The sequence below is a fragment of the Pan troglodytes genome, chromosome 3 (assembly GCF_028858775.2).
Source record: "Pan troglodytes isolate AG18354 chromosome 3, NHGRI_mPanTro3-v2.0_pri, whole genome shotgun sequence".
Taxonomy (NCBI): Eukaryota; Metazoa; Chordata; class Mammalia; order Primates; family Hominidae; genus Pan; species Pan troglodytes.
In genome coordinates, this window is record NC_072401.2 from 130,843,711 (window position 1) to 131,132,068 (window position 288,358).

General features: G+C 35.8%; 3 long non-coding RNA genes and 1 pseudogene across 4 annotated transcripts; 3 read left to right on the forward strand and 1 right to left on the reverse strand.

Annotated features, from left to right (window-relative positions):
• Positions 1–24,689: 24,689 nt before the first annotated feature.
• LOC129143768 (uncharacterized) lies at positions 24,690–80,906 on the forward strand. The gene is made up of 7 exons (XR_008547611.2): positions 24,690–24,851; positions 36,687–36,721; positions 74,986–75,177; positions 75,666–75,751; positions 77,607–77,692; positions 79,676–79,764; positions 80,765–80,906. It is a non-coding gene; the product is annotated as an uncharacterized LOC129143768 (long non-coding RNA).
• LOC107974404 (uncharacterized) lies at positions 51,980–98,367 on the reverse strand. The gene is made up of 4 exons (XR_001717144.3): positions 98,243–98,367; positions 76,466–76,558; positions 53,724–53,835; positions 51,980–52,589 (listed from the first exon to the last, which is right to left on the reverse strand). It is a non-coding gene; the product is annotated as an uncharacterized LOC107974404 (long non-coding RNA).
• Positions 98,368–98,431: 64 nt separating this feature from the next.
• On the forward strand, positions 98,432–138,721 carry LOC107974406 (uncharacterized). 2 transcript variants are annotated; one of them, XR_001717146.3, is made up of 4 exons: positions 98,432–98,516; positions 106,785–106,874; positions 133,637–133,781; positions 138,640–138,721. It is a non-coding gene; the product is annotated as an uncharacterized LOC107974406 (long non-coding RNA). The 2 variants fall into 2 exon arrangements; XR_008547612.2 differs by lacking the exons at positions 133,637–133,781; positions 138,640–138,721 and adding an exon at positions 129,631–131,777.
• Positions 138,722–226,335: 87,614 nt separating this feature from the next.
• On the forward strand, positions 226,336–230,737 carry LOC100613203 (elongation factor 1-gamma-like; annotated as a pseudogene).
• The last annotated feature ends 57,621 nt before the right edge of the window (positions 230,738–288,358 follow it).

Here is a 288,358-nt window from a genome sequence, read left to right on the forward strand (position 1 = left end):
GATCACCCTCAATATCTAAGCAAATTCCTCATCTTGCGCAATTCCCCAGGTAATATCTCATCACCCTGACCTGCCTTCAGCAAGAATCCTATTAGGTTAACTTAGCAAGAATCACCTTACCCTCTTAGGAATTTTCTGTCTACTGACCTCCCCACCCCTACCCCCACCACCCTTGTCCTTGGTTATAAATCACAATTTTTCTTTATTATATTCAGAATTGAGCCCAGTCTTTCTCCTTTAAGGCAAAACTCCGTTGTAGTAGTCCCTATACTTATTGTGATAGACTTGAATAGAGTCAACCTTTCCATTTTTGCAATTGTCGTAATATTTTTTTCTTTAACAGCTACAAATAAAATAAAAATGTTTTTGGCTTTTCATTTTATTTTATGCATCTTATAGTGGAAAGCCCAGTCAGGAGCTCTTGATGCCCAGCTGGGAAATGACTGGGTTATCCCATTATATCAGGCTCACCCTCAATGTGGGGTCCAGGGTTGGTTTTACTCCTTTACTCCTTAATACTCTCCCTTAAGATAAAACTTTTAGATCATGAAAATATATTATTTAGCCATATGGTCTTTCTTTGTTTTTTGCTATTAGAGGTGATAAGATATTGTGGGAAAAACAGTAGACTTAGATTTAAATCTTAGTCTTTTCTTCAAATCAAATAAATTTTTCATAATCGCTCCTAGGTTCTACTATTATCAACTTTCTTTTGAAATCATTATTGCTACCTAGTCCATGCTTTCTGGTAGTACTTATAGATTGACATCTTATAAAGAAAATTAGGCTCTTCTGCTGTTTTAAAATGAGTCCACATTTCACCAGGGCAGTTTTGGAAAGTATCAGTTTTATTTTGTGCTGAATATATCCTACCAAGGCTAATTACTTCCCACATCAGTTTTTCTTATGGTATTGTTTGGCTGTGTCTTCACCTGAATCTCAACTTGAATTGTATCTCCCAGAATTCCCACGTGTTGTGGGAGGGACCTAAGGAGAGGTAATTGAATCATGGGGGCTGGTCTTTATTGTGCTATTCTTGTGACAGTGAATAAGTCACAGGAGATCTGATGGGTTTATCAGGGGTTTCTGCTTTTGCTGCTTCCTAATTTTCTCTTGCTGCCACCATGTAAAAAGTGTCTTTTGCCTCCCACCATGATTCTGAGGCCTCTCCAGCCATGTAGATCTGTAAATCCAATTAAACCTCTTTTTCTTCCCAGTGTTGGGTATGTCTTTATCAGCAGCATGAAAACGGACTAATATAGTAAATTGGTATCGTAGAGTGGGGCATTGCTGAAAAGATACCCAAAAATGTGGAAGCAACTTTGGAACTGGGTAACAGGCAGAGATTGGAAGAGTTTGAAGGGCTCAGAAGAAGACAGGAAAATGTGGGAAAGTTTGGAACTTCCTAGAAAGTTGTTGAATGGCTTTGCCCAAAATGCTGATAGCAATAAGGATAGTAAAATCCAGGCTGAGGTGGTCTCAGATGGAGATGAGGAATTTGTTGGGAACTGGAGCAAAGGCGACTCTTGTTATGTTTTAGCAAAGAGACTGGCAGCATTTTGCTCCTGCCCTAGAGATTTGTGGAGCTTTAAACTTGAGAGAAATGATTTAAGGTATCCAGCAGAAGAAATTTCTAAGCAGCAAAGCATTCAAAAGGTGACTTGGATGCTGTTAAAAGCATTCCATTTTAAAAGGGAAACAGAGCATAAAAGTTCAAAAATTTTCTACTGATGATGCAGTAGAAAAGAAAAACCCATTTTCTGAGAAGAAATTCAAGCCAGCTGCAGAAATATGCGTAAGTAGCAAGAAGCCTAAGTTAATCCCCAAGACCATGGGGAAAATATCTCTAGGGCATGTCAGATACTTTCACAGCAGCCTCTCCCATCACAGGCCTGGAGGCCCAGGAGGAAAAAGTGGTTTTTGTGGGCCAGGCCCAGTGTCCCCGTGCTGTGTGCAGCCTAGGAACTTGTCTCTGTGTCCCAGCTGCTGCAGCCGTGGCTGAAAGGGGCCAACATACAGCTTGGGCTGTGTCTTCAGAGGATGGAAGCCACAAGCCTTGTCAGCTTTCATGTGGTATTGAGCCTACGGGTGCACAGAAGACAAGAATCGACGTTTGGGAATCGCCACCTAGATTTCAGAAGATGTATGGAAACACCTGGATGCCCAAGCAAAAGTTTGCTGCAGGAGCATGAAGAACTTCTGCTAGGGCAGTGTGGAAGGGAAATGTGGGGTCAGAGCCCCGACACAGAGTCCCTATTGGGACACTGTCTAGTGAAGCTATGAGAAGAGGGCCACCATCCTCCAGACCTCAGAATGGTAGATCCACTGGCATTTTGCACCATGCGCCTGGAAAAGCCACACACACTCAATGCCAGCCCATGAAAGCAGCCACGAGGGAGCCTGTACCCTGCAAAGCTACAGGGGTGGAGCTGCCCAAGACCATGGGAACCCACATTTTGCATCAGCATGACCTGGGTGTGAGACCTGGAGTCAAAGGAGATCATTTCAGACCTTTAAAATTTGAGTGCCCCGCTGGATTTTGGACTTGCATGGGCCCTGTAACCCCTTTGTTTTGGCCAATATCTCCCATTTGGAACAGCTGTATTTACATTGGATCTAGGAATTGTATCCCCATTGGATCTAGGAAGTAACTAGCTTGCTTTTGATTTTACGGGCTCATAGGTGGAAGGGATATGCCTTGTCTCAGATGAGGTTTTGGACTGTGGACTTTTGGGTTAACGCTGAAATGATTAAGACTTTGGGGGACTGTTGGGAAGGCATGATTGGTTTTGAAATGTGAGGACATGAGGGGCCAGGGTTGGAATGATATGGTTTGGCTGTGTCCTCATCCAAATCTCAACTTGAATTGTATCTCCCAGAATTCCCACATGTTGTGGGAGGGACCCAGGGGGAGGTAACTGAATCATGGGGGCTGGTATTTCCTATGCTATTCTCGTGATAGTAAGTCTCATGAGATCTGATGGGTTTATCAAGGGGTTCCGCTATTGCTTCTTCCTCATTTTCTCTTGCCGCCACCATGTAAAAAGTGCCTTTCACCTCCCACCGCAATTCTGAGGCCTCCCCAGCCATGTGAAACTGTAAATCCAATGAAACCTCTTTTTCTTTCCAGTGTCGGGTATGTCTTTATTAGCAGGGTATGTCTTTATTTAATTAGTCAGGTATGCCTTTATTACCATTTTATTAGAAAATGGACTAATATATCTTATTTATATGTCAGTTGTTGAGACTCATTTTTCTCTCTATAGCACATTATACTAGGTAATGATTCAAATAATTTGTTTTATTTTGTGTTGGAAAGGAGAGGTCAATAATATTTATTGTAGATTGACTAAATTAGGTTCATGTAGAATTATTAAAAAAAAGTGACCAAATTGTGAGAAATTTATCTCACATAATCCAGGTCATTCTATCTTTCATGTTGCTGATCCAATTCTTCCACATATTTTTGGTCACTGTGTGAATTAATAGTTAAAATTGTGCATTATTTTCTCTCTGTTAGACCTTGTACTGTCTTTATACATTATCTCATTGAACGCTTAGAATAGCCCTATAAAAATTTTCCCTTTGTAGCTAATAAACTGAGACAGAATTAAGCTTCCTGTCCAATGTCACAGATTGGTAGGTTGTGGACTCAGGCTTGGAACTGAGGCAGTGTGACACACTGGCCCTCTCACTCTTCCTTATGCTGCCACATCAGCAGAAGAAAAGGCTATGTTCAAATGGTATAATTAAATAAGTGTGTTTCTGTTACATTATATAAATATTCACACACATAATCATATGTTTCAATGTATATATAAAACAAAATGCTAACATATTATTTAAAACACCATTAAAAATGTTGTTTTATGGGCTTTTTTCTCTATGCAGAAGTACTTCTAAACATACTTTCTACATTAGGCTCAATGGTCGTCTCTAAAATGACATAATAAAGGTGCTATAGAATATCATAGCATAAATAAATACAATTTATTTAGCTATTCTCTACATTTGAACATTTATGTTGCTTTTAATTTTTGACGTCATAGAGATAAATTCATGTTGATGCATAATAATTATTTCTTATGGATTTATTTGTAATAGAGAATTTGGGGACCAAGGATTTTGAGCATAGTCTCTGAAAAGTCTCTTGAGTGAAGAAATCACTCTATGGAGGGCACTGTATAAGTCATGTTCTTGTACAATTCCCTTCTCTTAAATACAGTTTAAACTTATGACTTGTTCTAGTCAATAAAATAGGGCAAAGGTGATAGGTAATCACTCTCTTAATTAGGTTTCATTAAATGGCAAAGATGATGTTTTGTTTTTTCCTGGTGTAATTTACGTCCCAAATTAGTTGGTTTTGAGTTAATCAAAAGAAAGATTCTGCTGGGTGGGTCTGAATTAATCCAGTGAAAACTCTTAAATGAGCCCATAAGGCTCATAGTGGCTCTGTTTTCCTGATGAAATGCAAACCGATGACACATTTAAATTATCTTTTTTAAATATTGAGACTCAAAGAAGTTGATTGAGTTGCCCAAAGTCTTGCCAACTTTTAAGTGGCAGAACTGAGATTTAACCTAGGATGATCTGAGTACAAAGCAGAGATTCTGAATTCAAATGGTCTCAGAGGACAGGCAGATAAGGTAAGGGAATGAAACAAACTTGCAGTAAGAAACGTTTCTCAGAATCAATTGAGTCTTCAAGTACATAGCTGTATAAAACATGTACTAAGTTGCATCAAGAGTGAGCCAAGGATTTAAATGATCAATCTAAAACACTTGCCCTTGCATTCAGTCTTTCCTCAATTAAAAATAGGTAAACATAAGTTACATTTGGACAATGAAAAAGACCCTGAAAACCGTTTTTGCGCTAAAGAGGACTACTTAAAATTTAAAGCCAAACCTCTGTCCTTTATTGATTAACCATTCCAGTATGTAGAGATCTGAACATATATTTTGCTCTAGATGATTGTTAGTTACTATGTAGGAATTCTGGTCTAATGTGGTCTGATTTTCTGATATTTCTATAGATGCTACCAGATTGAATGTTAAGTAAAACTTTCCAAATTAATTTTTTTTATTAAAGTAAAAAAAAGGTAGGGATAAGAGAACTTTCACAGTACTTTAGGTTATTTATGAGAGGGAAAGTGCTACTTTGTAATGTTCCTATTACCCTTAACACTGTTATACATTTTTTAGTATTGGCTTGTAGCTAAGCATTTTTAAGTCTGGTGAAATATGGTAACTTTGCATATTAACTGGACTTATAAATATTTTTGGAGAAAATGTTCTTATATATGAAAGCTGAAAGATATAACCTTGTTGAAAAACCCATTCGTATTGTGATTTTCTAGGTGTGAATTAGGTAACTTACATGACGAGAAATGAAACAATGGAACAAAAGTTCTCCGTGCTACCCTATTCCATTATCTACTGTCATTATCATTCTAATGTGTATTATAATAGTTTATTCTTGATGTTAGTCCCATGTGTGCATTATTCATGGATTCATTAAAGTATCTTTATTTTTCTTACAATCACATACTAAAAGTATATAGTACTTAATTAGTATCATAATTTCAACTCAAATAATTATCAATGCGTCATGAAAATCTGTAAGTTGGAGCTAGCTTCAATAAGATAATTAACATCTGCTAAAGCTGCAAACATCACTAAAGTTATAAATATATTTTAAAAGTTTGATTGAGATAAGTGCTTGTTTTAGGAATACCTTTCATAAAATGTTTACTTTAAAAGTAATATAATTAAAAAAACTAAAAGCAGTTCATTGATGTTTATCATCAGTTTCTTTTTATATTTACTCTATAAAAGTTAAAAATCTCTCCTTTTCTATATTTTGAGAATGGTTAATATGAAGCCTATGACATAGTTAGCATTATAATTGTCAATATCCCTTAAGAGGTATTTGAGCCAAATAGATATAGTTGGAAGTGGTTTGTAAATAATTATCAGAGCACATAGTATTTTGTTTCCTGCATATCATTCACATCATGTATTTCAAAAGACTGTAAAACCAAAATGCAGTATTGTTTGATTTTGAGGTTAGTTTTTTCCATTTTATTTTGAATATTATAAGGATAAGAATGACAATTCCAAGCTCTGACACGTAAAGAGCTTGGGAATTGTCATTTCTCTCCTTATAATATCAGCATAATTAGAAAAACCTGAAAACTTGAAAATCAATAGCTTTTCCTGGACCCATGGGACAACTGAAATTTTAGGGAAAATCCACCTCAAAATCTACAGAGAGAGGCAAATGCAGACAGTTCCAGAGTTCCTGCTGACTTGGAACAACCACTGAAAGTCTTTTTTAGTAAATATAATCGATCCGCTAAAAGAGTAGGTAAAATAGAAGCATAAAATGCATGATTAAAACTAGAAAAGGCAGGAAAAGAAGCCTCTGGCAATGACTAGACAAGTACTATGGTTTACATGAAAAGAAATATATCAATAACCACTTTAAGTGTGATTGGTAAATATGCCAATTAAAAGACAGAGATTGTCAGAGTAGATTAAAAAAATAAAACCTGACTATATGTTGTCTGTAAGAAACCCACATTAAACGTGAAGACTCTGATCAGTTACAGGTTAAGGGATGATGCCTTACATGCCAACAGCAGTAAAAACAAAGCTGGGGTAACCATATTAGTTTCAGACAAAGCAGACCTCAGAACAGTAAAAATTATCAAAGATAAAGAGGGGCATTTCGTAATGATAAAGAAATAAATTCTCCAGGAAGACAGAACAATCTTAAACATTGATTCACCTACCAGTAAAACATCAAACTATGTGAGGCAACAACTCTTAGAACTGAAAGGAGAAATAGACAAATCCATTCCCGTAGTTAAAAACTCCAATGCCTCTTGTCAGTAAGTGGTAAGTCAAACAGGCAGAAAAACATTAAGAATACAGTTGACCTGAACAACAAACATTATCAACAAACTTGCCATACAATTATGTCAATTTTTATTTTTTATTTTATTTTATTTATTTTTTTGAGATGGGGTCTCGCACTGCTGCCCAGTTGGAATGCAATGGCGCGATCTTGGCTCACTACAACCACCGCCTCCTGGGTTCAAGTGATTCTCCTGCCTCAGCCTCCTGAGTAGCTGGGATTACAGGCACCCGCCACCACTCCTGGCTAATTGTTTGCATTTTTAGTAGAGAAAAGGTTTCACTATGTTGGCCAGGCTTGTCTCAAACTCCTGACCTCTTGATCCGAATTATGTCAATGTTTTATATAATATGCCATACAACAAGAATACAATACACATTCTTTTCAAGCTCATCATATTATGGAATATTCACCAGGATATAGACCACATTCTGGACCATAAAGCATAACTTCACACATTTTAAATAATAAAAATCATCCAAAGTATGTTCTCAGACCACAATGGAATTAAACTGGAAATCAAAAAGAGAAAGACAGCACACCTAGCATACAGAATTTGGTTTCTAATACAAAACACATAATACATATGACAACAAGACTCCTTTGAGAAATAGCTGACTCTAAGACTGAGAAAGAGATATCTGAGATAAGCTGGGAGCATGTTGCAGTAACAGAAAGGAAGGAAGTGCTAAAACAACAACTCGATAATGAGGGTGTGTCAAAAGAACACAGGGACACACTGAAAGAGCAACCAATGGCCAAAGCTGGAACAATCTGATCAATCAAATAAACAAAAATAGTATTGGATTATAACCCAAAGTGTAAAATATATATATCCATTTGTCTATGGTGACATAAATAAGTGATTGTAAACGTAACATAAATTAACAGGAGAGAATAGACAAATCCTCCATACAAATAATTCCAAATCATTTATATTGATACTTCACCTTAAGTATAACTGGTAGTTTCATTGTCCTAGATGCAGAATTGCACTTAATCTCTTAGATTTTAGTACATATTTCACTTTCCTACTTTACTTGCAATCTTTCAGTCTGAAGCCTGTTTAGATCCAGAATGTAAGTCTCTTTTTTTCAGCAGCTGACAGGCAGGGTAGCTGCCTAACAAAATAGGCTGGGAGTGAGAATTTGGTGGTCTAACTGCTCTTCATACAGACTTCGAAAAAAACGAAAAAGAAAATCTGCTTCTTTTCAGGTTCCAACATGAATGCTTGAATGCTGCCTTGGGTTCATTAGGCCTCCAATCCTGAGTTTCTAGAGTTCTGTGGTGACATATAGGCTTTCTTCTATTTATACCTTTCCTCCGACACTTTAGGTATGATTTTTCTTCTTTTTAGTAGTATTTCCTTCGGTTTTTTATCTTCAGATACTGTGATTCAGGGTTAAGATATTTTCTGTTTTTGCCAAAGGGGGAGGTTCTCTTTCTGTGTTTTGTTCCTCTTGTTCTCTTAGAAGTAATTTCTGAGAGAAGAGTACGATATATCTTCATCATCTTGAAACTGGAAGTCCACAGTTGGCTTCTTAAGGGTCATTGTTATGTGATGACAAATCTCATTTGAAAATGCTATAAAAACAGGCTCACTAGACTTATAACATTCTACTATACCATTCATCAATAATGAAAATAGCCTTTTGAGCAAAAGTGTGCATTTTATGACATTTTCAAAACATTTACATATCCTGAAGGGAAATACAAAATATTTTACAACTCTCAAGCTGTGCTGACTAGAGGTCACCACCATGTTACGTTTTATCCTCCTAAGTGTCCATGTAGAGCTTAGTTCTCCTCTAAAATTAATAAATCTCCATATAAGTAAAAGGAAAATATAGACCTAGAGTTGGTGATAATATAAAAAATTTAAAGATAAGTCAACAGTTGATCAAAATTTACCCCAGTATGTGAAGGAGAATGAATCAAAGAAATATTCATCCAAAGGCTACAGAATCTATGCTTTCTTATTTAATTTGAAACAATCAATTTAATCAGACAAATGATATTCAAATACACCGGAATAAGTTGAGACATTAACATTAATAACTTTCATGTAATGTTATTACATGTCAGTTGTAATTCGTATGAAAATAAAGATTCCTTCCTTCTTTCCTTTCTTCCCTCTCTCTTTCCTATCTATATTCATTCATCATATATTTATTGCCTACTATTTGCGTGGCACTTTTCTATTGCTGGGAATCCTGAAGGGAAGAAAAAAGATGGAAATATTTTCCTTCATAGTGCCTACATCAAAGTGGAGAATAATAATTGGTAACCCTTCCATAGTATTTACCTATGTAAACTTACTGTTTTCTTTTTAAATGAATATTTAAAAGCTTGTAAGGAACAACAACAACAACAACAAAACCCATATAAAAATGGGCAAAGGATATGATCAGACAGTTCTCAAAAGAAGACATACAAGTGGCCATACAAACATGAAAAAATGCTTAGCATTATTAATCATCAGAAAAGTACAAATCAAAACCACAATAGGACACAATCTCACACCAGTCAGAATGGTTATGATTAAAAAGTCAAAGAACAACAGATGCTCGTGAGGCTGTGGAGAAAAGAAAACACTTATACACTGGTAGGAATGTAAATTAATCCAGCCACTGTGGAAAGCAGTTTGGAGATTTCTCAAAGAACTTAAAACAGAGTGCCATTTGACCCAGCAGTCCCAATTACTGGGGATATACCCAGAAGTAAACAAATTATTCTATCAAAAAGACACATGTACTTTTATGTTTATCAGTGTGTTATTCACAATAGCAAAGACATGGAATCAACCCAAGTGCCCATCAATGGTAGAATAAAGAAGTTGTGGTACATATTCACCATAGAATACTATGCAGCCATAAAAAAAGAACAAAATCTGGTTCTTTGCAGCAACATGGATGCATCTGGAGGCCATTTTCCTAAGTGAATTAATGCAAAAGCAGAAAACCATATGTCACACGTTCTCACTTATAAGTGGGAGCTAAACCTCTCAAAAAAATGGAACAATAAGTGCCATAAGTCAATTTAAAATGTGCCCTTTCTTAAAAAACAAAACCAAACAAAAACAGATTACCCTAAGTTTCCAGAAACAGGCCTCTTACCTGGGGTAAGGCACTTCAATATGCTATCTAGTAAATTTTCTCTTTTACTAAATAAGCCTAAACTCTTTGCCCTGCCTTTGTGTCTAGAAGAGAAGGAAAGAAAAGAAAAACGATGAACCCTCTAATAGCTTGTACTTCCACCTGCTGTGTTTTCCCAGGAACTGTGATGGATGGCCCTTTGGGAGGAACTCTTTGTACAGGGACAAGAGTCCTGCCTTCCCCTGTTAAACTATCAAAACCTGTTCACCTTTTGTGTCCATACTTTCTGGCTGCTGCTCAATTTTCAAGATATAGCCACCATAGGACCCTGTCATCTCCCATCCCTTCCAACATGCGGTCATCTGTCCAGAGTTATATCAGCCTTGCCTACTCTTTCCTGGCCTTTCACCTACTACTCGTCAAGTTTCCCAGATGCTTCTCCTGAAATTCAGGGCAAAGCAGTAAACAATGCCAATCTTTTCTTAAACAGTTGTGTATCTTTCACAAACACTTAAGAAACAAACAACTTCATTCTTCTTTTAGATATTTCATTGTTGGGCTGGACGTGGTGGCTCACAGCTGTAATCCTAGCACTTTGGGAGGCTCAGATAGGAGGCTCACTTGAGGCCAGGAGTCAAAACAAGCCCAGGCAACATAGTGAGACTCTGTCTCTACAAAAACTAAAAACAAAATTAGCTGGGTGTGGTGGCAAGCACCTGTAGTTTCAGCTACTAGGAAGGCTAAGGTGGGAGGATCACTTGAGCCTGGGAGGTCAAGGCTGCCGTGAGCTATTATTGTGCCACTGCACTACTTCAGCCTGCGTGATAGAACGAGACCCTGTCTCAAAAAAAAAAAAAAATTATTTGTCCTAAAGTGAGTAACATTTTTGATGGGGAAGAGAATTAGTGGTACCTGGAGAAGTCTGTTGATGACAATTATAAACAGAATCACAGAAGATGTATAAAATCTTTATACCTCGTTGAGGGTTATTTTGTTTCTTTGTGTTTTGACACAGGTCCATAATTAGGCTATAACTCGTCAGCCTAAATTTCAATGTGACCTTTATTTTTTAGCAACTGCATCTTACTGTACACCAAAAGACTAGTTTCTATTTCTGGAAAAATGAAAACTAAAGAGAGGCAGAGTGATCTTAAAGTTAATTTGGTTACTGAAGATTATTATTTTTTAATACACAAAGAAGAATGCTTTAATCTAGGAACAAAATAATATCATTAATGGAATAGCTGAATATTTCAATGATATTTCTAATTTTATTATGGCTTCTTGGTAGATAATCCCTGCCCTGCTGCATTCAATTGGGCAGAATTATTGTGTCTCATAAGGCTGTCAAGTTAATCTGAATCATCGATGTTTGACAGGCAAATACAAATGAAAATTATTGTTCCCAAAATTGGGGATTATAGATCTCCTACGGAAACATACATGTGCAATTTAATAGTGATAATCCTTCAATTTAGATGAGCAGCGTTATCTGCCTTGATCATTTTTAATATCAAGGTCAGGATTTTATCTTCCAGATCAAAAATACTTTAAAAAATTATTACTTGGGCGACCATATACACACCGTAAAAATAAAAGTAATCATCTACAGGTCTGTTTTTTCCCTTAGAGATATGAAAGTAGAATTATAAACTATGCATTTGTAGGTTAAAAATAATCTCTTGAAGCTTATTTTCAATCAAATTTTCTAACAAATTCAAACCACTCTGTCTCTCTTAAGGGAATTCATCACTATGGTTATTTCTCCACTCAACCTGTCCTTTTAGATCTCTAAAAAATGGAAGAACAATTTACAACTTTAAGAATGTTTACTGAAGCTGTTTCAGGAAGCCTTGACCTTTAGCTGCAGTTCTCATATGCAGGCCTTGTGACTATTTCATTTTATAACACAACATGAAAAATATAAAGAAAAGTAATGAGCAAATATAATCAAGTATGCTACACCATTATTTTAATCAGATGCTGCTAATGGCTTTCATTTTTGTACTTTGATGATCAAATTAAATAGCTTTAAACAAAGTGTAATTTGAATGATCTTGTACAGGTTCTTATTTCAGTGGGGACTGAAATTCCTGAGCATCTTTTTATTGAACATTTAAAATAATCTCTTTTTAGATGCCAAACTCTGAAATTAAAGGATAAAAAAGACCAGGTTCTTAAAGCATTGCTTTAATTAATATTTTTATGATTTGAAAGTATAAATATCAGTGGCAATGAATTGCTTTTCATGTCAGTCCAGCTCAGGATAACGTTTATATTTTGTAGAAATATGTAAATAGTAGAGGGTTCAGTGATAAAATATTCACTATAGACAATAGAACAGAGAATAAAGGACATTCAGATATTGCTTTCTGTTTTTCCTATGTTTTAATCATAAAATATATACTAAAATGCAAAATTGTGTGTATATATTACATATTGTTACAAAATATAAAATGATTGTCATATATAATTTTCAAAACCATGTTTCCAAATAATAGATAACTTTCATACCTATATCCTTTTATCGTTTTGAAGACTGCTTTTAAGGATTTTGTCTCATCTGAATCATACATCCATGTTTTCTGAAATAAGCAGGTATAGTACACCTATTTTGTACATGAGAAATCTGACTCAGAAAGTTTTATATATATATATATATATATAATATCACCTAACTAGTGAATGATGGAGCCAGGACTTGAAATAGGTTTCCTGACTCTTAGAAAAATCATAAAAATATTAATTAAAGCAATGCTTTAAGAACCTGGTCTTATTTATCCTTTAATTTCAGAGTTTGCTATCTAAAAAGAGATTATTTTAAATGTTCAGTAAAAAGATGCTCAGGAATTTCAGTCCCCACTGAAAAAAGAACCTATACAAGATCATTCAACATCCTTTAATATTTCCACAGAAACCTCAAACTGGTAAACTTGGTTATATAAGGGTAACATTTGCAGTGGTATAGATCTTGATCTAAATAAACTATCTTAAGAAATTCAATTCAATTTTATTGACAAATTGCCTGCTCTGTACCTGGAAGTTTGCTGTTCCTGGATAAAACATCTGCACATGAAACCTTAACTCTGATCTCAAGAAGCATACAATTGGCAAGATAGGTAAATGCATGATGCAGTATGATGTAGTGAAACAGCTGACAATTAAGGAATATACAGGAAACTCAGGGGAGAGAAAAGCATTTGCCTCTTGTTGAATTGAGTAGGAAAAATGTGGTCCCTCAAATTTCAATTCAGACATTATGTACTAAGAGGAGACAGGACATTGTCAGCTTTGTTCAGCCCTCCATCTTTATCACCTGCATAGTGCAAGGAACTCAGTATTATTCATTGGCTATGTTAATGTACTTGCACAAATATTGTAATTAATATACTATTATTTATCAGTAGTATATAGTACAAACTTATGTTTATTGAGTGCAAGTCAACATGCTAGTTGCTTCATATTATTATCTTTAAATATTACATTATCTTTATTCCATATATTTACATTATCCTTAATTGCCAGAATGTTGCCAAAGGATTACTATGATCTTTATTTTATGGGTGCAATTATCGAGACTTAGAGAGGTTGAAAGACTTGCCTAATTTCACATAGCTAATCAGCGAAAGAACTGAGAATCAAAACCAGATTTACTTGGCTCTAAAATCTGTGCTCTTCTCTTGACTACAATCTACCTCCTATTTCAGATCTCTTGAAGGTCCCATCTGACTCTGCTTATTTATTAAAGCACCAAAAAGGTCTTACTTATAAAATCTATTACCTTTATGTCAGAGGAATCCTCCTGTGTATATATTATGTGTCCTCCCCGCCTTCCTATCCTAAATATTTTGGGACTATTTTAAATGACTGAAAGGCCTCAGGCTTTTTTGGGGGGATGGAGAGTGGATTTAGAGACGGCTGCTCTGCTTATTCATCATGATTTTAGCTCTGGATTTTCTAATAGAAATAATGATGCAAGTGTTGCCAGAATTTGTGCACTTGAAGAATTTACTAGTTTTCACAGTAATTGTATTTTCATAATGTTTTAACAGATTAGGAAATTATCTCCATTGGGCCTGGTGAATTACCCTTACTAGCTTGTGGCTTCTCATTGGCTCATATTAGAAATGTGCTTATGCTTATAATGAATCTTACCAGGACTAGATTAAATTTTAATAATTTCTCCAGGGATGAGTTAGAGTGGGAACTGGCTACCCGTCTTAGACAACTGAGGAATGAGATCTTAATAACTGTGGTTTGGTCATTATGATTTTTATTTTCTATCATATTACTTATTGTTTTGCCTTTTGTTTTTTACTTTATTACTTTGGGGCTTTATCTTGTAAAAAACTGTCTTTCTTTTTTCTTTTTTTTTTTTTGAGACGGAGTTTTGCTCTTGTTGCCCAGGCTGGAGTGCAATGGCGCGATCTCGGCTCACTGCAACCTCTGCCTCCCAGGTTCAAGCGATTCTCCTGCCTTAGCTTCCTGAGTAGCTGGGATTACAGGCACCCGCCACCAGGCCTGGCTAATTTTTGTATTTTTAGTAGAGACAGGGTTTCACCACGTTGCCCAGGCTGGTCTCGAACTCCTGACCTCATGATCCACCTGCCTCGGCCTCCCAAAGTGCTGGAATTACAGGCGTGAGCTACCGCGCCCGGCCATAAAAACTGCCTTTCTACTGTCTTTGAAATTTTTATTTGAAATTTTCTCTAACTTAATTTGAATGTTTGTACATTTATTTTAAATATTTTGTTTTTGTAGATGAATTTATTAACTATAAATACATTTTTCCAAGTACTGTGTTTATTGGATCACATAGGTATTAATATGTGGTTCTGGTCATAATTTGGTTCTAAGAAGTTTAATTCAAAATTTCAGTTTATTTTTAACTCAGTAATTATTTTGAAGCATATTTTGTTATTTTATAATTATATTTCATTATGGAGAAATAATGTGTGGATAGCGTCTACATTTTGGAAACCACAAATATTTTTTCTTCTGAGCTAAAACATCCTTGCTTTACAAATATTTATGGAGAACTTGAAAAATCATAACATTCTTTTCTGTATCTTCAGTTGTCTATATTATTCTATTAAATGAAGCCGTTTATTTTGTGTATTTTCTTGTATGAATTTTTAGTTGCTAAGAAAGGCTTGCCAATTGTCCTACTATGACAGTGTTTTTCAAATACATCATTTACATTGCACATATAATGCTACAGTGTGTGTTAAAGTTCATTGTAGTATAATTGTCCTGAAGATTTATAATTTTTAACAATGTAAAATATTTATCTTTATTAAATTTGACCTTTAATTCTATTTTATATTGCATAACATTGCCAATTTTATTTTTTGTCATTGCCTACCATATTTTGCATATTCTTTATTTTCAAAATTTGTGTTGTTTTTTGATACATAGCATATAATTGGATTTTGGTAATGAAATATTTGTCATTTAATAGGGTATCTATACTTCTTAAAATTTTGAACATCGCATTCATTTCTGTTATTTTATCTTAATTTGCCATTCACTCATACAGACTCTTTTAGAACTTGTGTTAAATTGATCTACTCAAGCTCTTGTCTGTTTAAATCTGCTTGGAATGTTCTGTTTTCTTAGCTTCTCTCATAGAACATGTATATAGTATTTCTCTACCTTTTTCCTCACTCTCTTCTAGTTGTCTTTAAGAGTTCTTTCCCCTTATCTCTCAAATACTGAAACACCTTAGCATTTTGTCCTATGTCCATATCTTCTTATTCTGTAATCTAACACTAGACATTTTCATCTAGCTCTTGGTTTCAAGATCTGTGTATATTCTAGCATTACATTCTGGGACTGTATATTCAAATTATCATTAAATATGACAGTTGAATACCCCATAAATACCTCAAATTTGATATATCAAAAAGATGGGCTATTTACATTTGCCTTCCTCAACCCCAATGTTTTTCTCCATTGCTCTTCATCTAGAGCATGATCACGTTCAATTGCCCAAGCCAGAAAATTCAGTGCTATTCTTGATTTCTCACCTTGGTTCATGTTAATTGTACTGCTTACATACGTCCTGAATTCATCTGCTTATTTACATTCTTACCTCTACTATCTTAGTTCAAATAATCTTAAATTCCAGCTCATCTTAAATTCCAGCCTCAATCACTAAAATATATTCAAATGCATCTCTTCCCTTATTCTCTGTTGGTTCATCTTCTGTGTTATATCTGCAATCACCTTTCTAAAATATATAAATGTCACATATGTTTTAATAAGTAATATTATATATATATATGTGGTTGTATTTGTCCATTTTCACACTGCTAGAAAGATACTACTCAAGACTCAAGACTGGGTAATTTATAAAGCAAAGGGGTTTAATTGGCTCACAGTTCCACGTGGCTGGGGAGACCTCAGTAAACTTACAATCATGGCGGAAGGTGAAGGGGAAGCAAGGCATGCCTTACGTGGTGGCAGGTGAAAGAGAGTGAGGAAAAAAGTGTTACACTTTTAAACCATCAGATCTTGTGAGAACTCACTATCATGAGAACACCATGTGGGAAACTGCCTCCATGATTCAATCACCTCCCACCAGGTTCCTCCCTTGACATGTGGGGATGAAAATTCAGATGAGATTTGGGTGGGGACACAGTGCCAAATCATATCAATGGTCGTATCATTCCTTAGCTTAAAATCATTTGATGGTTCCCCATTACCTGCAAGATAAGAGCCAAACTTTTAGAACACAGCTTAAATATCCCTTCCTCTCTTGGACCATGCCTACCTCTCTAATTTCATCTTCTACCCCTTCCCTTCCCAACTGTATGCTTCAGTAATCCTTTTACTTTTATTTAAAAGGATCACTTCAGTTAGGATATTGCTGTCCCTACTCAGCCTCTCCTGACCAGACAAGTCTGGGTTAGGTTTTAGGTTCCTCTATAGAACACTGGTTATGTGTCCTTCTTCGTGGCACTTGTCACATTAAGTTGTAATTAACTAATCACTTGAATGAATCCCCACCTGACTATATGCCTTTTATGAAGACCTGCCCGTTGTCTGCCATGCTTTCCCTTGTATTCCTAGCACCTTGCATTGTGAGGGCACAACACACAACATGGTGAATGAATGAATTCATTTATTTCTACATATTTCTATAAAGACACAAGAGGAGGTGAGAACTTAATGGAAAGATAAATAGCATTTATTTAACACACACCAGTGTGCTAAATGTTTTAAAATGCATTACTTTTCCAATCTTTGAAAATTCAAAACAAATAGATCAAACTAGTGTTAAGAAAGGTTAAGCAAACTTACTTAAGATAGCATAGATAGCAACTAACAGAGCTAAGATACAAACTCTAAGTTATTCTTTCTTCTGCTCTACAATATTTATTCATTCATGCCAAAAGCTTAGAAAATAATTAAAGGGAAGAAATAGGAGGCATCATTAATTTCCTTGGCAGAAATCCATTTAAGAGTCTTGGAACATCTTATAATAGTGAGTCTGTGATGGTTGTTTTGGTATCTCGACAGTACTAAAAGCTCCCCTATTTCTATTATTCCAGATCCCATGTCAACAACATAAGATTTGTTTTTTTATTCTATCAGCTATAGTCTTATCATTCAGTATGCTCAACTCAGTTTAGAGATATTTATGAATTTATCACTGAAGGCCATCTGTCCTAGGGGTATGTGAACAAACACAATGACACCTAGAGAGAATAAGAGAAAATGATTGAAAGTATTGATCATCATTCTGATAAAATTTCTCAGAATTCTGTGGTACCAAGAAGGAGAGGGGCCCAGCTATCCACTGCTAGTTGCAAATATTCTTTGACTAAAGTAAGAGTTTGTTTTCGTGACATATTTACTATATCAGGCACGGTTCTGTGTGCTTTACACCTATTAACTCAATTTTACTGACTAGCTAGAAATAATTTATTGCCATTCTTTAGTTTTATTTAGGAATTCGAGACATAGAAAGGTTAAATAAATTACCTATGCTCACATAAATTTTAACGGATTTGAAAACAAGCAGTGTAACTCCAACGTCTGTGATTATAACCATTATGCAGGGCTTTGGAGAAGTGTTTAAAAGTATCTTTTTCTATGCTACTTTGAATATAAATTTTATTTGTTAGTTCATGTTCTTATTGTTTGTAGTTAAACTCCTTGTTCTCACCTCTGCTAGGGATCGTTTTATTTACTTGCTTATCACTAGAAAAGTGATATATTGTATCCTGTATTTCAGTTCTATTGGATAATAGCAAGAGCAAATTTGTTTATAGGTAAAGAAAGTTGAATTTCTAAGTCTTTCTGCTTTATTTTGTGACTTACATGTTTTTATGTTTATATTTCCATAACCAAGATGGCCTTAATGATCCTCTCAGTTTGACTAAACTTTACAAAAGCTTTTTCCTGTGTCTGGTACCCTGACCTACCTTTTCCTAGAGCATTTATTTTAGAAACCTTGTCATTGTAAATGCCTTTTCTGCTCATTTGAGATGTGTATTTTTTAAAAAGTCGTTTGCTAGTTCCACATCCCAGAAATGTATCAAGCATCTAGGAAACATAACTGCAATGTCATCTAAGATAACACCCTTATCACCCAGTCTCTGTGGGAGGGAAGGAGACCAAGCGGTAGTCTTCTTGCTCCAAATTGTAAAACCTACCTCCTGTCATAAATTTTAAGATTTATTTTTTCTCTAAAGCCAATTAGCAAGCAAACACAGGCAGCCTGTGAGCTCCCTCTCAGCCCAGCCTTTAAAAATCCTCCTGCCCTTTGTTGCAATCGAATTGAGTTCAAACTTAGTTCTGGCCTCTCTGACCTATTGCAGTAGCCTCAAAAATGTTCTTCCTTGCCTGTTTAATTTTCTCAAGTGCAATTTTGCTTTGACACCTTGTCTGTAGAAAACACATATTAATATCATGGTGAATATGTTGACAACATAGATTGGTCTTTTCCAGGTCTTAATTCTTTACAAATGTTCAAAATTTTAAGACTTTGGTGAAGAGGATCTAGGTTGTAATGTTGACATTTTTTGAAAGAAGAAATTGAATCTCAAAACACTCTGGTGAGCTCTTGTTTAAGATCAAATGAGAAAGCATGTTCTGGAGAAGAAAGTACATTTCCTCCATTTTGAGTTGTGAGTTCAAGGCATTACATCTTTTTAAGAAAATTAAAAAGGCAAAGATTGGAAAATATACATATATGTAAGCACATTATTGAGAGGTGGGGGCTGGGTAAATTTTAACTATAAGGAGAGTATAAACCAACAGACGTTAAGAAATAAACATTCAAAAGGGAAAACCTAGATTCAAAAGATAAAAAGCACTTATTTAGTCATATACTTCCTTAGGCAATAACATGATCTACTCACTAGTTTAGTAGGAAGAATCACTGTGAAGATGAGACAGACTATCTGGGGAAATTACAGTTGCTTATAATTGTTTACAGTTATTTAAACATTTTTAATGTAACCAAAAGAGGGAGTGGTATGCTATTCTGACTACTACTTTTGTTTTATTGAAAAATTCTCCAGTGGTTCCCATTGAAGATTGACTGAAAATAAATTTCCCCTTCCTTTGGAAGTTTTTAATTATACTCAGTTATTTATCTGTCTTTTTCTTAGGGATCTGTACATTTTTTTTCAAAAACAAAAAGAGCAGTACATACAAGTAGGACACATTTAATTTTTTCTGTTAAAAAACCCACAATATTTGCATATTTTTCAAATTGCTTTGTGTGCTTTCCAAAGCAGTGTTAAGCAAATCAGCACATTTATCTAAGGAGAAAATGATATCCTAAAATACTTTGAGAAACCTAACTTGTGAAATAGCTTCTAGCGTTCATGTGTTTCTACATGAAAACAAAACAAAACAAAACAAAAATACACAGAACATAAAGAGACTATCAATTAACTAATCAAGTTAATGACTTCTTTTAGGACACTTGAGCGGATTTCAAATGTGCATTTAAGTATTAAAATTAAACATTGAATATTCTGTGAAGAAAACTTCTATCATTTGAACAGAATGTGAGCTGAATTTGGGAGAAAAAATAACAGGGAATTCAGCCCACCAGATTTGATAAAATAATTTTCGTGCATCTGATCTCTGGGGACAAATATTAAACTTTGGTTGTTTTCCCATAAGTCTCATCAACCCCAAACATAGAAAGTGTTTGGCTTAAGGAAAAAAAAAAAAACCCAAAACAGGAATGTTCTTTTTCAACTTATATTTGTTAAAACTATGTGAAATCTATGTTACAGTGCAGTATAAATACTGTAAGGTGGCTACTTTTAATCAATCATTTTGGTTTCTGTTTCTGGAATTGCTAACTCTGAATAGAGAACATAATAAGTGTGAGTTATCTCTTCTATTAGTTTTGGTACCGTATCATGCAATTTTAAAGCATTCATTCAAAGTAGGCATTTTATATGAAAAAAATAAACTTTATTTTTGAGATAAGTTCTTTCAATCCTCCAGGCATTTTGGATGTGGATACTTACTAGAGCTTCCACCAGAAAGTTGTACTCAGGAGTGATTCTCTGCCAGAGCCATCCCCTGCCTGGAAGGTTAGATCAAAAGCATCAACATCAACAGCTTTCTCTTCATGCTCACTCTGTCTGACAGTTTAGATTAGAAATATCTGCCAGCTGTTCCTTTTCCTACCTTTCTTAGTTTTGGTAAGGTGACAAATATAACAGACTTATTAACATTTTTTCTATAGCTTAAATGTCAGAGTCAGCTTTCCAAATATGAAAAAAAATCCTAGAATTTAAAAAGTATCCGGAATTTCAGCACATTACACTTAATTTTTTAAATTATGGGATCTCCCACAAAATTAAACAGAATTATAAACCACTTATTTTTTGGAGGAGTAGAGAAGAGATAAAACACATTACTGTGTTTCTTACTAAAATGCAGAAGAATATAAATATCTCCAGGAAATGAAAATAAACTAAAAGAAAAACACAACTTATGACTAGTTCGTAGATAAAATATAACTTGACAGAGGAGGAGGCTGAGAGGAAATAGGAAGAAACCCCATTTATTGACTGCTTTGATTTTTGTTCTGTGTAACCTTTGTCATTTCCCTTAATTTCTATGGTCTTTTTTCCCCTTAATTTCTGTGGTCTTTTATTTTTAAAATAAAAATAATACTTGCCTTTTTCATCTGAAACAATTCAAAGTTAGAATGAAAAACTGTTTATACTATAAAGCATTATGTAATGTAAAAGATTACTACTTTTTGAACCCACTGATTCTGTAATTTCTATAATAATTATTAAGATATTCAAAATATTTTCACTTTTTCACATATTCAGTATGGATTTTGGAGCTTAGTTGGCTTCAATAAGATCTTGATGAGGGGCCAGGAGTGGTGGCTTACGCCTGTAATCCCAGCATTTTAAGAGGCCGAGGCGGGCGGATCACTTGTGGTCAGGAGCTCAAGACCAGCTTGGCCAACATGGCAAAAACCCATCTCTACTAAAAATACAAGAAAAAAAAATAGCCAGGCATGGTGGTGTGTGTCTGTAGTTCCAGCTACTCAGGAGGCTGAGGCACGAGAATCACTTGAACATGGGAGGCGGAGGTTGCAGTGAGCCAGGATCAGGCCACTGCACTCCAGCCTAGGCGTCAGAGGGAGACTCTGTGAAAATAATAATAATAATAGTAATGATAATAACAATCTTGGTTGGGAACTATTGGAAGTTCTAGGTGGCTCTTGCTCATTATAATAGGTCTCTGGTTACACTCACCGCTTAACTCACCACCCTTCCTGAATCTTTTTCTTCCTAGTGAAGTTCACTGTAAGCAGTGGCAATATGCCAGACATTAAGGAACATTCTGTGTTTCCAAGCAAATATGTAGTGGAGAGATCTGAATTAGGGTCCAGTTAGGCATCAGTAGCAAGGGATGGAGAACGGGGTGGGAGAGGTAGGGAAGGAGACAGTGAAATCTTTATGCTGACCTTACAATGAGTTTTGCGTTTTCTCCACAGTGGAAAGCTGACCTTTGCAATTGACTCTAGCATAGATGCTGCATTTGAGAAAAACTGTGTGTTTGGATAACTGCATGTGCTTTCTAGCTGTTAACTATTCTAGAATGTTCCTGAATGAAATCTGGAAGATTGTGATTAAGTTTTCATTCAGAAGGTATGCCCAGGCTGAATCCCTCATTTCTCTAAACCTTAAGTTGGAAGGTCTCTTTGTGGGAGTGCTCTTTTGGTTGTGGGTATGAATGGTAGCTTGAAGTCTCTCTGGCAGGTTGAAACAAACATTAAATACAATCAGGAAAATACAAGGAGGTCTAGGCACTGTGTCAGGAATGTAGGCAAGTCTAAGGAGTCAGGCAAGTTGCTAATTTGCCACCAATAACCATTACTGCCTGGGGAGTTCTGCCCCTTTACCTCTGTCCCCATCTCAACTAGACAGTACATATCTTAAAAATAGAAAGGCAAAGCCACTAGGTGCTTAGAAGAGGGCAGTGAGGCACGGGGAAGTTCTATAAGAGGAGTGGTTGAATCCTTCAGCTGTTGGATCATTCCATCTCCCACTCTGTTATTTCTAGCCTGAATCACATAGACATGGTGTGTTGCGGTTAGAGCGGCCAGGTGGAGATGGCCCCATTTCCTCTAAGGGGACTTGATTATTCACTTTCCAGAAGCACAACAGCAACTCTTTTCTCAGGAAGGGAAGCCATTGCAAATCTGAAGAACAATACTGCCTTAGTCTTCAGGGAACTTCTCTATAGAAGGCCCCTCATTTAGATGATATTCTAAAGGCCTGGGACAATAATCCGGAAAGACAATTTCAATCATCTTAATGATCCCTAAATTATTTCAATTACCTAACCAACCCTTCAAATAAGACAGTGCTTCAAGAAGGCACAGTCACATTAATCAGACATCCTAGAATGACAGCACTAGAAGAGACTTTAGTCAAAATTGATCTAAAGCAAATAATTCCTTAAAATAGCAGTGTTGGTAAAACATTATCTATGCTTAAACCCTACACCAGCAGGCGGTGCACATACTCACAGGCATTTTGATGTAGGAGAAAGCACTTGGCTTTGGAGGCAAAAGAGACTTTGGGTCCCGGCTCTGTGCTTTACTATGTGAATGTAGGCTATTTTATCTTTAACTTCCTGATATATTTACAGTGGAAGAGAAAATGGTATCTTTTTCATTTTCCTCATCTGAGCATGAGGTGAGACAATATGAATAAAGCATCAAAGAACATGCTTAACAATTGGTATTTTTCTTCCCAGCCTTTTCATGGTTACAATATGCCTTCTGCCTGTAAGTACTGCCACAAACCATGTGACCTCAAGAAAAGTACTTAACCTCTCTGGGCCTCAACTTCTTCGAATGTAAAATGAAATCCTCAGACTGATTGATTCGAAGGTCCCTCCAAGGACATTTTTTTACTAAAATATGAAACATCATGGTGGATTTCTGAAGGCATTACCTTCACTTTCATTCCCTTATAGCCAGCTGTTATCATAGGCTTGGCTGGGCTAGACATAATTACTTTTTCCCTATGGAGTCAAGAAACAAACTAAATGGCAGTGTCCTTGAATAATTTATTTGACTCCTAGAATTAGTACATTATCATTGTTGCTATGGAAGAAGTAATTTACATTTTGAAAGGGTATTTTACTTCTTTTATCTCTGAATGTATTTTAATCCTTTTACTACTTGGAAGACGTGACTCCATTATTTAATGTCAATACTCCGCATATCCCATTATTTGGGTGGGGTCAGTTATCATCTGCAATGTCTGATGAGGTTAATGCACTGGGACTCTGAGCGCCTACATTCAGTTAATGAATTTGAAGCAGAGTCTCCGGAGTGTGCACACTATGAGTACCTTATCAGTCCCTAAGTTTTTGTTTGCTTTTTGGTAGTGTGATCTGTAGAATAATAGTTTATGTATATACAATGTTTAATCCTGAAAACTAGGTGTTGGATTTGGGAATGTGTAGTTCTGTGGAAGGAATATATATCCTGTGATCAGACATAGATTCAAATCTAGACTTCATCATTTATTTGCACATGACCCTGGCTAGGCACTTTATGAATCTGAATTTCATTTTTTTGAAGTGAAATTCAAAATAAAGACACCTATAAAATACAGACACTATTGACCTTCAAGATGATTGTGATATTACATGAGAAATTATTTGTCAAAATACCTTTTAAATACATCTCTATACCAGTGCAATGCCTTATTTTGATCAGTGAGATTACTATCTATCAATTCCAGGAGACATTAGCTTGGAGAGAATTATAGGCAAGAGAAGGTGAATAAGATTTGTATCTTATAGGAGAACTGCTGAAGAAGAACAGCAGTAATTGAAAGTCTGTTAGAATAAGTGCCCTGGAGTTCGTGTTGTCATCACACTAAAAAAAGGCACAATACAGGATGAAAGGCAGTGAAAGCCCTGGAAGCAGCCATGAGAGATTCCTTTTCAGTCTTCTGACAACCTGACGATAGTAAATATTGGCAGTCAGTGCAGTTGTTTTGGTTCTTCTCACCCCAGAAACATAGTAGGATTGTACGTCTCTGCTCCTTTGAAATTAGATGAGGTCTTGTGACTTGCTTTAGCCAATGAGGTGTGCACAATTATGACATGCATTCATGACCAGATGGCAGCCACTCCCTTGACCAAACGCTCACCACCCATGAGGACAATATAGATCAGAAGCCACAGCCGACCAGTGAAAGCCATGAAAAATAAGCACGGTGTAAATGTGTGTTGCCTTAAAACATTTTATGTTTTTTTGTTTTGTTTTGTTAGTTCAACGTAAATTAGACTCTCCTGATAGAATAAGTTAAGGTAAGTAACTCATTCAGAGGTTTATGAGAATCTCTGCTTTTTCAATGGAGAAGCCAGAAGCAAGAATTGGAGTGGATCTTCATATGGGGGAGTTTCTGGGGAGTGTGAGTGTGAGAGAGAATCATGCTCTTCAGAGAAAGGGCTAGTCAAAGGACCTGTGCTGTGCTGTTCAAGCAGTTAGAAATCAGAGACCCAGATTCTGCCCAGTGCCTGCTCCTATTTTTATTATCCTATTTCTATCTCATTACAATTTATACAGGGCGGGCCATTATGTATGTTAATACGCTTAAGAAGAACTTTGTAATTCTCTTAAGACCTAATTTGCTATACAGCTACGATTATATTAAGAAAGACAGCAGCCATCATTAGGTGTTTTCACATTGGTTAGACAAAGAAGACCATAGTAGCAAAGTAGCAATGGATGCAAGGGGAAAAGTGGTAGCTTTCATTGATGATCTTACGCATACACCTCAAAACTTTTCTAGTCTATGTAATCTTAGTCTCACTGCCTCTGCAATCTCATCCCATGCTTTCTCCTGTTTTCATTTTATTTCTCTCAGTGAACTCCAGCTTCTTCTTCTAATATCAGCTCAATTGCCACTTTTCAGATGCCTTCCTTGGCCCTTCTGAGTATATGAAATAATCTTGTTACTTACTCTCATAATTTTATGCACCCTTAGTTTGCAGCACTTACCATGATTGTTATTTCTACATTTAGTTTTGTAATTTTCTGATTAGAGACTATCTCCCTCATTAAGTCTATAAACTACATGAGGGAAGGGGGGTTTAATCTGTATTCAATCACCTTTGTATATTCAGACACCAGCACAGTGCCTAACACGTGGTAGCACTCAACAGGTATTGGTTAAGTGAATAATCAATTAAAGTCACTATCACTATGGTGGTCATCTAACATACTCACCTCTTTGACCACTCAAAACCGTGTGACATAGGTAGCTGTCTTCATTTTCAAAATGAGGATTGGTTAACATAGTTGCTCCAAGTCATACTTAAAGATGGTGAAGCCAGATTTTGAATCATGTTTATCTGACTTCAAAGGCTGTGATCTTTCCATTACATGCCTCTGCCTCACCAGAGACTAAAGAAATGCTTTAATTTCGAGGGAGTTAATAATGCATGGGACCTGAACTGAATATAATTTTATGCTGTTCTGCACTAGAAGAATTTTTTATTATCCAGCTGTAGCTTTGTGCCTTCATCTCTTATCGAGAAGAGGTAATTATCTTCATTAAAAGGCAACCCCTTTTCTCCCATATAACTTTGATGCAGTGGGTAAAACACTATTTTCTTTACTCCTTGCTCCCTATAAAGTACTATCTTCAAAAGCTGTCAAAGTTTGCAAGCAGATGGCCAACTATTATTCACTCCTTAAGTTCCTCTGCAGCAATGTATCATCAGGTCCATCAGCAAATAGTAACATATGAAAACATATTGTCTCATCTTTAGTATCTCCAAATGTCGCTTTAACATTTGTTATTCCACTCTGGTTCCTAATTAAAGAAAGCTCATTTCCAATTCCCCTGACTGATATCTACCATTTCAACAATGCCCTTTATGTTTGTCCTAGAATATTCATCATTGTCTTATTAACACAGTTGTCTTCAAATAAAATGGTAACTAACAAAGCCCTTTCCTGACTTTTTAAAAGTCTTTGATTATTTATTTCTATTTGACATCCTCTTCTGTCTTAGGTTATGATTCCACCCTGGACTCATACACAGTGACATCTGCCACCTGAAACTTGATGGGCATTTTTACCTTTTTAAGCTCTTTATCACACTTATCCCTCTCCTGCTGCTGCTAGCCTGACTGGTATCTTTTCTGCAGCTCCCACTCACTGTCCCCTTTTCCATCTTTCTTCTCCGGGCTGTTTATCTCACACCCTCAGCCTGCCCCACTCTTTGCTCACGTTCGCCGAGGTCTAATACCTCTCATGTCATTCATTCCCCTCTCATATTCATTGAGCTTCTTAAGAAGATCAGTTCGTCTGTGTGATTTAATATCTAGTTCTTAATTTTATACCTAAAAGATAATACTCAAAGAAAATCATTCTTACCAACTCTGCTCTGTGTTTGAAAGGCATTTGATCCTATCACAGTGACATTGATTTGCATTTTGAATTTGTTGCCATTTAAAATAAATTAAAATTTTGTCTTAGCTTATAATCAGATTACAGTAGCAGCACGAATCCACCTGACTTTAAAAATCTGGAGAGAGCCATTTGCTTGTATAATAGGTCAACTCAAATATCACTTTGAATATATATTGTAAGGCTGGTACTAGGATTTCTGTGATAATAACTCTGCTTCTAAAAATTAAAGGATTTGAGCATGAGTAAAGACTCTTTTATAGGCACATTAAATGATGGGAGTATGTAGCTTTTAAAAAACAGGCTTAATGGCAAGAAGTAGAATGTATTTGCTTTGAGTGAGCTGCTCAGAAAACAGGATGGATGGTGGAGTGACTCTAATGAAGGTGAACCCCTAGCACCAGGGGGCCCCTATTCTTGCTCCCACAGCCTTCGGTTGTTTATAACTGATGAGGTCACAATATGGGACATTCAAACATCTGATAATATCCTTTTAAAATGACAGAAATAAACCTAATTGAATTGCCATATAAAAGTTAAGTTTCTTAACTAGGCATGAAGCCCTGACGAATAATGGATTCAAATTAGGGCTAGTGAGAATAAGGAAATGAACCTAAATACATTTTGCCTATCATTTCAATGCAAACTTTTATTTGCAATTGTATTTTAAGGGAAAATAAGTATGTTTGCTAAGGACATTTGTAAAATAGAAATAGAAGGCACAAATCAAATCGAATCTAGTTAAATATCACTCTGGTTAATGCATATTTAGCTGAATAATATTTTTGAAAATTTTAAGTTTAAAGTAATAATATATTTAATTATACTCTAGACTATATTAACAAAAGCACATTATCCTAGTTTTTTCTGTACTGGTTAACACAAGGTAAAATTCCATCAGAAATACACATCAAATGTAAGCTTGACATTACAAAATTGGACAGTGATGAAATAGAGAACACAAAGAAAAATGACCGAGATGGTATTGCATTTGGAATGGATGTTCTGACTATTTATTCATTCATGCAGATACATTCAATGGGCTCCCTGGAAGATACTAGTGATGCAATAATAAATATGACAAACATGTCCCCAGCTTTACAGAAGAAATGAAAAGACTGTTGAAAATCATAATGAGGTGATTAATGTTACAGGAAAAGCAGAAAAAATAGGAGAACATATAGGAAGGTGCCTATTCAAGTTTAGGAATCAGAGAAGAGTGTGTGGAAGAAACACAGAATGAAAAAAGAGGCATAATTTATTCTCTTCAGAAGGCTTAGTGAATCAGAGAAAGTATAGTGTCTTGAGAAATTGATAGCAAATCAGGAAGTTTGGTGAGTAATTTCAAGGGAGAAGAGTAGGAAAGGCAAAACAGAAACAGTAGTGGAACCAGATACTGAGAGTTCTATTAGCCAGGCATTGCAGTTTGCATTTAATCCTAGGAACAAATGGGACAGCATCTTGGTATTACACAGCTCTAGCAGGTGATGGCCATTGTGGTCTCTCTATTGTTAGTAACAGCCTACAAAGTCGTGTAGCGCATAACCTGTGCAACTGTCTACATTGATCCCAAATGGGAAGTCCTTTCATATCTGCAAACAGAAGAGTGATATAATTTTGGGGGATTATAACTATATAAGAACACTCTAGCTGCTATGCAAAACACAGATCGTTTGTCATATATATGTATATATACACACATTCATTTATTCACTCATAAGCAAATCTTTATTATATACATGTATTATGAGTCAGGAACTCCCCTACTTATTGTAAGATTCAGCAGTTAGTAAGATAGTCAAGGTCTCCATAAGTATGGAGCTTGTATTCTGGTATGGGGGAAATAGAAAAAAATAATTTATCACTAAGTAAACAAAATAGTTTCAAATGCTAGGTGTTATGTAGAAAAGGAGGTAACACATATGTAGATTTGAAAGATTCAAAGGCGTTAACCATGTGAAGATCTGGAGGTACAGGACATTAGGAACAGTAAGCATGAAAACCTAGGCAAGAATATTCTAGATCAAGGAACAAAAAGATGAGAGTGTCTGGAGCATAGTAGGTCAAGGAAAGTGGAGCAAAAGGAATTCAAAGAGGCAGTCTGAGGTCTAATCAAATAAGTCTCTGTAGGGGTGGTTGAAAGAATCAGATGTGTGGATATATACAAGAGAAAACAAATTGAAAACAGAATAAATATGGTCAAATACATGGTGGTAATTCCATTTAAAGGGGACTTAAAACTAATTCTATATTGCTGCTGTCAAACAAATTAGGTGAAACGGGTGGTTGTTAAAGAAAGGAAGATTTTATTTTCACAAACCGTCCATGAACAGAGCTGCTGTCACTTGAGATATTTATGCAGAGTCAGTGCAAGGAAATTCTGCTCTGTGGGAAAGGTCCGCTGTGCAAAAAGTAGACAATTTGCTTCTAACGTCACTTCCCACTATAAATATTCTTAGTTCATTTGGGGAAAATAAGGTGCATAAAGATTTCCTAAATTCAATATCAGAATCTTTTTGGACCATGGTCATTGACATTTGTAGTTTCAGTGTACACAGGAAAAGATGAGGAGGCCCACTCTCTGTTGTTCTGAATCCCTACTGAATTTCCACTTTTTTTTTTAACATGTGGGTTTCAGGCTCTACTTTATGATTGCTTTCATGTGACATAAACCTATCTTGCTATTAGTCACAGGCAGAAAAATGTAGCATTTTCCTACAAAAAATACTAGTTTAAAATAAATAGGATAATCAGGCTTTAGAAAGGAAAATCAAAATGTCCATATTATTAAACAAAAGTATTGAGACATTTTTTTCCTTTTCTATTTTTTTAAGCTCATATATTTTTTTGATCTGCTTTTTCAGATTATATGTGTGGTCTTCACATCTATGTACATGTTCAAGAGTGAACATCTTAATCTTTCTAAGATTACATTTATTATACAGCTAGTAGTACATTGTTTAGTCAAAGAGTTGGAAAGAAGTTATGCTTGGGTGTCATATGTTTGGTTATGTTAAGCAATGGGTACAAAGGAAAGAGGATGAGCTCACTGAGCATCTCCTTATGGACATACTTCAGCACCTTCCATCCATCTTTAGAATAAAGACATTAGTTTTTCTCTTGGCTTGCATAATCCCACCTGTTCTTGATCCCATGGCCTCTCTAGCATCTTCTCACAAAAAGCATGCAAGCATCAATTCTAAATTAGTTGTACTTCTTCTTTTCTTAAAGCCTTTGTACTAAAATATTTAAGGGTTTTTTTGGTATGGGGTTTCTGAAATATAAAGATTGAAACATTTAAATATCTTAATCTAACTTTCTGTCTCAGTACAGCAGATAATGAAACTAAACATAGGTAGGTTCCCTTTGAAGATTTTAAAAGGGTCATGTGTCAATGCTTTAATATGGTGCTGTGAAAACTTACAGGTTTTACACTTAAAAATATTATAGAGAAAACACTGCATTTTGATGTGATGCAAAAATAATTCCTTTAGAAGGAGTGGATGCCTTAAACATTTTGTGGACAGCAGAATTTTTTTTTAGGACTGATGAGTTGCTTTTGATCATCTTAGTTTTCTGCATTTGTGACTCCTGCTGCTCCATTTTTCAGAATTCATTTAGTTTTACATTAGCCTGTGTTCATTTAGTACAAGATAAGGATAACATTCTTTTGCCAGATCATCAACTTTTAAAGGATTCATCTTCACTAATAAAGTAGAAGATTGTGTCAATTAGTCAAATAATTGGAGCAAAACCTGAACGGTTCTCTGCATTTTTCCTTCAGCTTTTTAAAGGTATAATTGACAAATAAAAATTATATGTATTTAAAGTGTACAACTTGATGGTTTGCTATATGTATGCATTGTTGAAATGATCACCACAATCAAGCTAATTAACATCCATGTATTTAGTTGCACTGCAGTATCACATTACAAATGTAAACAATTGGCTGCTCTGCCTATGGGCTAACCTGCTCTGTCTATGGAACAGCCAATTTCCAATACTCTGTTCCTCTAATAAACTGACTTTGCTTTCACTTAAGAAAAAAAAAAAAAGAAAAAGAAATGTAAATGAAGTGTAAATGTAGCTTTGTTAAAGTACATTTTGCATTGCCTTTTACTGGCTGACAGTGGTCAGGAGAACTTCTTTATACCTCAGTCCAATATTGCTATAAAGCTTACAAAGTTAATCTTGTGCATTTAACTATCCTAAGGGACCTCTCTGGTTTAAAAAATTAAAATAAAAACAAAAAACAAAATCTGAAACACTAAAGTAAAAAAAAAAATTGAACCTAATCCTTTTATAGGTATAATCAATGACTAATTTGTACAATTTAAAAATTTACTTTGATATATCTCTACCTTGACATTTCGATTTTAATTTTTTATGCTTTCTTAAAGTAGCACAGATTCCATTGCTGTTTTAGCTCTATGTACTGTCATCTATACATTTTATTTCCTCTTTTGGTTGTTTTGAATTTCTTTGACTGTAGAATAAAAGAGGGCAGGGTCAAAACCTTTTGTATAATACGCAGCATGATGATATGAATCAATTATGGATAACAGCTATAAATATTTTTTCATTTCCTTGAACAGTTGGGGCTTGGATATAATCTTCACTGTCCTTGAAAAAGAGTTTTCAAATGGATTTTCTTCCCTGTAAAGTGAATATGAGTCTGTATTTGCCCATAAAACTCTTTGTGCAAAATTTCGGCTTTAAAAAATTAAATCTGAAAGTTGCATAGATTCATGCTCCCTGTGCTAAAATTATGTTAGAAATGAAAAGTGCCTGAAAACAGAGATAATACAATGCAAATTGGTCTTTGCATGTCATTAACCTGACATCGATGATGTGCCTTGCTCAATTTCAGTATTTAATAAGTGTCCAATTTTTAATAAGTATGAATTTTAATAAGTATTTTATTTATGAATTTAATATTTATTTATGAATTTATTTATGAATTTAATAAGTATTTTATAATTTTAATCAGTATTTTAATAAGTATGAATAAATAAAAATTAGAAACAATAACAAGTAAGTTACTTTCCAATAAATAGACATGTCCTCACTGATTTAAGAATAGTAATTGGGTGTAGCACATTAACTAAGTGGCCTAGAGCAATTTTGTAATAATCTTCTAAGAGCTTAGGGGAAAAAAATCAACATTTTATTACTCTTAACACACTGCAGTTACTGCTTCTCTTAATTCATTTTAGTGAGCTGTCAATAAATTTCACTCCATTAGATGCTGAATTTAATTAGCTCCAGGGTCACATTTTATGTGATTTCTAAATTGTGTGCTATTTACAATGTCTAGTAAATGTTACCTGTGGCAACATAAATATATTTAATCTATAGCCAGTAGTAGACATTTATTTTTCATTCCCTGGATATTACACATTCAAAACTGCTGTTTCTGATTACTTTCTGAGCTCTTCAGCTATGTTGTATGGGAACAGGACCAGCTACATAATTTGTGGTTCCTAATGCTAAATGAAAACACGAGTCCCCTGTTAAAAAGTTACTAAGAATTTTTAAGATGGGAACAGTAGAATTGGAGCAGGGACCTTTTAAAGAGAGATACCCTATGTGACTGCACAGGTCACACACACCCATGAACTCAGCCTGGTGTATGAGTATAGCGTATTTTGAACAAAAATGATATCTAATGTGTATAAATTGTATTATTGGTAAATATCATGCTTGGGTAAATATGGATAACCAGAGATTAGTCTACTATGTATAAAGACAGAAACTGTGATCTCCTTGACTTTCAGCAAAAATGACTTAGGTTTATCATGTAAACAGAATGTTCTTAGAAAAAGATACATTATCCTTTGATCAAGTGTTTGATCTAAAAATCTATATCCCATATAAGTAGATGCCAACACCAGGCATTGTTTTTAAATTTGAACATCTTATTCTAAATCAACATCCTATTTAACTCAGTTTTTCTTTGAAGCTGTCATGTGGTATAAAATGCTGGTATTCGACTTCCTCTCTATTCTTCTGTTCTTTTTTGGTAACAGAATACTGGCAGGGTGCTATGCGCAAAAGCTACATTTACACTCTCTACATTTACTTCAAGAGACCTGTGACCAACACACTTTAAGTAAAACTCTTTTATTACTCCTTTTCTTCCTGTCTGTCACAACTGTGAAGGCTGAAGCTTCAGCAGTTATCTTTGAACCATGGGGCAACCTTGAGGATGATAGAGGTATACAACTTACGGTGCAACAGATAGACAAAAGAAGCCTACTTCGTTGATGACTTTGAAAACATTTTAAACCAGCCCTGAATTGCCTATATAAATGAACAACCGCTTACTTTATTTCAATCTCTGAAATCCCGTTTATTAGTTGAAGCACAACTTTGACTGATACCGGAGATAACGTTCCCTTTTTTTTTAAAATTGTGTTTTACTGGATCCTGCTATTGTTGTGGTAATAACAGATAGATATAAAGCATCTCTATATGATAACATAAGTAGAGAAAAGTTCTTTAAAATAAAATAAACGTAACTCCACTTCATTTTGTTATAAGAGCTTTCAAAATCTGGCCAATTGTTTGCTTTGCTTGTTCTATAAAAGTAATTAGAGTTTTCATTTTGTTTTGTATTTGTTTTTTATTTTTGTGCCTGTTTGTCTTATTTTCTTGGTTTCTTTTAACCTGTTACAAATTACCTTAGGGTTTATTCATTCATTTAAGCAGCGACCCAAACTGATGACACAAAAACAAATAACATATGCCATCATCCCTTAAATGACTCAGAGCTTAATGAGAGATTAAATTTGTAAAATATAACTTGAAATACAACTTAGTAAGACTTACAATAGAAGGAAAAAATAATACAGGTTTCCAGTTCCACTAAAACAAATGGCTGCCTTCCTTCCTAGGAAACTTAGAAGCGCTAGTAAACATCCAACCTTGATGATCCAACCTAGAATCTGATGATGCCTCTTAGACCCATTGCTAAATAAATAAAACTTTGTTCTTTGACTTTTTCCAACTTTGTGAATAAGAAATGTTAGATTGACTTTATAAATTATTCTCTCCACCCATGTAGAATCTAAGGATGTGATTTAGATTTTAAAAATTAAGCTTTATATTTAAAAAAAAAAGTATTGATTTATTTCAAGAAATAGAGCAGGGTTCATGACTTTCCTTTAGGTAACATGTATTTCCTTCTGTTAAATCTATATATTATGCCTGACAGAGGTGGCATTAACTTTTAAGTCACTATTACTTAGGTACTATTTGGTTACACTCTAAATTTTCTTCTCAGTGTTTCTGCCATTCATTCATTTTCAATATTTTAGTGGAGTTTTGTCCAGCTGAGATAATATATTTCTTTCTCAACAGGATTCTGTAGTAGACTGCTGAAAAGTATAATTTCACATATGTATGATAAAAAAAAAAAAGGAAAGCGAAGCTGCACTTGATAAGAGACCAGACTACTGAAGGCTTCAAAATAGATAGAGGATATAGTCTTTATCAGTAGATAAAACTTCAACAACTACTACCTTTTTAGTTTAAAAAAAGAAGAAATTCACAATTTTAAAACACTTCTAGATACATGAAATATCTAAAAGCAAGTCAAATAATGTGACCTACTCAGACTTCAAACTCAAAAACATAGTAGACAAACTAAAATAATAAATACATTTTAAATGACACTTTGAACACCTAAGGTGTTAGAAAAACATTTTTTGATTATATAATCACTATATATATATATGTATATATATACACACACACACACATACACACACACACACACAAAAACATATATGCACACACGGTAGAAAACTTGGAGAACCCAATAAAACACAAGAAAGACAATTAAAAACAAAAATCACTTATCTTTCCATGATCTAGAAATAAAATTTCATGAGTAATCTGTCATTTTTAATGAATCAATGTCAATAAGTCTTTATAAATACACACAAACATGCACACACAACACTGTGGTCTAATTCCACATAGCTTAACACTAACAAAAATTGTGTAAGTTAGTTTTTTATAACCCTGTGGGAGGGTTCTGGGAACAAATAGGAAACATGCAATATGAACATGTATTCTTCCCCCTCCACCTCTAATCCCAGCCTCAATCAACCTACATCCCCTGAGCCTTATGGTAGTTTGTGCCTTTTGTCAATGAGTATAGGCAAGTGAAACCTAGATTTTATTGGAGTTACATAAAGAGGGCTAGCAATTGAAAGCCTTAAGGCAGATATGGGAGATGGAGTATCCTGGGAAGTTATAGGTTCTCAGAGAATTGTAGAAACTGTAGTGACATGAACTTGTCTTAAGATATCTGGTTTCTTTGAGCACAAAGTCAATGAACAGTTGGGCCAAGCCTCACCAGACCCAAGGCAGGTATAATTTAGGGAAATGAGAGAGACTTTGGGAGTTTCAGCAAAGCCTGGCAACCTGTCTTTTTACTTGTCCTTGGTCCATAAGGGATGAGATTGCTTTGTCTCCAGCCCCTGTAAGACTACGATGCTTTGGAAAAACAACTAGACCTGAGCCCCATGAGCTCAGTTGGATGAGTTACATCCCATCTAAATCAGCCAGTTCTCCAAGAGAGTAATCAATCTGAACAGGATGATATGTATTCAGTAGAACATGGCTGTTGCATGAGATAGCCACTTGAATAAAATGTAATGACAGAAGCACACAAGAAAAATAAATTCTCTTACCAAAAACAAAATAAAATGAAAAAATGGATTTGCTAGCTAAATAATTTATTAAGTGATTTAAAGATAAGATGTTCACCTAAGATCTGAATTAATGGTCTATAAATTTAAGTGCAAGAAGTGGCTCAAAGAGCAAGGCAAATTATATAGAGGTATAAATTATGAGAAAAAGGAAAAAATGCATAGAAGATATATCCTGGTGAACTAACAGGTGATTAACATAGTTCCAGAAAAAAATTAATATGTGTTAGAAGTGATAAGTAAAGAAATTATAGAAGAAAGAATTATAGAAGTGATAAGTAAGAAGTGATAAGTGATAAGTGAATTAGAAGTGATAAGTAAAGAAATTATAGAAGAAATTTCCTGTGATAGAGATCTGAGACTCATTGATTAAGTATCTTTGTCAACTTTCAGACTCGACAAGAGAAACAGAATATACTTGGATATAACCTACTAAATTTCTTGTATACTCATGAAAAAAATTTTGAGCTTCTAGTCAAATAGGAAAAATAACTTAGATTGGTACCAGACTTTTAATTTGCAACTGTGGGCAGCAGAATACTAAGAGCACTTATGAACTGATGAACAGAAAGTTCTACAATCCAAAAATCCTGATATGCTAACTTTCCAGGGGAAGAAAAAAGATATTAAGAATCAAAAAAACACATCATTTATGTAACTCCTATGAGGAAAACATTCAAGGAAGAGGCTTTGTGCCAACTAACAATATGTGAACTAGAACAAAAGCCTTAAAATGGAAGAAGAGAGAAAACGGGGTAATTAACGTTTCTGTCTCCTGCCTTCTGTAATAATTGATACTAAATAAATGGGATACACTTAGAATATGCAATATCCATCTCAATATCTGTTACAAGAACTCTTGTAGCAAAAGGGATCTACAGTAGGAGAACTTCCAATAATAACACTTACCTAACAGTAGTAAAGAATTTCACCAAATCTCTGCATTGGAGATATGTTGAGGAGGAGGGTAATAATACTCTACCCCATATTTTTATTATTTTTCAGGGGTGAGACCAAGAAAAAGGCAGAAGAGAGATGAGGTAAAGTCGTCTAAAATTTTGTCTTAATGCGGTTAGAAGGAAAAAAAAAGCTTGATGAGAAAAACAATCTATGTTGTTGGGAGAAATTATGGGTATTTTTAATTCAATGAATTATAAAATTATTTTAATTTGTCTTTTATTTGTTATATATTTTTTCTGTTTAATTATTTGGCCAGGAAGAAATAACTTTAAAAATTAGGGTAGAATTTCATACTTAGGGAAAAATGGAAAGAATAGTAGTAACGTAAAAGAAAACACAATAATGTAAAAGAAAACACAAAATGATGACGCAAAGAAAAGAAAACACAAAATGATGCAAAGAAATATTCAAGTAGATATAAATATGCTTCAATATATGAAACAATTTTATTATACTTTAAAGATTTCAAATTTCTGAAATACTTTATCAAGTTTTCCTACAATCTGAAAGCTAATAACAGCATTTTTGAAATTATTACAAAATCATAAAATAATGTACCTTAATGGACATTATAAAATATTTTAATGGTTTACCATTAAATATATTTCTGTGTACATAAATATTAATGATTCTATTACAGAATTTTGGCTTCTGGACTGCAGTTATCTAAGATGATTGGTTTCTTAGCACTAAAAAGATATAAATGCCTTGATCCTGGACCACAGAGAAAATTCCCTATTAATTAAACATGCTGTTTAATTAAAAAGTCAACAGCTGTTTAATCTTACGAAGACATATGATAAAAACAAAAGAAATCTTCATTTAAGTTACTTTACCGAAGGTATATTTGTTTGCAAAGATAAAAGCACAATAGAAAATTATTCTTTATAATAAATAAAAATAAATAATTTTACTTTTTTCTCTTTTAAAAAAAGTTATCTTAAAGTTCAGGAGTAGGAGCCAGGTGCAGTGGCTCACGCCTGTAATCCCAGCACTTTGGGAGGCCGAAGCAGGTGGATCACGAGGTCAGGAGATTGAGACCATCCTGGACAACATGGTGAAACCCCGTCTCTACTAAAAATGCAAAAATTAGCAGGGCGTGGTGGCTTGCGCTTGTAGTCCCAGCTACTCGGGAGGTTGAGGCAGGAGAATCGCTTGAACCCAGGAGACGGAGGTTGAAGTGAGCCAAGATTGCTCCACTACACTCCAGCCTGGAGACATAGAGAGACTCTGTCTCGAAACAAAACAAAACAAAGGAACACACAAACAAAAAAACAAAGTTCAGGAGTAGGTTAAATTTGCACCTATTTATAACTTCAAAATCGATTTCTATAAACTTATAGATACTTGAATATAAAAATAGGACACAGTATGAATTGTTCTTGTACACAGAGCTCAAGCGGTAAAACTTTGAAAATCTGTTGGAAAATATTTCCTTTGATACTAATTTTAACCTGTATTCTAAAAAGGTTTAATGGAATAAATTTAAAAAAAAACAAAATGTGTTATGAAAGGCATAGAAACTACAAAAGCAACATTCTGAATTCAGTCATAATATTTTAATACCTAAAGTTCTATTCTGAGTTAAGAGCTCTAGATTCTAGAGATATCTAAAGGATCTTCATAGGATCATATTATTTGGGATTTGTTTTCTTTAAATTTGACAAAAAGCATGATTGAAAAGCTTGTTAATTATAACAATGTCATCTTATATTGGTGTATACCTTTGTTATTTATAGAACATTTTTACATATAAACTTCCCTTTCATAGTAACCTTATCAAATAAGGTTAAAAATTAGCAACTCCATATTACAAGGAGAAAAGCTGAAGAGTGGAGGCTTATCATCTGCCACCATTATACATCCAGTGACAGAATCAGGACCCAGAACCAAGTGTTAGAAATTTCTGTTGAGTTTGTAATACACATCACTGTGACTTTATCTTGAATAGGAAAGAGAAGATCAAATTTTTTCTATCTGCACACATTAATATACTTTTTATTCAGATTGTATGCAATCTGAATAAAACAGATTTAAAATATATCTTTTTAAATATTTTTATCTCTTTTAAACTTAAAATATTTTAAAATATTTAAAATAATTTATCTCTCATTTTAAAAATTGCTTATTTATTAAAATCTTTCTGCATATTATTTTGTTATTTCAACACAGGCTTTATAGAGTTCAAGACTAATAAGATATTTACAAGATGATAAGAACACTTTATTGGTCACATGAAGTTTTTAAAGTGAAGTAACAGCTTATAAATCACAAATTTATCAGAAAACAGAGATAAGTTGTAAGTACAAACAATTTAGCATGATAAACAAATAGAAGAAAAGTGAAAACACTCTAGGAAGCATACACAATATCATGTCTTTCTTGAAATATTCATGATATTTTCCTGTATTTCAATTCATGAAGGAGAATTACTCATGTCATTATTTTATAACTAAAAATTACATGCCAAAATTACCAACGTATCAAGTATTTTGCCCAAATTCGGCGCATAAAAATATTGGTTTCTGGGCTGGGTGTGGTGGCTCATGCCTGTAATCCCAGCACATTGGGAGGCTGCGGCAGGCAGATCACGAGGTCAGGAGATTGAGACCATCCTGGCTAACGTGTTGAAACCCCATCTCTACTAAAAATACAAAAATTAGCTGGGCATGGTGGTGCACACCTCTAATCCCAACTACTCAGGAGGCTGAGGCAGGAGAACCACCTGAACTTGGGAGGTGGAGGTTGCAGTGAGCCAAGAGCACACCACTGCACTCCAGCCTGGCCACAGAGCGAGACTCCGTCTCAAACAAACAAACACAAAATAATTGGCTTCCTTAAAGTAGGCTTTCTTATTATGAAACTATCATTGCAAAATCAGGGACTATATTCAAAGTATACTTGTCCAATCAGTACTATTTATCACCTTTGAAAGAAATTCTTTTTTTTTTTATTATAAGTTCTACGGTACATGTGCACAACGTGCAGGTTTGTTACATATGTATACATGCGCCATATTGGTGTGCTGCATCCATTAACCCGTCATTTACATTAGGTATATCTCCTAATGCTATCCCTCCTCCTCCCCCACCCCATGATGGGCCTCGGTGTGTGATGTTCCCCTTCCTGTGTCCATGTGTTGTCATTGTTCAATTCCCACCTACGAGTAAGAACATGCGGTGTTTGGATTTTTGTCCTTGCAATAGTTTGCTGAGAATGATGGTTTCCAGCTTCATCCATGTCCCTACAAAGGACATGAACTCATCCTTTTTTATGGCTGCATAGCATTCCGTGGTGTATATGTGCCACATTTTCTTAATCCAGTCTATCATTGGTAGACATTTGGGTTGGTTCCAAATCTTTGCTATTGTGAACAGTGCCACAATAAACATACATGTGCATGTGTCTTTATAGCAGCATGATTTATAATCCTTTGGGTATATACCCAGTAATGGGATGGCTGGGTCAAATGGTACTTCTAGTTCTAGATCCTTGAGGAATCGCCACACTGTCTTCCACAATGGTTGAACTAGTTTACAGTCCCACCAACAGTGTCAAAGTGTTCCTATTTCTCCACATCCTCTCCAGCACCTGTTGTTTCCTGACTTTTTAATGATCGCCATTCTAACTGGTGTGAGATGGTATCTCATTGTGGTTTTGATTTGCATTTCTCTGATGGCCAGTGATGATGAGCATTTTTTCATGTGTCTGTTGGCTGCATAAATGTCTTCTTTTGAGAAGTGTCTGTCCATATCCTTCGCCCACTTGTTGAAGGGTTTTTTCTTTTTCTTGTAAACTTGTTTGAGTTCTTTGTAGATTCTGGATATTAGCCTTTTATCAGGTGAGTAGATTGCAAAAATTTTCTCCCATTCTGTAGGTTGCCTGTTCACTCTGATGGTAGTTTCTTTTGCTCTGCAGAAGCTCTTTAGTTTAATTAGATCCCATTTGTCAATTTTGGCTTTTGTTGCCATTGCTTTTGGTGTTTTAGACAAGAAGTCCTTGCCCATGCCTATGTCCTGAATGGTATTGCCTAGGCTTTCTTGTAGGATTTTTATGGTTTTAGGTCTAACATTTAAGTCTTTAATCCATCTTGAATTAATTTTTGTATAAGGTGTAAGGAAGGGATCCAGTTTCAGCTTTCTACATACGGCTAGCCATTTTTCCCAGCACCATTTATTAAATAGGGAATCCTTTCCCCATTTCTTGTTTTTGTCAGGTTTTTCAAAGATCAGATGGTTGTAAATGTGTGGTATTATTTCCAAGGGCTCTGCTCTTTTCCATTGGTCTATATCTCTGCTTTCGTACCAGTACCATGCTGTTTTCGTTACTATAGCCTTGTAGTATAGTTTGAAGTCAGGTAGCATGACTTTGTTCTTTTGCCTTAGGATTGTCTTGGCAATGCGGGCCCTTTTTTGGTTCCATATGAACTTTAAAGTAGTTTTTTCCAATTCTGTGAAGAAAGTCGTTGGTAGCTTGATGGGGATGGCATTGAATTTATAAATTACCTTGGGCAGTATGGCCATTTTCACGATATTGATTCTTCCTATCCATAAGCATGGAATGTTTTTCCATTTGTGTGTGACCTCTTTAATTTCATTGAGCAGTGGTTTGTAGTTCTCCTTGAAGAGGTCCTTCATATCCCTTGTAAGTTGGATTCCTAGGTATTTTATTCTCTTTGAAGCAATTGTGAATGGGAGTTCACTCATGATTTGGCTCTCTTATGTTTGTTATTGGTGTATAAGAATGCTTGTGCTTTTTGCACATTGATTTTGTATCCTGAGACTTTGCTGAAGTTGCTTATCAGCTTAAGGAGATTTGGGGCTGAGATGATGGGGTTTTTCTAGATATACAATCATGTCATCTGCAAACAGGGACAATTTGACTTCCTCTTTTCCTGATTGAATACACTTTATTTCCTTCTCCTGCCTGATTGCCCTGGCCAGAACTTCCAACAGTATGTTGAATAGGAGTGGTGAGAGAGGACATTCCTGTCTTGTGCCAGTTTTCAAAGGGAATGCTTCCAGTTTTTGCCCATTCAGTATGATAGTGGCTGTGGGTTTGTCATAAAAAGCTCTTATTATTTTGAGATACGTCCCATCAATACCTAATTTATTGAGAGTTTTTAGCATGAAGGGCTGTTGAATTTTGTCAAAGGCCTTTTCTGCATCTATTGAGATAATCATGTGGTTTTTGTCTTTGGTTCTGTTTATATGCTGGATTACATTTATTGATTTATGTATGTCGAACCAGCCTTGCATCCCGGGGATGAAGCCCACTCGATCATGGTCGATAAGCTTTTTGATGATGTGTGCTAGATTTGGTTTGCCAGTATTTTATTGAGGATTTCTGCATCAATGTTCATCAGGGGTATTGGTCTAAAATTCTCTTTTTTTGTAGTGTCTCTGCCAGGCTTTGGTATCAGGATGATGCTGGGCTCATAAAATGAGTTAGGGAGGATTCCTTCATTTTCTATTGATTGGAATAGTTTCAGAAGGAATGGGACCAGCTCCTCCTTGTACATCTGGTAGAATTTGGCTGTGAATCCATCTGGTCCTGGACTTTTTTTGGTTGGTAGGCTATTAATTATTCCCTCAATTTTAGAGCTGTTATTGGTCTATTCAGGGATTCAACTTCTTCCTAGTTTAGTCTTGGGAGGGTGTATGTGTCCAGGAATTTATCCATTTCTTCTAGATTTTCTAGTTTATTTGCATAGAGGTGTTTACAGTATTCTCTGATGGTAATTTGTATTTCTGTGAGATTGGTGGTGATATCCCCTTTATCATTTTGTATTGCATCTATTTGATTCTTCTCTCTTTTCTTCTTTATTAGTCTTCCTAGTGGTCTATCAATTTTGTTGATCTTTCCAAAAAACCAGTTCCTGGATTCATTGATTTTTTGAAGGGTTTTTATGTCTCTGTCTCCTTCAGGTCTGCTCTGATCTTAGTTATTTCTTGCCCTCTGCTAGCTTTTGAATGTGTTTGCTCTAGCTTCTCTAGTTCTTTTAATTGTGATGTTAGGGTGTCACTTTTGGATCTTTCCTGCTTTCTCTTGTGGGCATTTAGTGCTATAAATTTCCCTCTACACACTGCTTTAAATGTGTCCCAGAGATTCTGGTATGTTGCGTCTTTGTTCTCATTGGTTTCAAAGAACATCTTTATTTCTGCCTTCATTTTGTTATGTACCCAGTAGTCATTCAGGAGCAGGTTGTTCAGTTTCCATGTAGTTGAGTGGTTTTGAGTGAGTTTCTTAATCCTGAGTTCTAGTTTGATTGCACTGTGGTCTGAGAGACAGTTTGTTATAATTTCTGTTCTTTTACCTTTGCTGAGGAGTGCTTTACTTCCAACTGTGTGGTCAGTTTTAGAAGAAGTACAATGTGGTGCTGAGAAGAATGTACATTCTGTTGATTTGGGGTGGAGAGTTCTGTAGATGTCTATTAGGTCCACTTGGTACAGAGCTGAGTTCAATTCCTGGATATCCTTGTTAACTTTCTGTCTCATTGATCTGTCTAATGTTGACAGTGGGGTATTAAAGTCTCCCATTATTATTGTGTGGGAGTCTAAGTCTCTTTGTAGGTCTCTAAGGACTTGCTTTATGAATCTGAGTGCTCCTGTATTGGGTGCCTGTATGTTTAGGATAGTTAGCTCTTCTTGTTGAATTGATCCCTTTACCATTATGTAATGGCCTTCTTTGTCTCTTGTAATCTTTGTTGGTTTAAAGTCTGTTTTATCAGAGACTAGGATTGCAACCCCTGCCTTTTCTTGTTTTCCATTTGCTTGGTAGATCTTCCTCCATCCCTTTATTTTGAGCCTATGTGTGTCTCTGCATGTGAGATGGGTCTCCTGAATACAGCACACTGATAGGTCTTGACTGTTTATCCAATTTACCAGTCTGTGTCTTTTAATTGTAGCATTTAGCCCATTTACATTTAAGGTTAATATTTGTATGTGTGAATTTGATCCTGTCATTAGGATGTTAGCTGGTTGTTTTGCTTGTTAGTTGATGCAGTTTCTTCCTAGCATTGATAGTCTTTACAATTTGTCATGTTGTTGCTGTGGCTGGTACTGGTTGTTCCTTTCCATGTTTAGTGCTTCCTTAAAGAGCTCTTTTAGGGCAGGCCTGATGGTGACAAAATCTGTCAGCATTTGCTTGTCTGTAAAGGATTTTATTTCTCCTTCACTTATGAAGCTTAGTTTGGCTGGATATGAAATTCTCGGTTGAAAATTATTTTCTTTAAAAATGTTGAATATTGACCCCCATTCTCTTCTTGCTTGTAGAGTTTCTGCTGAGAGATCCGCTGTTAGTTTGATGGGTTTCCCTTTGTGGGTAACCCAACCTTTCTCTCTGGCTGCCCTTAACATTTTTTCCTCCATTTCAACTTTGGTGAATCCGACAATTATGTGTCTTGGCGTTGCTCTTCTCAAGGCGTATCTTTGTGGCATTCTCTGTATTTCCTGAATTTGAATGTTGGCCTGCCTTGCTAGGTTGGGGAAGTTCTCCTGGATAATATCCTGCAGAGTGTTTTCCAACTTGGTTCCATTCTGCCCGTCACTTTCAGGTACACCAATCAGATGTATATTTGGTCTTTTCACATAGTCCCATATTTCTTGGAGGCTTTGTTCCTTTCTTTTTACTCTTTTTTCTCTAAACTTCTCTTCTCACTTCATTTCATTCATTTGATCTTCCATCACTGATACCCTTTCTTCCAGTTGATCGAATTGGCTACTGAAGCTTGTGCATTCATCACGTAGTTCTCGTGCTATGGTTTTCAGCTGCATCATGTCCTTTAAAGACTTCTCTGCATTGGTTATTCTAGTTAGCCATTTGTCTAATCTTTTTTCAAGGTTTTTAACTTCTTTGTGATGGGTTCGAACTTCCTCCTTTAGCTCGGAGAAGTTTGATTGTCTGAAGCCTTCTTCTCTCAACTCATCAAAGTCATTCTCTGTCCAGCTTTGTTCTGTTGCTGGCGAGGAGCTGTCTTCCTTTGGAGGGGGAGAGGTGCTCTGATTTGTAGAATTTTCAGTTTTTCTGCTCTGTTTTTTCCCCATCTTTGTCTACCTTTGGTCTTTGATGATGGTGATGTACAGATGGGGTTTTGGTGTGGATGTCTTTCTGTTTGTTAGTTTTCCTTCTAACAGTCAGGACCCTCAGCTGCAGATCTGTTGGAGTTTGCGGGAGGTCCACTCCAGACCCTGTTTGCCTGGGTATCAGCAGCAGAAGCTGCAGAACAGCGAATATTGGTGAACCGCAAATGTTGCTACCTGATCGTTCCTCTGGAAGCTTCATCTCAAAGGGGTACCCAGCTGTGTGAGGTTTCAGTCTGCCCCTACTGGAGGGTGCCTCCCAGTTAGGCTACTCGGGTGTCAGGGACCCACTTGAGGGGGCAGTCTGTCCATTCTCAGATCTCAAACTCTGTGCTGGGAGAACCACTACTCACTTCAAAGCTGTCAGACAGGGACGACATTTAAGTCTGCAGAGGTTTCTGCTGCCTTTTGTTCAGCTATGCCCTGCCCCCGGAGGTGGAGTCTACAGAGACAGGCAGGCCTCCTTGAGCTGTGGTGGGCTCCACCCAGTTCGAACTTCTGGCCACTTTGTTTACCTACTCAAGCCTTAGCAATGGCTGGCGTCCCTCCCCTAGCCTCGCTGCCACCTTGCAGATCAATCTCAGATTGCCGTGCTAGCAATGAGCGAGGCTCCATTGGTGTGGGACCCTCCAAGCCAGGTGTGGGATATAATCTCCTGGTATGCTGTTTGCTAAGACCATTGGAAAAGCGCAGTATTAAGGGGGAGTGACCCAATTTTCCAGGTGCCGTCCGTCACTGCTTCCCTTGTCTAGGAAAGGGAATTCCCTGACCCCTTGCACTTCCCGGGTGAGGTGATGCCTCACCCTGCTTTGGGTCATGCTCAGTGGGCTGCACCCAGTGTCCTGCCCCCACTGTCTGACAAGCCCCAGTGAGATGAGCCCAGTACCTCAGTTGGAAATGTAGAAATCACCTGTCTTCTGCGTCGCTCACGCTGGGAGCTGTAGACTGGAGCTGTTCTTATTCAGCCATCTTGGAACTGCTGCAGGAATTCTTAAAAATTATTTATGATTTCAAATCCTAGATTTGTATTTTACCACCCAAATATCACCTGTAGAAATGCAAATTGATTAACAGTGTTTAACCAACATAATATGTTTACTAAAAGCAGTGGAATATAAGGGCATCCAAATAGGAAGAGAGAATGTCAAACTATCTCTGTTTCCAGATGACATGACTTCATATCCAGAAAACCCAGAACACCCCATAGTCTTGGCCCCAATTGTCTTCCAGCTGATAAACAACTTCAGCAAAGTTTGCAGGATACAAAATCAATGTATAAAAATCACTAGCATTTCTATATACCAACAACAGCCAGACCAAGAGCCAAATCAGAAAAGGCAATCCCATTCCCAATTGCCAGAAAAAGAATAAAATGCCTAGGAATACAGCTAGACAAGGAGGTGAAAGATCTTTACAATGAGAATAGCATAACACTGCTCAAAGACATCAAAGACACAAACAAAAGGAAGAAGATCCCATGCTCCTGGATAGGAAGAATTAATATCATTGAAATGGGCTATATTGCCCAAAGCAATTAACAGATTCAATGCTATTCTGATGACACTCCTCATGGAACTAAAAACTATTTTAAAATTCATATGGAACCAAAAAAGAGCCTGAATAGCCAAAGCAATTCTAAACAAAAAGAACAAAGCTGGAGGCATCACATTAACTGACTTCAAACCATACTACAAGACTACTGTAACCAAGCAGCATGGTACTGGTAGAAAAACAGGCACATAGACCAATGGAACAGAGTAGAGAGTCCAGAAATAAGGCCACACATCTATGGCCATCTGATCTTCAACAAAACTGACAAAAACAAGCAATGGGGAAAAGACTTCCTATTCAATAAATGGTGCTGGGATAAGCGGCTAGCCACATGCAAAAGACTGAAGCTGGACCCCTTCCTTACACCATACACAAAAATCAACTCAAGATGGATTAAATACCTAAGTGTAAAACCTGAAACTATAAAAACCCTGGAAGACAACCTAGGCAATACTGTCCTGGACATAGGAACAGGCAAATATTTCATGACAAAGACACCAAAAGCAATCGGAACAAAAGCCAAAATTGACAAGTGGGATCAACTTAAGAGCTTCTGTGCAGCAAAAGAAAACTATCAACAAAGTAAATAGACAGTCTACAGAATGGGAGAAAATATTTACAAACTATGCATCTGACAAAGGTCTAATATCCACCATCTATAAAGAACTTAAACATATTTACAAGACAAAAACATCCTCATTAAAAAGTGAGCAAAGAACATGAACAGACACTTCTCAAAAGTAGACATACATGCGGCCAACAGGCATATGAAAAAAAGCTCAATATCACCGATCATTAGAGAAATGCAGATAAAAACCACAATGAGATACCATTTCACACTAGTCAGAATGGCTATTATTACAAAGTCAAAAAATAACAGAGTCTGTCAAGGTTGCGGAGAAAAGGGAACACTTATATACTGTTGGTGGGACTGTAAATTAGTTCAACCGTTGTGGAAAATAGTATGGAGATTCTTCAAAGAACTAAAAGCAGAATTATCATTCAACCCAACAATCCCATTACTGGTTACATACCCAGAGGAATATAAATCATTTTACCATAAAGACACATGCACACAAATGTTCATTGCAGTACTATTCACTATAGCAAAGACATGGAATCAACCCAAATGCCCATCAATGACAGACTGGATAAAGAAAATGTGTTCATATACACCATGGAATATTATGCAGGCATCAAAAATAACAAAATCATGTCTTTTACAGAAACGTGGAGGGAGTTAGAGGCCATTATCCTTAGCAAACTAATGCAGGAACAGAAAACCTCATATCACATGTTCTCATTTATCAGTGGGAGCTAAATGATGAGAACTTATGAACACAAAGAAGGAAACAACACACACTGAGGTCTACTTGAGGGGGAAGGGTGAGAGGAGAGAGAGGAGCAGAAAAAATAACTATTGGGTACTGGGCTTAATACTTGGGTGATGAAATAATATGTACAACAAACCCCTATGACATGTGTTAACTTACGTAAACAAACCTTCACTTGTACCCGCAAGCCTATAGTAAAAGTTGAAAAAAAAGTGGGACATAAGCAACTTATTTCGGAAAACAACCACTTCTCTATTTTCAACAAATAAGGCACATTTTCTACAGGTTCATCCTGTCTAAACAACATAAGTAGGAACTGACCAAAATATTTCCTCTCGTGATCTTTTTCCTGATCTTAGTTGCAAAAAGATCTTATAGATTTTCAACTGTCAATCTCCAAAAAAGACAGGAAAAGTGTTAGATGATGATGTGGTTACAAATTATACTTCCCTGAGAAACTATAAAGTTCTCAAGAATTAAAAGAAAAAAAGCAATCCAGCTCTGTCCTCAATGGCATTGTATTTTTATAGCCAATTCCTGCCCAATATTAGATTAAAAACTGGAATTCAGAGTGTGCCAGAGACACAAAGGATGTATAAATACCTAGAGCTTCTATGAAACAGACACGAACAGTGGCATTTTAAAGTCAAACTTTATGTATGTGGGTTAGAAATGAAAGAATGTAAATATCCTGTGTTCTAATTTGCATCCATTTGGAAATCAGAAATGGAACCTCATAAATTTCATATTAAATGATACATAAATATCATAGGTTAGAGGACACATTTTCAATGCAATGTTATGCTACAGAAGTAAAATTCACTACTCCCTCTCCCTCTCACTCTCCCTCTCCCCTCTTTCCACGGTCTCCCTCTGATGCCGAGCCGAAGCTGGACGGTACTGCTGCCATCTCAGCTCACTGCAACCTCCCTGCCTGATTCTCCTGCCTCAGCCTGCCGAGTGCCTGCGATTGCAGGCGCGCGCCGCCACGCCTGACTGGTTTTCGTATTTTTTTGGTGGAGACGGGGTTTTGATGTGTCGGCCGGGCTGGTCTCCAGCTCCTAACCGCGAGTGATCTGCCAGCCTCGGCCTCCCGAGGTGCCGGGATTGCAGACGGAGTCTCGTTAACTCAGTGCTCAATGGCGCCCAGGCTGGAATGTAGTGGCGTGAACTCGGCTCGCTACAACCACCTCCCAGCCGCCTGCCTTGGCCTCCCTAAGTGCCGAGATTGCAGCCTCTGCCTGGCAGCCACCCCGTCTGGGAAGTGAGGAGCGTCTCCGCCTGACCGCCTATCATCTGGGATGTGAGGAGCCCCTCTGCCTGGCTGCCCAGTCTGGAAAGTGAGGAGCGTCTCTGCCCGGCCGCCATCCCATCTAGGAAGTGAGGAGCGCCTCTTCCCGGCCGCCATCACATCTGGGAAGTGAGGAGCGTCTCTGCCCGGCCGCCTATCGTCTGAGATGTGGGGAGCACCTCTGCCCTGCCGCCCCGTCCGGGATGTGAGGAGCGTCTCTGCCCGGCCACCCTGTCTGAGAAGTGAGGAGACCCTCTGCCTGGCAACCGTCCCGTCTGAGAAGTGAGGAGCCCCTCCGCCCGGCAGCCACCCCGTCTGAGAAGTGAGGAGCGTCCTCCCTCCTCGTCCGGGAGGGAGGTGGGGGGGTCAGCCCCCCGCCCGGCCAGCCGCCCTGTCCGGGAGGTGAGGGGCGCCTCTGCCCGGCCGCCCCTACTGGGAAGTGAGGAGCCCCTCTGCCCGGCCAGCCGCTCCGTCCGGGAGGGAGGTGGGGGGTTCAGCCCCCCGCCCGGCCAGCCGCCCTGTCCGGGAGGTGAGGGGTGCCTCTGCCCGGCCGCCCCTACCGGGAAGTGAGGAGCCCCTCTGCCCGGCCAGCCGCCCCATCCGTGAGGGAGGTGGGGGGGGTCAGCCCCCCGCCTGGCCAGCTGCCCCGTCCGGGAGGTGAGGGGTGCCTCTGCCTGGCCGCCCCTACTGGGAAGTGAGGAGCCCCTTTGCCCGGCCAGGCGCCCCATCCGGGAGGGAGGTGGGGGGGTCAGCCCCCCGCCCGGCCAGCCGCCCCATCCGGGAGGGAGGTGGGGGGGTCAGCCCCCCACCCGGCCAGCCGCCCCGTCCGGGAGGGAGGTGGGGGGATCAGCCCCCCACCTGGCCAGCCACCCCGTCGGGGAGGGAGGTGGGGGGATCAGCCCCCTGCCCGGCCAGCCGCCCTGTCCGGGAGGTGGGGGGCGCCTCTGCCCAGCCGCCCCTACTGGGAAGTGAGGAGCCCCTCTGCCCGGCCAGCCGCTCTGTCTGGGAGGGAGGTGGGGGGGTCAGCCCCCCACCCGGCCAGCCGCCCCGTCCGGGAGGGAGGTGGGGGGGTTAGCCCCCCGCCCGGCCAGCCGCCCCGTCTGGGAGGTGAGGGGCACCTCTGCCTGGCCGCCCCTACTGGGAAGTGAGGAGCCCCTCTGCCCGGCCAGCCGCCCCATCCGGGAGGGAGGTGGGGGGGTCAGCCCCCCGCCCGGCCAGCCGCCCCATCCGGGAGGGAGGTGGGGGGGTCAGCCCCCCGCCCGGCCAGCCGCCCCGTCCGGGAGGGAGGTGGGGGGGTCAGCCCCCCACCCGGCCAGCCGCCCCGTCCGGGAGGGAGGTGGGGGGGTCAGCCCCCCGCCCGGCCAGCCGCCCTGTCCGGGAGGTGAGGGGCGCCTCTGCCTGGCCGCCCCTACCGGGAAGTGAGGAGCCCCTCTGCCCAGCCAGCCGCCCCGTCCGGGAGGGAGGTGGGGGGGTCAGCCCCCCGCCGGGCCAGCCGCCCCGTCGGGGAAGTGAGGGGCGCCTCTGCCCGGCCGCCCCTACTGGGAAGTGAGGAGCCCCTCTGCCCGGCCAGCCGCCCTGTCCGGGAGGGAGGTGGGGGGTCAGCCCCCCGCCCGGCCAGCCGCCCCATCCGGGAGGTGAGGGGCGCTTCTGCCCGGCCGCCCCTACTGGGAAGTGAGGAGCTCCTCTGCCCGGCCACCACCCCATCTGGGAGGTGTACTCAACAGCTCATTGAGAACGGGCCATGAAGACAATGGCGGTTTTGTGGAATAGAAAGGGGGGAAAGGTGGGGAAAAGATTGAGAAATCGGATGGTTGCCGTGTCTGTGTAGAAAGAGGTAGACATGGGAGACTTTTCATTTTGTTCTGTACTAAGAAAAATTCTTCTGCCTTGGGATCCTGTTGATCTGTGACCTTACCCCCAACCCTGTGCTCTCTGAAACATGTGCTGTATCCTCTCAGGGTTGAATGGATTAAGGGCGGTGCAAGATGTGCTTTGTTAAACAGATGCTTGAAGGCAGCATGTTCGTTAAGAGTCATCACCACTCCCTAATCTCAAGTACCCAGGGACACAAACACTGCGGAAGGCCGCAGGGTCCTCTGCCTAGGAAAACCAGAGAACTTTGTTCACTTGTTTATCTGCTGACCTTCCCTCCACTATTGTCCTGTGACCCTGCCAAATCCCCCTCTGCGAGAAACACCCAAGAATGATCAATAAAAAAAAAAAAAAAGAAAAAAGAAAAAAAAAAAAAGTAAAATTCACTAAAGCTAGTAAAATGAATAGAGTTAATGCCCCAGGTATTAAACTGGAAATATAATCTGTAGATATTTAACTGGACTCTGAAAAGCCCATGATATTTTCTGCAGGATATTTAACCAAGTTTCTAAGTTTGGCAGCAGTTTTGTATTCACCTAATTTTCTTCTTATGAGTTTCAAACAGACTTTCAGAGTTAAAAAAGCCAAGCATTTTCCTGAAGTTCAAGATGCCAATCATCTTCTGAAGTCACTGCTTCTTGGAGAATGTCAGCCATATCCTCGCTTCCTCTCACTTCAGCCACTGGAATTATGCCAAAGCAGCTTTGGTTAATAACCAGATAAGGTGTCACTGGATAATACTGGTACAGCAGGGAATGGTGTTGCATATGCCTCTTGCACTTCTGGTCTACTATTTCTCCACCTATGATGCCTGATAAAACCACTTCACAGTTGTACACTGTTAAAGGAAAAACTTCAGCCGTATTACATTTAAGAATTTAATTGAGCAAAGAACAATTCGCCTATCGGGCCGCATCCGGAGCCAGAGTAGGCTCAGAGACTGCAGCGCAGCTGCATGGTGGAAGAGGATTTATGGACAGAAAAAATAAAGTGACATACACAAAACATAAGTGAGGTACAGAAACAGCCAGATTGGTAACAGCTCGGCATTTGTCTTATTCAAACATGATTTGAACTGTTGACTGCGATCGATTGGCCAAAACTCAGTGATTGGCACAAGAGTAGATTGTAGCCTGTTTATACTTCCATTTAGGCTATAGTTCATGATGTACAGATAAATCTTTGGCTGAACTTAAAATAAGTAAGGAGTCAGCTTTAGGCTAAACTTTATTTGACAATGTTGTCCTCCTGGGGCACAAAAGGAAGGCCACCTGAGACATGGAAGGAGTAAGATCCAGCCCAGATCACCTTGAGTCTGCTCTTGGAGAGTTCTCATTTCCAAAATTTATTTACACAGCCTGGATTTCTTAAACATTAAATATTAGATCAGCTTGTGGATTGCAAATTGCCGTGTTCGACATAAAATTGTATTATCACCTTCATGTGATCTTATTTTTCTTCTCTTTGTCCCTCTCTTTTCTTTCATTCTATGTTTCTTCTCGTGTGCTCTTTTTTGCCTATTGTCTCTGCTTTTTTTTTGTACCACAGGTCAGAAAAGAAGGCCTCTGCCATCTTGGTGGATAAGTGGTGCTTTCTCCTGTAAGGCACCCTTCCATATCCTTTCTCATACCTGTATTCTTGGCTGTATTAGCACCATTTTGGAGAGCACCTCTGGGATTCACTATCATGCTGTCTTCAGGGTCCTTATCCTTTGTCTTAAGATGATGCTAGTTCATAAAGAAATCCTTTCAATTCTTCAGTTACAAAACCATCTTTTAAATGAGGTTCAGACCTTTTTTGATTTGAATTCAATTCAGTTCTGTAATAAAGAAATTTACTTTCATTTTTTAAAAGTGTGGAGAGTAAGTCCCACCGGAAAAAAAAAAAAAAACTCTCATTTGGTTTAAGACAGATGAATAATAAAGAGAGAAAAAGATAACTAGATTGTTAAAATTTGACTGCAAGGAGAAGAAAATTTCAACTGGAGAGCTGTCAGCACAGAACAGATGAGGGATGATAAAATAGGGATCAGAGATACTCCAGGCAAGTGAGAGTTTGAATGAACATCTAATAATACTGAACAACTTTTGGACATTTTGAAAAAGTTAAGAACTTGGTATCTAAAAGCATCTTTCTCTATACTATGTGTTCTATGCAATATGAGTATGTTAGTAATTCACAGTAATTTATATAAATGTTCAAATATTATTCATCTATCACTAAAGATTACAAAAATTGAAAGGCACGAAAATGACATGAAAGAGACTCATGTGCAAATAATTGTTTTTGTTACATTAACATTTATATATAATCATATACAATTGTACATATATATGATATTATATCATACGTACTCTTTAGATGTCTTTTTTTTTTGTCAGTTGGCTTCCTCCTCTGTTTGCCTTTCACCTATATTGTCTCTCCCCACAACCGTGTCAATGCCCTACTATGAATTTGTAATATATGATACACCTGTCATCTCCTAGTTCTTAAGATTTTACTCACTTTTTCCACAAAAGCTAAAATCCATGAGGAGTTATTCCTTATTCATTGTCCAAGATAAGGATTCTGTTTTATTTTCTTCCAGATAGAACTTGTATCACCTCAATTAATAACCTATTTCCCATTTCCCCTTCTGCATTGAATAGAATGGCCACCTTGACAAACACTCAATGTTTATATAAATGGGGATCTATTTCTAAATTATCTTATGTTTCACTGACCTGCTTTCTATTTCTTCTCCAATAACACATCTAGTTTATTGTAATGGTTTGTTAGTGTTTTATTGTTGCTGTAACAATTTACCACAAACTTGGCAATTAAACAGCACAAATGTATTATTTCACAGTTTTATAGCACAAAAGTCTGACATGGGTCTCACTGGGGTAAAATCAAGGTCTTGGCAAAGTTGTCTCCATTTCTGGAGGTTCTAGGGGAAAATCAGTTTACTCACCTTTTCCGCCTTTTAGAAGCTGCCCACCTTCCTTGGCTCATGACCCAATTCCTCTGTCTTCCAAGTCAGCAACAGAAAGTCGTCATTCACACACTGATGTCTCTTTTATTTTCTGCAGCAGGAAAGAATGCTTTTAAGAACTTGAATAATTAGATTGGATGTACCTGGGTAATCCAGACTAATTTCTCCATCTAGAGGTCCTTAACATTAATCACACCTCCAAAGCCCCTTTAGCCATGTAGTGCAACATATTCACAGGCTCTATGGATTAGTGTGTAGATAATCTTTGGAGGCCATTATTCTGCTCATCACCAATGGCTTTGGGTTATGTTCTGATATCTGGTCCCATCACTATTCTTTTCCATGCTTTTATCCAGAAGTTATTTTTTCATTTATGCTTTAAGAATATTTTATACAAATCTATAAATAATTATAGTATGTTACATTAAATTTGTATTTAATATACATATTTTAGAGAGACGTATACCTTCTGACATCAGGTTTTTGTATTTCTTTTTTCAGATAGATTTCATATTTAATTTCTTTTAATAATATTTCATAGCTTTCTTTTTACTGGTTCTCTCTGCCTTCTTCCTTACCTTATTCCTAGGTATTTTCTAGTTTTTCTTCCTATTACGGTGATTGAAATTGTGCTGCTATCATGAATAAGATATCTTCTCTCATTTTTATATGTAGGTGCTTTTTGCAAGAATAAGCGAAAGCTGCTGAATACACATGCATACACACATACACACACATACATATATGTGTATATATGAATACATACATATTCATATATGTTATTAAAAATTAGAGCTTCTGAGCTAAACAAGACATATAATTATTTCATTAGCAAAATGTGATAGCTTTATATATTCTTTTTGAGACAACACCAAATAATTGCAGGAACAAGCACCCCATGTTGTTTTGGATTTTAATTGAAATTATCTAAGTGTTTTAACATTTAGCACATTTGCTATTTGCTATTATGTTTCATAGATAGATAATTGTATTAGTACAGGTATCTAAGTGTTTTAACATTGAGCATTTTTGCTGTTATATTTGATAAATAGGTAATTGTATTAAGTTTTTTATTCCTATTGTACATGGAATTTTAATTAGATATACCTGCTAAAATGTATCAAATGAATATTCAGTGTCAATTGATTTGTAATAAGGATTTTCTCCTTTAATGTGTTGATACAATGGAGTATGTTGATAGATTTTTTTTTCTAACATTAAAACACCTTTACATTCCTGTAGTAAACCCTAATTGTCATAATATATAATTCTTTCCATGCATTATTAGAGTCTATTTTCTAATAGATAATTTAAAAATTTTCATCAATAGTCAATGACGAAATAAGTCTCGTAGATTTCTTTTGTAACTATCTAACATATTTTGGAATTATTGTTATGCTGGCCTTATAAAAATCTGTGAACATTTCTATCTTTTTACATGGTCTGAAATAGTTTGAGTAAGTTTGGAAGTATCTGCTCTTTAGAAATTAGATTAAACTCATCTATGAGTCCACTGGGCTCCCTTACTTATTCTAATAGCGTATGTTTAATTGCTTTTGAAAAGTCATGGTTTTCACTTTGTGAAGTGTCAATTTTGTCAATTTAGATCTTGCCAGACAATTTTTCTGTCTTTTAGATTTCAGATTTGTTGCCACAGAATTGTTAGCAGAAATTCCATACAATTTAATCCATCTTTCACTTATTTGTGTTTAGGATATTTTCCCCAATTCTTTAAAACATCTCCCTAAAGCAGCTTTTGTCTGCTCATGCCAAAAAAAAATTCTGCTAATTCAGATTTTAAACTCGTGATCAAATGTCTATTTAGAAAAAGTTGACGAAGATTTGCATCACATTTACTTATAAACATATATGCATATTTCCCAAGCTTTTCAGAGAACACAAAATACCATGCATATGCATATTTGGCTTTGATAACAATAATCAGAGGAGCATCTTGGTACTTGTGGGAACAATGAAAAACAGGGAAAACAACATGTATATGTAATTGTAATGCTATGGTCTGAACGTTTGTGCCCCACCCCCCAGTTCGTATGTTGAAATCTAATCACAAATGTGCTAGTATTAGGAGGTAGGGCCTTTTAAAGGTGATTAGATCATGAGTGCACAGCCTTCATTAATGGGATTGGTGCCCTTATGAAAGAGGCCCCAGAGAGCTGCCTTGCCTCTTCCTCCATGTGAGTGCACATTGAGCAGTTGCCATCTACAAACCAGAAAGCAGACCGTTATCATGCACAGAACCTGCTAGTGCCTTGATATTGGACTTCTCATTCTCCAAATTTGTGAGAAATAAATTTTTGTTCTTTATAAACTACCCACTTTATGGTATTTTGTTACAGCAGCTCCATTGGTCTAAGACATGTAATCTTAAGTTTCCATTAAAATGTAGAGTAATTTTTTATTGTTACTGTAAATCCTCAAGGTCCTTATTGTTTTTAGATTGAAAGTGTGGAAGAATGAGACTATGCAAATAAAACACTCTATAGCAATACATATTCATTTCAGAATGAAATCCATAATGTTTGATTTCAACTGACAGCTCTCTTGTGTGTATATGTATGTATGCGTGTGTGGTAGGGGAGGGTTGAATTGGATGGCATTTGGCTGTCATTGAAATTGTGTCCACCTGTGAGAAGTACTCTTATTTCTTGATTGAAAAAGTTGACTAGCATAATGTTCTTACCAAAGTTACAAGAAAAAGCAATGTTTTTAATAGTGTAGCATCATTAGTGCATACAGACACACACATGTGTATATAAATACATATATAGAGGGAAATCTTTTCATAATCCAAGCTGATAAAATCCATAGTTTGCTTGGGACGTGTATTGGTTACCGTTTTTTTTTTACTGCTGCAGATCCTCTTGGCCTCATCTATCTCTTATATGGATAGATGACGATACATAAGACACCATTGCAGTGACCAGTTCTGTGTGGGCTCCAACAGGTTCATGCAGGTTTGACCTAGTCTTAGATTTGTGCCTCTCAGTCTCTGCACTTGTGAAACTTGCAACTTCAGAGGCATTAACACTTTTGGGGATGAATAACTGACCAATGAGGAAAAGAGACTGATGAATCAATGTTCCCCTTTTTCCCCTTAGATGGATGATACATTCATCTGAGGGCTGTAGTCCTCCTTTATAGGACTTTTCCAGGCTATTTCATGATGGCTTTTAGTACTCTGATCTGCCTTTTGCACCTGACAAACCATTCTGGATAAAAGTTTCTGATTTTATTAGGGCATTGTTGCCTAAGTATGATTGGGTATGCGTTTCTCAGCCTGTTTTAATAAAAATTACTTTGAGAGATGTCTTCTATTCAAATATCATGGGACTTCAACTCTCAAGGAGCATTCTTCCATTAATACCTCAGGGAATAGTCTCCCAATGTCTACCTCTTGAAAATTCACCAAAATGTCACTTAAGACAAAATGTACAGAATACTAACTTAAAGGTTTAATGTAAACTTTTATATAACTTTATAAAAGTTATATGAGAAAGGGGTTTGACATTTCTGAATCTTTCTAAATCAAAGTCCAAAGAGTGTATTGATTCTAAATTAAGCTTCCAAGATATTTACTCTAACAAAGATATGTAAAACATTACCCAGTACCTGCTCTTAAGTGTTAGGTTTCTCTTTTTTCCTCATTTAAAACTCCTCATATCATATGAAAGATGCCCAGAGTCTCTCGTTATATTTGCCTCTTTGTAGGCAATTTCCTCAGGTTTCCTGAATCATTTCTAACCATTAAGTGAAATCTATAGGTGAGTCTTCCCTTAAGACATAATCAGGCCATTTAATGCATTACACATTGCTGCTTTAAGATGTTTCCTCTGAGCCAACAGCATGACTATGCCTTGTGGAGCACGTACGTGACAGTGCCTCAGCACTTAATATTCCTGAAATGCTGAGCAAATGTGTGTTTAATATGGATTTCATTTTTTTGAGTCTGAAAAATTAAAAATCCCCAATTATTTTGTAAATTCTAACATTTGTAAATAGTTTAGACCACAAAGTGAATTTGTAAAACTATTTATCATCACCATTTGTAAACTGTTGCTGCGAATTCACAAGGGAACATTTTATAGGCATTAATAGTGTTTCAGAGATTTGGTTAGACATGCCCTCAAGGAGCTCATAGTCTCATGAAGGAGTTTACAGTCTATAAAACTGCCTGATTCAATTGCCTGGAAATACAAGGTACTTTGATTTCTAATCCCTCCATTTAATCTAGGCCTAAAAGAAACATTGAAAAGAAGAAGTGCAATATTTTGGAATATTTGGAAATTTAGAAATTTTAGCCTATAAAACATAAGCCATTTAAAGTTGTCAATTGGATGAAATATCTACTAATTCCAAGCATATTTTGAAAAATTTTTACTTCTTCAAGAATTCTATATTACTTATTTTGGGGGAATGAGATTTAACATACATCAGCTTGCAAATAGAAGTGAATTCTTTGCATTGACATGGTTTATACACATGCATCTGTTTGTCCATTTATTTAGGGAACATTTAATAAGTTTCTGCTGTAGACCAGATGTTATGCCAAATGCCAATAATACAGTAGTGAAAAAAGCAATGGTAGTCTCTACTTTCAGGCAGCTTACATTCCATTCTATGACAGTAAATAAGCAAACAAATATGCAAAGCAATTATAAATTAGGCAAGGCAAATACAAGGGTGATGTGCTAGGCAATACATGTGGTTGTCTTTTAGATAGGGTGGTCAAGAAAAGTTCTCTAGGGAGGTGATATTTAAGCTGAAAGGGATAAGTACATCAGAAAGAGATGAGCAAACATCTGAGGAAAACACCCTAGGGGAGGCAGAGCGACACTAAATGACTTATAAGACCTCTCCAGGCTGCATTACAGGGGGAAGGATCAGTGTTAAGAAATAAAGGAGACGGAAAATAGAGGCCAAGTATCACAGGGCCTGTAGGCCATGATGAAGTTTCCATTTCATTCTAAATTCAATGGAAAATCAATGAAGAATTTCAAACAGAATTTAGGTTAATATTAAAATATGACCACTTACATTGTTTTCTAAACAGACATTAAAATACACAGAGTTTCAGCTCATTGTAGATATATATATATATATATATATATATATATATTTTGAAACTATGTGTGGAGCAAATATGGATAGTGATAAGGTTGATGTGATTAATACTGGACCAACAGCAGAAAAATCAATGGGCAATGAAACCAGTTGGAATTATGTGACTCTAGGTCTGAGGAAATGAACCCAGTCTGAAGGAAAGGAAAGTCTCAAAGAAGTCTGAAGAGAGTGCTGTGTTACTAAAATCATCACTGAAGAAAGGAGTAACAAATCAAATTGAATTTAGTTTGGAAGAGATAAGTATTATATATTCTTTGTTTGAGATGAAGAAAATTAATTCTTGGGGGAAAAATCAATTCTTGGGAAAACAGGTAGAACCAATGAGAAGGATTCTGTTTTTTAAAGAATAGTTACAGAAAGAATGAACTTGAAGTAGGGTGACTCTAAGAAAAGAAGCCCAGTGCACATTCAAGGGAGACTGATGACTATGTGGCACCAATCCCCATATAATGTGCAGTCAGAGAATCCTTACATTGCATTGTAATAGCTCTTTCAGTGAAATTGTGTATAATAATTGAAAATATAATGTAGAGCCGTGATCCCCAATGGCTCCAGCGACCGGTTTTGTGGAAGACGATTTTTCAAGGGACGAGGCTGGGGCCGTGGTGGGGAATAGTTTTGGGATGATTCAAGCACATTACATTTATTGTGCACTTTATTTCTGTTATTATTACATTGTAATATATAATGAAATAATTATACAACTTGCCATAATGTAGAATCAGTGGGAGCACTGAGCTTGTTTTTCTGCAACTAGACGGTCCCATCTGGGAGTGATGGGAGACAGTAACAGTTTATCAGGCATTAGATTCTCATAAGGAGCAACCACCTAGATCCCTTGCATACACATTCACAAAAGGGTTCCCTCTTCTATGAGAATCTCATGCCTCATGTGATCTGACAAAAGGCAGAGCTCAGGCAATAATGCCAGTGATGGGCAGCAGCTGTAAACACAGAAGAAGCTTTGCTTGCTCACCCACCACTCCCCGCCTGCTGTAAGGCCCAGGTCCGTTGGGGACCCCTAATATACAGAATGTGTACAGTAAAAGAAAGGGTTCATACTCCTTTCCCAGTTGTATTTTAGTGCCATGGTTATACCAAATCATGAATACAATGGTGTAAAAAAAAAAAAAAGAATAGAATAGTCGTTTGCTCATGCACATCAGGAAGTCCATCAAAATCATTAAGTGTCTCTTCTAAGTAGGGACCAAACAAGCGCAGGCAAGAAGGCCAGTCACTGGGAGCCGGGCGCGGTGGCTCACGCTTGTAATCCCAGCACTTTGGGGAGGCCGAGGCGGGCGGATCACAAGAAGATCGACACCATCCTGGCTCACACGGTGAAACCCCGTCTCTACTAAAAAATACAAAAAATTAGCCGGGCGTGGTGGCAGGCCCCTGTAGTCCCAGCTACTTGGGAGGCTGAGGCAGGAGAATGGTGTGAACCCGGGAGGAGGAGCTTGCAGTGAGCCGTGGTAGCGCCACTGCACTCCAGCCTGGGCGACAGAGCGAGACTCTGTCTAAATAAAAAAAAAAAGAAGGCCAATCACTGGGAAAAAACCTCAAGGGCAGCAGGCATAGGAATGGAGACACAAAACAAAATGTTGAGCAAAAGAAAATCAAGAAGGAATTAGTTTCAATATAATAAAATTGAAATTCAATGCAAACGCGCACACACACACACACACAAATCCCAAATGTAGGAAGATCTATGCAAGTGATTATGCAAAGGAAACGAAAGGGGTTAAGGGTTGAGGTTTCTTACAAGTAAAATTGCCCAAAGGCATTATCTCATGTCAGGCTGGGGCTCATTACTAGAAAATGATTAGAATCAATGCTACAAAGTCAAGAGGTACCCAAATGAAGAATTTGGCTTATGAAAAACAATAACAGAATTAATGAACGGGCTTTAACCTTTCAGTTCAATACGTATTTAATCTGTTTGTCTGGGCAAAACTTAAATATAAGGAAAGAATTTATTGTTAAAGCCATGTAAAGTGCAATGATTATTATGCTAATAAGACTAGATAAGTAAAATCTCTTGCTTTGTAAATGTCATAGATTAAAAATGGGTTGTGCTAATAATTAGAGCAATGATGATTTTACGATTTTAACACAGATCATTTTACTCCAGCTTTAATTGTCTTTTTTAAATTTAACTATTTTATTTTAATTATGGGGAGTCATATATAATTATTTTGAACTTTACAAAATTATTCACATGCACAACAGTTTAAAGCCTTATGCTAGATATTTAAATGACATGAATCTTTTTCCAGTGCCAGTTGAAGATTTTTTTCTAAAGGAATAGATAACTTAAAATTATATAAGGGGTCTTTTGTAAGAGGACAATTTGCTTTAATAGTTGCTGCTTTTGGTTTTCTATCTTGAAATGAAGGCTGTTCATGCTTAAGTGACTCTCATATTTTGAATCAATTATCTCTGGTATTTGCAATTAGTGTACTGGTCACTTTTTAGTTGCTCTCAAGTCTGAAATATTCAGATCAGTTAGAAGAAATTAACTCATTTGTGACCTTTAACATGAATAATGTGTATTTCTGAGATTTCACAGATTATCTTTGGAAGTAATTAAATTTTGTAAGTGAACCGGTTGCAGAAAGTTGGTTTGTGCAGTGTTTGGGGGAGTTGAATATTTTATAATAGCTTTTTCAAACTTCCTAATTTTACCACCAAAATACTTTACAAATCATTTCCCTTTCCTCATACTCCCTTTATCCAAACTCAGTTATCCTAATTTGGGCCTGATAATCTTTCATGCACCTAACTTTACTTTCAGTTTCTCCTGCCAATTTTTGCCAGACTGTTGCTTACTTGACCTTTAATATCCACACAGGTATAACTTCTTCAAGTATCTCTCCCTAAGCTACTTTCTTATTTCTATGTTCCCACTGATGAAATTCTATTTTGATCACATTATCTAATCTTCAGGGAAGGCAACCCTATTGCTGGGTAAGGATTTGGTTAAGCCTTGTCAATGATCATTTTAAGAGAGAGATGTGACCAATACTTAATTCTGGCCAATGAGATATGAATAAGTCTGCTGGGGGCTTTCTGAGGAAGTTATTTTTTGGAGAGATAGAAAGGAGAAAGAATGAAAAGAACAATGCCTCTTTGAATGCCAAACATGTCGTGTCTAGATGTGGTTCCTGAATCTGCTGTAGGATAAAACCAACTGATAAAAGAAATTGTTATAAGAATTACAGAGAAGCTGAGCTGGAGTTTTAGTTTTCAGGGCCTAGAGGCTTTTCTACTGATAAGCTTACTGTCATTTGACATAATCAATCTCCTTCTTATTTAAAATATTTTGAGTTATTTAAATTACTCCCCAACTGCTATATGTAAAATTTAGTACAGCTCAGTGAGATGGGCAAAATGATTGGTAGCAGAAAATTGGGACATAGAATAATACATTGTTTTCTTTTTAAAAAGTCACTGGGCACACTCTTACCAAAGGATATCTGGAGATAAAGAAAGGAGATTATAAACTACCAGATTTGATAGAAATCTAGCCAGACTTGAGAGGAAAGCAACTATGGATGTTTGGGGCAATTGTAAAAATGATGACTCCCTCTTGTTATTTCCTGATTTTTTAAACTGTGAGTTAGAACAATGAATTTATTAATTTTCTGTTGCTGTTAATGAATTACCACAAAATTAGTGGCTTAAAACAATATACACTTATTCACAAAGTTTCTGTAGTACACAATTCTGGGCATGGCTTACCTGAGTTCTATATTCAGGCTCTCACAAAGCTATGAAAAGTTGTTGGTCAGGGCTGTGTGCTCATCTGAAGTCTTGACTGGGAAAAATCTATTTCCAAGCTCATTTCTGTTGTTGGCAGAATTCAGTTCCTTGTAGTTATGTGACTGAGAGCCCTGGTTTCTTTCTGGCTTTTGCTGAAGGCTGTTCTCAGGCCTGCACTCTCTTGCCACTTGGCCCTCTCCATGGGCAGTTCATATAGCAGTTTACCTCTTCAAGGCTAGCAGGAGGGTCACTCTTGTGTGCTAGCAAGGTAGAGTCTTATAAACATATCATAACCTAATCATCGGGCCTATTTCATATGCTATTAGTTAGAAGCAAGTAACAGGTCCTACATATATTCATGAAGAGATAATTATTCAGGGTGTAACAATAGGTCATCTTAGAATTCTGCCTACTATAATGAAGTAAATCAATATATTTAGTGAACACAACTTGTACTATTGGTTGGGAGCAACTGGATGTCATTCTATAGCATTCAGAACTAGGTAGGAGTAATGGGAAGAAAACTGTGTGTGCCTTCATTCTTTATGTACATTGTACTAGTATATTGATAAGAATATATAATAAAAAGTGTGCTTTCAAGCAAATGTTGGATATAAAATTGTTGGATATTTTCAGTGATGTGTACATTTTATAAACATGCATTTATATCTATCAAAATAGTATAAAACAACCTCAACTCTATCTCTAAAACTGATAAAAGGTTAACATTGCTGTTGTGTTGACCTGATTCTGTCTCATTTAACCTCCCCTACTGAAATAATTATTTTTTACAACTTGATATTGAATGAGGAAGCTTCTTAAATTGAGATTCTGATTTCATAGCATACAGAATGGTTGAAATTGTTAATATTTGAAGTGGTTGAGATTAATAAGCTAAAATACAAAAGTAACTCTGTGGACCTATTGTTGTGGGCTGAATGTTTGTGCTCCCCCCATTTGTAAGCTGAAACCCTATCCCTCAATATGATGGTATTTAGGGGTGGGGCCTTTGGAAGGTAGTTAGGATTAGATGAGATTAAGTCATGAGAGCTGAACCCTTATTAATGAAATTAGTGCCTTTATGAAAGTACATAGATAATTTGTGTCTCTCTGGTTTCTGCCATGTGAATATACAATGAGGAGTTGTCTGTGTATGAACCAGGAAGTGGCCCTAACCAGACACTGAATCTACCCATACTTTGATTTTAGACTTCTCAGCTTCCAGTACTCTGAGGATTAAATATTTGTTGCTTAAGCCACCAGCCAATGGTATTTTGTTATAGCAACCCAAACGGTGTATACGTCACTTATCAAGACGTTGTCTATATAACATTCAAGGAATGGATTTGTACTGAGGTTTTAAATGACAGAGAGAATGTACAGAAACAGTTTATACTTCTACTTTCTACTAAACAGATTTTCTAATGTTGAGCCCATTTTAATTAACAAAGCTTATTATCAAACTATTGTGGATCTCTCATTTAAAGAGAATTAGAGTGAACTCAGATATGGAGCCACTTTTGAATACAACCTGTTCTCAAGTGTGAACCAGGTTTGAATATCTTTGTATTTACACACAACCAGATAAGATTTATTAAGCCTGAGCTCTGATTTTGTGTTGGAAATTCTGGTTCCTAATAAGAAAAATGTGTACATTATCTCCTTTAATCCTCAAACTAACCTGACAGGGTATGTTCTATTACTATCTCCAATAAATGAAGATATAGAAAAGAATAGAGGTTATATAACCTACCCAAGGACACATAGATATTGATTGTCAGATTCTAGACTCACCTGGGCAACCTGGGCCTAAAGTTTATATGCTGAACTACTGTAATATTGTGCTTTCAAAGAACAGAGATAATCTTACCCTGGACTGGTTATAGTCACTAAGAAAGGCACAATTTAATACAACTATGAAAGCATCTGTTCATGTAGGTGGTAGATAAAACTCTTTAATACACTGGAATATTTGATGTATGGATAATTAAGAATGTATTTATAACCTTAAAATATTTCAACACTCTCAGAAAAATAGGAGTTTTTCAGACTGATTCTATATTAATGCATGCATTGGGATACTTAAGCTTATGCTAGTGGAAAGAGATATAAATGCAAGCAGAATGAAGAATAATGAAAATGATATTTATTGTTAAAGGGACTGATTTAGTCTATATTTTGAAGGTTTCCCATTGGAGTTAGAATTGGACTTGGACATTGACTGGTGCTATGGAAAGATACTTTGAAATGAATAAAATAGAAGATTCTGCAAATTATGTTTTTGCTGTGTTTTTAAATGTACTCGTAAAATTAATCACTTAAAGATTAAGAAGTCTTAAGATTTCCAGAAATAAATATTTTCAAAACTAAAGGTGGATAGAAAAACCCTCTAATGAAAGTGTTTGCTATGGTTTAAAGAAAACATTCTTTTGAGTGTGTTTTTCACTTTTCATTGGATTGCCTTGTCATAATGTAGACACAGTTTAAAAGTGAAAATGAAAATGCATTTAGTGACCTCTGAAGGATGCTGGGAAAATGCACTACCATTTTGTAAATAGCTTTCAATATGAAATGTGATAGGTATTTTGGAATTTTCCAAAAAGCAATCTTGAAACTTCAAGTGAGGTTAAAAAAAATGTCTATAGTATTTCAGGGTGTCCCCCAAACTATAGGAAACTGACAGTTTCTAGACAGTTTTGCTGTCTAGAACCAAAAAAAAAAAAAAAAAAGGCAATGCAAATAAGGAAATTTTTCCACTAGTTGAAGTAGAGACACTTAAGGACAGAAGGGTTAGGAATGCATAAGGTTATTCAATGACATTTACTGAATCTTAACACTAAACTTTCAGAATTTTCTGTTTATTTTCAGATTCTTCTTAACCAACTTTAGTTTTTAATCAATAAATCTAAATTGTAAAAGTTAAGTTCTTTGATTTCTGAAACACAACTAAATAGCCTTTAAAATTTTAAATGCAAAAGGAATTAATTTTGATAGGCTAAACAGTGCAAGTCAGTTTAGCCTATTGTACTAAAGTTTAGTATATTCTACTAAAAATTGATCCAAATTGATGAATCTAATGGGAAGAGCTGGAAAAATGAGTTCATATTCAATGAAATTTATTCCTCAACAGCCCTTTACTATTAACAAATAATGGTGTTGCTTGTTTGTTTTTGAGGGGGGTGAAATGAACATTGATAAATTTACTTTTCTAAACTGTCTAAGTACCACAAGTGCTGCTTCTTCATGAGGCTGCTGTATAATGGTGGCAGGAGTTTATCACTATTTCAACTTATGCATAAGTATAATCTTTCCTGTTTTAATATGAGAAAAAGAAAGTCTTTTAAGGACAAGCTCAGTAATTTTTCCTTTGGTGTTAAAAATGTAGCAATTATTGGAACAAACAAAGGGATGAACAATATCAGTTGATTAAATGAGTTTCCTTTTTAAGTTATGAAATCTGTTTCTATCAAGGGACATCTGAAAGAAATAAACAGTTTTTGAATAAAAGCAAAGCAAATTCTCTCTCCTTACATAATTAGGTCAGTGGCGACTGACTCTTTTATTTGAGAGATCATATAGATTTTATACACCAGAGTACATTGACCATTATGGGAAATTAGTTTTGAACTAATGGAAATGTTAATCTATTTTTGTATTGATAAGTTCAAACTATATTCAAAACATTCTAATTGGTAATTAGACAAAGTTATTCTTAGCATATTAATATTTATGTAGTATCATCAAGAAAAGATGCATTTGCTAAACATCCAATTTTACATTTCTAAATTTTTCTCTTTAATACCTGTTGTTAGATTCAAAAAATTTTAATATGACTAAGTGCCTATATGTGTGTGCACATGTATGTGTGTGTTTAAAAAGAAATATGGAAATAAAGCTTTGCCTAAAGTTTGTTTCATAAAAGCATCATTTCTTCTTTTCTACTTCTCTCTCTGATATGTTAATACTTCTGTGTTATTTCTAGGAATCAATATTTTCCAGATTAACTTCCTGGTTTATAATTTCTTGACTTCATTAATTTCCAAAACTTTCCTCTGCTTTACCAATGTGGTCCAGGCACTCATAAGCTTGGTTATTCCTGAGGTCTGTCAAAATTTAATGTGGTTTTATGGACATGGCCTCAAAATTTCAAATCCCTTTCTTTGACCACAGCCTTTTAACTGCCTGCTCAGTTAGCCTCTTATTTCTATTGAACGTATGTTTTGCCCTATGTTCAACTCTTGTCTTTTTTTGATTATCCTAATACAGAGTCTCCCACTGGCTTCATTTAGCTCCTAAACTACATCCCAATCATTTTACTTCTGCACTCACCAATACCTTAAAATTCCACTAATTGTCTTCTTTTGGTTATAAGGTCCATCGTTTGCTATTACCTTAGTCAAGTTAGTTAATTTCCCAGTGTTGCTTGGTGGGAATTATAAAAGACCTCTCTTTTAGGCTTAGCGTGAAGAGTAAATGAAACCACACACATTAACAGTGTAGAACAGTCCCTGGCACATTCTGCTCACTACATGTGGATATTATTTTATCCATGACAACCTGACAAGTCACAAACTTGGATAAATTCTGTTACTCATTTTGTTTTTGGTTGTGAATCACTAAGTATTGTTGAAATGTGATCTTGTATTTTAGCTATACCATAAGTTCTTGTTAAAATATTACATATTATAATATTATTTTTTTAGGATACTATAAATCATAATATTTGTCATCTAAAACTGGAGTACATTTAAGGCGAAAAAGAGGTGCAATTGATATTTACACTGGGTCTGTCTTGGGCATGCTGTCATCATATTATTATTTAAGTAAAACTAGGTTAAAAATGTGCTCTAAAATATTTTCTTATGTAACTATTTGTTAGCCATACTTTTTCCTTTTGAATTAAAGAGGATGTGGGAAATAAGGCTGTTTAGGATGGGTGAGCAAGTATTTGCAGCAGAACTCAAAAGAGAGTTCACAATGATTATGTAAGTAGTGAAACTGTCAAGGACAATTTGTTAGTGATAACACTTATGCTGTCCTGCTGAAAGTTCTTATTTAACATGATCTTCATAGAGCTTCAGTCCATGAGACATGTTATTTATCTACCCACATTACCTCCATGATGTTTAGGTGATAAATGCCATTACTGGTTTCAGAGTGTGGCTTCACTCACTCCCCAGTCACGATACCGACACTCATTTTGCCTGCCCTCTCGGTTACATCTTAACATCCCTCTGACTTTCATCTTTAATCCTCCCACTTCTAAGACCATTTTTTCTTGACTCGTTTGTTTCTTTTATCTTAAAAAGATATTCAAATTGGCATTCCATAGTTTTCCTACCATCTAGTGCCATACTTTGGAAGAGTAGTTCACTGTCTTTAGTACTTCATCATCTTGCTCTCACTCCCCATATTTACAAACTGACTTCGGATATCACTATATTAGTCTAGTTCAAATTCCTCAGTTCCATCCTACTCAGCATTTACTGAACACTTTTCATGGTTGGCAATGTTGATTATTTGCTGCCTGTGTAAGAGTCTCCTCACCTCATCCATGGCTTACGTGAATTTGAATCTGCTTTTCTACACTTAGGTTTCTCTCCTTTTTTTCTGATTGTTTATGTTTTTCATTCATTGATATTCAGAGCTTGTCATCCTCTTCCATATGGTTTATTTTAGTGAATGCAACTACTTCAGTTATAACTATTATCTGCATTCAAATGAATCCAGTGCTGTGTATCTTGTCCCAGTCTCTCCACTGAGCTTCAAACTACTGAAAACCACTATGTGGATATCCTGGTACCTGCTGTTTGGCCCATTCAAGATGTCTCTTCTAAACTCCATCCTCTATCTGGGTTTTGTATTCACATTAATGACATCAGTATTTACTTAGTCATTTAGACTCTCAGCTTCAGTCATTGTTAATTCTTTGTTACTCCTTATATTTCATATTGTTTTGATTACCAAATTATCCATTTGTTAACTTACTATCTATGCCACAAATATTTAAATGTTTTCTTTTTGATGGGTGCTCTTCTGGGTTCTGGCAGTGTAATAACACATAACAAAAAGTTCCTAGACTCATGCAGCATTCATTCTAGCAGGAAAAAGACAGACAATGAACTAATAAATTTTATTTATATATATATATATATATATATGAAGCTAATTTTGGATAATTAAAGTTACTGTGAAGAAATTAAGATGGGTAAATATATTTGAGAGTTACTGCCATGATAATTTTGTTAATCAGAAAACATTTCATTAAGTAGATGACTTCATAGCGAAGATCCAAAGGGTTCCAAAAAGGCAGGCATATGAAGATCAGAGGCAAGAGTATTCTAGGGAGAGAATACAAAGTGAAAAGCCCCTCAGGTGGAACCAGATTTATTGTCTTGTTGGGGCAAAAGGAGAGTAAGTATGACAAAAGCCTAGCAAGCTGGGGGTATGTTAGTAAAAGAAGTTGAGTTGTAGACTTGGCTGAATTCATGTAAAATCTTTTATTCCTTGTTTAGAAGAGTTCTAGGTAAAGAGGTAGCATGATCTCCTTTATGTTTCTAAAAGATAACTCTGGCTTCTGATGTAAAGAATGTACTACAAGCTAACAAAGAAGCTAAGAGGCTTTTGAAGCAGTCTAGTTGATAGTTGATGGTGGCTAGGCTTAGAGTGGTCACAGTGGAGATGAATTTTGGATATGTTTTGGAGCTGGAGTTGACATGCTTTAATGATAGGCAGGTGATGAAGAATGACTTGTGTCATGGGGTCAGCATTGGTGAGTTTTACTGAAATGAGGAAAACTAGGAAGGCAAAGGATATGGGTATTAATTAAGAGTTCACTTGACAGATAGTTATTAGAAATAAAAATGGTAATGCTAAGTAAGTAGTTGACTCTTTGAATCAGGGGGCTCAGCTGAATGTTCTAGGCATAGGGAAGAGGGAAGTGTCATATCATGAAAACCAAGAGGATAGTGTTTCATGTGAGTCCAATGCTGTTAATAAATCTAGTGAAGTGGATTGGAGCAGACCTCTGATCATTGTATTGGGGTGCATAGACATGATGTACTTTCCTGTTTTGGAAGGCTAATAGCCATAGATGCTTAATTAGAATGGGTAAAGAAAAGCTATAGGTGTAAAATGGAGACTGAAAATTTTTATACCAAAAAAATGGCTCTGCATTAAATTTCTGCTTATCGTTTCCTGTTTCCTTTGCATTACCTCTTTCTGCATAACCATTTCCTCTGCCCTAATTCGTGCCCTATTATTTATCATCTGAGCCTTTTAAATAAGCTGTGGACTACTTTTTGCTTATGAAAATTATGTCTCTCCTCTGCAGAATGGCTCTCCATTGTCTGGAATCATTTTCTTAAAAGTGTAGTTTCTGGCAGACTATCAATTATCCAACAGGGATTTGACTATTTTCTATGAATATGAAAAGATGAAACCTTTGGTTCACATATATTTCATACATTTAAAATTTGAGATTAACTATTTTCACAGAAATTCTATTACATCCATAATTATTATTAAGTTTTTAATAATGGACTACAAGTACTGTGTGGGACAGTTGGTCTAGGCTAGCATTCATTTAACAGGGACTAATTTGTCTTGACTAAGATATTTTCATATAAATTGAATTTTATTAATTAAATTTTCTAAATTTGCATTTTTATTGTAACTGGGATATTGCTTTATTGTATCCCCAATTCACAGAAAAGGATCAATAGCTTAAAAGTCACTCACTGAAGCATGAAGATAGTGATAAAATATGATCGTAACTACTATAAAACATAAAGCAATAAATATAAGCAGTGATTAGGTCTGTGGTAGAATGTAGAATGTGAATTTGTTTGTTCTTAGAACAAAATCTCTAAGCATGTAATGATTTCATAAAGGCAGCAGCAAAAGAAAATTGCAAATGGAAATTTCGAAGAAGGGTGTTTTAGATTTATTAAACTGGTAATCATTTATGCTGAGTTGCAACGCCTAAACTGTTATGAACATTTGGCAAATAGTTACAAGGAGGCTTCACAGTTTATGTGCCAATTTAAAACAAAGTGTAATGACCTCTGTGGTAATTGAGTTTTACCTGAACATGATAAAAATTATCATTTTCTGTATGAAATTAGTTAATTTTGTTCAAATAGGTGAGAAGAAAGCAAAACTTGGCCGTCAAAGTTATACCATTTCAAATTTTCATTTTATAATAAAAAAGTCATACTTTTTTTTTTTTGAGACAGAGTCTCGCTCTGCTGCCCAGGTTGGAGTGCAGTGGCATGACCTCGGCTTACTGTAGCCTCCACCTCCTAGGTTCAAGCGATTCTCCTGCCTCAGCCTCCTGAGTAGCTGGGTCTACAGGTGCGCACCACCACGCCCAGCTAATTTTTGTATTTTTAGTAGAGATGGGTTTTATCATGTTGGCCACAATGATCTCGATCTCTTGACCTCGTTATCCACCTACCTCGGCCTCCCAAAGTGCTGGGATTACAGATGTGAGCCACTGCTGCTGGTCAGTCACACAATTTTTTAAAAGCTTCACAGCCAGTGAATCATCATAAGGGAAAACAGAACAAAATACAATACAGTTGTAAACTGACATGGTATGTCTTTGCATATCAGAAGTACACACTCTAGAGGCGCTGTCACCATCCAATATGCCGTCATTTATGTAGCTTATCTGTGGAGGAAACACTGATGTGTAAAGTGTAAGCCAACTTGCCTTATGTATGGTATGTGTACAAGAGAGAAATTCTTATCATATTTTTTTAATTACTGAAACACCATGATATATGTGAAGAGTTTTCTATTTAATTAAGGGCTATTTTATGAACTGAATGGAGGTGGCTATAATGCAATGCCAGTATGTGCACTTTTTAATTCTCCACATATTTATGACTCAAAAATATGCTGGCTGATTTTAATTCACTGTTGAATGAAACAGAGAAAATTGTAAAGAAGACCAAATTATGGTCATGTTTTCTGCATTCTTTCAGTGTGCTCTCAAAAAATGCATATTGAGTCATGAATTTGCTTTTCTATCCTGCAGTACTGAGAACGTAAAAGGTGTAATGATTTTGAAATGCAATTAGGAAACAAACAAAAATCACTTATTCATGACAATGAAAATGCTTATAAAGACCATTTTTGAAATTTCATATATCTTACAAATTTATCTCAATGATAAATTTAGTAAATTTGCTCTTTCTGGGGTAGCCAGAATCTATCACTTGATGGACCAACATATGTCAAATTTAAACATTCAGGATAAATATAAAGGTTTCTTAAAGTATGATGCAAATGGTTAGCTTACTCAGAGTTTAGTTCCCTCACAACATGTATTTTCTTCACTTGTTGATGAAAGAAACCAGCATGTTTTAAAATGTATGTTAAATTACATATACCTAACTAAATGCAACTTAAGAATTATTTGGGGGTTTATTTGCCACTCTCAAAATTAAATCATTCAACCCTGAAGATTTGATTGTGATATTTTTCAACTGAGAATCTGATGTAACATGAAAATAGTCCTTGTTCAGAAATAGTCCATAAATTCTATCCAAATATCAGGTAACTGCTTGACAAAACCACCAAAAACTAGCTGCTATTTCCAGTAAATGCCATTTATTTAACAGAATGAAAGACTATGGAGATATTCATTTTCAGAAATTTAGATAATTATGCGGGGTGCAGTGGCTGATGCCTGTAATCCCAGCATTGTGGGAGGCCGAGGCGGGCGGATCACGAGGTCAGGAGATCGAGACCATCCTGGCTAACACAGTGAAACCCCGTCTCTACTAAAAATACAAAAAATAAAAATAAAAAATTAGTTGGGCGTGGTGGCGGGGGCCTGTAGTCCCAGCTACTCGGGAGGCTGAGACAGGAGAATGGTGTGAACCTGGGAGGTGGAGCTTGCAGTGAGCGCAGATCGCGCCAAGGTCACGCCACTGCACTCCAGCCTGGGCGACAAAGCAAGACTCTGCCTCAAAAAAAAAAAAAAAAAAAAAAAAAACAAACCATAATTATTAGGTTGAACTATATGAGGTCAATGATGTTGAACTGTTTTGGACTGTTAAAGAAAATAGAAATTTCCTATGGTTCCACTTCATAGAAGATACAAAATCCTTTCCACTTGAAAACATCTAGAAACACTGGCTAACATACAATAAATACTTTTAAATATATATTTTAATTAATAAGAGTAAGGAAAATGCCAAGAAGCCACAAAGAGAAAGCTGTGATATGCATGAAAAGTGGGCACTAAAGCCTGGGGGTGTTTTTGTTGATGTAGGTCAACAAGATGCTTGGTTTTCCACATTCCCACAAAGACAGAGCATTAGGGTTTGTCTAGCTAGAGAGTTAGGTGACACTGCATAAAGCTAGAATGCTTGAACATCCTTACCTATTCCTTGGCTCTCAGGAAAATAACAAAAACTTGTATGTGTCTGTAACCAAATTCTGGCCTTCATAAAATGTTGAGGTTTTAATTTATACTGCCAGACAGGTCAAGAACATATAAGGCCAAAAAATTAATTATCTGTTATTATTAGTGCCCTATCACTGAAAGAAGCAAATGCAAATGCTTTCTAAAAACAAAGCACTCACAATCCAGGCTGCATGGGGTTCTTACAGGAAAACGCTCCTGTAGATTAATTCACAACTGCAAATGCAATATTATATGCATATATTAAATGCAAATTATAATAAATAATCAGCAGAGACAACAAACAGCACAATTAAACACAGAATTATCAGATAATGAAATTATAAAATAAATGTATAAATGTCTTAAAAATAAGAGACTGAAAACACAACTAAGAAACAAGATGCTGTGAAAAATCAGAACAAAAAAATAAACTAACAAGAAGTTATAGCAGTGAAAAATGTAAGAATGGAAACATTAATAGAATGGTTAAATAGAAAATTGAATATATCTATTGAAAGGAGCAAACTGGAAACAGGAGCTGAACAAATTATTCAGAATGAAGCACAGAGAATTAAAGTGTAAAATATAATGAAAGCAGTCTTAGGAGAAATGGAAGAATGGATGAGATAGACCAGTGTTTTTCTAATTGAAAATAAAGAGTGAATACAGAGAGTAGGAAAGATACAACATGGAAAACATAATTCCTGCAAATTTTCTGGAGTGAAGAAATTCTTGATTTCTTATGTTCATGAATCATGGCACATCCTAAACAGAATGAATAAAAAGAACTCTGCATCTAGACACACTTTAATCAAATACAGAACATTCAAGCAAAAGTATGTTTAAAAGCAATCACATAAAATATTACTTACAAAAAATGAAACTTAGCACATTTGCTAACACCAACAATAGAAACAGATGACAGTGAAGAAGAATTAAAACACTGAGAAAATATAACTAGCAACTTAAAATTTTATATCTAGTCATTTAGCCAAATTTTATATCCAGATAAACATTTATTAAGGAAATGGTAGTGAAATAAAGTATATTCTAGAAAAACAAACAGCATGAGTTGTGAGTGCAAACAAATCCTTAACAAAATATATACTAAATGTTATTATGCTACAGGAAGAATGAAATTGAGTGTCCAGAAAGCAGGGTTAAGATATAAATAGAAGTAGTGAAAAAAGAAACAAGAAATAATAGTGCCTTATGTAAACAAATATTGTTTGGATAGAATAATAATTATGAATTATTTGGCCCAGGCTCAGAAGAGCCTTAGATCCCACCTGTCCATGGCAGGAGTGTCAAAGATTTTGTGGCCATCTTTAATTGGCCATGAATGAGATGGGGACTAGGATAACAATTAACATTAGTAAGTGCCCTGCTTTAGGATCCCAAAGAAGCAGGCCCTGGGACAAGGATTTGGAATTGGCTTGGAGTTAATTGAAGGGAGCAACAGTACAGAAGTAGCAAATTTAGATAGGAAAGTGAGAGGGACAATAAAGGGTGCATTGACAGTTAAGGTACCACTGTGAGCAATTGGAAGTCAATCCTTCTGAGGAGCTATGAGAAACAGTACATAGAATATGCAGCTCAGATTGTTTCCACCTTAGATGTAAGGAAGCTAAGAAATTTACATACCAACCTCTGTCAGTCAGTGCTTGTGAGTGCTGAGGTTCGAAACATTAATTCCCCAGAACTTCTGGCTGCCTGCCCTGAACACAGGCAGAACAGGCTCCACCGGCCAGAGAAAGCCCTCAGCAAAGAATTACAGGTGCTGGAAGTTGGAAGTGTTTTAAATAGGCACCAAAATGGTAAGGGTTGGTAGTTATGACTTAAGTCCTGAAAAGACTTACACTAAAAAGTACTCTTTTGGGTTTTATGTTTTAATCAGAGTCCTCTCCTTTTTTTTAGCTTCTGGCCTATACCTAATGGATTGTGCCTTGTCCTTAGAATCCGAGCTCTTTGATCCCCTCTGCTAAGTGAGGATTCAGTTTTGGTTTTTTTTTTGATTTCCTGAAACAAAAGTGATCAAACCATCTTTTACTTAAAGAAGAGAAGGCATACATTTTCCCAAAGGATATTTTACCATGTATTTACCTAAAGGTAAGGCTGAGAAGAAGCCCCTCTCCTTCCTGCCGTTTTTTACAGTCAGCTTGTAACTGACACCCAGCTTCCAGCATGTGGTCAAAAAAGGCAACTTAGAGGTAGGGGTTCTAAGGGTAAGGTGGCATGCAAAGGTATCACTCACAGCTCTGGGAATTCCAAACAACTAATTTTAAGGAGTAGTATTATGTCAATTTACAAATTGGTAGAAAGCTATATATAATGATTCTTTACCATTCACTTACTGGTTAGGCTGAGCATGTGATAAAAAGAAAGGAAGTGTGGTTAAGTCAACTATAGAGTGGACTTGAGTCAACGAGGAAAACTTGGGGTTGGAATCTGGTTTGAAACCTTGTTTAGCATGGCAATCAAGGCTTGAGATAGAACAGAAAAGTGGCAATGTATGGTTCTTCCAAAAAAACACTGTTTTAGGTTAATAGTGCATCTTGTTACTCACCTTCCCCTAAATTACCCCTTCATTGTTTCAGGCTACGATTCAACAAAATTTACTTCATTTTAAAAGTTCACTTCAACACTGTCCAGATAAGATGTGCCATCCTGTATGTCCAATACGGCAAGTGTTAAATGTGTGTGTGTGTGTGTGTGTGTGTGCACGTGTGCAGGTATGTTGGTCACAAATTTGCAAGTTGCAAGTGACAGAAATGTACTCAAGCTACAGGACCAAAGGGGCATTTATCCTCATATAACTGGTTGGAGAAGGAGGGTTGTCCAAGGAGTAAACCTCACTTAGGCTGGGTTTAGGGATTCAAATAGTGTCATGAGGATATTCCTCTCACTTTCTTTGGTTATTTCTTATGCTTTCCACAGAGTTGGCTTCATTCCCAGGCAATCTCTTCCCATGTTGTGGAAAAGACATCAGGCCAGTAGCAGACAGTGCTAGGTTCTGGCTTCCAATATTCTTACACCACTTTCCCAGTGAAAAGAAAAAAAAGAAGCCACTTTTTCAACCACTCAAATGAAATTCCAGGGAGGATTCTGTTGCCTTGGTATCCCTACACCTCTTATACCAACAGGGCCAGAGAAATGGGGTTCTCTGATAGCTAGAGACTGGCTCATCTAACTACCCTGAGTTGAATTTCTCACAAGGCAGAACTGTTCAGTTAGCAGAAGGAAAGTGAAAGAAAGTGTAATGGGAAGCCAGAAATTTTATCTTGCTTAGAAGTTAAAGAGTATGCACATGAAGGTAAATATTTGAAATAGGAATTTTGGGCTAATATGGAAGGACGTGTCTTCATTAGAGTCTAATATGAGCAAACAAATAACATACCCAATTGTTTCAGCAGAAAATCACTCTGTACACTGAGTTTGGAGGTCCTCATTCTTGCAGGTTTTGCATATAATCACACTCTGTTTATTTCCCCTGAAGTTAATTGAAACAGAAATGTACATCATCATTATGACACCTGCAGGTAGTTTCTATAATACACATTATTGATGAAATTTTCTAAAGCTGCTTTTATATCTTAAAGCTGCATACAAAGATGACTCTGACAACAATGGAAATAAAAATCGCTTTAAAGCAATCTCATGTGGTCACATCTATTGTTTTGCTATAATGGGATTCTGTTAATATCAATATATTTCTGAAAATCTTCTCAGTTCCCATGATCAAAAGAAAATAGAAGAGAACTATAGTCCCCTAGTAGCTAATTAGCACATAAAAAATTGTATTTGAGAACAGAAGGAGAGAAAGGGATGTGCTATTTTCTTACCATTTCAGTTCCTTTGAGTTCTGCAAACTTGGGTATTAGACACATAACTAGATTAACATCAATTTGCACCACTCTGATTTTTAATGTTTCTGCAAAATTTATTAATAAAAATATTATTTTACATATACATATTCTTAATATGGTACATTGTTTATATATGTGTATACACACACGTGCATGTGTGCACACACACATATGTTTGTGATGCACATGTTGAATGCTATCACACATTCTCAGCCCAGGAGAGCTAGTGCAGCAGGCCAACTGCATCCTTTAGGCCAGTGAGCATTTGTATACTGTGCTGCAAATGTTCTCAGCCAAATAGTACTGTCTGGACACCAAGCAGAGAGAATTCTCTGATGCATTATTTTTTCACTGCCACTCTCTGTCACTAATTTTGTTCTTTGAAAAATGTCCCTGACCTCAATTGCCAATACATAAGTAAATAAAATAAAATGTAAAATTGATAGTGCAGTTCTGTCCAAAGATGCAAAAGAAAGGTTTGACTGAGGCTTAAGGTAACTTGAAAGAGATAATTTAGTCTACTCAGGATAAAAGGTAGTGATCAATTAGTGATTGATGGAAGTCATTTGGCATTATTAAGGAAATCATAAGCATCATTATAAATTGGTGAATAGAATAACAATTATTTGCAAGGTATAAGAAAGAAATGACAGAGGTATGTTGTGATTTCAGAGTATTTGGAGAGCATAAAAATGATATTCCTAAAACCTAGAAGATACCACCATGAGAAAACGAGTGATGCTGTAGCATTGAATCAGGTACTGCCGAGAAATTATCCTCCTTATCAGCCCCAAACAGTTTGTTCCTATTTAATTAGATGAAATTGCTCTTCAGAGTTTCGAGAATGAAAGAATATGGGAAATCAAGGAATGATTATTTCTATATGCCAGAATATAAAACTACAATTTGAAATATATTTTCTTGCTATAGCATAACATATTTAATGCTTTATATAATTACTAAGTGTGTAAATAATTTTTGTGAACCACTTGATCTTTTCAAAACATTAAAGCAGAATTTCTTTTACAAAGATGCTGTTTGTAATGCATTGTTAAAAATGAGAATTTGCCTCATTTTTCTTTTTCTTTTTAAAGTAGATTTGCCTAATTATTCTTTTCTTTTTAAGGTAGACCCGTTAGAGAAGCTCTGCTGAAAGCAAAGTAAACCTATACATGACCTTTTTAATAATAGTATTAATTATAATCACACTCTGTCTTGATTTAATGCAGTGCCAGAAATTCTTTCCAGTGGCAGCAAAAGAGAAAACAAAACCAGAAACTCTTAGTTGGAGGAAACTCTTAGTTTCCTTTTCCTACTTCCAATTTGTATGAAAAGGAAGTATCACTGTATTATAATTTTATTATTTATACTTAATCAAACACAACTGAAAGTTCTAATTATTATTTATCTTAATGATTCATGAAATTATATTGGAAGAGTTCCTGTAATATGTACAGAATATTCCCAAGCTGTGCAAAATAATTACCGTTGATGAAAGAGCCACAGTGAAACAGTATTTCACAAGTGTTTGGAGTTATTCTCACCAGGGGCAGGCTGTGGATCATTGGCATTAACTAATGATGACCTGAGATCAAAGACAGAACCCTATGGAACTCCAGCTTTCAAGGTAGCATAATAAGTCTGAAATGTCGAATGAAATCTTCTACAAATGAAATTTGAAGTACAATAATGGCCCAACAAAACTGTCAAGCTAGCTCTCCAACTGATAGACACACACAAACACACACACACACACACACACTCACACCCCACATGATTGATGATTTAAAAGCTCTAGGCTAGGAAAGTGAAATAGTTGCAGACAAATGACCAAAAGCAAATTTTTAAGTCCAGTTACAAAAAAGCAAATGTAACCAAGTCTATCATGCACTGCAGCATACCTCGTGCCATGCCAAGAATACACAAAATGACCTTTCCAGAAAAGAAAACAAAATATAAGACAAAAGCAAGATTGATGAACAAAATCCTGCACTACCTCTAAACAGCAGTGTTAATCAAGCAACTATAATTGTCCTGTTAACTTATATCAGCTTGCTTTTAAAGCTCTAAATTCTTAGTCTTTAGAGTAGACCATGCTACTACTGAATGTGTAAAAGCACAAAGGTACAAATTTGGCATCCAGCAGAAAACAACAAGTTGTAAGAGCATACAAAGCTTCTGTGATGGCAAATCACTGATTATGTAAAATTAATTAGTATAATTCTGATCAGAACAATTATTTCTCTGTAACAGTTCGTTGGAATTAATAATAATAGGACAAAAAATTCTTAACGCGTGTCTTCAACTGTTACTGCAAGCATTAAAAATAGAGCTGTGAAATCTTCGTGAAGCCTGTGAGTTGAGCATACACTGCTTTACTTCTGAGAGAGAGAGAAGGCAAAAAGACAAGCTTATAGAAGATATTTAATTAAAGTCAGAAAGAACATTAAAATAGAAAAATTAGCTCAGTGAAAAGTATCTTTTCATTTCCACTAAATCAGAAACAATTTAAAGACTGCAATGGAAACTGGAAGTAAAAGAAAAAAAAAGCCCTCTTTAATTGGTTTGGAATTTTCTATTGTACTTCTGGAGTTCTGACTGGGTACACTATTGAACCTACTTGTTTTAATTATTCATTTATTTGTTCTTTTATTCATGTAGTCATTCACTTATTGATTGACATATTCTCTTATCCATTCATTCATCTATTCATTTATGTAACATTCTCTGCTATTCGTTAGGTACCGCGCTATACGTTGAACATGCAAAATGTATATGGCATGATATCTGCTCTTGAAGTACTTAAAGTGACAGACAAGCATGTAAATCAGTATGTATAGTAAAATATGGTGCCATTTAATATGCTAAAGTGGGGTACAGAAGTATTTAAATCTACCTGTGCTAGTGGGGTAGATATGCTCAAGGAAGCTTTTAGGAAGAGATGTTATTTGAGCTATTCTTTATGATGGCTTAAAATTTACCAGGAATCTACAACATCTATACTTAAACAGGAAGAATATTTCAAGAAACATTGACATTTGCAGATAATTAGAAATGACAAATTTGAGGCTTATTTTCTATTATGTTTCACATAATTACATATTTCAAGTAATAGGTAGTCAGCTTTATATGTAATGAACAAGTGGAACAGCAAATGGAATAATAATTCTTAGGGAAACAGTTATTATATTTAAAATTATGTCAGTCTTGACCACAAGGCCAAAATTATGAATGAGGTAGGTTACTAAAAGGGCACTAAGCTTCCCTTCATAGTTATTTAATAATTACTAAGAAGAATGTGTTAAATGAGAGGGTCACAGTCTCTGGCTTATTAATACAACCATGATAGGTTTATTTCTTGTAAGTATGCTCAGCACACTCAACTGGGGCCATAACTTTGACTGGAAGTCCTGAGAAGAGGGCTTTCTGCCAGAGGAAATTTTGGAAGTTAACAGTGACCTATCAGATGTCACTATGTGGTAATAATGGGGATAGAATGAAATTGAATACATAGGAGAAATGTTTCTGTTAAAGACAGAAAAATTACACAAAATTCAGAGGCACTGGGAAAATGTTAAATTAGATACTTGACCATTACTCTTCAGACTTAATATAGAGAAGGATCTTAAGGGCTTAAAATATTTTATTTTTCTGGTTCATTGATTACTTTTACTTATTATTGTCATTATTATTATTATTATTATTATTATTATTATTATTGGAGTGGCAGTAATAGTAGTAGTACCCAGTAGAGGCTTAACCAATAGATACATTTTATTGCTGAACTACATTATTGTTAATATATTATTTGGTTTACATTGTTATTTAAGGGCATTTTGCAAATGTCATCTCAAGAAAAAGAAGTGAAGGATAGACTGGAGGTAAAACCGGAAAGGATGAAAAACCAAACAAGGCTGGGTTATTAAATTGTTTACTCTAATAAACAATATTGCTTGTTCCTTTGGCACCTTGTGAGAAGCCTTAGGAAATGTGCCTCAGAACTTTTGACTCAGGGAGAGAAAAGGTGGAAATGTTTATTTATTGGTCCTTATTGTTCGTTGCTCAATAATGGCATTGTACATTTTTGGGTGGGGTACATGTGTGGGCACAGAGTGGGTTCCCATGGGCATCTCATACTATAATCCATAGGATCCCAGGAGCAAAGAGTAACACAGGTGGTGCAGGCCTGAGTCAAGGCTGAGGGCACCTGGGCAGAATGGTTGAAGCCTATGCAGGTCTGATGATGACAATAATAGCTGGAGCGGCCAACAAACATCTGAAAAAATACTCATCATCCCTAGTCATCAGAGAAATGCAAATCAAAACCACAATAAAATCTCATCTCACACCAGTCGGAATGGCTATTATTAAAACGTCAAAAAATAACAGATGTTGGTGAGGTTGCAGAGAAAAGAGAACACTTATACACTGTTGGTGGGAATGTAAATTAGTTCATCCTCTGTGAAAAGCAGTTTGAAAATTTCTCAAAGAACTAAAAATAGAACTATCATTTGACCAAGCAATCCCATTACTGGGTATACATCCGAAGGAATATAAACCATTCTATCAAAAAGACACATGCACTTGTATGTTCATTGCAGCACTATTTCACAATAGCAAAGACAGGATCACCCTGGGGGCCCATCAACAGTGGATTGGATAAAGAAAGTGTGGTACATATACACCATGGAATACTGTATCACCATAAAAAGGAACAAAATCAGGTCGCTTACAACAACATGGATGAAGCTGGATGCCATTATCCTAAGGGAATTAATGCAGAAACAGAAAATCAAATATCACATGTTGTCACTTATAAGTAGGAACTAAAACTTGGGTACACATGGATGTGAAGATAGGAACAACAGACACTAGGGGCTCTGAAAGCAGGGAGAGAAGGAGGGGGACAAGGGCTGCAAGACTTCCTGTTGTTACTATGTTCACTGTCTCAGTGATGGGATCAATAAACAGTCAAACCTCAGCATTGCAGTATACCCGTGTAACAAACCTGCACATGTATCCCCTGAATCTAAAATAAAAAATAAAATTTACAAAAGTGGGGCACAAGAGGCGCCTAACATAAATGCTGTGTGCTCTTTAACATAGAAGGAGACTTGTTTAGAAAAGCGAAAGGGGCAATTTTATAAATGCTGCAAAACATTGTTTTCAGTGAAATCTGAAATAGCAGATAAATATGGTGAAGCTCTAAACTTTGACTATGTCCCATCATATTCAATAAATTCCAATCACCACTTCTGCCTCCTTCAAATCCTTCCTAATGGAGAAAGCCCAAATTATTTAATGTATACCAGCATTTCTCAAACATTTGGTCTCAGGACTCCTTTATACACTTTAAAATCATTGAAGATACCAAAGTGCTCCCCCACCATAAATGTAACTTAAATATATTCATATTTATCATATTAAGAATTAGTGTAAATTTTAAATAGTCTTAATAAATTTAAAATAAAAGCATATTGCATGTTAACAACAGCAATATTTTTATGAAAAATAACTATATTTCCCAAAACAAAAAAGTAGTGAAAACTCACATTGTTCTACTTTTTTTTTTTTACAAATCTCTTTAATGTCTGGCTTTATAGAAGACTTGTTTTCTCATATCTGCCCCACAGGCATTCAATCTGCTGAGATATCACGTGCCACATATCCTCTAGAAAACTCCACTCTACCCTCATGATAGAATGAAAGTGAAAGGGAAAAATGAAATCTTAATATTATTAAAATCGTTTTGTCCTTGCAGACCTCCTGGAATGGTCTCAGGAGCTCCCAGAGGTTTCTGGATGACACTCTGAGAACGGCTGGTTTGTTCGTTTGTTTGTTTATATTATAATTTTTAGAGACAGGTTCTTGCTCTGTTGCCCAGGCTGGAGTGCAGTGGTGCAATCATAGCTCACTGCAGCCTTGAACTCCTGGGCTTAAGTCATCCTCCCAACTCAGCCTCCTGAGCAGCTGTGACTACAGGTGTGTTCCACCATGCCCGGCTAATTTTTAAAATTCTTTTTGTAAAGACAGAGTCTCACTATGTTGCCCAGGTAGGTCTTGAACTCTGGTCTCAAGGGATCCTCCCACCTCAGCCTCCCAAAGTGCTGGGATTACAGACATGAGCCATTGCACCCGTCAGAGAACTGCTGGTTTCTATATGTTCATGCAGCCCAATCTACCTCTGTAATTTGATTCCCTGATATTTCATAAGTAAGTCTTATGCCCCATGCCATAGTGAGCATCACCATTGCTCCAAATACAGCCTCTAGACTCCCTGCATGCAAGCTTTCCACCCACCTTTCCCTCCTCCTTCCCCTGCCACTATCTTCCCTTATGCTATTGATGTTTGTCCAAATCCTTTCAATCACCCTTAGGAAACCTTCCCAAATTCACTTATTTCTACTTCTATTGAGTGAGTATCATTTTTTTCCTTGCATAATAGGTATTTATTTGTGTTTTGCCTCCTTGGCAACTTTCCTCTAAAGCCTCCATATCCTGTAGCTTATGCTTGTGTGTAGTAGGTTGGTAAAAAAAAATAGCTATTGAAAATATGTTATTACTTTTTACTCTGCTATATGCTTGTTTTACAGTTTATTGTATATGAACCAATACACCTTATCATTTCCTCATCTATGCATTTCAATACTAATTAATTTTTATTGGGGAGTGATACTTCAGAAACCTGTAAGAAAAGACTCAAATATATGGGTCCATCAGTCCTGACAAGTGTGTAGCGGATTACACATCTTGTTTGCTTTTAGCTCATCATTATTGTTTTATGCAACTTAGACTAGACTTTTTGTTTTTGACAGGAAGTAAGTTAGAACTAGGAAAGTTAACCTAATGGATGCAAAGACAATAATTGTAGTCTGCAATTAGTGACTAAATATCATTCACTGATTGTCACATAAGATTGATCTTGGGTTTTTGCAGGAGACTGATATTGTTGAACTTGTGAATGAAATATTCATTGTTCTCCCGTTCATGAACAATATGGCCAAAACTCTAATAAACTTTTTCAGATAATTACTACTTAGCACAGACCAGGGGCTATCTGGCAACATAGATTTTCAAGCTTTCCTTATTTGTTTTTGAATAACTGAAGAAAAATAGCTAAATTTAAAGGGAATACCACTTCATTGTCTCATAATTCAGAGGTTGCCAAATCATGACCATTGAAGTGCTTATATCTATATAATTTATTATTTTCTTCTTTCTTATGCATAAGTCCTGCAACCTTAGATATAGTCATAATAATATAGATAGACAAGTGTACTTGCTTATTTTGTTCCTGTCTGGCCAAGTTAGTTCACCATTAAAATTGAAATGCCCGTTGATCAAGAACTAGCCAAACTAAAACACTTGGCGTACTTAAATGCAATGAGCTTGGAAGTGCTCGTATTTTCCACAAGTGATTTTCACTGCCTGTACACAAATCCTCTTTGCACTCAATTTACAGAGAATGTACACTTCAGGGAATCTGTATACTAATTAATTTCAAAGCCTAATGCACGGCTAAGGAATATATCTTTAAAATATCTAGATTAGCTAGATTAAATGACAATTCAATAGCAAAGGAACTTCTAAATTCCATTTAAATGTCAGATTAACAAGATGTAAATTCATCTGTAGAGAAAAGCCTTTACTTACTTCAGCTACACAAATAGTGACAGCTAAGAAAAGATACCTCAGTGTTTTGGTCAATATGCTAGTTTATATAGTTGCAAACATACGATGCTATAGCTTAGATAGTTGAATCTCGTCACATCATTTTATGAAACCTCCTCTCTCAAAATACTCATAGATTCCCAAATGGGATTATTTACTAATTTAAAAATGCCTCAAATTTCCAATGCACGTGTTATGAAAAGCAGGGCTTTTTTTTGTGGCTAGGACCATCAGCTGAGAGAAATATAAGCACTACTCCATTGCTTCTGATCTTCAATAAACTAACACCTATTTTTGTCTCACTCTGTGACTACAACTTTTTGCTTTTTTTGTTTACTCTCTCTATTAAGCCATCTCCTATAATTCCTATAATCCGAGGAGCTTAATACAACCTTTGATCCATTTATCCAATGCCTTTCACTGTTCCTTACCCTTGTATCCCTTCCTCCTCACCTAGATTTAGTACCGTGGTCAGTCATTATTATTTCCTTGCATATACCATCAACTCCTTTGTCCCTCTCTTACTTGGTTTTGCTCTCTTGGCTAAATTGCTGCCTGGTTAGATCCAACTCTTTGCTTTCTTTCTGCTTGCCCTTGCACAACTGACATACACATATGTCTCAATTTAAATTCATAATAATTTATCTTTAAGAGGCCCTTAAAGCTTTGCAGTAATCATACTGTATTGCCAAGTCATTTTCCATTCCTACTCTCTTGAATAACTATTTCTTATCTTCTTTCACTTCAGTTTTTCTAATACTTTCTCCATCCCCCATACTCTCAGATCTTACCTTGGAATTCACTGGGAACATAAAAACTGTCAGAAAAGAACTTCCATCAAGCTAGCTACGCATCTATCATATCTATGCCCATATTTTCTACCTTTCTTTCCCCTGAGCGTTATTGAGATATAATTGACAAACACAGGTTGTACATATTTAAGGTGTAGAATGTGATAATTTGATATATGCATACATTGTGAAATGATCACCACAAGCAAACTAATTAGTTCATTCATCTCTTTTGCTCCTACAGATGAGATGCTTGTGCTCTTGCTAAGACCACGTACTCTTGTGCACTAGATACTGGTCTCTTGTCTACTCAAGTACAATTCTTTCCTCTCCTACCTTATCCTCAGATTTTCCTCTCTGTTGTATCCTTCCTATTAGCATACAAACATATGGTACTTTTCCCATTTGAAAAGAACCTGTGCTTGATTGCAGTTTTATCTCCAGCAAATGCACTCTTTTACTCCCACAATTAACTGCAAAGCTCTTCAAAAGAATTTTCTAATCTTGCTTCTTCCTTTATCTCTCTTGAACCTCCGATCTGCATTTTTTCCCACATAACTCTACTGAAAGTACTTAATCAAGGTTACTAGTGTCTGTGTTGCTAAATCTAATGACCAATTCTCACTTTTTGTTTTATTTTATCCATCAATAGCAATTGACTTAGTAAATGACTCTGTCCTTGAAATGCTTAACCTTTCTTTCTCTTAGTTCTCTCATCTTACTAGCTGTTCATTCTCAGTCTTCTTTGCTGGGTTTCCAGAGCTTTGTCCCTGGACTTTTCTCCCCTATCTATACTTGTTTTATTATTATTATTATTTCATTCAGTCTCACTGTTTTAAATCGTATCTGTACCCACTATTCCAAAATGGGTATCTCCATTATTATACTACTGCTTTTGAAATGTAACTGCTCAGTATTGCTTGCTGATGAGTTACCAGTATTTAAACATAAGGTGATTACTTTTTACTCTCTCCCTTCTACATATGATTACATAGCTCAGAGTCACTACTGTTAATGCATTGTTTCTTCCACATCTAAATTCTAAGACACTGATGATTCCTTTTTATCTTTCCCTGGAAATCTCACTCAGAAGAGAAAGAGATCATGGTGGGAAAGAACAGAAAGAGCAAAGAGAAAGACATGAAAGGAACCTCTTGGTTAAGCTTAGAAACTGGATAATTGCACTGGTAGAAGAGAAGAGATGTTTAATGTTTTATTTTTAACCAATTTTAAATATTTACAATAACTAGGGAGGACAGAAAATCCACAGAAGATTCTAAGAAGATATAAAGTATTACAAAGTCATGACATTTCATCATCACTAAACATATTCTTGAAGATAGGTTTGCCAAATACAAATGGAGTAGAGATTACTTGATTATGATAAAATGCTCATAGCTGTAATTCATTTATATATTTAAAAACTAATAAAAATCTATATTTTCTATTCTTATGAGAAATATATATTACTTCACTTTTCCATATACTGCATAGCTACTGTCAGGGTCTTTGGAGAGTTTTATGACAGTTCGATGGCTTTAACTCCTTTTTGAGGTGAGGGGATTTACTTTGAGATTTAGTCAGTGAATAGACCCATCTTGTAGGCTGCATCCCTCTCCCATTTTGCTCTGCTTGTAATGACAAGTTGAATGGCTCTTGCCTCCTGTTATAGGCAACCATTCATGCAACCTCTGAGCCTGTCTGGGGCTTTCCCTGCTATCTTCACTAGTCTAAACACCTCATCAGTACTGTTGATCCAGCACCAGTGCTAATTCTACTTCTGTAGCCTTAGTCAACTCTACTGCTACTTTTGTCAAGGTGCCATTCATGCTGTCATCAGATTCTTCCAGGTGTATATCAAATTCCTGTAAGCCATGACACAGGGGTCCCACCAAACCTTTTCTATTCTCTTCACTATTGCCCTTCTGTAAGAAAAGGCTGAAACTGGTAAATAATTGATTTGCCAAAAACAAGCCCTTGATACCATTCTCAAAATTTTCAGCCTGAGACAAATGGTGACCCTAAAAGAAGCAAAAATTATTATTTGGTAACTTTTTAAATACTGGACATTTTGGACAAATGTGGTGGCTTATGCCTTTAATTCCAGCACTTTGGGAGGCTAAGGGAGGAGGAACACTTGAGCCCAGGAGTTCAAGACCAGCCTGGGCAACATAGCGAGACCCTTTTTCTAAAAAAAAGAAAAAAAATTAAAAAATTAACCAAGAGTGATGGCACCTGCCTGTAGTCCCAGCTACACAAGAGGCTGAGGCAGGAGGATTGCCTGAGCCCAGGAAGTGGAGCCTATAGTGCTCTCTGCTCATGCCACTCCACTCCAGCCTGGGCAACCGAGTGAGACCCTGTCTCAATGAAAAATAAAAAAAACTAGAAGTTTTGTGTCAACTCCTCTTACTACTGAAGTAAATTCTTTCCTGTAATTCTGCTTTCTTCTATGATTGTATTGGCTCATAACCAACTTTCCTTTGACAAATAGACATTATCTGATTTCATTCCTTCAAGTGTCCCACTGTCTGGAGAGTTTCTGGACATCAGATTTGTTGAACATAAACAGAAAAATATTTTGGCAGGCTGGGAAGATAATAGAAAGTATTGAGTTTAGGTTCAAGGAAATCTAATTATATTCTAGCTGTATTGTTTACTAGTTGCAAATATTTGAGCAAACTTTTAAGCTTCTTTGACATTTTAATTTAGTAGCCACAAATCCCCCAAAAAGTGGGTATTAAGTCTAATTATGTAGACTTATCTTGTAAGAATCACATAAAAATCATATAGTGGATATTGGCAAATGGTAATCTTCATGATTACTTTTATTTTGAAACAAAGTGAGGTGATATAACGATAATAAAAGTAGAATTAATTATTTTATTCTAAATTATTGTTGTGCCTTTAGAAAATAGGTATGTGCCTTCATTAAGGCTTGGCTCTTGAGTGTTTCCCAGTGATCCTGATTTTATCTAACTTTATCACATCAAGTGTTTGATCAGGTTTATTCTTTCTCCTTTCAGGACTGCAAATCACTCTTTTGGTGTAAGTAATAAATATCTGAGACAAGGGCATCACAATTTCTAAACTTCACACTTATTATTTTCTTATGCAGGAAAAATTCTCATGCTTGTAAATATAATGCTAATTGCTTTTTATAATATGTTTTCTGTCTCTAAAAGTAATTCAAGTTATTATAAAAATTTTGAAAGTACATGAATATACAAAGAACAGAAAAACCATCCAGAAACCAACTAAACAATCAATTAAGACTTTGACATAGACATCTTGAGAATATGCATATATGATATATGCTGTTTTGTAACTCTCTCCTTCCTCTTTTAAAAGTTGTTAATAAAAGATGATACAGCATTTAGGATAAAACTTTCACAGCATCATTTTAATGAGTACATAGCATTCATAAAATAGATGCATTGTAATTTATTTAACCACATTCTCATATTGCAGGATGGGCTATTTTCCATTTTTGTTGTAATAAACAATGCTGCAATGAACATTACATACATAAATCTTTATGCACATCCTTAATCATTTCTTCAGGATAAATTACTAGATACAAAATTGCTGTGTCAAAGCTTATGCATATATTATTTATTTACTGTAACCTAGTTTTTAATCATAAAGTGACAAATGCACTTTGAAAACAATTAATACCTAAATGTTAAAAAAAGAAAAGTAAAAATGTGCTTTTACTTGGCATCATAAATTAGAGATAAACACTATTACATTCTTAAAATTTTTTCTGACAATTCTTTAGTGATAGTCAAGCATATTTAAATAAACACATTTATTCTTATTATATACAAGGGCTCATAATACATATTCTTTATTGTATTCTTAATTTTTCACTTAATGTACTTCAGAACTATTTACTCATAATTTTGTGTCTCTCTTTTTACCTGTTGCATAGTAATTCATAGTATAAGTGTATATTTTATTTAACTAGTCCTTTCTTGATAAACATTTAGGTTATTCTTTTTGCCATTCTAATTCATTTTGTGTTGGACATCCATGTACAACTGTCTTTGCAAACTTTTTAAAGCATATAGATAGAATGGAATTCTAAAAGTGGAATTGATTTGTCAAAGAGTATGTATATAGTTTAAAATTTGGTATGTAGATGAGTATTTTGTGGAGTTTAATATATGTTAGTGTTACTATGTTCTTGGAATGTTATTTCTCATATCTATAATGTAAATGAAACAATGCATTTTGAAGTAAAAAATTATCTCTTCAAAATCATGGATAGCTTTAGTGTTTATTTTCTTGTGATACACACCTATTTTCTGGCTGCACAGAAATAATACTACAATTTAATGATAAAGAGATATTTCTATTTTCAATTAAAATGCTGAAAAATAACAATCTTTTTCAGGGGACTATTGGATTTGCAAACTAAGCTGTGTTATTTAATGACTTAATATAGAGCTTCATGCTATTTTACCCACGGCCACCTTCTATTTACATTTATGTAACATAAATAATTGTGGAAATTAGGCTGGATAATTTTGTTTATCCATTAAACAAATATTTAATGAGTGTCTACTGTATGCCAACCTCCATTCTAGGTATCAAGAATGTAAAAAAGGGCTGTACAAAAACAACTACCCTCATGGTGCCTATATTTTAGTGATGGAAACAAAAACAAATTAAGCAAGTAAAATATTGCTTAAATTGTGAGACAGCAATTCATGCAAAGAAAAAATAACAAGAAAGGAGAATAAGGAGTTTTGAGTGGGAGGTAATGCAATTCTAATTAAAGTGTTGGAGAAAGCCTCATAGAATGGAGACATCTTTGAGGAGACATCTGAAGGTGAGACAGTTTGATCAATGAAAGTAGGTGTGATGGTCAGTTCAACATGTCAACTAGGCTAGGCTACCACCCCCAGTTATACAATCACACACTAATCTAGGTGTTACTGTGATGGTGTTTTATAGATGGATTAAAGTCCATAATTAGTTAACTCTAAGGGTGGTGATGCTAGATAATGTAGGTTAACCTGATCCAACCAGTTGAAAAGCTTTAAGAGTAGAGATGAGATTTCCCTAAAGATTAAGACATTCTACCTGTGGATAGCAGCTTCACCTGGTGCTGAGAGATTCAGTGTTCCCTTCCTGATGGCATGCCCTGAGTATTTGAACTTGCCTAACTAGGTCTCACAATAATCCAATAGCTTATAATAAATCTCTTCATACATATCTCCTGCTGGTTCTATTTCTGTGGGTAAAGCCTGACAAGATACATTAAGCTTACCAGATAATTCAGTATATCTTTAATTTTATGCTATGGAATATATGAATGGTCAAAATATATATGACACTTAGAATGGTTCTGTCTAACATCAAAATGACCTTTGAATGAGTTCTAACTCTGGACAGTTTCTATTTCCTCCTGATATCTTTCTGGGCACTGTCAACAACTAACAGAACAACTAAACAGAAAATCAGCATGTATGTTAAAAAAACTAAACAACATCATTGTATTAGTCTGTTCTCACTTGCTACAAAGAAATATATGAGACTGAGTAATTTATAAAGAAAAGAGGTTTAATTATCTCAGGGTTCTGCAGACTGTATAGGAAGCATGGTGTCATCAGCTTCTGGGGAGGCCTCAGGGAACATACAATCATGGAGGAAGGCAAAGAGGTGTTTACATGGCCAGAGCAGGAGGAAGAGCAAGAGAGGAGAGGTGCTACACACTTTTAAACAACTAGACCTCTCCATAACTCACTCACTCACTATCACACAAACAGCACAGAGGGGATGGTGCTAAACCATTCACAAGAAACCACTCACATGATTCAATCACCTCCCACCAGGCCCCACCTCCAACATTGGGGATTACAATTGAACATGAGATTTGGGTGGGGACACAAATCCAAACCATTGCAATCATCCACCAACAAGGTCTGAATAACATTTATAAAACACCAGACAACCGCAGAATACACATTCTTTTTTAAGTTTCAATGAACATATTCCAAAATAGACTTCTCTGGGAGCCATAAAACAAACTTCAACAAATTTAATATCATTGAAATCATGCAGAGGGTCCTTTCTGACCACAATTAAATCAAATTAGAAATCTAACAGGTAGGCCAGGCACGGTGGCTCAAACCTGTAATCCCAGCACTTTGAGAGGCCAAGGCGGGCGGATCACAAAGTCAAGAGATCGAGACCATCCTGGCCAACATAGTGAAACCCTGTCTCTACTAAAAATACAAAAATTAGCTGGGTATGGTGGCACGCGCCTGTAGTCCCAGCTACTCAGGAGACTGAGGCAGGAGAATCACTTGAACCTGGGAGACGGAGGTTGCAGTAAGCCAAGATCATGTCACTGCACTCCAGCCTGGTGACAGAGCGAGACTCTGTATTTAAAAAAAAAAAAAAATCTAACAGGTAGATAATAGGAAAATCTCCATACACTTGGAAACTAAACAACACATTTCTAAATAGTCTGTAGTTCAAAGATGACATCTCAAGGAAAATTCAAAAACACATTAAACTGAATGAAAATCCAACTGCTATGGTCTGAATGTTTGGCTCACCCCAAAATTTATATGTTTAAATCATCCCCCACCACTCAAGTTTATGGTATTTGGAGGTGGAACCTTTGGGAGATGATTAGATCATGAAGGCAGAGTCCTTGTAGATGGAGTTACTGTCCTTATAGAAGACACCACACTGTGTCCTCACATGAAACTCTTTTAACATGTGAGGACATCGTGAGGAGGCAACATCTATGAACCAGGCAAAGGGGCCCTTACCAGACACTGAATCTGCTGGCACCTTGGTCTTTGACCTCCTAGCCCCAAGAACTGTGAGAAATAAATTTCTGTTGTTTATAAGCTACTCAGCTTATGGTATTTTATTACAGGAGCCTGAATGAATTAAGACAGACTAGTATCTAGAATATATAAGGAACTCTCAAACTCAACAGTTAAAAATTAAACAATCCAATTAGAAAATTGGCAGAGCCATAAACATTTCAGCAAAGAAGACATGCAGATGGCAAGCTAATACGATAGAAGATCTTCAACATCCTTAGCCATTAGGGATGCAATTTAAAGCTACAACGAGATACCACTGCACACCTATCTGAATGGCTGAAAGAAAAAATAATGACAACACCAAATACTGATGAGGACGTGGAGAAACGGAATCATTCAACATTGCTGGTGGGAATATAAAAATTGAGCAGCTACTCTGGAAAATGGCTAGGTAGTTTCCTTAAAAATGAATCGTGCAACTTCCATATAACTCAGCAATTGCACTTCTGGACATTTATCTCAGATAAATAAAAACTTACTGTCTCACACACACACAAAAAAACCCTGAACAAACATTTATACTAGCTTTACTCATAGTAGCCAACGGCTGGAAACAACCTGGATGTCCTCTAATGAGTGAATAATCAGACCACAATACACCCATACCTGGAATATTCCTCAGCAAGAAACAGGAACAAACTATTGATGTATACTACAGCTTCAGTAAATCTTCAGATAATTTTGATGAAAGAAAAAAAACCAATCTCAAAACGTTATGTACAGAGTAACTACGTCTTACAATGTCAAATTAGAGAAACGAAGAATAGATCAGTGTCTGTCAAGAGTTAAGGAGGTGGGGTGAGGTGGGGCTGGTGCCTGGTGAGAGAGAAATGTGTGTGGCTATAAAAGGGCAACATGAGAGATCTTTGTGTAATGGAAATGTTCTGTATTTTGACTGTTTCAATGTCGATATCTTGGTTATAATATTATACTACAATCTCACAAGATGTTGCCATTTAGTACAAATGGATAAATGGTAAATGGGATCTCTGTATTATTTCTTACAACTGCATGGGATTTATAATTTTCGCAAAATTTAAAAGTTTGATTAAAAAACAAAATTTATAAGATTAATATGCTGTATAATGTTACTTCTTTAGAAGTACTCCATTTCATGAGTGCTAAAATGCTAGTTTTAAAAAATAATTTGTGTAATGTTGTGTTTATTTCAGCATGTATTTTACTAATGAACATTGTTTAATTTGGCACCACTATTTTCTGCCCATTTGAACCCACTCATTTATGTATTAAATATTGTTTCACTTTTCCAATTCCTCCCAACAATATAAATTAATTTTATGCAGAATTTTATTTCTCAACATTACTTTTCAAAGCCAGAATGTTGTTAAGTGTATGCTTCTCTAGAAAAAATTTTATGAAATTTCTGAATTCCAATATAAACTACAAACTAATAAAAGCAGGAACAATCTGAGTCATTACAAATTATTTTGTCCATGAATAGTAGGATAAGGAAAATATAATGTATTATTATGTTTACATTAAATATATACATAAATTAAAATATAATGTATAATTATATAAATGCCTAAAGCATTTTTCAATATGAAAACAAAATTAAAATACTTTGAACAAATGACCTTTTTGAATGTTTAATGGATAATCCATGAACACTTGCAGTGACTTTTGATAGTTTGTCAAACAATTTTAATTAAAGTAATTTCCTTATGAGGCAATCACATTGCTCATAAAAATCTGAAATATGTATTGAAGACATCCTAGGGATATACTAATTCAAGTCTATTAGGTAAGAATGACAAAAATAATAGTTACACCAGCATCTGTTCTAGTATCTTTGTTAAGGGTACACATAACTTTTTGTAAAAGGAAGTTTTTCTATGGTTTTCACAAAAATAGTCACATGAACTTTGGCAAATATTATTTTGCAAATGCCACTCTTAAGAGAAGTACGGCTAGCAGTAACCTGACATTTCTAACTATTCTAAATAATGCAACAAAAGCATTTTCAAGGTTCATGTGCATCTTTTCATATGCAGACTTTGCAGTTCTCTTTAATAATTTAGCTTGTTTGGACACATCTTACTGAATCATATTTTTTGAGTTGAAAAATATATTACCTTGTGAGTCAGTCAAGCATTTGCAAAAAGTCATAATCTTGGTTCCCTGCTTTACCTGACCCTGTTTTGGTTTTGCTTGGCTTCTACTATTCTTGATCAGATGTTTGCTAGATCTTTGGCAGGTAATCATATTTGTGGACCACACTCATCTATTAGATATCTGTTCAATTAACCAAAGTAATCATGTAGAATTTATATAGTTAATTGGCTGAGAATCTGACTTCCTAAAAATTTGACTACTAATATTTCAGATGCTTTTTCTAGATAACCTAGACTCATTCTCGGAAGCTTGAGTCTGACTTTTGCATTCCGGATTCACTTGACTGTGAATCACATAATTTCTTACTCTTTTTCTAGCTTGATAATCTCTGCTTATCAATTTCCATTCTAAGAATGTATTAATTTCTACAGTGACCTGATTCATGCTGACAATACTGAAAACTAGAATTATTATTATTATTATTATTATTATTATTATTATTATTTTTCTGAGATGGAATCTTGCTCTGTCACCCAGGCTGGAGTGCAATGGCGCAATCTCGGCTCACTGCAACCTCCGCCTCCCAGGTTCAAGCGATTCTCCTGCCTCAGCCTCCTGAGTAGCTGGGATTACAGGCATGCACCATCAGGCCCGGCTAATTTTTGTATTTTTTTTTAGTAGAGACAGGATTTCACCATGTTGGTCAGGCTGGTCTCGAACTCCTGACCTCATGATCTGCCTGCCTCAGCCTCCCAAAGTGCTGGGATTACAGGTGTGAGCCACCGCACCTGGCCTGAAGAGTAGAAATTTAAAATAATGAGTAAAAAGTGGAGACTACTTCATTTGCATCTCTAGATCACTATTAAGTTATTGACAAAATGAATACTCATATCATACAATTTATTGTTCTATGTAAATAATAATATCCTATTACATTTTAATAAAACTCATGTTTGCTTTGGTGACACTTTTTAAAACAAAGGTTATAGACAAAATCATGATACTTACAAAAATGTTGGTAAAGGCTCACAGTGTGGCACAGGACATACTGGGAGTTCATATCCCCACTGTCTCACTTAATAGCTGCAGAATCTTAAGTAATTTTCTTAATCTCTTAGATGGGCTAATGCATTTACACCAGTGCTAGGAATATAGTAAATGCTCAGCAAATGAAAGTTCTTCCTATGATTATTCTTATAACTAGTACAATGAGTACAATTAGGATAACTAGTACAACCACTACTCTTTTAAGTACCAGTACTCCGCTACTACTTAGACTAGAAGAGAGAAAAGTAATACTACAGAATGCAAAATAAATAAATAAATAAATAACTGATGAACATCAATAGCTTTATGATAGAAGGCATTATTTAGTGTTCCTTATATTACACTGATATAATTAAAAAGATTGAGATGTTCTTTTATTAGACATTGCTAATCATAAATCCCACTTTGGAAACATTTTCATTTCCCTAGCTCAGTATTCCCAGTGGATACTTTTTTGATTATGATAGTTCAAGTGGTATTTAATGTTGGTTATTATCAAAATGAATTCTTTTGATTTGGAATGGCATTAGTTTAATGGCTACTATATTTCTTGTAATGTAAAATAATGTAGAAAAAGTTTATTTTGCCCAAATACAGTTGAATGGGAAAATTTCAACTCTAATACACTGCTTAAATACAAACACTTTTGGAAGGAACACTATTATTCAAATTCACAATCAGAAAAAGACATATTTAGGATAAATATTATGTTAATTCTTATTTAAAAAATCACAAACATTCCATGTATATTTGAGTGTGTAATCCCAGATGAACTTTAATCCCTGGATATATCTAATGTGAACTTACCCCCTTTGTTTCTTATTGAAATTGGTTCTAATTAAAAATAAATTACATATTTTTCAACTTTCAAAATATTATTGCCACAAGTTAATTCTCTCTACTATAGAGAGAACCATACCTACATAGGATTTCCATAGCCACATGGAATTTGATTCTATTGCAGAATTCATTCTATAAACATTTGTTGCATAACTTTAAAATCTGAATTGCTATACAAAACGCAGTTCTGTGTATAGTGCCTCAAGGTAAAGATGATTGTTACACAATCTGCCCTTCTTTTCTGCCACCAGAAGAAGCAGAATTCACTCTCTACAATTTTATTAACGTGTTTTTTTGTCCCTATTTTCTCAAAGTTAGAATTTAAACAAAAGTTTCCAAAAATAAAATCATGGAAAAAAGATTTTTCATGAGATGGATGGAGATGACTGCAATACTATAAAGCTATTGCAATAGCTTTAATTATTCATCAAATGGAAAGTTTCACCACCAAGGCTGCCAAAGACTACAGCATCTTCATAGTGTATTTGCCTCCAAGCTGTACTTCAGTGCACAGAAAGAAGCCACAAATAAATAGCAACATGACTAAAGGGTGTTAAATGTCAAATTTAATTCACTCAACAATTTCTGAATTTCTAGAAAAAGAGTTTAAGAGCTAAGCAATAGGCACTTTTTGTAAGTCTGAAGGTAATCTGTTTCATGTTTGCAAAATAAGTACACTTCCCCATGCAATTCAAACACTGAAAGAAAAATTTAAATATTTAGAAAGCATGTTCTGTACAGATTTAAACCAGCTTTTAGAGTACTGTACATCTCAATTTGAAAATTATTTTTATGTTTTATCCAGGGATATATAATTAACAGATGCCATTCTTCATTATAATATCTAAATATTTTTAAATTGTTGGCAATGTTGGGATTTAATGTAACATACATATGTGAGATGACTTAGAATAGATGAAATATAGGCGATTAAATCACTGAAGTAACAATAACAGATCAAAAGATATGTAACAAGGAAGAGATTCATGTAATCTTTAAAATGAGTTTTCCACTGACAATATAATAGAGATTGCAATTTATGGAGTTTTAAAGTAAGAGTATTTTTAAATCTCTTTACTGAATTACTCAATGCAAGTCTTTACAAATGCAAAAGCATAATGCCAATTACAACTTAATGTACATATATCAATGAAGAGTTAAAGTAGTATAGGCCTGGTCACCTAATTTTTTAACTTAGTACAGAGATTTAGCTACCTGAGTCAATGTTTCTCGGACATCATTAAACATAAGTATTACCCGGAAATTTGTCTAGCTCCAAATACACTATATTTTGATACTATATTTTGGTACTATATTTTGATTTAGTGAGGACCAGGAAGCTATTTAAACTAATTCTCCAGGAAATTCTGAGGAAGTTGGCCAAAGGAGGAGTCTTCTAGACTATCCATCTAATAAATATGTTATATTTCATGATCTAAGATGCCACCAATTATAATATGGATCCTTAAATATTTCTAAGAAAGAAAACTAAATAGTGTCAATTATACAGTCTAAGTATAGGATGAATTTTAATTTTAGGGAAATTAAAATATGTTCATCTTGAGATTGTTGAAATACCATATTACTTCTCTCTACTAAGTTTGTTTTGACATCAGTTGAATAGCAGATTAAACATTAAAGTCTCTAATAAATGTCTGAATCAATCAAATTTATTTTATTTACATCCTATACTCTGTGCCAAGAGTTTTGATAGGCATCTGTTCTTACTATCTTTTGCTGAATTAAAAGCAACAACAACAACAACAAAACCCCAAAACACTACCCCAAAACAGGATCTTTAAGCAGTAATTTATTATTATTTTACTTTGTTCTGTGAATTGATTGGGCTTAGCTGGGCAATTCTCACTTGAGATGTCTCACACAGTTACAGTCAAATGCTGGCTGGAGCTACACACCATCAAATTAAGGCTCATATAAGGCTGGACTTCCAAGGTTGCTCATTTACAGTGCTGGTGGTTGACACTGGCTATTGGCTTAAAAGTCAGCTGAGGATTTTAATTGGAGTACCTACCTTGGCCTCTCTTTGTGGCTTGGGCTTCATAGCAGGCTGTTAGTTTCCTGAGAGGGAGAATTCCAAGAGCAAATGTTTCAAGAGGCTCAATCTGAAGTTCTTCTGACCCAGCCCCTGGTCATTATGACCATAGTATCACCTCCACTGCATTCTGTGGGTCAAGTGAGTCACAATTAGTTTACAGTCAAGGAGAGGAGACTGCATAGGGTGTGACTATCAGGAACCATGGCTCACTGGAGCACCATCTTTGGAGTCCAGCTAACACAGCATCTTGGTATGTAATCTAATTTAATTTTAATTAAAACTTCTAGAAGATATTGTGTTAGCCAAATGGAGCTGGTTCTTTTGATAACTCTCAGAAAATGACCCATTTCAAGAATAGTGAGCTCTTTACATAATGAGTTAGCTTAATCCCTGATAATTTTTTTTTAAAGGTTGCCCTTTATTCTTTCTTTCTTTTCCTTCTTGTTGCCCAGGCTGGAGTGCAATGGCATGATCTTGGCTCACTGCAACCTCTGCCTCCTGGATTCTCCTTGTCTACCATGACCAAACTTCAGGCTTCATTCATTCTCCTGCCTCAGCCTCCCAAGTAGCTGGGATTACAGGCACCCGCCACCACGCCCGGCTAATTTTTTGTATTTTTAGTACAGATGGAGTTTCACCATGTTGGCCAGGCTGGTCTCGAACTCCTGACCTCAGGTGATCTGCCTGCCTCGGAAGGTTGCCCTTTCTATTGTCACCTGCTTAAAGGCAAGCTTTTGCGTTTTCAGCCTGATTGATCAGTGAAACATCTTGAATGTAAAAAAGTCATTTTGAGCTCCCCATAATTCCTCCACCTTCACGCCACATACTCCTTTTTTTTTATTGGTCTCTCCCCCTCCTCCCTTCCCAGACAGCTAGAACCAAGCAGGGAAAAATCAAGGGTCATTTTAAAATTAAATTATCATGCTTCATTTGGAAACCACAAAAAGCACCTACATGGCATATAAATCAACTTTTGATGAGCTACTGTGTACCAATAATGTGAAAAGTACTTTATGTGTCCTGTCTAATCAGTGAAGCAGATACTATCATCCTCATTTTTATGAAGAAACTAAGGCAAAGAAAGAGAAGCAAGGGATTTTTCAAAAACCTAAAAAAATTGTTAGAGAATTATTATTATTATTATTATTATTATTATTTGGAGACAGAGTCCCACTGTCTTGCCCAGGCTGAAGTGCAATGGCATTATCTCGGCTCACTGCAACCTCCATCTCCTGGGTTCAAGCAATTCTCCTGCCTCCCAAGTAGCTGGGATTACAGGCACACACTACCACACCTAATTTTGGAATTTTTAATAGAGATGGGGTTTCACCATCTTGGCCAGGCTGGTCTCGAACTCCTGACCTCAGGTGATCTGCTCACCTCAGCCTCCCAAAGTTCTGGGATTACAGGCATGAGCCATCACATTGGGCTTATCATAGAGAATTATATCCAGTGGTGTCTACATGAATACATATGTGCATCTATCTCACAGTGTATGTTTGGGCTTTGACTCAGTTGATGCTGAACTGTTCTTTCTCCTAGCAATTGATCAATATTTCCAGTTACTTTCTAAGGCAGTTCTTGATTTATGATAACGTAATTTAAAGCTGTTATTTGTCGCCTCAATGACTCCCTTCATGCTGGCACCTGCCCTGCTTATTTTTAAACTTTTACCTAGTTTTTGCCTGTATTTGGGTACCCGTCCCCAACTTGTATATTCAAGCCCTAAGCCTAATGACTTCCCCATTCTAGCTCTTCCTCCTTTCCATGTTGACTCAATTACATTGAAATTACCCAGTGAGGATCCTTCCTGCCTGCCACAAGTTGCCCGACCCATGACACTCCATAAAGGCATTGGCTCATGGGTCCTTGCTCTGATTTCTCCTTGTCTACCATGACCAAACTTCAGGCTTTTGGGTGACTGGTGTGGATTGCAGGCCATGCAGTGCCTCCCTGTCTGGGACCTTTAACCTCATACGTTTCATCCTTTAATCTCATATGCCTCTCCAAGGGTAATTTTCCCAGCTTTGTTGGAGTGATCCTTGCAGACTCCACGACAGGGACCTACTTCCTCATTTACAATGAAGTTTGTAAGCTGTTTGTTATATTAGAAGAAGCAACTTGTCTTCCTGTTGCTGCTGTGGCAGAGAAAATATATGCAGCTCCTCTCAATGAAGTATTAGATTGTCCAAATAATCTTAAAAGAGGAGGTAGAATTTAGCCTTGTCTTTTGCTGCTTAAGAACAGATTTTGCTATGCTAAGATTCCAGTCTTACCTATTCTACACATGTAGCAATATAATGTTACAATCTCAGAGACAATATCATATGTCAATGTAATGGGACTTATGGTGAAATCTAAGAGCTTATCCCAAAGGTAGTACTGTCTAGAAAATCAAAGACTAATCAATAAATTAATGTCACACAGCATTATGCTATATTTTCCAGAATATTTCCTACATTTGCTTGCTTTTCATGGCAGTTTTTTTGCAGCTTTTGCAGATTTACGAAAAGTTATATAGAGCTTAGATGAATTTACTGCAGCGAGTCGGGTGTGAAATTTTGGGATAAAAAAAGAGTTGGTCTTTCTGAGCAATTTGCTGGAGATGAGTACAGTTCCTCTCTGGACAGTGTCAGTTTGTCTTTCAACTGAGCTGAACTCCTTTAAGCATGTTATATCCACATCAGACAATCAACCATCATGCTTTCTCTCTTTGCGGTAACCTGTAAGACTTTATCATACCCCCAGTATGATTTAGGTCCCAGCAGAAAAATACCTAGTCTAATCTAAAAAGTAACTGCCTGAGATTTGCAGCTGACTTAGAATTCTGAGCTATTTTCCTCATTTTCAGATTCAACAAATGCTATTTTTATGCACAGCTACTGTGTGTAAACAATGATCACCTTTGCCATCAAAGGTCTTACCATCTGGGGGAAATACATAGAAATAAGCAATGAAAATTATGGGAGGTCAAGTACTGTATGATAGTACAAAGTACCGGGGGAACACAAAATACTCCCCCAGTATTTGCATTCTGAAGACACCTTCCCAGCAGAAACTACTTCTAAAGCACAAACCTGCAGAAAAATTAAGAGTGAAAGGAATTTGTGGGAAGAGTGTCCCAGACAGGGGAACCAGTTTATGCAAAGACTTACCCATGAATGAGGAAGAACACGGTGAACATGTAGAACTGAGAAATGATTAGCGTGACTATAACACAGAAAGCAGGGGGTGAAGGTGAGAGTTAGTGCTGGCGATATTAGCAAGGGCCATGTCATGTATCTATGCTAAGTATTTTGAACTTATGCTGAAGGCAAGGGGTGCCAATGAAACTCTTTAAGTGAGGGAAGAAAAACTGGGCTTCATAATGAATAAATGAGTTCCTCAAATGGTAACTTGGGGAGTAGAATTGTAGGTGGGGAAGAGGATAATGACTTAAGACAAAGCAGCCTCTGAAAATGCTTTCAGGTCAATTAACTGATGAGCCAAGTGCATGCTTTAGGAGCAGAGTGTTCATTCATTCATTCATTCATTCAACAGAAATGTATTGTTTACCTACTCTATATCAAAGACTACTCAAGTCATTAGCAGATATAGCAGTGAACAAACCAGACCATATATTTGCCATCATAGAGTTTATTTATATAAATGAATATATGCCAAGTATTTGTCCTCTAAGAAAAATAAAACACTATTAGAAAATGGAGACTGCAGGGAGGAAGGTGTGATTTTATAACTGGTGGTCAGGGAAATGTTCACACCCCATCTATTACTTTTCTCTGGATGCTTCTTGTCTGAGAAAAAAAGTTACAATGTTTGTTTACCTATTCATTCAATATTCCTTTAATGCCTCTGTGTACTAGGGACTCTGTAAGGCCTTGTGGCAGTGCCATGGCAGGTAGAGAGGCAGGAAAGATCAATCAAGCAGTACTTTGTAAGCCATGTTAAAGGTTAAAAGTTTGGATGTTTTTCCTAGGAACAATGAAAGTCATTGTGATGTTTTAATTAAGAATTCCATGTGATCATGTTTGTATTTTTAAAAGATCATTCTGACTATAGTTAGATGAATGAATTGATTAACAGGGCTTAAATAGGTTCTCTTCAACTGAAGGGAAAAGAATAGATTTTCCTTGCTTAGCTACTAGTAGTGATGGCTAAATTTCCTTTCTTTCAAGGAAAAGTAATACTTTTTGTTTTACTATGATAAAAGGTCTTTATTCATTTTCAGAGTCATAAACAAATTTCCTATGAATACACTTTTTCCTCTTGAGTGCAGAATTTTTTTGTGAAGGCTAAGACGTGAATGTATTAACTGAGTGAATTTATCAAAGAAATTCTAACTGTCATTTGCTAATTGAGGGACTTTTGCATCTAACAAAGAGTAATATCTTTATACAAGACATTTGATTGGCAGCAGAAACACACATTTTATTATTTAAAATGCACCAGACACACTTTTATTTCATGGCTAAACACCTTTCTTATTCACGTTTTATGTAAGTGGAATTTCAAAATATTTGTTTATATAGCATTCTGCAAAGAAATATCCTAATACAGATTTGGCCATATTAAAAATGCCTTATGTGCCATATTGCTCAGAAGGCATGTTTATGAATAAGTTTTCAAAGCTCCATATGCACAAATATGAAATACAAAGTCTTCCTCCAAATAGTAAGAATATAGCCCATTCTACATTTGCTGGTTTATACTGCTAACATTTATCTGCATCTCCATATCCCAAGATTTGCAAATGAGATAATTCTGTTGCATTATGCCGCCAAATATAAACAGCTGGCTCTCTTTGGTGAGCAGAATATCATCTGAACATTTAATGCAGCCCTTCCTCTAGGATACCTTTCATCATCAGAATTTAGGGAAGCACAGTTGCTTGGCATGTTTCAAATGTACTATTCTCTAGAGTTTTACAGCTCATGGATTCTCTTGATAACTATAATAACAAGAGACATGACAAGGACAAGATATTAATATTAAGCATTGTGAATGAAATCTTATGAACCTGTGAGTGGGACATTTCAGGGAAGCCCTCTGAAATTTTAAATAGGCAGTTTAATATCGTGATACCATCTTAAATTATTTTCAAGTGGAATAAAATTCAGTCATTGGAGTTTTGAGGAGCCACAGTGTATACAAATACATAGTAGGGAGAGTTTCTCCATCAATCCATATATGGAACACATTTATTTTATTTTTCCAGAATTAGAAAAAATATTTACTGGCTTACGTTCATAAAGTTACAGGTGAAAACACAAAAATAAGAAATCAGGACTAATTTGGAAAAGAAATTATATGAATGAATATAAGAACAAGAGATATCAATGTTTACCACCTTGTAACCTGGCCATGTGACACTTGGCTTCAGGCTTTGCTTGTCTTTTTGTTCACCCATGGTCTAGGCCAGTGCTGTCCAGTAGAACTTTCTACAGTGAGAGAAATCTTTCATATCTTTGTTGTTCAAAATGATGCCTGCTAGCCACTTGTGGCTATTGAACATATAAAATGTGGTAAGAGCAACCAAAGAAATGCATGTTACATTTTATTTAATTTAAATTAATGGAAACTTTAAATCGTGCACCCAGATAGTGGCTATCACACTGAACATGTGTGTCTAGGCCATGAGAAGGGTCTTTCTGCAACTGGAACATAATGCAGAACTCGGTCTATAGCCACTCTGGCCCATCTCCACAGGAAGGCGCAGAGGCTGAGACCTACACAAAGTGGTAGTTCTAGACTCCTTTGTCAGTTATCTTAGGATGGGTGACAGCCAGTCAGGCTGGGGAAGACTCCTGAGAACCGTTACTCATTCTAATGACTACTTGGAAGTGGTGATAGCCTAGATGAAGAGAATATTTTAGCTACCCAAAAGAGCAATAATCATTATCTTGACTGAAAATCAAATGTTTCACAGGGAAAATATGATTAGAAGAAAGAAATTTACTGTTGATGTTATAAATATAATTTTATGATGTTTCAAAATGTTTGTTTTTATACTGACAATTATGAATTATTTATATTACTGCAAAGACACTAACAGCTTTGAGCTTTCCTCATTTATTTTAATCCTAAAGGGTAAACCTATATGTCAAAGTAACTTTTATCAATTATTTTAACAATTCTTTTGTTCGCCAAAGCAACTTACATGGAAATTACCTACTTGAAATATGAGTGACCCTGCCCTGTCTCCAAAAAGAAAAAAACAAGCAGATAAAAATCAATAAACAGCAAGAGTAAAAATAAAAATTGTTTAGGGGAAACAAGATTCTCTTACAAATCATAATTGCTAAAATGTACTTGAGATATTTATCAATAATAAAACTAAATTACCATAAAAGCTAACATGTACTGAGTATATTCTATATGCCTGACACTAAAAGGGTTGATGTGGATTACATCCTTTAATAAATCTACAAAATGGGTGTTATCATTACTTCCATTTTGCAGAGCAAGATGCTGAGACTTAGAAACAGGAAGTAATGCTTCCAAATTCACATAGCAAGTCAATGGAGTGGCCAGAATCTGCATCTAGGTTTGCACAAATCTATTTTTAGCCAATTACATGGAAAATTCAGAAAATCTAAATTGATTTCATTTGATGTCATAGATAGAATGAAAAGTTTCCATAGACTGTGACTTTTCCCAAAGAAACCAAATTGACAACAGAAAATACATATAAGTTTATACATATTATGAAGCAACTTACTGTTAAGTTATAAGTGATACTTTTTTTGCATATAATTTGAGTTTAATAGACCGAATTTGTGCCGACGAAATCTATTTATTACTGCAATTGTGATATAGTGCTAGAAAATCTGTAGAGTCCAAGGGAGCGTTTTGGCTGCCATTGTCATTTAAGCCTCTGATTTGCTTTGGAGAGCTGGAGGGCACTGTGTGTCCCCTTGCCAACTTGGCCAGGTGCATGAGTACATCTCTAAAATAAATGTAGAACTACTTTCACAGGAATTGAAAAAATGTTTCCTAGATTTCTTTTGACAAGAAGTCATTATCAGTAGCTTTGGGGAAGAGTTGCAGAAGCTTCATGAAAAGTATCAGGCCGTTATTTACTTTTCATACTGCAAGCCTAGGTCTGAAAGGGCAGACAGATAATAATACCTTTTGCTCATGAAGAGCAAGTCTCACTGTGACCCTCAGCCACTTTGAAAAACACAGAACTGAGCTCAGAACATGGATTTTATTGTAGATGTTGTTCTCATTTATTACCTGTTTGAGGTTTTGATTCTGCTGGCAACATTGGCCTTATAATACTATATATGTATGGTATTATACCATAATACCATATACCATATACCAATACCAATACCACATACCATACCAATACCAATACCATAGGTTGTGTGCATGTAGTCCCAGCTACTTAGGGGGCTGAGGTGGGAGGACTGCTTGACCCAGGAAATTGAGGCTGCAATGAGCCATGTGATACCACTGCACTCCAGCCTGAGTGACAGAGTGAGACCTTGTCTCTAAAACACAAAAATTGTTTGTAGAAATGGGGGTCTTGCTATGTTGCCCAGCCTGGTCTCAAACTCCTGGCCTTAGTGATCCTCCTGACTTGGACTCCCAAAGCAATAGGATTACAGGTGTGAGCCACCACATCTGGCCAGAAGATACTTTAGTGGAACCAATCTGGGCTGGTAACAAACCACTTACATTGTGTGTGTGTGTGTGTGTGTGTGTGTGTGTGTGCGCCTTGCAATCATTACCAAAAATTTCTTTTCTTTTTACAACAACTTCTTGTCCAACAGACCTTTCAATCATTTTTAAATGTACAATTTAGTGACATTAAATAAGTACATTCATAATTTTGTACAACCAGTACCACTCTCCACTTCCAGAATTTTTCATGATTTCAAACAGAAACTCTGTACCCATTAAACAACAACTTCCCATTTCTCCTGCCCCTCATAATCATATTTTAAAAATATAGAAAACTAATCAGATCAATGTCATATATAAGGATGTTCAGACTATCTTTGGCAATAGGAGTAGAAACGTAGAGGTTCCCAAAACGCTGTAGAGAAGACTGCAAAATTTCCCTCTGTTTCTGTATACCAACACCAATCATGAATCTGAAAGTGGCCTGACTTAAGAGTAAGGAACATTATGAAACATAGGTGGAACATGTGTAATGGTAAGTTCCACCTGTTCTCTTTTCTCCAAAAACTTGGAAGAGGAAAACTCAGGTTGAATAAGAGCAGAGGCAGAATGGTTCTCATGCTAGAGATAAGTCTTAATCAAAGAGGGAAAAGGGCAAAAATAAGTTCTCCAGTAGAGAGAGAAAAAACGCCTAGTTAATTAATGAGGTCTTGTGTCCACTTGCATATCCTTGTAGTGGAGTCAGATGTACCAACTCACAGCTCACGTGGTAGTCATTGTGAGAAGGATAAGCACATCACATATCACATATCCTCACATATCATAGAAGATAATGTAACAGAACATCTGAATTATATAACTAACTTTATTTTGATTCCTTTATTTTCAGGATGCACTCCTAAGAGAAGACTACCTGAAAGGCGTGTACACTGGTCTAGCAGTTGAGGTCAGCTAGTGTTCCATCTATCTTCTGTCATGTGTGAGTATAATTTTCAAGAGTTAAACTCAGCTTTAGGGACACTGGAGCTCTAGTTTCAGCAAAATTCACAATCAACCTCTGGACATGGTAAAATTACCAAGTTAATGTCACTCTGTGAAGTCTCTCAGTGGGTAGGCATCTGGCTTTTCTTTGACTACATTAACTTGTTCATATGCTTTTGAAAAATATCTGTATAACTCATAAATACACAAATCCAGTGGTGTGTGTGTATGTGACAAGTGATGCTGCAAATTGTGGCAAGGTTTCCTCTCACCTTTGTGCCACATTTCTTAAGGGTAAATTTCAATATTGATTTCGACCTCTTCTCAATTACCTAATTTTGGCTCTCTTCCTTGCCATGATATGGGCATGTCATTATTATTCTTTCAATGCCCTCTACTGGACCAGAAATTTTGTACTGGGTGAACATTACTTCAATGCTCTCCTATCAATTATGTTCAAGGACTTCGGTATTGATGATATGATTTAACCTCAATATGTATTAATTACAGCACAGGCTTGGGATGGGGAAGAGAAGATCATTGCTAAAATATTCAAAACTTTTGTACATTTTTTATAGGTATACAGAGCATACATTGTAAACCATTAGTTGAGGTTTTGGGTTGATAAATTTCTTTTCTACCACTTTTGATCATTTCTTAAGTCATACAACTTTCAATTATTCACAATTTGATGAGTTAATTACTATTATTTGTTAATGTTACCTGTATGACAGAATCTAAGGGAAGAATGCATTCTTGAAATTCAAATTGAAACCTTAAGATTACTTTGGGATATGTCTGGTATACATGTTTTTAATGTAACCTGATTCTATGTCAAAAATTTAGTCATTAATTTTATATTTATATAACTTAAATCAAGATATTTTATTCTATATAACTTGGATAAAATTGTGTATTATGGCTGTAACTCTGTTGGAACTTTAGTTTTCAGAGATAGCATTCTTATAGATTTTGCACTTCCCTTTTCATTCTCAAAATCAACCTGATTAATCTAAATCCATCTCTCATTTAAAAATTAACATTCTCTCCAAAATCCCCCTATTTCAATGTAAAAGAGTCATCTTTGCTATCAAGAGATTCCCACTTAACTGGTCAAGACAGAAAGGTAAACAAATTCAGGATGGGGCAGTGGTGAAAACACTATGACAGAGTTTGAACAGAGTACAGAGGACCAACAGAGGACGAGCTGCATAGCTCTCTTGTGGGGACAGCAGCAATACATAAAAATACCTTCAAATAGGAGGTGATGCTGAAGCTCAATTTTAAAGGTTACCATGTTTGCCTGTTGGGCAGCGTGGTAGTCATTGTGAGAAGGGTAAGTACATTAGAACATAGATAGCCAATAACTGTGTAGAAAAAAATAATTGCTGTTATCTTCTATGTTCTTACAGTATTCAATACTTCCAGAACACTTTACTTCTGATGCCAGATGTGGCAGGGTGGGGGCGAGCAGGGAGGTGGTGAGTAGTAGTTCCATACCAACCAATTCTCCAAAACCAGCTGGAGGCCCTGTAACTCAATTTCCTTCTGACACTATCTACCTGGACTTTGTACAGACCCCACAGGTTAAGGGCTCAGTTCCTCAAAGCTGCACCCTACTTCAGACACAAGTCACAAGTCCACATTGTCACCAGTTTATCTGACCATCTGACTATGAATCAGACATTCTCACAACCCACTCCTCAGGTTGATCATTTGCTAGAATGGCTCACAGAACTCAGGGAAACACTTACCTACATTTACCAGTTTATTATAAAGGATATTACAAAGGATCCAGAAGAATAGCCAGATGAGGAGCCACACAGGGCAGAGTTTGGAAGGGTCCTACATGCAGGAACCCCTCTCCCAATGGGGTTGTGGTGCACCACCCTCTCAGCACATGGATGTGTTCACAAGCCTGGAAGTTTCCCAAACCATCTTTTAGTGGTTTTTATCATCATATAGACATCATTGATTATCAACTCAATCTCCAGCTCCTCTTCCCTTCCTGGAAGATGGGGGTGGGGTTAAAAGTTCTAAACTTCTAATCATGGCTTGGTCTTACTGGTGACAAATCTCCATCCTGAAACTATCCAGTAGGCCGTCAAGAGTTACTTCATTTAAAAAAAGATGCTCCCATCACCCATAAGATTTTGTAGCTCTGCATCAGGACCTGGGGCCATTGTATTGTGCAATACGGAAGGCAGATTAAATTATTTGAGGCATCTCTAGGAGTAAAATGTTTTTAAAATATGCATTGTAATAAAACTTTGTTCATTATTAGTATAATTAAATAAAGCTTTATAAAACATCTTAGCCCTTAAATTAAATCATCAAAGCCCTTAAAGATAAATCATCAAAATTAAAACATCAAAGCCCTTAAAGATAAATCTGTTATCTTTTTCACTATTCATTGATTAATTCAATAAAAGGCATAATATTTCACTCATGCATTGTTTCTCCACTTTAAAATATAGTCTTATTTGTATAAATAGAGCCATATTTTTTGATTGACAGTTGTAAATATTTTTAAAATTCATTTTTGAGAATGGCATTTGTCGTGGTTAGGACTACTTGCTTGTCAAGATTCAGCAACTCATCTTGCAAATGATACAGTATTTTTGAAGAGCTTTATCTCATCAAATGTTGTTAAAATGTAAATAAAATAAATAAAATAAAATTTGGATCCATGGGTTGCCTCTAATAGCTTTTCCTCCTTGACAAGGAGCTAATATGAACTTCAACTAACCAGCTGATTTTTATAAGGTTGCAGAAACTGACAGTTATTTTTCCAGTGATGCTTGCCACTGTTCTATCTCACTTTAATTCCAGAGTCAGTGGGCAATACCCATATCTATGAATTACATGTTAAAAAGGGATTTATGAATTATGGATGAACTGGGACAGTTATTGGTATTTAAAGGCATCCTACTTCATGTTGAATATTAATAGAAATGAAAGACTGGAGAAATATAGTTACCAAAAGCATTAATATTTCAAAACAGGGTAGCTTCTTGAAGCCATGGGATATTAGAATAAAAGTTAAAAGAAATTATAGTTAATTCATTTAGTGATATTTTCTATAACAATAAAGAATAAAGATGAGAATTCACCATCAAAGGCTTTTTATTATTATTCAATTAGGAAAAGTCTAATCTGGACATTAAATAAAAAGATAGTTAAGTAAAAATTGTGACAGTGCCTATTGTCTCATGGTTTGTTTTTTTTTATGGTAGCTAAAAGGAAGACTATGTGACAATATGCAATGTAATCAGAATGTAATTTAATATTTTAATTCTAAGGGGCCAAGTCACTCATAAGAAAATAGAAAAAATTATCACACAATACTTGTATGATGACACCATAATTATTTCTTTTCTTATTTACACTAGTTAAGTTGATGCAGAGTGAAGGCAACTAGCCCTCTGCCTCTTAAGGATTAAGCTCTTACTTTCTAAATTGGCATAATCACAAAAAGCAAATTAGTCCTTTTAAAAGGCTATAAGGAATTGGATCTTGCTCACCAACTCACAAGAAACTAATAAACCTGAGTATGAATATACAGTCATGGATTACTGTGTAATGAGAAATAGAAAAGAAATACCAAGAAGACTAGATATCTGTGCTGACTGAAAAGCACGTTGTATTCCCAGTAGGAATGTCATTTATTATTTATTCATCAAATGTGTATGACGTCTGATTTATACCATTGTGCCAGACACTGAGATGAAAAATCAAACAGGGAATAGTCTCCACCGTCAAAGAGCTTATTGACTAGTTAGAAAGACAGCCAAATAAAAATAACAATTATAGCGGTGTGAAGAGAAGACAATTCCAAATCTGAATAGGGATCTGGAAAAGCTTCCCTGAGGGGGTGAAACAAAGTGGGATCAAAAGTAAGTAGAATTAGCTAGTTGAAGAAAAGAATTAGGCTATCCTGTACTCTCTGGTTTCTGTACCTGTGCAATGGCATGGCACTCATTCAAGGCAAGAGATCCCTGCATGATGGGTATGGCTGTGGAGAGCTGTTGCTCAGCTCTCTGGCTATAAATTTCTCTCTGCTCTGGATTCCATCCATCATTATGCAACTGTGTGTGCCACACACTGTACTAGGCACTGGGTATTAAGTAGTGAACAAAACAAAAATCCATAGAGCTTAGAATTGATTTCAAAATACCCTCCGTTGACCCATGTACTTCTTCAGTTACTCTCCCATTTCTTTTATTTTTCTTTCTTTTTCTTTCAGAGTCTCCCTTTGTCTCCCAGGCTGGAGTGCAATGGTGCCATCTTGGCTAACTGCAATCTCTGCCTCCTGGGTTCAAGCAATTCTCCTGCCTCAGCCTCCCTACTAGCTGGGATTACAGGTGCCCCCCACCATGCCCAGCTAATTTTTGTGTTTTTAGTAGAGACTGGGTTTGACCATGTTGGCCAAGCTGGTCTCGAACTCCTGACCTTAGATGATCCACCCGCCTCGGCCTCCCAAAGTGCTAGGATTACAGGCGTGAGCCACAGCGCCCAGCCTACTCTTCCATCTCTCCACTAAACTTGTTCATATTTCTACAACCATTTCTACTGTTTCTTCTGTCATTCTTTTCTTATCTACTCAAATCCCTTCACCCTACTCTTGATGTCGTAACAATCTCCGTGTGTCAAAACCAGTGGCCATGTCACTATTCTTATCCCATTCAAACTCTCAGCAGAAGGAGGCATATTTACCTACCCCTCCTCTTTAATACTCTTTCTTATTTTGGCTTCAAGGACAGAACATTCTTTTTCTTTTTCCTCCCTGGTTTCTCCTTCTTCATCTACCCTGCTGGTCTTACTTTGTCCTGTCTTCTAATGTAGTGCTGTTGGTCAATCCTGATTCTCACCCTCTTTTTTCCCTACTTATCCCACTTTTCTTTCTTAGTTCTTCTCTTTTCTGTCCCTGAGGAATGTGTGATCCTCATTTTTGAAACCATCAACTTGGGGACATAGGAAACAATTTAAGAGGAACAATGTCAGGATTAAATTGACATTTCGAAAAGATTATTTCACAATCTCCTAGATGGATTTCTTGGTGTATATGCATGATTAGACAGAGTAAAGATAGTGAAATAATCTTAATCATAAAAAATGGAGATGTAATGGCTAAGTGCTTGGGAATATTCCTACTTGCTGCTCAGGGAACCCTTCTCACTGGAACAAGTGCAAAGTAAACTGAAAAATTATTTTGCTTAGTCTCCTTTCTTCTATATTTTGTATGTTATAGAAACTTTCTGTTTTAAGGAGATTATAACTAATAACTTCATAGCTCACCTTGGTGCACCTATATTCTATACATCATGACTATCTCCTTGAAGCATCTTAGTCATCCTGGGGTAGGCATAGATATATCATCATCCTATTATAATATTACAAGGCTTTTTTATTGAGTGATGATTTCTAAGAATGTTAAACTGATTTTAAAGTGTTATTTTCTAATTTATTTAATAGGTCCTAAGAATATTTTGGAACTTCTCATCACCCTATGTCTGATTATCTAAACTCAATGTACTTGTAACCTAATATTTATTTTGAATCCACCACATCAATGTCAGGGCATCAGTCCTGGGATGTGGTAGCTTCTGGGTTTTTTTAGACAGAAGTGTCCTATAAATAGTGCCATCTTTAGTACAAGATAGTATAAAAAGAATAGCAATTTTCTGAACATAGATGACACTGTTCTAAGTGTTCCACTGTATTAATCCACTTAAACTCCATACAAATTTCTGAGAGAAGTTAGTTTCATTATGTCACAGAGCTAGAAAGGCCCACGGTCGATCTCCAGAGCCTGCAGTCTTAATCACCAAACTACACTACAATGGTAGATTTATGGTATGAGAACAGCTCCAAACTTATGCCATTAGAATTGAACACATTGTGGTGGCCTTCTTTTATTATTATTATCACTGATGAGGCTAAATATGTGTTTCAGGCAGCTAGACCTAAGTGACAGAGAAAAAACTGAATAGGGATTTACCCCTTATTTTCCCACCTATCTGAAATTCTGCATAGCTCATAGCATTTTGTCATTCCCTGCACTGGACCATACCCACCTGTTACAATTTAGACACTGAAGAAGGATAAGCAGTCTTGTATTTAGCTATGAAATTACACAAGGTAAAATATTACCAGCTTGGGATGGACCTTACCAATACGTATAGCTAAAATTGGATCATTCAGCTCCTCCTAATTTAGTGTGCACCAATGAAGGATTTTTATCAATGAATTATTTGCATAATTATTTTATTTTTACTATTTAATATGACTTTATGTAAAGACACATAAAAAGGAGGCACTGAAAGTAGAAACTATTAACTTGAGTCAATTACTTGGCTATCTCCAATGAGAGAAATATATTTTAGAATAATAAATTAGTTAATTATGGCTTCATCCATATGACCTTCCAACATCTACCATTTTGGAGACGACTGATTTTCTCATCTTTGCAGATAACAAAACGTTTTCCTGGATAAGACTCAAAAGGTGTCCATTTCTTGGATCTCCATCCTCTCAGGTTTTATTTGCAGCATGTCTTGGTTTATTTCCCCTTTCTTGTATTCTTCATTTTGGTTTTCTATTATAATTTGATAAAGTACATGTTAGAATCTCATTGATTATGCTTTCTTACTTGTTATATGTCTTGCTGTAGGGCTCACGTGTTTGTTTTTCAAGCAATAATAATGAGATGATAACTCAGCAGCATGAAGGAAAGAAAATAGTTTTATGTTGCTGCTCATATTTAAATCTTTGGGGCATAGTTTAAAACTGAGCCTTCATGTTTGTTATTGCTACTAGTTTGTGTGTGTTAGCAAGGGGTTGTTTGGATGGGAAGATTAAAGGAAGGATCCAAATCCTGGGGATAAATAAAATGAAATAAGTGGAAAGCAAAATCCCATGTTAAAAGAGGGTTTTTGTTTGATTTTTTTAATATAAAAAGGTAACGTTTTCAAGGTAAGATTTGAGGTGAAGTGATTGAGAAAAAAATTCTGCCCCAGTGAGAGAGATGTTTGGGGCTTAAGCCAATATGAACCCTCTCACAAGGTGAGAAGTGGAGCAAGGCAGGAGTTTCCCACCAGAAAGAGGGCAAAACTGAGAAATGATGAGGAATGAGGTCTAGTATTGTACCCTTCTTTCCAGGTGGAGTGGAACTCGTCTATTAGGTGGAAAGCGGAATGTGGCTGAGTGGAAACAAGAGAGAGTTAAGAAAGAAATGATGGTCAAGAGAAAAATAATACCATTTTTCTACTTCATCCAACATTAGTTGCCTTAAAATATTAAAAGTTTTTCTTGGCATAATCTATTTCTGTTTAAATAAAGGTTAAATTACATATAAAACAACTAACAAAATAAACCTACAGGATATCTCTATTTAGTAGTGAGAGAGATTAAGGTTCCACTGTGTGGAGCCTTATAACATAGAATATAGCCATGAATACAAAATGATACACAAAGGCCAAAGGAAGCTAGGAGAGGGAAGAGGTAGAGCAGAACTAACATTTATAGAGCACTTGTGTATATTAATCATTGTACTAATTAATACCATTTGTTTGGTTTTATTTTATCCTGACAACATCTCTTTGAGGTTTATTACTATCTTGATTTTTAGATATATTACAACTGGTTTAAGATCATATTTTCTTTAAAAAGATGTAAATGGAATTCTTATTCTAGACTGGCTAATTTTCAAAGATTACATTCTTACTATTCTACTACTCCTTATGGTATTCTTGCTAATATCAAAAAACCATGAATACCCTGTGAATAATTTCACTATTAGAGACTAGTGTTCACAAAACATTTTATATCATGTACCACATGGGTTAAAAATATTTTGAGCATGCTCTTCCATCATATATATACTTAAAATCTACTTTATAAAATATGTATGTGTACAATTCTATAAAAATAAAAAAATACTATGTATATTATGAAATATACATAAAACTTTAAAAGTATGAATTAAAAATAATTGTAATTAGAAGTGCTAATGTTTCCTGCTTGTATCTCAAATGGTTGTCTAGTTCAGCCCACAGGACAAATAGACCCTACCATAGAGAGCACTGTTCTATGTTACCAACACCATCTCCTATAGGGCATGCATATTGGTTACGCAAATATGACAAAAATCTCAGTGTTGATTTTAGCCTCTTCAGCAGGTCATAAAAACCGTGAATCTGTTATGACGATCAGCATTTCTTCTAGTGTGAAATAATTCACAGTTCACTTAGGAACAAGGTTTATTTTTTCTAATGCATTATTGAGAGGAGATTCCCTCTGTAGTATGTTATTTTCTAAGAAATCACAGCAGAGTTGTACACACTACTAAAGTGGAATTTAGCAAAAGATACGATGCACAGGGTATCTATCATTTCTGATTCTTTGATAAACCTTAACTTCCACATCTCAGAAAGAATATTTGTTTTGGGTAATTTGTTATTAGCTATAGTACTTAGGTCATTTTCCTCCCTCTGTCATTTTTGGATGGTTGTTCATTATTAGAAGGGGGTGAGAGGTGAAATCAAGTCCACCAGTTCAGTGGACCAGAGATGTGATATGCAGAGACTGAAGCTGTAATTACAGAGTCACTGTGTGGAGCCTTATGAGAGAATGTCCTCACTGTGAAGCCTTCTGTTTTGTCAATACACTTACATCAATACTTGGCAGTCAGTTCTGCTGCTTTAGGGCTTCAGCATACGAAACAGACAAAGTCACTAATATCAAATTTGAGCTACTTTGCATTTGCCGTTGACAAATCTTATTTCAGAAATATGCATGAGCATGAGGATCAGATCAAGCTTTTAACATTTACATTTTTTTTTTCTAGCAGGGAAGACTCTGATCCTCTCATAATTTACCTATTGTTGATTTCCTGAATCTTTTTAAATCCTTTGCAACTGAAGATGGTCTCTCCATCAGAGAAGCAATTAACCAAATGCCTGACTACAGCGTATACAGCATCTGTTATAAAAGCATAAAAGGTTAACTTAAATCCTGGCACACAAACGAGATGTCAGACCAGAACAAATCAGCATGGAAATACCTGGAGGAGATACAAGGTTAAGGTGGAGCATATGTACAGTTAAGAGGATGTTCATGACTAGTGGAATGTGTTTTTCAGATTGCAATGACTGGAAGGTTAGAAATGACATGTCTATTATGAATCAACATAATTCATATTCTGCAGCTTTTACCTGACAAAAGAAAAGGTGCCTTATTCTTCCCTATGCAACTCAAAATCCAAACAAAGAACTATAGACGTGTCAACTTTCATCTCATAGAAATGCTTAGGTATTTTTTAAAGAAAAAGAGAACACTTTTTAAAAGATTATGCATTGCCTGAGTTAAGAGAGTTAAGAAGATAAATAAGAATAGATTTGTTTTACCTTATAGATGAACCTCTTTCAATCAGTTATTATAGGATGGAATAATAAAACATTAAAATACTATACATATAAAACTAACCATTACAAATTAAATGGACTGCACTATTACAATTTTAGATTGAATTATGCAGTAGATTAATAATGATCACAAAGGTTTAATATTCATTCAATTGAGAGAAGAGTTCAAGTTCCTCTTCACTTGAATCTTGGTGAGCTCTGTGAGTGCCTTACGAATATAGCTGCAATAATTCCATGCCAGTTTCTGGGCCACAGCCTTAAGAGGCTAATAGCATCCATTTTTTGTCTGTTATGACCCTTGCTCTTAAGGCCCTAAGCTGTAGTATGAGTCCAACTATCCTCCTGAATAAACTACGTGGTGGAGAGGCCCTGAGATTACAAAATAAAATAGTGAGCCCAGTAGAATCCAGCTCTGCCAAGATCCCAAACATGGGAATAAAGCTGTCTTGGATCCAGCAGACCACCTCAGCTATCTATGGCTACTACCAAGTACTCATGTCATGTAATGTGGAGCTAATAATTGTCCAGAATGAGCCTGTATTATTTGCTATTTCACAAAATTATAAAATATATTAGAAGGTAGTTATTCCAAACCACTAAATTTTGGGATATTTTCTTAAAGTAGTAGATAGGTAGGCTACTAAATATGACTAATTTCATTACTTTTAGAATTAATTTTAAGAATTAGGATATGTTCAATTTAGGATTAGTAAAGTAAAAAAGCAAATATGATACCTGAAGAAATAGAATCTATAAAATTGTATGTCACAGTAACACATTCTTCTGAAGAAGTTCTTAACTTTATGTAATTATATAGATAAATCTATCATAATATTTGTGTTTTTTCACCATCCTGATGGGCGAATCAGGTGTGTCTTTTTAAAGGTACAGGTTCTAAACCATTGTCTCAAACTTTTGTATTTAGAAAACATGCAATGTGACATTACACGTGAATTGCCTGTTACAACTGTCATAGGTATCAGCTGAAATTTTCTATCCTTGTAAATTGAAAGCCCATCACACAGACTGTTAAACCCCTGAATTTCTGCAGTCTTTGTGAAGTTTCTGTGGAAGAATAATGGTGACTTTTCCTTCTCCATTCTTTTCTTTACATCTTCGTTTATAAACTCCTAATTCCAACCAGTTAGTTCATGTTGGATCATCTTACCATTCTTCTGGGGACCATTTCAGACAGATATAAAGTATAGCTTTTTTACTATTATCACTATTTCCCATTGAAATTGTCTACAGAAAGCATTTTATGTGTTTCAGACTCTAATGAAGGTTTGGTGAGGTAAATATATTATGCCAACTATGCTGCACTCCCAATTTATTTCTCTCCTTCTCCAGGCACCTCCATTCCAGCAAACTCAATTTATTACTTTGTTTTTTAAGAAAGTTCTTCTTTCTACCATTTACTTTTTGTCAGTTGACTTTTTAATATCTAAATATGTATTCATACATATTAATGGACTTTGTTAATCCTAAGACAGTATTGCAAAATTCACCCCCAGTAGGCACAGAGGAACTGACAGAGCTTAGTTTCCATTTTAACCATTTTCCTATCCCATGTGTTTCTGTGAGCGTAGGGAAAATGGGGGAAAGGGCACTTTTGATATACCATTGGTTCTAGAATTGGATTAATAAATCCTGCTCAAGCAAATCCAATATTATATCCTGTATTGAACATTACTAAGGATTTCAAGGATACAGACAATAAGGAGGTTCAGATGAAGAAAAGAGGGCTATGGGACAGGAAGAGCCTTTCCTCTGTTCTTTCCTTCTCACACCAGACACACATCTTTGCCCAGAATAATAGAGGAGATACATAAGTGAGGTTTTTTAGAGTTATTATGTCGCATTGCAGAAAGAGCATTTAAATTATGTATTATAAGCATGAGGAATATTATTTCCATTCTGTACACCAGGGAGTTGTATAGCTTGCATGACATTCACTAGGAAGCCAAGCCTCCAATCTGTAGATCTTGATTTTATTTACTAAAAATAACCCTCAATCAGAAATATTTTGCTAATGGCATTCTATATAAAAGGACTATTTCTTCTAGAAAATATTTTTGTCTTTACCTACAGGTGCAGGTGACAAGGAGATTAAACAAGGTCACTTGTTTTCTTTCCTTCTCTGAAATAAAGAAGGTCAGTCTGGTAATGTGTGTGACTTGATTACAGGCTGGATGCTTTAGTTCCTCTCTCTCTCTCTCTCTCTCTCTCTCTCTCTCTCTCCAAGTGTACATGTATACCTTACTTTATTTTCTGTGGTCCTCTTTAGACTTCATTCACTCCATTTTTACTCACAATAACTCTATTAAGCCTATAAGGCAGGTATAATTGTTTCAACTTTAAAAATAAAAAGTTATTTGTGGTTTGAGGGATTTCATTGCACTCTTCCAAACTGACACAATTTAACATGCAGTCACAGCATACGTTCAATGCACCAGGCATTACTCCAGATACTGGGGATTTAAACAGGGCTGAGACACCACTGGTATGTTCCTGTGACCCTGTATCGTTCATTTAAATATTGAAATGTTTCCTTTTAGGCCCTATTTTGGATCCACCTTTAGGGTGGTCAAGCCACTGAAGTTTTACATCTGGCTCAGGTGGCTCACATGATTCTACTGCAACTCTGAAAATAGATTCTGTCCATGCAGTTAAGTAATCGCTTTCATAAATCTTGCCTCCCTGCCACCTTTAATAGGGAATAGCCAATTTCCAAGGCTAAGTGGTGCCCTGCCTGAAACTCTCATTCTGGATGTCACTGGGCCACCCCTGCAGCTTCCCTTTGAGCATGCCACAGCTCTACACACGAGCCCCTGGCCAGAGCCAGCCACACGACAACCCTATTACCCGTGCTGGCATATAAGGAGACCACTGTCTCTTGACTATCCGGCTCCATATATCCAGACAGCCTTCCACTGGCTCAGGGTTTTTCGTTTCCCCTCCTCCATCTTTCAGTTGCTCTTATGTGGTCACTCGTGGAAACTGTAGTTGTTGCAGCTCTTCGTCTCTGAGTTCCAGAGAAAATCCCAGAAGGCAGGGAGGTTTTTTTCCTACTCATAGCCTCAGTCTGAATGGAAACATCTCAGGATCTGATATGATGTTCTCAGCTGCACAAGCATTTCTGAAACTTGTGTTACACAATTTGGGGAGAATGGTGAGATCTCGATGCATGATTAAGGACATGTCATTCCTAAGATTTGCATTCCACTTTCTGCCAACTGGTTGAAATTTCCCTTTATTTAGTAGTAAATGATCATTAAAATGAACCTAAGGTCTGCTGGATATTTCATTAGCAATATTCATCTTCGTGACTGATTAAAAAGAGAGTTGATGCATATTATAAAGCACTTAATCTGAGGTCTGTTTATAACTTTTTTATTATAACTGTTTATAACTATTTATAATCTGTGGTCTGTTTATAACTATTTTATTAGATATATTTTTAACTAATTTCAGCAATAGATTAACTATAATCATCCCTATTTTACAAATGAGGAAACTGAGGCACTGAGATAGCATCTAAAGCTTACATGGGGGAGTGAGGATTTGATTCCAGGAAGTTAGGCAACGGGATCTGCACTCCTGACATTAATAATATGATACCGCTCCACAAAATACCTCCTCTCATCTGGCCTAACAAAATTGGTTTGCCTTAAAAATTTTTGAAGTTTGGTTGATGATGTATACCACATTATTTCAAAGTCTTTATTCCTCCTTACTTTTTGATATGTGAGTTTCAGTAGTGTCTAGTAGGAGTGGAATATATTTCTCAGCCCTTTTAAAGTTAGACTTAGCAGTGTGACTTGCTTTGGTCAATGAAATGTAGGTGGAGGTGGCAGTGTTATGTTTCCAATAGAGGCCTTTCAGGCATTGCCATTTGCTGCTTTCTTGTGCTGCTTTGTCATTGCAATGAAAATATTTCCTGGGTAACTACTGGTTCCGGAGTAATGTTTGACACGTGTAGCAGATCTAAACCTAACCTTTAGCTTGAAGCCAAGCCCAGATAATATGCAGCTTAAAACCAAGGTGCCCAGATGAATTGACTTAGATCAGCCACAGTCATAATGGGACTGCAGAACCAGAAGCAAAAGAGTAAAATGCTTATTTTCGTACAACATTGAGTTTTGGGGTCCTTGGTTTGTAACATTATTGCAGTAAAACATGACAAATATCTTCAATAAAAGATATATTGAATATAATAAAATAGCAGATATTACTATAAGTATAAAATTCTTTATATAATTGCAATTTTTCCACAAAAAACAAATGAAGCTTTGGAGCTATGAATAATATTACTGATATTAAGAGAAATGGAAACTACAAATAACTTAATATCTATCAAATTTGTGAAGAAGTTTTAGAAATTTTTATATTTTTTCTAATGTCAAATCATAACTATGACAGCCATTTCAAACAAATCTGATACCAACAATTTCTTAAAATCAAAGTGTTTTGAAAATAATTAGAATGTAATAAAAAATTAGTACTATAACTCATATCACTTTGACAGTATTTGGTAATATAGTTTAATTTTATTTAGAAAATGAAAGAGAACACAGTTTTAAAGCTTTTGACTTATATGTATTGTTGACCCTTGAAGAACACTGGTTGGAACTATGTGAGTCACTTATAATTGGAATTTCTTCCTCTTCTGCCACCTCTGAGACAGCAAGACCAACCCCTCCTCTTTCTCATCCTTCTCAGCTTACTCAATGTGAAGATGATGAGGATGAAAACCCTTATAATGATCCACTTCCACTAATCATATTTACTATTCTATTAATGAATGGTAAATATATTTTTCTCTTGATTTTCTTAATAACATTTTCTTTCCTTTAGCTAACTTTATTGTAAAAAATACAGTATACCTATAACATATAAAATATGAGTTAATCCAGTGTTAAAGTTATCAGTAAGGCTTCCAGTCAACAGTAGGCTATTGATAGCTAAGTTAAGTTTTGAGGAAGGCAAAAGTTATCTGCTGATTTCTGACTACATGAGATCTTGGCATCCTAACCACGTGTTGTTCAAGGGTCAACTCTAGCTTTATATTACCGTACCAAGTTTTAAATTCTGGATATTGCCCTTAAATAAAAAGAAAAATGGCAAATGGCCTTTCCTTGCGGGATTTCACCAGATTATTACGAAAAGTAGGTATTTAAGAATAAAGTTAAGGGACAAATGAAAATAATACCAAAGACATTGTATGGAATTAACTCATAAAACATTCCCAGGTTATAAACTAAATTTTCTTATCCTACAATCTGTCTTATCTCAAAAATTTTATGCTACTGAGGCTAGTACGCCATTTTTGTATAAGGTGAAATTTATGAATGAATTACTTACATTTTTTTTGTCTTGTTTTGTTCCCATTATCATGTTTTCCTATCTGATTGGTGAGACTGAATGGAATTGTTTTTTGGAGTTTGAAGATTATAAAATTTGGAGATTCTCATTAAGGAAAAAAACATAAATTAATGTAAAATTAGTTTTGAAAGTGAATATTTTAAAAAAGAAAAGTTATAACAAATTAGGCTTAGAGTTTCTGATCCCTTAGGCAATCTATCATGAATGCTTAAATAGAAGAGCTTGCCAATTGTACCCTGCACAGCGCAGGGTGCAATTTATATTTATTTTCAAATAAATATATTTGAAAATAGCCACAAAACGTTCCCTATCTCAGGTGCTATGCAAGGTGGGAAAGGGAGGACTAGCTTCATAGTACATTTATCACTATTTATTGGTGACATTTTTCTTAATCTCCACTTAATTTCTGTACTCTCTCTTTTTAAAAAATTTTCACAATTTGTTTTTTACTTGTCTTATATTCATTATGCAACTTTCTAATAAGTTTATTAAATGCACTAAGTATAATAATCAATGCTATATTCAAAGGTACATCTGACATACCTCCTGCCCTCAAGAAATTTATAGCCTAAGAGAAACTTCCTTGGAAGTTAACAATTATAAAATAATGGAAGTAGTACTGTAGTTGACATTTTCTGTAAATATTAGAACTAGAAAACAAAGAAAAGAGTAGAAAATTATGCCTAAGATTAAAGCAGAGACTTTGTGGAGGTGAAAAAGCTTGGGTTGAATTGTGAAAGATGAGAAAGTTGTCACTAAGAAGAAAAGAGTAGGAAGGGCATTTTTAAGTGGAGCCACAGCCCAGGAGTAAAGGTGTGATCAAAAGCACAGAAGCTCAACAGTTTTGGACACTGATTAAAAGGAATCATTAGCTAGCATGACTGGAATGAAGTATATTAAAAGGGTCATGGATCTCATGATAGAAAAATTTGATGCCAGTCTAGGAGCCTAAACCTACTGCATAGGAACTATGAATGCAGTCTATTGCAGAAGGAGGCCAGATATGGCTCTATTTCAGAAAGACAATTCTGGCAGTGATGTGCAGAGAAAATCTGTGAGATGAGATTTGAAAGAGATGAAGTGGAAAGACCGATTAGGAGACTGTTTTGATCCCAGCCAGTTTTCACAGTGCTGCTTGACTTATGAAAATGGAACCTTTAAAGTAAAGAGAGTCAGTTTTCTAGGAGATAGAGTTCTTTGAAAGTAATATCAAATGGTTTTTAAAACTATTCATTGATTCTAAATGAAACAAAATCACCTTTATTTTATCTTTTGATTAATGTTCAAAAGTGATAGAAAACTACTAATAAGCAAAACCTAAGTATGAAAAAGTTATTCATTCTAATGCTTTTTTTCTGAAAAAAAAGATTTTTATTTAGAAACTGATCGCACTCAATATTCATAAGGCTTAAATGATTGAGAAAACATGGCCAGATTGAAAGACTAGATTGTCTTCCAGTTGTTCAATGTACCCTGGGTTGATTTTTATCCTTCCCACCAAGTAACCAAGTAGATGAAAAGGATGAAATGTCAAGAGGAGAGAGGAGGATGGGGGAAGTATAGGGGTGAAGAATTATAGGTGGATGGAAGCTCAATAGAAACATCTAAGACAAGAGCATGGGAGTGGTTCAATATCTTGAATAAAAGGGATAATAGATTGTTGGGGAGGGATATGAAACATCAAAAGAGCAGAGGAATATTATAGTGGAATAATGCTGAAAAAGGCAAAAAGCTACATCATTTAAAAAGTGGGAGAAAAATCAATAGCCTTTTTATGTTGAATGACTGAAATATATGACTGGAAAGATCAGGTTGCACATGATTTCTATTGACATACTTTTTAAACATATATTCAATATAAATTTATTATCTTTTAGTCCTTTTAAATGATATCAATCTACCCAGGGAAACAATTGCTTGAAGTAATGAGCTGTGCTGAGAGTTATTGGACCAACGTCTGATTAATCAAAACAATGTCCCATTCCCAACCTCTTTGATTTCTGGTTTATCACAAATCACATCTCGAAACATTTGCCTCAATAGTATATACTGGCTCTGTATAACTCACTCTGTTATGAGTGATATGCACTCTGCACATATATGAGGATATGCACTGTGATAAATTTTGTGCATGTCCTCTTACTTGACCTTAGAAAAGCTTATAGCATTTAATCTTTAGCCTCACCTACATTCTGTTCTACTGGGCTAACTAGATAGGCCTCCCTTTCAGGCAAGGTTAGCAAATATAATTCATAAATAGAGGGGAGCTTATTATAGTGGGTAAAAAGGTAAGAGAAAGACATAAAAATTTTCAGGAAGAAAGAACCAGAAAGACAGAAATTTTCAGGAAGAAAGAACAAGCAAGATAGTCCTTGCACACAAAATAACTTGCGCTCGAGTGAAAGATATGCATAACTAACACTAGACAGTGCAAACATGGCCAAAAGCCTGGGGGGAAATGAGTGTTTGCTGAACTGTGATCTAGAATGTTGATTTTTTGGTAAAAGGGGCTGCTTTTATGTCTCAGAGGCAGAGGACACCTTTTCTCAAGCTTGGAAACAAAAAAGAGAATTGGGTGGGGAGGGTGACATTTAAGTGTCATTCCAGCAGTGTAGTGTGTTGTAAGTGGAATATAATCTTCAGTATAAAGGAAGAGGTGAGCTTGGTGTTCATTTTCTCTCATACAGCAAGATATTAGAGTGTGTTGTGGTGTCACGGGACAGCAGGGGTTTTCATTGATTTCAAGTTCTTCATCTTATACTGTGACTTTAGGCAAACTGTTCTGAGTCTCTGATTTTTTTCGTCTAAGAAAATAAATATTTAATAATTAGTAGAATAAAATGTGATGAGATAATGTATGCTAGCATGTGGGAAGGATGCATAAATTAAAAAGTAGGCCTTATCTTTCCATAAAAATAATATGTTTACAAATATATGTTGTATTCATTCTTTATACAAAGATAAAATTTTATCAAAATTATAAGTCAAAATTAAGAGAAACAGATTATATTATATATCCTTTAGGCCATTGTAGGCTCATATTATGCCTAATATGATTCCATTTAAGCATGGACATGATGCTAATTTGTATGGCAGACTGTATGGGGTTCAAGGTAGTGAAACTTTATTTAAAATGCCATGTGTATTATGTTAAATATTTTATCCTACTCCACTTCAACTAAGGCCATTGATACTTATTATGCATTTTTGTGTGACATTTTGGAGGTCATATTTCTTGAAGTTTTCTTTAAGGCAAGACTTAATGTTTATCCTTGGTAGTCAATACCTAATATTTATCCTTGTCTTTTGCACAGAAGTGGCCATATCACACAATTTTGACCCATGGGATATAAATGGAAGTAGACTGTGATTTTTCCCAGTCATTGCTTTCTGTTAATGAGATCTGTTTTATTTCTCTTTTCTTTTTTCGTCCTACTAAAAATGCATGTGATTGTCATAGCTGAAACAGCCTTGTTACTTCGAAGAGAAAACTAGCAAACATAGTAGCTAGGCCATGTGATACTGCTGAACTAGTGTCCGTACCACCTGCTCAGGACCTCTTGCAATGGGAGATGAAATTTGTTTAACTACTGTGATCAGCTCTTTGCTTATTGGAAGAAAAGGCATTCCTAAGTGACACAGAACTAAACTTAGTGTTCTAAGTATTTTGGCAGATCTTGTGTTACTGTTCATTCTGAATCCTGATACATCATATTCACTTAGAAAGACAAATATTGGGTTTCTTTTTTTGATAGCCTAATCCATTTCTGATTGCCCAATTCATTTTCTTTTCTTGGTCTATCTGACCATTTGAATATGAACAGTGTCCTGATAAATGCTGAGACTGTATACAAAAGTTCTCTTTCTCACTGTCTTCCTCTCACCGTTACTCTTCATTGCTCTGTAAGATACATGAACCAAAATCAATGTTAAGTTATTTTGAGATAGACTTTCCCCAAATTCTATCTCATCTTCACTGAAAGATCCTTCTATAAATATAGCCAAGTTATACTTTTCTTCAAAAAACCTGATACTTCACAGTAGCAAAAGACTGAGATATTTTAATGTTAGAGAAAGATTGGAAGTCTGTATTATATGGTATCCTGAAAGCAACAGATTTCAAAATATGTACCCTGTTGAACTGAGGATATAGAGCAGAGAGAATACTGAGAACCTTGCTCTTTCAGGTTTAGAAGTTTCAGTATTCATTATGCTTTTCCTAAAAAGTTAGTTAAATTTTATGCTTATTTTATGCAGATACTTAGATCATGACATAGGCCTGTGTTGTCTACTTTTCGTAGCATTCATTAAAATCCCAGAGGAAAGGGACAAATTTATGCTGAAGGTGAAGAGAATTGAGCTTTATGTCTGAAAGAAGAAAATGAACAAATTATAACTTTGTTAAATGCTAAGAGAGACACAATTTTATGCCTCAAGAGTTAATGCGATCAGGGTCTGTGTTGGGAGTGTTAGCAGGAGATATGATTTAACATAGCATTATCTCCCTTAATGTGAGCCCACCTGCAAGCATTCCTGTTAAGCTGTCCCTGGCTGAAGAAGACTTCTCTCATTGTGAAGACTGAATTGATACAAAGCAAGGCGCAAGGAGAAGATAATCATTCCCTTCTCATTCAGAGCTAGTAGAGTCCACTTCAGTACAGAGGCCATTAAAATGATAGCAGAGGTAAAGAAGTACAATGCCAAGAGCCAGATACCCCTAGATTCAACGAGACTCTAGGCAATATATCTGGCTGTGGAAATGAGGTAAAGAAAATATACTGAGAGCTAAACAGGGTATTTTAGAAGAGTTTCTGCTGAAGATATAGCCTAGTTGAAAATTTCTATGACTGTTAAATCCTAAAGCAATACCCAGACTACAAAATTTATACCACAGGAGGAGAGTTGACAAAACTGAACATTTCCCAAAGAGATAAACTCCTATATTGCCAATTACAGGTCTTACTACAGAGGACAATGAACAAGGGAGATCCTACTGCAGGGCTGGATCTGAGGTCAGCAATTTGGCTGCCTAAAGAATCCCACCTCTGCCAAGGTATCATGGCCCAACAAGGTGTAGATGTACTAGGCAAATGGCTACTGTGCTGTTGCCCATATCCCATTTTTCAAATGAAAGCTTTTATAATGTTTATTCGAATTGCCCCACTGTTACATATTATATAGGGTTGAGGTAATTTGTATTTCATCCACAGGATGCTGGGCCATGAATAGGAATTCTGTGATTCAAGGATATTATAACTTTTCAAGTTGACATTTGACCATGAAAACAACACGCAATTGTGCTTAAGCAGGCAAGAATCTTCAAGATCTTCTTTTGTAAAATGATCTTCTTTTTTCATGATGGCGAAAACCAGTCAACCAAGAGACAAAACAAAATATATAAAACTCAGAGAAATTTTATTGAAAGTGAGGAATTTTCTGAGCATTGGAATATTTAAATAAAGAACATACATATGAACGACAGCTGGGGTTAGTTATATAAAGGCTGTAAAACCTAGATAGAATGAAAACGATAACATAAAACTAAAATGGCAATGAGGATAGAAGAAATCTGTGGAAATCTTAGAAGAATTTCCTCATCCTTTAAAGTGGATCATTAAAGACAGTTATTATGTACATAGTATATCCAATGCCTTCATATTTTATTTCATTATATTTCCACTTTATTGAGGTATAACTTACAAATAAAAATTATATATATTTAAGGTGTACAACATGATGATTTATATGTGTACACATTGTGAAATGATTACCACAGTCAAATTAATTATCACATCCATTACCTCACACAGTTACCATTTGTGTATATGTGGTGTGGACACTTAAGAACTACTCTCTTAAGAAATTTCAAGTAAATAATATAATACTAACTACAGTCACCATGCTGTACATTAGATTCTCAGAGCTTATTCATTTTATAACTGAAAGTTTATCTTGATATTTTAAATAATCTTTCCTTGTAACATTTCAAGAACAGTGCAATATCAAATATCTATGTTAAAGAAACATTAACTTTGTATTCTTACATCCTCATGATATAAATATGCTTAGACATTTGTATGATTTATTACATATTAGGACATAATATGAAATTGAGACTTAACCCTGGGAAAGATATAACCACTGGATGATTTGAAGTAGGAAGCAATTATTCTGGCAGTGGTGGTTGTGGTGGGTGGATTGTAGTATGATCAAAAATAAATTAGAAAGTTAAGCTTGGTAATAATTAAGGAAATATTAGATGTGAGGGTGGTGAGATTTAGGATATACATTGAAGAAAGAGCCCATAGCTGTCAAGTATGAAGGAAAGAGAACTAGGACTAGCTCCTTATTTTTTTTTTTCTGAAGAATTGTGTGCCTCTTACTGAGATATTAGCATTGAATGCTGATATTTATGAAGCACTTAATACAAATATATACAGACTCATTTGAATTTCAAATGACTCAAATTAACACTATTGAATAGTATTGTTATTATTCCCATTTTCCAGATAGAAAACTGAAGAATAGATAAGTTAATAACTATCCAGTATATCATGTAACCAGTAGTAAGTAGCACAGCCAGGAATTGAACATTTGTAATTTCTTAACAATCATGCTTTTAAATAGAATTGTATAAATGGAGAAGACTATGGAAATAAAAGTTCAAGTATTATGGTAATGCTTATATGTCTATTGAACATGCAAAGGGCAAGAACTTCAATCTTCTAATATGATCAGGAGACGGTCATAAAAATTAATTAGAAAATATTTATATATTAAAATTTGATATAGGCTGCTTATAGCAGAATGGACTTATGTGTAACTTATTTGGCCTCCTTTTGTTTACCATTTAGCCCCTTGTTAGTGTCTCCAATAGATCAAATCATGCAATGAAAGTATATATTTTTTAATCCAAGTGAAGAAACTGAATAAACAGTGCATTATCTCAGGCCATATCACTCTCAAGGAAACGGGAGATTCTTGTGTGTTTTGGACCTTTTGTCATAATTTGGTTATGTCAATAATTACAATTCATATGTTTATATAGTATTTTACTTTGCTTTACTAAGCACATTCTTATACTTTATATCAGTTTGATTTTAAGTCTCACATTAACTTTACGATGAATATAGTACAGACATTATTATTCTGCCTTCAGAAGTGAATCTACTTGTCCTCAAATAGGTTAAGTGACTTGTTCAATATCAACCTGAAAATCAGTGGCAGAAATGGGATTGTAACTAGAGTTTCTTTAGTTCATACTGTCGTTCATTCCAAGGACTTTAGATATAACATTAGAATTGAGAGTTCTGTCTGAATCTAATATGTCCATGTGGCAGCAGTATGATTACATGTAATTTAAATGTGCTATGGAGTATTTTAATATAAAATTCTATGTGGTTTAAGGGCATACTTGATTATACTGATTGAGTTTTTGGTTGGTTTTGCATGTATGTGAAGACAGGATTGTTCAAACTTGATCCTCAAACAACATCCTATCACCCCCACAGGATTCTGAGTGAAAAGAAATGATTAAGTATGCAGAGCCTAGGTTTGATCCCACACCCTATGAATCTCCTAGCCTTGGAGTGGCCTGGACTGTGGGCAAACATTCAACTTATTTTAGCCTGCTTTAAACTTAAGCCAGTGGTTCTCACAATTTCTTTCCAGTAATGCAACACATTTGTACTCGTGCCATTTCCATGACCATATTCAGATTTTAAAGTTCACTCATTGTGGTTGAGGATTTTATTTTTTTAAATTTTACTGATACATAATAGTTGTACAGATTTATAGACTACCTGTGATATTTTGACATATGGATACAATATGTAATTATCAAATCAGGGTAATTGGAATATCCACCACCTCAAACATTCATCATTTATTCATTTCTTTCTGTTAATAATATTTTTTTTCTCTCTCTCTCTTTATTTTTTGTAGGGAGGAGTTCTTGCTCTGTCACCTAGTCTGGAATGCAAGGGCACAATCATAGCTCTCTGCAGCCTCATACTCCTGGACTCAAATGATCCTCCTGCCTCACCCTCCTGAGTAGTTGGGACTACAGGCATGTGCCACCATGCCTGGCTAATTTATTTTTATTTATTTTTATTTTTTTAGAGATGAGGTTTTTTATATTGCCCAGGCTGGTCTCAAACTGGCCTCAAGCTATCCTACTGCCTCAGCCTCCCGAGTAGGTGGGAATATTCTAAACATTTTCTTCCAGCTATTTTGAAATATACAATAAATTATTGTTATTAATAGTTGCCCTACCATGCTAGCAAACACTAGAACTTATTTCCTTTATCTAACTGTATTTTTGTGCCCATTAACCAACCTGTCTTCATCCCCTAATACTCTGTACTCTTCCCAGACTCTGTTGCTCTAATTCTTAAGCCTGTTTCCTCTTTTGATAAACCTAAACGCTCAAGGCTTTCTTAAAGACAGGACTTTTCTCCCTCTGATCCTGGAAATTATGAAAAGAGCTGTCACTAAACCTCCCACTGGAAATCATTGACCCATGCTACATGCAGACCTCCTTTGCATCTGGGCTCACAACATATTCCTATTTCTTACATCTTAACATGGCAATGGTGAGAAGAGGCAAGGAATAAAAACCTAAAGGAGAAAAGAGACAAGCGAAATAATAGATTTTCTCCAAAACTTACCAAAGAGATGACTAAACCCATTGATTTCACCTGTAAGCAACCCCAAGATAATGATCTCTTCCAAGCTGCAGACAGCTTTTTTCTCCTTGCACACCGATTTCAGGGTCCTTGCACACTGATTTCAGGGAATTTGTAATTCAAAAGAGAATTAAACACTTTTGAAGCAGGATACCAAAATAAAAAATGTAAAGAGAAAGCAGGCTACATGGAGGAAAGCACATTTAATGCTGATAATTAGCATCTAAAAACTGGATACCTTAGTTCCTTGACATCAAGTTTTCTGCTTGACCCAAATGATAACTTGTTCTCCTAGGGGTTGAAGTAGATTAGAGCAAGAAAGTTGTAAAATTAACAGTGGTAAAAACAGAGACATTGCAAACAATGTTCTCTTTGCTTTTTAATGAAAACATTCTAAGCATTTAAATGGTTAAAAAAATGCTAGTTATAAGCATGTCTTCCTTTATAGCTTATGTCTTTCCTTGGGGCATATTCTGTTCATTTTGCTTACTTGTTCTCTGGTCTGCAGTTTTATACAACAATTCACCACAGAGATCCCTGGGTTAAGTAGTGAGGGAAATCATTCTAGCTTAAGCATGTTAAGTTTGGATGAAGGCACAGAACTCTAGAAGAAATTGAAACTTACAATTGTGCTTAATTGGCTTTAACCCTTCAACATATTGTGTAGAAGTACATTGGGTAATAACATATACTGTTTCACTGTGCATACGTTAAAATGTAAAATCCTTTAAATGCAAACAGCACTTGTCACTCCATCAACTATTCAAATTGTCAGAGATGTATCAACCAACCCTAGCTACCCTCTGCAGGCGATCTGGAGCCAGCCTGCTGTTTAATAACCAGCATTTAACAAGAATAACATGTAGATGTGGTGTGTGGTTTAAAACATTGTGTTAAGCATCATTAAAACTCAGTCTCCTAAGAGCCTTATTAAGAGTCCTTTCCTCACCATAATAAAACATTTCTCTGTGACTGTTTCGATCTAGTTGCTAACAATACAAACAAAATGCCTCTTAATTTAGCATCCCACTAGAGGGCCATTGTGATTGTAGAACTGTAAAGGCAGGGAGAAAAAAAAACCTAAACCACCCTTCCCAAGTCCCACCTAAAATCAGTGAAACGGAAGCACTGGGAGCCGTTGATTTTAGGATTTATTTTTACAGTTTTTTCCCCTTTCCTTTCACTCGGTGTGTGGTTATTATTTGGGGCTGTGTCTTCGTTCAGTACTATTATGGAAGTTTGCCGATGACTTAGAAATGGGCCCTGCCTCACGGAGTCAGCAATACCAGTTGTTGGATGGGCTGGTGCTGTTCCCAAGACAATGCGTACATGAAACTTCTATAAAAATTCATGTGATCTTGATGCTAACATTTATTTGAAAAGAAAATGAAATTTGCTTACCCTACAATTAGCCTGAAGTTCTCTCATCCTGTTATTACACAAGAAAATACATGCATAATTGTGTCAATTAATAGAGATAGTAATTCAAATCTTCTGTGACAGAAACACAGAACAATCCAATTCTGTTTCAGATCTTCCTCCTTTGAAAATGTGTATGCCAGTTTTCTCGGCACAACTATCCTCACTGCTTTATAGACAGTTACAGAGTTAACAAAATCGACAAACCACAAAAATATTTTGATAGAGGATGCTAACAAATTAGATTTAGGGGAATCTCATTCTAATATTTCAATCTATTGAATAGTTCTGCTAAGCCTGCAATATGTAAAGTGAGTCAAGTGAAAATATTTTAAGTGACCAGTTGATTGAACTTGACCTTTGCTTTCTTTTGAAATGGACCACCAAGAAAGAAGAAAGTATTTTATCTCATTTTTAGTTAATCTTGCCTATGAGATTGCGACAATATGTCATGCATGCATCTATTTTCATTCATGCTGTTTTTATACAAATGCTGAAAGGAGGAAGTATTTGTATTCCAGATTGTCAAAACTCCCCTAAATATGGAATAACTCTCAAAGGTTTGTTAAATTCATAGTATTTGCCACTAAAATATATTGAGGTTCAGGAATATAGTGTTTGATGTTCCACAAAACATATGAAATCACACTTTTTAGTTAATGGAATATGATTTGCCTTTAGATTAAATTTGAATGGTTGAAAATATTTGGTATTCCTCACAAACATCAAAGTTGTCTCTTGTTAAAATAGGCACTTGATTTTATGCTGTTTTAGTAATATGAGCTATAAATATTATTCTTAATATGAGTTGGTAGGCTGTATAAACTAATGAGATCATTCTTGTAAATTTTCTCTAGAAACATTTGGATTGAACCATATCAAATTTCCATTTTGTAGTTCAAAAATGGTCAACAATCAGCAATTTCATATGATTCAACTGTCTCTCCTTGAGATTAAAGCGGATTTCAAATTCACTTTAATAATGGTTTCTCTCGACACAAGGACCATGGTTCAAACAGCCTTTCCTCATGAAAGGATGACTAACACATGTATATTTCTGTAACACATTCTTCCTTAAAAATCAGAGAAGACCCACAAAACCTTTGTTAGTGAACTAAGCATTTCTTCAAACAAGTTCTATTTGAAAGTGCATGTTGATGGTGAAGGACAAACGCAATTGAAGATTGAATTACTTACCTGTAAAGGTGACATCTCAAAATAGTGCCTAATGTTTATTAGGGGAGACTGATGTATTTTTTCTCTCTATCTTATCTCTCAATAGGTAAGACTGTGAAGGTACTACCTTTTCACCACATTAAAATTCACTCTGGGCCCAGTAAAATCTGCCAGTTGATTCCCAAGAGGCCCTCTGGGGACAGAGCCATTAGTGAAATGCACAATGTAATTAGACTGTAGACTGTGAAATTTATTCACAGTTGTATGATATGAGATTTTTACCTGCACTCAACTGTGGTTTTTCTTTTGAAATCCCTCCATATCATGTTTTTCTGCAGCATTTTTCTTCCATGCCTCTTCTCAAGGCATGTGTTTCAGCAATTTAGAGAAGTTACACAATATTCTATTTCAATAGAAAGTATGTCATCTAAAGTTAGCCCATAATAAAGGTCTTATGGAATTCACAGATTTAATATAAATGAGGTCATTATGTTTTAACTCTTATAAATAAAATTTCACATAGGGTTTATGATAATTTTCCAGAAATGGAGAATCTCACAAAATAACTTGCTGTGTTCCAATGTATTGATGTGCAATAAAACAAATTAAATGCTAAATGTGAATTTCCATTCATTTAAAACCGATTTTTTTTTAATGCTTCCTCTCAGGCTATACTGGTTATTGTGGATCCAAAAATCCTGGGATACAGACTTTGCCCTCGAATTAATTACTGCATAGTGGGTGGCCTGAAAAGCAAACATAAGCACTAAATATGGAAAAATGCAAAAGGCAATGGGACCGTAAAAGGAACAGGTTTGTTTACCGAGAAAATTCTTTTTACTTGTTGAGACTTGAATACTAGGAAAATATCTTCCAGGCAAAAGAGACCAAATAAATAACAAACCCACAATTACCTTGAAGAAACTTGGAATGTTTGAGTACTACAGTTCAGATTGTTGAAGAATTAAGTGCCACAGAGGGAAGAATTGAGGGTAAAGAGCTGGCTGAGTAGTGAGGTCTAGATCTTATAGGGCAGCGCATGCCATGAAAATAAATACAAATTTCACTCTTCATAGAAGTGCAAGGCAATTCAAGAATTTTGATCAGTTGAGGAATATAGTACATTTAATTGTGAGTTTGATTTCTCTGATGGCAGTGTGGATAAATAACTTGAACAGGGGTGAGACTGAGGGGTGAGGTGTGACTCCAATAGCCCAGTAAAGAGATGATAAATGTCGAAACCAGTGCACCTGAAGTCTGATGGAAGCAGAAGCATGGATAGGAGAGAGATTTAGAAAATGGAGTTGACTGGACTTAACTGATTGAATATGAAATGCTGGGTAAAAAGAAAAAAGGATTTAGGATGATGTCTGGTAAGACCCTCACATTTCTTTCAATTCTCAACTATATGCTGGGGGCCATCTAATTATTTCTTCAGCCCATTCCTCTAAATTTGCCATTTTCATTTCTAATATCTACTTCAGCACATTGTGCCTCATGGTTCTCTTGCTGCCAGAGGTGCTCCCCTTTGGATAAACCTTACACATGCCATCATCATTTGCCTTAGCTCCAGCTATAAACCTGTTTTTCAGGCTTAAATATCATTCTTCTTTATTTCCCATATCCAATAACTATGTAGCTCTATACATTTTTCTTAAAAATATTTCTCAAATCTCTCTACTACTTTTTATTCCCACTCCCAAAAATTCTTGTGAAATATCATTTTAACTAATCTCCCAGTCTTGCCTTCCTTCTCTCCTGCTCTCCAATTCACACTTCACAGTGAAACTAAAAAATGTTTCAATACTTAACTAGACACACCTGAAATCGTTAATCATGGTTTTTAAACTTTGATCTCTTCCACCTTCTCAAACCAAATCTCACACCAGTGACTCTGCCCTCCATACAAGTAATTTCTTTAATTTGGGTGTACTGGTCTCTCTTCTTGCTTCAGCAACTTCACCATGTGCTTTTCTCACTTTCCGAAATGCTCTTTCTCTTCTCCCACCTCTTAACACAAATAACTGTAATGTTTGTGAAGCCAGCTTAGGTATCACTTCCTTAGGGAAGTGTTTGTGATCACTCCAGACTACAGTAATACCCTAGTCATAAGTTTACATCATGCTTTAAATCATTTTGTTGTATCACTGAACAAATACTCTTAACAGGGAATAATGTGAGACTATAAAGTTGGAGTGTTATGATTCTGCAATGGGATGGTCGTAGGTGAAAGGAAAAAGTTGAATGGAGGGAAAGGTAATTAGAATTTAAGAGGTCCAGGATCTGTGAGGTTGGTTTGTTACATGTGTCAAATACAAGGAAATTAAAGAACTGCAAGATAATAGCAAGCCCTGAAGGGGTGACCAATAGGGTAAACTAGGTACAAAACTCTGTAATGAATGTGTAGGAATTCAATGGAGAGGAACATTAGTCTAATTATGAGGACATTAAAGAAGAAATTTTTTTAATGTGTTGTCCTTGGCTGCTTAATTTTTTTATTTCAATAGGTTTTTGGGGAACAGGTGGTGTTTGGTTACATGAATAAATTCTTTATTGGTGATTTCTGAGATTTTGGTGCACCCATCACCCAAGCAGTGTACACTGTACCCAATGTGTAGTCTTTTACCCTCTCCACCCCCTACCTTTCCCTGAGTCCCCAAAGTCCAATGTATCATTCTTATGCCTTTGTGCCCTCCTAGCCTAGATCTCACATATGAGTGAGAACACACAGTGTTTGGTTTTCCATTCTTGAGTTACTTCACTTAGAATAATAGTCTCCAGTTTCTTCCATTTGTAGCAAATGCCATTATTTCATTCCTTTTTATGGCTGAGTAGTATTCCATTATATATATATATATATATATATATATACACACATACCACATTTTCTTTATTCACTTGTTAATTGATGGACATTTGGACTGGTTCCGTATTTTTGTGTGCAGGTATCTTTTTCATATAATGATCTCTTTTCCTCTGGGTAGATACCCAGTAATGGGATTGCTGGATCCAATGATAGATCTACTTTTAGTTCTTTAAGGAATCTCCACACTGTTTCCAAAGTGGTTGTTTACATTCCCACCAACAGTGTAAATTGTTCCCTTTTCACTGCATCCATGCCAACATCTGTTATTTTTTGATTTTTTGATTATGTCCATTCTTGGAGGAGTAAGGTGTTATCACATTGTGGTTTTGATTTGCATTAGAAGGAATGAATTTTGAAGAAGTGTGTGATGCAATGAGCTAGAAACAGCAATAAACTGCCACTAGGAAGAAGATATGGTATTGACTTCTGAATACAGAAAGAGAGTTCAAAGTAAGATGGAGAAATAAACCAAGGAGCTAGATGTATGGACAAAGGCTGAAATGAAAGTAATATAGAAGAAAGATATTAAGAGAGAGTTATACCTGGTGAATGGCAATAGATGACAGGAGAACAAAGGGAATTTCTCAATTCAAAGTTTCTGAATAGAATTTAGTTTAAAATTACTCTGATAAAAGCATTGACACAACCTTCCATGTAGGTGGATACGTAGCAATTATCACCTGCTGATGAATCTCAATTGCATTAAAAGGATGAAAGTTAAGTAGGTCTCTATGTCTAAAAAGTAGGAAGTGAGGATACTGTGATGCTTATGATCAGTTAGAGGAGAAGTCCACAAACCATAGACTGTGAGCCAAATCTTGCCCTATGGCTGTTTTTGTGAGAACCATGAATTAAGAATAGTTTTATATTTTTATATGGTTGAAAAAGTATCAAAAGAAGAATACTTATTTATATTCACTGTTTTGACAATAGCCATGCACTGACTGTTCTAAACTTTTGCATTTGTTAACTCACTTAAGCCTTACCATGAACCTGTGAAGTAGATACTATCAGTAATTTTTAGATGAAAAAACTGAGACTTCTATATAGGTTAAGTAAGTAGTCAAAGATTACAAGTCAGTCAGCTGGAACTGAAACCCAAGGAGGGTTCCACAGAAGCTATGGTTTTAACTTGCTTTCTTATGTGAAAGAAAGATTGTGATGGCAATCTATTAAGTTTGAACAAGAGAGAAGCAGGAAACATATTCTGATATAATTCAGAATGAAGAGCACTTGCTTTATCGAAGCAAGGAGAGACTTTGTAGAATGAGACCATGATTCTACCATGATGATAGGGAATTAACTTTAAATCCTAATTAATCAAAAATGTTATCTTCCCCCCAAAAGAATTCTATTATAATTAGTAGGTGTGTATTACAGAAATTATACTCAATATTATTATTATATTTTGAATTTTTTCAATTAAAATTTTGTGGATATCTGTTTTTATTTTTTTGTTATGTAAGTAACTAGAGTTTTCTGAATTTTGTCTCTTGACCTGCAAAGTCTAAAATCTAACATAGTTAGTAACTAGCCCTTTATAGAAAAAGTTTAATTACTCCTGTGGTATGGTTTTGCTGTGTCCCCACCCAAATCTCATTTTGAATTCCTATGTGTTGTGGGAGGGACCCAATGGGAGGTAATTGAATCGTGGGGGCAGGTCTTTCCTGTTCTGTTTTTGTGATACTGAACAAGTCTCAGAAGATCTGATGGTCTTATAAGAGGCAGTTTCCCTACACAAATTCTTTCTCTTTGCCTGTCACCATCCACGTAAGATGTGATCTGCACCTCCTTGCTTCCCACCATAATTGTGAGGCCTCCCCAGCCATGTGGAACTGTAAGTCCATTAAACCTCTTTGTTTTGTAAATTGCCCAGTCTCTGGTACATCTTTATTGGCAGCATGAAAATGGACTAATACACTCTGGCTTAGGGTAATAACCTGCAAGTTACTCATTCCAATTGAAAAATGAGATAAGCATGAATTATATAAAGTCATGTCTACCATTAATATTTGATAAGACCATTAAGCATTTTTGCATCATATCATGCTTAGATTTCTCTTACCAAAGTCTTTGATCCATTTTTCAATCACTTCCATTTTCTTACTAACTAAAGAAACCAAACTAGAATGTCTCTCAGTGCAGGGAGTTTGCTTTCTCCATAGGGGATATGGCCATTGGGAAGTACATCTGTTCTTGCTGTTTGAGGTTTCTTTGTTAGCTTATTCCTCCCCCACAACCAGTATCAATTGTCCCCTGTGCATATACTCACTTCATTTCTGCCAAATTTTGCCAGATGTTAGTTGTGTTACTGAGACAAGAAGATGGCCAATATCCAAAGTCCCAGATCAGGTATCTCCTGCCAATGCTCACCTTAATTTCTAGGGGATACAGGTATACAGAAAATCCCTCTATATAGCAACTCACAGTGACAATTTCAGTGTCAAGCCAGTTTTATCCTAGTATGCTGTTATATTTGCATATAATAAAGGTGCCTAGCATAATATCTTTGCTGTCTCCAAAACCAGGATTATAATATTTAAGTCTTTTTAGTTTATTTTCCAATTTTTTTCACATCTATGCATCTAAGTGAAAATAAATGTGATGGGATTGATGTAAATAGCAAATGCCATTACATCTAGACCATGAATTTCTAATTTAAAAAGTCAGAATGCCAAGAAGAGAAAGTTGTGTAGATCCCATTGTTTTGAGAAGACTAGTAAAGGACACAGCCAGACAGAGATGAGCTTTCAGGGGGAAGCCAGGAGAATAAATTTGCTTTAATTGCTCCCCTTTCTTCCCCAGATCTCTTCTAAGATGTCTTGATCGACTGACCCCAAAGCCAGAGGGTACCAGGTCAAAAAGCAAGGTACTAAGGGGGTTGGGGGTAAATTTGGAATACCTGATAGAAGACATCTCTTATTACTTCCCTTTCAAAATTCAGTCAATGAAAACTCACCCATGTTTATGTGCCTGTTATTGCACTAAAACTGGATATACTACAGTAAATGAAGCTGACTCATAGTCTAGTCCATGGGTCACCTGGTGGGCAGTGTAGCATTATAAAATGAAAAAGTGAAATCAATAAGTGCTAGTACTAGAGGGCAAGAACATATGCAGAATAAATAAACAGAAATCACAAATGAAGTATTATTCTCTTTTGTTTGTATTTTCACAACAGATGGTTGAATGAAAAACTCCAATAACCACAGAAGACTGATTTAATAATGGAATACTATCAGTAAAGCTCATATAGAATATGTAATTAGATTTCATCCTTGATTATATGTGCAAATACCTCCTAAGAAAATAACCGTTTAATAGCTTAATTTTGGTTTAGAAGCCATTTCCAGACTTTGAATCTAATGTTCTAAATGGTTTCTAAATTTTTGTGTAGTATGATATTCTATGAAAACAATATGCATTATTAAGTTAAAACATTATTTCTTACATTATTTCTAAGAAAACAAACAATACTGACATTAGAGAGAAGAAAAGTTTCTATAGAAAACCTATTACACTGTGGTATAAATCAAGATAAACCTGCAGACATCTATTTTAGGTATGTATTAAAGTTAATGTAATAAGACTGGCACCCCAAATGCTACAATTAAAAGTTTTATATCAATGACAATGCTATTGCTACTAATAACAATCTATAAAAATATAAAGACCCCGCTTAAAGTAGATTCTGAATTCTTATGAGAAAAGTTTTAAGTTGAAAATCTCTTCAGTGTGCATTTGTCTCAAAGATGATTCTGGAGGCAAGAAACCACTAATTAATATAATAGTCATTTATCTTATTGTTTTAAGCACCTTATCATGCCCCTCAGATTATATAGCCTCTTTGTAATGAGATTAAAAGAGAGACTTGTACAGCTTGTGTTCAACTAAAATTTTCTAATACATTTTTTCTGTTAACTTATTTGAAGCTAAATCTTTCTCTTAAATGTAATTTTAAAAAACTCTCAAGTTTAGCCATGTTACATTGATTTGTTTTTGTTTTGCTTTGTTTTGAGTCATTTATTCTAATTTATTATATTTTTTATTCACATTAATTCTACCATCTGGTATATTAACTATTCTTTTTCTTTGTGAATGGATCATAATGTTGATGAAACAAAGTGAATACAGAATCTTGTGGTATTTAAGTAGAGACATTTCTTTCAGCTGACAGTGATTAATTAATCAAGATCCGTTTTGTGTTTATCTAACTGCACAGATTTGGAAACTTCATTAAAAAAATTATGTCCAATGCATATCCTTAAATATTTCTAAGCCCTGGCTATGTGAAAGAGACTGGGCCAGGTGATAGAAATACCAAATGAAAACCCTTGTTCTCTACCCACAAAATCTCAAAATCTAGCTGAAAAAACTGTCACATTTACAACTGACTTAGTCTGTTTAGTATTGCTATAAAGGAATGCCTGAGGCTGGGTAATTTATATTTAAAAAAAGGTTTACTTGGTTTGCAGTTTGGAAGTCTGGAAAAGTTCAAGACTGGCCATCTGCAGCTGGTGAAAGCCTCAGGCTGCTTCCCCTCATGATGGAAGGTGAAGGGGAGCTGGTGTGTGCAGAGATTACATGGTGAGAGAGTAAATAGAAGAGAGAGGATAGAGATGCCAGACTCTTTTTAACAACCACTTCTCAAGGGAACTAATCACAATCCCCCAACCCCAGGGAGGGAATTAATCCATTTATGAGGAATCTGTCCCCAAAATCAAAACGCTTCCCATTAGGCCTCACTTCCAACATTGGGGATCAAATTTCAAGCCACATATTTAAGAAAGGTAATTATAGAATCAGTTAGAAAAGGGGAATGTATGGGCCAGGCGCGGTGGCTCATGCTTGTAATTGGAGCAATTTGGGAGGCCGAGGTGGGCGGATCACTTGATGCCAGGAGTTCGAGACCAGCCTGGCCAACACGGTGAAACCCCATCTCTACTAAAAATACAAAAATTAGCTGGGTGGCAGGCACCTGTAATCCCAGCTACTCGGGAGGCTGAGGCAGGAGAATCACTTGAACCTTGGAGTCAGAGATTGCAGTGAGCCGAGGTAGTGTCACTGCACTCCAACCTGGGTAACAGAGTGAGATCCTATCGAAAGAAAGAAGGAAGGAAGGAAGGAAGGAGGGAAAGAAGGAAGGAAGGAAGGAAAGAAGGAAGGAAGGAAGAAAAGAAAGAGAGGGAAGGAGGGAGGGAGGGAGGGGAAAATTGAAGGAAACTGGAAAAATTGAGTTTTTGACTTCTGTATTGAGGTGCTGAGGATCTGAACTAGGACAAGTTTTTACTCACCCTAATCAGTTCCACCTCCACACCCATGACTCCACTTAGTAACTGAGTCACATGAACTCCTCAAAAACATTCTATTTATCTCTTATCTCAGGGAATCCCTTCCAATTGCTACCCACTAAAGCCACTTGCTCTGTGCTATTTTTGCAGACTGCCACTTTTGATGCCATGCTTATTCATGGCAACTGGCACTGTTTCTTGGTATTGTAGACTTTATTCCCCTAAAACACAAATTTGATTTCCTAAAGCCATAGCTCATTCTTTCCCACATTTGTACCAGTTTTATAGCCTGTGAATCCCAATGTGAGTCTGAGCACAGAACCCTGGATTTGGCCAGGACACTTGAAATGGAGTGGAAGAGATGTTTCAACAAGAAAATTGATCCTTTCCCTCAAAGGTCTCATTAAGTGTCAGAGTAGATTTTGAAGTATCTCTCTTTGCCCCACCTCTTGTAAGTTTCAAAGTCCTATGGGTTTACTTCTACCACACACATTTAAGGCTCTAGAACAATTTACCATAATACCAGGGCTTAATTAGACATTGTGTGGCCCTAGGCTATGCCTACTTTAAATATCTCCAGTCAATTTTCCATGAAATGTTTCTTTGTGGCAAGTTTGCAATCTCTCTCTAATGAGAATATTTATAATGTATTAACTCTTTTACCTGTACACATTCATACATGTGACACCAGGTCTGCAAACATATTTATTGTGAATAAAAGCCCCATCCTGGCTAGCAGCCACCACAGAGAGAACACAACAAATGAATTCATTTTGATATTTTAAATCATATGCATTATTATAAATTATTTGTTTAACACCTTCTGCCTTAACAAGGGGTGTTAGCATATGGAAGCATCTGTTGAGCCTGCCTCCTGATGTGAAATGCAAGATTTCTGAAATTTTAACATGTGCACAGATATATGAAGACACATTCAATGTCTATAATCAGCATAGCTCCTCAGTTAATGAAATGATTTTGTGGATACAGTATGAAAAGATTTACAATTCATGATGAGATAAACCATTGTTCTCTGTATATTTGTAAGTATTGTCTTTAGCTCCAGTTTATGACAACCAATTATCCTGGTCACCACAACAATGGAATTTGTTAGATAGTTAGATTAACTATCTAAAGTCAGCATTAATTTGAGAAAGCTTTATGAAAGAAGTGACTTTGTAAAACCGGGTAAGAAAATCCCGTGGAGAAATAGAAGAGCAGCTCTCTACACATGAGTTGAGATTCAAAATTTGATTTATTTGGCTCAGGATTTGTGATGCCCCATCTATGGTACTTGTAGGAGAAAAAAAATCACAATATAGAAAATATGTAAGTACAAGGTTATACTTGAGGGATATTAGGATGAAATTAAGTTACTATTTATGATTAGGAATTTCAGTTTAGTTTGAAAGATAAGTTAGAGTCAGTGTAGAAGCCAAAATGAATAAATTGGTTGCAACATGTAAATCAGTGGGAGAAGTTGACTATAGTCCAATAGCTCCAGCTACAGTTCAATCACAGAGTGTTTACAAGTGAAATGAGATCTATTATTGCAGGAGTAAAAAATAAATGCCTAGACACAAAAAAAATCTGAAGAAGAAAATAAATGAGTCATTATTTTAACCTTTTGAAACTGAGTACTTTAACATCATTAATAATGGAACAATTTTAGAGAAGCAAAGAGGTCTTGCAACTGAAAGTGGGGAAATAATCAACATGCAAAAATATTAGATTTCAGATATTGATGTGCCAGGAGAAATACTTATAAAGTAGCAAAAAATAAAAGTTAAGTCTTCACCAGTAGAAATATTCAAAAAGTTTGGATATTATTGCCTGACCAGCAAATGGACCAGATACTGCAAATTGAGAATTCTCCTGTGTGCCTTTTCCAGTTTTATTGTTAAAATTGGCTCTTTTCAAGAGATTCTGGTGTGAGTGTGTGAGCGAGTGTGTGTCTATGTGCACACGTGCATGCACACATATGCCATTCCTGCCTTCTTACCACTCTGTCTATTTTGTGATGCTGAGCATCAGCATTGAAAATCAGGCAACAGAAGGTTGAGTGCTAAATGAAAAGTGTAAAAATAGAAGTAGCAGACTCAATGATGTGGTGAGATCTATAAGACTACAGGATTAAGGGAAGAGAGCAACTGCTCTTTTCCAGCATTTGCTTAAAAAAATGTAATGGAGTAAGGCATAAACATTTCCCATATAATGAAGATAAAAAATAGCAATCAATCATTGAATATTGTTAAGCTCCAGTAACAACCCCACGTTCACCTGCCCAAACTCAAAAGTCATTGGAGGATAAGGAAAATGAAGCTTTAAGGAGAAGTGGGCTCAGACTCTGTGGGTGGGAACATGGTCATCCGATAATCATAAAACAGTCTTGAGGAGCAAGTAGAAGCAGACAAGGGTAAATGAGTAAAAGACTTAAAGGTCTCAGAGGGTTATAAAAATACACGTCTGAATGTCTGTAGGTGAGAATATTATTTGAAAGAAATGCCAGTTCTTGCTACTCAGGTTTTAGCATAAATTCAATTTACTTTATGTGTCACCACTAAAGGAACAAATGAGAGGAAGCAGCCTTTAGGAGAGGGATAAAGAGAAGCTCAATACCTGACAATCTTGAAACTCCATAGTTTGTAAAAGTATATTGTAAATTCAGACGAGCCATTGTAACCCTAATTAGAAAAGAATAGAAACCTTAACTATAGAGAAAGGAGTCCTGCCCCTTTACCGAAAGCCTCAAATAAGAGCTAATTATCCAAGTAATTATTTTTCTTGAATTTTGTACTGTTTTCTTTCTTCTAATTCCATATCAAACAAAGTAATTTGTAACAATTGAGAAAATTCATTTTAGTCTGTTTTCTTCTGGACAGTTTTTGATAATTATTCCTTCTTTATTGAGCTCTCTGTTGTCTTATTCTAAGCCTACCTTTGGCTTCTTATTTGATTTTTTAAAAACACTGATTTTCTTCCTTTAACACTGATTTTTATTTTCACGTTTTTATTTGATGAGTAATAATCCTGTGAAATAATTTCCAAAGTGAACACTGGGCATTCCCTGGGTGACTCAACCTCCAAATGGCTACTGGGAACTGGAGGACCTTTTCTGTATCTACCCACCCATTACTTTCCAGGCTTAGGCCCTTTCCCTTCTAGGAAACTCTCCAAGATCACTTGTGGGGTCCCACTTCAAACCTCAGCTCCTCCTTAACTCCTCTGCCCTTCTCTTATTTTTAGAGGATCCTTCCCCTCTTTTCTGGTTTCCTTCAGAGGCACCCTCACATTCATTTCTTCTCAAATGCAACTGTCCTCTAGTTTTTTTGTGATAGTCTTGAAGGCTCATATAACCCAGATCTGAATCATTAGTAATTGAAAATGACTTTGCCTTTCTTTGAGACTTTAAAGTTTAACTTCAGGGAGAGAGGAAAAGCATTCTCAATTCATTCTTGTATGATAAATGAAAGAAAGAAAATAAAACAGCAGCTTTTAATGTTAAAACAATACAAACATTTAAATCCTGCCACACATTCAATAATAAAAAGTATTGAGTTATTAATTTATGTGGATGAAGGCTTCTCTCTTACCACTTTCCACCACAGAGGGTGGAAAACCTTCTTGAGATCTTGGGGTGGGCCTGTGGCACAGTTCTGTCCCCACTGGGGAAGAAAGTCATTTGGTGGTGATATGGATTAGGGGTTTCTGGAATGTCTTTTTCTTTCCTTATAAAATGATCAAATGATGCTGAGCATAGATGTGATACCTGGAGTTGCAGCACCATCTCTGCGATCATGTAGCAATAAACATGGAGATGAAAAGTCATGCACTGGGCATGATGAAGCAAAAGTATGCAACAATCCTACGTACGGATGATTTCTGAGCAGGAGAACTGCCACTCCTAATGGCTTACCTTCTTGTACTTTTTACTGTGTAAGATAAATTTGTCTGATTCATTGTTTTTCTGTTTTCTATTACTTGCAATTAAAACTCTTCCTAACACACTGTATTCAAAGTATTTTAACTGCCAAAGCTTTAGACCCATGAGTACATGCTCTGCAGTCATGACTGCAGCAAAAACAAGTATGTTCCTTAGAGAGAGCTCCTTCCCAATCTGTGCTTCTGAATCTCAGCATATTTTGGAGAGAAAAGTTTGTTTAACTTCAGCTGCATCTCTAGATTCGGATACAAATCTATAAGGTCAGGAAGAGGAAAGGTATTGAACATTGACAGGGTAATATATTTTCCCCTAACCCACAGAAATTACTTGAATAAAACTATCTTCTGTCTGTAGCTAAAATCAGCCATGCAAATTGGCTCCTTTTTTCTCAATCATTAGTTCAGGAGACATGCTCAAACATATCTGAATTCCTACTTTGTCCAAGTTGGGATGTCTAGTATATTCATTATATCCTTACAGATTATTTAATTAAACATATTTGGGATGGCAGTAGGTTGCTCAAGAACTTACTGCTAGTGATGTAGACAAGCCCACTTCTTTGATTAGCAAGAGTTGAAACAGTCATAGATCTCTGTCTGTATTTTGGATAATTAAGTTCCTTTCTCAGAGTTTGTTTTTGCCTCTAGATATCAATGCTAGCTTTTAAGTGAACATCATAGTACTTGTCATTTCTTTTTCTTCCACCATTAACTGTTTTATACTCTTAAATATTCAGACTGTTGGCAGAAACTTCTCTTACAGATGATCATAGCTCTCGTTCTGACTTATTTCCTTTTACACTTTGATCTACTTCATAAAGCCTCCCAGTTTTTCTCTTCATTCAGGGTTTATTTCAACTTTGAAGTTGTCCTCATCTTGAAAATATTCCTTTCTAGTGTTGTAAGACCAAGAAAATGTGTCAAACATAACATATATTACAAATACTAGAGTTTAAACTCAAGTACTTATTTTTAGAAATAGTATGGCTAAAACTGTTAATAATGTGTAAGATTTCATATATTTTTAGAATATTTATATACCCAGTTTATATAAATCTGAGTTTTGTGTCCTTAAAGTTGTACCTCATATAGGTTTGACAAAGGGAAAATTTGTGTATCACCAGGGCATAATTGAATTTCTGCCTTTATAGTTATTTTACATAAAACTGAAAACTTTGAATTTCATATGTAAAATAATGAAGTTATCCAATAATTTTGAAACAATTTGAACTATTTTCTGTTGTATATTTTTTAAAAATGTCATATTTCCCATAACCAGAGAGTGCATTGTAACATATGCAATCATTAGAAGGCTTGAGCTGCTCTCTAGAAGAGTAGAAAGAACATTGGTAGGGTCAAGTTTCACTCCTCTGCATATGGTTTTCCAGCATTCTCAGAACCATTCATTGAATGGGATGTCCTTTCCCTATTATTTCTGTCGACATTGTAAGACATTAGTTGGTTGTAGGTGTGTAGCTTTATTTCTGCATTTTCTATTTGGTTCCATTGACATTGACCTATGTCTATTTTTTTGTGCCAGTACCATGCTATTTTGGTTAATGTAGCTTTGTAGTATAATTTGAAGTCAGGTAATGTGATGCCTCTGGTTTTGTTCTTTTTGCTTAAAATTGCTTTGGCTATTCAGGCTTTTTTTTATTTCCTACCTTTTACCATATGCAAAAATTAACTCAAAATGGGTTAAAGACTTAAATGTAAGACCTTAAACTATAGAAATCCTACAAGAAACCCTAGGAAATACTCTCTGGACATTGACCTAGGTAAATAATTTATGACAAAAACAAAAATTGACAATTTTGACCTAAACTAAAGATTCTGCAGAGCAAAACAAACTATCAACAGAGTAAACAGACAATCTAAAGAATGGCAGAAAATATCTGCAAACTATGCATCTGTCAAAGGACTAATATCCAGAATCTATGAAGAACCAAAACAAATCAACAAGAAAAAAAAAACATTAAAAAATAGGCAAACACTTGTACCCCATAAATGTACACATATAACATAATTGAATTTGCTTAAAAAAAAAAGAGTACTGGCCTACCATATGGGAAAAAATAAAGCTGGATTACTAGACACCTACAGCAAAATAAATTCTAGCTGAAACAAACATATAAAGATATAAAATAATACATATTATAAAAATAGTAGGCAAAGGACATGAATGGACACTTCTCAAAAGAAGTTGGACAAATGGCCACAAACATGAAAAAATGCTCATCATCACTAACTGTCAGAGAAATGCAAATCAAAACCACAATGAAATATCATCTCACAGCAGTCAGAATGGCTATTTTTGAAAAATAAAAAAATAACAGATGTTGGTGAGGCTGTGGAGAAAAGGGCATGCTTATACATTGTTTGTAGGATTAGTTCAGTCTGTATAGAAAGCAGTTCAGTCTCTATAGAAAGCAGTTTAGAGATTTCTCAAAGAACTAAAAATAGAATTACCATTTAACCCAGCAATCCCATTATTGAGTATATACTCAGAGAAAAATAAATCATTCTACCAAAAGGACACATGCAATTGCATGTTGCACCACCATTCACAATTACAAAGATGTAGAGTCAACCCAGGTGTCTATCAACTGGGACTGGATAAAGAAAATATGGTATATATACACCATGAAATACTGTGCAGCCAGAAAAAAGACTGAAATTATGTGCTTTGCAGCAACATGGATGCATCCGGAGGCTATTATCCTAAGAGAATTAACACAGAAACAGAAAGCCATACAGCACATGTTCTAGTTTATAAATAGGAGCCAAACACTGGTGACACGTGAAAATAAATGTGGAAACAGTAGACATCAGTAGGAGAGGGAAGAGGTGAAAAACTACCTATTGGGTACTATGTTCACTATTTGGGTGACAGGTTCAACTGAAGCCCAAATGTCAGCATCACCCAATATATCCATGTAACAGACCTTCACATATATCCCTGAACTGAAAATTTAAAAAAAAAAATTAAAAATAAAAAGAAAGAGCATTGGCTTTAAAAGCTGACAAACCTGGGCTGAAACATCTGACTCTGCCACATTTTGCCTCTGTCCCATTGGGTGTATCATATTACCTTTCTGTTTCCAAAGCTTAATGGCCTTAATTGTAAGCAGTTATAATAACAGCTATTTAATGTTTTACAATACTAGTTTTATAAAACTGTCATTTTTTAAATTCCTCAAATCAACCTTTCTCCATCTCAGAATAATTTAAAATTTTTGCACTAAGGCTATTGTTTCACAGCTGCAATTATTACAAGTCTCCTCACCACCCCCTGTGACCTATAGCTTTGGTTATTTGAGATTTAAAAAAAATATACTGACCATTCTGTTGTAAACTTGTTAGCTTGTTAACTAGCAGCCTAAGATAGATATTTGATATCTTCTATCATTCTGATACAGGTTATTCCTGCTTGATCTGTGTTTTCCAGATGTAAAAATAAAATCGATAGCCATGATTTCTCTCTTAGTTTCAAATGATCATTCTCACAGACATTTGGTAGAATCTCTCATAATTAGCATCACCTGTTTACCTTAGTTATATGTGTAAAAATAGTTGAGTATGTGTTAAATTTCTCTGGTGTCATAACATGTGCTAGATTTCTCTGGTGTCATAACATGACTTGTATTTAAGGTTTTGTGGGCCCTTTGGCACATGTACTCCCTGGACAGGAAAAAGAAACTGGGACAAGGAAAGATGATGCAGCAGAGGGCCTGGGTGCCTGCCTCACATTCCCTTGCACAGATCTGATTTTAGCTGTAGTTTTAGTAGACAGTTTCTTTAAGCTCCAATTCACCTTATGCTGACCCATACAGAGCTGGAAATACGTATTTCCATTTTCTTCTTAGAGGCTTCTCTGATACCACAAGAACATATGTAGTCCACCCCACCATCTTTTAGAGGAACAATTCTAGATTATTTTATTTTTCATGCTCTGAGAAGATTTCAAAAGTTCAAGCCAATCTGTCTCACAGTTGTGACCTCAATACAATTTGTTGTTAGCTTTTTTATTCTTCTGTGTCTCAGTCTACCCCTCCTTTTCTCCTGCTTCTTGAGATCATCTATCTAATAAACTACCTGCACTCAAGTTCTTATCTGAGACTCTGCTTTCAGGGAAATCCAGCCAAGAAAGTATGTGTTCTATGAGTGGCTGCCCTTGTAGTTATTCAAGTGGTCCCACCAACAATGCTCGAAAGGCACAGTAAACCAAGGTATGGTGAAGACAAATGTGGGTATGAGAAGGACATTCAGTATTGCTGAGAGGTTACGGCAGAAAGGAAAAAGGGTGACACAATTTTTTTCTGGATAGTCAGCTCCATTCACAGTGGGATCCCAGCTGACACTTGGAAAAACAGGATTCTTGATAAGGGTAAGCTGATCCAGCCAGATGGCCTGATGCCAGCATAGGGATCCTTGCATCAGAGGGATACTTTTTTGGTAGAGGGCCTGAGTCAGAAACTCAAATGTAACACTGGTTCAACAAGTCAAGATAAAGTGAGGAATGCTGCAGCTCAGAAGCTACATGGGAATCTCAAACTCATTCACAGAATATGGCATATAAGCCTATGTAATGAAGTGATTCCAAACATTTTAGGATAATTGCCCAAAGTTATATGATCTTTTTGTTTCTATTTTCCAAGTGAAAGGCACTGGTCACTTTACCTTCCTGTCTCAAGAAAGTAGGAGCTGATGAAAATAGAACAGAATTTCTCTACATTTTAAAATTTTCTTCTGTTTTGTTAATATAGCGGAGGTACTTGGAGGTTAGAGGGTTAAAAGAAGGAAGAGAGATTGCTCCAACCTCTTAATCCTCTTGGGGCATCTGAGTCATTTCCATGGAACCCATGGTGTTCTGGCTTGATAAGTTTTTGCAGAGACGGGACCCTTGTCTTGTTTGGCTTCTGTACTCCAAAATATCAGCATGGCAAAATGTTTAGAAACTTAACTAAGTTCCATAATGAAGAAGGTAAAATGGATAACTCACAGAAGTTATGTATATTTCCCAAATTTCTGAAGTAGTTCAGGATAGAATAAAGAAGAAAACAGTCTTCTTTAATTTTAAAGGTTAGATACAACATACGAAAGTAACTAGATAAACAATAACAATGATGATGTTTTAACTTTTTTTCTGGAAAACAAAGTTGTCATGTGGCTCATCTAGAGTTATTATAGCAGGCTCCAAGTGAAAATTCTGCCATAGAAGCTGACTGGGGTCTTGGGAGTCATAAGTTCTGTATTCAGATCTAAACTCTATCACTTGATGAGTATTTTAGTTCTGGCAAGTCACCTGATCTCTCCCTTTCCCTTTCTACTAAATGAATGGTTAGCGTGAAATAATCTCCATGGCTTCTTCAAGCACTCACAGTTTTATTCTAGCTCACAAACAGCCCAAATGTTCAAAAAAATTCTGGAATTAACAGTACCATGAGTAATAGGATTCTTAAGTGAACAAAATGAGTCATTTTGGGATATTTACACTAAACAGTTAACGATCATTTTATTTCTCTCAAAATGCATATTTATTTTTAGTTTAGGCATTGAGGTATAGATTTAAGTGTTGGCATGAAGGTTCTGGTCATTTTTATAAAAGAATGATACTCTTGGGGGATTAGAAATTCTAAGATGCAAAAAAGCCTGGGAAATGTAAATTATATTTTACAGAACCAACTGATTTTGCAATTGTCAAATGCATTTATATTCACATTCACAATAGATTTCATTAGAGATTCTTAGCATATTGTTACCATTTGATTAAAACCTTTATAATGTTTGAAGACATCTCTCTTACAGGAAGAAATGCAATAGAAGCAGTTATAGAAATCAAATAATATAAGTGATATTTTAAAATTATAAAGTGCTATTTAAATATAAAGTCATATTAAAATTATGTATGATATAGTTACTGAAAGCATGTAAATTATTTCTAGATATTTTAAAAAGCCAGAGTGACATCATACTCTTATTTTTGTTCTTGTGATACTTTTCAGTAGTCTCAATTTAGAATTCCATGCTTCACAGCTTCTGATTTTACTAACATGTTCAACTGGGTTAAAAAATTGCAAAGCTGAATAATTTTTGTGGTGGAAGGCTTCATGGATTTTCTAGTCCACTTCTTGCTGAAGTATTAGCCCTCTATGTAGGATAATGAAATCCCTGAGCTAGCAAGAGTATAATGGGGTAGAAGTAGAGATTGCACTTGTACTGTAAGAATGATAGAATGGGAATTTGGAAGAGTTACCCTAGAAAGAAAAAGGGATAGCACTGTCAATGGCAGAGACCAAGTCAGCTAAAGAAAAGGCCCTCTTCAGCAGTGTTATGACTGAGAGTGGTTGAGTCAATGTGATAACCTGCAATCCATAGATTTATTAGCTTGCACCGTAAGGCATGTAGGCTGCCTATAGCAACATTCTATTCTCTCCAGGTGAATCTGTAAAGGAGCTCATAATGTTTCTCAGTTAATCCCTGGTACTTTTTTTTGTGAAGATCTAAGTCTTGAGAATGCCAAGAAAAATGAGCATTCTGGTATTGAGTAGGTTTGAGATCATTCTATTGTGATGAGAGAAAATATAATAAGGGTACAACTAATTGTTGCTTATGATGAGTACGTTAATATAAATGTTCAGTAAATCAGTGAATCTACCAGTCTAATAAATATTGAGTCTTAAAAAAATATGCATACCTTATAAGGGAAAAGTAAGACAAGTAAAATATAATAAAGAATTAGAATAAAGAATACATTTTATAGATGAGGTAATTTATTTCAAAAATTGCTTTGAATCCTGCTCCCAATTACTTGTATGGGAGCAGGACCATTTTCCTCTCTCTCAATAATCAAACTACTTGTTCTTAGCTTTTCTAGGTCATCATTCTAGGCTTTGTTGAAGCATGCATTTTTGGCATGAGGGTGGCAGCCTTTGCACTATGTGCATGGCTGAGGAGTTAGGATCTGGAGGGTGATGAAAGGTAAGTTGTACTTGGTAAATTGCATTATCTTTTCTGCAATTCTGGTGGTATGATTATTTGCCCCATATCAGTCTGCTCCATATGTGAAAAGGCTAAAATTAGATTAAATTAGGCAATAGAAAAATCAGTGTTAGAATACAGATTCCCGAGAGTTACACTCAATTGCTTGGTTCACTGAGCCATGTTGCTTTTGAGGTAGTTCTGAATCTGTCCTAGTGTCTTAGAGGTATTTCAAACAGCTGTCAACCAAGCCTATAAAGGTGAGTTATGTGGACATAACCTTCCAGTCTCTAAACTTCCATTTTTTATACAGATAATTTTAATAATGTAATAAAAATCTACTAAATATATATTTAGCAGTAGCTTATAAAATAAATCTCATGACAAAGAAAGAAAACATTGGATAAGATATTCTATGTACATAACTTGAAGGTTTGTAGTCTGATTTTTCAATAGGATCACCGTCTGATTTTCTTCAGCCTATGCAGACTTTTTGTGTGTCTGCATTTGGAGTCAGTGATTATCTTTATGTTGATGTAAGAGGTTTTTATTAGCAAAGTTATTAATAGAATGCTTACTTTTCTATTACCCTAAGTCTGGGCTTGATATTCAAATCCTTTCCAAATAAACAAATTTCATAATAGAAATGACTCTCACCCCTGTTTTCAGTAACATACAACCTTGACAATTTGTAGAGGACTAAATGCTATTTAGCGGCACATTATTTTCTGTTAGTCAATGCCATTGACTTTAGAAAATATCTGAAAACAGAGATCTTAGTTCATTGCAGCTTTTTTCCAATTTTCCCACAAAGTTCTCCTTCTTTATTTCATTAAAACCAATTAGGCATATTGCACTGGCAGAGATTAATACTGCTAAATGTCAATGATGTGTCTGCTTTGAAAAAACTACTGAGCTGAAGAGTAAATAGCAATACAATAAAAATGCCCTGACATCTTGCTTGTAGGAAAGCAGAGAGCTTTAAGATGGCAGGAAGAGTAAAGAGATAATAATGGTTGATCACTAAATTGATTTCAGTAGCTTATGTTCCCAGAAAATCAACTGAATATACATGCAGAAAACAAAGCAAACCAAAAAGAAAAGATGGAAGGTCATGACTGGTGGGTACAATCTTTGATAAGTGGATGCTCTTGGCAGTGTTCTCAAGAATGTGTTGAAAATGAAATAGTGACCTTTCTTCTCTATGACTCAAAATGTCATTAATTAGCAACATCCTTGAAAAGCCTGGTTGTCCTCTAGGCATATGGACTGTGTTGTTCTTCGTTAAAATCTAGTTTCTATAAGAAATCCCTCACCATGAAGCAAAACATCAGACATAACAAAAATACTTTTCCTAGCTGGAAACCGAGGGCACTGACTAGATCAGGGATCAGCAAACTATGACCAGTGGACCAAATCTGGCCTACCGCCTGTTTCTTTAAGGTACTTGTGCTAAAAATAATTTTATTTTTATATGTTCTTTTAATTTTTGTATTTTTTTAAAAGAATTATATCCCAGGGCCTCTGGGGTCTTTGTCCCCGCCCCCAGCATCATCAGCAATTTGGTGTTTTCTTGGAGAAGAAGCTATTTTCACATTTTTAAATGGCTAAAAAAATCAAAAGTAGAATAATATTCTGTGATGTGTGAAAATTACATGAAGCTCAAAATATCCATGTCCCTAAGTAAATGTATACACTGTGTGGAAACACAGCCATGCCCATTCATTTCTGCATTTTCCGCAGTGGCCTTTACACTCCAACAGCAGAGTTGTGTAATTGCTGCAGATACCACGTGGATGGACCTCAAAGCCCGAAGTAGTTCCTACCTGGCCCTTTACAGATAGAGTTTGTCGACCTGAAGGATAGACAATTATCTTAGAATAAGTCTGAAGCTTGAACTTTAATGTTGAATCAGTATTTTTTTTCTATCTTCACCAATAATCAAATATAAGGAAAGGAAGAAAAGCTGGAAAGGGGACAAAAGGAAAGAAAAGTACAAAAGTTGAGATTTATTTAAGAATTAAAAATTACTCTGTATGTTAGTATTAGTCAGGGTTTTTCAGAGAAACAAAGTTATCTATCTATCTATCTATCTATCTATCTATCTATGTCTATCATCTGTCTATCTATCTGTCTATCTATCTATCACGAGGTTTATTTCAAGGAATTGTGATTTTGGGGAGCTGGTGATATGAAATTTGGAGGACAGGCACCTAGAAATTCCAGTAAGAGTTGATGTTCCAACCTGAAGTCTGAAGACAGACTAGAGGAGAATCGTTTCCTCTTCAGGAGACGTCAGCCTTTCTTTTGAGGCCCTCAACTGATTGGATAAGGCCCACTCACAATGTGGAAGGTGATCTGTTTTATTCAAAGCCCATTAATGAAAATGTTAATTACATTTAAAAATTACTTTCACAGCAACATCCAGACTAGTGTGGGACCAAATAACTGGGCACTGTGGACTAGCAGTGGTGACATAAAAGTAACTATCACATTCTGAAATGGCATAAATGATATCAGGAAGGGTATTTATCAGGAACACTGGTAAATAACATTTCTATTCAAGCAAAGGCAAATTGAATTCCTCTGCCTCATTTTCAAGTTGGGAGAATGGAGGCATAACATTTATTATGTTTGAGGAAGAAGGAATATTTGGAAATGAATTTTAACTCACAATTCTATCTTGATGGATCAATGCACAATTTCATAAACACAGGGCACAAATAAGAGCTTGAAAAAGTTTTCTCCTTCATTTTTCAGGACTACGTAGACATTATTCAGGATTATCATTTTTCATGTCCTTTGTTATCCCAAACATATACCATGGTAATAGATATGAAAGTTATTTTCATATGTTGATTTGTTGGGGCTTGCATGACATTGTACCACAGACTGGATGGCATTAATAACAAAAAATTATTTTCCCCAATTCTGAAGACCATAAGTCTAAGACCAAGGTGTCCACAGAGTAGGTTTCTTTTGAGAACTCTCTTCTTGCCTTGCAATGGCTGTCTTCTCATTGTGTTCTCACATAGTTGCTCCTCTCAAGGTTTGTGTGTTATTTGCATCCTAATTGCCTCTGTTTATAAGGACACCAATCATATTAGATTGGGGCCCACCCTTATAACTTTATTTTATCTTAATTACTTTTACAAAAGCCTTCTTTCCAAATGCAGTCACATTCTGAGGTACTGGGGGTCAGAACTTCAACATATAAGTTGGAAGATAGAGATGCAATTTAGCCCATAATACCTGGAAAATATCCAATGAATGAATATTTTCTGTCCACTAATGGAAAATCAGTAGCTTTGATCTATTTTTCAAGCTTAAACATTTTCTGCTAATAAAACACCATATTAAAATATTACATATGTACAGAAAAACCAAAAATAATAAGTGTACAGCTCAATGCATTATCAAAAACAAACATGCTCTTGACAAGAAATAGATTATTACCTGAACTCCAGAATCTCCTATCATATCCCCTCCGAATTGCTACACTCATCTCTTCCCAAAGTTAACCACTATCTTGCCCTGTTTATTTTTGAATTTTAGATGAATGTAATATTTTATGTCTGGATTCATTGGCTCAACATTATGTTTATAAGATTCATCCTTCTTGTATGTGTGGAAGTAGTTTATTTTTGTTACTGTAGAATATTTGTTATGTGATTATATCACAATGTATTCACTTTGTTTCCAGTTATTGGTTATTATGAATCACATTGCTAAGAATATTTATCTAAATCTCTTAAAACACTTTACATTGTGAGTCACTATGTCAAAATTACTTTTTGTTAAAGAAAGGAATAAGGAGAAGTACCTTTTCTCACAAAGTTTATATTTGAAAATACTGTTATTATGTTGGTGCAAAACCAATTGCTGTCTTTGCTATTAAAAGTAATGGCAAAAACCGCAATTACTTTTGTACCAACCTGTTCACAAGATTTTTTTGTTTTTTACTTGCTTGTTTTGATACATGTATGTCAGGCATTGTGCTAAGAGCAATTGTAGATACATTGATGAGCACCTTCTAAACTTCTTTGAAGGATTTTGAAGTACAGTGGAGTGGGGCAGTGGTTTGCAAAGTATGGTCTATAGACAAGCAACTCCCTGTCAGCATAAATTGGGAATTTATTATGAAAAGAAATTCTCATATTACTAAATCATGAACTCCAGGAATGGAACCCGGAAATCTGTGATTTAGCAAGTGCTCCAGGTGATTCTGATACATACTGAAGTTTCAGAACCATTCTGATGAAAGAAAGTGAGAAGACAGAAAATGAAAACACAATGCACACTTTCTTTTATAGAAGCCAAGGGAGTCAGTGGTAGGGCCACTTAAATCAGCGTCAGTTTTTAATAAAGACAGAAGCCTTTTTTAGATGACCTTAACATTTTTTATCATTAGTAGGAACAACATTTACCTGCTGGCTTTTAATTTCCTTCAAGCTTGTCTCAAAATCTGTCACCATCTGTTAGACAAAGGTCACCTATATTGCAGCATTACGTTATCCAGCTAGGCAGTAAGGGAGCAGCCCAAATTCAACACTTTTATAGTGATATTCCTGTCAACACTGAGACTTGTCAAACTCCAAACCCTCTTAGCTGGATCTATTATATATGCCAGGTCTTGTCTTACCCATTTAGAAGTGAAAAAAATAGTCAAACTCCTTCTTAACAAAACATTATAGCATGATGAGAAATAGTACAGGCTCTGAGGAAGAGATTCACGTTCTGTTTGCTTCTTAACTATGTGGATTTAAACAGATTCCTTAACCCCACTCTATCTTAGTTGTTTCCTCTGTAAAATGGGGATGATAACAATACCTAACTTGTAGGGTTGGAATAAGGATCCAAGGAAGTAATACTCAGAAAACGCTTAGACCTATGATTAGTATATTAAAATGACTCAATAAATGCTGAATTTTTCTTAGTGGAATTCACAGTCCTATTTCTTTTTTATTAATATTATTACATTAAAGCAACTTTCCAGCGTAACAATTTACTTTAAACAAGCGGGTTGCTTTTTTGATTATGAGTAACTTTGACAGATGAACTGTTGTATATTATATGTACTCTTTTACAATATGAAATACATTGCATTCATACAGATTGTTATACCATATATAATATAAAGTTCCACACCCAAAGTGTAGATAGATGTCCCTGTTTTTGAGTATTGTGAACCTGGGATCTTCTTTGGAAATGTTCACTTCCCTACAAATAATTATACATTTTGTTGAAAGGAGTTTAATGTCAATACATATATACATCTAAATCTATACATTTAAAGGCTTTTTTCTAGGATTTCTAGGTTAAGTTTCTTGCAAATGCTGAGAAGGGAGTAGAAATAATTTTCTACTGGGTTGTCTGGAATTTTGAAATTATGATTGTTTTTTCCATTTTTAAGCTCTCCAAACCTTTTTGAGAACTAAGTCAGCTCCAGGAGCTTAGTCTCCTACCTGTCAAGATGTAATTATTTCAACTTCTTTATATCCTTTTAAAAACAGAGTAGACTACTGTCCACTCTCTTCTCTGGGGATCCATTCCTTTGATGATTGGCTATAGAGTGGGAGGGCACAAATTTCCCAAAGCAAAAACTCTTTACTTACTACCTTGTAAAATAATTGCATAGACATTTTTTATTTAAATAATATTTACTTTTTTTGTACTATGGGGGAGTCCAAATCAGAAACATAAGCTAGACAAAAAGAGAAACAGTTATTGACCTCAGGTGTATAGTTATTACATCCCTTGTGCAATAAATAGTAGTATTATTGGTTTTAATATATGAGGTTTCACTCATTTAGGAGTCACTCAGATGCTCATGACATATAGTAATTTTTACATCTTGAGACAAAAATTTTTTGCTGGAAGTTTGCAAGTCTTATAAACAGAAAACCCAACTAAGATAAGCTGTGACTTCTCCAATTCCAAATCTTCTTTCCGGAATCTTTGATATGTGCCAATTTTTGTCTTTTTGCCTATCTAGACATGAAAAAAATCATGAAACACGCCTTAGAAAAGGATTATTGCATGGTAGATGATAGCACAGCTTCTGAAGACATTACCTGCACTCACGTACTAGCTTTTTGCTTCCTTTAAAAACATTTATGTATCGATTTTTGTAAATCATTTCAGCCATTTATCTTGTTGCCTTCCTCAAGATGGTTCCATGCTTGGGCTGCATAAAGCAACTCAAGACATTTCTGGTGTGGTTATAGCAGTTCTCACAGTCACATACTCATCAAAAGCCAGAGAAAAGGTCTTATGTTCCCAGCTAAACCTAAGAGACTGTTAACATCTCTCAGAATTGGGTCGTATCCTCAATGCTGAATCCAAATGTATGTGGTCAAAAGCTTTGATATGCAGATTGGTGTACACAATCATAGCCCTTACTTGGAAATTGGAGTTGAGGTAAACCATTCAAAACACACACTGAGGGGGGGGAAACTAAGAAAAATTTGAGGCCCTAGTATATGGAAGAAAAAGATTTGCTGCAGAGCAGCAAATAGAAGTTTCCATCAAGATCAACGAGCCTTTCAGATTGTGAATGTGCCCAGTGGACAGCCAGTATCCACACTCAATCCAGCTCTACATCCTCTGCTTCTCTCCAAGTATGCACCACTTCTTGCTAAGTGAAAAAAACCTTTTCCTGGTAGAATATGATCCTGAAACAAGAGATAAATACCTGTGCTAGGTAGGATGTAAAGAGAAAGCAACAAGGACCAGGAAAGTAAAGGAGTTAACACATTTAGGGAGAAAGGTCTCAGAATTTTCTGTTATGAAGATCAGGGGTTGACTCCATTACCTTCTTTTCTTTCTGTAGGTGGTAGATTCGACTTTCCAAGTAGCTCAAGCCTACTTTTCTCTAGAGGGCATCTGTCTTTTCAAAAATATTTGAACAGGGTCAGTGCTTCGGTAGAACTTTGTCCAAACAGAATGCTTATACCAATCATTTAATTCAGTGCTTGCTGATTTTATTTTATTTTATTTTTAGGTGACATTAAAAAAGGTCTCAAATGTGTTTAGTTCTATCTAACCCCTAGGTTAGGTGCTATCCAACCTTTGTACAACAGCTTTTTAATTTACTACTTGATAATCCATCTCTCCAAATCACCCTTCAGAATGCTACCAAAATAATCATTACAAAAATCTCAAAAGTGTCCAATAAAATAAAATGTTTTTTATATGGTAAGCAAGATCTCTTTATCCTATTCCTCCAGGTTCCTTTTTAATGTATCTTGCATCATAAGTTTTATCAACACTTAGTTACTATAATCTCAACCTGCCTTGCACTTTCATGCCTCCACAAATCTAATAATGTAATTTCCCTAGTTTGAAATGTTCCTTTTCTTCTGTCACTTCCTTCTGTCCATAACTAGTGAACTAATGATCAACTACTTGAGATGATTTTTTTGAATCCCCTAGTCAGAACTCAACTTTCGGGGAGTTCACTTTGTACTTCTGTTATAGATAGATGTCTGGTGTTACAGATGGCATTAAAGTAGTGCTACAGTCGGCCTCTCTACTCCCCATCTGACTGTAAACTAGATAACTGAAGAGTGGGGTGATTGGAAGCACAGGTTTGGGAATCACAATTACGTTCACACTGTAACTTTTCCACAGTTGTATTACATAAGGTAAGTTAACGTAAACCTTCAGTTTTCCCATCAGTTCAGTGCCATAGTACAAGGACTTCTGGGCTGGCTTATGTGATTTTCAATCACCATCTTTTACATCTTCCCTACTATATCTAAAGAACAAGAATTTAGCACCATGCAAACACTATAAGCCAATTTTTCCTTTGGAGGAGGAGACACAGTGGCCAAAAGAAGAGAAAGAGTTAATCTTCTAAATGAATATTATTAGCAGTGGAGGTGATGTTAAAGACTTCTTTATCAGCAGTTGGCTGTGATGCACACCTTGTTGTCTGGTTTGGCTTGTTCTTAAGTGGGGATGTTTGTTGGGTGACCATATAATTTATCATTGAAACCCAGACACATGTGAAAGTGATGCTATTAATAATTACCCTGGTACAAAAGGATTAAACAACATTGGCACAGACAAACCTTCCCTGCATATCCTAGGAGGTTAAGTTGAATTTTTCATCTGAAAATGATGATGAATCCTATAGCAGGCCACTCCCTGATTAGAAACCCAGCCTCTACTAGTACTCCTTCTAATGCTTATATTGTCTCTGGAGCAAGACAGCTTTTCATTGGCTTTCTTCACTCAAGGCTCTCCCATCAGAATGGAGGGATTGAAGGAGGAATAAATTCTCAACAGTCGGTGAATATGAAGTCTAATTTCTCTTCACTTGATTTAGAAATACACATTTAGTAATAGATCTCTTTACCTGATTTAGAAATACACATTTAGTAATAGAAATGAAAACTTTTTATTATCCAAGATCGTACTGAGCTGAATAGATATCTCTAGTTTGTTGTCCCTTTTAGTATTTACTATCCCCAAACCTGTCACTATCACTGTTGTTTTTCTTTTAATGGGGTGTAAAAAAGAATTTATAGGGAAATTCTTTATGTAGGCTTGTACTTATATTATTTTCCAATATCTAAGGCTAGAGTGTCCAAAGCAGGATTTAAATATTCCTTAAAAATGGAGATAATAATTCACATTCAAAAGAAAAAAGATTAAGATATATATTTCAATTGACATGCTATTGAAGATTAGACCATGTAAATGTGTGGTTGATTGATGATTTTTATTTATTTTTCAGCAAAGGTGCTGCTGGTTACTCTTGGTTCGTCTAGCAATAGATGATCTGAATGTTAGAGTTCACCAAATATTGTTCCTGGGCAGTCTTTGCTCTACCAAATCAACTTTCTCCATGGGTAATATCCTCCAGTTCCATGGCTTAAATATTATCTATAAACTAAAACTCCCAAATGTTCATGTCTAGTCCCCACCTCAAAAAACTAAATACTTTCTTGCTATCTCCACATGGATATACAGTATACATTTTTCTAACTTAATATGTTCCAAACTAGCTCTTCTTTTCCTGACACCTCACAGCCCTTTGCTTATTATACTGTTCAAATCTCATGTATTACTCTGTTTTCACATTGCTGATAAAGACATACCAAAGACTGGACAATTTACGAAAGAAAGAAGTTTAATAGACACATAGTTCCACGTGACTGGGGAGGCCTCAAAATCATGGCAGAAGGTGAAAGGCATGTCTCACATGGCAGCAGTCAAGAGAAGAGAGCTTGTGCAGGGTAACTCTCCTTATAAAACCATCAGATCTCATGGGACTTATTCACTATCACGAGAATAGCACAGAGAAAGACCCGCCCCCATGATTCAATTACCTCCCACCAAGTCCCTTCCGCAACACATGAGAATTGTGGGAGCTATAATTCAAGATGAGATATGGATGGGGACACAGTCATCCCATTAAAGTTTTCTACCATCCCTCCAGTAGCTTATGCCAAAAACCTAGGAATAAATCTTAGTTTTGCCCCCTTTCTTTATCTATTTATGCCCTTTAAAAGTATCTGTTTACTTACTAAAATAAGTCTAAACCATTCACTTGTCTTCATATGCATCACCATCATATGATCTTATTACCCAGAGCACTGTCTTCTAAGCCCTGCCTCCCAACTCATAGAATCTATTCTTCTTAATGATTCTTTATTTTAGAGAAACAGATGATATTTCACTGCTACTTTAAATGCTCCTTGAACTTCATTTCATTTACTACAAGGCTTGAATGATCCTGTCCCTCCTACGTCTCTGACCCCATCTTATGCACTCAATATACTCAAGGCACATTGTCTCCTCTTGCTTCCGTGAACATTTTGAGCTCTTCCTGCTTCCTGGCTTTGCTCCCACTATTGCTGTTGGTTAGAATATTTCCTCTTCTCTTTTTAGGACTTGCTGCTTCTTACCTTTTAAGTCTGAGATCTGGGGTTACCTCATGATGGAAGTCATCCCTGACTACAGTTGTTCTATTATATTTTAGTATCTGGGGATTTTTGTTATAATCTGTCTACCACCATAAGAATGTGATCCTAAATGGACTACCATGTATCTCTATTCATTAATATGTTCCTAACACATAGCCCAGTGCCTGGCTCATAGAAGAAGCCAAATACATATTTTAAATACTCAATGAATATCTTTGATTCATTAAACTAAGTTAAAAAATAAAATAACATTTAATAATTTAACAAAAATTATTGCTTCCTGTCCATAGACTACATGAATGCATTTATTTGGGTAGTGCAGCAAAAGCAAACCCATCTGCACTCTCCTCTCTTAGTATTAGAACAAGCTACCAAACCCTAATAACATGACCTTATATTTTCTATAATTTGTGAAAGGGCCAAGTGGTAGCATAAGCATTTCTTGTGATTTGAAAAAAAAAAAAAAAGAAACCAAATGTAAATGAACAAGGTATTAAATTTTAAACCAGTATATGTAGTGTGCAAACTTTAAAAAGTAGTATAGTTTGAATAAACATATCACTAGATGAGCAGATAGATAGCAAAGCAATATTCCCTGAACAATTAAAGAAAGGGATTCAGGATAAGACTTACTTGCCTAAGCAGGTTTTTAATGGAGATAAATTTGGTTTGTTTTAGAAGCAGATGTTTTTTGGAAGACTTATTTATTATAGTTAAAAACATTATTTAAATCTATTTTTACCACTTTTTCCACAGAACCCTATTTTCAGTGTCACTAATTTTATAAACAACAAATTCTGTCAACCATATTACTTTTTCTAAGTTATATAAATCTCATAGTTGGAGAAATTGTGCATGTATTTATGTATCTTTGTAACAGGAGTGTTCTACTTCATGATTTAAGGTATACATAAATAGTCCTGATCAGCTTACAGAATATAACCATCAAACTATTTATCCAAGGTAAAAGCTGATTTGGTCTAAGAGTCTATCCTGTGCTTCACATTGGCTCTTTCCACTTTCCATTTAGAAATCTAAGGATCTCCTCTCCTACTGAGACAACCTGTCTTCAGCTCAAAGCATCTATTCTTGCCTGAGTCTATCTCCATTGATTGCCTATAGCAATGTCAGGCTGGCTGCTGTTTTAAATTGAGCATTTCATGTATAAAGCATACCAGCTGAGGAGGCATGTTTGCTAAAGTAGAAGTCACAGGTTCAGGGGTGACATATTGTACAAGTGGTCATAAGCCTTGGAAGGTAAGTAGACTCTTTTTCCATATTAGACTCAATAAAGGGGACTTTGGCCATGGCCAGGGATATTTAGGCTAAAATAATTTCGATTTTCTGGTTCAGTTACCTCCTGAGGTATTAGGCCCCTCTAGGATGACTAACAAAGAACCTGAGCTAGAGTCAGTACAAGCTTGTGGAGATTCAGGTTTCAGTAGAACACTGATATCAGCCACATGCTGTTTCTGAAGTGGGTTGAATCAAGGGTTTAGTGGTAGTTGAGTATCTCCAGCTGAGTGACTATTTGACAAATAAGTGAATTTGGGCTCAAGGGGTGATTTATCTGAAAATCAGATTTGTCTCTTAAGACATGAAATACTTTTAATAGAGTGTAATACAGTAACTTGAATACATCGTGTGCCTAGTTGGGGCCTAGAATCTCTAATTCGATAGGCTTTAGACCCAAAGGTTGCACAACATGCTTAGTGATCAGTTGTATAAGTTTACAACTTTAGTCAGTTCCCAGAATGCAAGTTAACCCCAAGCAAGATGGGTCACATAAACATATATTTCTCTTCCTTTTGACTCAGTTCTAGAATGAGCTAAATGGTTCTCTTTGTTTTTGCTCTTCCTTGATCTGGTCCTTAATATATGGCCACTCTATTACATGGCAAATGATCTCTCCATTGCTGCATTTCAGAAAGAAGAGTTAGATACATCTCCGTTTCTTTTCTTCTAGGGGAGCTGATGCAAGTCACCCCACATTCTCCACCATGGCCAGCTCTATATTCTAAGAGGTAAAAATAACTTTGGCAAATCCACTACAAACAAACAGCCAAACTAAAGATTATACTAAATTCTTCTTCCAGGAAAATAGGCCTGCCCACCTATGTTTGACAAACTAACTGGGCGTCTAACAAGATTCTTTATAGGACAAAGATCAGTTTCTACCAATTAAAACACAGTGTCATGCATGATAAAACATAACAACTTTAAATGTTTATGGGCCTAATAAAAAAGCTTCAAAATACACAAATTAGAATAAAATGTAGATAATCGTGCAAAAATAGTAAATCACTTTACCAATGCTATTACAGCACTCAGAGAACAACCCAAGACAGCATAGTATTGGTATAAAGACTGACAAACAGATCAATGAAACAGGATAGGGACTTTAGGAAAAGACTCACTGTATAGGACAAATTGATTTTTGACAAAGATGTCAAGAAAAGTCAATGGTTAAATAAAACCCTTTCCAGGCAATAGTGCTAAAACAACTGGGCACAGTGGGGAGAGATTAGGAGAAGCAGTAGATAAACGTCAATGCTCACCTCACATCATACACAAGGAAATAACTTAAAGGGAATACAGACCTAAACATAAAAGCTAAACTATAAAAATTCTAGAATGAAATGTGGAAGAAAATCTTTGTCCTTGGAGTAGGCCATGATTTATTTAATAAGGAGCAGAAAACATGAACAATAAAAGGCAACAGACACATTGGACTTCATCAAAATTTACATCTTTTGTTCTTTGAATAATAATATAGCGAAAACTAAAAGGAAAGCCATCTACTGAGAGAAAATAATCTTAAAACATACAGCTGACAAAGGATTTGTTTCTAGAATACTTAAAAGAATTCTTTTTAAAAAGAACTTTAAAGTTCAGGGGTACATGTGCAGGTTTGTTACATAGGTAAACATGTGTCATGGGGGTTTGTTGTAGGGATTATTTCATCACCCAGTTATTAAGCCTAGTACCCTCTAGTTATTTTTCCCGATCCTCTCCCTTTTCCCAGCCTTCATCCTCTGAAAGGCCCCAGTGTTTGTTGTTTCTCTCTTTGTTTTCATGTGCTCTTATCATTTAGCTCCCATTTATAGGGGAACATGTAGTATTTGGTTTTCTGTTCCTGTGTTAGTTTGCTAAGGATAATGGTCGTGAGCTCCATCCAGCTTCCTGCAAAGGACATGATTTCATTCTTTTTTATGGCTGTATAGTATTCCATGGTGTATATATTCCACATTTTCTTTATCCAGTCTATCACTGATTGACATTTAGGTTGATTCCATGTCTTTGCCATTGTGAACAGCTCTTCAATGAACATATGCATGCAGGTATCCTTATGGTAGAATGATTTATATTCCTTTGCATATATACCCAGTAATGGGATTGCTGGGTCAAATTGTATTTCTGTCTCAACAACAGGAAAACAAGTCCATAGAATGACTTGAAGTTTTGAGTGGACACTTCAAATGAGAAGATATACTAATACTCAACAAGCACATGAAAGAAGCTCAACATCTTTATTCATCAGAAAAAGTGCAAATTAAACTTACAAGAAGAAACTACTCTACACACATTATAATGGTCAAACTTAAAAAGGTTGAAAAAATTCAAGTCCTGTGAAGATGTAGAGCAACCAGAATGCTCATACACTGTTGCTGGTGGAAAAAAAAAAAAACAAAAGCGAAAAAAAAAAAAAAAACTATAGAAAACTGGCGTTTCTTTAAATGGTGAAATAGACATTTACTAGAGAAACGAGCTATCAAATTCTTAGATCTTTATCCAAGACAAATGGACATGTGTCTACAAAAAGATTCATATACAGATGATGACAGCAGTTTTACTAATAATAGCCAAAAAGTATGAATAACTCGATGGTCCATCAACAGGTGAAACACAAGTGGCATAAGTAAACACTGAAATACCACTCTGCAATAAGCAGGATCAAGATACTGCCAATGGCAACAACAGAGATAAATCTAAAATTCACTATGCTGAGTGAGAGAAGCAAACACAAAGGAGTACATACCATATGCTTCCATATATACACAAGCAAAGGGAATACAAGGATATTTAGAAAGACAAAAAGTTGATGTTGATCTGTTGTTGACTTTGGATATGGACAGAAGGAAGAATGGACCACGAAAAGACATGATCTATCTTTGGAAATGATGAAATTGTTTTGTATCTTGATCGTGCAGGTGGTTTCACAGGTGTATCTACCAAAATGTTTTGAGTTGTACACTTTAAATGGGTGCAGATGATTGCACAAAAGTCATCTCAGTAACATTTATTTAAAGATAGCAGAGTTGGAATTTCAATTCTTAATTGTCTGGATTCAAAGCCACTTTATTAGCCAGTATTTAACTTTTCTCTCAGTATGCATATGCAGCTTCATGATTCAAGCTCAGAGTTTTGCTGATGTGGCAGAACCATACTGGATATACTCATTCTTTCTGTCTCCGTGAAAGAGCTACCTCTGCAGTCTCCAGCGAGTCATCTGTGTGCTATGAAATGCTAGAACTGCTACTTCATGAGAATACGTGATTGGCATTATTCCAGGCTGCTTAATCTATTTTTGTTTTCATCATTGTGCACATACCAATAAGCAATTCAGGTTTCTACAATGGAATGAGAAAGGAGCTAAACTAATTTTAGTGGATATTGTCATTTTTCCCCTTTATTTTCTATCCTTGTCACCCTTGGGCAGTTATATCTTATGCTCATAGGGTCTTCCCATGCTACTTCTTCTTTATTTTATAAAGCATGATTTTATATAGTATAATCCTATAATATAGTCTGATTAAATATAATTAGTTTATATCTTGTCAGAGAGAATAGGTCCTTAAACTTGTAGGAAGTTAATTATGTGATTGTTGGTTGTATATATATTTTTAGACTTTCCCTTTAAAGTAAAATGTGATGGTCAATTTTCTTTCAAGTGTCCATTTGTTTTAGGGTTTTAAACATGCAAAAGGTCATAATTTGATTTTTGTAGTTTGAGCGAGGTTTTAATTATGAAGCTCTTCTTCCCTTTTACAGAAAAATGAATTAATAGGATTTTTCATGTGGCTGAAGAAGACAGAGACTGCAAACCAGGTGGTGACAATTGCCCTGGCAACACCACATTTGTATTTATTCACTTACTAAATTTTCCACCAGATATTTTTCAATGTAGCTCATTAAAAACATTTCTGTTTTCCTTTCTCGATTTTATCTGTATCACATCTACATGTGTTTAAAATTAACTCTGTTTTTCCACAGAGGACTACATTGCTCTTTTTGTTGACTATTAAAATTTGTTTTGAGGGTTTCAAACCAACTTTTATCCTTGCAACTTGTTTAAACAGTATATCTGGAAAGGAGAGTTTTTTGTTTTTTGTTTTTATTTTTTTCCGATTACCTGATTTCGTAAGAGAACTTACTTAAAGTTAAAATTCTGGAAAAAATAATTTCCAAATCTTGGTTTTCCAAATTCTTTTTTCCTCATTGCTTGGTTTTCATTTTTAGAATCAATTTCCACAGCTTCAGTTCTAATTTTGACTTCATTTTTTACTTGACTTTATCTGTTTTCTCCTTAACCATAGTTTGTCTCCAGCCTAGCACCCATCCTGAGCTGGGAGACATCCTAGTGCAGTAAAAAGGAGAAGGACTTTGGACTCACAAAGAAGTGAGAATAAGCCTAATTTCACTACTGCTTAGTTGTGAACATAGGTGATTATGCTGAGGCTTATGCATCACATAGGACTAATAATAGTTAAATTACACTGTGGTTTTGAGTCTAAGGAGAGTGACTAGGCAGTAAGTACTAGTTCCCTGTGCTTAATGCTGTACTTTTCCCAACTATCCCAACCCTGACCCCCATCTCTGGCATTTTCAATCATCCACTGTCAGTTATTTCAAAGGTCACCCTTCCTGATTTGGGGCTGACTTATAGCTATATAAAATGTTCTTAGTTCTTACAATAACTTGCTATTCTGCATTTACCTGTGCTAATTATTTTATTAACCACAAGGTGAGGTTGACCTTTGTGAGGCTCACAGTTCTGATCTTATCCTTTTGTTATTTTCTTTTTTTTCAGATGTAGCAATAAAACATTTCATTCTGAACTTCCAACATTTAATTAATGTTCCAGAGTTATTATTCACAATCTATTTGTTCAAATAATAGAAAATGAAGTTAGAAATTGAGATAAGATTGATAATATTGATTGAGCAAATCTTCAAAGAACATCACCTATATTTTATAAATTGTATTAGTTCCTGAATTGCTAATATTTAAAGTTTCATAACTGTCCTTATTATACTAGAAAGTATAATATTGGCCAAAAATATGATAAAAGAACCTGAAAATAAATGCTTTATTGAGCTTTATGGGGTAGTATCTCTATGAGTTATAATAAGTACTTGATTTAATATGTGTTATTATTGTTAAATGTATTCTGTTAATTTGCACTCTAGTTCCTACTTTCATTGTAAATGTTTAACTGGCAAATAAGATTTTGGATACAGATTCAGAGTAAAAATATTGAAACACTTATTTAAACATCCACCCTCACCCGTGACATGGTATTATTCCTCAACTCATTCCTGTAGCCACTACCTTAAAAGAACACTAGCAGCTAAAATTTAGGGACTACATGAGCTACTAAATTTGTGGCCTGATTTTCATTAAAAACAGCCAAGATTATTCAAAGTAATATTCTTTCAAATAATAATTATGAGGAAGCATAGTGTATTTTACGAATGCCAGTTCATCTCATAGGGATAGGGTTACTTGCCTATTTCGTTTGGGGATAAAAGAAAACATAAAAAGGAAAGGAGGCCAGATGAATACTTTTTCTGCAATTAGTGGTGATGCATGTAGTGAACTGCTAAGCATCCATGACTAATCGAGATAGACAGGGCTATCCCTTGCTAATCACAGAAGATATTGGCCTGTCCGTAGGAGAAAAGAGTGATTATATCAAAAAGAACAGTCAGCCATTACCAGGGCAAACTCTGTCAAGAGTGTCTGTGAATTATAAGACAAAAGGATAGAGAAATAAACAAAGGCAGTGTTAATTATCTTTAAATGAGAAGGTATGTTTATGTGTTCATGTATCTCATGGAAAGAGGCATTGCTTTGTTTTCTTTTAGAAGAGGTATTTTTATTTATTTATTTATTTTTTATTATACTTAAAGTTTTAGGGTACATGTGCACGTCGTGCAGGTTAGTTACATATGTATACATGTGCCATGTTGGTGTGCTGCACCCGGTAACTCGTCATTTAGCATTAGGTATATCTCCTAATGCTATCCCTCCCCCCTCCCCCCACCCCACAACAGGCCCCGGTGTGTGATGTTCCCCTTCCTGTGTCCAAGTGTTCTCGTTGTTCAATTCCCACCTATGAGTGAGAGCATGAGGTGTTTGGTTTTTTGTCCTTGTGACGTATTTTTTTTTTTTAAAGGAACTCACTACTTGGTTAAGTCATGGAATTCATTGTCATAAAACTTAGTGGAGTAATTGTTTCTTACAATATTGTAGAACACATACAACTTTATAATTATTTATTTTATATTACCTAAATGATCTTTAAATATTAACTGCAGCCCAGTAGCCAGCAAGTGCAGAACAACAGATGATGCGAATGAAGCAAGTGGGCTGACTTTTTGTGTTATGGCAATGCAGTTCTGTTCATTTTCAGCTTGCCATTATTTATGTAAACATACAAGTAAGTCTTCATTTATAATTTATAAATGATGCTTCTCTGCCAAACACAAGTTTAACTTCAAGTTTTGTTGTTATTGCTGAGTCTTCTGCTTGGATACCATCTTTGGGTTCAGCAAATACCTTTGTCAGGGAATGAGAAGTTGGAAACTAACTTTTACATAAGTCGCCAATCCCCTCTTCCTCTCCTTTTTTGGAGCCTTTGGAAATTTCTCTTTTCAAGATGACTGCATAGATCTAACTATCCAAAGAGCAATAAAACATTCATAAAAGCTCAGTTGTTCATAAATAACTTTTCAAATTTCAGAGCCCTAATATGTTGAGTATTCTCTATGACTGGTATAGCAGACAGTTCAGTGGATTGAGGGCTGTGAAAGAGATGTTCAGTGAGTGGCAAAGGTTTGGTCAGAGATTTCCCATTGACTTGTCTTTTCCCACCGGCCCTCAGAAAACCACAAACTATGAGAAGATCACAGAGGGGGAAGGGGTTGAGGATACTGAGGGAGTATGGCTAAAGAGAACAATCATCCAAGATGCATAACGAAGAGAAACCAAAATGACAGTTTTTCAGAGTGAGATTTTTTTCTGTGGTCCAAGAAGAAATGGGGTTCATGTTTAGTTAGAGTGAGACATGTGAATCTTGGGGAATGTGAGGCTGTCAAGAGTAAAGTCTGAGTTTTCCCAGCTAAGATATCTGTAGAGGATGTTAGAGCTGGTTTGAATCTTAAAGAGGAATGGTTTTTGAGAGGAAGAGTAATTTGTGGTTTACACATCACACTGCGAAGCCAGGATTTCACCTCCAGGACTGCAGAAAAGTTAGCTAATGGGTCCATTAGCTGAGTTGGCCAGGGACAGAATGATAATTCTACCACTATATGGAACACACTCTTCTGCCAGAAGGATGTTTCAGGTCTTGTACTTCAAGTGACTTGTCAGAAATCTTCTCTGGATTTAGTTGTAGGCTGTGATGCACATCTAATAAGACTGTGATATTTTCTGACTTGAAATAGGTAAGAATAGTATGCAATGACTCCAATAAAAATATTTTAAGCACAGGGCAAATTGTCAAGATCAACTACATATAAGGCTTCTTATTTCATTGCTTATAAATTCTGCCAACATCAAGCCTGAAAAACGAATCATATTCTCTTACACTGGATCCCTACACTTTTATAATTCCAGCAATATTCTCTTTTACTGTTTCTTATCATTGAAAATGTCTTTGAATATATTATTGGAAGAAACTGGGCAAAACTGTATAAAATGACTACAAAAATAATTACACAGTATAGGGTATTCCCAGATTTAGTTTATTTGCTTCTTTACCAACTTAGTCCCGTTTTGACACTAAGCACAGTCTTGGTCTACCACTCCTGCCTCCTAAGTATGTCTCAAATGCTTCTATTTCTCCTTGTTCCCATTATCACCACTTTTGCTCAGGACACCATCATCCCTTTTCTGGAATGTTGCAATAGCTACTTTCCTAACTGGTCTCCCTGCTATCTGTCTTATCCACACTTCTAGTTTTCCCCACACTGTAGCTGATGTCACTTTTCTAATGCACAAATGTAGCATTTCTGTTTAACATATTTTCATTCTACCTTATTTTGCTTCGTAGAAATGTCCAGAACCTTTCTTGATCTCTCTCTCTCTTGCTCACTCGCTGACTCTTATTCTCACCCTCTGGTCTTCTGTATTTTAGCACTAGTGTCTTTGTCTCTAGGGCTTTGATTAGAAAACTCTTCTGCCCCTCATCTCTGTCCCATTCCCTGCCAGCTGGCAGATTCCTGATTCCTCCTTCTAGTCTCCCTTTGGATGTCACTCCCATAAGAAGAATTGTTCTCTTTAGACTAACACAGACATTCCTCCCTTGTGCCCCCAAGCACCCTGTGCTTATTTTTTTCTTATTTAAAAATGTGCAAAAGGTCTTGCCATCACCTGCTTCTTTCAACAAAGTATAAGCTCCTTAAGGACAATGTCCATAATTGTACCTCTAGTGTTTAGTCCAATACTTGGCACAAAGTAAGCAATCAGTATTTACTCGATAAGTTGAAAGTGATTGACATCACTCCACAGCAATCTTTCTCAGTTCTCTTGGATAAAGAGGACATGGCAACATCAATTTTAGACGGTTTTCTAGACATAAAATTTGGTCTTTTCCTGAAATAACCAGAAGGGTGTCTGATATATTAAGCTGATTACTGTGTCTCCCTCAATCAGAAATTCTCCTGATCTGGCTCTTTGGAGACATTCTGCCTATCTTAAATGTCTACAGTGTGTTTCTCATTCACTCAGAAATTTTCCTGAACCAGCTCCCCAGAGATATTCAGCCTGTCTTTAAGCCATCTTTCTCTTGCTTTTAATTCCCCTTATCCTTGGCTTTCACCTTCTGACTCATCACACTTTCCTCTTGCTCACACACCCACATCCACATGGATCGAAACCTTTTCTCTGAATACTGTTTTGTTTTCTGGTCAAAATTGGGGTCATCAAACATTTCACATAAAACCCCCCTATTTAACAAATGGACAAACAAATATAAGCAAAATTATTGATGCAAATGCATGTATATTTTGGGAAACACATATGTAACCTCAGGGTTAGCAGCTATAGAAGGGATTGTGAGTGATTAGGGAGTAGGCATTGCAGGCAGAGATAGCCCAAAGTCTGTAGCTGCCATTCAAGGTTACTTTAAAATTTAACGGGTATCTCAAATCATCAATGTATTTTTATCAAAGATAAATCAAATTCAAAGCAAATAATTGTAGAATTTCAAATATCTTTGGATTTTATTTGTATTTTAATTACTGATTTAGCAAGTCGTTGAAAGTGAAATTATGTAGACTCTGTACCAATGCCGTTACAAGTGAGACAAGCAAGAAGTAAGGTTGTAAGTTTATACAGGTAGATTTTCTTCCTTTGTAGCATTGGTATCTTCTTTAGTTCCCCCTGGACAGCCCTTGGATAAGTGACATTTTAAGAAGTCACCAGAAGACAGCATCTGATTACTTTAGGGTTAATCGTTAACAACATAGTTGTACTAGTGACATTACTTATAGTGTTCAATTAAATGCCAATTTAATGACACTCCACATTTAAACAGCAGTGCTGAGCCTTTATGTAGTTCCAGCCCAGAGGATTGACCAGCTGTCCACTCTTGCTGACCCTCCACATGCCGTTCCTTCTATTTTTCAAGGATACAGGTAATTGCTAGTCCTGAAGGAGACTTAAACAAGCTATTGTTTGGCTGTATCCATGATGCCTTTCTTAATAGGAAATGAATTGGCACTCTTCATAGCACCAAGTTCCCGATAGAAAACTGGGCTTGGATATTAATGCAGTAGGAATTGTGTTTCATGAAGCCTTGGCTGAATATTACACTCTACATTTGCAGCTTTTTATTATACCTTGCATTTTGAGAGGAATGATGGCTGCATTACCACTGACTAAGCAGCTGCAGGGTTATCTCTTTCACACAACCAATCCACTTGGGCTTTGGGAAATAGGGTTTTCATACCTGAAAAGTATTCCCTTTCCAAAAGTGAGAGCATACAAACTCACCAAGCACTAATACTCAGCTATGATGAGACTGCCGGCCCCTGATAATTTGCATCTAAAGAAACCAATTTGAACCAAAATGCTGCTACTGAAATGTGTTTTTCTAATAGACTTCTATAAATATATGAGGTTTTGTGCATTCACATATCCTCAGGTGAATGAAAATAAAGTTAAGGTCTATTTCACCTAGTTGATGCACTAGCTACTTATTTAGATACATTCTAGATGAGAATGTATCTTGAAGATATCAATTGTATCCCCCTTCTTTTAAAAAATATAGTAGACAGGAGCTTACTACATTATTTTTCCTCACGATAAAGGTATTCAAGAGATAGTTTCCATCTCAGATAACCCCACAGTCTAATGGTAAAGACAGGCATAAACAGAAAAATACAATGCAGTGTAGAGGTGAATATGATGTTGGTGGTATTGCACCGGGCAATACAGGGAGATAAAGGAGAGAGACCTGGTCAATAAAATAGAAGAAAAATTAACAAAGAAGCCATATACAGAAAAATGGGTTGAATCATCAATATGAGATGATTTCAGCACTTGGTTCATGTAACTATATTATCAACTTCTAGAATATAAGTTTTTTTAAATATGCCATGTATCACCTACCAGGGAAGTCTGTGCTGGTATGTGATATCTGGTGATGAAAATAGTATCAACCTGAGTAAACTGAGAATTAAGTATCTCATTTAAACTCCTTAATAGGGCACACAGCAACATCTGGCATGTGGCAATTGTAAACATTCTCTATCATTAATTATTAATGGAAGATAATCAAATAATTATTTTTTAAGAATGTTTATATTTTAATTAAAATCGGTAATATATATACAGAGACTGAAACAAAGAGACAGAAAGAAAGAAATATTGAGGAAGAGAATCACACACTGTTTATCAGACATTAATACTACAGGAGACCTCTTGAATTCTGCTTTATAGCAAGCCACATTGAGAAATTCTATTTTAACTAAATTATAAGGATAGGCAAGCTATACTTCAATACACTGGTTTGTTATGAGTACACCTTTGTTTTTTATGACTTCTAGCTATTCTAGTGAGAATTTAATTAAATGTTCTTACTGAATAAATAACTTGATAAAGTGAGCTCAGTGATGACTACTGACTGGAGGGGACTGTCTTTGGTGATTCATTGCTCTGAGGATGCAATGCTGAATTTATTTTGCTTTGTATTCCAACTCTTGAGTGGTGTTTGATCTCAGGCATGGACTTTCTGGATCATAATATTGAATCAAAATTCCCAGGAACTCAGGTCAATTATTTGAATTATTAATATTTCTTAATTTGTGAAACATTGTCATCACCACATCATGTACAATTTCTTCCTTATTTTATCCCAGTACCTATTTCCCATCCCTTCTTTTGTAACCATATAATGAGGTCAGTTTAAGTTCTTTGAATTTGTGCATATTCTTGAAAAATGTCCAGTGTTTCTGAAGTTAATATTTTCTTCCAGTTTTATGTGTAATTATATATGTGATATTGTGCTGTAATCTTTTCTTTCTTTATTGCTTTACTCAATACTAAGTTTTGATGTATTCATATAGTTGTGTGTATAACTAGTTCATTTATTCTAAGTGATACATAGTTCCCGTTATGTATAGCCAAGAGTATGAGTTTTGTATCATGTGGTATTCACATTCTTAATTTCACCAAATATTCTCATACTGTTCTGCAGAAAGTTTGTGATGGTTTTTGCTACCATCAGAAATGCAAGGTCGATGCCAACAACCTATTATTTACAAAGAAAAAGTTTTTGACACAAAACTTATGTGCAAATTTTGTAAGACAGAGAAGTAAATCTCTGTAGTGAATGTTGTATGATATAAAATTTAAGCAAAACAAACTGGCATGTCTTGTGTCGAGGAGATGCTCTCTAAATAGTTGTTGAAAAATTGAACTAAATGCAGTGGACTTCTGACTCTGTCACATATGAGCTGTGTCACCTTGAATAAATTACTGAACCTCTTAGTTCTTTCATCTCTAAAATGGATATAATGATACTTATTTTATTGGATTGTTTAAAAGATTAAATGAAATCGTGCTTGAGAAGGTTTAGTGAAGTCAAACATTGGCTATTATTGTTATTATTTTTATTGTTGTCACTATTGTTATTTAGTGATGCCTTAGAGGTTCAACTGCAAGGCAATTTTGAAAAGTAAGGTAAATTCTCCCAACATCTATCTCTCCATTACACTGTTCCCAGTAGAGTGTTCTTTGGTTCTTATTTAAACTTTATATGATGCATTAACTGTCAATACATTTATAGCTGATATTTACATAGGAAATTTTATATTTGCATTTGGAAAACAAAATGCAATCATTTTTTTTTAAAGGCAGGGTCACTCAGGCTGTAGTGCAGTAGTGTGATCATTGCTCACTGCAGCCTTGAACTCTTGGGCTCAAGCAATCCTCCTGCCTCAGCCTCCTGAGTAGTTGGGACTATGGCCTGCACCAACATACCCAGCTAATTTTAAATATTTTTAGTAGAGATGGGGTCTCACATTGTTGTTCATGCTGGTCTTGAACTCCTAGCTTCAGGCAATCCTCCTGCCTAGGCCTCCCAATGTACTGGGATTACAGGCATGAGCCACTGTGCCAGGCCAAAACACAATCATTTTTGAGAAAACAGTGTACAGTAAGTACTCAAGTTACATTTTAATTATAATTAGTAAGACATGACGATCACATGTAGCTATTTTGAAAAAAGCAGCATGCATCAACAAAGGAGACATGTACTGGGGATATTTCTGGTTCTAAGAGCCATCGCAGTGTCATACTCATTGTGAGCTATTCTGTGCCTAGTGCACTTGTCCCGAGGTGTTTCCAGAATGCCTTTCAAAGTTTAACCGAGTATTATACAATAAACACCCTCCTCAAATCAAGAAAGTATTATTTTGACTTTTTAATAATAGCCAGCTGGGCGTGGTGGCTCCCATCTGTAATCCCAGCACTTTGGGAGGCTGAGGCAGGCAGATCATTTGAGGTCAGGAGTTCGAGGCCAGCCTGGGCAACATGGCAAAACCCCATCTCTACTAAAAATACAAAAATAAGCTGGGCCATGGGTGGCATGCACTTGTAATCCCACCTGCTTGAGAGACTGAGGCAGGAGAATATCTTGAACCTGGGAGGTGGAGGTTGCAGTGAGCTGAGATCGAGCCACTGCACTCCAGCCTGAGCGATAGAGCAAGACTCCATCTCTAATAATAATAATAATAATAATAGCCTTTCTGACTGGTGTGAGATGATACCTCATTGTGGTTTTGATTGCCAATTCTCTAATGGCTAGTGATGTGAGCATTTTTTCATGCTTGCTGGCCACATGTGTGTCTTCTTTTGAAAAGGGTCTGTTCATGTCCTTTGCCTACTTTTTAATTGGGTTATTTTGTGCTTGTAAATTTGTTTAAATTCCTTACAGATTCTGGATATTACACCTTTGTTGGATGCATAGTTTGCAAATATTTTCTCCCATTATGTAGGCTGTTTACTCTACTGATAGTTTCTTTGGCTGTGCAGATGCTTCTTAGTTTAATTAGGTACCAATTGTCCACTTTCTTTTTTGTTGCAATTGCCTTTGGCATTATTGTTATGAAATCTTAGCCAGGTCTAATGTGTAGAATGGTATTTTCTGGGTTATCTTCTAGGGTTTTAATAGTTTTAGGTTTTACATTTAGAAATTAATGCATCTTGTGTTGATTGTATGGGGAAAGGTAGGGGTCCAATTTCAATCGTCTGCATATGGCTTGCCAGTTATCCCAGCACCGTTTGTTAAATAGGGAGTCCTTTCTACATTGCGTGTTTTTGTTGACTTTGTCAAAGAGCAGATGCTGGCGAGGTGACAGAGGAAAGGGAATGCTTATACACTGCTGGTGGGAATGTAATTAGTTCAGTCATTATATAAAGTAGTGTGAAGATTTCTCAAAGCACTTAAAACAGAATTATCATTTGACCCAGCAATTTCATTATTGAGTATATACTCACAGGAATATAAATCATTCTATCATAAAGACACATGCACACATATGTTTATTGCAGCACTATTCACACATGCAATCAACCTAAATGCCCATCAGCGGTAGACTGGATAAAGAAAATGTGGTACATATACACCATGGAATACTATGCAGCCATAAAAAGAATAAGACCATGTCTTTTCCAGGAACTTGGCTGGAGCTGGAGGCCATTATCCTAAGCAAACTAATTCAGGAAGTGAAAAACAAATACCACATCTTCTTACTTATAAGTGGGACATAAACAATAACACATAGACACAAAGAAGGGAACAACAGACACTAGGGTCTACCTGAGGGTGAAGGATGGAAGGAGGGAGAGTATCAAAAAGCTACCTATTGGGCACTATGCTTATTACCTGGGTGATGAAATAATCTGTACACCAAACCCCTGAGACATGCAGTTTACCTATAAGGTAAAGCTGCATATGTACCACTGAACATGAAGTAAAAGTTTTTTTTTTTAAAAAAGAAAGTATTAAGGAAATTATGAATAAGAAAACAAGTAAACAAAAAAATAGTAGAATAGATATTTCTATACACAAAAACAACTGTTGCACTAATTATATGAATTGTTTGACAATCAGGAAACAATGTTTAATCATTTCACATCCAAGCATCCTTCTATATAGGGGTTTTCCATATTTTATTTACATGTAGGAAATAAGTTGATTGTTCTATTAGAATGAGTCTAGGTTTTGTAGGAGCTGCAGCTTGTAATATTTGAGGGGGTCTCCTTTAACTAAAATAATATAAAATTATCTTACATTTATGAACATTACAAATATGCATTACTAGTTTCTTCCCAGGATCTTGGAAGGGGTTCCTGCAAGTGAAGGACTTTGAAGGTTAAGTTTCATCAATTTTATGATAAATCAACTTTTGGAATTTGGAATTGACATGTAATGTATCGTAATTTTTTTTTTTTTTTTTTTTTTTTTTTTTACACATTACGAAATAGGTACCCAGTTAACATTTTGGCACAGAACATCTGATTCTCTGAAATGTATTGTTGACTGACATAAAGCAGAATATTCCTCTTCCGAGATAGAAATAAACTATGAAGAGAAAGAAAAATGAATGGGAGAAAGGGAAAAAAAACCCTTCAAGTAATTGTAGCTAAAACTTCCTCTTTAGTTCTTTGTTACCTGATGAGTCACTACCAATTCTGTTTTTAATTTTGACTTATTGGTTACTAATAAGTGCATCAGCTCTTGAATTCTCAATGTAATTGAACTGGTTGTACTTGTAGGGGAAATCACAAGCAATTTTATTTCTATTTCCTTTTGTACTTAAAATACACTATGTGGAGTTATTTTAGTCCCTTCCTTTTGGATGAAAACTCACGCAGACTCCATGAGTTTATCATCATTCTTAAGATGGTAAAAGTCCTCTAGTACTTTGAATTTGAGTCACAATTTAAAATTTAAAATGTCCAGTCCTATGTAGAATAAAAATTTCAAATGTGAGTTCCAGTTTGTATTTTCCTCCTTCATTTATCCCCTCTACTTTTTTAGACATTCCCTCATGGGTATTTTCTGACCTCCTCTAAATGTGAAGTTTGGGCCAAAAGAATGAATAAGGAGAGGGTGCAAAAAGTCTGAATTCATCGATGTTAGTGTGATGACCCAGGGGGAATGGCTCTTTCTCACCCTATCCCTGAGGTTTTCTCTGCTGCAGTTCCCTGGACAAAGCAAATGAATCTCTCTTCAGGACAGTGACTTTTTTTCTCATCTTGTCCATCCCTCAACTTCTTTATTTTTTCTCGAGGTTTTTGTTTTTGTTTTTGTTTCCCTTTCAAGGAACCATCTCAAACAGGATGTAAGATGACCCTGGCTCTACAGTCTTGTGCATGGAAAACATTTATATACTCTTTGCCCTTGTGGACTCTGCTGCCCCACAGCTGCACCTCTTTTTGTGCAGCTTCAAAGCAAGAAACCAGCCCACATTTGCCGTATCAGCTTTTCAGGCAAAAGTCAGTAGCCAGGCCACTGCATCTCCAAACTGCAAGGAGCGTATTTTAAGTTCTCCAAATGGCAAATAATGAAGCAATCCCCATCCCTCGTTCTTAAGGGTACTGGGGTAGGACTCATGAATGTACCAACTACCAACTATAAAAATCCCCTTCTCTGTATTTTGTAGCCTCAATGTTGATAAATGCTTTTAGAGATTTTATGTCTTGTTTCCTATCACCTTTTTTGAAATAGTTTTATCCTTAAATGGAGACTGGTGTGAAATGTGTTTTGATTCTCTTAGTACTTTTATCCAAAAACATCCATAAGAAATGAAGAAATGAAATACTTTTGGCAAACCTATATATTTTTGGTATCGGTTCTTCTAGTCTGTGTATGATAAGTAAATAAAATGCAATATTTAGAGTGGCTCTTTCTGTATTTACAGCATGGTACCTTTAGTCATCTGTTTAAAAGGTTACTAAATATTTACTCTGTGAAAGTCCTTAGTCATTTTTTCTTAACGATATTAATCAAAATCATATAGATGTAATGAGACTAGTATCTTCCACATAGTATGAAATGTGCCGTTGGATTTTAGCCCTAACCTGAAACAATGGAGTAAAAATGCCTCAGGGAAACATATTGGTCCTTCAACTGACAAGGGACATGTAAGATTGAGATATTTTGTCCAGTTTTGTTTGAATGTTTTCTGTTAAAATAAAAACTACTTTGGCTTGCTATAAAGCATGTGTCCTTTAGGACACTTGTGCCAAATATTATGAATGATATGATTACTGGGAAACAGACACACACACCACACACACACACACACACATACACAAACACAATCTTTTTCTTGCAATGCCACAGAAGTGTCAAGAAATTAAAAGAAAATAAATTGTCAATCAACAAGGCTAAAAGAAAAAAAAAACCCAGAAACCAAACAAATGATGAGAAAGAAAATAAGACTGAATTACAGGGAACATGAGAAGATACTTTTGGTCCTCCAAAGTTACTGGGATCCTCCACTTACATGATAGAAACTACAGAAATGAAAATGTTTCCCAAATTATTGATTTTTTCTTTCACAGAAAATGCATGTCTAAGTGACTCCCAATATAATTAAAATCAGGTACAATTAACATCTTTGTTTAGGTAAAAATTAAAATTTTAAATCACTGCCTATATATAGATTAGAAATGGCTTACCTTAAAAAGGCCATATTCTGGGGAGGAGCCAAGATGGCCGAATAGGAACAGCTCCGGTCTACAGCTCCCAGCGTGAGTGACGCAGAAGACGGGTGATTTCTGCATTTCCATCTGAGGTACCGGGTTCATCTCACTAGGGAGTGCCAGACAGTGGGCACAGGTCAGTGGGTGCACGCACCGTGCGCGAGCCGAAGCAGGGTGAGGCATTGCCTCACTTGGGAAGCGCAAGGGGTCAGGGAGTTCCCTTTCTGAGTCAAAGAAAGGGGTGACGGACGCACCTGGAAAATCGGGTCACTCCCACCCGAATATTGCGCTTTTCGGACCGGCTTAAAAAACGGCGCACCACGAGATTACATCCCGCACCTGGCTCGGAGGTTCCTACGCCCACGGAGTCTCGCTGATTGCTAGCACAGGAGTCTGAGATCAAACTGCAAGGCGGCAGCGAGGCTGGGGGAGGGGCGCCCGCCATTGCCCAGGCTTGATTAGGTAAACAAAGCAGCCGGGAAACTCGAACTGGGTGGAGCCCACCACAGCACAAGGAGGCCTGCCTGCTTCTGTAGGCTCCACCTCTGGGGGCAGGGCACACACAAACAAAAAGACAGCAGTAACCTCTGCAGACTTAAATGTCCCTGTCTGACAGCTTTGAAGAGAGCAGTGGTTCTCCCAGCACACAGCTGGAGATCTGAGAACGGGCAGACTGCCTCCTCAAGTGGGTCCCTGACCCCTGACCCCCGAGCAGCCTAACTGGGGGCACCCCCCCAGCAGGGGCACACTGACACCTCACACGGCAGGGTATTCCAACAGACCTGCAGCTGAGGGTCCTGTCTGTTAGAAGGAAAACTAACAAACAGAAAGGACATCCACACCAAAAACCCATCTGTACATCACCATCATCAAAGACCAAAAGTAGATAAAACCACAAAGATGGGGAAAAAACAGAACAGAAAAACTAGAAACTCTAAAAAGCAGAGCACCTCTCCTCCTCCAAAGGAACGCAGTTCCTCACCAGCAATGGAACAAAGCTGGATGGAGAATGACTTTGATGAGCTGAGAGAAGAAGGCTTCAGAGGATCAAATTACTCTGAGCTACGGGAGGACATTCAAACCAAAGGCAAAGAAGTTGAAGACTTTGAAAAAAATTTAGAAGAATGTATAACTAGAATAACCAATACACAGAAGTGCTTAAAGGAGCTGGTGGAGCTGAAAACCAAGGCTCGAGAACTACGTGAAGAATGCAGAAGCCTCAGGAGCCGATGCGATCAACTGGAAGAAAGGGTATCAGCAATGGAAGATGAAATGAATGAAATGAAGTGAGAAGGGAAGTTTAGAGAAAAAAGAATAAGAAGAAATGAGCAAAGCCTCCAAGAAATATGGGACTATGTGAAAAGACCAAATCTACGTCTGATTGGTGTACCTGAAAGTGATGGGGAGAATGGAACCAAGTTGGAAAACACTTTGCAAGATATTATCCAGGAGAACTTCCCCAATCTAGCAAGGCAGGCCAACGTTCAGATTCAGGAAATACAGAGAACGCCACAAAGATACTCCTCGAGAAGAGCAACTCCAAGACACATAATTATCAGATTCACCAAAGTTGAAATGAAGGAAAAAATGTTAAGGGCAGCCAGAGAGAAAGGTCGGGTTACACTCAAAGGGAAGCCCATCAGACTAACAGTGGATCTCTCGGTAGAAACCCTACAAGCCAGAAGAGAGTGGGGGCCAATATTCAACATTCTTAAAGAAAAGAATTTTCAACCCAGAATTTCATATCCAGCCAAACTAAGCTTCATAAGTGAAGGAGAAATAAAATACTTACCGACAAGCAAATGCTGAGAGATTCTGTCACCACCAGGCCTGCCCTAAAAGAGCTCCTGAAGGAAGTGCTAAACATGGAAAGGAACAACTGGTACCAGCCGCTGCAAAATCATGCCAAAATGTAAAGACCATCGAGACTAGGAAGAAACTGCATCAACTAACGAGCAAAATAACCAGCTAACATCATAATGACAGGATCAAATTCACACATAACAATATTAACTTTAAATGTAAATGGACTAAATGCTCCAATTAAAAGACACAGACTGGCAAATTGGATAAAGAGTCAAGACCCATCAGTATGCTGTATTCAGGAAACCCATCTCACGTGCAGAGACACATATAGGCTCAAAATAAAAGGATGGAGGAAAATCTACCAAGCAAATGGAAAACAAAAAAAGGCAGGGGTTGCAATCCTAGTCTCTGATAAAACAGACTTTAAACCAACAAAGATCAAAAGAGACAAAGAAGGCCATTACATAATGGTAAAGGGATCAATTCAACAAGAAGAGCTAACTATCCTAAATATATATGCACCCAATACAGGAGCACCCAGATTCATAAAGCAAGTCCTGAGTGACCTACAAAGAGACTTAGACTCCCACACATTAATAATGGGAGACTTTAACACCCCACTGTCAACATTAGACAGATCAACGAGACAGAAAGTCAACAAGGATACCCAGGAATTGAACTCAGCTCTGCACCAAGCAGACCTAATAGACATCTACGGAACTCTCCACCCCAAATCAACAGAATATACATTTTTTTCAGCACCACACCACACCTATTCCAAAATTGACCACATACTTGGAAGTAAAGCTCTCCTCAGCAAATGTAATAGAACAGAGATTATAACAAACTATCTCTCAGACCACAGTGCAATCAAACTAGAACTCAGGATTAAGAATCTCACTCAAAACCACTCAACTACATGGAAACTGAACAACCTGCTCCTGAATGACTACTGGATACATAACAAAATGAAGGCAGAAATAAAGATGTTCTTTGAAACCAACAAGAACAAAGACACAACATACCAGAATCTCTGGGACGCATTCAAAGCAGTGTGTAGAGGGAAATGTATAGCACTAAATGCCCACAAGAGAAAGCAGGAAAGATCCAAAATTGACACCCTAACATCACAATTGAAAGAACTAGAAAAGCAAGAGCAAACACATTCAAAAGCTAGCAGAAGGCAAGAAATAACTAAGAAGGAAATAGAGACACAAAAAACCCTTCAAAAAATTAATGAATCCAGGAGTTGGTTTTTTGAAAGGATCAACAAAATTGATAGACTGCTAGCAAGACTAATAAAGAAAAAAAGAGAGAAGAATCAAATAGACACAATAAAAAATGATAAAGGGGATATCACCACCGATCCCACAGAAATACAAACTACCATCAGAGAATACTACAAACACCTCTACGCAAATAAACTAGAAAATCTAGAAGAAATGGATAAATTCCTCGACACATACACCCTCCCAAGACTAAACCAGGAAGAAGTTGAATCTCTGAATAGACCAATACCAGGCTCTGAAATTGTGGCAATAATCAATAGCTTAACAACCAAAAAGAGTCCAGGACCAGAAGGATTCACAGCTGACTTCTACCAGAGGTACAAGGAGGAACTGGTACCATATCTTCGGAAACTATTCCAATCAATAGAAAAAGAGGGAATCCTCCCTAACTCATTTTATGAGGCCAGCATCATCCTGATACCAAAGCCTGGCAGAGACACTACAAAAAAAGAGAATTTTAGACCAATATCTTTGATGAACATTGATGCAAAAATCCTCAATAAAATACTGGCAAACCGAATCCAGCAGCACATCAAAAAGCTTATCCACCGTGATCAAGTGGGCTTCATCCCTGGGATGCAAGGCTGGTTCAATATATGCAAATCAATAATTGTAATCCAGCATATAAACAGAGCCAAAGACAAAAACCACATGATTATCTCAATAGATGCAGAAAAAGCCTTTGACAAAATTCAACAACCTTTCATGCTAAAAACTCTCAATAAATTAGGTATTGATGGGACGTATTTAAAAATGATAAGAGCTATCTATGACAAACCTACAGCCAATATCATACTGAATGGGCAAAAACTGGAAGCATTCCCTTTGAAAACTGGCACAAGACAGGGATGCCCTCTCTCACCACTCCTATTCAACATAGTGTTGGAAGTTCTGGCCAGGGCAATTAGGCAGGAGAAGGAAATAAAATGTATTCAATTAGGAAAAGAAGAAGTCAAATTGTCCCTGTTTGCAGACGACATGATTGTGTATCTAGAAAACCCCATTGTCTCAGCCCAAAATCTCCTTAAGCTGATAAGCAACTTCAGCAAAGTCTCAGCATACAAAATCAATGTACAAAAATCACAAGCATTCTTATGCACCAACAACAGACAGAGAGCCAAATCATGAGTGAACTCCCATTCACAATTGCTTCAAAGAGAATAAAATACCTAGGAATCCAACTTACAAGGGATATGAAGGACCTCTTCAAGGAGAACTACAAACCACTGCTCAATGAAATAAAAGAGGATACAAAGAAATGGAAGAACATTCCATGCTCATGGGTAGGAAGAATCAATATCGTGAAAATGGCCATACTGCCCAGGGTCATTTACAGATTCAATGCCATCCCCATAAAGCTACCAATGACTTTCTTGACAGAATTGGAAAAAACTACTTTAAAGTTCATATGGAACCAAAAAAGAGCCTGCATCGCCAAGGCAATCCTAAGCCAAAAGAACAAAGCTGGAGGCATCACACTACCTGACTTCAAACTATACTACAAGGCTGCAGTAACCAAAACAGCATGGTACTGGTACCAAAACAGCATGGTACTGGTACCAAAACAGAGATATAGATCAATGGAACAGAACAGAGCCCTCAGAAATAACGCCGCATATCTACAACTATCTGATCTTTGACAAACCTGAGAAAAACAAGCAATGGGGAAAGGATTCCCTATTTAATAAATGGTGCTGGGAAAACTAGCTAGCCATATGTAGAAAGCTGAACCTGGATCCCTTCCTTACACCTTATACAAGAATCAATTCAAGATGGATTAAAGACTTAAACATTAGACCTAAAACCATAAAAACCCTAGAAGAAAACCTAGGCGTTACCATTCAGGACATAGGCATGGGCAAGGACTTCATGTCTAAAACACCAAAAGCAATGGCAACAAAAGCCAAAATTGACAAATGGGATCTAATTAACCTAAAGAGCTTCTGCACAGCAAAAGAAACTACCATCAGAGTGAACAGGCAACCTACAAAATGGGAGAAAATTTTTGCAACCTACTCATCTGACAAAGGGCTAATATCCAGAATCTACAATGAACTCAAACACATTTACAAGAAAAAAACAAACAACCCCATCAAAAAGTGGGTGAAGGACATGAACAGACACTTCTCAAAAGAAGACATTTATGCAGCCAAAACACACATGAAAAAATGCTCATCATCACTGGCCATCAGAGAAATGCAAATCAAAACCACAATGAGATACCATCTCAAACCAGTTAGAATGGCAATCATTAAAAAGTCAGGAAACAACAGGTGCTGGAGAGGATGTGGAGAAATAGGAACACTTTGACACTGTTGGTGGGACTGTAAACTAGTTCAAACATTGTGGAAGTCAGTGTGGCGATTCCTCAGGGATCTTGAACTAGAAATACCATTTGACCCAGCCATCCCATTACTGGGTATATACCCAAAGGAGTATAAATCATGCTTCTATAAAGACACATGCACACGTATGTTTATTGCGGCATTATTCACAATAGCAAAGACTTGGAACCAAGCCAAATGTCCAACAATGATAGACTGGATTAAGAAAATGTGGCACATATACACCATGGAATACTATGCAGCCATAAAAATGATGAGTTCATGTCCTTTGTAGGGACATGGATGAAATTGGAAATCATCATTCTCAGTAAACTATCGCAAGAACAAAAAAACAAACACCGCATATTCTCACTCATAGGTGGGAATTGAACAATGAGAACACATGGACACAGGAAAGGGAACATCACACTCTGGGGACTGTTGTGGGGTGAGGGGAGGGGGGAGGGATAGCACTGGGAGATATACCTAATGCTAGATGACGAGTTAGTGGGTGCAGCGCACCAGCATGGCACATGTATACATATGTAACTAACCTGCACAATGTGCACATGTACCCTAAAACTTAAAGTATAATAAAAAAAAAATTAACTAGAATATTTGGTGGAGTAAAAAAAAAAAAAAAAGAAATTACATTTTGCAAGCAATTTTTCAGAAGAACTAGTCAATATATTTGCTTTAAAAGTGTAAGTATATGACTTTAATAAAAACTCATGTGTGACTTTAAAAAAAAAAAAAAAAAAGGCCGTATTCTTTCCAGAAGGAAAAGCCGATTACGTAAGTGATTATTTTATTCTGATGTATTCTGTTCAATATGTTAAGCTTAGAATAGATGAAGTTTTACTTTGAATATAAATTATTTATTTTCATTATGTTTACAACAGCTGACAGTTTTAGTAATAACGGGATTATGGGGGGATTTTCTATTTTCAATCTCATCTCTTAGTAGTAATACAAAAATAATAATTCCCATTCAGGACCTGGGTAGATCAAGTAAAAATGCCACAGGTTTAGTTCATGTAAGTAAAGATGCTTTTATTCTGACACTAATGTAGAGCTTTATTTAAAACAAACAAACAAACAAAATGAGTCAAGCATGGTTGTTGGGGGAGACTACGTTAAATCAGGTTAACAATAACCCAAAGTGCTCTGACCAACTGAGACCAACTAGAGCTTTCCCATAGTTAAACACCTTCTGACCTTCTGATGGCATTAGATTCAGGCTACCTATACACTGCTAGTAAGTCCTACTTTGCCTAAGTCACATTCAAGGTATGCTAAAGAGTGTTTTTAAGTTTTAGTTTTTTGTTTTGTTTTGTTTTGGTTTTTTTAAGTTTTTTTTTCCATTCCAGTGTCTGCTGTGCTGTTTGGGAGACAAAAAATCTTTAACAAAATCAAGAAAATCAAATTTGAGACCTGCTTTAATGGCTGTTTCACTTTATAGTGAAAACTCAAACTTAACTCTTCACTGAGCACATTTCTTGGCTATCACTTTGATCCTTGGGTACATGTAACACAATGCAAAGGTGCAAGTGATATACTTGCTAATTTATTTGAGATCCTTCTCTCCACTAATCCTATGTAGAATTATGATAATCCACCATGATAATTTTTATAAATGCATTGACATTTGGATTACTATAACTGATAAATCTCAGTCTACCTACTTTTCAAAACTACCATTTTGCATTCTTTACACTGGCCTTATGGCGTTTAAAAATTCCAATGGTATTTGAAATACAAGCATAAAGCTAAGGAATTGAGATCCTAGAGTTCAACTATGAAATTTTAAATCAAAGGAAAATAATAATTCAAGGGTAGTTTAGGATAATTGTTTCATTTTCCAGTCAAGAAAATTGAGGTTGTACAGGTGGAACCAATAGGTGACTAGTGTTAGGATAACCAATTAAGACTGATCATCACCAGAACACGAGCCTCTCATGTGCTGCTAATCCAGAGCTCTGTCAATCAGGACTGAAACCAAGAATGAAGAAATAAGAAATAAATATGCTTTCCAATCTCAAGTCATCTGAAATTTATTTTAAAAAGCTTAAACTAATAATTCATACTGCTTTAGGCCTGCTACTTTCATTCTTATTTGTAAATAACACTTCACACATAGTAAATGCTTGATAAATATTTGTTGAAATGAATTAAATTTATTCAAGGATAAATATAGTGTACCACATCTTTTCAAGGCTTCACCACATTAATATCAATTCATGAATTTCACAAGCTCTGAGGTTCTACTTACTCGGTAGCAGCACCTGCCCTTTACCTAAAAACTCTGTTAATTCCGAGACTATAAAGCAGGTGGTCTCCCATGTGCTCAAGGACATATCACCTTGTGTTGTTTTGCTCTCAGTCAAGGAGATCTATTTGTCTCTCTGCCTTCCGCACCCTTCATTTGAATATGTGCCTCCACAAGGCAATGACATCCTCCAGTGATGGTCACCTAATCCTTTCACGATGCCAAAGCTATCCTATGATCAGGGATAGAGGTGAGGAGAATGGTTCTTTCCCTACATTTCTGTGATTCTCTCTTCCTGAGGTCTAAAGCAGCATGGCTAGATCACACATGCTAATAAGTAGATGAGCTAATATATAAATCCAATCAGTCTGGCTCCAGACTCCCCATACACTGTGTGGGGTGTGGCACATCTATTTCATACTTTACATCGTCCTGTGCTCTCTGAGGATCATGCATGCAATGTCTATCTTCAGTCTCCAGGCAAACCAACAAAATGTGCACACAAATTAATTGGTTTTTTTGTTTGTTTGTTTTTTTTTGCGGGGGGGATGGAAAGGGAAAGGACTTTCTCCATCTTCTCTTTCTAGAAGTGTCCCAGTCACAACTCCAGCCTTTCAACTCAACTCATTGTAATGAAGCAGAAAGGTTTTTCATTCTGTGATATGTATTTTATAATTTTTCTTTGTGTTATTTACTTACTTATTGATCTAAGACTTATGGTCTGGTTTTGAAAAGCTAGGCAGCAGTGTTCAATTGTTTGTTGTTTTTTAAAGTATACTTTTCTCTACGGTGTTGCTGCATTGTAAACAATTCTAAAATCTCAGTGTCTTACCACACTATTTCTTGCTCATGCATTTTTACAGGCCAGCTCTGGCAATGCTGAGCTCAGATGGAGTTAGCTAGGCTTGGATCCAGGCTGCAAGTTAAAGCTCAGTGTTTCTTCTCATTAGTTAAAGCTCAGTGTTTCTTCTTATTCCAGAACCAATGGCTCTACCCAACATATTCTTCTCATCACAGATGACAAAGACACAAGGAGCCAAGACAGATCATTCAAGCATATTCATTGCCTCCATCTTCATCCCGTTAAATAACATCCCGCCAACCAAAGCAAGTTATCTGCATAAGAATAAATATTCCACCTACTCTACTGCAAGGCCCTGCAAGAGTCATGAGACAAAAGGTTTGGATGTAATCCTATTACAGTGAGTGGGTGGGGGTAGTGAAGAGCAGAGAACCTTAATCCATTTTACCACAGTTATCAATAATGACAGTAAGAATGGTAATAGTGATGATGATGATGATGTAAACAAGTTTTCTTTTCCGCAGCTTTTAACATTAAGCTTTATTCACCCTGAGATTTTTACCCTTAATTTAAAGGCCTAGTAAGATGGCCTTACAGAAATAATTTTTTTTTTCTCCATGAGCCATTTAAGAGCACTTTAATAAGGAGGAAAAGAAATTCCTTGTGAGTGAAGAGAGGCATGCATTGGAGATGATGTGTAACTGTGAGACAGCGTACAGAATGTAGAAATTTGCTTTGAAAATGTGACACCCAAATTAACATCCTGCCTAGCTCCAATCAGCTTGAGTATTAGGGAGAGAGGACTGTAGTCTCAATTGTGTAAATTTAGAAGAGGCATTTTTTAAAAAAATAAAGCTACAGGCTGCAGTATTTTGTTGCTTAGATAATAAGAGTGTGTCACACTGGGAATGAGGGTTCCTTCTTTCCACTTTTTAGACACTCCTAAAACCCAGCAGCCTGAGAATGAAACAGGAACAGTCTGCAAGTGAATTAAAAGCAGTGGAGGCTTATGGTTCAGCAACCATAGATAACAGTAGGTGATCCCCACTGTTGAGATGTGATGACTTAACACGATAGATGGAGGGAGGAGAAAACTAGCAGAACTCACGGTGAGAGAACTGGCTTTAGTACGTACACAGACATCTTACTGGAGAGGAAAATTCAAGGAAGAATTTTTACTGCCACTTCAGTCTGTTTGTATCCAAACTAGTGTGTTTGAAGGCATTCTGGCTTATATTATTATTATTATTATTGTTATTATTTATTACCACTATTATTCATATATTAGTGTTTTAACTTCATTGATGAGACAAGATGACGAACTTTGACAATTCTTTTGTTCATGAAAGGGATACAATCACCCAGCTCCACTTTGCCTAGGCTATGATATAGGAAACAAAATTAGATCTATCCTAAGAAAACAAGAATGAAGAATAGCTTATCCGATCAATAAAAAATTACTGTCATTTGGATAAGAATTTGCCTGATGTACAAAAATTTGCTTGGCAATCTCAAGTTTTTATGTTTCCATAATATGCTACATAAGTGCTAGAATTTATTTATTGCTATCTAGTTAGAAGAAAATAAAAGCTGTCTCATCAGTAATACAAAATTGTATTCCAATACTTTTCATCACATAAGGGACATTCCACAGGCTATGAAATTCTCAATAAAACTGCAAACCTCATTGAATTGTCTCACACTGAGTTGAATATCAATAAAACTACAATTTTATTGGTAACTGCTGGACAGCAGAAATGGGAATCACATTGATTCACATTATCATAGTTTAATATCCTTTAACAGATATTGTTCCTTAGGTTTACTTTTCAAAGATCTTTCTTCTCTCATTAAACCTACCCTTTCTGTGGGACTTTCTTTCTCAAAAATTTCATCTATTTCCATGCTTTAAGTATGAATGAATCGTGAAAGTTTATCTCTAGACCAGCGTTTCAGTCTCCTTGACAATGAGCTTTGGATATCTGCATGGAGCTGAAACTTGGCAGGTGAAAAAACAAATTCATTTTCATACATCAATATTTCCCAAAACATTCATTTCCTCTAGACTTTTTTATTTCTTAATATAGATCTAGATTTTTGAACTTGATTATTATCCCTCCTTTACTTTTTTATATTTAACAATGCAAATTCTATTTCTATATCAATATTTTATTCTTATATTTCCATCTTTAGACCACTTCCTCTAGTGCAGAGGCTCTTAATTCTTTCTTTGTAAAGTCCTTCCAAATGTAATTCTCAGGTTTATTTCTCCTGTCTCTTAATTTGTCAACAGTACCCCACTTCTGATTCGTGTTTTTAAGGTGCAGCCTCTCTGCTACTCTACCTTTGGGGTCCACTTCAAATGCCGTTAACTCTATTAGAACTTTTTCCAGTGTCATGACTATATATATAATATATATATATATAACTGTATATATATGTGTGTATATAGTCTCTTGATCATGTGAATTTCTTTGTAAAGTTTTTCCCTGAAATACTTTAATACATTCAATAGAATATGCATCTCTGCACCTCCATCATATAAAGGGCTTTGCTGATTGTCATGTGTGAGTGGGAAGTGTGTGGACAGGTATACCGAGTAACAGGAATCGTGTCACCCATGGTTAATCTTTTCAAAAATGTAATCAATTTTATGTTTATTCCCTCATTTTCCCCCACTAGATATATAATTGAGCACTCTGATGCCAAGGATGGTGAGTTACTCATCTTTCTATTCCAGGCTGTAACTCACATGAAAAAGATGAACATTAAATACTTACTAAATTTTATCAGTGATTCTACTTAGGCTCTATGGATTTATAATTTATTTTCCAGCAAAAAGGGAAATTATCTATCTATCTATCTATCTATCTATCTATCTATCATCTATCTATCATCTATCTATCTAGCTAGCTAGCTAGCTGCTTACCTATCTATCTGTCTAGATGCTTACCTATCTGTCTATCAAATATTTTTCTTCCAATGGTGATGCAGTTGAAGAATTACTTAGGGCCACATCACTACCAGGGAACAAAAATGCTCACAAATAACTATTAATATTCTTTTGCTTTGATTTATTGGAAAACATTTTTCCCCTAAGCTGGGAAAGACGTTAATGCCCTCTATTAGGATAAAGTGACTGCTAAAAATGCTGCAGGTTCTTTTCACTGAAGACCTAGACTATTGGATCAGAAGCTCCTGCCACTAACAGCCTTAGTGTAAATGCCATCCACAAAGTGGATGTTACACACAATTTGAACGAATTAATTTGAATGACTATTCGTATTGAAAATGACATATTTTCAGTGAAATTGAATGAGGCATTCTAATTTGTCTTCAAATTCAGTAAAATTTCAATTAATAGGAAAAAAAAACAGGAAGATATGCAATTGATATGCCCAATAATTCTTTAGCTAAGTATTCTCTGCATTTGCTGTTTTCTATTTCCCTTTATTACCCAGTCTAAACCAAGTTCTACTGCTTCTCCCATGATAGCTAGAGTTGAACATTTGCTGAATCTTGTAAGCATGTCTGCTATGAAATTAAAAATAAGTGTGGTTCATTTGAGATGATCTCATATTTTCTTAGTTGCTTTTTGGGTTGTGTGATTCCAATAGCACACACTACCCCCAGCTTCTGTTTCATGAACTGACATTAAATAAACTATGAAACTAGTGCTAAAATGGACAATTCAACAATTAAAGAGACAGTAAATGGAGATAGTATGTTTACTTTACCTCTGCCTTCATTATTCTAAACCTCCTAACAGCAGCAATAAAATATTTTAGCAAGAGTTTCCAGATGCAATAAGAATTTAATTTTCTTCTCAGAAAGAGGAACTTGTTTATAACTCACTAGAGAAGACTGAGCTTATAAGATATTTAATTGTTCTTATTGTGATAAAATTCGGGCCCAGAGTAATTTATTTTCCCTTTCAATGTGGAAGATACACATAAAGCTAAATAATTGAAGTAAAAATTAATAGGATTGAGTTACAAATTGTTACTTTGGGAATATTGTACTGGTGGTTTCAATAGAATATGCATCTCTGCACCTCCATCATATAAAGGACTTTGCTGATTGTCATGCGTGAGTGGGAAGTGTGTGGACAGGTATGCTGAGTAACAGGAAACAACTTTTTTTTTTTTTTTGAGATGGAGTTTCCCTCTTGTTGCCCAGGCTGGAATGCAATGGCACAATCTCGGCTCACTGCAACCTCCACCTTCCGGGTTCAAGTGATTCTCCTGCCTCAGCCTCCCAAGTAGCTGGAATTACAGGCATCCACCACCATGCCTGATAATTTTTTGTATTTGTAATAGAGACGGGGTTTCGCCATGTTGGCCAGGCTGGTCTCGAACTCCTGACCTCAGGTGATTCACCCGCCTCGGCCTCCCAAAGTGCTGGGATTACAGGTGCGGCCACCGTGCCCAGCTGGAAGCAACTTCTGTCTATACTACATTCATGCCAGTGGTGAGGCTAAACACCCCATTTACATATGGGATCTGCTTTTCAGGGAATCACCCTACGTCTTTGCTTTTAAAAAGCTACCCTTGTACTGACTATGTAGGTCATTTAGCATTGCTTAGTACAGGGGATTTTGAAGCTATTGGTCATATTGCCTGTAAAGAACTGGTTTTGCCCAACATTATTCAATGTTAGTCACAGTAGCAGAAATTTGAAAAACATAATTTCTTTTTTTTTTGCAATAGGATCTCTCTTTCTGTCACCCAGGCTGGAGTTCAGTGGCTTGATAATAGCTCACCGCAGCCTCAAACTCCAAGAGGGCAATTCTCCTGCCTTGGCTTCCCAAAGTGTTGATATTACAGGCATGAGCCACTGCTCTTGGCTCATAATTTCCATATAGCCATTTCCAGTGGCATCATGCTGTATACATAGAATTTAATTATTTTTTAAATACTCTTTTTTAAAAATATTATAAAAGTAAGGCATGGATTTAGAAACTTGGAAAATGTTTACAAATGCGTAGAACGAAACAACATTTCTCCATAATCTTGAAACATGTTGACAACATTTTAATGTATTTTTTGCCACTCTTTTTGCTTGCATGTGCATGATTGTATATGCATGCATTGAATCTTGCATTTCAACATATAAAGTGTTGGACAGTGGGGTGTGTATACACACACACACACACACACACACTCATTTGAATCTTGCATTTTTATGTTATATTGTTACTGGAAATGCCCCGTGCCATTAATTGTAACAAAATTACATGAATGTCTGCATAATAGGCTGATGTTAGATATACTCTAATGCATCTGTTCATTTATCTATTGTGAAATGTTGATTTTTTTCAGTTTATATTACCACAAATTCTATTGTAATGAATTACTTTCTAAGGAAAGTTAATATTCTATAAACCATACTGTGGTGGTTAATATTGAGTGTCAACTTGATTGAATTGAAGAACGCAAAGTATTGATCCTGGGGGTGTCTGTGAGGGTGTTGCTAAAGGAGATTAACACTTGAGTCAGCGGACTGGGAGAGGCGACCCACCCTCAATCTGGGTGGGCACAAATTAATCATCTGCCAGTGAAGCTAGGATAAAAGGAGGCAGAGGAACATGGAAAAACTAGACTGGCTAAGTCTTCCAGACTTCATCTTTCTCCTGTACTTGATGCTTCCTGCCCTTGAACATTGGACTCCAAGCTCTTCAGCTTTTGGACTCTTGGACTTACCCAGTGGTTTGCCAGGGGCTCTCAGACCTTGCCCACAGACAACAGGCTGCACTGTGGGCTTTCCCACTTTTGAAGTTTTGGGACTCGGACTGGCTTCCTTGCTCCTCAGCTTGCAGAAAGCCTATTGTGAGACTTCACTTTGTGATTGTGTGATTCAATACTCATTAATAAACTCCCCTTTATATATACATCTACCCTATTAGTTCTGCCCCTCTAGAGAACGCTGACTAATACACATACTAAACTGTCTTCTTTCAGAGTTTACCCTGCATGTTTTATCCAGCTGTGTACGTGGCAAAGACAGTTCCTTTTTATTATTTAGCTTCATAGTCTAAAATATTCCTAAAACCTAGTATTTTTAAATTCCTAACTTGTATCCCGCTTACAAAAATATTCTATGCAAGTTAATTACAAATGAAATTACCAGCTACTTTAAAAACCATTGGTGCTTTTTTTATTTCTCAGTCCTTTTCTTCTAGCTCTGGTTTGTTGTTTTTTACCTCTGCTTAAAACCTTCTTTCTAAAACTTCTTTCTATTTTGGTCCCCTCCTTTCAAACTTTGAGCAATACCCAAGATGTACTCAGTCTTCTTTCCAGCCTTTCTCACTTGAAGAACTCCTTCATTCTAAAGACTTCAACGATAATGCCATGTGAATTAATTCAATTTTTTTACACATATCTTATCTCTTACTATTGGTGAAAGACCTTTGAATCAGAAAATACACTGTGTGATTTCTTCCCCTTACTTCATATACTTAATGCTATTACCACTACTACTACTGCTATTAATAGCAATGCTCACTGGCCATTTGCTATATATGGGCCAAGTATTGTGAAAAGCACTTTATTTATCTGCAACATGTAAATTAACCTTCAAAATATTCTATGAAAGGTATGTTGTAAATATTATTTCACAAATAAATAATATGAGTTCCCAGGGCTCTGTAATTTGACAAGGTCTGTATGACCCTAAAGGGCAGATATAACTTGCTACACTATTCAGTTTCATCATAAACCATATATTACACATAAGACTTTACCATATTTACAAGTAGCTCCTCTGTAAGTCAGTTGTTTGTTTCTTATTGCCTAATCCAAAATGCAGTATAGAGTTTAACCATGGATTTTAGCAGTAGACCTGAGAGAACACAATTCAGAATTTGAACCTGAAACTTGGGATGATAAATAGTTTTCTTGTTAAACATGTGGTTCTTTAATCCCTTATTTGGGTCCATCTCTCTTCAAGTTGCAAAGTATATTTTCATTGTTATGTTCTAGTATTTCTTGTCCTCCTCAGTCAATGAGGCCTGGATAGTGGTCATAGGGTTGGTTATGAACACTTTCATTGATGAGTGAACACAGCCACATATCTCCAGATATGGGGAACTGCAGGGCCAACACTTGCTGGCAATATGAGCCCATTCCAGGGAACATTTTCTGTCTTGGGCCACCTAGCTCTCTATTCACCTGCTATGTTACTTCTATGGCTACTTCCTCTTCTATCTTCCCTGTTTCATAAGATTTCTCTCCTGAAAAATGTGTTCTCACAGTTATTCACCTGATTGAGGAAAGGCTTACGGCTCTTCTGAAGTTTTTCTTCTAGCTATGTTTATTTTCCTGTCAACAACAAAGAAACAACAAAACATTAATTTTGGAAAAAAAAAAAAAAGATGTGGTCAAAATTATCCTCTAGGAAGAAGGAAGTCCCCCAAGCCCACAGTCCCAAGCCAGTGTGGTCTAGTTGTTGAGATTATGGGCTTTGACTGATTTCAGTCCCACCTCAGTCACTGGCCAAGTTCTTTAATCTTTTAGATACTTAATTCCTTCATGTTTAAAATGGGAAAACTGTAAAATCCAGCTATATTTCATATAGCTGCAATGAAAGTCTTTTTTGTTTTGTAGCAATGAGCAAAAGGGAAAATGGGGGAAAGATGGAAGTGGAGACAGTAACTTAATACAGTGTTTTCACCTACTCAGCTGCCTGGAGGTGCTGTAGGGAACAGACACAGGGGCAGTGACTGCTTCTAGTTACTGTCAATAAACACATGCTGGTTGATCGATATCAAGTTTATTAGACAAAGATAATTATTGCATTTGTAAGTTAAAAATTATTAAAACTGTCACTAACCTTGTCAAATTGATAAATTTGAAAAATAAGAGTACAATTTTCATTTCAAAAATCAGGTTATTTCCTTGATTCGTCTCAGCATTCTCTCTCTTCATAGCTGGTTGCTTAACTACATATTACCTTTTTAATTCTGCATTTTTGTTTCATAGCATACCCTCATTTGCATTTCTAAAATCGGATGTTCCTTTCACATAACACAGTATCCTAATTAAAATATTAAAAGATGCTTTCTGAATGAAGAGAATTTACATTGCCATAAAAATGTTCAGAGTGATGCCGGGTGGTTTTTTAAATAATTTCAATTACACTTTCTCTGTAAATTTTTTCTAGTAAATCAGTTAACCCTTGCAGCTTTTTAGGATGGATTAAAAATATGGAAGTGGAACTAGAGGCAAAAAGAATTATGACAAATAAAAAAACATTATATTCACAGTAAAATTTTGGGGAAAAATAGATACTTATTTTCTATTTAATTCTCACTAAAATTATTTGGTTTTCTTGATGAATTGATTGATTCTTTTGTTATTATTATACTTCAAGTTTTAGGGTACATGTGTACAACGTGCAGGTTTGTTACATATGCATGCATGTGCCATGTTGGTGTGCTGCACCAATTAACTTGTCATTTAACATTAGGTATATCTCCTAATGCTATCCCTCCCCCCTCCCTCCACCCCACAACAGGCCCTGGTGTGTGATGTTCCCCTTCCTGTGTCCACGTGTTCTCATTGTTAAATTCCCACCTATGAGTGAGAACATGTGGTGTTTGGTTTTTTTTCCTTGCGATAGTTTGCTGAGAATGATGGTTTCCAGCTTCATCCATGTCCCTACAAAAGACATGAACTCATCATTTTTTATGGCTGCATAGTATTCCATGGTGTATATGTGCCACATTTTCTTAATCCAGTCTATCATTGTTGGACATTTGGGTTGCTTCCAAGTCTTTGCTATTGTGAATAGTGCCGCAATAAACATACGTCTGCATGTGTCTTTATAGCAGCATTATTTATAATCCTTTGGGTATATACCCGGTAATGGGATGGCTGGGTCAAATGGTATTTCTAGTTCAAGATCCCTGAGGAATCGCCACACTGACTTCCACAATGTTTGAACTAGTTTACAGTCCCACCAACAGTGTCAAAGTGTTCCTATTTCTCCACATCCTCTCCAGCACCTGTTGTTTCCTGACTTTTTAATGATTGCCATTCTAACTGGTGTGAGATGGTATCTCTTTGTGGTTTTGATTTGCATTTCTCTGATGGCCAGTGATGATGAGCATTTCTTCATGTGTCTTTTGGCTGCATAAATGTCTTCTTTTGAGAAGTGTCTGTTCATATCCTTCGCCCACATATTGATGGGGTTGTTTGCTTTTTTCTTGTAAATTTATTTGAGTTCATTGTAGATTCTGGATATTAGCCCTTTGTCAGATGAGTAGATTGCAAAAATTTTCTCCCATTTTGTAGGTTGCATGTTCACTCTGATGGTAGTTTCTTTTGCTGTGAGTAAGCTCTTTAGTTTAATTAGATCCCATTTGTCAATTTTGGCTTTTGTTGCCATCGCTTTTGGTGTTTTAGTCATGAAGTCCTTGCCCATGCCTATGTCCTGAATGGTATTGCCTAGGTTTTCTTCTAGGGTTTTTATGGTTTTAGGTCTAACATTTAAGTCTTTAATTCATCTTGAATTAATTTTTGTATAAGGTGTAAGGAAGGGATGCAGTTTCAGCTTTCTACATATGGCTACCCAGTTTTCCCAGCACCATTTATTAAATAAGGAATCATTTCCCCATTTCTTGTTTTTGTCAGGTTTGTCAAAGATCAGAGAGTTGTAGATATGTGGCATTATTTCTGAGGGCTCTGTTCTGTTCCACTGGTCTATATGTCTGTTTTGGTACCAGTACCATCCTGTTTTGGTTACTGTAGCCTTGTAGTATAGTTTGAAGTCACGTAGTGTGATGCCTCCGGTTTTGTTCTTTTGCCTTGGGATTGACTTGGCGATGCGGGCTCTTTTTTGGTTCCATATGAACTTTAAAGTAGTTTTTTCCAATTCTGTGGAGAAAGTCATTGGTAGCTTGACGGGGATGGCATTGAATCTATAAATTACCTTGGGCAGTATGGCCATTTTCACGATATTGATTCTTCCTACCCATGAGCATGGAATGTTCTTCCATTTCTTTGTATCCTCTTTTATTTCATTGAGCAGTGGTTTGTAGTTCTCCTTGAAGAGGTCCTTCACATCCCTTGTAAGTTGGATCCCTAGGTATTTTATTCTCTTTGAAGCAATTGTGAATGGGAGTTCACTCATGATTTGGCTCTCTGTTTGTGTGTTATTGGTGTATAAGAATGCTTGTGATTTTTGCACATTGATTTTGTATCCTGAGAGTTTGCTGAAGTTGCTTATCAGCCTAAGAAGATTTTGGGCTGAGACAATGGGGTTTTCTAAATATACAATCATGTCGTCTGCAAACAGGGACAATTTGACTTCCTCTTTTCCTGATTGAATACACTTTATTTCCTTCTCCTGCCTGATTGCCCTGGCCAGAACTTCCAACACCATGTTGAATAGGAGTGGTGAGAGAGGGCATCCCTCTCTTGTGCAAGTTTTCAAAGGGAATGCTTCCAGTTTTTGCCCATTCAGTATGATATTGGCTGTGGGTTTGTCATAGATAGCTCTTATTATTTTGAGATACATCCCATCAATACCTAATTTATTGAGAGTTTTTAGCATGAAGCATTGTTGAATTTTGTCAAAGGCCTTTTCTTCATCTATTGAGATAATCATGTGGTTTTTGTCATTGGTTCTGTTTATATGCTGGATTACGTTTATTGATTTGCATATGTTGAACCAGCCTTGCATCCCAGGGATGAAGCCCACTTGGTCATGGTGGATAAGCCTTTTGATTCGGTTTGCCAGTATTTTACTGAGGATTTTTGCATCGATGTTCTTCAGGGATATTGGTCTAAAATTCCCTTTTTTTGTAGTGTCTCTGCCAGGCTTTGGTATCAGGATGGTTCTGCCCTCATAAAATGAGTTAGGGAGGATTCCCTCTTTTTCTATTGATTGGAATATTTTTATAAGGAATGGTACCAGCTCCTCCTTGTACCTCTGGTAGCATTTGGCTGTGAATCCATCTGGTCCTCGACTTTTTTTGGTTGGTAAGCTATGAATTATTGCCTCAATTTCAGAGCCTGTTATTGGTCTATTCAGAGATTCAATTTCTTCCTGGTTTAGTCTTGGGAGGGCATATGTGTTGAGGAATTTATCCATTTCTTCCAGATTTTCTATTTTATTTGTGTAGAGGTGTTCATACTATTCTCTGATGGCAGTTTCTATTTCTGTGGGATCAGTGGTGATATCCCCTTTATCATTTTGTATTGCATCTATTTGATTCTTCTCTATTTTCTTCTTTATTAGTCTTGCTAGCAGTCTATTAATTTTGTTGATCTTTTCAAAAAACCAGCTCCTGGATTCATTGATTTTTTGAAGGGTTTTTTTGTGTCTCTATTTCCTTCACTTCTGCTCTGATTTTAGTTATTTGGTGCCTTCTGCTAGCTTTTGAATGTGTTTGCTCTTGCTTCTCTAGTTCTTTTAATTGTGATGTTAGGGTGTCAATTTTAGATCTTTCCTGCTTTCTCTTGTGGGCATTTAGTGCTATAAATTTCCCTCTACACACTGCTTTGAATGTGTCCCAGAGATTCTGGTACATTGTGTCTTTGTTCTTGTTGGTTTCAAAGAACATGTTTATTTCTGCCTTCATTTTATTACATACCCAGTAGTCATTCAGGAGCAGGTTGTTCAGTTTCCATGTAGTTGAGCAGTTTTGAGTGAGTTTCTTAATCCTGAGTTCTAGTTTGATTGCACTGTGGTCTGAGAGACAGTTTGTTATAATTTCTGTTCCTTTACATTTGCTGAGGCATGCTTTATTTCCAACTATGTGGTCAATTTTGGAATAAGTGCAGTGTGCTGCTGAGAAGAATGTATATTCTGTTGATTTGGGGTGGAGAGTTCTGTAGATATCTATTAGGTCTGCTTGATGCAGAGCTGAGTTCAATTCCTGGATATCCTTCTTGACTTTCTGTCTCATTGATCTGTCTAATGTTGACAGTGGGGTGTTAAAGTATCCCATTATTATTGTGTGGGAGTCTAAGTCTCTTTGTAGGTCTCTAAGGACTTGCTTTACGAATCTGGGTGCTCCTGTAATGGGTACATATATATTTAGGACAGTTAGCTCTTCTTGTTGAATTGATCCCTTTACCATTATGTAATGGCCTTCTTTGTCTCTTTTGATTTTTGTTGGTTTAAAGTCTGTTTTATCAGAGACTAGGATTGCAACCCCTGCCTTTTTTGTTTTCCATTTGCTTGGTAGATCTTCCTCCATCCCTTTATTTTGAGCATATGTGTGTCTCTGCATGTGAGATGGGTTTCCTGAATACAGCACACTGATGGGTCTTGACTCTCTGATTTGCCAGTCTGTGTCTTTTAATTGGAGCATTTAGCCCATTTACATTTAAGGTTAATATTGTTATGTGTGAATTTGATTCTGTCATTATGATGTTCGCTGGTTATTTTGCTCATTAGTTGATGCAGTTTCTTCCTAGCCTCAATAGTCTTTACAATTTGGCATGTTTTTGCTGTGGCTGGTACTGGTTGTTCCTTTCCATGTTTAGTGCTTCCTTCAGGAGCTCTTGTAGGGCAGGCCTGGTGGTGACAAAATCTCTCAGCATTTGCTTGTCTGTAAAGAATTTTATTTCTCCTTCACTTATGAAGCTCAGTTTGGCTGGATATGAAATTCTGGGTTGAAAATTCTGTTCTTTAAGAATGTTGAATATTGGCCCCTACTCTTTTCTGGCGTGTATAGTTTCTGCTGAGAGATCAGCTGTTAGTCTGATGGGCTTCACTTTGTGGGTAACCTGACCTTTCTCTCTGGCTGCCCTTGACATTTTTTCCTTCATTTCAACTTTGGTGAATCTGACAATTATGTGTCTTGAAGTTGCTCTTCTCGAGGAGTATCTTTGTGGTGTTCTCTGTATTTCCTGAATCTGAAGGTTGGCCTACCTTTCTAGGTTGGGGAAGTTCTCCTGGATAATATCCTGCAGAGTGTTTTCCAATTTGGTTCCATTCTCCCCGTCACTTTCAGGTACACCAATCAGACGTAGATTTGGTGTTTTCACATAGTCCCATATTTCTTGGAGGCTTTGTTCGTTTCTTTTTATTCTTTTTTCTCTAAACTTCTCTTCTTGCTGCATTTCATTCATTTGATTTTGCATCACTGATACCCTTTCTTCCAGTTGATCGAATCGGCTACTGAGGCTTGTGCATTCGTCACGTAGTTCTTGTGACATGGTTTTCAGCTCCTTCAGGTCCTTTAACGACTTCTCTGCATTGGTTATTCTAGTCAGCCATTCGTCTAATCTTTTTTCAAGGTTTTTAACTTCTTTGCCGTGGGTTTGAACTTCCTCCTTTAGCTCGGAGAAGTTTGATCGTCTGAAGCCTTGTTCTCTCAACTCATCAAAGTCATTCTCCGTCCAGCTTTGTTCCATTGTTGGCGAGGAGCTGCGTTCCTTTGGAGGAGGAGAGGCGCTCTGATTTTTAGAATTTTCAGTTTTTCTGCTCTGTTTTTTCCCCATCTTTGTGGTTTTATCTACCTTTGGTCTTTGATGATGGTGATGTACAGATGGGTTTTTGGTGTGGATGTCCTTTCTGTTTGTTAGTTTTCCTTCTAACAGTCAGGACCCTCAGCTGCAGATCTGTTGGAGTTTGCCGGAGGTCCACTCCAGACCCTGTTTGCCTGGGTATCAGCAGCGGAGGCTGCAGAACAGCAGATATTGGTAAACAGCAGATATTGGTGAACAGCAAATGTTGCTGCCTGATCATTCCTCTGGAAGTTTTGTCTCAGAAGAGTACCCGGCTGTGTGAGGTGTCAGTCTGCCTCTACTGGGGTGTGCCTCCTAGTTAGGCTACTTGGGGGTCAGGGACTCACTTGAGGAGGCAGTCTATCCATTCTCAGATCTCAAGCTGCGTGCTGGGAGAATCACTACTCTCTTCAAAGCTGTCAGACAGGGACATTTAAGTCTGCAGAGGTTTCTGCTGCCTTTTGTTTGGCTATGCCCTGCCCCCAGAGGTGGAGTCAACTTAGGCAGGCAGGCCTCCTTGAACTGTGGTGGGCTTCACCCAGTTCAAGCTTCCCAGCCACTTTGTTTACCTACTCAAGCCTTGGCAATGGCAGGCGCCCCTCCCCCACCCTTGCTGCCACCTTACAGTTTGATCTGACTGGTGTGCTAGCAATGAGTGAGGCTCCGTGGGTGTAGGACCCTCTGTACCATGCATGGGATATAATCTCCTGGTGTGCCATTTGCTAAGACCATTGGAAAAGTGCATTATTAGGGTGGGAGTGACCCGATTTTCCAGGTGCCATCTGTCACCCCTTTCCTTGGCTAGGAAAGGGAATTCCCTGACCCCTTGTGCTTCCCGGGTGTGGCATTGCCTTGCCCTGCTTGGGCTCACACTTGGTGCGCTGCACCCACTCTCCTGAACCCACTGTCTGACAATCCCCAGTGAGATGAACCTGGTACCTCAGTTGGAAATGCAGAAATCATTCGTCTTCTGCGTCGGTCACTCTGGGAGCTGTAGACTGGAGCTGTTCCTATTCGGCCATCTTGGCTCCCCATATGACTATATCAATTGATTGATTCTTTATTCTTCACATATAAAATAGAGCTAGTCACATTTTTTGGCCCACAGCTTTTTGTTCTCAATCTGTGAAAATCCATTCTGTGGTTTTTTTTACTTATATCTCCTTCCCTCATCTACATTTTCATTCCATTCACCCTCTATGAGATGTTTGAAATACACCCTTAAATATTTATGAATCCCTTAAATATCTATGTGTCTGTAAGTATTTTAAGCTAACTAAAGAATGCTTTGTTCTGTTTCTACTCTACTTACTCAACACTGTGAATTTGAGGTGTGTTTATTATTGCTGAATGTACCTCCAGTTTGTTGCTTTTAACAGAATTTATTTCATTGTATTCATCATTACATTAGGTTTAGGCAGGGTTTCTTCAACTTTTTGCACCACCCTACAACACTATGATAAACATCATGGAAGAACCATGCATGAAATTTGGAGTGAAAGCACTGGGTCACAGAACACATTTCTTAAACTTTTCTAAAACTTCCAATATGACTTTCCAAAATGGCTGAACCAGTTTAATCAGTCTAGAGTTATCATCTTTTCTACTTCTTAGGAAACATGCGATGACATCCCCTCTTTAATTTTTGTTATTCTAATGGGAATAAGTGATAACTCCTCAACTTATTTTCTAGTTCTATGCATAGTTCCATAGCAGACTGCACAGTTGGAACCTGGGCTCCATCACACTCACAAACTATGGGACTTCAGGTAACTTTCATAATTCCTCTGCCCTTCAGATCTTCATGAGTAAAGGGAAATATTAATAACACTAGCACTGAATTCATATGGGTGCTGTAAAAGTTCTATGAGCAAAGGTAAATAAAAGCACTTAGAACCAGGTCTAACATGTTATAGGAGGCACTATGATGTGTCACTATTATTTTATCTATCAAAATATAAATTCCATGAGGGCAAGATTTCTGTTTATTTATTTTTTGCTTTAATCTCAGTGCCTAGAGCAGTGTCTTTTTTTTTGTTTTTGTTTTGTTTTGTTTTGTGTTATCACTTTTTATTATACTTTAAGTTTTAGGGTACATGTGCACAATGTGCAGGTTAGTTACATATGTATTCATGTGCCATGCTGGTGTGCTGCACCCATTAACTCGTCATTTAGCATTAGGTATATCTCCTAAAGCTATCCCTCCCCCCTCCCCCCACCCCACAACAGTCCCCAGAGTGTGATGTTCCGTTTCCTGTGTCCATGTGTTCTCATTGTTCAATTCCCACCTATGAGTGAGAACACGCAGTGTTTGGTTTTTTTTGTCTCTGCAATAGTTTACTGAGAATGATGATTTCCAATTTCATCCATGTCCCTACAAAGGACATGAGCTCATCTTTTTTTATGGCTGCATAGTATTCCATGGTGTATATGTGCCACATTTTCTTAATCCAGTCTATCATTGTTGGACATTTGGCTTGGTTCCAAGTCTTTGCTATTGTGAATAGTGCCGCAATAAACATACGTCTGCATGTGTCTTTATAGCAGCATGATTTATAGTCCTTTGGGTATATACCCAGTAATGGGATGGCTGGATCAAATGGTATTTCTAGTTCTAGATACCTGAGGAATCACCACACTGACTTCCACAATGTTTGAACTAGTTTACAGTCCCACCAACAGTGTCAAAGTGTTCCTATTCTCCACATCCTCTCCAGCACCTGTTGTTTCCTCACTTTTTAATGATTGCCATTCTAACTGGTGTGAGATGGTATCTCATTGTGGTTTTGATTTGCATTTCTCTGATGGCCCGTGATGGTGAGCATTTTTTCATGTGTTTTTTGGCTGCATAAATGTCTTCTTTTGAGAAGTGTCTGCTCATGTCCTTCGCCCACTTTTTGATGGGGTTGTTTGTTTTTTTCTTGTAAATGTGTTTGAGTTCATTGTAGAATCTGGATATTAGCCCTTTGTCAGATGAGTAGGTTGCGAAAATTTTCTCCCATTTTGTAGGTTGCCTGTTCACTCTGATGGTAGTTTCTTTTGCTGTGCAGAAGCTCTTTAGTTTAATTAGATCCCATTTGTCAATTTTGGCTTTTGTTGCCATTGCTTTTGGTGTTTTAGACATGAAGTCCTTGCCCATGCCTATGTCGTGAATGGTAATGCCTAGGTTTTCTTCTAGGGTTTTTATGTTTTAGGTCTAATGTTTAAGTCTTTAATCCATCTTGAATTGATTTTTGTATAAGGTGTAAGGAAGGGATCCAGTTTCAGCTTTCTACATATGGCTAGCCAGTTTTCCCAGCACCATTTATTAAATAGGGAATCCTTTCTCCATTGCTTGTTTTTCTCAGATTTGTCATAGATCAGATAGTTGTAGATATGCGGCGTTATTTCTGAGGGCTCTGTTCTGTTCCATTGATCTATATCTCTGTTTTGGTAGCAGTACCATCCTGTTTTGGTTACTGTAGCCTTGTAGTATAGTTTGAAGTCAGGTAGCGTGATGCCTCCAGCTTTGTTCTTTTGGCTTAGGATTGACTTGGCAATGCGGGCTCTTTTTTGATTCCATATGAACTTTAAAGTAGTTTTTTCCAATTCTGTGAAGAAAGTCATTGGTAGCTTGATGCGGATGGCATTGAATCTATAAATTACCATGGGCAATGTGGCCATTTTCATGATATTGATTCTTCCTACCCATGAGCATGGAATGTTATTCCATTTGTTTGTATCCTCTTTTATTTCATCGAGCAGTGGTTTGTAGTTCTCCTTGAAGAGGTCCTTCACATCACTTGTAAGTTGATTCCTAGGTCTTTTATTCTCTTTGAAGCAGTTGTGAATGGGAGTTCACTCACGATTTGGCTCTCTGTTTGTCTGTTATTGGTGTATAAGAATGCTTGTGATTTTTGTACATTGATTTTGTATCCTGAGACTTTGCTGAAGTTGCTTATCAGCTTAAGGAGATTTTGGGCTGAGACAATGGGGTTTTCTAGATATACAATCATGTCATCTGCAAACAGGGACAGTTTGACTTCCTCTTTTCCTAATTGAATACCCTTTATTTGCTCCTCCTTCCTAACTGCCCTGGCCAGAACTTCCAAAACTATGTTGAATAGGAGTGGTGAGAGAGGGCATCCCTGTCTTGTGCCAGTTTTCAAAGGGAATGCTTCCAGTTTTTGCCCACTCAGTATGATATTGGCTGTGGGTTTGTCATAGATAGCTCTTATTATTTTGAGATACATCCCATCAATACCTAATTTATTGAGAGTTTTTAGCATGAATGGTTGTTGAATTTTGTCAAAGGCCTTTTCTGCATCTATTGAGATAATCATGTGGGTTTTGTCTTTGGCTCTGTTTATATGCTGGATTACATTTATTGATTTGCATATATTGAACCAGCCTTGCATCCCAGGGATGAAGCCCACTTGATCATGGTGGATAAGCTTTTTGATGTGCTGCTGGATTCAGTTTGCCAGTAGTTTATTGAGGATTTTTGCATCAATGTTCATCAAAGATATTGGTCTAAAATTCTCTTTTTTCTGTAGTGTCTCTGCCAGGCTTTGGTATCAGGGTGATGCTGGCCTCATAAAATGAGTTAGGGAGGATTCCCTCTCTTTCTATTGTTTGGAATAGTTTCAGAAGATATAGTACCAGTTCCTCCTTGTACCTTTGGTAGAATTCAGCTGTGAATCCTTCTGGTCCTGGACTCTTTTTGGTTGGTAAGCTATTGATTATTGCCACAATTTCAGAGCCTGTTATTGGTCTATTCAGAGATTCAACTTCTTCCTGGTTTAGTCTTGGCAGGGTGTATGTGTTGAGGAATTTATCCATTTCTTCTAGATTTTTCTAATTTATTTGCATAGAGGTGTTTGTAGTATTCTCTGATGGTAGTTTGTATTTCTGTGGGATCGGTGGTGATATCCCCTTTATCATTTTTTATTGTGTCTATTTGATTCTTCTCTCTTTTTTTCTTTATTAGTCTTGCTAGCAGTCTATCAATTTTGTTGATCCTTTCAAAAAACCAGCTCCTGGATTCATTAATTTTTTGAAGGGTTTTTTGTGTCTCTATTTCCTTCAGTTCTGCTCTGATTTTAGTTATTTCTTGCCCTCTGCTAGCTTTTGAATGTGTTTGGTCTTGCTTTTCTAGTTCTTTTAATTGTGATGTTAGTGTGTCAATTTTGGATCTTTAGAGCAGGGTCTTTACATGATGAAGTATGTTGATGATATAGAATTTTTATTGCCTTCCTGAAAAACACTTACTCAAAATGTGTCATTTTTAATACATTAAGGGATTCCATTTTTTCTAGTTGTATCCTATATTAGTGTTATAAACCCAGGAAATCATCCACCAAAGGCAATGTGGCAAAAAAATAAAAATATAATTTAAATCCTCTTTCTCACTCTCTCAAGCTAATCTGCCCTCCACTGCCTGGGAGCGCTTTGTCTCAACTGTTCCCCAAGGATTTTCTGTAGTCTTTCTAGTTTTTCAGAGTTTCTTTTTAATTCCATAGCGTTTCTAGAGCTGGGTTATGGAAGGGAGTCATCAGCCTAGACTAATTTGCTCCTTCTTTTATTAATGTATCAGATTTGCAGATAACCTAATGCAAAGAAGAATCACAAATTTATTCAGTGCAACAGTTAAGATTAAAATAATATATATTTGCTGGATTGAAACAGTGAAATTCAATTTAATATTAATTGAAATGTAAAGTATTACATTTATAGTTAAAATTCTATTGTCAATATATGCAATATGCAAGAATTAATAGCATGCTATATTAAATTACTAAGAGTAATTAGTTGACCAATAGATTGAATATGAGATAGCAATGCATCATGGATTCTAAAAAGAAAATCCTTTGGAGTATCTGCCTCTGGTAAACTACATGTTCTGATAGAACTTCCTATATCAGAAAACTAGATCCAAAATAACACAGATTTTTGATCTAAGCACAACTTGCAAATGTAAGCAAGTTTTCCATTGATACTGAAAATTCAGATTCTTCTTCGTTCTTCTCCTGTTCTGCCTCCTCCTCATCTTTATTACCTGTGAGCTTGTGTCTGAGCTAAAACAGAAAGTAATGAGGTACGTGAAGGAATGAAGTTGTCCTGGAGACAGATACCAAAAGAAGTATTGCAATAGAGCACTGATTCTCAGGCCAACAGCCAGGTTTCTAAGCTGAGCCTGGAGCTCTCACGTGGATCTGGGGCTTTCGTTGGAGTTTAACAGTTCCAGATCATTGGCAACTTATGCCTCTCCTAGAAGGTGTAAAATTTCCCTAAAAGAAAGCATTACCAATACATTTATAAGATTTCTACAATTAAAATCAAGGAATGAGTTTACAGAGGGAACCAAGCACATAATGAGTGAAACCACAAGCAAGTTGTGTCAGCTGTAACAATTAACATAGTTAGTCACTCCACCACCCATCACAAACTGCAAGAACTCTCAGATATAGGCTATATAATGGTTAAAAACAAAATTTTTTCTTTCCAGTTTAGGGAATATCATTCTGAAACAAAACTGAAAGTGGATGTCATTCATGAGAAAAACAATTTGGCATATATATTAGTTGCATTTGGTCTTGCAATGTATTCTAAAGATCCAGCTCATCTTGGTGCAATTACTGCTACCAGATCTAGTGAAATTCAGTATAACCCAGCAATCTTAATACTGAGTATATACCCAAAGGAATATAAATCGTTCTATTATAAGGACACATGCACAGGTATTTTCATTGCAACAGTATTCACAATAGCAAAGACATGGAATCAACCTAAATGCCCATCAATGATAGACTGGATAAAGAAAATATGGTACATATACACATGGAATACTATGCAACCATAAAAAATGTTTTTAAAGGCATTAAATAAGTGATTTTTAGGGATGAGCAGGCATATTTGAAAAAGAAACAATAGAACTTTCAGATATGAAAAACATGAAGACTAAAACAACAACAGCAACAAAAACATACATAAAAACCTCAGTGCAGAAATGTAAAGGGTTTCTACATAGCTGAATGCAGAATTATTCCGAAGATATAGCTGAAGGAATTACCTAGGATTCAGCACAGATAAGATAGCTTCCAGAAAATATGAAAGAGAAATTAAAGAAAACTACAGCTAGAAGATCTAATTTGAGTTCCAGAGAGCAAGAATAGAGAGTGTAGAAGAGGGGAAATACACTTAGGAATAATGACTAGGAATTTTCAGAGGTGATGAAACACATGAATATACAGATCTAAAAAACACGGCAAAAGAGTTTTGTTCATGAGATTGTGGTATACATAAAATAAGTGCTGAGAACTATGAAATGTGAAATAGACAAAGGAATTAGCAATGACACTACTCAAGAGGAAATATAAATTTTGTTCAATGATAGAGAAAGCTTAATAGTAATTAGCACTGTCCCTAAGTTTAAATAAATATCTGAAATTTATCTAGGAGACTGCCTATGATATTTTTTGGTGAAAAAAAGTGTGATCCGTGGGCCATTTGAACCTTAGCACTGTAAAACTGTGTAATTGAAAAAAGCTGTAGCAACAATGGCCTGTAAATAGCTGTCCTAAATGATTGACATTTTAGGGGTTTGGGATTATTTTGTGACACTTTTGTGAAAATTATATATGATGAGAAAATCATATGTCCAAAATTAGAATACTGCAATAAATGCTGTTTAGTGAATTAATGGAAAGCCAAATGAATAATTTGATGGAAGTTTTAATTTTTCCCTCCATTATATTAAAATTGCATGGGAGCTTTTACTATTGGGCAATGTTTTCCTTAAAAAGTTATGTTATATTTTCAGTTTCAGCTCTGACATACAAAAAGCTGTCACTCTTGTCCCCACAAGTAAAAAGATAAGCAAATTAACATGAATTTTCTTAGAGCCATCTTAAAATTGAAGTCCCAGGGCAAATTGTCACTCTGAAATATGGAGAGACAGGTCAATAGAGAGAATCACAGCCAAGGTCAGCTTACCTGATGCAGAAGCCACTGGACCCAGTGACTGGTAGGAACACTTAAATAGTAGTTTTGATGATTTGCTAGAGGCTGCTTGTAAACTCAAACCAGTTTACAAGCAGCCTCTAGTAAACTAGTTTGAATTCACAGCCTGGTTGCATATAGTTTGAGAATTAGAAATTTCTGGGAGCCCAGTCTCCCCACTTCTTTTCCTTTTGAGTTAAAGAATTTAGATCTCCAGGGGACTGATCCCCTGACTGAGAATTGAACCTCGGCCACAGTGTTGGAAGTACCAAACCCTAACCACTAGATTACAGGGTGGAGTGGCCTTTGGGGGCCCAGTCTTATGCAGGTCTAGGGAAAGGAAAAGTAACTAAAGTGCCCAGAGCATTCTCCATAATAAAGGCCTGCTCTCTAAATGAAACTACTTTACCAGAGCTTTATATGACTTGGAAGGAAAAACGATTAGCCAACTGTAGCATTCCTGTCTCCTGTAAGGAGAGAGAATAAAGGCTAAGAAATGCTGAACATCACAGCTTAGAGAGACTGACAAAACACTGAGATTTAATCATAAAATTACAGAATGCTTCCTGTCCCTAACATTTTACCATCACATCAACAGTGCTCCGTTATAAGAACAGTGGATTACAACTGAGAGAGCTGGAAGACACACAAACTATTGAAGGAGTTCTTAGTGAAATCCAAAGACAATAGGAGAAGAAACAGAGAAGGGAACTAGAAGAAATTGATGCATCTGGCAACTACACCTTGTATGGCATTGTTCTTAGCAAGATTAACATAGGTCCTCATATCTCAGTTCCTGTTACCCAATACATCCTGTGTGGCTTTCAACAAAACATTTAAAAACATGGTAAGAGGGAAAAAAAATTTGGAGAAGCAAAGCAAGAATCAGAACCCAATGTGAATATAACATTAATTCTGTAATTAGCAGAAAATGAATTTAAATAATGATTAAAATGTTAAGGGCTCTAATAGAAAAAGTAGACAACATGCAAGAATAGATGAACATTATAGAGAAATGAAAACTCTGAAAGAGAATTAAAAGGAAATGCAAGAAATCAAAACTACTGTAATAGAAATGGCAGATGCCTTTGATGGACTCCTAGCTAGAGTGTGCACCACCAATTAAAAAAAATCAGTGAGCTTCAAGACATGTTCATAAATACTTCCCAAACTGAAATGCGAAGACAAAAGAAAAATAAAGACAAAAAATTAAAACACAATATCCTGAACTGTGGGACAATTACAAAAGGTATAAATGCATGTAACAGGAATACCAGAAGGAAAAGAAAAAGTTATTCATCGCTGGTGGGAGTGCAAAATGGTATAGTGATACTGGAAGACAGTTTGGCGATTTCTTACAAAGCTAAACAGTCTTACCATATGATGCAGCAGTCCCATTCTTAGGTATTTACCTAATGAGTTTGAAAATTTATATCTGCATATAAACATGCACATGAATGCATAGAGCAGCTTTATTCACAATTGCCAAAAACTAGAAAGAAGCAACCAAGATACCTTTCAGTAGGTTGAATGGATTAACAAATACCCTATATATTACATGAAACGGAGTATTATTTGACAATAAGGAGAGATGATCTATTAAGCCACAAAAAGACATTGAAGAATCTTAAAAGCATATTGCTAAGTAAAAGAAAAAAAAATCAGTCTGAAAAGGCTGTATATAATATGATTCTGACTCTGACATTCTGGAAAAGACAATACTGTAGATAAGGTTAAAAAGGTCAGTGGTTGCCCGGGTTTTGGAAGAGAGAGAGTGGGGTGAATAGGTTAAGCACAGAGGTTTTCTAGGGCAGTGAAATATTCTGTATGAGATTGTAATGGTGGATACACAACATGCATTTGTGAAAAACATAGAACTGTACAACAAAAGGTGAACCTTAGTATAAATTATGAACTATACTTCATAATAATGTATCAATATATCAATATGTTCATGAACTGTGACTATGTACCACACTAATACAGGATGTTAGTAAGAGGGGAAATTGTGTTTATGTGGTGGGGAGTATATGGAGACTATATTATCTGTGCACAGTTTCTGCAAATTCAAAATAATTCTTAAAATGAGTCTATTAAGCCTTTTTGCATAATTTCAACTTTATTTTAGATTTGGGGGTACAAGTGCACATTTGTTATGTGAGTCTATTAATTTAAAATGTTATATCATGTCATATAAAAATAATAATGTTCAACTAATTTTGACTATGAAACCATCATTTTTATATAGTTTCCATTTTATATTACTGGCTCAATATTAAGTTTCCTCAAAAAGTTTATGGAAAATACATATTATGGAAAAATGATGCATGGATTTTAATTTTTTTACACCAAAATAAGTTCATATTAACTTGTTATATCATGTCTGAACCTGATCGACTTTGAAGCACTAAGATAGATAATACATCAGTTTGAAGAGTCCCCTATCAGAGCAACATAAATTTCGATAAAACTGAAGAACAAACATTAAATTTATGATGAAGCTTGGGTGAAAGAATGGTGAAATAATTGATGCTTTATGAAAAGCTTATGGGATCAAAGCTCTAAAATATTAGAAGTTTACAAATGGAGAACTTTTGAAGAAGGGACAAGACAATGTTGATGATTGAGCTGCTAATGGTAGACCATCTAACATCAACTTGTGAGAAAAAAATTCATCTTGTTTATGTCCTGATTGAAGAGGACTAATGATTAACAGGGGAAACAATAGCCAACACTGTAGACACCTTAATTGGTTCAGTTTATACAATCCTGACTGAAAAATTAAAGTTGAGCACATTTTCTACTCAATAGTTGCCAAATCATCATGTCCAGATCAGCTGCAGATGAGAGCAGAGCTTTCAAGGGAAATGGTAAACAAGTGAGATCCAGATCCTGAAGAATTTCTTGGAAGAACTATAATAGAAGATGAAACATGGCTTTACCAGTATGATCCTGAAGTCAAAGCACAATCAGAGCAGTGGCTATCAAGAGGTAAAAGTGGTTCAGTTAAAGCAAAAGTGAACCAGTCAAGAGCAAATATCATGCAACAGTTTTTTGGAATATGCAAGGAATATTGTTTGATGACTTTCTAGAGGGCCAAAGAGTAATAAAAGTTGCTTATTATGAGAGTGTCTTGATAGCCAAAGCTTTAATAAAGAGATGCCTGGGAAAGCTTCACCAGAGAGGAGTTCTCCACCATCACAGCACTCCTGCTTATTCCTTTCATCTAACAAGGGCAATTTTGTGAGTTTCTGTAGAAAATCATTAGGCATTCCCTGTACAGTCCTGATCTGGCTCATTCTGACTTGTTTATATTTCCTAATCAAAAAATCTTTGAAAGGCACCCATTTTTCTTCAGTTAATAATGTAAAAAAACTGCATTGACATGGTTACATTCCTAAGACCCTCAGTTTTTTAAGGTTGGACTAAATGACTGATATCATTGTTTACAAAAGTGTCTTAAACTTGATAGAGCTTATGTTGAGAAATTCAGTTTATGTTTGTATTTTTATCTTTAAATTTTATTTTCCACAAACTTTTTGAAGTCTCCTCATATTCTTGTGTGATACTGCAATGGTATAGTTTAATATTTGAATTTAGATCTAAAACACAACTCTGAAGTATTGTTGAATTTGATTACTATATTGCTCAAATGAACACTTCAAATTAGAAAAAAATTCTGTTATCTAAATAACCATGTACATATATATATATATATTTACATGCACAGAGAGTAAATCACATTGTTTCCAAATATTAATAATGCCTTAAAGAATTAGTATTGACTATATGAGTTTCCAAAATTAATAAAATATGAGCATCCTTTGTTAATGCTCTTTGGTAATATAAAAATCCATTTCATTTTTACTATGATGATGGTTCTAATTTTACCAAAGATTTGCTTGACTTCTCTATGATGATAAGTTAACCACCCATTAGAGTGTTAAATAACTAAGGTTCTTCTCTTTTCTTTTTTTTTTTATTATTATACTTTAAGTTTTAGGGTACATGTGCACAATGTGCAGGTTAGTTACATATGTATACACGTGCCATGCTGGTGTGCCGCACCCATTAACTCGTCATACCAATATTAGGTATATCTGGTTCTTCTCTTTTCTGAGTTCTTTACCCGACTAATCTAGTTAGTGTTTTATTCTTGATTTTAATTTTACTGATACTATCTTGACTTCGAGATTCATATTAACCATTCACTTCTCAGAGGATCAAATGAAAAGGTAAACACATAAAGTACATGACCATAGCTCAAGTGAATTTTATGCACCACAAAGAGGAACTCACCCATTTGCTGGTTTCGAAGATAATTTCATTACTTCATGTGCAAATAAAGTAACATTTCTAAAATTATTAAATAAATTGTTGATTATTTTCTGTATGCTTTTATGATTTCAAAGCAAATAAAGTTTTCACCTAAATATCTTTTCAGTGTTTTAAAAGTAATACAACAAGACATCTTTTACATAATTATAGACAATGAACGTAAGTGTACTCACATCCTTATGATCAATTTTATTGAGTGAACTAATAACAACAGACTCATGAGTATTTTGAAGTTAAAGGAGTAAATTTTTGTCTGGCTGAAAGTATCAGTCTATATGTAGCAACATTTTAATTTATTCATTTGTTTCATCAGTCATTAAGACTAATTTACTGAATCTACTATATATTAGGCACAAAATGTGGTATAGATACAGAATATTTTGTCATCATACAATTCTCATTTGGAAAGTTATTGTTTATTTTGTTTATTGTACCATTTGAAGTATAAATTAATCCTTGAGATCTTTAAGTACATCCAGTATTTGGGGAAAATTTTAATATTCTAAAAAGTTATGCACATTATTCTATACTAAATATCACAAATATGTCATAAAAATGAGTTATTTAAAAAGTTCCATTATAAATAAATAAACAAAATTAGCACATAACTTCACTCTTCAGAGAAGAATGAAAAGGAATCATGTGGATAGTAGATACTAAATATGTTGACAGAGAAAGAGAGGGACTGAGAGGCTGATTGAGAACAGCTATGAAGAGGGGCAGTTGGCTTCTTGATTTTCTCCATCTTGGAGTTATTTTAACATTCTATTATATCTAAGTGTCTTGTTGCACCTTGGCCTACTGCCTAAAATGAGCATATAGGTGTACACATTTAACCAGTACATAATTTAGATCTGTTGGAAATTCTTCCTATGCAAGTTCCTGTTCTTTATTTTCTTTAACATCTTTGTACCTAAGTTAACTTATATCCTTTTATTGTTGTTTTGTCATCTTAATCTATAATTTATTTTTCCCATTATAGAAGCTATCTCCACTAAATAGTACCAATTTGAAACATAGAGAAAAATAGAAAAAAAAAGTGAGATCTGCCGTATATAGTTTTATTCCTTGACATAATCACAGGTAGTAGCTTGACATCCCATCTATTTTTAAAATTTAATTGAAATGCATTTTATGAGATTTTCCTCCTAGAAGCCTTCCTAGGTTCTTTGATTTAAAATTGTTTTCACACAGTAGTTTCCAAGGCAGCTTGCAACTTCCCCCTTCTAGGACTTAAAACATTTCCATTAAATAGCTGTTTAATTGCCTGCATGCAGCCTCCCACTCCCACACAAACCTAACTAGGTTGTAGGCTCTAAAAAAGCAAGAACTCTCTGTCTTAACCATTACTGTATTTCTAGCAACTAACAAAGTACTGTGCACATAGTAGGATCAATAAATATTTGTTCATACAGAACTAATTGTTGTAAAAGTGTATATTTTCCTTTTGCAATTAACACAGTAGCATAAGTATTTCTCCATATTACAGTATTTACTCTTTAAGTATTTTTTATGTGGCTCGCCATCTGTTCATTGCATAAAAATCAATTTCAAGATTGTTGGACTCTTTGACTTATGTTTATCACCACTATAAACCAGGGTTCTTAGCAAGGCAATTTCCCACATCAGTTCCTACTTCCTCTTCACTTCTGTAAACTGTAACTAAATCTTCGTAAAACAGACAGAAGCAAAGTCTTAACTCAAAGACTAATGAGCATGGCAAATCTAATGAAAAAAATCCTAAAACTTTTTTTATGCCTGTTGGTTTATCTTGTAATTTAATGGCAACATAGTAGGCATTAAGGGACCCTCTTCCTTCTTTTTTAAAAATGTGACTTCTCTTATTCCAATTACATTTAAAAACCCTTTTCTCAATTCAACACTACATTTTACATAAAAGCAATAAACAGGGCATGAAGACAGTTTCTACATTTAATTTTGTTATATCTGTTTTTTAATATCTGAGGATGATCATGTGTTCATTCGCTAATATGATTAATATGATTACTAGAGTGTTTTGTATGGTACTGAGGCCATAGTTTAGTGGGATGAACTGCCATGTAAACCAAAACTTATTACACACTTCCAAATAAGGGCCATTAACAAAATATGTAAATATGTAAAGCTAAAAGATCTTTATTTTCTGTGTTTGGGATTTCATTTTAGGGAATGCTATCTAAGAAGCTTCTTCAACAGGTAGCTAACGGGCTAATACTTAGAGAATCTGCTTGATGTGTAAGGGCAGGTTTATCATATTTCAAAAATGTGTTCACTTAAAGTATATGGTAAGAACAATATTGTTACCGTTCTGAAAGCAATAAACAGTATTTCATCAAATTTATTTTGTATAGATTAGATGAGGGAGAATTTAAATTAACAGTTAGAACTCTATATTCTTAATATATCAAAATATCTCAAAACCAAGTTATCAGTTTAGATAACAAACTATCAAGTGTGCAAATATATGTAAGTATTGCCTCTTGACTCAGTTTTAAAGAGCTGTTTGGAAGCTTAACGAATTGCTAAGCAATAATAAATTACATATCAAAAAGGGAATCTGTATACCTTTGGGAAAACTAAAGTTTGTATTGTCATCACTGTCTGGCAAAGCATGAGTAAGTTTAAAACATATTTTTCTGTAGTAGAATGATATATCTTTCAGCTGAGAGTTTGGGGTCTTTTATGTAAATCTTTTTACCTGAGTATATCTGAAATTTCCTTTTAGAATCATCTTCAAAGTAAGGACAGATCAAAGTGTCAAGGTGCTAGATCAAAAGCAATGCCTTTTAAAAACTCTTATTTTTTTCTGTAATTCAAAGAAAGTTAGTAAATATTATCATCTCAACATCATTATAGGGAAGTAAAAATTTAATATGGGCCCTTATATGCTTACCTTGAACAGCAAGAGGACCTTGTAAAATAAAAAATAGAAAAGTGAGAGACAACATTATTTCACACACTGAACAAAATAGCAGCAAACGTTAGTGCCATCAAAAGCAAATAAAGGTTTCACAAGTGTTTCCATTTTGTGCATACCTCCAGCTTAGCAGTTGTTACATTGAACTGTGGTGGTATGCTTATATTTTGTTTTTCTTACTGTACTGTAAACCTCTAAAGGAAGGACACTGTCTTATTTATCCTTGTTTCATTAGCCCCTAGAACAAATTATAGCCTCACAATAGTGCCTTAAGAAATGCTTAAACAACTGAAATAATAATAATAATAAACCCTTTGATAATGGGGTGTTTTAAAATAGCTGTGCCATGGACAAGATAGAATAGTCTTGTGAGTAATTTTGTCATATGTAAAGCCTAAAAGAAGTTGTAAATGGACTAATCAGATAACATTTACTCTGGGATATGTTTTTCTTTCACTTAAACCGTTACATATGTTTATCTTAGAATATAAAAACGACTTAAAGCAATGCTCTCATATTAAGACATGAAGCTTACTTTAGCATTTAGTTTTCTTTAAAAATGCAGTCATATTTCACTAATATGACAGAATTTATAAATTTAAGTTAGCCATTGGTAATGTTTTAATGGATTCTACAAAGCTCTAAATAAAACAGATGCCGCTATAGGAGCATGCTTTGTATTTTTACATCATTTGTAGGGAACCTGAGCAAAATAGCTAGGTTACCGATGTTACCAGTGGACCACAACATCTAATCAAGAAAGCAGCTTCCTTGTGCTCCAAAAGATCAAAGCCTCAACTAAGGAAAAAAAAATACCTCAGAAAATAACCGTTATAAGACTGATACAAAAACTCAGTTGTCAAAGTACACACTTATTGCATATGCTCACTATATAAAATGTTGACCAAGATTGTAGTATTCAAGATCAACTGTAAATTCAGAAATTCAAGACAGATGAAAAAAATCCTGCCATTTGCAATAACATGGATGAAACTGATGGACATTGGGCTAAGTGCAATAAGCTAGACACACAAAAGAGTACTGCATCATCCCACTTAAATGTGGAATCTAAAAAAGTCAAAGACATAGATGCGAGTGTAGAACTGTAGTTACCAGAGGCAAGGAGGTGGGAAAAAAATTGAGAGATGGGCAAAGGGCACAAATGCAGTTACGTAGGATGAAGTGTAGAGATTCAATGTACAACATGATGACTACAGTCAGTAATAAGTACTGTATTGCACATTAGAAATTTGCTAAGAAAGTAGATTTTGGCCGGGCGCGGTGGCTCACGCCTGTAATCCCAGCACTTCGGGAGGCCGAGGCGGGCAGATTACGAGCTCAGGAGATCGAGACCATCCTGGCTAACACGGTGAAACCCAGTCTGTACTAAAAAAAAAAAAAAAAAAAAAAAAAAAAAATAGCCAGGCATGGTGGCGGGCGCTTGTAGTCTCAGCTACTTGGAGGCTGAGGCAGGAGAATGGCGTGAACCCGGGTGGTGGAGCTTGCAGTGAGCCGAGATCGTGCCACAGCACTCCAGCCTGGGAGACAGAGTGAGACTCCGTCTCAAAAAAAAAAAAAGGAGATTTCATGTGCTCTTGCCACAAAAAAGAAGAAAATGGTAACTATGTGAGGAGATGGATATGTTAATTTTCATGACTGTAGTAATCATTTCACTATGTATATGAATGTATATTAAAACGTCATGTTAAACTTCTAAAATACATACAATTATTTAAAAATAATTTTTAAAAAGAGAGAGATAAGGTAGAATGACACAAAAAGTTGATAGATCCAGAGAAATAATAGCTCAGAAAATGTTGATAAAATCCTTTCCTATATTCTCCAAATGAAAAGATCTTTAAAAGAGTCAGATCTTTGTGAAGCTATTATGGAAAATGAAAAATGGTTTGTAAAATTTGAAGTTTGAGGCTATTGGGAACTCTGAGGAGCAGGAGAGAATGTGGGCATATGAGACTGAGCAAAAGATGGGAAACAACTTATTAAGTACCTGCTGTGAAGCATTTGTTGGAAAATTAGCTCTATAGGTTATGGCACAATGTTAATGAGCCCAAGGTTGAGGGTTCACTATTGACTTTGGGATGGGTTAGGTGTGCTGTTCAGTGGCCTCTGAATCCAAGAAAGCCTTGGCAAGCTGTTTACATGTGTTGCTGGGGCTCAGGGTACAGAAATGATTTTGGGAACTCCATAACTCATCATTTCTGCTGTATGCACGCTCTCATGCCGTGCACATTCCAGTGGCTATTGAAGCATCATTTGGCTCTCTCTCTCTCTCTATATATATATACACATGTAAACAAAAAAGAGATTTCTTCTTTTTACAGTTATTTTCTTGATATTCTCTTTTGATGCTATTATTGGAGAATGTGGTGACAGTTCAGTGAAGTATTGGATATTATGTATAAGAAGTCATAAACAGTTTCATATACTTTAATGTAATAATTTATCTTCTGAAAATTTAGCTTAGAAATAATTTGATAACTAAAAGCTCATATCTATAAAAATAAATTGTACAGTTATTTATGTTAGGTAAAAATCAAATACAAGCTAAATAAAATGCCCAATCATAGAAGAATACCTCCACAATTTAAGAACATTACTGTATATAATGTTATTCATGAATAAAATAAATATAATTATGGCAACTGAAAAAGAATATAGGAAAAACTCATGAGAGAACGAACGCTGGAAGAAAAAAGCAGCGTAAAATGTGAAATACATTATGAATACAACTTTTGAATATTTTAATATGAATACTACAATTGAAATGCACACACATGCACACACACACACACACAGAAACAGAAAAATGTAAGAACCTGGTTAAGAAAGAGAAGTTGGATTAAGTGGGGGCAGGCAGTATAGATGAGTGCTCATTTCTGCAGATTCTCCAGTCACATTGACATGGTCTGGATTTTCACTCCTCCATTTACTACCTATGTGATCATGAGCAAGTTATTGCAACATTCTGTACCTCAGTATGCTCATCTTTGAATATGGAATAATAATGCTCCTAGCCTCATAAAGATGTTTCATGGCTGGGCACGGTGCCTCACGACTGTAATCTCAGCACTTTGGGAGGCCGAGGAAGGTGGATCACGAGGTCAAGAGATCGAGATGATCCTGGCCAACATGGTGAAACCCCGTCTCCACTAAAAATACAAAAATTAACTGGGTGTGGTGGCGCGCACCTGTGGTACCAGCTACTCAGGAGGCTGAAGCAGGAGAATCGCTTGAACCTGGGAGGCGGAGGTTGCAGTGAGCAGAGATTATGCCACTGCACTCTGGCCTGGCGTCAGAGTGACAGACTCCATCTCAAAAAAAAAATAAATAAATAAAAGATGTTTCACAATTGAATGAGATGATATATGCAAAGGCTCTGAACGTATGCTGGTACTCAATAAATATGTATTGTTATTAGAACAGTGATAATAGTAATTATTTTTATCATTAGTCATTTTGTATTTTTCCAGTTTTCATTTTTTAATATTAATAATGATAGCAGGAAACATTTAAATGTTTACCTTTTGACAGGCAGGGGTCAAAAATATTTACTTCAAAACCAAGTATACCTGAGTTTGAGAGCAGCTCTGTAATTTTCTAGTTTTGTAGTATCAGAAATCTTAGCCATCTTCCCTGTTAGTTCCACTTTCTATAAGCAACCTACTCATGGGGTGTTGCACAGATTAATATATGATGAGGCTTATAAAGCACTTAGAAATTTTTCAATAAAAGGCAATTATTTCACTTACAGTTTACAATTCCAAAAGATAGTTACATATAGGATCAACTTTATGTATTGCAGTTAAGGAAACTAAGATTTGGAAGTCAAGAGCCTATCCCAGCCACGCTGCCAATGAGAGGCTGAATCAGGATTTAACTCCTAATTGATCCAGTTTACTATTGCTATTACTATTTGTAAATAACCATTTGCTATAGCCACATCAATTTCAGAAAAATAAAGCAGTAAATAAAAGGCTGGAGTCACAGCCCTTTGAATCCCGGCCTAAGGGGAGGGGATGCTGTTGCGGGTGAGGGGTTAATGGAAATCCTTTGAGCTTTTCACAATTCCCATCCTCTTTTTTGCTCTCACTCGGGTCCCCTGGCTTGTGGTGCCATGTAATGTCCTGGCTCTGCCATCAAGCAAGCTGCTGCAGTGCTTGCTTACCCTCACTGCACTGTTTCTTGTATTTCTTCTTTTCATGTCTCTCGACTCACCTTCACATGGCCACGTTTGGGGTAATGTACTCTGACACATCTGAGATATCTGGTCAGCTTGAGACATTGGATGACTTTCTTCCTCATTTGCTCCTTCTCCAGCTGAGGAGGCATCAACTGCTCAGATTCCTAGTCCCTTTCCTGGACTGGAACTCCTCACCCCATCCTCCCAAACCTGTAATCCCCTGAGAGTCTGGGTGTGAGGAGAAATGGGTGATTGAGACACTCCACCACTGACTGGTATCATGGGCGGAAGGAGAGAGAACTTCATGACATGCCTCTGCAAGGTGACTTTGTGTAAGAAAATGATCAAGTAAATAGCAGTTTCTTCTAGCATAAAAAGACACATGACATTTAAATAAAAATGTTGTTAGTATCTTAGCTTGTTTCAATAAATGTTAAGCAGAAGTGTATTTATTCAGATATTTTCTCCTCTCATATGTTTTGAATCTACAGTCAAATGTTTTTCCTTTATATTCAGTTTCCCATACCTTTTTCCATTTGGAATCATGTCAATCAGCTTTGTAGCTAAAGACAGTGACATGCTGAAAGAAGGTGAACATTACAAGATCCGGTGTCTGCTTAAGTTTGGTGTTTAATGCTCTAAAAGTTTGGATAAATTAGTTTTTAAAAAGCTGGTAGTAAAAGCCTCATAAAAATTAATCCCAGTTAATGGTATTGTAGGGATGTTCCCAGAGGAGGATAGTACTTAAATCACAAAATCTTGGCTTGCGAAGGAACCAGTTTTCTTATTTGAGGGTGTGTATGTGTGTGTGTGTGTGTTCATCTTCTTGATGTTTGTGAACCTGTTCTTGGAACTCACTTTCTTCCCATAATTTCATGAGCCATAGTGCAATGATTTATCTTTTTTCCTTTCATTCATGAAAGGTCTTTTTTTTTTCTTTTTGCTTATATATATTTTTTTCTGTTCCTGCACTACTCAGTTCCCACCTCTTGTTTTGAGACTATATTCCCTGCCCTGTATAGTTCATGACTATAAAAATACCAAAATCTTCATCCCAATCTCTGAATTCTCCCATCTAAAACAGTGTAAAATCTCTAAATGTCTACTATAACTGTGTTCTTCATGGTTACCTGAAACTTAACATTGTCAAAACAAAATTCATTAATTTTTCTCCACATCAACTTTATTAATACTTTCATGTTATCACATTTATATCCATATATGCAACATATCTATATGTTCTAGGCTTATATATCAGTAGAAACTGAGGCCTACTGCCAAGAGCTACATGTGAGGGCTTGGAAGAAGATGCCATGATTCTAGTTAAGCCTTTTGATAATGGCAGCTCCAGCAGATAGCTTGTTTGCAGCTTTATAAGAGACCTACCACTAGAGACAAGTAGCTAAGCTTCTTCCAAATTCCTTACCTGCAGAATCTGTGTGAGGTAATGAATGTTTTTTAAGCTAAGTTTTAGGATAAATTTTTGTGTATCAGAAGAGAACTAATGCAATAACTTTCTAATATAAATAGCATATCCATGTGATTAAACTGTTTTTTAAAATAGAAAGGATGGAGAATGATCCAGCAGAGCTTTGCTGGAGTTGTGCCTTCCTGAGAAGTCAGCCTTGGGATAGAAAAAGGACTTGGTGGTCCTGGAAGCATGGACAAACTATCCTTGAGGTTCTGTTGGAAATCATAAAGGATTTGAGTCATAAAGATGTTAAAAGTCATCTAAATTAAAACTTTCACCAAAAGCAACCATCTTCTCTCCAGTCTTGACAAATAACTGAAAGGATCTGAAAAGAAGAGATTCACTTAGGAGGGTTGACAATTATATGGTGGCTATAGTGAGGACCCAAGTCATAGCTCAGGCTCTGGTGAAAGAAAGTGAGAAATCGCTCCTTTATCTTTTAATCTTCAAATTATAAAACATGAATAGACAAACTTTTGCTACACAGATGGCAAATCTGGCAATGCTGCTGGCACTATGCATGAAATAGTTGGTTTACAGGATGTTTTCTACTCTAAAACAAAATATTCTTGCAGTGTTTCATGTTCAAGAATGTATTCATCAAATTCCAAAGAGTTTTGGCCTGACTTCAGATAACAGGTAAGCCGCCATCAAAGAAAGCAAGAGTTCCTCAGAAACAGACTTAGCTGATAAACTGGAAGCATATGCTCAGGATCATGCCACTTTGCAGAATCAAGAGAAGACTAAAGCAGCAGCAGTCTCCATGGAAGTTTCAGCTAAGATAACAACATCATTAGCAGTAGTTTTCTGCAGCTTATTACTGGCTTTAAGCGTGCACTCATAGGATGTGCTCAGAAAGTGAGATGGTATATATTCCTGTGAAGACTGAAGTCAACCTACCATAGTCTTCTGGACTTCTGGAAATAGGAAATTTGCAAATTGCAATGCCCTATTAAGATATGAATTTTTGAAAATTAACTGCAGTTCAGTTTTCTGATGCAATATATGTGCTCCTTTCATCACACTGGTTTATGAACTGACAGTGAGGAACAACTTGTCCACCCTAAAAGTATTCAACATGAGTATACAAGTTAGAAAGTTTTCCTAGTGGAACAACTTAATGTGTAAAGGAATATCAGAGGCTGGGTAATTTATAAGGAAAAGAAGTTTATTTGGCTCATGGTTCTGCAGGCTGTATAAGCATGGCACCAGCATCCGCTTAGTTTCTGGTGAGGCCTCAGTAAGCTTTTACTCATGGCAGAAGATGAACAGGGGGCAGTCGTGTCACATGGTGAGAGAGGGAGCAAGAGCAACAGGGAGGAGGTGCCAGACTCTTTAAGAGTTAAATCTCCTGGTAACTAAAAGAATAAAATCTCACTACAGAGAACTAATTACCACAAGGGGGGCACCAAACCATTCATGAGGGATCCACCCTCTTGATTCAAATACCTCCCACCAGGCCCCACCTCCAATATTGGGGATCACATTTCAACATGTGATTTGGAGGGGAAAAATATCCAAAGTGTATAAGGTACCAAATGCTTCTGACTAATATTTCAAAAAGTTTTCCAAAAGTGTATAGGACTTTGATCTTTGAATGAGAGTAGAAGTGGCTTACAAGATGCAATATGTCAAACATGAGTAGCAATGGTAAAAACTATAATGGGAGAAAGATTTACACTCATGCAAAATATAAAACCAAGATAACAGTGGAACCACATGGGAGGCCCATTAACTCATCATTTTTGTTGATTTGAGGTATAAGTCACAGATTTAACATATCTATTATGAAGAAGAAAAAGGCTAGATATTTTTATACATTCATTTTGTAAGATATAAGGAGTAGACCAGAGTGAGGAATGGTTCAAACAATAAAGGATATTGGAAAATATAGACTCATTAAATCTATAGTATGTGTTGCACTATTAGAAAGATGCTGGCTGATGGACTTCCAATGATGGAGATCAATAATCTGATTGGTATTGTTATTATGCACTTTGCCCTTATATTTTCTCTCTTGGCTTCTATGATATTAACAAAATTGAAATTACTCCACCCAGAAGTTATACAAAACTTCCTTTTGAGTGTTTTGAAAACTTTAGAGAAACAGAGTCCATTACTTAACCAGTAAAACTGTTTTTAAAAATAAGTTATAAATCAGAGATAGCATACAGATATGATAATAAAAGAGGTAGATTTTATGAAGCCACATTTAGTATGCATGGCTACAGCAACTTGAATTATTCATTGTCTCTTAAGGATATATTTTGATGGATGGAAAGGCAATATTGATCAGTGGGTAGAAGGTGAGGCCCTGACCTCTATCCTGTAAGGTGGTATCAATTAACTAGATATCAACTGCAGCCTTGAGTAAAGTACACAGAGATTCCTCAAAACAGAAAAAAAAAAAAAAAATCTAATCCCAGCAATGCAAAGGATATGAGATAAAAGTTACATTATATCTAAGGAGTCACTAGGAGAGAATTATAATAAAGGCACATCTGATCAGGAAAGCAGTGGCTCTGTCAATTTCTACATTTAAAAAGGCCCATCCACTGGCTCATAAAAAGCTTCAGAGGGGAATTTTACACAATACAAATTTATTACCAACCCAACTGTACCGTGGCCTAACATTCAACAGAGTGGATATGTCAGTTCTAGATTTGTCAGGTGGCTGAGGAAACTATTTTAGTCAACATAGTGGAAGTACCATTGTATAAAGACAGACCATTTTTTCTATATTTGAAGTTTTCAAAGAAGTTTAAGTGCTTTATCACTTAGCATTTATGTATTTTGTTAATGAGAACCAAAAATTTAACTCTTTGGTTAAATTATTAGTAATTGTGGCACCCTAAGGGTTAAAAGAAAATTAAAAATGGGCTTAGCTGGCAGGAACAGAAACAGGGATAGAGGACAGCGAATGTTCTGAGAAACTGGGCCAACTGTAAATGGCTCACTTGCAACCAAACATTAAACCCAAGTGCTCAGCTCATGGCCCACCTGTGCCGGGTCCATCCTGCAGACCCTGGTGGAGAGAAGGATGAAAGGAGTACTCAGACACAGGTATGCAGTGTAACAGCAGCTAGGGGGCTGCTGGCACTAGTGGCTGAAGAAAAGAGCAACCTCGAACAGCTGGAGCTGCTTATTCAATACACACATAATGCTGAAAGCCTGGAGCAAACACAATCTGTGGGTAATTAACATTATTGTTGCCCCTTTCAGAGAGCAGTCACACACGTGGATGATCAAAGGTCATTTCCTGGACAACAAAAGTAAACAAGCCTATTTAAGATAAATCCCCCTACACTCCCTTGTACCTATTCCTCACCCTCTGCCTCAGGGTAGGAGAACAGCTGCCTTCAGCTTATTCTCCCCCAAAGCTATGCAGAGTCTTCCAACCTTTCAGAAGGCCTGCTCCTTTCCCTATAGCTTCTCCCACCACTCTGACTGATCCCCCACACACCTGCACCCAAGCATCCTGTTTCAAGCATTTAGCCCAAGCAGCATGACCCTTTAAAAACTCCTCTAGTCTCCACTTCATCGCAGACCTTCCCTCTGCTGTTTTGCCCATTGCTCTCTTGCAATATATCTCCCCTTTCTCTAATATATCTGCCTTTCTAAACTTATGACTGTCTTGGTAAATTCTTTTACTGCCCATGCTGGCCTCAGGCAGTCATTGACCATGACATTTTGGTAGCCCGTACAGGGAACCTCTCTCTCTACAGGAGACTCTCTCCCCTCTTCCTTTCTGTCTTCCCACTCAGGATCCTCTGTGGACAGCACCCAAGATGGAAACAACTGACAGTCTATGGCCAGGGCTATACTCTGGTGAAACTGAAAGGTGTCTGCATGGAAGTGTCTGACTACCACCATCCACTCAGGTGAGGGACCTAAGTTCATTTTCTTTTTTCAGACTTCCAGCAGCCGACCTCTAGTAGTGCTCTGGTAACTAGTGGTATCTGTCCAGGGCAGCTCCCTTGTGTTGCCTGAAGGCCAAAGGGCAAACATCTGGCTGCCTTCCAGAAGGGAAAAAGGTTGTTTCCTATCCTTTCTGGTCAGAGGTCTCCAATCCCTGCATGTTGCAGAATTAGCAGCAGCGGCTCCTCTAGGGCAAATCCACACACATTTTGGGTGACATAAACTCTCTCTTCCTCTTACTCTAATTCTCACATAAAGGCAGCCAGACCTCCAGCTCCAAATGTTCCCAAATCAGGTGATCGCCAGTGGCCTCAGAGTGATGAATCTCCCCATTCCCATCCCTTCTCCTGGGGCTGGTTCCAGGCTGAGTTCTCCCTTCACCTTCATACCTCCTGCCTGGACAGGCCATCTAGTGTAAGGTCCCAGCGGTATTGTCCCCAGTGCTGGGAGGTCTTTCCAAATAGGTGCAATACCCCTCTAGGAAGGACATCTCAGAAGTACCCCAGTGGACTTGAATGGTATCCTTTCCCCTGTCAGGATGCCTTGAGAGAAAGTATGCTTCATGTCCCCAGCAGATATCAGCCTCCAGTGGCTCATCATTTTCCAGTCCCAGCATGGGGCAAACTTTGTGTATTCCTTCCAACTCACCTCTGTGTTGCATCCTAAAACATTGGGACAAATTTCACCCTCAGACTCTCAAGAAGAATTGCCTAATTTTCTTGTGTAATGTGGTTTGGCCTGTTGATAAACTCTCAGATCAATTAGCCTAGACTCGAATGGGACTTTGGATTTTAATACTTTTTGCAACTCAATCTGTGTTGTCAAAATTCCTCCAAATGGCCTGAGGTTCCTTTTATCCAGGCTTTTATGTCCCTGGGGTTGGGACCCAGACCTTCAAGGAAACTGTTGAATGTGCCTAGCAAAGTTCTTACCTCTCCTGACTGCAGACATTTTAGATGAACCCTCTTTCATGCTCCCATGGTCAAGATCCTCCCCACCTTCCTCCTCTTCCTCCTCCCCAACAATGTATCTACTCCTATGCCTTTCCCTCCTTCCACTCCACCTTCTATCTCCTTCTCTCTGCCTCTCCCCTACCTGGAACCTTTTTCTCCCCTCACATGCTGGATTGGGAGCCATTTATTATCCCACTTCAGCCCCAGGAAAAGTTTTGCCACTCTGAGAAGTGGCAAACCACTTCTAAAAACAATCAGAGTCCATGTTCCTTTCCCATTTTGGACTTCTATCAGATACAAGGTAAACTTGGCTCCTTTAGGACCAAGGCCAGGACTCTTCTCACTTCATAAAAGAATTCAGAGTAAGTTTTGTTTCCTCTGATCTCATTTTTCTGGACGTTTATATTATCTTTACCAACTGTTGTACTCATGAGGAAAGGTCCCACATTTTGTCTCTAGCTCAATGGTGGAAAGATGAAGTTCATGACCAGAGCCCTTAGGATTCTGGCTTGGGGAGAACAGCAGTTCCTGATGTTGATTCTAGATGGACCTACCAAGAGAGAAACACTGGCAGGGAATGCCATAATCATATAATTACTTGTTTAACTGAAGGCATGAAAAAGGCTGCCATAAAACTGGTCAACTAAGCCGAACTAAGAGAGGTAACACAGAGGTCAAATGAAAAGCTAGCTCTATTTCACTCCAAGCTGGCTGGAGCCAAGAGAAAATATACTAATGTGGACCCCAAAAGCCCAAAAAGCCTAGCTATTTTGAGTGTTTTTGTTTGTTTGTTTGTTTGTTTGTTTTATCAGCCAGGCCTCTCCAAATATTAGACACGAACTCCAGAAACTAGACCAAAGACCACAAACACCATTTTCCCATCTTGCTGGATGTGGTTCTTCAGGGTCTTTAATAATGGGAGGAAATATCACAGTCTGAATGGGATAGAAAATATCGAGAAAGAGATGAGTGGCGGCTCACTACCTGGCTGCTGCCATTGCAAACTCTCTGCCCGTATTAAGGGCCCCTGGCCAGCCATCAGCGTGGAGCCTTATGGGCACTAAAGAGTTCACTATCTGCTATTGCTGTAATCAGCCAGGGCATATCAGCCAGAACTGCCAAAAGCCTCCTCAACCATCTCTTATTTACTGCAAATAAGTGGGGCATTGGAAATAGATTGCCTCTCTCTTCCTCGTGTAGAAAGGTCATCCCACAACTAGCAACCCAGTTTGGGAGCACAGCAATGGCAAATGCCCCTAACTCTGTTCCTCAACTGTGAGGAAGCTGATGGAACTGAGAAAGCAGAAAGAGATGACTGATGGGGCTCAGAGGCCGTCCAGGCCCCTGTATTTATTCGCAATAGCAGCCCCAAATTTATTCGCAAATTTCTTGCCAGCAAGGTTCCAGCACTTGAGAGTGACGATGGATTTTGTGTGTTTGAAAGCAATGCCATTGCTACTATGTGAGCAATGAGGAACGGTGGGGAAGGACTCCATAGGCAGCAGCCCAGGTGGTGCAGTGGGTGAGCTCTCTTGATAGCAATGCAGTGTCCCCAGCCAGTATCTCAGTGTTTCCCACCTTGGGCATCATGCACCACAACAAACAGGCTACTGAGAATGCAAAGGCAGAGGTGAGGTGAATTTTGGGGCTGCTGGATGCTCACCTGAAGACGAGGACTCTTCGTCTGGCTGACATAGTAGTTTTCTGCACCCTGTTGTGGCTCTATAAGCAGGTTCTGGAGCCTTCTTCCTGCCAGGCCTTTCCCAATACCAACTGCTGGTTCCTCACCTGCATTAACCAGCCCCAGTTCAGGGCTGTCTTAGGGAAGGTGAAACTGTCTGTGAACATGACCCAGTTTGATGCTAAAAAGCTTGCAGAAAGCCAGCCTGAAAAAGACACCCCATGGAAAGGGAAAGGTTCACGGGAAAATAAGCAGCAGCCCCAAGCTGAGCGGAAGGAGGAGAAAAAGGCAGCTGCCCCTGCTCCTGAGGAGGAGATGGACGAATGTGAGCAGGTGCTGGCTGCTGAGCTCAAGGTCAAAGACCTCTTCGCTTACTTGCTCAAGAGTACCTTTGTGTTGGATGAATTTAAGCGCAAGTACTCCAACGAGGACACGCTCTCTGTGGTGCTGCCCTATTTCTGGGAGCACTTTGATAAGGATGGCTGGTTCCTGTGGTACTCACAATATCGCTTTCCTAAAGAACTCACTCAGACCTTTATACTTGCAATCTCATCACTGGAATGTTCAAGCGACTGGACAAGCTGAGGAAGATGACTTTGCCAGTGTCATCCTCTTTGGAACCAACAACAGTAGCTCTATTTCTGGAGTCTGAGGCTTCTGAGGCCAGGAGCTTGCCTTTCTGCTGAGTCCAGATTGGCAGATGGACTACCAGTCATACACATGGCAAAAACCGGCTCCTGGCAGCGACGAGCCCCAGACCCTGGTTGGAGCGTAGTTTTCCTGGGAGGAGGGTTTCCAGAATATGGGCAGAGCCTTCATTCAGGGTGAGATTGTCAAGTGAGTATCTCTTGCCATCTTCTACCTGCCTGCATCTGCCCTTCAGGGTGATGGGAGTCATTAAAGGAAAATGAACACTGAAAAACTAAACTAAACTAAATAATAAAATAAAATAGGGATGGTCAACAAGAGTCTATTTATGGGATCTCATACTCCATGTTGAAGATTTAAGGAAATATCATATTGTCCTAAGTTGAATTTCTTTTTCTTACTAAAATATACACCCCTTCCCCAGGAATGAAATTCTCTTGTTTTTCTGATGTTTTCCTCAGTCTCTGAAATAGTGTTTGGTATGACCAGATCCCAAAACAGGTGTTCTGAATTGCCAGGAAAATCAAATTAAAAGTTGTTTAAAGGTAAATTGATTTCACATTTCAAAACATTTCAGCTCTACTTTAAGTATGTCAAATGTGTTAGAAAACTAATCTGCAAGGGAAATTTTTTTATTTTCTTAAAATTGAACACATATGACAGGAATTATCTTTCACTAAGTCAGTAATAATTTTAACAATAATAACTGACTTACGTGTTTTTAAACACCTTTTTCACCCAAATTTTTTAAAAAGTTAAAAAGAGATGTTTATTTTCTCTATTTTTAAAAAAACTTTCTAATAAATTGTGACTGAATGAGAGAATTTTAGCTTTTCCAGTGAGGAACAAGCACTGAATGTCAAAAATTAACTGCGGATGTTCTAGAAGTGTTGCTGGATCTAAGCCTGGCCTCTTCAAATGGTAATATTGATCATTTCCTCTGGAATACAGGTAGAGCTAATTACAAATTAGTCAAAATGATTAACTTCTGCATTCCTCAGCCTGTGAATTACTTTAAAAGATGTCAATGAAAAGCCCAAGGAGACTATTGTTGTTAAGATTTTATTTGAAGCCAAAAAATGCACAGAAAGTTAAAAACTATTAACTCGTCATTTACATTAGGTGTACCCTAGACCTTAAAGTATAATTTAAAAAGTATATATATATAAAAAGAAAGTTAAAAACTAGCAATTTGCTCTTCTAAAATACTTTCTTACTTCTCAGTGTAATAGCATTGGTAATATTCACAGTTTTACTTCATTTTAAGCAAGAGGCATTAATAACATAAAGTTGCTACTAGAAATAAAATTTGTTATTTTAAATATCAATATATGGAACCATATGTTGACATTTTCTGAAACTGACTTTTCGGAGACATAAACACAGTTCAAATCAGCACAAGTTGTTTTTCATTAGTTATATATACAAAATATATATTATTTATTATTATTTAATTTATTATTATTAAATGATAATAAATTATATTAATAATAAATATTGTTTTTTATTATTATTAGTTATATATATGTAATTTCAGCTGATAAATTAATGGACACGTATCCTAAATCAGTGGTCCTCAACGTTTGCAAATTTATGGGCCCCATTCTAGAGCTAGTCAATTAGAAACTCACAGGTCTAGGCTAGCAATCTTGTTTTAAACTAGCCTTCCAAGTGATTCTTATCCATGTTCAAGATAGAAAAGTATTGTCCTAAACCAACATTGCTGAGGAAAACCTACTGTTAAAGATAGCACTGTAGTACTTCCCAAATCTGAAACATTGAAGAATGTTTCCATAAAACCAAATGTCTATAATACTTTCAAAATAAATATAAGAGTTTTTGTTTTCAGGGTCAGTGAAGTAAACGCAAATCTTGGTTTTCATTACTCATACACAAGAAGCCAATTGTAGGGGAACCGTCTGGGGAACTGAAAGAAACCTTTAGGGATATGATTTGGTAATTTGGTTTTTTAATTATTCATTTGTAGCCATGTTTTATTAGCTTCCAAATCTAGAGCAAAATGATGTATTGGCTATTTTAGAATTTTCCACTCAACTATGAAATATATATCGGTAACATCATTGCAAAGAGATATCCTTGATTGAGTTCTGTGAACGGCAGTTAAAGGAAGATAAAGAATTCCAAACATCAAAATGAAATTCAAATTTCTGTTGATTAGGAGGATTCTTAATTCATACTAATAATGAATAGAAAATAACAATGCATGGGACTTTATGTCTTAACCATAATTCCAATTATACAATTTAATGGTCCAATCCTCCTTTATAGTTTGAAATGGATTGCTCACCTCGGATCTATGTTTTTGTTGTTGATGTATATTTTGTGGGTATGTGCGGGTTTTATGAAGAATGACAGGGAAGAAGGAGGAGTTTAAACTCTATTTTTTTTCTTTTTTGCTGTGTATGAAGAAAGCTAAAGCTGTTATTAACTTACAATCCTATCAATACCTACTTCCATCAATCTTTGTATTATGATATTATGTATCTTATACTAATTCATTAATATGGCAAATTATTTTAAAACTTAAAAAAATAGGTTCAACTGAGCTTCTCCTTTAGTTTTTCATTTGAAAAAATGTCTAAATAAACTACGGTTTTTTGGATATATAGATCACTAACTCTGCAGATTTGATATTTAATTTTTGGATCAATTATATAATTTGAGAAAGTAAAATTCTCACATAAGATATACATATAGATATAGATTTATAGACATATACCACCAAATTCTTCTCCAGAAAATCTAGTATAGTGAGCTCTACAGAAATTATATGTACTGTGCATGTGTGTGTTTGCGTGTGTGTGTGTGTGTATATATATACAATTATATATGTGTAATATCAGTTGTATTTAACATGTAATTCATATATCTATATATAATTTTTGTATTTAGAGATCACTATACCATATTTTATGTATAAATTTATTATATATAAAATATAAATTATATATATATTATATTATATAGAGAGAGGAATAGAGAAAAACTAAGGATGAAAAATAAATATGTTTGCCAACTACTCCTACAAAAATATAATGAGCATTTTCTTATGAAGAGCCTTTGAACACCAACTATTTTAAACTCCATACTTAAATATTTTTCTAAACTATAAACAACATAAAAGTGATTTATTAAATAAAACATTTCGCCCATGCTATTACCTAAACTTGCATAATATGCAGAGAATCACTATTTGGCTTACCTCAGAATAGGAGTTTGTCAGTAAGAGCCACCACCACTTTTGAAGGTAACAGTTCATAGCCAGAATGTCCTTCAAAGTCACCTGAGAACTCTAGATGCATACACTTAACTGGACCCCATTCTAGAACTACTAAAAAATAATTTTCAAGGTATGAAGTCCAGAACATTTTCTTAATTTATGGTGAGAAATTTTTAGTTTAAAGCAAATAATCTAGACAATATGTGATCCACTGGAAAACTGAGGAAAAAAGGAATCTCTGCTATGTGGCTGTTTTAGATGTTTTACTTCTCTGGGATTTGCCTGGGAGGATCATTAGAAGTATTATCTTGGTTTCCTCAGCTCATTCTCCAACTATTCAATCTATTCTGCTTTCCAAGTAAATCTAAAATGTGTGATGGATGATGCTATGGTCTTAATATTTGTGCCTCCCCCAAATTCTATTTTGAAACCTAACCCCATAGGTGATGATATTAAGAGGTGGGGCCTTAGGAGGTAATTTGGTTGGCTCAGCTCATAAGGCGCAGTGTCCTTACAAAAGAAGCTCAACAGAGCTTGTTCACCCCTTTTCCCATGTAAGGACACATAGAAGACACCATCTATGAAAACCAGGCCCTCACCAGACAGAGAATCTGCTGGCATCTTGATCTTGGATTTTCCAGCCTGCAGAACTGTGAACAATAAATTTCTATTGTTTATAAATTACCCATTATTTTGCTATAGCTGTCTGAAAGGACAAAAGCAACTTCCTTTTTCCAACTTCCAGCACGATAATTTCATTTTCTCTTTTGTTCTTGTCCAGTTGTCTATTATTTCAATGTCCCTTTGTTTGTGAAGAGAAGTAGAAACTCGTGCTTAGTCCATCACATTTAACCAAAATGAAAATTAATTTGAGTGATCTAATATGAGCCATTTTAACCTAGAAAATTTCATTTCTTTTCTTTGGGGTAAGAAGGTTTTCCTGAAGTATAAGTGTGATTATTGCTTTTGTTCTCGTTGACCAAGTCATGTGGCAAAGAGCACAAGTTATTTTTGGTTTGGATTTATTTTGTTTGCCTTCTATAGACATACTCTACTTTTGGTTTTAGTTTTTGACTGTGTTCAAAGAAGGGTTTTGAGGTTTTTCTAAAGTGTCCCTGAAACTTCACTTCAGAATATCCAGTGTCAGCTCTGCCTTTCACTGCCTACAATGCAAGCGTCACTTCTGCTGTTTCTGCTCTCCTGCCTTCTGCCTTACCTCTCACCCAGAATTCTTCCCATTCCAGCATATCTTAAAGATGTCTGGCCACAAGTCCTAGAAGTGGCACTATATTGTAGCATTAAAATTGGTAGTCCATTCTAATATTCCTTAGACTCCTATGGCAAATAATTTCCAGAAGTAAGCCCATTCTCAAGGTAATATTTCTTACTTTTGTTCTTCATTTCTTTAGGCAAATGCATTTGTTTCCCTCTATTCATTATTAGAAGAGAGGAGATTACATACCAGACATATACCAATAGGTAAGTTGACTATCTTGACAGCACTCACAATAGTCTTTTACTCATACCTACTCTTCTTCCCAAATCTGTATTTGAGGTCAGATTGCCCTGCATAATTCATAGATCAATGTACATAGTCTAACAGAAATAAATTAATGTATTATTTTTAAAGTTTGAGGTGAGATAGAACAAAGCAAAAAGGCATATACTGGTTTTCTGACAATTTGAAGTTTTGTTAATGTCAAAAAGTCTTTCAGGGTCCCTTTTACTTTTCTATCTATAGAACTTTAATTGTTGAGATTTTACCTCCTAAGATTACAACATAAGCCCACTTCTTTATGTGGTATTATAAGAATCAATGCATTCAAATTGATATATGAGGGTATGAATGGTTATATAGACTTGTTCATTGGCCATTTGGAAAACGTTAGCCACATGGCTGAGAACACTGTGGCATAGAGTTTTGATTAGTATAGTCCCTGAAACTTTGTCCCAGAGGGAAGATGAAAGAATATGAAACTCTATTTTGATGGTTTTAAAAGGGTAGGGAGGTAGGAAAGAAGATATTTACCCTGCTTTCCGTAGGAGTGTTGTATTTCTTGTGGCAAAATATGTTAACTTTGAATTATTATCTCTTTCAAATCTATACTTGTTATAGTTAAGAGTTCTCCTTTGATTTTAGAAATAGATTGATTGTTGCCTTAGTAGATAGTAGTTTTCTGAGGTTTTGCCTTTAGTGCTACCTCCATAAATTTGGGAGGAATTTGGAATTGGTTATATTAGGAAAATAGACATAATTTTGATAAGGCTAGATAGACTGGATAAAGGAAATGTGGTAAATATACACTGTGGAATACTATGCAGCCATAAAAAAGAGTGAGATGATGTCCTTTGCAGGGACATGGACAGAGCTAGAGGGCATTATCCTTAGCAAACAAACACAGAATGAGAAAGCCAAATATCGCATGTTCTTAATTAAAAGTGGGAGGTAAATGATGAGAACACATGGATACATAGAGGGGAACAATACACATTGGGGCCTTTCAGAGGCTGGAGGGTGGGAGGAGGAAGAGGACCAAAAAATAAATAATGGGTCCTAGGCTTAATACCTGGGTGATAAAATAATCTGTACAGCAAACTCCCATGACACAAGTTCACCTATATAACAAACCTTCATTTGCACCTCTGAATGTAAAAGTTAAAAAAAGTTAGTATGTATACATCAAAACACACAGGAACCTGCTGTATTAATAATTGAGTTAATTATTGCTCAAAAGTCTAAAATTTATATTGATAAAGTAATTAACTTTTCTTTTGTAAACATGGCATTCAAGATTGCTTTGCCTAAAATGTTGGGTGGTCAAATATCTTAAATGAGATTGGCAGTAGAATCAGTGTAGTGAAAGATGGGATCTGAATGTTGAGATACTTGTTAGGAGATTGGCACTCTTAAAGAATTAAACAGAAATTTTTTTAAAAAGGACAAGTAATTTCAAATTGACTATTTGCTTTAATGTTTGAAACTCTCTGTTATCCAGTCATTTTTTCTTTCAAAGTAGGAAATTGTGTTTAGAAAGCTTGGAAATTTCAACATATTCTTGGGCACTTAATACCTTTTTGGTTTTCTTGCCAATTCCACAAAGGAACCACGTTCATTCCCGATCAGGTTCTTTGTGCTTACTGCTTCTTCAGATTGTTTCCCTAGATGTCACCTCCCTCATTGTTATGCTTCCTTCCAATTTATGTCAAATTATTACTTTTTCAGAGAAGCCTTCCTAGATCAACATGTTTAAAATTGAATTTTCCCAACTACCTCCCTGCTTAGGTTGATTGTATTTTTCTTTATAACACTTACCAATTTTTATTTTTATTATCTTTTAGTATTATTGGTCTTTCAACTAGAATATACGTTCAGAACAATGATATTCTGAATTCTAGAATATGAGAAGCACATTATTTATTTATTTATTATTTTATTATTTTTTTTTTGAGACAGAGTCTCGCACTGTTGCCTGGACTGGAGCGCAATTTTGTGATCTCGGCTCACTGCAACCTCCGCCTCCCAGGTTCACGCGATTCTCCTGCCTCAGCCTCCCAAGTAGCTGGGATCACAGGTGGACACCACCACACCTGTCTACTTTTTTGTATTTTTAGTAGAGACGGGGTTTCACTATGTTGACCAGACTGGTCTCAAACTCCTGACCTTGTGATCCGCCCTCCTCGGCCTCCCAAATTGCTGGGATTATAGGCATGAGCCACTTTGCCTGGCCATGAGCAGCACATTATTTATGATAGTAGACATATATTATGGTACTCAGGCGATATGTACAGCATGAATTAATTCATAAGTGAATGAATAGAATGACTGACTGACTCAAGTTCATGGTACTTGAGAGGCCTGAGTGGGAGGGCACTACACATTTGTATGGCAAAAACCCCTGGATGTAGAAAGGGTAAGGAATTGGAGACATTCATGCATTTAATTACACATTCATTGTATACATGGAAGGAAGACAGTTTTAGGGTGGACATCTCAAGTCCAGATCATATAAAACATTTCAGAGAATTTATTATGATAATATTATCCCTTGGAAGTCTTTTCCCAAGCATGAAGTCAAAACTGCTGGGTATAGTTTTGTAGAAGCACATCCAAGGGAAAAAAAACATCTAAGTTTTCATTTTGGTTCTGTTTTTAAAACAAAGTGTGTGTAATTTGTTTTTTTCTTTAAAAAATATTACAAACATGCGCTGCTAATGAGCATGGAATTTCTTACTGAGGTGTTAAAAAATTCTGAAGTTAGATATTGATGATAGTTACGCAACTCTATGAATATACAACGAACCACTAAATTGTACTCTTTAAAAGGGTAACTTTTATAGTATGTGAATTAATCTTAATAGAGGTGTAATTAAAATGTTTAAAACTAGGAGTATCTTTAATGTTGTTTTACATATAAACATGAAATTATATTTATTTTATTTACTGGTTTCGTTTTGTGCTTAAGTTTATAAACAGTAAAGGAAAATTCTTTCCTTTTTTTTCCTGTGTAGAATTTTGAATAGTTTCTTAAAACTTATTATTTTTATTATAAAATAATTTTTATATTATAAAATTATTATAAAATATTCTTTTATTTATTATAGTTCTCAGTCAAGTATAATGTAAAACCTTAAAATAAAAGCATAGAAAGACCCAGGAGTTCAAGACTAGCATAGGTAAGATGGCAAGACCCTGTCTATACACAAAAATAAATAAATTAATTATCTGGGTGTGGTGATATGTGTCTGTAGTTTCATCTGCTCAGGAGGCTGACGTGGGAGGATTCCTCGAGCCCAGGAGTTTGAGGAGGCAGTGAGCTATGATCATGCCACTGCATTCCAACCTGGGTGACAGTGTGAGACCCAGTCTCACAAAAAAACAAACAACAACAACAAAACAAAAACAAAAAACACTAAATGAGACACTGTAATATAAATCAAAGTCCTCGTAAAACATAAAGCACTATAAAATGAATGTCATTATTATAGTAAAATAAAAGGGTATAAGTTTATAATTTGTAAAGTTTCAAATATACTGTTAAAATCTGTATTGGTTATGCAGGCTTTTCTCTCCCTGAGTTCCTTTAACCATGAGTCACTAAAAGAATAATCATATTGTGATATAAAACATAAGAACACTATAAAGTGCCTATCAAATAGAAAGCACAGGCACTGGGAGAAGATTAGGAATGCATTGAACAGTAGGAAAAGGTTTTGCCTTCAATATTAGAAAAAATTTAATATCTAGACCATAATTGAAAGGTTGTTTTCTGAATTTATTTTTGTCATTGTCCTGGATTCTTTTCACTATGAGTCATTTAATCCTTTAAAAAGATGTTATTTGTGGATTTGATGATGTTATAGCATAAAGTAAATATTTGCATTGTTACATTGTCATGTTATTGTTACATATTAAATTTTGCAAAATACTCTTTTGATGTGACATTCTAATAGGGACCTTGTCATCCATACAAAAAAATGTACTTAAGTAGCTTTTTTAAACTTATGGTTATGATTCTATGGCATGAGTCTTCCTTTAGTGAGACATATATAAATTAAATATTTCAAATTAAAATTAGTCATTGTGTACATAAGAATTATTTTTAAAACTGTAATGCGTGTAAAGCTGATAATTTGATCTTATTCTTTTTCTCAGGTTTTTTTAGTAAAAATAAATATCAAAAAATATCAGATTGGATCAGATGAAATTGCCATTTGTAGGCTCAGGATGATTATATATTGGCAATATTCTGTGGTTCAAATAAAAGCATTATGGATAGAGTGTATATTGCATTATACAAAGACATACTTAGTGTCATTTCCCCCACAAAACTGTATTTTCCACTTGATAGGAAGAAGATATTAAGTAAAACTCCAAATTGGTTGGCATTACATTTTATCATGGTTAAATCCCTCAAGATGGCGGGTTCCTGGATACAGAATCAGTATTTCTACTATGCTAATCTCTGTGATTTTGTTACTAAGAGTAATATAGGGTTTTTGTTTAAAGTAATCTATTTACTGTAATCAAAACCAGTGCCATTCTAAATAGTTTTTGCTGGATTACTATCTAATCCACCTTCAGATTCTCTCTCAAAATTAATCTAAACCTGAAAAGAGAATGGGGAAGCAAACAGAGGGCAGAATAATGTCCTTAATATGAAGATTTATTTTGAAAAGAGTATTTTAGTCATAATAATTGTAATGTGCTGAGGCCATCATAGAAGCTTATCAAGTTTGAAATAGATGATCACCAGATAACCTGGCTTGAGACAAGGGATTTCTTCTTCTTAGTACAAGTATTTTAATTTCTTCCTGCATAATTTTTTTGATCTATATAATATCAATCATAATAATATGTTCTTATTTCATTGCAGAATGTTTTTGAGATTAAGTATAATAATATTCATAAGCATCATTTGAAAAATTTAAAAATAAAATTAGTTTTAATTTTTACATTTGTATTAATTTAAAGTCGCAGTAATGCAATCACTTTAAGTATTGACAAAAATAATCCATGTTTCAATACGGTCTTAAAGCTAGTTATATGGCACTAAATAAGACAAAATAAAATGGCTCTATTTTTAAAACATTAACATAATGTACTACTTTTATAATAATCCTGCTATCTAAAAATCTCTCCTCTAAAATTTTATATACAGGATTGCATTTTTAAAACTTTTTGAAAGAAAGCTCATTCAATTGTTTATTTTCATATTTATTTACAATCTGAAACATTGTTGTAACCTGAAATACTCTCATACCCACCTCTTCAATTAACTAAATTAGTTTTATTGTACCACAAAGTGTGACTAGACCTTTGCTTTTTACATTGAAAGCAAGCATGGGATTTCTACTTATTAGTACAAGTATTTTAATTTCTTCCTGTATTTTTTAATCTTATAGTAAGTTGTCCTTTGAGAATACATTCTTTATATTAAATATAAAACAATTTATTGTGTTAGCTGAAATGCCTGTAGCTGAATGCATGACCCAAATTCATTCAATAAAAGAATATTTATATCTAATACAATAGTAATGTACAATTAATGCAGGACTCTTGACACATTGGTCCAATGATGTACTCAAAAATATGAGGTTCTTTTCACCTATCTTCTCTACCATGTTGATTTGGCTTTGTCCTTATGGATGCAGGAAGACTGCAGATTCAGATAAAATATCAAAATAGGAAAATATCCAGATGAAGAGACAATCTCATCTCATGTTATCTAAGAATTGAAACTTCACACAGGACTTTTGTTCCTTTGTATGCTCACTGCTAAACAAGTCACTGCCAAGGGGAATAAGATTGCCATATTGGCAGAGATAAGTCAGTTAGCATAGTGTAGAAAGTCAATCACAGAAATCACTCTAACTGTGCACTGTTTTATTATTCTCATATAAAGAAGGGTCATCTTACTCATAAATCTTAATATAAAAATAGTCCTTTTGATGTCTATGTTTTATATTCAGATGCAAGAGGAAAACTTGCACTCCAGATTAGCACCTAATCGCTTCCAACTGATAAGAAACAAAAAGAAAACAAAATGAAAATTTTATTTATTTCATCTCATCTTGTGTGGTGGTTAATCATGCATGCTTCTTTTTTCTCCACTAGAGTTATTTCTTCATGTCAGAAAACACATTGAGTTATGTATTTACTATGAAAGCTTACAAAAGGCAAAATGTGGATTAGGTAGTCCAAAATATGTTCATTTCATTTAGTTTCAGAATTTGTAAATAAGGGTAGTTGAAAAGTCCTTTTAGTCCCTCCCTCTTACATATATACAAATGAACAAGAATCATCAGATATTTGATGAAAGCGTTTACATAAAAGAAGTCTTAACAAAGAAAAAAATAAATGAATTCAGAGGAAATAAAATTTACAGAGAATGCTATATAGATAAAATATCTTTGTGTATGTGTATAAAGATAAAAATTGAGGAAATTTTTCAGGAAACTAAAACAGCAAAAGATAAGGAAATACACTAGAAAAAATATATCCAAATCAAAAGTATCCATCCAGTAGTACCAACATCTAATAACATGAATTCCAGAAAAATAAACAAAAAAGAAGTAAATTTATATTTTAAATCTAAGCAAATGTTTCATAACTGAATAATAGTTTTCAGAAGGATACGAAGATTATTATGAGCAATGATTTTTAAAAACACCTCCAAAAACAGTCATCTTAAAAATTCACCATACGTATAAATTTCCTAAATTCTTAAAGAGGGAAGAAAGAAAACATGTCACCTACAAAAAATCTTATGATAAAATGTCCTCAGACTTCTTACTAGAAGCTAGAAGAATGTGAAATAGTGTCTTAAAAATTCTAAGGCAAGATGGTGTATATTTAGCCAGACTATGAAAGATTTGTGAAGGTTGAAGAAAAAGATTTTCATGTCCTCAAGGTTTTGATGCACACACACATTCTCAGGAAGCTACTGGAGTATGTGCTCTGTTTAGTAGCATGAGAAAAACAAGAAAGAGAAAGAATGAGGACCCTGGAAAGAAGGCCTTCCCACAGAAGAAGAATGAAAGGAATTCCTGATTTGATGGTCAAGGGAAGAAGTCCCAGGTTGACCAGTGAGCAATGATTCTAGAAAGCACATAGTTCAGATTGAAGCTGGAGTACAGAAGACTTCAGGAGGAGTGTCTCAAAGAAAAGGTTAAACTGAAGAGTTATGTGAATGTGTTTCGATTCATTGAAAAGGTATTTAGAGATTGATTGAGAATGAACTACTGATGGCCACGCTGGAAAATAACCAAATGAAAAAATTAACTCCAGGGCAATAAAGAGTTGAGCAAAATATAAAATGTAATGATAATGTAGTGATACTGTATGGAATATTTTACTTAGCTTAGCTACAAATAATATTTACATGGTTACATAATGCAAACATTAACTATTAACTTAATCAAGCCCTTATATAATTCTATTGGAAGAAAGCATGTATGAATGTATGTGTATGCATATGCATAGGTTTATGCATGTGTTTATGTATATGTGCTTTGGCACGAAGAGGGCAGGATACAAAAGGCCAATTTTTCTCTCCTATTTTCCACTTGAGGAGGTCCATAGATATTATGTAGGACTAAATACTTAAAGAAAGAATACACATGTGATTTAGAAAATACAAAAGTAAAAGAAGAAACAGGTAGAAATGTTGAATTTGGTTAACTCTGGAGACTGACAATCTGGAATATGGAAAAACAAGAAAATTGCTTTGATGCAAGATTTATACTATTTTCAACAACAGTAGTATGATTTTTATAGAAATGAAAACCAAAGAAAATTGAATAGATAGAATATTTCTGAAAACAAAAGACACATTTATATTTAGCATCCTCCAAATGGAGAAAGGAAATGGCTATGGAAGCAGTCATGTTTTGCATTTGTCAGTTCTTTTTATACCTATAAAAAGTGTGCCATGATGTGCATTCAAAATTAATATGCTCTATAAAGAAAAAAGGAAAACCAAGAACTGTCATGATATATAATCACTCACTCTTTAAGTACATAAATAATTTTAATAAAATGATGCCTGGAATATGTGGCACAAAATAGACAATAAATATGTATAAAATGTCTTGAAGAGAATGGTATATAATGAAGTTCTGTTTATTTTAATGTCATTTGTTTATGAATACATAGCTTAGAAATAAAAAATATTGAAATTAATATCTCTTCAAAAACTTGTACTGAACACTTACATATCCTTTCAATTTTCCATTAACTGGAAACAAATGATGCTCCATCTTAATGATTACATATTTGATTATTTCTGAAAGTTAATATTTTCATATTTGGGTATTTATGCAGTAAGACATTCCTTTTTAAAAAATTTTGTATTCTACCAAGGGACTTTGTAAATAGAGCATGTATCTATCCCAGGGTAGCAACTACCTAGTAAATAGGTCCAGATGTTTGGGATAACAACTTTCCACCTGCATGTCTTTAGGACTCCTTTGCCTTCCCCCTCTCTCCCTCCCACCAAGTTCCCTTCTGTCATATCTTATTTAATGTAGCAGATGTGGAGTAACTAGAGACAATACAACAGCTTTTTAGAAATTGAACAATTACATATTTTATCAGCATGGTAGTAAAAAGCTATCATGTCTTTCAAGCTCAGAAGACCATTCAGTGTTAAAAATGTTTAAATAAGCTTATAATTCTCAGAATATGATTCACTGGTTTTCAAAGAATACTTCACAGGCCAGCCAAAAAGAATATAAGGAGGGAGGATGGATTTTTCTTGCAAAATATATAGTTTAGCCTAAATGTTATTGCTGCACTTGAAACCAAGTAGAGTTAGAGAGATGACAAGATTTAATTTTCTAAGTGAGTGACATAAAAATAGCACTTGAAGGTGAAATATGTGTCCTGTGTGATATAAAAGGAGAGTGTCTTTAGGGAAGCCTGTCCTGTCTGAATAAAGGGAACTCCAGCAATATTTTGAGTGTACCCAAGGGTTCATCTATTCTCATGCAGATGCAATAACGGTGGTTCTGTATGGCAAACTCCCTTCCATGCATGATGCTGGCTCCTGTGCCAACCTGCTGAGGGAGAGAAAAATGATTACGTTATATGTCCAATTGATTCTGCCTCTCTTGTGGAGTGTGTCAAATAAATTGCATTTTTCCTGAGCCCATTTAGATAGAGTATTATCCTGCTGTGTTCCTTTGGATCCTGTACAGATTTCTGATTGCTGAATTGTAACACTAATCATAATAATTATCTATGTAATAAGTTCACAATATGAATTGTTACAGATGGTCACATTTTCTATCACAGAGCAATCAAGCCTATTTGTACAATCTACTTGCTTCTAGATAAAACAAAAGGCAACATGTAAGTTTCTGTATGTTCATCACACATTATAAGTGGCAATTTAGGTCTAGTACGTCAGAGAAAATGAGACATGATAAGAGCGAGTGCTAAAGAACTTTTCAATAAAAGCATATTTGAATTTTGCTATTAGTTTTACAGATATTATCACTATATATCCAATTAAATACTAAAGATTTATTTTTTCCACAGCAAGTAATTTCCTTTTTTCCTATCTAAAATCTGAAATTCATTTTGACAATGGAGGACATGCAAATGAATTATAACTCAAATACAATAACAATATAAATATAAGTTATTGAAATAGAATGTGAAGCATATTTATGACCTTCACAAAAATGTTCTTCTAGGATTGACTACAATTGGCAGCCGTTACTTTCTCTGTCACTTTAACAGTTGCCATGTGAGGTTTTAGTTAATGAGTTAAATCTGGTCACCATACACAAGTGATGTCATAACTATAATGTTGAAAAGATTCAGGCATACTTCCTTTATTGCTGTTTCCTTTTTTTCTACTTTACAGATACTGCATGTTTTACAATTAAAGGTTTGTGGCAACCTTGCATCTAATAAGTCTATAGGTGCCATTTTTCCAACAGCGTGTTTTCACTATGTGCCTCTGTCACATTTTGGTAATTCTCACCATATTTTAGATAGTTTATTATCAACATATCTGTTATGATGATCTGGGATCAGTAATTATGTTAACTTATTTTGCAATATGAAGGAATATCTGAGGCTGGGTAATTGATATGGTTTGGCTGTGTTCCCACTCAAATCTCATCTTGAAGTGTAGTTCCCATAATCCCCACGTATTGTGGGAGGGACCTGGTGGGACCCGGTGGGTGGCAGTTACTTCCATGCTGTTCTCATGATAGTGAGTGATTTCTCACGAGATCACATGGTTTTATAAGGGGCTTTTTTTTCCCTTTTGCTTGGCACTTCTTGCTGCCACCATGTGAAGAAGGATGTGTTTGCTTCCATTTCCACCATGAGGCCTTCCTGGCCCCGCGGAACTGTGAGTCAATTAAGCCTCTTTCCTTTATAAATTACCCAGTCTCAGGTATTTCTTCATAGCAGCATGAGAATGGACTAATATAGTAATTTATAAGGAAAAGATGTTGATTTGGCGCACAGTTCTGCAAGCTGCACAAAAAGCGTGGCACCAGCATGTGCTTCTGGTGAGGCCCTCAGGAAGCTTGCACTCATGGTAGAGGGCAAAGAGGGAGCAGGCATGTCATGGGGTGACAGAAGAAGCAAGATAGAGAGTAGACAGAGCCAGACTCTTTTTAACAAACAGATCTCATGTAAACTCGTTACGGCAGGGAGGACACCAAGCCATTCATGAGGGATTCGCTCCCATGACCAAAACACCTCTCACTAGGCCCCACTCCCAACAGTGGGGATCACATTTCAACATGAGATTTGGAGGGGACAAATATCCATACCATATCAATGATATTTGATGTTACTATTGTAATTGCTTTGGGGTGCCGTGAACGATGCTCGTACGTCACTAAACTTAATCGATAAATGTTTTATGTGTTCTGACTGCTACACTGAGTGGTCGTTCCCCTATCTCTCTCCATTTCCTTGGGCTTCCTTATTTCCTGATATATAGCAATATTGAAATCAGTCTAATTAATAACCCTACAATGGCCTCTAAGTGTTCAAACGAAATAAAGAGTTACATATCTCCCACTCTAAATCAAAAGGTATAAATGATTAAGCTTAGTGAGGAAGGCATATCAAAAACCAAAGTAGGCCAAAGTCTAGGCCTCTTAACAGTTAGCCAATTTGTGAATGCAAAGAAAAAAAAGTTGGAAGGAAATTAAAAATGCTACTCCAGCATATGCATGGATGATAAAGTGAAACAGCTTTATTACTGATATCAACAGTTTTAGTGATTATGGTAGATTAAACCAACCACAATATTCCTTTGAGTAAAAGCCTAATCCATAGCAAGGTCCTAACTCTTCAATTCTATGAAGGCTAAGAGAGGTGAAGAAGCTGCAGGAGAAAAGTTGGAAGCTAGCAGAGGTTGGTTCATAATGTTTAAGGAAAGAAGTCCATCTCTGTGACATAGAAGTGCAAGGTGAAGCAGTAAGTTTTGACGTAGAAGCTGCAGCAAGTTATCCAGAATATCTAGGATGGATCATTGAGGAAGGTAATTACACTAAACAGTTTTTTGATGTAGAAGAAACAGCTTTCTATTGAAAGAAGATGTCATCCAAACTTTCCTAACTAAAAAGGAGAAGTCAATGCTTGGCTTTAAAGCTGCAAAGAAAAGGCTGACTCTCTCATTAGAGATTAATTCAGCTGGTGACTTGGAGTTGAAACCAATGTTCATTAACCATTGCAAAAATCCTAGGGCTCTTCAAAATTATACTGAATCAATTATGCCTGTGCTCTATAAATGGAACAACAAAGACTGGATGACAGCATATGTCTTAAGGCATGTTTTACTGAATATTATAAACCTACTGTCAAGATCTACTACTCAGAAAAAAAAAAAAAAGATTTCTTACAAAATATTCCTGCTCAGTGACAATGTACCTGGTCACCCAAGAACTCTGATGGAGATGTGCAAGGACAGTAATATTGTTTTCATGCTTGCTAACATAATATCCTTTCTGCAGCCTATGGATCAAGAAGTAATTTCAGCTTTCAAGTTTTATTATTTAAAAAATAATAGCCTTTTATAAAGCTATAACTACCATAGATGGTCATTTTTCATGGACCTGGGCAAAGTAAATTGAAGATGTTCTGGAAATTATTCACCATTCTAGGAATCATTAAGAATATTTGTGATTCATGGAAAGAGGTCAAAATATTGACATTAAGAGGAGTTTGGAAAAAGTTGATTCCAACTCTGGTGAACGACTTTGAGGGGTTCAAGACTTCAGTGGAGACAGTAACTGCAGATGTGGTGGAAATAGCAAGATAATTATTATTAAGAGAAGTGGTGCCTGAAGATGTGTCTAAATTGCTACAGTCTCATGATAAAACTAAGGAATGAGGAGTTGCTTTTTATAGATTAGCAAGGAAGTGGTTTTTTGAGATGGAATCTATTCCTGGTAACAGTGCTGTGAACTTTGTTGAAATGAAAACAAAGGATTTAGAATATTACATACACTTGGTTGATAAAGCAGCATCAAGATTTGAAAGAACTCCAATTCTGAAAGAAGTTCTACTGTGTGTTAAATGATATCAAACAGCAGCACATGCTACAGAGAAATCTTCTGTGAAAGAAAAAGTCCATCAGTGAGGCAAACTTCACTGTTGTCTTATTTTAAAAAACTGTCACAGCTACCCCAGTCTTTAGCAACCACTGCCTTGATCAGTCATTTATAGCCGTCAACATTAAGGCAAGATGCTCCACTGGCAAAAAAGTTTATTTGCTGAAAGCTCAGATACCCAATAACATTTGTTGGTAATAAAGTATTTTTAAATTAATGTATATACATTATCTTAGAGACAATGCTATTGCACACTTAATAAGCTGTATTATAAGTAAACATAAAATTTATATGCATTGAAAAGCCAAAAAAAATTGTGTGACTCACTTTACTGCAATATTTGCTTTATTACAGTGGCCTGGAACCAAACAGTAATGTCACCAAGATATGCCTGTATCTTGGTTCTGTTTTCTTGTTGCTTATTCTGAAATGTGGCCCAATTTTGCTGACCAATGTTTACACCTAGTATGTCAAAAAATTTCATTGCATCAAAGAGACAATTACTTTTCCTCAGACTTTCATTCAATATTTTATTTAAATCAAAGTAGACTTTCACCTGATGAGAGTAGAAGTATGGAAGAACATGCTTGAAAAGGCTAGCAACCCTAATTATCTTATTCCATCTTGTATCTATTAATGAACAAATAGTAGACATAAATATACATATATTATCTATGTATATATACATATATACACATCTATATGCATGTGTTACCTATGTCAATGTATAATCATATAATCTATTCATCTAAAAGTAGGATTATATTCTATTCCTCTGTTCTTTGAGTTCCTTCCTGGTTTTATCAATGTTTAATGTTTAGTCACTAAAAATTTTCACTGTTCCATGCTGAAATAAAACCAGATAGGAGTTTTGTTTAGTAATTTCACATCAGTTACGGTTACATATTGTACCATTTCCAGTGTATTCTCAGTATTAAAGCAGTTTTTAGAAGTGACAATAGTGTAATTTTTGAATATCCATTTAATTACACATATATGCCTTAATACATTTTATCCTGAATGGAAAAAAATACATTTGAATAAACACAATAGTTATGTTATCTGAGAAGCGAAGGATTCAAATATTCTTCAAAAAATAAAAACATGTGAAGCGAACCTTCTTTCTTTAGTTTGTCCTTTTGACTCTGATATCTACCTGGTAAGTTTCCTAAAGCTAATGCAATCTTTAACTCTGTATTTTTTTTAGCTGCAATTCTGATTTCTTCATATTTTCTGAAAACTTGAATTCTTCTTTTTTTGTAAAGAATAAGCCTTTAAAATTCCCAACTTTCTAATTTGCAAACCAAAGGAATGAGAACTCTTCTGGAATAGCCAGAGAAATTACTTAATACCTTTAAACGTCAATAGAAAATAAAGAAGACAACAGATATCACGTTCCTTTTGGTGCCTGACAGATATTTAACTGGATAATTTCAAAGTGTTCAACTATAAATAAACAATTCACACTCAATATTGTTTTTATTAGATATCAAAGTATACATAGGTGCAGAAAAAAACATGAATATGCCACAGAGGTTTCTAAAACCATGTGCTTTCTTTCTGGCTATAGGTGTCTGAATTTTTCCAAGTCTGTGTTGTTACATAAATGGTTTTTAGGCTAAGTTACATATTTCTTTTGGTTATTTTTAAGAGTGAAAGTTACAAGAACTGATATTTATTGTGTGCTTATTCAGCCATGTATTGTGGTAAGCGCTCTATATGTATTATTTTATTTAATCTCTACAAATTCATGTAGAGGGTACAAATATCATCCCATAGATCTTGTTTTCAAGAAAAATATTCTGGGCTATGGAAGATGTGGACATACAAAAGATTCTGTAAATGTCTTTTCTAGTTTTTTTTTTTGTTTTTTTTTTTTGATACGGAGTCTCACTCTGTCACCAGACTGGAGTGCAGTGGCGCAATCTCGGCTCAATGCAACCTCCTCCTCCCATGTTCAAGTGATTCCCTTGCCTCAGCCTCCTGAGTAGCTGGGACTACAGGAACGCGCCACCACACATGGCTAAGTTTTGTAATTTTTTGGTAGAGACAGGGTTTCACCGTGTTGGCCAGGATGGTCTCGATCTCCTGACCTTGTGATCCACCCGCCTCGGCCTCCCAAAGTGCTGGGATTACAGGCGTGAGCCACTGTGCCTGGTCTCTGTAAATATCTTTTCTTACAAAATATTACTTCCAGATTCCAGGTGTCAAAGCATAATTTTCACAAGTTAGAATTACAAAAATACAAATATAAAATGGATGTTTCTCAAAGATTTATTAACTCATTAATGATTGAATGCATATATGTGTAATTAAATGGATATTCAAAAATTACACTATTGCCACTTCTAAAAACTGCTTTAATACTGAGAATACAATGGAAATGGTAAAATATGTAACTGTAACTGATGTGAAATTACTAAGCAAAAATCATGTCTGGTTTTATTTCAGCATGGAACAGGGTAAAGTTGTTTCCGAAAGTATTTTGAGGAACTCAGAATTTACAGGGATTTTAAAGTTTAAATATAGAATTGGTTAAGGTCTGACAGAACAGTAAAAACTATATGTTGGAGATTATCTTTTTAAAATGAATATTCCTTACATCTTTATCAAACAATAAGAAGTTAATGTATAACTTTGAAAGTCTGAACTCTTTAATTAGTAGTAAAATTCAAACAGAAATGCATTCCCCTACATGATTAAATAATCTTTGAGTGAGCTTAATAAACAATGTTTCCGTACTCTCTTGACCTTTTTTTTTTTTTTTATAATTTTTCTTTACACAATTATCAGCTCTAACTCTTGGCACCTTGTTTGTGGTTCTGATGTCATTCACACTCTGAGGCTTGCTTATCCTGCAATCTTTCTATTTAAGCCTTCTTCACTTTCTGATATTCTATAATTCCCCTACAAAATGTAAGTATGGGTTTTTCTTTATCATTTCTCTTTAGAACTTTCAGGGCCCTTTCAAACTGGGACATCAAATAATCTGGAAAATGTATATTCATTATTACTTTGAGTATTTATTACTCTTCATTTTTATTTCTTATGTTTTTGAAATAAATATGTTATCTAAATATTAGCACTTTGGTTTCTAATATCCCTATCTCTTAGCTTATCTTTTAATCTTTTACATTTTTTAAATTATTTCTTTTTCTGAGAAGTTTTCTTGAGCTGATCTTCCCATTTACTAATACATTTCTCATCTCTAACCATATAACTTAATTCTACCTATTTTATTTATCTATTGTATATGATATATTCTATTTATTTAGTATTTTTTCCTACTCTTGCTGCATTTTTATAATATCTTCCCATTTCTTTTTTAGTTTATTATTTGACCAGTTTTAAATCTTGATAAATATGTTTTAATAACTACTTCTGACAAAACCAGTAGCGTCTTTCTCAAGTGTCTTGTTATTTGTATCTAGGAGTTTATTTTCCCTTAGGAATAAAAGCAACTCTGTCAATGCTTATGGAGGAAAGTCAGAAATCAAGTGTCAACTCCAATACGCTAAAGGAATTTTGGGGGAAAGGTGGATGGATGAGCCCCAGAGGGGAAAACCCCAGTTATCAATAAGCCATTAATAATGGCTGACCCCATTAAACAAATCCTTAGGTAAATGGTTTCACGCTTTGACTCCCAAGAAGAATTAGCTTTAGAATCGAGGATCTCTGCAATAGATATGAATCCACCAATCAGGGAGTTTGAAGGAGAAGGTATAGGAAAGTAGCTTTCCAAATTTATTCCCCATTTTGTCAGCTCCCCCATAAGCACAGGATTTCTGTGTTGTTCCGATTTTGTTCTTGAAGATACTTGTATCAGAGCTCTGAATAGTCATAGGTGAGGACAGGAACCTTTTGTTTTAATGTAGTTTCAGGAGAGAAACAGAAGCAGAGCTCCCATAGATTCTTTCTATTTTTTATGGGCTGACTTCTGCCCAATCAAAGCCACCCCCTCACTCTTACCAGTTCAAACTTCTCTCTGTCACCGCAAAATTTTCTGTATTTCCAGTTGTTTTGATTTGCTTTGTATTTTTACTTCTATGGTTAACTGTCATGTTAAATTTAAAATAATACTTTTTATTCCAATTATACTAGTTTTACTATGAAATAAACAGTATAAAGTAAAAAAAATACAGTTTAAGCACAAAAATTCATTATACAGTTTCTATGAAACAAAATCATAGTTCTTTTAATGGAGTTGTTCTACAATCTACACATATTTCTTTGCATTATTTTAAGTGAATTGCATGGGGGGAAAGGAAAGCCTAAATATCTTTCTATCTTGATTTTTTGAATAGTGGCTATAACCACATTATCATTTGAAAATACTCTATTTTGCAAGGTCAGGAAATGTAGCAAAAATCTTTAACATTAATTTAGAACTAGTTGAAAGGCAGCAAAATCTAGGCCTTTCATCTATTCTTGAATGATTTCTTATTCAAACTCAGCTGGAGTTCTCAGAGCAGAATGTTCTGCTTTCTTGGATCCTCAGTCAAGGAAACCTTTAACTCACTCTATTTCATAATAAATCCAGGTAGAGCCAGTTATGACAAAATACATGATGGTGTGCCCTACTTTAATAGTGGATGGCTTTCAATTCTGCTCTAATGTATGTTCTCCATTCATTGATTTATTTCAAGTAAAAACAAGTAAAACAATAAGCTAACTATATATCTCCTGAATCAATTTTAAATATATTTAAGCTATTCTAAGCAATTTTAGGTTAAAAAAAGTCTGCTGTTTGCGAAGACTATGAGCAACTGAGTTACATAGTTATTGTTACAAAAGGGTCATAGCTCAGCTTTTGTGTATTAATTATTTTGCCACCTATTATTATGACTGGCCAAAATGTGTGTATGTTCTTTTTTTCTTTTTTTTTTCAAGTTGTAAAACATGCACAGCATGTGGTTATCTGAAAAACTGATATAAGTACTCAAGACTTTTGAAGAAATATAATACTGTACTTTAAAGTTAAATTTTAATTGTAAGCTCCACATCTTAGAAAATGGAAGAAAGATAAATTAATAACATACTTCTACAGAATTAAATTGGGAAGTGAAATGCATTTGGTATGTGAGACGATTACTACTACCTATGGGAAGACTTGGTTATTACCATCCATAGGATGATAGTTACTGTTTATCAGGATGCTACCCTCTAGAGCTACTAGTTCATTGGGAGTACTGATGTAAATTTTTGATCTTTTTATAACAGCACTAGATGTGTTTCTTATATCAACTCTAGCAGAAACAAAAAAATTTCCAAAAAAAAAAGATGTGAATGAAAATGGTTTGATCCACAAGTACTTCAAGTACCATTGTTCTTTTGTTTCAGGTTATAATGCATGTCCTTAACACACATCCTATTTTTCGCATAATGTAATAACAACACTGCTGTTACATAGTGATTGGTATTATAAAATGTGCTGTGAGATAAATGCTGTTATTATGAAAATCCTATTAGCAAGTCCCTATGTACTGTACATGCAGGGCAGATTTATTAACATACCCTCTGTAGTCACTTTCCTAAAAACAGTTTTACCAGCTATGAAATACTATGCAATAATGCCATTAATAAATGTATCTAATTGCAGTATATAAAAGTGAAACATTGAATAGCTTGAAATGGTTGCTGTGAATGGTGAGATTATTTCAAGTAGATGTATTGAGTAAAGGATAACTATGCTTCCCCTTTTTTATACTGCCACATGTCAAGCAATAGATCATTTAAGTGCATAGTCAGACAGCTGGGCTAACAAGAAAAAGTTGGTTTTTTTATAAAAAGCTGTCAGTAGATGGCAATGTGACTGTTTTATAAGGCATTTTTATTCCATATGGAACTACAAACTTGAGATCATTCACATTTGCTACCTAAATTACTGTAATTTTCCCCAAAAAAAGAGCTCCAAGAGCCCTTTTAAACTATTCTTTAAATAATTGATAGTTACAAATGAAAAGCCAAGCCTAGAATTTCCAAAGTGATCAAAGTTGTTTTAATTTTCCATTGGTCAGGGTTGAATAAAAATAATGTTACAAACTATACCATCAATAACTAGGAATTGCAGAACCTCCATTTCAAACTGAAGTACTTTTCGCAAATCCACATCATACCCTCACTTAAGCACTGCAGCCAGCTATGGCCCAGTGGTGCTGCACTATTAATACAGACCCAGAGGAATGCTGTTGCATTGAGAAAAGTTATTTTGGTATGTTTTCACTCTTTCTTTTATCCTTCCACCCTTCTCTAAATAAATAACCTTTGATGTTTCTAGTGATGTGTTATGTAAATACACATGCATATATAATAACATATAATATTAAATATGCCTTAAAATTTAAAGCATCCTAGGCAGTCTTCATATACTTCAAAGGCCATGGCTTCTGAACTCATTGCACAGTATAAAAACTAAAAAGGAATAATAAATTCTGGAGAGAAATTCTAAGAATTTTAACTAATAGGAAAATTCTGAGAATGAAAAAATATGTTAAAACTCTTGAATAAATTCTCACAGAATATACTAAGATATTATTCAGTTCTACAGAATTATTTCAATGTATTGAACCTTAAACTTGTGATTCCATTTTGGGTTATGCGAGGAGTTAAGAGATATACAGTAATTCCCCCTTATGTGTGGTTTTGCTTCCGACTGCTTCAGTTACTCATGGTCAGCTACAGTCTAAAAATATTAAATGAAAATTTCCAGAAATAAGGAATTCATACATTTTACTTTGCACACCTTTCTGAGTAGTGTGATGAAATCTCGTGCTGTCCCACTCTGTCTTGCCCAGGATACGAATCAACCCTTTGTCCAGTGTAGCCACATGTGCATGCTCACAACTCATTTGCCACTTAGTAGCCCTTTTGATGATTAGGTCTACTGTGGTGGTATTGCAGTGTTGGTGTCAAGTAACCTATATTGTACTTAATAATGGCCCCAAAGTGCAAGAGTGATGATGCTGGCAATTTGGAGTGCTGAAGAGAATATTTAAAGTGCTTCATTTAGGTAAAAAGCTGAATTTTTTTCTTTTTTTTCTTTTTTTTTTTTTTTTGAGATGGAGTCTTGCTCTGTTGCCCAGGCTGGAGTGCAGTGGTGTGATTTTGACTCACTGCAACTTCTGCCTCCCAGGTCCAAGCGATTCTCATGCCTAGCCTCCCAAGTAGCTGGGATTACAGATGTGGAACACCACGCCCGGCTAATTTTTGCATTTTTGTTTTTTATAGAGATGGGGTTTCACCATGTTGACCAGGCTGGTCTTGCCCTCCCGACCACAGGTGATCTGCCCACCTGAGCCTCCCAAAGTGCTGGGATTACAGGCATGAGCCACCATGCCTGTCCAAAACTTCTTGACTTAATAAAGAAAGAAAGAAAAAAAGAAAAAAAAAATCCTGTGCAGAGGTTGCTAAGAAACTTGGTAAGAATCTTCTATCTATAAAATTGTGAAGAAGAATAAAAAATTTTTTGCTAGTTTTGCTGTCACACTTCAAACTGCAAATGTTAAACAAAAGTGCATGATAAGTGATTAAAGATGGAATGGGCATTAAATTTGTGGGGAGAAGACATGAACAGACAACGTGTTCCAATTGGTGGCAAGGTGTTCTTCCAGAAAGCACTGAATGTACACAGACATCAGCAAAGAATTCCCTGAAATGAGTGACACCAACCTAGTTATTGGAAGTAAGGAAAGGCTACACAGATTCAGGAAGAAGAAGAGTCTAAGTACAGCACATTATTTTGACAGAGGGAGAGACCATATCACATAACTTTTATTTTACTATATTGTTATAATTGTTCTATTTTATTATTATGGTTAATCACTTATTGTGCCTAATTTATAAATTAAATTTCATTATAGGTTTGTGTGTATAGGAAAAAACATAGTATATACAGGATTCGGTACTACAGGGGGTTTCAGGCATCCACTAGGGGGCCTTAGACCCTATCACTTGATAATGGGGATGAGTGTATTATCAGGAATGAGAGTCTATGAGGGGGCAATGTGGTATAATGAGGAAACATTATTCAGTTAAGAAATGTAGGTACTAGTCATAGTTTCATCTACAAAAAGTCCATTAAATAATCTGGGTTGCCATTTTATCTGTAAGAAGAATGAAATTAACTCATAGATATCTAATATTTCTTCAGTTTTCATTAGCAACGGAAGGTCTCACCTCACTTTGATCAGTAAGGTACCTAAGAAAAAGATAAATCCTGGGGATCCTATTCAGTTCAGAATCTCTAAGACTTGATTAGATTTCTCCCCAAATGAACTACTCATCAGTTCAAATCTCAGAAATCAATAATTACAAGGGTGGCTTCTTTTCCCCCCCATAATTCCTTAGCTTAAGTCTTGAATATGGTAAAGGAAAATTCATACACTGCAAAGGATCCTTGGATCCGTAACAGAATAACTTTGACAGTGTTTAAATTAAGAATAGCATTGAAACCACATTTGCAAAATTATAACTGAGGAAATTATGTCAGTGAAAGAGATCAGACCTAACCGACCCCATCTTCCTTTTAACCTCTAAACTTTCTGTTCATTCCTGGGTGTAGGCCAAACTGGCCTAGGGAAGGAATTTCGTTTATAGTTTAAACTCTGAAACAAAACGGATAATAGCTCTTTCCCGAAAAATCCCATCTTGCCTGGGGAGCAGTCTGCCTTTGTAGGACTAACAAGCTAGCTAAAAGACTGGATATCTCACGGGTTGGGGGCCATGCAGCCCCTGGCTGCAAGAGTCTAGAACTCCCCAAATTCCTCCTAGGAGTAACATCACTATTGCAAAACCTAAGATCAGTGCTTGAGATATTTTGCAGACCCTGCATTCCGATGCAGCAGATGACACCACTCAGACTGATAATCTGGCTCAACCAGTTCTGCGATCCCACCCAGAACTCAGCAAGAACTCACTTCGACCCCCTATGATTTCATCTTCAACCCCACCAGTCAGCACTCCCCACTTTCGGAGCCCACACCCGCCGAATTATCCTTAAAAACTCTGGTCCCCAAATGCTCCAGGAGACTGATTTGAGTAATAATAAAACTCCGGTCTCTGGCATAGCTGGCTCTGTGTGAATTACTCTTTCGCCATCGCCTTTCTCCTGTCTTGATGAATCGGGTTTTTCTAGGCTGCAGGCAAGGTGAACCCCTTGGGCGGTTACAGCATCTCTTGTGGAAATAATGAATATAATTTCAAATTTACTTATATTTAAGAATTAAGGGACATAGTAAACTTGCTTTTTAAGTTTGATTTTAATAATTCTTAAAAAATCAGTACTTCTCTTTTAATGATTTATTTTCAATAAATCTTAGTAGTTTGTATTGTTAGGACAAATGCATACTAAAAATAAGAGGTTTGATTTTTCCTGTTAGAAATGAAAGATTTTTATCTCTTTGTTTTTTCAGAGCATTTTAGCTTGAAAAAAAGATGTGTATTTTCTCAACTCTTTGAAATGCATATAAATCCTTTTGAAGACTACATAGGCCTTTGTTGGCCTTTCATGACCCAATAATGTCTTTCTCAAGAGCCTGGGAGCAATCTCTTTAACATACAACCATCCAGGAAGATAGCACCCCTATCTGCCACTTTCTGCGGATGGATAGGAACCTAGCTTTCATGGAGATCACCTTGCCCCAAGTTGCAAAACTACCTACTGTCATAAGAAAATGGTGTGTGTGTGTGTGTGTGTATGTATGTACGTTTTCAGGTAAAACTATTTAGCTAACACAGGCAGACATTTTAATTACCACATAAAGTTAAGATGGGTTATGTATGACAAATGATGTTTTCAAGTCCTCTTATTTGAGAGCTAGTTATTGTGTATCTTGAAAACATATAGGTAATGGGTTGTATCTTCTTGGATATCTATTAATAAAGAGTGAGATTTCTGTTTTTATAATCTACTAGCAGATTGCCTGTGATGCTCATTACAGTCTAGTGTAATGTTTACATATACAACGATAAAAAGGTTTTCTTTCTCTACTACCTTTCTGCAGAGGATTTCTGAACTGGGATAAAATTTTGTTTTCAATTCTATTTCCGAAAAATATTTAACGAGAATTCAGATTTGCTTTCCTTGCTTTGGATTTTCTTCCTATCAACTCAATTCAACCTTAACTATTGCCCTGGGCAAGAATCATATTTCTATACTAGTTACCAATTCCTATTGATATAGCTGCAATTTATCCTCATGATGTTTTATTCTTTATTGAAGGTAATTGTACTCTTTGTAGTATGACACTTTCTTGAAAATAAAGCAATCAAGCAAGATATAAAGAAATAAGCTAACAGGGAAATGTTAATACTTTTTAAAATAAGGAAGCAAACCCTTTAGATGAATTTTCATCTAAAAGATATTTGAAGTTGTAGATGAAATGTTTTAGTTAATATGAATAGCTTTGTTTGCCGATATTTGTGGCTAAACGGGTGTTAAAAAGAAATGTAAAGCAAATATAATACTAGTCAGAATTCTATCATTCCATTTGTGAAGAAAATTATACTAACCATTAAAAAGGATTTATGCATATTTCCTATTAAAATAGAACTTTCTCTTCAAGGAAAGCATGAGAAGACAGAGACTTTTGGATTTCTTTTGGAAGTAGACATTAAAATAATTAAGATCTATATATTTTAAAGTATCTTTCTTTCAAATATCCTTGAAGTTGGTCTTTAATCAGTAGTTTCATTAGACATTTCTCCATCTGCCATCATCACATGCATATGCAAGTGAGAAAACTTGTTCTGTGAAGTGATACTTTAATATTATTTTTAAATCAAGTGTCTAGATGGAAGGTTATACATCTTCAATTTTGCAAGATTTTCTTAAACACTGACTAAAACACAAAAATATATTTTTGCTGTATAAATGACAATATTTCCACCTTGTAAAAACATAGGCAATTTTTTACTGTATTAAATAGATTTTGAATGACCATAAAACATTCATAATATTTTTCTAAGTTTTATTCTTGCTGTATTTGGGGTATAAATTCTATACAGAAACATAAAAGTTCATTGACTTGCCCTTCGTTTTTTTAATAGAGTTTCGATATGAATCTTAAAGCATAGATTTGGTTTTTCAAGAAGAGGGAGTTAAAAGAATAGAATCTATAATCTGGGTATTCTTAATATCTGAACTCCACACTAGCTAGGCCTACTAAATGATTAGTGTTGAAGGTTAGATTGCACGTCATTCAAAAGACAATTTTCTCTGAACTGGCAATAATATCATAGACTGGCCTAAGACCTCAAAGTCATAAGTTATTATCAATCTGTCTTCAGAAGAGATGTTATCTTACAAAAAATCTCTGAAGTTAAAGGAAAAGAATCAACTTGCATGAAACATATATTAACTCCCTTGTTTGAGGGACAGTATACAGCAAATTTTCTATACACTTATTGTTTCTGGACAATTCCATGATGAATCGATTGTGAAACTCATTACATTTTGGAGACTGACATTTAAACTCTGATTGAGACCAAGTATATTTTCTGCATGCAATCAGACTTCATTGATGTCTATACTATTCTAAGTATTATGCCAGGTACTATTCAGATGCTAGATAAAAGACTGTTAGGTTATACCATTGAAAATAAAAGCTTCTTGACTTCTCAATATATTTATTCTGATTTACTTACTTAGATTTTTAGATGTAGCTTTTATATCGTACTGAGGAGGAAATATCTGAAGGCTAAATGGAATTGTAATCCTCCAGAGTTGAAAGCATGCTAAGAAACTTTTAGTTGGTTTCTTCCTTCAGTCAGGACTACACTATCTCAGATATGCAAAAATAATTCCAAGAATATTTTAAATATACAACAACTGTTTTACGGTATAAAAACCCTGAATCTAAAAAAATGTGGCTACACAACTAAAACATTTACTGAAGAAAATATTTTATCTTAGATGAGTAGAGTTTTCTGACAGCTTTTTTGATGACATCTAGGACAGTTAAGTTATGGCCCTCAATTTCTGGCTTTCCTATTTGAATAAATACTTTTTTTCTTATGTTTTTACTCTTTGGAAGATAAATATGCTTAAATTAGCTTTAAGTACACATATATGTCAAAATAATATCTTGGTTTCTAATCATGTTCAGGTAAATATATATTGCATTTCTCAGAAATTCATTTAAGCTTTTCATCTTGTTTTTTGTGACTTAAAGGGTCTTTTACTAAAAACACAAACAAAAAACTAGTATTTGCCTCATTAAATTTTTTTTAAAAAAACTAAAATACTCCAGAGCTTAGGTGTATCGTTTTAAGTTCTGTAAATTAAGATATTATTTGGCAGCAAACATTTTTTATTTGTTCAGCTAGATCTATTTATTTTATAACCAGCACTTTTAAATTTATCATTGTTATAAGATTTCATATATTTAAAAATTATTCTTACTCTGATTTATATCCAGAACAATAATAAAATCACTCTTTTTCTGTAACATCTTCAACTAAATTTTACGTTCTGATACTATTTCTCTTTGGAGGACAACTTAGTTTTATGCGTCATCAACATGCAATAACTGGATAAATAATTGTTTATTTAGATCTAACTTACTTCCATAGAAATTGTGGCAAAATAAAGAGAAAATTACATTGCTCAAATGAAAAAATTATTAGTAGTTTTGTGTGTTGTGAACTCCAAGAACCATTGTGGGGATTATTATTTAGATCCAGTGGTATTTGTTCCTGAGTTTGCAGTGATTTCCACAGTACTCCACAGGGTGGGTTTTTAAACAATTTTATATATTTAGTTGTTTCATTTCATATGTATTTACGGTAACAATTGGTATTTATTAGCAATGGCCAGGTCTTTCTTACGCCCAAAGTTTAGGAATACTTAAACATGGCTGTATCCTTTTTTAAAGTTGCATAAAAGTCCTTATATACAGGTATTTGTCCTGATAGAAAATAATTGATTAATAATGTACAAGGGGATAGTAGCAGCTGCATGGTAAACGAGGAAGTTCAGGAATAAAACACTTTAAGTAAGAGAGGAAAACTGTGGGCTTGGGAATTTCTGTGTCTAAAATGAGCATAGATTTTAAAATCTATTCATGTGTTTAAATGTCATAATATTATTGATATTCATATCTTAACCAGATATGCATTCCACAGCTAATATTTACACTATGATTTCATTATTACTTTCACAATTTATATTATTAGGTTGGTCCAAAAGTTATCGTGGTTTTAACCAAAAGAATAGCAAAATGCAATTAGTTTTGCACCAACCTAATGTTCATTTTAAAGGTCATTGTATGTGGATTATAAGATATTTTTATAGCTTCCATTCTGCATTTTGCTAATGCACGTTTATATAGGTGAACAGAAAACATTCTCTCTTACTGGTATCTAATGCTAACATATTTTAACGGTAAAATTTGAGAAAATTAACTAAGATTTTGCACAGAACTAAGATCTTTAAAAACAATATTTTATTAAATGTATCATGAATCTACACTACAAGTACACAGTCTATCATCCACAACTCTGAAATCCAAAAAGCATCAAAATCACAAATCTTTTGGAAAACTACTTTTTTTTTTAACATAACCTACCTTTCCTGAATAAATGTATTGCTATTTATAGTGTTTATCTAGCTTAGAGTGATATGCATACATTTTGCTGCATATATATTAAGGTTTGATTACTATGTGAAGTGCTGATCCTACTGTGAGAATTACACAATACACAATATATGCATCAAATTAACCTTATAAAACTTGACAAATTTAGAATTATTAACATATCTAGCCCCAAGAGTTTTGGATATAGAACTGGGACTTGTGTTATTTAAACCAAGGTGAGATTTTAAAACCCTCTGTTCTGAAGTTGCATATCTTAAATTATTTGTGCACTATCAATTTGCTGTGAAGGTCATATAGAAAAGCAAATATTAAGGCTGAAACGTACTTAGAACTCATGCACTTCATTACTGCCTTTTTAACACAAAAACATATGGCCAATAAAACAATTGCTTTGTTTGAAATCACACTGCCAATAAGTGAATGATACAAGGACTGAATCCAACTCTATGTGCTATTATCACCCATTTAAACAAAATTCAGGTGAGCACTTGTTTTGTTTTGTTTTGTTTTGTTTTGTTTTGTTTTTGAGACAGACTCACTCTGTCGCCCAGGATGGCGTGCAGTGGTGCAATCTCAGCTCAATGCAGCCTCCACTTCTGGGGTTCAAGAGATTATCTTGCCTCAGCCTCCTGAGTAGCTGGGATTACAGGCTCATGCCACCACACACAGATAATTTTTTAAAAAATTTTTTAATAGAGATGGGATTTTACCATGTCACTCAGGCTGGTCTTGGACTCCTGGTCTCAAGTGATCCACCTGCCTCGGCTCCCAAAGTGTTGGGATTTTAGCCGTGAGGCACCACACCTGGCCTGGTGAGCACTTTTACATGCCAGGCATTTCTATATGGGTGATAGTTGACACCTTAAACTCAGCATACCCAACACTTGATGTGCTTCATCTTCCCCAATTCTTAAACCTCCTCTCAGGCTCCATTCTGGTTACAGGCATCACCACCCTACCAGGCACTCATTTTTAAAACTTTTGTATTGCTTGTAGTCTCTCTTCTTTCTTTGGGTCCATATCCACTCAGCTGATGAGTACACTCAATTCTATCTCCTTGTTTCTTTCCCTCATTTCTTCTCACTCTTGTTGACATTGCTTCACTTAACACAGGGCTAAGTAGTTTATTGTCTGGATTATTGCAAGAGTGTGAGAGCTGCCTCTAAGGATCCCTACCTACAATCTCTTCATTATCCTCACAGTCATTAACAACTCACATTGACACCTCAGAGAGCAAAATTCTGGCAATGGGTCATCCTTCAATGAATAAGTAGTCATTAAAATTCTACTATATGCAAAGCAACATGCCAGCTATTTTGAAGCATTCAGAGAAAGGTAAGGCAGAATTTCTCGCCTTGTCAGAATTAGCTTAGCATCACTAAATTAGACCATCTACTTTAGCCAGCACTCCAATGAGTGAATGAATCAATCAACAACAACAACAAATAGCTCTATAGGATGCATGCCTTGTAAAACTACGTATGTGAAAGAAAATTCTCCCATAATACCTGTGGGCTTCTTGAATGAAAATATAGTGAGTATTCACAGTGTTTAATTCCCATAAACTAAGTTTACCACGGAAGTCTTTCTCAGAGAAATCGAAATGGCCCAAAAAGTTAAAAAATAATTTTAAATATTTGTATAACTAAGGGGTTGTTATCAAAGGGTAGATATCTCTAGTGTTTTGATTTTTGATATATTCTAATGTACCTAAAAATCTCAATGTAAAGAAAGAAAGATGAATGGAAATAAGCTTCCATTGCCAATAATAATTATTACTATTATAAAACATAAAATTCTATCTCAGCAGTGGGCAGGAGAAACTGGGCAGACTACATTGCAGTTAGAAAATACTTTCCTTTATGGCTTTTATAAAAAACACAAAAAATAACAAGTGATGGTGAAGGTGTAGATAAAAGGGAATCCTGTACACCGTTGGTGAGAATGTACATTGGTGCAGCCACAATGGAATACAGTATGGAGGTCTGTAAATACATTTAAAGTAGAACTATCATGTGACCCAGCAATCCATCTGCTGAATATATACAAAAGGATATTAAATCAGCACCTTGTAAAGACGTCTTGTAAACACACCTTGTAAAGCCAAGATAAGAAAACAAACTAAGTGCCCATCAAGGAATAAATGGATAAAGAAAATGTTATGTAAATAACAGAATATTATTCTGCCTTAAAAAAGGAAATCCTGCCATTTTTAACAGCATGCATGAATCTAGAAGACTTTTTTATAAGTGAAATAAGCCAGACACAAAGGAAAGGATGAAAGAAAAAATGCTACATGATCTCGCTTACATGTGGAATTAAAAAAAAAAAGAAAGATTGAATGCATAGAAGCAGAGAGTAAAGTAGTGGTTGGGAGGTGGTGAAAGGCAGCGAGAAATAGGAAGACATAGGTTAAAAGCTATGAAGTTGCAGTTATGGTGGTAAATATGTCTACAGACCTAATGTACAACATGAGGACCATAATTAATATATATTATTATGTGCTGGTAATTTGGTAAGAGAGTAGATTTTAGGTACTCCACTGTAAGAAGGGTAACTGTATGAGATGATTAATATATTAATTTGCCTGACTGTAGTAATCACTTCATTATGTATGTGTATGTTAAGAATATCAAAAGACGATGTTATACACCTTAAATGTATACAATACAGAAAGATTTTTTTTAATGAGTTGTCATAGTCCTATTTCTGAGAATTATATTTTTCCTTTAGAAATGTGTGTACACATGCACATGTGTTTACTTGCTTTGTGTTAAGTCCTAGTTAACTTACAGTCAAAAAGAATGAGCCTGCCTATCTACTTTTTTTGGCAGAGAAAATTCAGAGAGCTAGACTTGAAGGGCTTAAGTTGAATAACAGAATAAGCTGCAGCATATACATTCATGCCTAAGGGTGAGCTTGAACTGCAACAACCCTAGGGGTTTCTTTAAAGACAGGTAAAGATTCAATGCTAAGGAATTTTGAAGAAGGAGGCAGTATTTCCATAGGTGGCATAGCTAAAGACATTACAAAGGGCTAGAAATTAATGTATATGTAAGTGCATCTGTTTTAAAGATCTACTTTTTTCCCTTTCAGTTGTTCCCCAAGACAGTCATATTAATAGCCATTAATATGAACATTATGTTCATTAGCATAAAACATTGCCATTCCATGTTTTATTTCTCTTTTGGTAGCTCAACAATTCAATAAGTCGGATGCAGTCACACAGTCTTTGGGTTTTTACATTTTGGGGAATAAATGAGCAGTGACCCCTGCAAAGATTGAGACAATAAGAAAGATCAGATTACATAATAGAAAGAAAAGTCATACCTGGGAATGCCTGCTTATTTCTCTCGTCCTATGGAGGAAGTTCAGAGTCTACACTTTTAATGAATACTGTGCAATATAGCATTATGATGACTACAGCATTGAGAATAACAATAGTACCTACTTCATAATTATTGCAAAATTACATTCAATTAACATGTGTAAATTCCTTAGAACATTTCTAGCATATAGTGAATATTACAACACTAATTATCATTTTAAGTTACAATAATAATATCATTTTCTAATGAGGATTAAATATAATTTAGTGATGCCTGAAAATTACTTAGCCCATTACAAGTGCTTTCTTCTTTTTCTTTTTCTTCTTCTCCTTCTCCTCCTCCCCTTTTTCTTCCACCTGTTCCTCCTGTGCCTCCATCTCTTTCTCCTGATCTTTCTTGTTCTCCTTCTTCCTGTATCAGCTATAAAGCACAGTTTAAAAGAGGGAATTAAAATTGGTCCCGTTATGTGAATATAGGAAGATTTAATCTTCATTTGTATCTAAAGTGTCTGTCTTCCAGTACTGTGGCCTCACAGTGCCCTTGATCCATATTCTTTGAGTGATGAGAGAGTCAGAGGGATTAAGCACCATCTATGTGTTAAAGTATATCACAAATTGAAAGAAAAATAAATTATTTTATGGTTTTATATGCACAAGACACTGTGGAGGCACATTTTATGGTATGATCAAGTTCAGTTATTCTAGATGTGTCCCTTACTTACAACTCTAGTAACCATGTGAAATAAAAGGGAGATGTGTTTAGTTTAATGCAAATCTACCGTATATTATGAGCATTACTACTACATTTAAACAATTTCACGAAATTGTGTACTACTGTAATTGTAAATATTATATGTCTTGCTAAAGTTGAAAGAAAAAATATCTAAGCCTGAAGAGATTAAATAACTTTTTCCTAAGATCTAGAATCTGACACTACCAAAGAAAATTAAATAAGATGGGAGAGCAAATTAAAAGTATCTGCAGGGAAAAATACTTTTCTTAGTGTGTCTTTAATTTTTTTGAAATAGGGTCAGGTAAAATATTTTCCTTTAATATATGTGTAACTGAAAAGCTTAGCAACTTAGCCTCAAACTGCATTTTCAAACTTTTTTTTCCTTTCCCCTTTCCACCTAACCCTAACCCAGTTTCAAGATGTAGCTCTGAGATAAACCTTACAACCCCGAAATGTTTTCTTTCCCTTCCCTTTTCCACTTTATGCTCCCATGACTTATGCACATTTATTTACCTAGATTTTTTTTAAGCACACACCATACTCACTTATATAGTCATCTATTTCCTTAGAAGCTTCAAGGGTCAGATCCTGATATGAACAAGACACCGCTGAATTCTCTCTCCAACAAAAGATTACTTCAATGCAGGAACCAACTCCCAGCTGAAGATTGATTACAATATTAGCTATGATTGGCTGGACACTGTGACTCACGCTTGTGATCCCAGCACTGTGGGAGCCTGAGGCAGGTGGATCACCTGAGGTCAGGAGTTCGAGACCAGCCTGGCCAACATGGTGAAACCTTCTCTACTAAATACAAAAAATTAGCCGAGCGTGGTGGTTCATGCCTGTAATCCCAGCTACTCGGGAGGCTGAGACAGGAGAATCGCTTGAACCCAGGAGGCGGAGGTTGCAGTGAGCCGAGCTCACGCCACTGTACTCCAGCCTGGGTCCATCTCAACAACAACAACAAAATAAAAAAAAAAAATGAAAGATTGACTATAATTAATTTATAACCTGGTAGGACCATGATGGTGCCAGCCCTTTCACCAGATGGAACAATAACTCAAGATGAGCCATCTGAGCGAGTCACACTACTTGGCACCTCGTAGTACCTACCTGCGACCCTTTCTCTAAAAACCTCTGCATTCCCTCTACAAGTTGAAGAATGGAGTTGTTTTCTGCTCTTCCCCTTGCTGGCACAAATAAAAAGTCTTGCTCTCTCTTTTTTTTTTTTTTTTTTTTTATCACATCTATTATTATTTTGGCTTCTTTCTAAAAGTGGTGAGCGGTCAGACTCTTTTGCTGGTTACATACGGATTTTCATTTTGGAGTTTCAGGCTCATTCAAAACTACAGAAATTTACAAGTAACAAAGAGAGAGGAAATCCATAAATATCTTGATAATTAAAGCTTTATGAAATAAACTCAAGAAAAATATAATTTTAGACCTTCCAAGCTAACTTAATAAGTTTAATTTATTATACTTTTTTGGCTCTCAAGCAAACTGTTATAAATAGAGTAAGAGGTCAAAGAAAAATATTGCTAAAAAATTCTTATTCCCCTTCTTGCATCCCCTACCTTGATTAATGCCACTACCATCTACCTGCTCAATGGGGACCAGAAATATGAAAGCTCTTTTCATTTCTCTTATCATAAGTATCTTGGAAAATGCCTTTTTGAAATAGGTACTCAATAATACTTTTGAAATGAATGAGCAAATGAATGAATAGAAAGCTACTGAGAATTTACTGTTTTAATTAAAAACTAGAGAAGAAGAGTCTATCACTTTTTAAAATTGTCCTAAAAATTTTGGAATAAAAAGATCCCCAAGAAAATACTTTCTTCTTCAGTTGAGTAAGTACGTCAGGTAATCTACATAAACCAATGTATACTGTCTACACTGCATTCTAAGCTCCCTTCTCCTTCTCTTTATAATGCTTCACTCAGCAAAGTATTGTGATACCAAGATGAATGTAATGACATTTTGTGACATATTGTCAATAAAAATGCATTCTCTGTTGAAGCGACACTATACAAGAACAGTTTAGAGGAAGAGGTACAGACACTTCAAACAAGCAAAAGAAATATAACATATGGCAGTGAGAATATTTGTAACCTTATGTAGGGTAAGAAAATATTTTTTCTATTCTCTATTCCTTTCTTCCTTGTACTAGAACTACATTTACTAAATTATGTAAGTCTTCATATAACTCTTTGAAAGCAAAATCTTAAGTATTTTAACAAAATCCATTCAGCTACAATCAACTCTTCTATTTTATTGTTTAATTAGAAGGTACTTCTGACACATCTAATCCAAAGCTCTCATTAAGTACTAGCAATAAAAGCTTTAATGTCAATCATGTAGAAACTATGTGAATTTGACAAATTCTTTTAAACTATCACATAAACATATTAAAAACACAATTTCACGACCAAGAAATTTAAATAAGATGAAACAATTTTTATTTATGTAAACAGAGAAGCTACATTAAAAATTAAACACCACCCAAATCATTATTGTTAACAATGTACTTCGCTTACACATGAACTAAAAGATTACATATTTGTTTTTTTATACCAAGTGTTTATTCATAGAAATAATTTGTTCCTGTCATTTAAAACCCTCAATCAAATTTTACAATATTTTCTTTACCTAAAATTTAATTTAGATTGATAAAAATAGTGTATCTAAAAGGAAAACATGGTTAGCAGTAGAATTCAAATTTTAATAAATTCTTTTGGCTCTTATTTAAAAATATCATGGAATAAAATAATTTATATCAAATAAGCAATAGCTTCCCACATGTATTTAGTTTATCAATTACATTTGTAGCCCAATAATCCAATCTTGAGTCACTTTGCTAATATATGTATATAATTTAAGGAATTTAAATTATTTCCCTAGTTGCCATTTCAAGATCTGTTACTTTCATGAGTTGCGAGATGATTTATTTACAAGAATAAAAAAATGATCAGTCATGGTATGTTATTATATTGTTAAAGTCCTAATTTTAAGCCATTAACTTATATTCTTTTGAAAACTTTCAGCATCCATAAAATAGTTCAGATTTAAATGAAAAGAAGATTTTTCTATAGATGGAGCACATGTGTTTTCAAAAGTTGTCTTCTTCAGACTTGACACTACATTTCCATTCTCTAACACCACATTGTTTTAAGTAGAAAAGCAAATGAAAGCTATTATTTTTAATAATTTAGATGGACTCAGTTTGGGAGTTACTGCTTATAATCCAATCAAATGCTTTGAGATTATTTTAACATTTAGTTTTAAAAGCTAAATGCGTAACTCCCCGCTTCCCTGATATTTGGCTTGCAAAACATAGAGACAATGGAGTAAAATTTTGATAAATGAGATGAAAATCAAATTCTGGTTTGTTGTGTAAGAAAAGCATATGTTGAGATTTGGTTTGAGAATTTGGATAATTTCAAATAGTGACTAACATTAAACATGGAACTGTGATTTGTAGCTATAACTGTCAGTGCCCACTCTTGTGTACAAAACATTTCAAAGCATATATTCTGTTTTTAAGTAATTTGGTTCATTGTAATCTAAAGATGAAGAAATGCAATCACAATTTCCCAAGATCCAGGAATAGTTTAGGTGCTGGGAACATTACTTCCTCAAAATCATTACCTAATGTGATCATCTGTTTACTATATCACATTCAAACAAGTAAAAATAAAAATAAAGATCAATCCTAATAAAAAAAAAAACCCATGCATTGTATTTCTCATAGAAATACAAGTGACTATGGAATCAGCACTGTGGAATTCATGTTACTATTTATTTTTATTTCCCCAAAATTTTGACCTCTGTCCTCAAATTCCTAATACAGTGGAGAAATGGAAATTTCAGGTAGTTTCAGTTTCTCCAGAACATATCTCCTGGCTGCTATTTGGTTTTACTGTAATCTACAACTAAGGTTTTCATGTTGATCTTTCCATTATCCTTATTTTGACTTTCTAATCTCACAGAATTAGCATCAAAGATTGGTGAAACATTGTTGGTGACATCTTGTCAAGAAATATTGTGGACTGCTTCTAAGGTTTTTATGGTTTTAGGTCTTATGTTTAAGTCTTTAATCCATCTTGAGTTAAATTTTTGCATAAGGCGTAAGGAAGGGGTCCAGTTTCAGTTTTCTGCATATAGCTAGCCAGTTTTCCCAACACCATTTATTAAATAAGGAATATTTTCCCCATTGCTTGTTTTTGTCAGGTTTGTCAAAGATCAGATGGCTGTAGATGTATGGCACTATTTCTGAGGCCTCTGTTCTGTTCCATTGGTCTATATATCTGTTTTGGTACCAGTACCATGCTGTTTTGGTTACTGTAGCCTTGTAGCATAGTTTGAAGTCAGGTAGCGTGATGCCTCCAGATTTGTTCTTTTGGCTTAGAATTGTCTTGACTATATAGGCTCTTTTTTGATTCCATATAAATTTAAAGTAGATTTTTCTAATTCTGTGAAGAAAGTCAATGGTAGCTTGATGGGAATAGCATTGAATCTATCAATTGCTTTGGGCATTATGGCCATTTTCACGATATTGTTTCTTCCCATGATGAACATGGAATGTTTCTCTATTTGTTTGTGTCCTTTCTTATTTCCCTGAGCTGTGGTTTGTAGTTCTCCTTGAAGAGGTCTTCACATCCCTGTAAGTTGTATTCCTAGGTATCTTATTCTCTTTGTAGCAATCACGAATGGGAGTTCACTCATGATTTGGCTCTCTGTTTGTCTATTATTGCTGTATAGGAATGCTTGTGATTTTTGCATATTGATTTTGTATCCTGAGACTTTGCTGAAGTTGCTTATCAGCCTAAGGAGATTTTGGGCTGAGACGATGGGGTTTTCTAAATATACAATCATGTCATCTTCAAACAGAGACAATTTGACTTCCTCTTTTCCTATTTGAATATCCTTTATTTTTTTCTCTTGTCTGATTTCCCTGGCTAGAACGTTCAATACTATATTGAATAGGAGTGGTGAGAGAGAATATTCTTGTCTTGTGTCAGTTTTCAAAGGGAATGCTTCCAGCTTTTGCCCATTCAGTATGATATTGGCTGTGGGTTTGTCATAAATAGCTCTTGTTATTTTGAGATACATTCCATCAATACCTAGTTTACTGAGTGTTTTTAGCATGAAAGTCTGTTGAATTTTATTGAAGGCCTTTTCTGCCTCTATTGAGATAATTATGTGGTTTTTGTCATTGACCCTGTTTATGTGATGGATTACGTTTATTGATTTGCACATGTTGAACCAGCCTTGCATCCCAAGGATGAAGCTAACTTGATTGTGGTGGATAAGCTTTTTAATGTGCTGCTGGATTCTGTTGCCAGTATTTGATTGAGGATTTTTGCAGTGATGTTCATCAGGGATATTGGCCTGAAATTTTCTTTTATTCTTGTGTCTCTCCCAGGTTTTGGTATCAGGATAATGCTGGCCTCATAAAATGAATAAGGGAGGAGTCTCTCTTTTTCTATTGTTTTGAATAATTTCAAAAGAAATGGTACCAGCTCCCCTTTGTACCTCTTGTAGAATGTGGCTGTGAATCCATCTGCTCCTGGGCTTCTTTTGGTTGGTAGGCTATTAATTACTGCCTCAATTTCAGAACTTGTTATTGGTCTATTCAGGAATTTGACTTCTTCCTGGTTTAGTCTTGGGAGGGTGCATGTGTCCAGGAATTTATCCATTTCTTCTAGATTGTCTAGTTTATTTGTGAAGAAGTGCTTATAATATTCTCTGATGGTAGTTTGTATTTCTGTGGGATCAGTGGTGATATCCCTTTTATTATTTTTTATTGTGTCTATTTGATTCTTCTCTCCTTTCTTCTTTATTAGTCTGGCTAGTGGCCTATGTATTTTGTTAATGTTTTTAAAAAAAATCAGCTCCTGGATTCATTGATTTTTTGAAGGGTTTTTTAGTTCTCTATCTCCTTCAGTTCTGCTCTGATCTTAGTTATATTTGCTCTTCTGCTAGCTTTTGAATTTGTTTGCTCTTGCTTCTCTAGTTCTTTTAGTTGTGATTTTAGGGTGTCAATTTTAGATTTTTCCTGCTTTCTCATGTGGGCATTTAGTGCTATGAATTTCCCTGTAAGCAGTGCTTTAGCTGTGTCCCAGAGATTCTGGTATAGCGTGTCTTTGTTCTCATTGGTTTCAAAGAACTTATTTATTTCTGCCTTAATTTTATTATTTACCCAGTAGTCATTCAGGATCAGGTTGTTCATATCCCCTGTAGTTGTGCTGTTTTGAATGAGTTTCTTAATCCTGAGTTCTATTTGATTGCATTGTGGTCTGAGAGACTGTTTGTTATGATTTCCATTCATTTGCATTTGCTGAGGAGTGCTTTACTTCCAATTATGTGGTTGATTTTAGAATAAGTGCTATGTGGTGCTGAGACGAATGTATATTATGTTGGTTTGTAGTGGAGAGTTCTGTGGATGTCTATTAGGTCTGCTTGGTCCGAGCTGAGTTCAAGTCCTGAATATCCTTGTTAATTTTCTTTCTCGTTGATCTGTCTAATATCGGCAATGCGGTGTTAAACTCTCCCACTATTATTATGTGGGACTCTAAGTCTCTTTGTAGGTCTGTAAGAACTTGTTTTATAAACCTAGGTGCTCCTGTATTGGGTGCATATATATTTGGCATAGTTAACTCTTCTTGTTTCATTGATCCCTACACCATTATGTAGTGCCTTTCTTTGTCTTTTTTTAGATCTTTGTTGGTTTAAATTCTGTTTTATAAGAGACTAAGATAGCAACCCCTGCTTTTTTTTTGCTTTCCATTTGCTTGGTAAATATTCCTGCATTCCTTTATTTTGAGCCTATGTGTGTCTTTGCACATGAGATGGGTCTCCTGAATACAGCACACAGAGGGGGCATGACTCGTTATCCAATTTGGCAGTCTGTTCTTTTAATTGGGGCATTTAGCCCATTTACATTTAAGGTTAATATTGTTATGTGTGAATTTGATCCTGTCATTACGAGGCTAGCTGGTTATTTTGCCCATTAGTTGATGCAGTTTCTTCATAGTGTCCATGGTCTTTACAGATTGATATGTTTTTACAGTGGCTGGTACTGGTTTTTCCTTTTCATATTTAGTGCTTCCTTCAGGAGCTCTTATAAAGCAGGCCTGGTGTTGACAAAATCCCTCAACATTTGCTTGTCTGTAAATAATTTTATTTCTCCTTCACTTATGAAGCTTAGTTTGGCTGGATATGAAATTCTGGGTTGAAAATTCTTTTCTTTAAGAATGTTGAATATTGGCCCCTACTCTCTTCTGGCTTGTAAGGTTTCTGCAGAGAGATCTGCTGTTAGTCTGATGGACTTCCCTTTGTGAGTAACCCGACCTTTCTCTCTGGCTGCCCTTAACATATTTTTCTTCATTTCAACCTTGGTGAATCTGACGATTATGTGTCTTTGGGTTGCTCTTCTCGAGGAGTATCTTTGTGGTGTTCTCTGTATTTCCTGAATTTGAATGTTGGCCTGCCTTGCTAGGTCGGGGATGTTCTCCTGGATAATATCCTAAAGTGTGTTTTCCAACTTGGTTCCATTCTCCCTGTCACTTTTAAGTACACCAATCAAATGTATGTTTGGTCTTTACATGTAGTCTCATATTCCTTGGAAGCTTTGTTCGTTCCTTTTTATTCTTTTTTCTCTAATCTTGTCTTCACCTTTTATTTCATTAAGTTGATCTTCAATCTCTGATATCCTTTCTTCTGCTTGATCTATTCGACTATTGATACTTGTGTATGCTTCATGAAGTTCTTGTGTTGTGTTTTTCAGCTCCATCAAGTCATTTATGTTCTTCTTTAAACTGGTTAATCTAGTTAGCAGTTCCTGTAACATTTATCAAGGCCCGGCTCTTTGCTTCCTTTCCTTAGGTTAGAACATGCTCCTTTAGCTCGGAGGAGTTTGTTATTATCCACCTTCTGAAGCCTACTTCTGTCAATTCATGAAACTCATTTTCCATCCATTTTTGTTCCCTTGCGGGTAAGGAGTTGTGATCCTTTGTAGGAGAAGAGGCATTCTGGTTTTTGGAATTTTCAGCCTTTTTTGTTGGCTTTTCCTCATCTTTGTGGATTTATCTACCTTTGATCTTTGATGTTGGTGATGTCCAGATAGGGTTTTTGCATGGGTGTCTTTTTTGTTGATGTTGATGCTATTGCTTTCTGTTTGTTAGTTTTCTTTCTAACAGTCAGGCCCCTCTTCTGCAGGTGTGCTGGAGTTTGCTGGAGGTCCACTCCAGACCCTGTTTGCCTGGGTATCACCAGCAGAGGTTGCAGAATGGCAAAGATTGCTGCCTGCTCCTTCCCCTGGAAGCTTCGTCCCAGAGGGGAACCCGCCAGATGCCAGCTGGAGCTCTCCTATATGAGGTGTCTGTCTACCCCTGCTGGCTTCCCAGTCAGGAGGCATAGGTGTCAGTGACCCACCTGAGTCAGTCTATCCCTTAGCAGAGCTCAAGTGCTGTGCTTGGTGATCCACTGCTCTCTTCAGAGCTGACAGGCAGGAACGTTTAAGTCTGCTGAAGCTGCGTGCACAGCCGCGCCTTCCCCCAGGTGATCTGTCTCAGGGAGATGGAAGTTTCATCTATAAGCCCCTGACTGGGGCTGGTGCTTTTCTTTCAGAGATGCCCTGACCAGAGAGGAGGAATCTAGAGAGGCAGTCTGGCTACAGCAGCTTTGCCATGCTGTGGAGGGTTCTGCCCAGTTCGAACTTCCTGGCGGATTTCTTTACACTGTGAGGGGAAAACTGCCTACTCAAGCCTCAGTAACGGCAGACACCCCTTCCCCCACCAGGTTGGAGCATTCTAGGTTGACTTCAGACTTCTGTGCTGGCAGTGAGAATTCCAAACCAGTGGTTCTTAACTTGTTGGGCTCCATCAGGGTGGGATCTGCTGAGTGAGACCACTCGGCTCCCTGGCTTTGGCCCTCTTTCTAGGGGAGTAAATCGTTCTGTCTCACTGGTGTTCCAGGGCAACTGGTGTACAAAAAAAAAAAGAAAGAAAGAAAAAAGAAACTCCTGCAGCTAGCTCGGTGTCTGCCAAAATGGCTGCCTAGTTTTATGCTTGAAACCCAGGGCCCTGGTAGTGTATGCACCTGAGGGAATCTCCTGGTCTGCAGGTTGTGAAAACCTTGGAAAAAGCATAGCATCTGGGCCAGATAGCACTGTCTCTAATGGCACAGTCCCTCATGGCTTCCCCTGGCTAGTGGAGGGAATTCCCAGACCACTTGCACTTCCCAGGTGAAGCAACACCCTACCCTGCTCCTGCTTGCCCTCTGTGGGCTGCACCCACTGTCTAACCAATCCCAATGAGAAAAACTGGGTACCTCAGTTGGAAATGCAGAAATTACCCACCTTCTGCATTGGTCTCACTGGAAGCTGTAGACTGGGTCTGTTCCTATTCAGTCATTTTGCCAGCCCCTTGATTATTTCAATTTCTTCAACCAATTCATATAGCCTCCAATGCAAATACACTATGTTTTTGTTTATAAGCAGCTTAGAATATGTTATCATATTAATCTCTTAAACTTGTGGCGTATAAATCAGGTAAGGCTGACTGCACTTGACAAACAATTTAACAGCCTAGCTTAAGACATTTAACTGGGAATTGATAGAACTTGGATTCAACCTCACCTTATACTTTCAAGCCTTGTCTTATTTGTATTACTTTACAGTTACTAAAAATACTTGGGGATATGTATATTTTTTATGGAAAAGTAATTGATTATATCCTTTGACAACTTTAATTATTCTCCCTCAATCAATTATTTCATACACTAAGTCAAGCAACAATTTTGGTTAAACTATTTGACACATGATTGACTATTAATCAATTAAGCTGTGGCTTGTAGACGCAGTTGTAGCAGTGTTAAACTAACAGTCAAAAGCAGTCTTGAATCCAATTGAGTCTCCTTCATCTGCTTGTGTAATACTAGATAATTTCTTACTAAAATATAGTTTATTATAATTATGATATTACAGTTATTATTATGTGTTTGAGGGAAATAATTTCATTGTATATTTTTATATTTGTATATTTCTTCAGGTTTTCTCTTCATAATACCTATGTCATCTAGTAGCATAACGTAAGGCAGAATCCTTCAAAGGTAAGGAGAGAATCCTTCACTGAGTTGCGTTAAAAACGTTCATGGCAGAGATATGGTTTATCATTTTGGGCTGTCCTTGGTAAAAGCTATGTTATCATAGTCATCATCACAGCGTTAAACACGAACTCTGCAGTCCCAAGGTATATCATTCAGTGTGATGTGGTGGATAAACCCCTGCACTATAGGTAAGAGCTGGATGGGGTCTCAGCTCTGGCACTAAAAAATTACGGGGGAATCTTAGCTTCTCAATCTATAAAACATGCTTCCTGGAAAGTGTGGAGTTTCATCACCTAAAAATTATCTTCAACTGTTCTTTCACTGTAGACTTGTTTGCTTGAGTAAAATCTATTGATTTTTTGTAAACATGACAAAGGCTCCCTGTTTATTGTTTAAAAACAAGTAAAACAAAAGTTAGTCCTAATCCTTGTATTGAGAATTTGGGTCCAATCCTAATTAGTTCCTGTGTTTTATGTTCATTAGAATATACACTTGTATTGGTAGTAGTATGAAGGACTGCTGTTAGTTTGGTGCAAAAGTAATTGCAGTTTTTTCCATTAAAAATAATGACAAAACACAGTTATTCATAATTTACTTTCTTTGTATTTCTTTTCATTAACTTTAACATAATATTTCCATGATAAAAAACTATGTAGTAGCAAAGTAAAGGTCTCATATTTCACTTTGATGTAAGTAAATATGTGGAACTCTATATATATATCATAGTAATTTAGAATAAAGGTATCATATTAGATTTTTCACAAGCAAAATAGTTGTAGTACCACTGCAGAACAGTGTTGGCAGTTTAATTCAAATACTAACTTTCGTTTTGTTAATTTTAATAAGACATAGAAGCAGCATTAATAATTTAAAAACATATTATATTGCTTATGAAACTATTTAAGCACTTTCAAATTGTAATAGGACTTTTAGCAGAGTGCTGACCAAGAAATCATCCTCTAAACATTTCTAAGAAAAAAAATAACAAATAACAAAAAAACTTATAGTATTACCAAAATTTTGCAAAAATATTTACTGATTTTACTAGTATGTAAAATTTTTTGCATATCAATCTATTAAATATTAAGACTATTGAATTTAGTTTACTGTATTATTTTTAGTTATTTCTACTAAGTCAGTATTTAGAGAGCATTTATCCATGTGCGTATTAGAGAGATTGGGGGATGTCCGAGGACCAAAATAAAGAAAAAAAAAAGTGAATGAAGTTTCACTTCTCCTCTTGCCTGTGAAATGTGGTGTCTGAGGAAGAATGAAGATATTCTTACTGTCCGTACCATCATTTTTCAGATGGTTGGTATTTTTACAGAGAATGTCATCCTAAGTCTTGAATTATGGTTTCAAAACTATGTCTAAGTAGCACTTACCCTAGATATCCCAAATGCCTAGCTTAATACGCCATAACGTCTCTTCACCATCTTTCCTGAGCTGCTCTTTTTTCATACTTCCTCAAGACAGGCTTTTATTCATGGCATTTCTTCAGCTTAGAGCGTATTTTGCCCCCAGTATACCCCAAAAGCACAGTTTAATAATTTTTCTTTCAAAAGTTTTCCCCCAATATCATGGCCCCATCTTTTTCTTCCATTCTCTGATCTACCCTCCTACACAGGAGATAAATATTATATAATTGTCATGTTTATGGTAGACTCACCCTTAATGTAAGTTCCATGAGGGCATGGATTTCATCTCATTTGCCAGCATTCAGAACAGTTTTTGATACTGATTGAGTATTTTTTAAATAAATAAATGTTTGTCTCTTTTTTTGTTCTGGAGAGATACTTTCTTTTACATGCGGTTATTATACTTAGATGCGCAGGGAAATACTAGGTGGTTAACCTAAGTTAACCAGAAATAAATTTTCTGGAGAGTATTTAAGATTATGAAACATGTATTTCCACAATATGCTTCTAGAAAAGGGAAGAAAGAAAGGAAGGAAGGAAGGAATGAACGAAGGAAGGAACGAAGGAAGGAAGGAAGGGAAAGACAGAAGGAGGGAGGGAGGAAGGGAAGGGAAAGGCAAAAAGGAAGAAGAAGGCACACTCAAAATTACAGAAACACCACAAATTACATTGTAGTTCTGAAAAGACAGTTATCTAATTTCGAATTATCTCTTTGAAATTCACTAAACTGAAAATGCACGCTTAATATACCCACATAATACCTTGAGTATACAGACGGAATGCTTGGTGTAACATTTATTCTTTTTTTCCTCTTAGATTTCACACCCTTGAAAAAAAAACAAAACCCTAGGAACAAGTGCTAAGTCATTTGATTTACTTCAAATTTCTTTGCTTTAGGATTGTAAATCAGACTCTTATTGTCACTTTAATGCAGAAAGGATTCTTTTGTGTTCATAATATAGATCAAGATGTGATTTAAGTTGAATCTTGTCAAGGTAACTCCTTTTTAAACTCTGAGAAGAGACTTGGCTGTAGCCCAAAACTAATGGGACTCATATTTTATAATAAAAAGCAATATGTTAGTAATAGAGGCTTTGCTGCTTCTTGCTGTCTCCACAAGCACAAATTCTTGTCAGTTTTTACAGCTAATGCATTTTTTGTCCAGTCATAAGCACTTTAAAAAAGTCTCTACTTAATATTGTGGAAGACAGAAATTCTAATTTTCCAAAGGAAGCAGTGAAAATAGAGATCTTAGCCTGGAGGAATAAGATATAAGATGCTTGACTATCAAAAGAATCCCATTTTGAAAAGACAGACCATCAGAAAGTAGTGTGAATATAAAACTGAACAAATCTTCAAATTGAACATAAAGGGGTATCACACTTCCAGTATCTTTCCTCTTCCTCACATTTTAGAAAGGATCTTTCAACTGATCAAATGTAAAAGATGACAGGAAGTAATTTATATTGTTCACATCTACTATTTAATGACTTCTTTGAGAAATGAAAGCTAATTTCACTTGTGTTTGCAATATACTGCAGACACTTGTCACACATTGCATATAGCTCTTGTAAGGGTACTTGTCTGTAGTGTCAAGTTAAATATTGATGTAAAATTATAGCAAAAGTTTCAGGACAACTAGTTACTTAAACTTTTAAACTCTGTGACTTCCAATCTGAAAAAGCCATGGGTATATTGCATAGAAAAAAATGCCAGTGTGAGCAATGACTAGTCAAGTGGGAAAAATTAACTTAGAAATTGCTGATTATATTAATAAGTCATCTTCCTAGAAAACCAAGTCAGTTTTACTTACTAGATTAACAAATTTTATAAAAATAAAAGACTAATTTAATTTAAAACATTGACTTATGGATATTTAACTGATTCTTCAACTATTACATTGTATGTAAGATTTCCAAAGCTAACATTTGCCTAAAATGATACTTCCTAGATCTTCAAAGAGTTTCAACATTTCAAGGACATTCATATGATATTTTAATATTTACTTTTCAATTATGCAAGTGTACTATGCTCCCACTGTTATGCCTTACTTCATGTTTTTTTCCCCTTCGTGGAGGTGTTAAAAATGGAGGAGAATACTATTCTTTGATGTCAGTGTGGCTGTCTTCAAGAAGTATTATCGGTGGCTTAGTAGCTGGGACCTTTCTTCCTTACTCCTGAGTGCCCCGGAATAAATTTATTATGTCACAGATAGATTCCTTTTTATTTTTCTCCTTGAAACTTGTGATAATAGTTCTCCTTATTTATATGATCCAATTCCAAGTAGCAAGTAAGCCGCCTTGAATATTGTAATAAAATCACTTATCTCATCTTTTTTTATTCTTCACAAATTGGTTTGCACAGTAATAGAAGTATTTTTTATAACTTTTTTGTATGAAATCACTGAAGTTCACAAAATTTCAGTAAATGGTAAAGTCAAGATGTAAATGTAGGTCTTGTAACTCTATTATCCTTTTCTCCTCTCCCAAGATTACTTCACATTAATTTTTAAGGCAAAGTTACCAACTTTTTTAGGATCATAAACTTAATAACTAAAATATCTCTAAGTATTAGCAAGAGGAGTAAAGATGAGTCTTAAAGAAAGAAAGTTAATTCCTACAAAAATGTACACATGTGCCTGCTTATTTTCTTATTATGAGAACTATTGTGCCCAATAAAACACTTGAATACAACCTGAAACTTCGTTTCAGATTTTCACCTGAACTTTTCTTGAGCATCTCTAGACAGTCACATGCAGAATAACAACTGGGTTTTAGGTAAATAATTTTTAATATATTATCTAATAAGGGACGTTTAGTGTCATTAACTAGACAGTCTGTTACTAGGACATATAATCATTTTTATAGTCCTAGAATGTTATATTCAATGTCTTCTTTAGGGCATTTTTATTTTAATTAACTTATTTATATTACTAAGTAATTTTATATTATTTAATTGTTATGTTTTATAATTCTTCAAACTTTTAAATTAGCTGATTTTGTCTTTGAAACCAGTAATTATTATTTAAAAATCATTACTTTTTTTGTTGATCCTAGTTATATGCTAATAATGGAGAAGTATGTGAATAACTTTGTATAAGCCCTTTGTTTAGTAAAGTGAAAGAATATCATTCACTTAATTCTGTGTCTTGATTTAACTTTTCTTAATGTGTACTTGTTGTCCATTAATATTCTCCCTAAGTAATCTCATCCACTGTCATTGATTCAGCTGCCAAAGATAGGATGAGAACCCTTGAATTTTTATCTTCAATCTAGAACTTGTCTTGAACTACAAATTATATGTGTAATGCCTTACTAGATGGTTCTACTTTGATGTCTTAAACACGATTTAAACTAATGGTTTCATAACCCTCCCCCACCTTCCCAACTATCCTCCCTCTGCTGTTTTAAAACATATTAAATGATAATTATATACACCAAGTTGTTGAAGCCAGCAGTTTTGGAATCATCCTTGACTCTTCTCTTTTCCTTACTCTTCCTTCAACAAATGTTATTATTTTGTGTTAATAAAAAATTTAACTTACTAGTTACTCACCAAATGTTAATGATCCACACCCTCTCCATCATTTTGTCAACTTCTTTTCACCTCCATTGCCGTTGCTGTAAGCCAGACACCCACTGCCCTTTACTGCCCAAACTAGGGATAGAGCCCCTTGGCCTTCTTTATAGTTCAGATCCAATCTTTCTTTAATCTACACTTTTCCCTGTTACAGAGTCATTGTTTAGAAATGCAAGTTTAATCACACCTTCACCTTACCAAAAACCCTTTAATAATTTCCCTTTGCCATTTTTTAGGTGTACCAAGTTCTTAGTATGGAAAAAAAAATCCTACAAAATTTTGTCTCTACACATGTTGAAGTTCATCTCTCACTCCTCTCTACTCTCTTACTTATGCTTCAAGCAAATGGAATTACTATTTTTCATACTGAGACATTAAAACAGGAAATCCTTCTTCCTAGGACTCCTGTTCACCACCACTACCTCTACACATAGGTAGGTTTACATTGTCCTTTGTGTATTAACTAAGATCTCACTTTTTGTGTGTGAATCTCCCCTGAATAGATAGGGTGCCTCAGTTAATAATTTCTCCATATCTCCCTTCATGACATTCATCAAAATTGTAATTATTTGTTTATTGTCTTGATATTTCTCTCTAGGATTTAAATTTCATGGGGGAATAGACTATTTTATTCCCTCTGCTAAATTCTTTGTTTCTGTCAGAGGAACAAATAATGCACGCAAGAAGCAATTGAGTAATTGAATACCGTTTTGATCCTTGACAATTTGTCCACTATACTATCCATTTCTTGAACCATAAAGCCATCTGCTTTGTGGACAAATATACATTAACCTATTTATATCCAAGTTCTTTACCTTGGGGTAATTGGTATTCGTCCTTTGATCCTGCCATTCTGTCAACTGTAAATAGTGATTTTCACAAATTGGGGACACTTCTCAAGTAAGCAAATTGTATTTCCTCAATAGTTAAACTAAGCCTTTAACAATTATTTGCCAAATATTTTTAAAATTTATAAAAATAAATTGAACGGGACATGCAAATCTAGAACCTAAAGATTTTAGAAACCAAATTACAAACTTTTTAATCTCATAAATTGAAGTTATACCTTTATAACCCACACTAATTCCACTTATTTTTTTTTTTACGACAGCAGATCCATGTAAGACACTTGCATCCAAGACGAGTCAGAATGATTACATATGAAAGTTTTAATTGCACTGTATGGGGATATTGCTATGTTGTGAATTAAATAAGAATTCATATTTTCTTATTATGGGATTATGATTTGATATTTTCTGTGATCTTGTCAAATATATTCTGCATTCTAATCTCCATTCTGTTACCATGCTACAATCTACTGCTATTTATAAATCATTTGGAATTCTTTGTTTGCCATGTAATGTTCAGAAAGGGGAGTGTCACTGACCAGTTCCTTTCAAAAAGGTGTGCAATATTGCCACTTATTACCGTTACCATCATGGACTGTGTAACACATGCAATGGATCTGAGCTCATAACTGCTTTAATTCTGATAAAGCAAGAGGCCACAGAGAGGAAGGATTCTTCACCAGATTAAGTTTTAAGCAGTACTAACTTAAAAGAGTAATAATGCCTAGGAACTCTCAACTTCAAAGTACTTATGGATTTACTTGAACAGATGGATATTTTAAAATTTTCTAATCAGAAAGTGTTAGAGAAGATGTGGAGAAAGGAGAACCTCACACCCTGTTGGTGGGAATTTAAATTAGTACAGCCATTATGGAAATAGTATGGAGGGTCCTCAAAAAATTAAAAATAGAAAAACCATATGATCCCGCAATCCAACTACTGGGTAGATATCGGAAGGGGACAAAATCAGCATCTCAAAAGTATACCCCTGTTCACTACATCACTATTCACAACAGCCAAGATACAAAAACAATCTAAATGTCCTTCCACATATGAAGGGATAAAGAAAATGTGGTGTGTATACACAGAGTGGGATAATATTCAGCCACAAAAGAAGGAAATCCTGCCATTTGTGTGAACATATGATATAGTTTGGCTGTACCCCCACCCGAATCTCATCTTGAATTGTAGTTTCTATAATCCCCACATGTCATGGGAGGGACCCAACGGGAAGTGATCGGATCATGGGGAAGGTTTCCCCTATGCTGTTCTTGTGATAGTGAGTGAGTGAGATCTGATGGTTTTATAAGCATCTGGCATCTTCCCTGCTGGCACTTCTCTCTCCTGCCACTGTGTGAAGACGAACATGTTTACTTTTCCTTCCACCATGATTCTAAGTTTCCTGAGGACTCTCCAGCCATGTGGAACTGTGAGTCACTTAAACGTCTTTTCTTTATAAATTATCCAGTCTTGGGTATTTCTTCATAGCAGTGTAAGAATGGACTAATATAACATGTATGAATAGGAAGGATGTTATGTTAAATGTTATATTAAATAAGCCAGGGACAGAAAACAAATATAGTCATGTACCACATAATCTTTTAGTCAATGGTGGACACATATGGGATGAGTTCCCATAAGATGAAAATGAAGCTGAAAAATCTCTATTCCTTAGTGACTTCATAGTCACCACCCTAACATTGTAGTGCAGCACATTATTCTCATATTTGTGGTGATGCTGGTGTAAACAAACCTACTGGGCTACCAGCAGTATAAACAGTAGCACATATAGTTATGTGCAATACATAATATAATAAAGATAAATGACTATATTACTGGTTTATATATTTAATATACTATTCTTTTTATCAATATTTTAGAGCATACTCCTTCTACATATTAAAAGAATAGCAAACTGTAAAACAGGCTTAGGCAGGTCCTTCAGGAGGAATTCCAGAAGAAGGCATTGTTATCCTAGGAGATGACAACCACGTTCATGTTATTTCCTTTAAAGACCTTCCAGTAGGACAGGATATACTGGTGGAAGACAGTGATAATGATTCTGCCCCTGTGTAGGCCTAAGTTAATGGGTGCGTTTGTTTCTTAGTTTTTGACAAAAAAATTTGAAAAGTAAAATAAATAAATAAATAATATGAAAAAGCATATAGACTAAAAATATAAAGAAGGAAAATATTTTTACTGCTGTACAATGTATTTGTGTTTTAAGGTGTTATTACAAGAATCAAATTTTTTTAAAAAAATAATAGTTTCTAAAGTGGAAATAAATGTTACAATAAATTGGGAGGCTGAGGCAGGCAGATCACAAGGTCAGGAGATCAAGACCATCCTGGCTAACACAGTGAAACCCTGTCTCTACTAAAAATACAAAAAATTAGCCAGGCGTGGTGGCAGGTGCCTGTAGTTCCAGCTACTTGGGAGGCTGAGGCAGGAGAATGGCGTGAAACTGGGAGGCGGAGCTTGCAGTGAGCCGAGATCACGCCACTGCACTCCAGCCTGGGTGACAGAGCGAGACTCCGTCTCAAAAAAAAAAAAAAAAAAAAAAAAAGTTACAGTAAATTAAGGTTAATTATTTAAGAAAGAAAATATTTTTTATCAATTCAGTGTAGCCTAGGTGTACAGTGTTTGCGTTTGCAAAGTGTTGTATAATAATGTTCTAGGCCTTCATATTCACGCGCCACTCACTCACTGACTTATCCAGAGCAACAACAGTACTGAAAACTTCATTCATGATAAATACCCTATGTAGTTAGGCCATTTTTTAAATTTTTTATATCATATTTTATTGGGCCTTTTCTATGTTTAGATACACAGATACTTACACTGTTACAATTCTTTACAGTCTTCAGTACAGTAGCATTCTATACAGATTTGCAGCCCAGGAACAGTAGGCCATTCTATACAGCTTAGGAGTGTAGTAAGCTATATCATCTAGATTTGTGTAAGTAGATGATAATGTTTGTATAACAAGGAAATCATCTAAGGACACATTTCTTAGAATATAACCCTGTTGTTAAGCAATGCATGACTATACCATACTCATATGTGGAATCTAAAAATGTTGAATTCAGAAGTAGAGAGTAGAATTATGGTTACCAGGGACTGGAGGTTATCGGGATTTGGGGAGATGTAGATCAAAAGTTACATAGTTTCAGTTAGAGAAGAGGACTAAATTCAAGAGCTCTATTGTACAACATGGTAACTATAGTTAATGACAATGTATTATATTCTTAAAAATTGATAAGACAGTAGCCTTTAAGTGTTTGTTTACCACAAAAGAAGTATGTGAGGTAATACATATGTAAAATAGCTTTAGTCATTTTACCATGTATATGTATTTCAAAACATATTCTACATGATATATACAATTTTTATTTGTCAAATAAAAAATAAATTGAAATAAAAAAGAAAATGCATCAATACAGCAAAGCTTGCTAACTTGCCCTAGTACCTATTCTCACACCACCCCTTTCCAATCTTGTTTTAGCATGATCCATGGGAATCCGGGTGGAGACTATATTTCCTGGCTTCCCTTGTCTGTTCACATGTTACTAAGTTCTCACTAATAGAAAATAAGCATCTGCCTTTATGGTAGAGCAATCTGTATTCCTTTGGGTATATACCCAGCAATGGGATTGCAGGGTAGCATGGTAGTTCTATTTTAAGTTCTTTGAGAAATATCTAAACTGCTTTCTACAGTGGCTGAACCAATTTACATTCCCACCAGCAGTGTATAAATGTTCCCTTTCTCAGAAACCTCACAAGCATCTGTCATTTTGACATTTTAGTAATAGCCATTCTGATTGGTGTCAGATGATATCTCACTGAGATTTTGATTTGCATTTATCTAATAATTAGTGATGTTGAGCATTTTGTTTCCTATACTTGTTGGTCATATGAATGTCTTCTCTTGAGATGTATCTGCTTATGTCTTCTGCCCATTTTTAAATAGGGTTGTCTGTTTTTAGCTTGATAATTTGTTTAAGATCCTCATAGATTCTGGATATTAGACCTTTGTCAGGTGCATAGTATGCAAATATTTTTCTCCCATTCTGTAGGTTGTTTATTTACTCTGTTGATAATTTATTTTGCTGTGTGGAAGCTCTTCAGTTGAATTAGGTCCCACTTGTCAATTTTTGTTTTTGTTAAAATTGCTTTTGGAGTCTTTGTCATAACATCTTTGCAAGGCCTTTGACCAGAATAGTATTTCTTAGGTTTTCTTCAAGAGTTTTTATAGTTTTAGGTTTTACATTTTCTGTTGATAATTTCTTTTGCTGTGTGGAAGCTCTTCAGTTGAATTAGGTCCCACTTGTCAATTTTCGTTTTTGTTAATATTGCTTTTGGAGGCTTTGTCATAACATCTTTGCAAGGCCTTTGACCAGAATAGTATTTCCTAAGTTTTTTCGAGAGTTTTTATAGTTTTAGGTTTTACATTTAAGTCTTTAACCTACCTTGAGTTGACTTTTGTGTATGGTGTAAGGAAGGCGTACAGAGTCAATCTTCTTAATGTGGCTAGCCAGTTATCCCAGCACCATTTGTTCAAAATGGAGTCCTGTGAGAGATTGGTCAGAGTGGTAGGAGAAATTGTAAGAAAAAAGGAAAGATGTGAACCTTCTTGGAAGGCCGGGAGGTTTTGCAAAAGCTTCGAAGAGGATTTGGCTGAAGGCAGCCAGATTCTCTTATCAGGAGCCTGAAAGCAAAGGGTAGATAACAAGGGAATGTAAAGGAACTTATCTAGATAAATTTGTTTATTCTGGTCTCCAGAAACCAACCTGTGATCAATTGCATGCAGGACTGCTCTCTACTCAGGGGTCGACACTGTTAATTACCCAAAAACTGTGTTTGCTCCAGGCCTTTGTCATTAAATCTCTACTAAATAAATGCAAGCATCACTGCCATGGGGGGCTGCTAACTCTCTTCAGCCCCCAGTGCTGGCAGTCCCCTAGCCTGCTCTTTCACTGGATACCTGTGTCTGAGTACTGCTTTCATCTGTCGCTCAGCCAGAGTCTGCAGGACAGACTTGGCAGAGTTCTTTCCCCATTGCTTGTTATTGTCAGCTTTGTTGAAGATCAGATGGTTATAGTTGTGCAGCTTTATGTCTCAGTTCTCTATTATGTTCTATTGGTCCATGTGTCTGTTTTTCTACCTGTACAATGCTGTTGTGGTTGTTGTAGCCTTGTAGTATAGTTTGAAGTCAGGCAGTGTGATTCCTCTAGCTTTGTTCTTTTTGCTTAGGATTGCTTTGACTATTTGGGCTTTTTTGTTCTTGTTACATATGAATTTTAGCATAGTTTTTTTTTTATTTCTGTGAAAAATGTCATTGGTACTTTGAAAGAAATATCACTGAATCCATGAATTGTTTTGGGCAGTATGGCCATTTTAACAACATTAATTATTCCTGTCTATGACAATGAAATGTTTTTCCATTTGTTTGTGTTGTCTCTAATTTCTTTCAACAATGTCTTACAATTCTTGTTGTAGAGATCTTTCACTCCCTGGTTAGCTGTATTCCCAAGTATTTTTTCTTTTTGTGGCTGTTGTGAATGTGATTACATCCTTGATTCGGCTCTCAGCTTGGATGTTATTGGTGTATAGAAATGTTACCTTTTTAGTACATTAATTTTGTATCCTGAAGCTTTATTGAAGTTGTTCATATAAATCATTCTACCAAAAAGACACATGCATGCATATATTCAACACAGCACTGTTCATAATAGCAAAGACATGAAATCAACCTAGATGCCCATTAATGGTGGACTAGATAAAGAAAATGTGGTACACATACACCATGAAATACTAGGAAGCCACGAAAAAAGTCAAAATCATGTCCTTTGCAGCAACGTGGATGAAGTTGGAAGCCATTATCCTAAGGAAATTAACACAGTGACAGAAAACCAAATACTGCATATTCCATTTTGTAAGCTGGAGCTAAACATCGATTATACATGGACACAAAGAAGGGAACAATAGACATAAGATCCTACTTGATGGTGGAGGGTCAGTGGAGAGTGAGGATTGAAAAACTACCTGTTGGGTAATATGCTCATTACTTGGGTGACAAAATAATCTGTACACCAGAACCCCACAGCATTAGTTTACTTGTGTTAACAAACGTGAATATGTGCCCCTTGAACCTAAAAGTTGGACACAAAAATCAAACAAGCAGAAAAGAGAATCAGTATTTAAAAAATCATCTCAGAGAATTATTATATGAATTTTAAAGTTATGCTTAGTATTAAAAAATATAAGCAGGTGCCAAACAGACAAATCCGATGCCAACTCCTTAACAGACTATTGCTTCCTCTTTATTTCTTCTCTTTCTCCTTTCTTGGGGTTGGTAGAATAAGCAGCTTCAAACAACTAGATGGGAACAATGGGGTTATAGAGTAAAAACAGTCAAAAGAAACCTGGGTCCTTAATACATTTATGCAGATGACAAACCTAAACTGGAACTGAAACATAAGGAGAATACAATTTGAAGGGTGCATGTGTTTTTGTATCTATTTCATAAAAATTATTAAAAATACAATTAAAATATAAATCCTCATGATATGTATGCATATACATTTAAAATCTGCTGATACTAGTTTAGTTAATATGTTCTGTGTTCAATGAAAGGCGAAAGAAATCCTTGCAATTTTAACAAGAACACGTGATGCAATTAGGAAGAAAAACAGATATAATTATTTAAAAATTAATTCCAAATTTATTTTTCTTTTTTGGTAGAAAATGTTTTAATATAAACTATTCTGTTGTAGAAAACATAAATAGATTAAAAATTACTAACTGTAAATGTGTGTTGACTGTTCTCTCTTTACACAGTGTTGTGTAGCTATTTTCTACATGCCTAGGC